A 271212-nucleotide genomic window follows, 5' to 3' on the forward strand; every position below is an offset into this window, starting at 1 on the left:
TAACCAAGGGGTAGCATTTTTCTTTGAATATTCTCAATAGTGTTTCAAGTCTAACGTAATGTTGTAGTTGCATTACAAATTCCTTTTGAATTTTGTTATACAAATAAGACTAGATCTTATTATCACTGTATGATTAGGCATATAGACATTATAATAGTCTATAATTTCAACATTTTATTATGATTTCCTAAGATGTACATTGTTTATAGCACAAAACTTAACATCTAAATCGCTCCCCAAATATTCTTTCATTTTCAAATATTTTTTCATTTGCTACAAAGCACAATGGAATCAATTATGAGTTCGAATAACTTTTGAACTTTGTTTTGAAAAGAAACCTTTGTGATGAAATATTATATCTTCATTGTGACAGATTCTGATTCTGTTCTGTGATATCAGTGAGCCAGAGACGGCCCCTGTGTATTGGCAGCTGCAACCCGTGAGCTAAAAACCTGTTGCTGGTGCCTAAGTCAGATTTGGTTTCCAGTCTTTTAAGAGATGGTGTTTAGGTATTGGAGAGCAGACGTTTAGGTATTGACTGCCTGCCTGAATTCCATTTCTCATGAAACTGTGACCAACATTTCTTTATCATAAATAAAGTCAGTGAGTCAATCAAGCAATCCAGATTAACCCTTCAGCTCCCAAAGACCCTGAACAACTGTTGGCCTTCTGATCCCTGATGCAGAGACCCCGCACCCCCAGCCAGGCTGCAGAATGGCATTACTTAGGCTCATGTGTACCCAGTTCAATGTCCCCAGTATTGGAAGGATTAATACGGTGATGGGCCACCCCTCTTGCAAACCTGTCAGTCCCCAAGGAAAGGGGGTTGCATGTTACTGCCACCTCGTGGTCACATCTTTTTCCTTCAGCCTTGAACTCATCTACATTCTCCCAGTCTTGGAATGTCTTTTTAAATTTGAAATATTTGTCCTATTACTGCTGAAGAGGAAGGGGAAGAAGAGAAAAACGAGGCATCCTGAGAACAAGTGAGCCAGCCAACATGAATCACTTGGCCACATGTAATTTTTTGAAGAGGTTCAGCCCTGCCGTGAAATATCATATCCTCTATTGTTCATTTTTTGAGGGACCTCTACACTGTTTCCCAAATTGGCTGCACCAACTTCCATTCCCACCAACCGTGTGAGAGGGTTCTCCTTTCTCCCACCTTCTCCAACACTTGTTGTTTCTTGGCCCTGTCAGTTTTTGCCGTTCTACCTGGTGGAACGTGGTATCTCAATGTGGTTTTGATTTGTATCTCCCTGATGGCTAATGATGATGAGCATTTTTCCATGTGTCTGTTGGTGATTTGTATGTCTTCTTTGCAGAAGTGTCTGGTCACATCTTCTCCCCATTCTTTGCCTTGATTATTTGTTGTTTGGGTGTTGAGTTTGAGAAGTTCTTTATAGATCTTGGATATCAGCCCTTTGTAGTGTCATTTGCACATAAGTTCTCTCATTTTGTGGGTTGCCCCCTTTGTTTTGTTGAGGGTTTTCCTTTGCTGTGCAGAAGCTTTTGATCTTGACGAAGTCCCAAAAGTTCATTTTCGCTTTTGTTTCCCTTGCCTTTGGAGGTGTGTCTAGTAAGGAGTTTCTGTGGCTGAGGTCAAAGGGGTTGCTGCCTGTGTTCTCCTCTAGGATTTTGATGGGTTCCTGCCTCAGTCTGAGGTCTTATATCCAGACTTTTCACGACAGACAACAAAGTGATGGTTGGCAGCATGGGTGAAATAGGTGATGGGGGTGAAGGAGCTGCTCGTCCTGATGAGCCCTGGAGAATGCATGGAAGTGTTGAATCACTCTGTTGTATTCCAGAAACTAACACTGTATGTGAACCATAATGGAATTAGAAGAAAAGGAAAATGTTTGGCAAACCGTGTTAGGTGTATGGAAATGTTCAGTCCTGTCTTTCCTATTTGGTTTTGTTGGTAAATCTAAACCTATTTTTTTAAAAGATTTTATTTTATTTATTTGACAGAGAGAGATCACAAGTAGACGGAGAGGCAGGCAGAGAGAGAGAGAGAGAGGGAAGCAGGCTCCCCGCTGAGCAGAGAGCCCGATGCGGGACTCGATCCCAGAACCCTGAGATCATGACCTGAGCCGAAGGCAGCGGCTCAACCCACTGAGCCACCCAGGCGCCCCAAATCTAAACCTATTTCAAAGTGAAAAGTTTATTAGTAATCATTGTTTTTTTAATTTTTTTAACACATAATGTTGCATAATTAGTGCTACCATTACTTAGTAGTAATGGACACCTATTCTCTTCTATTGTTTTATTTAAATAATAGCATTCATGTTACAGAAATTGAGTAATACACAACAATATAGAAATCACAGAAGGAGCTATTACAGATGTTTTATGTTAAAGTAAAACATAGATAACATTCTGTATTCTATCATAATGTAGTTTTCTAATCTAGAATGGGTGTGTCATCCCATGGCGCTCTGGGAAGTTGGTGCCTGCCATTCTCGGGGCTAATTATTCATGGGGAGAAAATCATGGTCATTATGCTAGAACAATTAATACCAACAAAGGCTATTTAGAGGTTACTGGAGGGGATAAAAGAGAGTTGGTGGGGGACCGCCTGGGTGGCTCAGTTGGTTAAGCATCACAGTCTTGATTTTGCCTCAAGTCATGATCTCAGGATCATGAGACTAAGCCCAAATCAGGCTCCACACTGAGCATGGAGTCTGCTTAAGATTCTCCCTCTCCCGTGCCTGGGTGGCTCAGAGGGCTAATCCTCTGCCCTCAGGTCAGGTCTTGATCTTAGGGCATCGAGGGATCGAGGGATCGATCGTTCCTGGGATCGAGCCCCACATCATGTTCTCTGTTTGGCAGGGAGCCTGCTTCTCCCTTCTCTCTGCCTACCTCTCGGTCTACTTGTGATCTGTCTGTCAAATAAATAAAGAAAATCTTTAAAAAAAAGATTCTCCATCTCCCACTAGCCCACCCCACCCACTCAGTCTTCTTTCTCTCTCTCTTTCTCAAAAAAAAAAAAAAAATACAGGGGTGCCTGGGTGGCTCAGTGGGTTAACGCCTCTGCCTTTGGCTCAGGTCATGATCTCAGGGTCCTGGGATCAAGCCCCACATCGGGCTCTCTGCGCAGCAGGGAGCCCGCTTCCTCCTCTATCTCTGCCTGTCTCTCTGCCTACTTGTGATCTCTCTCTCTGTCAAGTAAATAAATAAAATCTTTAAACATATATATATATATGAATAATGTATATGTATGAATGTATACATGGTTGATTTCAAAATACACAGTTAATTGTTAATGTCTATAGGATGGGAACATGATTAGATTTTTTATTTTGTCACTACCACAATATACTGTCAATTGCTGTTCAGCTTGTAAAGGTGTGCTTATTAATATTGATTTCAAGGATAGTGAGCACTCTTAAGCCTCAGATCCTATGCCTTCTGAGACTCCAAGGAATGGGAATTTTTTCCTGGAGGACAAAAGTGTTCACTGCTCTTGGCACAAGGTATACGCTGTCGATAGTCCTCCATCCCTTGTTAAAGGTGCATGTCTTTGTCCCTGGCAAGATTTGAAGAGTGTTTGGAAGAAGAGTTGCTTAATTGAAACTTCTGGAGTGAAAGAGTGGGGTTGGAGTAGTCATGGGACAGAAGTTACTTGTTATTTAAGAAGTATCAGTGTTGGGACTGTAAGTGATCGGGAAAGTAAGGCCTCCTGGCAGTCATTTGGTGTATGATGGGCAGCACTACACTAATTTCTCAGTATTTCAGATCCCATGGGTTATGATAGGGAATACACCCATGAGAGGAGAGGGTCGGTGCCCTCCGGTGTCTTTACTGGCAAGGCCTGTCTTGTGCACACAGTGGCTGCCTCTCGCAGTTGCCTGCAGCTCTTTGCCTGAGGGTGTCCATTGGCTTCCTTGGCTTCTTTGGCCATGGCAGTGAGCTCATCAGCCAGGTAACCAATGTCCATAAGAGCAACACTCATCCCATGCAGGTCTTTTTGCACTTGGTTGGGATGACTCAGGGCTGTTCTGCATGTATTTAAAACGTTCCCAGTGGATGGAGACAGAGTAGCCCAAGCAGTGACCTATAAACGAACACCCTATCTTGTGTGTCGGCTGCTCTCCTCCTTCAAGTCTTATCTCCCATCATTCCTTCCCACCAAAGACCCTTCCAGAGAAACTACTTATACTCACATCCTTGTCTTAGAGTCACTTTCTGAGGCACCCACCCCCCCATAACTCCTGGTGCAGCCGAGAATGGTGGGAGTTGTCCCTCTTGGGAGATCTCAAAGCTCAGTCATGAGAATCAACTTACATTTTTCCCTTGTGTAGGAGGACTGAAAGTCCACGAATGCAAGGCAGTAGAGTGACCTAGATAATAGTGAGCTTATTCAACTTGTCACACAAAGTGGAACGCTCCGGTTGGAAGGATACATTTATTGTAGTACCGTTATCAGTGGTACTGTTACTGAGTTCAAACATCCTATCCCTTGAACGTTCTTCTTTGACTCCCGTTTTGCCCATAATGGTACTTCTTGGCTATGTGCTCACCCTCAACTCATGCCCAGTCCTTACCTTTGTATCCAGTCCTCGACTCACTCTCATTCAACCCTACTTCCCTTGTTCCCACTTTCTGTGTCCCTTCCTCCTTTTCTGCTCCCCAAGGTTTCCCAAGATCCATCTTGGCTCCAGACTCCCACCCTTCAGGTGTGGGAGGTTCCTTGCATCCACCATCTCTCCTGATCCCCTCTGGTTAGTAGGAGGGGGTGTGAGCAGAAATGAAGATCTTGCTCTACCTTCCCTTATATCCTGGCCCTCCAAGGGTCTGGAGTCCTGGATTGCTTGGATATTAGTCTATAGCAAAGAAGGAATTGAATTCAACACAAATATGTTGAACTGTAAGCCTTTGCTGGGCACTGGAAAGAGCACCAGCATATTTGGGGGAGGGTGGAGGTCAGGAGACACAGTCTGGTTAGGCCATGCCCTGAAAGATGGTCCAGATGTGAAGCCAGGAACTAAAAAATGCGAGGGAAAGAATTGTAAGTAATGTCATGTTTATTGAATGTTTATGTCAGGTATGCTCCAAAGACCTTTATTAATCATTCTGTTCTCAAGGGACAGTACCCTACAGTACATAAATCTCATTGTCCTCCCCATTTTGGAGGTGATTACGTTGAGGCTCAGAGACAGGCATGCAGCTAGGGAGGGCGGGAGCTAAGATACCAACCAAGAAGGAGCCTTCCCTTCCACTCAAGACTCTCTAAGCTTTTGTAGAGCTACTTGCCACTTGATTGTTACTGGTGAAGGGAGAATAGGGGTATTCAATCCTAATAGAACTCAAAATATTCTGCATGGAGGAGAGATATTATTTAAAAAAAAAAAAAAAAAAGCAGGCCCTCCCAGGAAAGAGTAGTTTCAGAGTGCCTGTTTTGGGGGAAGACGCCATATTGACCTCAGGTCAGGGCCTACTTAGTCCACCTCTGATGATGTTACTTATCAACCAGAACCTTGATCAGACCCTTCAGGTTGCTCCCCAAACTTCCTGGACTCTGGTGTAGACTGAGAGACTTTTGTACCCAAGCAGACGTGAATCTTTTCTCAGCCTCTGGTTTCCGTGCCTGAACTTGTGCGGACTGAGAATGAGGATATCTTCATGTGAAAAGGATGCAGGAACCAGCTTGAAAGGGTCACCATTGACCAAATCAAGACAACCTGCACCAAAATGAATCATGGCAGGAGTGCTTTCCCAACACTGAATAATAATCCGTAAATCTAGAGTACTACTTAAGAGACCCTTTAGAATCAGGATTGGAGAGAAGGGAAATATCCTTACAAAAGATTGCTCAGAAACAAAGACAGAAGTAGAAAGTGGAAGGAAGAAATCATCTTTCAAAAGCATATGTAAAAATTCAGCTACCAGTTTTCAGTAGATGCTAAGGTCTTTGGGTGAAATGATGTTGGAGCACAAGACATGGACCGTGGGAACCATGGTGAACTTAACACCACTTCCTTATAGTGAAACTAGGCTGTTGCCATGTGGCTCATGGGGCAGGATCAAAGTGAAGGGCATGATATCAGATAGTAACCGATTTTCAAAAGAAGCAAAAATAGAGAATTCTGGATAAATAAAGAGCAGATCATGAGATGGTGAATGTAAAGTTGAAGAGAAAAGGGTCCCAATGAACGCGAATGGGCAGGAAGGTCAGATAAAAATCCACAACTTGATCAACCAACCAACCGACCAACCACTGTAAATTTTGATAATCCTCTAACAGTTAACGTTGTAGATATTTGGAAAATAAAACAGTGGAAAAACAATGAACCATGCAAACACCAATGAAGGAAATGCTGCTCTGACTATAGTAATATCAGGCAAAAAGCATCACTAGATACAAAGAAAGTTGGTACAAAATGATAAAGCTGTAGTTTACCCAGGAAAGTAAAACTGTGGGTCTTAGTTACTTGGATGTCAAACCTATAAAGGAATGTTTGACAAGACTGCAAGTAGAGGAGCACCTGGGTGGCTCAGTCAGGAAAGCATCTGCCTCAGGTCATGATCCCAGGGACCGCTGATCCAGCCACACATCCAGCTCCCTGCACAGCGGGAGTCAGCTTCTCCCTCACCCTCTCCCCTTCCCTCCACTCATGCTTTCTCTCCTAAATAAATAAATACAATCTTTAAAAAAATACTCCAAGAAAAATAAAATCCTCCATGAGGCAAATTTTCACAGCCCTCCCTCAGCAGCTGATAAAAAGTAGACCCCAAATCAGTAAGGATGCAGGAGATTTAAATGGTTAAACCACCTGAATGTAGAAATAGATACATAATCAGATACAAGTACATCTCATATAGAAGTATATACAAAATAAGTATATGGAATGTATGTACGGTAATTATACATTTAGATATTATCCGCATGTCCAATGAGCATCCTGACACAGGATGTTAGGTGGACGGTTTCCACCGCTGCAGCCTTCTCTTACATCCAAGCAGAAACGTCTACTTCACCAAGCCTCCTTCTGCTAGTGAAGAGATGGCAATGAGTACTCGAAGATAAAATTGGTTCCTTACCAGACTGATGGAAATGACTTCATCCATCTGCCATGTCTAAATCCCCTTTCATTGAAAATATGATCTAAAGAGACATTTAGTAAATTCATAACGCATGTATAGCTCTGTTTAGCTTTGCATTTTGACCCTGTCACCTATGTGTCCCCAACACTTTATTGGTAAGGTTGAAAATAAAGTCTCACAATCCAGATCATAGTGCTAGATGATGTCTTGTATCAGTGGACTTTCATATATCCTGACCTGACTGGAAATTCTTCCTAAAAGGAAGAAGAAGGAAAGAAAAATGAAAATAGTGTAATAGGTGTCAGTGATTTATGTAGTAGGAATATTTGGTGGGTAAACACAGTTATCTGTTACTTTACATTTGTACATTTGTCGTCTGTATTTTTTTTAAAGATTTTATTTATTTGACAGAGATCACAAGTAGGCAGAGAGGCAGGCAGGGAGGGAGAGAGAGCGAGAGAGAGAGGGAGAGGAGGAATCAGGCTCCCCACTGAGCAGAGAGCCCGATGTGGGACTTGATCCCAGGACCCTGGGATCATGACCTGAGCTGAAGGCAGAGGCTTTAAACCACTGAGCTACCCAGGCGCCCCTGTAGTGTGTATTTATGAAGGGAGGGGTACAAGCACTACACATTACGTAATAACATTGTCAAATTTGGCTTCATTCATCACTCACACAGAAAGGAGAAGGAATCAGTTTCTTTGTGTCTGAGGTGCTATAACAAAAGTCTGTCTCAGTGTAGAGAACAGGCTCCCTGGGACCAGAGCTGCCTCAGTGCCTCCCGCTGAGCTGACTCCCACCCCTGCTTAGAGCATTGCAGAGATTCCCAGAGTGTCCAGCAGAGGGCGACCGCGCACCTCCAGCCAGCAGGGTGGGGGGGGAGCTGTTTGTCTGCGCGTGTGCACAGCAGCCTCAGGGGGCCCAGTGCGTGCCATGGCGTCCTCTGATGCTGGGTTCTTCAGGGCCCAAAGGGTTTCTGCCAGCAGCTGAGGACCCAGTACCCCTCAGAGGGCCAGGGCTGTGCTTGCAGCAGTTGGTGCCTCCTGTGGTGCAATGCAGAAGCCGCATTGTTGCTGAGAGCTGAGGAGGGGGCTCTGGGCTTCCCGTGACATGCTAGTAGGTGAGTCACCTCATTGTTGCATTTTTGGTGTTGTTCCCACGGTTTGGTCCTCATTTTCCTCGAGGGTATTTGAATAAGACCTATTTTACTTAGGGCCTGATCTGTGGATGGAGGGGTCACGCGATGCCATACCTGAGATGCCGTGGTTGGTTGGTTACAGAAGCAGGCCTGTTTCTGGGGAGAAATCCCGACTCAAATTAAGAGGAACAGGAGCAGCATGTAGTTGGGAGCTGAAAACACAAAACTGCTGACTCTCAGGGTGTCTTAGAAGAATGCGCTTGGGGCCCACTTGCGGATTACTGCTGGAATCAGAGCCCCAGGTAAGAACAAATTGCCATCCAGTTTGGAACTTTCAAGGTTAGAAGTATCAGCAAATGTTGGGTTTGTTGAGAAGGAAGGAAAACTGCATGTAGGCCAAAGAAGCTGCAACTGATCCTTTGGCACATCGGGGAACTTCGGAGAGGTTCACTGTTGTCCGAGACAGGGGGCAATTTGAAAGGCTGTTAAGAACCGGAAGTGCATTGGAGGCATCTGGTAGTTCAAATCTTTATGGCTTTTCATGGGTGAGTCCTGTTGGAGGAGGTGGGGGGCGGGATAGAGAGATGAGAATAGAGTTCTGCTAGCTGGAATAGTGGGGCACCCATGTGCAAGATCAAGTCCATGTCCTCCTGTTGGTTCCCCATTTATTTGGAGTGGTAGTATGTCAGAACACCCCCTACCAAAACCTCTTCCCTCTGCTGTGACATTCCCCTTATGACTTTGCCCCTTCTGATCAAGATTTGCCTTGATAAACGAAATAAGTCAGTCAGAGAAAGACAGGTACTATCCGATTTCACTCATTTGTGGAAATTATGATATGAAACATATGAGCAAAGAGAAGGAAAAAGAGGCAAACTAAGAAACAGACTCTTAACTAGAAAACAACCTGTTGTAATCATAGAGGAGGTGTTGGTGGGGGATGGGTTCAACAGGTGATGGGGATTGAGGCGAATTCTTGTGATGAGCGCCAGGTGTTGCATGGAAGTACTGAATCACAATTATACACCTGAAATGAATAGAACAGTGTGTGATTTCATTGTAATATAAATCAAAACTTTAGGAAAATTTCTTTGGAGGAATTTCATATGGACAGTCAAGTTCTTTGTATTTAGTGGTTTTGTGTTTCAGTGCCAGCAAGGCCTTTTCTGGCTGGCCTGTCTCATGTTGGAGGGTATGTGCATCACAGCTGTAAATTACTCAAGTGACCACTGAGGAGCAGGGAGGGTTAGAAGGCAGAAACTCCCACCAGCTCCCCATGTGAAGTCTGTATCTGCTCAAGATGGAGATCAGTGAGTCAGCATCACCTCACTGGGGACAGTGTTTCTACACAGGATTTGAGAGACAGCAAGTGCAGAGCCAAAGCAAGGTGACAATTCCAAACCATATGTTGGTTCTAAACCAGGACCCTACGTATTAAAGGAGCCACTGAAAATATTTATTGGCACTTGTTTGGACTGAAGGAGAAAGATTTTCTCCCTGTGAAGGCCAACTCAGAGTCCTTTATGCCTCCTGGAAGTGTCTTCCACAAGTGGCTATGAGCAAAATAGTGAAATACTGGGAGAGTGCACTGAATGAAATCAGGCAGCATGTTTGGGGACATAGGATACACTGAAAAACGTGAAGCATTCGTTAGAGAACTTGTTGCAAGAATAGGAATACTTACGGGACTTTCCCAAACTGTATTGTTTTTTCAAAAGAACTGTTTGGAACTCTATGTGTTTTCAAAAGCGGTCTGTTACATTTCTGAATTTAAAACGTAACAGACCGCTTTAGAAACCATGCATTTGGCTTAGAATCAGGATTCAGTTAATAGTACAGGTAAAGGAACGACTTTTCAATTATGAACCTTCTAAATGTCTAGATCTAAATGCTCACAAGATCAAAATGAGTGTTTTCTGGAAAGGTCATAATCCAAAGAAGTTTCCTCCTGTTGCAAGAGACTGGGAGATGCAGAAAATGGCATGTTCTTTGTACAGAAGATGGAGAAGGAGCAATAGTGAGGAGAGGACTGCAGGCCTGGTCCAGACGTGTGGGGAAAGCTGTCTTTGTATTACAGTTTTGTATTTCAGTTGGTGCAGTATTAACCTTCTTGTGACCAGACAATGTACAGGTCGAGTCACGCTTTGGTGACTTCTTTAAAGGTGTCCCGAGGACCCAAGCATCCATTCCCTGGGGTTTGGCAGCTCAAGGTTTGGTTAGCAGTATTGGAGAGGGGCCTCTCAGGGGAGGTTGGAGAGAATCTTTGTGGAGATCTTTCCCAGCAGAATCTCCAGGTTGCAAGGTGTGACGGTCAGGGTAAGTGTCCCCTGGGAGTGCATTGTGAAAAAGTCTGCTCTACTGCAGTGTGGTTAGGTTGAATAGAGGCAACTCGATCTTTGCTTTATTGAAATACATCCCCTTTTCCCAACTGTGGGTCCAGAGAGGCAGTGGTCAAGTGCATGGTGTCCAGTGACTATCTCCCAGGGGGAGACACTGATTTCCACAAAGGGGTGGACTTGAGATTTAGGAGTGATGGCAATCCCTTTGACCCAGGGAGCTGGAAAATCTCCATAGATTTTGCCAATTGAGTCCCCAGTAGTGCGGTCATTGTGTGAGACTAACTTTGAAGATAGAGGACAGTAACGTACAATGAAATTGTAAAACTAACGAAACATCGCAAACTGGTGAAACGCCTGCATGGTAAAATGGGTTTTCTGGTCACTGTGTATACTTCAAGAGGGCTTCCCTGGGAGGGGTAATTTTTTTCTAACAGGATTTTAGCCGCTGAAGAGTCACTGGCCTTTCTCCAAGGGAAAGCTTTAGTCCAGTGAGAAGACATAGGCACATTGATTAACACCTACTTATATCCATGAGATGAGGAAATTGCATGAAATCCAGTTGCCAAATGTCAGATGGTTCATTGAGTGGTTTAAAATGCCCAGGAGAGGTATGGATTCGTTTCCCAGGATTGTATTTTGGACAAGTGGGACAAGCAAGGTATGCCCTTTTCACAGACTTTGTAACATTTCCCCACCAATAGTGGTTCATGAAGTCTCTCAAGTTGTCAGCAGACCAATGTTTTAATGCTGGTACAGTTGTCAGGAGTGGGAATTATAGAATGTTGGGCAGGGCCAGATTGTTCTTTGCTCCAAGCCTGAATTCCCTCTTTTTTATCATTTAGTTTAGTTTATTTATGTATTTAATATTATTTTTATTATATTTTTAATCATTTATTTATTTTATTTTTATGTCATTAGATTTGTAACGTTGTTTCTCCTTGTCTGGGCCCAGTTGCTGGGCATGTCTGGTCAATGTTAAAGACATTACAGCCTATATTCTTTTAGGAATTTTATGTCTTCAGGTCTCACATGTAAGTCTTTACTCTGTTTTGAGTCTTTCTTAGATGTGGTGTAAGGAAGCAGTGGAATTTCATTGTTTGTGGGAGGCTGTCCTGTCTTTCCACATCATTTGTTGAAGAGACAGATATTTTCCCCATTGTGCATTTCTGATCTCCTTTGTCATGGATGAATTGACCATACAAGAATGGGGTTATTTCTGGATTGTGTGTTGTGTTCATTGATGTGTGTGTTCATTTTTGTACTGGCCTTATAGTTTTGATTACTACAGCTTTGTAGTATATCTTGAAATCTGGAATTTTGGTATCTCCAGTTTTGTTGTTCTTTTTCAAGATTGCTTGGGCCAGTCAGGGTCTTTTCTGTTCCATAGGATTCTTTGTTCTGGTTGACTGAAAACTGGTGTTGATATTTTGGTAGGATTGCATTAAAACTGTGGGTTCCTTTAGGTAGTATGGACATTTTAATCCTGGTTGTCCCAGTTGATAAACATGGCATTTGCTCATGAATTTGTTTCTATCATCTTCCATTTCTTTCACCAGTGTTGGATAGCTTTCAGAGTACAGGTGCTTCACCTCCTTGGTTAAGTTTATTGATAGATGTTTTAAACTTTCTGGGGTAATTGTAAACAGGATTGTTTTCTTAATTTCTCTTTCTACATTTTCATTAGGACTGTATAGAAATGCAAATGATCTCTGTATACTAACTTTGTTTCCTGAAACTTTACTGAATTCATTAATCACTCTAGTAATTACTTGGTAGAGTCTTTAGTGTTTTCCCTGTATAGTAGCATATCATCTCAAAAGAGAGAAAGTTTCTTTCCTGTGGTGGAAAACCAATGGGAATCTATGGCTGCCATGTCAACCTACAGGAAAAAAAATCAGACCAGTGTCTAGAAATATCCAAGAAGTTTATATGTAATCCTTTTTTTTTTTAAAGAATTATTTGTTTTTGAGAGAGACAGGGCAGGGGAGAGAGAGAGGATAGGGGAGAGAGAGGCTCACTTAACACTCTCTGTTGAGCCTGGGCCCTATCTCAGGGCTTGATGTCATGATCCTAAGATGATGACTTGAGCCAAAATCAAGAGTTGGATGCTTAAATAACCGAATCGCTGAGGTGCCCCTGAAGGCTTTTTGTCATGTTTCAAAATTTGAAAAATTCAAATCAAGAACTGCTACATGCTTTTCAAAACATTAGTCATAGTAGGCAGTACATTGTTTTTGTTTTCAGTTTTTTAATTTAATTCCAGTTAGTTAGTATATATTATAGGTTTCAGAGGTAGAGGTCAGTGATATCAGTCTTTTATCAAACACAATGCTCATTACATCACATGTGCCCCTTAATGCCCATCACCCAGTTACCGCATCCCTCCACCATCCTCCTCTCTAGCGGCTCTCAGTTCATTTCCTATGATTAAGAGTACTTATGGTTTGTGTACCTCACTGGTTTTGTCGGTTTTATTTTTCCCTCTCTTCCCCTATGATGCTCTGTTTGGTGCCTTAAATTCCACATACTATCACTAGTATGATAGTATGATATCATATGATAATTGTCTTCCTCTGACTTATTTTGTTTACAGTAATACCTTCTAGTTCCATCCATGTCATTCCAGATGGCAAGATTTCATTTTTTGATGCTTGAGTGGTATTCCATTGTGTGTATGTATGTATGTGTACACACACACACACACACACACACACACACACCATATCATCTTCATCCATTCATCTGTTGATGGACATCTGGGCTCTTCCCAGTTTGGTTATTGTGGACATTGCTGCTGTAAACATTTGGGTGCACGTGCCCCTTCAGATCATTACATTTGTATCTTGAGGGTAAATACCCAGTACTGTGATGGGTGGGTCGTAGGGTGGCTCTATTTGCAATTATTTGAGGAACCTCTGTACTGTTTTCCAGAGTGCCTGTACCAGCTTGCGTTCCGCCAACATTGTAAGAGGATTCCTCTTTCTCTGCATCCTCACCAACATCTGTGGTGTCCTGGCTTGTTAATGTTAGCCATTCTGGCTGATGTGAGGTGGTATTTCATTGTGCCTTTGTTCTTTAATTTCATTGTGCTTTTGAATTCTATTTCCCTGATGCTGAGTGATGTGGAACATTTTTTCATGTACCTGTTGGCCATGTGTACGTCTTCTTAGGAGAAGTGTCTGTTCATGTCTTCTCCCCATGTCTTGAGTATATTATTTGTTCTTTGGATGTTGAGCTTGAGAAATTCTTTATAGATCTGGGACACCAGACCTTAATCTGATATCATTTCCAACAATCTTCTCCCATTCTGTCGGTTGTTTGGTATTGTCAGCTGTTGCCTGTGTTGTGCAAAAGCTTTTTATCTTGATGAATTCCCAGTACTTCATTTTTGCCTTTGTTTCCCTTGCCTTTGGAGGTATGTCTAGGAAGGAGTTGTTGCAGCCGAGGTCATAGAGGTTCCTGTCTGTGTTCTCCTCTAGATTCCTGTCTTACATTTAGATCTTTCATCCATGTTGAGTATGGTGTAAGGAAATGGTCCACTTGCATTCTCTTGCATGTGGCTGTCCAATTTTTCCAACACCATTTGTTGAAGAGACTGCCTTTTTTCCATTGGCTATTCTTTGCTGCCTTGTCAAAGATTGGTTGACCATAGAGGTAAGGGTCCATTTCTGGGCTCTCTGTTCTGTTCCATTGCTCTGTGTGCCTGTTTTTGTGCTAGTACCATACTGTCTTGATGACTAGAGCTTTGTAATAGAGCTTGAAGTCGGGAATTGTGATGCCACCAGCTTTGGTTTTATTTTTCAACATTCCTTTGGATTTTCAGGGTCTTTTGTGCCTCTGTACATATTTTAGGATTATTTCTTCCAGCTCTGTGACGAGTTGATGGTATGTTCATAGGGTTTGCGGTGAATATATGGATTGCTGTAGGCAGCATAGACATTTGAACAGTATTCGTTCTTGTAACCCATGAGTATAAAATGTTTTTCCACTTATTTGTGTCTTCCTCAATTTCTTTCCTGAGTGTTCTATAGTTTCCTGAGGACAGATCCTATGCCTCTTTGGTTAGGTTTATTCCTCGGTATATTACAGTTTTGAGTGCAATTGAAAAGGGGATCGACTCCTTAACTTCTCCTTTCTTTTCTCACTTTATATAGAAGTGCCGCTGATTACTGTGTATTGATTTTATATCCTGCCATATTGCTGAATTTCTGTATGAGTTCTAGAATATTGGAGTGAAGTCTTTTGGGTTTTCCACATAGAGTATCTTGTCATCAGCAGAGAGTGAGAGTTTGGACTCTGTCTTTGCTGATTCAGATGCCTTTTGTTTCTTTTTTCTCTGATTGCTGAGGCTAGGACTTCTAGTACTGTGTTGAACAGGTGTGGTCATGTTCCTGTCTTTAGGGGGAAGGCTCTCAGTTTTTCCCCATTGGGAATGATATTCACTGTAGTCTTTTCTTATTTGGCTTTTATGATATTGAGGTACGTTCCTTCTAGCCCTACACTGTAAAGACTTTTAGTCAAGAAAGGATGCTATACTTGTCAGTGCTTTTTTTTTTGCATCTGTTGAGTGGATCATATGGTTCTTGTCCTTTCTTTTATTATGGAGTATATCAAATTGATTGATTTGCAGATGTTGAGCCACCCTTGCAACCCAGGAATAAATACCACCTGGTTGTGGTGAATAATCCTTTTAATGGACTGTTGGATCCTATTGGCTAGTATTCTGGTGAGAATTTTTGCATCCATGTTCATGGGGATATTGGTCCGTAATTCTCCTTCTTGCTGGGGTCTTTGTTTGGGGGAGCAGGTAAGGCTGGCCTCATAGAAAGAGTTTGAAAGTGTTCTTCCCACTTCTGTTTTTTGAAGCAGCTTCAGAAGAATAGGTGTAAGTTTTTCATTAAATGTTTGGTAGAATTCCTCTGAGGTAGAATTCCTCTGTGAAGCCATCTGGTCCTGGACTCTTGTTTGTTGGGAGATTTGTGATTATTGGTTCAATTTCCTGGCTGATTAAGTGTGCAGGTTTTCTGTTTTTTTCCCGTTTCAGTTTGGGTAGTTTAGACATCTCTAGGAATGCCTCCATTTCTTCCAGATTGCCTGATTGTTGACGTATAATTGCTCATTATATGTTCTTATAATTGTCTGTGTTGCTTCAGTGTTTGTATTTCTTTGTTGTTGGTCAAATACAATTCATGATTGTATTTATTTAGTTCCTTTCTTTTCTCTTTTTGATAAGTCTGGTAGGGGTTTATCAATCTTATTGATTCTTTCAAGGAACTAGCTCCTTGTTTCTTTGATCTGTTCTACTGTTCTTTTGGTTTCTATTTCATTGTTTTATGCTCTGATCTTTATTAGTTCTTTTCATCTGCCATGTTTAGGCTTTTTCGCTGTTCTTTTTCCAGCTCCGTTGGGTGTAAGGATACGTTGTGTATTTGAGACTTTTCTTGTTTCTTGTGAAAGGCTTGTATTACTATATGCTTCCCTCTCAGGCCCACCTTTGCTGCATCCCAAAGGTTTTGAACCATTGTTTTTTAAATTTTCATTGGTTTCCATGAATTTTTCAATTCCTCTTTAATTTCCTGGTTGACGCATTCATTCTTTAGTAGGATGCTCTTCATCCTCCATGTATGTGAGTTCTCTCCAAATTTCCTTTCGTGATTGAGTTCCAAATTCACAGCACTGGGGTCTAAGGATACGTGAGGAGTAATGCCAGTCTTTTGGTACTGGTTGAGATGTGATTGTGAACCAGTATGTATCTGTTGTGGAGAATGTTCTATGTGTACTCAAGAGAAATTTTTGTTTTGTTTTGTTTTGTTTTGTTTTTGCTTTAGGATGTAATGTTCTGAATATATATGTGAAGTCCACCTGGTGCCCTGTGTCATTCAAAACACTTGTTTCCTGGTTGATCTTCTGCTTAGATGATAGGTCCATTCCTGTGAGTGGGGTGTTCAAGTCCCCTACTACTATTGTATTATTGTTGCTGTGTTTCTTAAATTTTGTTGTGATTGGCTTATGTAATTGGCTGCTCCCGTGTTAGCAATACAAATATTTATCATTGTTAGATCTTCTTTTTTGATAGAGCCTTTAAGTATGATATAGTATCCTTCTTCATCTCCTATGACAGTCTTGGTTTAAAATCTAATTTTTAAAAAGATTTTATTTATTTATTTGACAGAGATCACAAGTAGACAGAGAGGCAGGCAGAGGGAGAGAGAAATGGAGGCAGGCTCCCTGCTGAGCAGACAGCCCGATGTGGGCTCGATGGCAGCTGAGAGTTTTAGAGGGGAGGGCGTGGGTGGGATGGGTGAGCCTGGTGGGAGGTATTAAGGAGGGCACATATTGCATGGAGCACTGGCTGTTGTACATAAACAATGAATCTTGGAACACTGCCTCAAAAACTAATGATATATTTTATGGTGACTAAAAATACAATAAAAATTTTTAAAAAAATTTAAAAAGCCAAAGACAAAATCGTGAGGAAAAAAACCATGATTCTATATGCTATATTCCCCTAGCACTGGGGTTTTGGCATTCTCAGTGATCAGTAAACTTGGCTGTGTGTTCTTGCTGATCCTCTGGGGAAGGAGCCTGTTGCCTTGATTCTGGGGCGTCTTTGCCCCAGGGCAGAATCGCACTGCTCTTGCCTAGGTGTCAAGCTAAGTCATCTGCTCTGGTTTGCTCCGGCTTTTGTTCCCTGAAGGTTCTCTGTGCCTCTTTACAGGATGAGAATGAAAATGGCAGCCTCCCAAACTCCAGGCCAGGAGCCAAGAGTCTGAGGCCCCATTCCTCAGTGCACCCTCAGGGAAAAGCAGCAAAGCGTTCCTGGCTCCCTGGTCTCTGTCCGCTCTCGGTGCTCACCCAGCCTGTGACTGAGCATTTGTATCTCAGGGCGGGACCCTATTCGAGTCTCCAAACCCTAGAGACTCCTGCAGGACACACCCAAGCCACTCCTTCTGGGAAGGAGAGGGGATCTTGCCCGTGTGCTGTTGCTGGGTCCCTGCTCAGAAAGCAGTCACCTGATTGGGCCACAGTTCATGGCATATGGCAACCTGGAGCTGAGGGTCCACTCCTGGGCTTGATGATTCCAGCAAGAGTCCCCGCTTCGATGCCTGGGAGCTCTGCCACACTTGGGAACCCTGTTATTTCTGTGATCCTGGGCATCCCGAGGTGACACTGTCCCACCTAGGATTCTGCCCTGCTTCACCACCTGGGTACCTTTCAGGCAGGAATGTCCCTCATCAGAGCAAACTTCTAAAAGTCCTTACTTTGCAGTCCTCTACTCTATCATTTTCCGTTACCTCCCTGCAGTTAATCTTCGCATATATCAACGTGAATTCACTTCTCCACATGTCCTACGTTGTAGAAGGAGGTCGCTTTTATATTTCTAGAGTTGCAGCTACTCTTTTCTTACATCTCCGGGTGAGTTCACAGGTGTTCCGAGTCATTTGATAACTGTCTAACTGAATTCCTGCGACCAGATGAAATTAAGGTCTCCTATTTCTCCATCCTCTTAGACTCTCTGGAGTACCTTTTAAATTGTGTACATATATACATATATGTAGACATATATAGATACATGACTAAAGTGAACAAAGTGTTTATTCTAGCCTCTAATACATGATACACTTTAATCTACTTCATTTGTTTTTGATGCCATGTGCAGCCTCTGAAAATGCTGCACAATAGAAAAATGATTAAATTATTGACAATATTTAACATTAAATAATTTAAAAAGCTGAGGCAGAGCTCTACTTTGTAACTTAAAAAGAGCACAGTACCTTGTTAAGAGGAAAAACACTGTCGTTGAATGTAAATATTACACTGTTTTTTGAAAAACACAGTTCAAAAGGATACACAAGCCAAAAACTGAACAAGTCTTCCTTTTGTCATAATACATTTCTGAACTTTCGGAATGTTTACACTCGAGACATAAAGGTATACAGCAAAAATTTATTGAACATTTACTGTGTGTGCCAGGTGCTGACTCAATCTTTACGTGTATTATTATTTCCTTAATCCCCCCCAAACCTGAGATGGTATAACCATCCACCTTATAGAGTAGAAATGGAGGCTCGGAGACTCAGTAAATTGCCTGAGGTTGGAGTGAAGAAATGGGCTGAGGTGGGAGTCAAACCCTGTGTCTCAGACAACAGAGTTCATGCTTCGCCTTTAAGGCTGTACTGCCTCATGGAGAGAAGACTGGAGGATGCGTGCCAGTTAGGAAGGGCCAGAGGTTACTGTGAGTAACCTGTAGCCCTGTGCCTTAGCGGCTTCTATTAGGGAAGTATGTTTCTAGCAACTGCCACATGTCCACACAGTCTTTGTGGGGCCAGGATAAAAGAGCACCCACCACAGGGAACTGCCGGGTGCTATATGAGATGGATGGAGGGGGAGCCAGACTCGGTCCCAGGTGTTCTGTTCAAGGTGGCACGTCTCACTCCCTCGCACATCTCACTGGTCAGAGCATGTCTACAGGACTGCATCCAACTTCCTGAGTCACAGGACAGCTTGACATGCTTGGTGGAGCCTCTTGGGGCCACACATGGTGCCAGTCCATCTGGGGGACTGTGCAGGGTCAGAGGAGGGGCGTGGGATATTGGTGGGAAATGACCACAGGGCTGTGTCAGGATGGGTTTGTGTTCTCCTCCACCACATAGGTTATAGGTTTCAGCCTATTAGGTATGATTTTTTTTTTATTTTTTTAAAGATTTTATTTATTTATTTGAGAGAGAGACAGTGAGAGAGAGCATGAGCGAGGAGAAGGTCACAGAGAGAAGCAGACTCCCTGTGGAGCCAGGAGCCCGATGCGGGACTCGATCCCAGGACTCCAGGATCATGACCTGAGCCGAAGGCAGTCGTCCAACCAACTAAGCCACCCAGGCGTCCCTATTAGGTATGATTTTGAGACCATACAGTGTTCTCACACCACATTTCCAGGATATTCTCAGCCAAAGACATATTTGATTACGATTGTATCATGCTCATATCATTCAGTTCCAATGTAGCTCTTTTTCTTTTCTATTTCTTTACTCCTATTTCATTGATAGAGGTATTTCTCTATTTCTAAACATATGGGAATTTCTGGTTAGTTTTTTATCAGTGATTTCTAGCACATTATGTTACCACAACATGCTCTGTGTGATTTCATGCCTCTGAAACAGATCGAAATTTACCTTATGGCCAAAATAAATCGGGAGCATTTTTGTAACGGTCTCTATGCCTAAAATCCATGTGTCCTCCACAGTGGATATGGATGTGGACGGATGTATGGAGACAGCTGTGGGATTCAGATGGTTTGCCGTCAAGGTCTGTCTCTTGTGGGTGCTCTGTAGACTGCGTTGAGTTGCTGAGAGAGGCTGGAACCTCCCACTTGGGTCGTGTATTTCATTGTTGTTGCAGTTTGGTCCTGCTTTGCTTTCTATGTTGTTCAGCCAGTGGCTCTCGGTCGGGAGTTTGGAAAGGAAGGAGAGCGCGCCCAGAAGAGGGAACAGGGATCTGGGTTGAAGAGAGCAGAAAACAAGAAGGCTCCCAAGAGTGGCTTACTTATTATTATTATCATCATCATTATTATTATTTATTATGTCCCATTAACCAACATATACTCCATCACTAGTTTCTGATGTAGTGGTCAACGATTCATTAGTTGCGTGTAACACCCAGTGTTCATCACCACATCTGCCCTCCTCAGGACCCATCACCCGATTACCCCATCACCCCATCTCTTCCCTTTTGTAACCATCTGTGTGTGTGTGTGTGTGTTTAATGTTTAAGGAACATTTGCTTATCATTTCCTGTAAACTATCTATTCATGTATTTTTCCTATTTTCCTACCAAGTTTGGTCTTTTTCTTCTTTAAGAGTTCTGGATATGTTAGAGATACTGGCTATCTGTCTGTTACAGAAGTTGCAAATATTTTCACTCAGTACCTCATTGGTAATATCTGATCCCCGTTAGCCAGCCTGGAGCTAATTTCTGAAGAAGGGCTCCTTCTCCAAACAAGCCAAACATAGGCAGAAGAAAATGGAATTCCTGTTTCTTGGGTATCAGGCACTGTTCTGGGTGCTTTGTGAACCTTTTCTCACTTATCGCTTATGAAATATCTTTCAGTATTATTTCTTACCTGAAAGCCATAGGGCTAATGCGTTTTAGAATTCATTGTTTCACAGCTTTTGTAAAGGTGATACGGTACATAAAACCATAGAGCTGCTTCTTCAAATCATACCAATAAATATTTCTGCTTTGAAATATATGAATATGCCTGCTGATTAGGATAAAGACTACAGAGAGTTTCACTTCCTGATAGGTCAGGTTTTGCATCAAATGAGATATGAGAAGCAGTTTTATTTTTCAGAGCTTCTCCGATTTTGGAATGGGGGATAGGAGATGTTGGAGCTCTATCTCATTTACGTTATAGGGAGGGGAAAGGAGTTCTGGTGTTTGATAACCAAATACATCCTCCGACTTTTCCCCTTTTCTTCTTTTTCTCTTTGTTTTGTCAGGAAGGGAGGAGGGAGCAAGCTGCAGAGCTTGAGGATTCAAGTGAGTACCAGGAAAAGTGCGGCATCTCTCCACTTCTCTTCTCTCTGCCTTCCTGCAGCCAGAGTGAGACTGAGATGTGAAGCTCCTCGGGGAGCCCAATATTCTTCATAATGAAAATTTAACCAACATCCTTTATACACTTGTTCAACATCTGTTTGGAGGAAAACCTGTTTGCTGCATGGGGAAGGATGAAAAAGAAAGATATAGGTGACAGTGTGCAGCCACATCCCCAGAGTGTCAAGCAAAGCACCTCTGGCCCCAAACTCATGTGCCCCTCTCAGTCAGAAACAAAGCCCTGCAGTTGGTCTGATCTACTTGGCTCAGGTAGGTGGTTAGCAACTTCCTCCTTTGAATCATGTGTCCTTTATGGGTTTCTTAGACAATATCCCAAATTACTTCCAGCCACACACACTCAGTCTCTGAGAAGAATTATAATACTGGTCTTTTCTTTGTCTTATTACTTTCCTGGTTCCCTGAACAGATTATCCCCCAGACAAATAAGGTATAGGCCCTGGTCTGTAATGAAATATTTTGCCAGAAGGGCTTGTTTTACTTCTTTAACTCCACTTATCAGCCTTCATAGGGCCTCCTTCAGGACTGTGGAGTTTCAGGGTTTGTTTTTTTTAAGATTTTATTTATTTGACAGAGATCACAAGTAGGCAGAGAGGCAGGCAGAGAGAAAGGGGGAAGCAGGCTTCCTGCTGAGGAGAGAGCCTGATGTGTGGCTCGATCCCAGGACCCTGAGACCATGACCTGAGCCGAAGGCAGAGGCTTAACCCACTGAGCCATCCAGGCACCCCAGTTTCATGGTTTTTATATTCCGGTTTTTCACGACCTGTCTCCTTTCTCCATCAAAACCAAATTACCTTGTCTCCTTGTGCCTTAGTGCACTACTGAAAATCTAGTAAATGAGGATGACTGGATTCATGATCCATCTCTCCCAGAGTTCTGGTCTTTGAACTGTGGTCAAAAGCGCTCTAATGCAAGCAGGTATTTTAGACCACAGCGTGGAGGTAGAGGGACTGCGAACTGAGGACTTTTACTTTCATAATGAGCACACCACCCTCTGCTCAGTCTCACTCAGGTGTCCAACTCTTGATTGATTTTGGCTCAGGTCATGATCTTTTAGTTGTCAGACTGAGCCCCATGTCCACGCCAGGCTCCGTGTGCAGTGGGGAGCCTGCTTGAGATTCTCTCTTCTCTGTCTCTTTCTCTTCCTCTGCCTTCCCCTCCGAACTCGTGTTTTCTCTCTTTCTTGTTCTCTCTCCCTCTCTCTCTCAAATAAATAAACCTTAAAAACCAGTCAGAAAAAGACATTCAGATTTTAAAATGGGAAAAGGACAGTAAATATACAAAAAAACTTCAATCTGGGGCACCTGGGTGGCTCAGTGGGTTAAGCCTCTGCCTTCAGCTTGGGTTATGATCTCAGAGTCCTGGGATTGAGCCCCACATCAGGCATCCTGCTCAGCTGTGAGTCTGCTTCTCCTTCCCCTTCCTCCCTGGTCATGATCTAGCACCCTCTCTCAAATAAATAAATCTTTTTTAAAAAATGACTTCTCTTTCCCCCACTGAACTGACTTGACACCCTGGGCCCAAATCAATCAACAGTACTTGTTGTGATTGACCTATTTTGTACACTCTGTTCTGTTTCATTGATCTATCTTTATGGCAAAGACTTTGATTACTGTGGTTTTACAATCAGTCTTAAAATTGAGCAGGAATGTGCTGTGAAGTGTGTAAGCCTGATGATTCATAGACCTGTACCCCTGGGGCAATTAATACATTATATGTTAATAAAAATAATTAATAAAAAATTGAGCAGGGATAATCATTGTAGGTTCTTCAACTGTGTTCCTTTAAAGACTTTTGTGGCTAGATCCTTCACATTTCCATATATATTTTGGAATCAACTTGTTCATTTCTACTAAAATAGAGGGAAAAGATGGCTAGCATTTTGACTGGGATTACATTGTCTGCATGAATCAAGTCATGGAAAACAGAAATCTCAATGACATCAAATCTTCCGATGCATGAACAAAGCATATCTCTCAATTATTTTGGTCTTCTTGAATTCCTCTCAACAATGCCTTATAGTTTTCTGTGTAAGGCTGCTTCATATCTTCCATGAGATTTATTCATAGTCAGTTTGCTTTTTTGTTGTTGTTTTTGTTTAGTAAGTAGGCTCCACACCCAGCATGGAGCCCAAAGCAAGGCCTGAACTCACAACCCTGAGTTCAAGACCTGAGCTGAGATCAAAAGCCAGATAAGTCATCAACTGAGCCACCCAGTCACTCCAACCAGCTTATATCTTAGATGCTACTGTAAAATATTTTAAATTTTCATTCTCCTATCCATGTACATTTATCATGCATCTGTCTGACAAGGAATTCCTATCCAGAATACATAATAAACTCCAAGAAGTCAAAACCAAAAACAACATTGACAACAACAATGGGCAAAAGACTTGAACAGACAGTCCCCAAAAGATGTAGGAATGCCCACTACACACACGAAAAGGTGCCTAACTCAGATCATTCGTCACCAGGGAAATGCAATGTGAAAGCATAATGAGATGCTATTTCACCCTCACTGACAACACAGAATGTTAATGAGGATGCTGAGCAACTGGAGTGTCACTATATTGCTGGTGGGAAGTGTAAACTGATCAACCACTTCGGAAACTAGGCTAGCACTTCTATATATCCCCACCCTGTGACTAAGCAATCCCACTAAGCAAGTTCAGGAGAAATTTAAGATTTCTGTAAGAATATTGTAGCCTATTCACAATGACCAAAAACTTAGATACAATGAAATGTCTAATCATCAGATGAACAGATGAATAAATCATAGTACATGCAAACTACATACAAAGGAGCAAACTATCTTTACACTGACAAAGACTTTCTCCTTGACCAAACTCTACCCAGTGTCCTCTGAGCCCTCTTCTCAACTAGACCTCAACCTTGACTTATCATACACAGACTTCACCAAACACTAACATAGTTTCTAACAGCTCAAGGCCCCTCACCGAGGATGGCGCCAGTCCCCCTTAGCGCCTACCTGAGAAAACTCACGGTAGCTACTATTTCTTCAGCCAACACTGAAAAATCAGGCCCCTGCCTCCCAGTGAGCAAACCCAGGAGGTTTCACAGGGACAAAGACCTTTCCTACTTTTTGTCATCTTTTCCTTCCCTGACTTTATTCAGCCCCGGCCTTACTCCCTCATTCTCTCCTTAAAAAGCCCTCTGGACAAATCCAGGTTGAGTTTCATGCATACAGGACTCTTTTCTTGATTGTAGTAGTTATTAGATTAAAATCTGTCCTCACCACTTGCACTAAGATCTGGCGCTGTTTATCTTTGATACGTGCACACAACAGGGAAAAACTTCAAAGAACATGCAGAGTGAAAGAAGACCAAAGAATACATGCTGCATGATTCTGTTTATATAATGTTCAAGAACAGGCAAATCTAATCTACCATAGATCCTGAAATCAGAAAATGACCAGTGGGGGTAAGGAGACCAACTAGAAAGAGATACAAGGGTAACTTCTGGAGTTACAGATACACTTTATGTCTTGTGTTTGGGGGCTGGTACACAGATATACAGTTGACCCTTCAACAATGCAGTGGCTAGGGGTACCCATTCCTGTGCAGTCAAAAATTTGCATATAAATTTTTTCTCCCCCAGAACTTCACTACTAATTGCCAACCGCTGACCAGAAGTCTTACTGATAATAGAAACAGTTGATTAACATATATTTTGTATGGTAAATGGATTATACATTGTATTCCCTCACTAAAGTACGCTAAAGAAAATATTCAGAAAATCATGAAGAGGGGCACCTGGGTGGCTCAGTGGGTTAAAGCGTCTGCCTTCAGCTCAGGTCATGATTCCAGGGTCCTGGGATGGAGCCCCACATCGGGCTCTCTGCTCAGCAGGGAGCCTGCTTCCTCCTCTCTCTGCCTGCTTCTCTGCCTATTTGTGATCTCTATCTGTCAAATGAATAAATAAAATCTTTAAAAAAAAAGAAAATCACGAAGAAAAGACATTTGCATTACTGTACTATATTTATCGAAAAATCCGCATATAAGTGGACCCATGCAATTCAAATCCATGTTGTGTACATTTCTTAATGCTCAACAAACTTAACACTGAACACCTGAGCATTTTATTTTATAAATTATCTCTTTCTCTACCCTTCCCTCCCACCTCCATTTTCTTCCTTCCCCTCCCCCTCTGTCTTTAGGAATACCTGGGGTAATTCTTTTCTTTTCTTTTTTTTTTTTTCTTTTAAGAAGGCTCCACTCCCAGCATGGAACGCAACATGGGGCTTGAACTCACAACCCTGAGATTGAGACCTCAGCTGAGATCAAGACTCACACACTCAACCCAGTTAAAGCACCCAGGTACCCCTACCTAGGGAAATTCTAAAGGAAAAAAGAAATAGATGAAAGATGTGACTGACCCAAGTTCCCCTTTCAATATTGACCTACCCCTTCTTTAGTAAGGGGATACCAATTTTTATGAGGTACCAATCTGCCCTGTGAGAAATTCTCCCCTCCACATGTTCCTGCAGCTAGGGGTAGGACCACATGCCTAGTTCTGGCCAATGACACATATGTTGAAATCTTCATGGTAGGGCTTCTGAAAAGCTATTGCTCTTAAACGTGTGTTTTGTCAGTGTCCCTTTCTTTTCTTCCTTCCTGGAGTACAGTGTCTCAAATGAACTAAGAAAACAGTGCTGTTCCCTGGTACAAACCTATTACTCTGAGAAGCAAGCTATGGGACCTCTCAATCAATTCACAACTAAGTTACATTGCAAGTCAAAATGTGTAGGCATCAAAATGAAAAAAGCAAGTCCAACTGGAAGTGAGGAAGGATATGCACATGGCTGTGTTAACGCATATATAAGAATTTGGTATCTAAGTGACATTTCAAATCCATGGGGGATATAGACCATTGCTAGGTGGTGTAGGACAAAAAGGGCTACCTTATAACATACAAAATAATACAGATAGATAAATGGTGTAGACAATAGAAGCCAAAACCATAAAAGTGCTAAAAGAAAATGTAGTACTGATTGAAAAGGTCTTTTAAAGCATCATCTTAAAGCCACAAGCCATGAAGTTAAACTGTCAGATTTGGCACCATAAAGATTCAGAATGAAATGTATCATGAAATGTATGGTACAAGCTAAACTCAAAAACAAGAAGAGTTTGGGACAAAATACTGCAACAAGTACAGAGGCCAAGGACTACCATTCTACACATAAAAAGTTCTTAGAAATCAACATAAAGTGCCACCTGGGAGGCTCAGCCTTTGGCTCAGGTCATGATCCCAGGGTCCTGGGATCCAGCTTTGCTTCCAGCTTCCTGCTCTGGGGGGGGAGCCTGCTTCTCCCTCTCCCTCTGCCTGTCACTCTGCCTACCTGTGCTCTCTCTCTCTGCTGCTCCCCTTGCTTATGTTTGTGCACGCTCTCTCTGTGTCAAATAAAATCTTTTTTTTAAGATTTCATTTATAAATAAATAAAGATATCACGTATTTATTTAACAGAGAGAGAGATCATAAGTAGGCAGAGAGGCAGGCAGAGGGAGAGGGGTAAGCAGGCTCCCTGCTGAGCAGAGAGCCCGAGGTGGGGCTCAATCCCAGGACCCTGAGATCATGACCTGAGCCCAAGGAAGAGGCTTAACCCACTGAGCCACCCAGGCGCCCCAAATGAATAAATAAAATCTTAAGGAAAAAAACCTCAAAATAAAAAATAACAAATCAACAATAAAAACATAAATAATCAAACAGACAACCCAGTAGGAAATGAAAAGGAGAAACGGTTCAGGTAAAAAAACTATCAGTGACAGTGACCAACTAAAAATACTCAGTCTTCCTACTGATTATAAAAATATAAACAGGGGCACCTGGGTGGCTCAGTGGGTTGAGCGTCTGACTCTTGATTTTGGCCCAGGTCATGGTCTCAGGGTTGTGGGATCCGGCTCCACTCGGGCTCTGCGCTCAGAGGGAAACATGCTTCAGATTCTCTCTCTCCCTCTCCTTTTGCCCCTTCCCCATTCTCTCTCTCTTTCTCTCAAAATACAAGGAATCTTTTTCTGCCTGCCAGCTGACAGTTTAAGAGACTGAGACTATTCTGTGATGAGCATCTCACTTACCATGGGTGAGAACAGAAATTGACATAACCTCTTTTGAGGACCATTTCATAGAAGCTTCTCCCCTGAAATCCATCTCACTGGGAAATTCAAACACACATCCAAAAATGTTCATCACAGCCCTAATAGCCACCCAAATGATGAACTGAAGTATCGTCACGTAAGTACAACCACACTGTGGAATACCATTTAGCCGATTTTAAAAAAAGAAAAATGAGGCAAGAACTTATATGCCCACTTTATTTAAATTAGGATACTGGGTGGGGGAAATGTATTCACTTTTGTCATTTACAAAGTTAATCCTAAAGGGGCACCTTGCTGGCTAGTTGGAAGAACAGGGATTCTTGATCTGGTGGTTATGAATCCAGCCCCAAGTTAGGGACACAGATTCTCTGAAAATAAAATCTTAAAAATTAAAATTAAGTGTAAAAGAAAAATAATTAGTATTCTAGATCTGAAACCATTGTTTTCCATAAATATTTTCCAAATTTTAATTTGTTCCCTTTTTGAAAAAATGGGAGGGGGGAGGTGGTGAAAAGGCATGATTTATTCAACTTTCTTGATGGGCAAGTTTGGCAGCTAATTTATCCTCCGTAGAATGAGAGTATTCTCATTCTCAAGTGACCTATCTTCTCTGGGGAGGGAAAACAGCCACCCCCACCTTCAGAATATCTCAGATCAAAATCTCAACCTGCTCTCTGGGCTGAGCTGTGTAGATGCCAACACTGTGCTGGAAAGGCCTAGGCTGTCCAGAAAATGCTGCCTCTGCCAAGAGGTGATCCTGTGACCCATTTGCACGTCAAGGGGGACATTTTTGTTTGTTTTTGTTTTTTTAGAGTCTACAGTGCATTTTATATTCATCTTAGATTTCTACATTTCATATATGCTTTTAAAGCTTCAATTAAGGGGCTCCTGGGTGGCTCAGTGGGTTAAAGCCTTTGCCTTCAGCTCGGGTCATGATCCCAGGGTTGTGGGATCGAGCCCCACATCGGGCTCTCTGCTCAGCAGAGGGCCGGCTTCCTCCTCTCTCTCTGCCTGCCTCTCTGCCTACTTTTGATCTCTGTCTGGCAAATAAATAAATTTTTAAAAATCTTTTTAAAAAATCTTCAAATAACAGTTCAATGCAAAATAAAAAATATAGATGGCAGTAGTTCTCAGGCACAGAATTTAGGAGGAGACTGGAGCAAGTTTTTTCCTTAGCATATAGTGAATATTATGACCCAAAATAGTGGAATGTTTCCATCTGACCTCGCTGCCTTTTTGATTGAATTTTATTACAGTGAACAGCTTTAGTAGGTATGATATTGCTAATTGGAAATTGAAGTTTGGGCCCAGGTCATGGTCATGTATTTTCTTGAAGTCGTAAGACCTAAATGATTACTTTTCTCCTAATTGAGCTCCAAGATCATCCAATGAAAATAATATTGTCCATAAAATATCTGGAGCATCAGACTAAGAACCACTGGCCATGGTTACTCAGTGTCTTCAGGCCTCACAGGATGAGGTAATGGTATGATGGATTTCTTCTCAGTGTCTCTGGAAAGAGCTTTCCTCATATCATAGGCATCCTCATCAGGCTCCCGGTTGCTGGTTGAGTGGGACTCTATGACCCGTCCTGTACACGCTGTAGCCCAGCCGCTTGTGCATGTTAACTGCAACTTGGTTAGACACTCTTACAAAGAGATCACTGAAAAATCCACCCTTTCTTTCTGAAATCTCCTCTAATAAGTCCATAACTTTAGCAGCCAAACCAAGGCATCAAAATTTTGTGGCAACAGAGAGAGCAGTGATGTGCCTGTGCCATTCTTCCCTAGCTACTGAGCCTACTGCATTACCCGTGATGTAACCCATTAACTCTCCACCAGGTGCCTCCCAAAAAATGAAGTACTCTGGCTAGTGGGCAAGGTACTGTAAGTAAAAAGGAATCCCATAAGTTTCTGTAAGTGGATCCAAGTTTATGTTGTTGAAGCGGAACAGGTCATCGCATGTGAAGGCCCGGAGCATAGTCACTGCACCGCCGTCATGAAAGCTGGCTTAGGAGACCCCCCACCGACAAGGGGGACATTTTTTAATGAGGTTAAAATCACATTAACAGGAATTCTCACAATAGAATTTCAGAAGTCCTGCAGCCCCTGGCCTGCTTTCTAAAACATACAGACCAACATAAAAACCAGTGAAATAGAACATGGCAATTTGGAGACCTGATCAGGAAATAGAACCTTGAGCATCTAATTTAGTTCCTCATCACTCTGCTGGCTGAGAAGTACTTACTGGGATCTACAGGGCACGAGGCACTGAGACACACATGGTCCCTCCGGGTACCATTATTCCCACAGGGTAAATAAGATGTCTGTGTTGTGACAGGACTGACTGCCATAAAGGACATGCACAGAGAAGAGATAGTGGGCTAGACCTTGTCTGTAGGTGTCAGGGGCCTCCGGAGGGAGCCGCATCTGACATGAGCTAGAAGAGCCAGAGGCTGGGCACCTTCTTGACTCATGGGGCTCATCCACATCCAATCTGTCAGCACATCCCATCAGCTCTTCCTTCAACATGTACCCAGACTTGGGTCAATCAGCAGCACTTCCACGCCTACCACCCTGATCCAAGCCGGCAGCATCTCTTGTCTTGGGGGAGAAAGTGTCTCAGGCAGAGGGAGCAGCCGAGCTTCCCCATGACCAGCAGGCACAGGGCACATTGGAAGGACTGACTGGATCCTATAGGGCAGGGAAGGTGAGCTGGAAGCAAGACTGGAGAAGGAGGACAGAGCAGCCATGCAGCCACAGAAGGAACGTTTGGGTTCATCTCCAACAGCAACAAGAAGCCATGAAACTAGGCAGTGACATGATAGAATGGGCCTTCCACATACCTGTGGCTCCAGGGGAACATGGGAATCTGGGGAATGGAGAAGAACCTGGAAGCTAACTGAGCAGACTAACCATGTCTCAAAAGACAAATGATCATAACTCGGACTACAAGAGCAGAAGCAAATGTAGAGAAAACATGGTAGATTCCAAAAACTATTTAGCAGATAAAATCACAGGCCTGGGGGAGTGACAGCAGAAAGGGGAAGAAAGTCAAAGCAGATGACTCCTTCCTTTTGCACGGGGGAGCTGAAGGACACAGTGGTCCCATTCATAGAGCTTGTGGGGTGGAGGTGGCAAGAAGGAAAATACAGGAAGGGAATCTTGAGAACAGTTTTGGAAAGACTGGATTTGAGATAACACTGAGACATGCAAATGCAGATTTCCAGTTGGCAGGAGGAGACCCAGGGTACCGTGGGAGGATCATGAAAAGCAAAGGGAGTCACACCAAGCAGTACAGATTCTCACCATGTAGCTCATGGGGAATCAAAAGGTTTCCAGTAATACATTAACAGGAGAAGATGTGGGATTCCAAAAAGATCACCCTAGCCAGAGCAGGAGCACATGGTTGGGAGAGAGAGCTGTAAGAGAAGCAGGTAGGATGAGGAGGATGTGTTGCAACAGAGCAGGCAGGAGAAGGGACCTGAACCAGGGGTCTGCCCACAGGGAAGGAAAAGGGAACAGACTTGCCCTCTGTCACAGTGCAGCTCCCATGCGGCTCCTGGGGATGGTCGAAAACCCAGAGCACATCACCTCCCCGACTTGGAACCCCTCGGTCCTCCCGCATTTCACTCTCTGACAGCCTCTCCAGAATGCTCTCTTGCTCCCTGCTCTCCAACACAACATCAGGTGCCACTGACACAGCCCTGGGCTTCAGTGTCCAGGCTAGTTTCTCCTGTCTGGAGAACAAACACCTGTTTGTCTTGTGAAGACTTCCCTCCTCCACTGGGCAAGAAGGAAGAGCAGTGCTGACATCAAGGAGGTGGCCTGGCACCATGAGAAAGGCTGCAAGGTTGGTAGAAGTAGCCTGGCATGCATAGAGAGGCCATATGGTTCCCCTGTTGGACACAAATGACCTCGCAGAACAGCAGCACAAGGTGACCTGGCTAGAGTGAAGAAGGGAGACAAAATAGACCCACTCAGACAAAACCAGGTGGTTGGTCCACCACAAAATACCAATCATCCCCTCTCCTGGCTCATAGGAGTGAATGCCTTCCTTCTGAATAACATAGTTCATCTCACTACTCATACCTCCCTCTAGAAAAGACTGATGGAGTTACCCAATCCCAGCACTGATTCACCTCCCATCATCAGCACCCAGTCCAGAGCACACCCCTGCTTCCTTGAACACTCTCAAATACATCTGCTCAAAGCCCAAATTTTGTATGTTCTTTCTAACACCTTTCTTACTGATCAGCCCCACAGTGCCCTTGATGTGGGTTCTCCCCAATGATGAGTAATGAACCCATTGTGCTTAAGGACAGGTGTGCTCCCAGTGGCCTCTGGGGAGGATGCTGACCAGTGTCACGGGAGGAAAGGTCAGTTCCTTTTCTTGGAGGGATGTTCATGGAGTTCCAATCTGAAGGTTCCCATCTTCTCTGTGAAGCAGGACCCATCCCATCGCCCATGTTACGCAGAGAATGAAGGAGGAGGGTGGCATCAATTACAGGGTTGAGGAGAGTGCAAAAAGTCTGCTGGAAGGATTCCAGAGAGTGGGAAAGGGAGCTTCCCAGAGAACCATAGAATGGGGGAGCTCCATGAGGGCACAGGTGAGGCTGGTTCACAGGAACTCACAGTCATTCTGAGCGGCCCTGCTGTGTGATTCCCACCATCAGGATTCAAGGTGAACATGGATGCCTTGTTTCACCCAGGGTTTGGGGTTTACTCAGATGAAAGGCAAGGGAAGTAGAAGCACTTCCAGGACAACAGATGAATCATGGGCTGGGAATTCTAAGCTCAGCTGAGAGATGAGAGCCTCGAGGGAGAATAAAGGACAGAAAAATCTAAGGAGGTCCTCCAGAAGAGCACACTGACGGCAAAGCAGAAATAACAGATGGAACATGAGGGAAAGAAGAGATCGGGGTTGAAAGGAGCTGTACTGCTCAGGTGCAAGGTGGTACAGCACTAGGGTGGAAATCCAGGGCACCACGCTGGGAGTGGTGGCAGAAGTCATCACGCCAAAGTAGGCATTTGAGAAAATGAGTGCCCTGTGTGGAAGCTGGGTGCTCCATGTGCACATGAAGGCCACCTAGGCCTGTAGCAGGAGACATAGTGGAAGACTGTGGGCCCAGCACCCAAGTCTTCCATGAATTAGTTTAATAACTATGGGGGGTTAGGAGAAAACAGTAATGATGAGGCCAGCGTGCTCCACCTGGGGACCATGGATCACAAGGAAATGGCATGGGGGCAAAGAAGAGGGAGGACACCAATCTTGAATCCCCTGATCCTGAAAATGCAGGGTATGAGAACACAGGCAGCTCCTTTGGGGACTTAAGGAAAGATGTACACACACACACACACACACACACACACACACACACCGAAGGGATAGGGTCAAAGCAAAGAGAGGGAGGTAATGGCTAAGGAGAGGCTGAGGAAAGAGAGGAGGCTGGCGATTATGGACACCGAATTTCCCAGGTCATTCATGGGGAGGAGATAGGGATGGGGGTCACAAGATAAAAAAAAAATAGGTAACTGCCTTAAGGGAAGAGCAGGATGGGAAGATAAGGGAGTGAGGGATCGGGAGCGACAAGAGTTGGTGATCACAGTAAGTGCTCGAAAGATTCCTATTGAACCAAATAGAATTATTAAAATATAACAACATATAAGCCCAATATGTCCCATAGAAGAGTTCTAACTGTAGGATGGTGGGAGTGAGAGCACCAGTCCATGATGAAGGTCAGGACACTGATGATGGTGACATGTGCTGACACTCACTACCAGTCTTGAACACCTGCTGTGCGCCAAGCACTGGGGAGAACACTCCATATCTAGTCCTTCCAGCAGTCCTTTCAGACAATTCCTTGCATGGCTAGCTCCACAAGGGCTCCGCACTGAAGGAGGGAACATACCAAAACAGCAGAATCCTAGCACTCCTGGGAGGCCAACCGGCTTTCTTAATGGATTTTGGGGCTTTATGGCTGTAACCTAAGGCAGCAGGAACCAGCATGACCCACAGCTAGGACACAGTCAGTAACTTCAACCAAATAATATTCAGATGGAGGGAAATCATGGGTCACCTGGGTGGCCCAGTCGGTCAAGCATTGGACTCTTCGTTTTGGCTCAGGTCATGATCTGAGGGTTGAGAGATCCAATCTCACATCGGGCTCCACACTCAGTGTGGATTCTGCTTGAGATTCTTTCCCCTTCCTTTCCTTCCTCCTCCTTTTTCCTCTGCACATACTCTAAAATAAATGAATAAATCTGTTAAAAAAAAAGAATGGAGGGAAATTAGAAGTAGTAATAATAACTTGTGGAAGGCTTCCCTCTGGGCCAGATCCTGTACTGACTGCCTTGGATCTATTTCTCATTTAGTCCTTACATCCCAAAGGCAGGTTACCATTCTTATCCCCATTCCAAAGAAAGGTCAGAGGCAGAAGGGGATTTGACCATGATTCATGCAAGGAATCCCTATGGTATTAATAACATGACTTTCTGACAAGATTTAAGGGTTTAACACACCACAGTGAAGTGGCCGATCATGATATCACAGAACTTGAAGGACAGAGCCCTGTAAAATATCTCCAAACATTAATGTATGGATTTTCCTAATCCTTTTGCATGTTCTTCAGATGAAGGAAAGTCCAGCACAAAAAAAACTGTCATGAAATGTATCCACATGGCAAATATACCTGGTCTTTATAGCCCGGGACCTATCCCAGAAGATTCTGACTCAGTGAATCTAGAGGAGGACGTGAGCATCTGTGTTTTGTTTTAAAAGCCCCACAGGCTCTGCTGATGTGCTATTTGGGCTCAGTACAATAGCCTTAGAGTCTCTGCAATTCCAAATCCAAACTTCCCCTACAATGCTGAGATGGCTGCAGACACAGCGGGGTAGTGGAAACTAAGGCAGAGAAGAACAGAGAAATTATAAAAACCATCGAATAGAGTCACGAAAAGGCAAACTTGAGTTATACAACTTCTCCGTCCTTTTGTTGTGTCTGTGTTACTCTATAGTTAATTTATTTTTTTTTAAGTAAGCAGGTTTGCACAAACTGTTACCAACAAATATTAAATAAATCAATACCAACAACAATTTTAAGTAAATGAAATTGTAATATGCTACTAGAAACTATTTCCTTTCTCTCCGATAGTTTCAGTGGCACTTCAGAGTCTCTTAGCAAACAGCAGTTCATATGAGAAAAATTATTTCTAATTCAACAGTGCCACACATGAGGTCAGCGGCACCTAAAAGCTGGGGAACAAATGAAGTTGGGTGGAGTCCATTTACATTCACAAACGTCACCACAGAATGCCTCCAAGTCTTCAAAACTTCTGTACTTATCTATTCATTGAATCAACCACCACTAACACCTACTACATGACAGACATGGCACTAAGTGTTTCATTAATGTTAAGTATCATTTCATCTTTCCGATCATTATTATCATCCCCATTTCTCAGATCAGGAAACTGAGACATACAATGGATTAGGAACATGGCTTATAAGAGGCAGAGCTACAATCAGCTTGGATCTGGACTCCATGTTTTAAATCACTATGCTTAGTCTCCAAGAACCTACAGAAAGTGCAAGTCTTAACCCCAAACCTTGGTTTTCCCGACCCTATAGTGTCCCCCATGTGGCCCCAGCTTCAAGGACATTCAGTTCACACTCCTTCCCTGCTCTAACGAAACACCCTCCCACATCCACAGTTATTTCTTAGCCTTCTGGTCTCAGCTTAATGACAAACTCTAATGCACCCTGTATTTCTCAGCACTCAAGGAAAAACTGTAATTATGTATTTCACGGGTAATTACTTGCTTCCTGTCTTGTCCAAACAGGTGGTGAGTACCTCAGACACCTGTCAGACTATTTAACATGTGTTCCCAATCACCACCCACCACCACCCACCCAAAAGGAAGGGCCCACCACAAAGTACACTCTCAACAATTTCTGCTGAACGAACTACACTCCAGCCTCGTGCTTGCCAATATGGGACACACATCTGTGCTCACAACGCTGCCCCCACTACACCCCTGAGAATGTAGACTCCAGGGGCCTCCACGCAAGGGCTCTGGAAAGTACTGGCTCTGTGCACCAATATTACCCGGTCCTGGGCCCGCACTCGACCCCCCCCCCCCACCCCAGCCTTGACTGGCCTGATGTCAGGTGCACAATGGGGATCCTGACAACCCCCAGTGGAATGTAACCTACTCAAGAGGGAGAACTTCTTCCTCGTCAAGACGACACTTATTCGGTTCACGTTGGTCTTCCAGCAAGACTTTAGCCCCAAGAAGGCCGACACCCCCGTCTTGCTGGTTCCCGCCGCGTCCCCAGTCCCGCTATCTCCAGGACCGCGGCACAGCACAGGTGAGATAATTAGCAGCTCCATAAATGAAGCCCCGCTCTGGGCTCTTCACAGGCGTGAAACGAGGGGCGCATGAGGTGACAGCTACCTTTTGGCAAACCAGCGTGTTCCTGAGACACAGGCCCGCCTCCCACCGAGGCCCAAGCCCCCAGAGGACGCGGACCCCTGAGCCCTCACCCCGCAGGTTACCTCTGAGCAAAGAAGCATCTTCACAAGCGCCACGCACTCCCTCGTCGTCTGTGTGGAGGAGGAAAAGCAGGAAGTGAAAGAGGGTTTCCTCAGGCCGCCGTCCTTGGGCGCGGGGGTTCCAGGATGCTGTGCCCGGCGGAGAGATATGAGCCGGGTCCACAGGTGCTGAGGGGAACCGCCAGCTTCTGAGACCACGGCTCAGAGACGCGGCTCCGGTCGGCTGCGCTAACAACCTTCCTGCTGATTGGCGCATCTACCCAGTCGCTGATTGGACAATTTCCCCGCCAATTCGGCCTGCCGACGATTTATTGGACTCCTTTTAGCCCCGCCCACACGCCCGGGAGCTTTCCCACTCCGGAGTGGGGGCGCCCATGTTAGTTAACGCCTATTCTCTCCTCAAAACATCTACAAAAAGGGCGCCTGGGTGGCTCAATGGGTTAGGCCGCTGCCTTCAGCTCGGGTCATGATCTCAGGGTCCTGGGATCGAGTCCCGCATTGGGCTCTCTGCTCGGCGGGGAGCCTGCTTCCCTCTCTCTCTCTCTCTCTCTGCCTCTCCATCTACTTGTGATCTGTCAAATAAATAAATAAAATCTTTAAAAAAAAATCTACAAAAGAGAGTTTGTCTCGTAGGTGTTATATGCTGTCCTCAAGTTCTTCAGTTTTCCTGGTGGACTCCGCTTTTTCACTTGTGGAACTTGAGTGGTTTTGGGCAGATCCTGAATTTTAGAGTTACTAGTGACTCTGATTCCAGAGTCATCCTTCTGTAACAGGTTTTGCAGGTCTTTAATCTTTTTTTCACAGCCATTTAATTTTTTTGGTGCCTGTGAATAATTTCTGCCATTTCCTGTTCGTAGACACTCTGTAATACCACCACTGCAAGATGATGGCCATAATTTCCCTCGTTCGATTTTGTTCAAGTTCCTTGATGGTACTCTGCCCTTTGCAGATTTCATTTGGCTCTAAACTATTTGCTCCCTGGGATGAAGATTGGGACAAATGCTTCCAATGTCTGACTTTAGCCCCCAGCGTTAATATTTCATCTGAGAGTCTGTTGATTTCTTGCTGTGCGGAGATGACATCATCAATGCCCATGTCATCACCATGGAAAATTCCCCTCCTCAGCACATCTCTGCTGAAATTGAAGATGTGGCCTATGAAGGAAGTCTCACTGCCATCCACTCCACCCACGGAATGGCTCAGGCAGAGCCCAGGCCACCAGCCCAGGACAACATCTCTGCGTCGAGGGAACTGACCTGGTTCGCTATGGAAAAGAATCCAGTGCAGTTGGACTATCTCACCAAGTGTCCCCAGAACTGCTGCCCAGGGGTAGGCTAAGAATCAGAAAACAATAGGAGTTTGTAGGCAACCCCTAGCTGAGGCCCAGCTGCCCCAGGAATGGCGGCTTAGGCTGCGGGGAAAGGCCAAACCCTTGAGCCTTTGGAAGCCTGGCTCCAGCCGTTGGTCCTGGTCCCAACCGCTCATCCACATGACTTCCCACGCCAGGCCTAGGCCTCTTCCCTTTCTCCCCCTGCTTTGGTGGCTGTCCCCAGTGGGCACTGAGTGCATGCTCTTGCCTGCCCACATGCCTGCCTGCCTACAGAAAATGCAGCTGGCCCTCCACTTTCCCCTAAGTGGTATCACAGTACACGAAGTCCTGCCGCTTGTGGTTTCCATGTAACAATATTGTTTTAAACTGAGGTGAAATGTACAGTCACACACATCCATCCAAAAGAGCAGATCTTAGGTGCATCTGACAAATGTCTCCACTAGCGCAGGGGACAGTGCTTAAGGAGACACTGGGCATTTCTAGCCTCCAGATGCTCCAACCTGCCCTGCCCCTCCCTGCTCATCAGACCTGCAGGGAAAGCACCTCCTATGCTGGGTTTCACAGTTCACCCGTCGCCCTCCATATGCACCTTGCGTGCCCCCTGCCTACCGCCAGTGTGCAGCCTAGCCTGGGCGGGGGGCTGCAGCTGTGATAGCAGTGCTGGGTCTGGGGGCTCCCTGCTCTGCACAGGACAACCCCGGGGCTCGGGCAGCAGAGGCCCAACCATGGACCAGGTCCCAGGCCTGGAGCTCATTGACTAGCCTGATCCCGCACAGCCCCAGGAGAGGGGTGGGTGGCACCACTGGAAGGGACCCTGTGAGGGTGGGGTGCAGGCCAAAAGCTGCCGCCTAGGTTGGAAACAATGTAGCTGTGCCAGCCTGTCCCCCTGTCCTTTCCCCCAGAGCCCCCAGGCCTGGGCCTGAGCCCCAGGAGAGCAGCAGGGTGGGTCGTCCTCCTGGGATGCCCCAGGTGTTTCCCTCACCCCCACCTCAAGCCCATCCTGTGGGCCCTGCAGAGCATCGCCCTTGGGGGAGTGGACCCAAGCCTTTCCCTGCCCTCCCTCACCCCGGCCTTTTGCTCTGGGCAAAACTCTGGTAACGGGTGTGCCCGAGGCCTTTCCCAGTCACTGCTGCGGACACTCCACCTCCAAGTCCCTTAAACTACAGGCTATGTACTATTGAATTCAACACCTCCTAGGTGCCACTCTCATCCTCTCAGTGCATTGGATTCCTCATGCCAGTGGGCAAGGAGCCAAAGAAATGAGGGACAAGTGCAAGTGAGCTTCCCTGATTCTGAGTACATGAGGCACTTGGGGTGCAAACACAGAATGGGGGCAGGGAGAAGTCACCGAGGCATCCTATGCTGCCCCCATGGCCCATGTGAACAGAAGACTGGCAGTTCCAGGAACCACGGTCCAACAAGGGCAAGGGCTCAGAGGAACCTCGCAGGGTAGCGGAGGGCGAAGGTGAGGCGTAGGAATGAGGAGCTCCGCACCAACTGCAAGAGCAGGGATCATAGTTTTACAAATTCTCCTGCCTTGAGATTCGCTCGGTTCCATACGCTTACCTTCTCCACGGGCTCCTCCTTCCAGCCATGAACCATACTTGAGTGTTTCCCAAACGATCAAACACAGAGACACGTGGAAGCTTTTCTGACCTTTTGTCTCCCTCTAGCGGCCACTCTATCTTACCCTCTTTCTCTCTTTAGACCGGTTCCCCAGGGAGACTCATTTTACACTGGCCACTTGTACATCCACACCCCAGGTTCTGAGATTCCCATTTCCTCTTGCCGTCCCTCCATCCCATGCCTCTTTGAGTTTTTGAATCTCCCTTCTCAGGCACCGAGGCTCCTTTCTGTTCCTCAGAAACAGAAACAGAAAACAGAAACAGAAACATCATCTGAGAAATGATGGTGTTACCCAAACCCTCACTCTATATCCATTGCCATTTCCACAGCATCAGCCCTCACTCCTGACTGATAAATCCCCAACTGATATCTCTACTTGAGATTTCTTCATTGTACATACCTATATCTCTCTATCCATCCCTGCACCCACCCTTCCACTCATCCATCCATCCTCCTTCCATCCACCCATCCATCCACCTGTCCGTCCATCCTTCCCTCCCTTCTCTTCCTTCCTCCCTCCCTCCTTTCCTCCCTCCCTTCCTCCCTCCCTTCTTTCCTTTGAACAAATATTTTCTGAATACCTACTATGTGCCAGGCTAGGAGCTAAAGATAGAGCAATAAAGAAACATAGTGTCCATACATAGTGTTCACCCAGCTGCCAACTGGATATGGATGTCTCCACTGGGCTGTTCGCCAAGCTCCTTGACTCACCAAGACCCAAGCCAAACTCCCTGATACCCCCTCCAACAGGAAACCCACTCTTATCCTCTAAGACCCCCGCCAAGGTAGTAGCAGCTGGCAAAATCAAAAATTCTGGGAGAAGGAGAGATTCTTCTCCTTCCCTCTTCACAGAGCCAAGTCGATCTCCTGGGTTCTCCCTCCTGCATTTAGCTTCTACCCCATCTCTACACCACAGTCCTGTTCAGACTGCTCTAATTTCTTGCCTTAGTTCCATTCCAGTTTCCCAGCTAGCTTCAACTCCCATCCCAGTTCCTCCTCCGCAGCCATCCAGAGGGAGATGGTTAATTTCAACCACCAATGTGGTTCAACACCAACCAATGTGTTCAACCACATTGCCCACCCTAGATCATTTTTCTGCTCTGCCTGCTGGGCTCTGTGGCCCAGGAAGCTGAGTCCCATGGGCTCTATCACCTGGCCTCCTTTGCTATCTGGCATCCAGTTAAATTTGGCCAATGGGAGGTACCAGCAGGAGATCAGAGGCTGGGGGTGGGTAGCTGAGGGTTTCATGCTTCCCTTTGCCCCACACACCAGCCCTACTCCCTCAATGCCCCCTGCTGGGGCCCGCGGTGGCTTCATCCCTCCAGGCCATAGCTCTGCAGATTATTCCCTAATCCTCTTCAGCCTAGGAGTAACTGCTCCCATAAGAGACAGACTATAGGTGCTTCACCAGCATTCTCTGGGGCTACTAAGGCTGCATGAATCTCAATAAACTGTCTCTTTATGAAATTATCTTTAATTAAGTTGTTTTGAGCATGATCTCTCTTTCATGCCAGAATCTTGACTCACAAGGCTTCCCACTGTCAGCAGGATGAATTCCCTATGACACACTCCACTGGAATTTCATTCTCCCACATGTTAACGTTCCTTCTTCTGTTCCTGGAACCTTGGGTGTGTAAGTGTACTTTTATTTTTTGGCAAAAATTTAGAAGGATTTTCCAGGAGAAAGGCTTCCCTGGGTCTAGCTCTCTAGTCTTTTAAGCAGTAATCTAAAAAATTATTTTTTCCTAGGGCACTTGGCTGCCTCAGTTGGTAGAGCAGGTGACTCCTGATCTTGGGGTTGAATTTGAGCCCCATGTTGGGGGTAGAGTTGATTTTAAAAAAATCTTGGGGCACGTGGGTAGCTCTACTGGTTAAGTGTCCAACTCTTGATTTTCAACTCAAGTGATAATCTCAGGGCTGTGGGGTCGAGTCCCAAGTCAGGCTCTGCACTGAGTGTACAGTCTCCTTAAGATTCTCTCTCTCTGCCCTTCCTTGCCTCAGGTTCTCTCTCTTTCTCAAAATAAATAAAATCTTTTAAAAAAATTTTTTTTTCCTGCAGGCAATGGGGATTCGTATCATTACATTCTCTTTGGGGTATGAGCTGCAGAAACCCAACTCAAGGGGCGCCTGGGTGGCTCAGTGGGTTAAGCTGCTGCCTTCGGCTCAGGTCATGATCCCAGGTCCTGGGTTCGAGCCCCGCGTCGGGCTTTCTGCTCAGCAGGGAGCCTGCTTCCTCCTCTCTCTCTGCCTGCCTCTCTGCCTGCTTGTGATTTCTCTCTGTCAAGTAAATAAATAAAATCTTAAAAAAAAAAAAAAAGAAACCCAACTCAAAGGACTTTAAGCAAAAATACTGGCTCACACAGAGGGACCAAAGCTTCAGGCCCGGCAGGATCCAGGGTCTCAAATCACATCAGCAGGACTTGATTTCTCCAGCTCGGCTTTCTTGTCTTATTTTTGTCCTTAAACAGCCTTTTTCTTCCTCACGGTCTTGAGAAGTGGCTAACAGCCACTCAATTTCAAGTCCAGTAGAAAACAAACTTCCTCAACAGACTTGACAACGATCCTTCTAGTCCTTGGCCAATAATGGTCCACCCTGGTCACATTGCTGGGGCCACGGCAGGCAAGCTCTTTGTCCCCGCAATCCTTGGGGTGTTCCCAAGGAAAATCAGGATGGAATTTCCAAAAGGGGGAGGGTATGCTGGACAGACAAAACCAGTGCTTATCTATCTACTGTCTTTGCTCACTGGCTCATAAGGAGGACCAAGTAAGAAATGTCTGGCTGGGACATGGCTTGTGATGGGTTCTCCCACAAATGTGTGGCCACATCCTTCCCTTCTCAGAACCTGGAAGTCCACAGACTCCTTCCAGGACAGGATGGATGTGCCTGAGGTAGATACAGGCCTTTATCTTCTTCCTGTAACTCCTTTCCTAGCACACAATCCCCCGGGGATCCATACGTACCCTGTGAACCATTCCAGATTCTTTCTACCCTGTAGAAAGCACTGTAGGCACAGGATGCATGTGCAGCCCACTGATTTTACCCCCCCCCCCAATAAAAATGAGATCAAACTTGGGAGTCTTCTGCAATGATGTTTTTCACTTACTTAGGTCGGAGAACCCCTTCCTTGGGGCTTGATGTAGCTTTATCTCATTGACTTAGTGGCAGAACATTCCGGCTTCTGGATGAACTATATAGTTCATTTGATCAGCCCCTTTTTGAAGCAAATACTGCTGGTTAGTGCCCAATAATCTGGTTCCCTTTGTTTCTCTGATAACAAAACACTCACATTTCCAATGGGGGCATGACATTCAGCATAAAGATCACAAGTCACACCTCCCAGGTGGGCACTGTGAAGTTAGGCCTCATGAGAGGTGACCATCTTCGATGCAGCCACATCGGGGTCCTGCCTTCCCCAGGCCGCTGTCTTTCTTCTCACTGGCTAGCATGTGACTGTGGCAAGACAGTATCACGGTCACCAAGGACAGAGGGAGCATGGGTACCAGCCATGGACTCCTTATAGCCAGACCGCTGAGTGACAGAGCAGCCACGGTTCTCTGTTGCCGAAGTCACTGTGCTTTGGGGTCTCTAGTCAAGCTGGTGTTGCTCGTGGCCCTCAGCACGTGATCTTCCATCCGCAGCATCTGCATGGCCTGAGCCACCCCGCCCCGCACCTGAGAAATCCGACTTTGCATTTTTTTTTAAAGAGGGAGAAATTTGTTTCTAGCATGACTTTTTTTTTTCTTTTTCCTTTAGTGCTTATTTATTTATTTTTCTTAATCCTACACCTAGCCTGGGGCTTGAACTTATGACACCGCCGTCAAGAGTCCCACGCTCCTGAGACCTAACCAGCCAGGTGACCCCTGACTCTGCATTTTAACAAAATCCCCAGGCGATTCCATGTACATGACAGCCTGAGAAGAACCGTTCTGATACAGTTAATGAAGGGCATTTCCCTTGGTTGTTGGTTTCCATTCTAAGCAGGGCTGCCACGAATCCACGAATTCTGTGCTCTAGAGATAGCTTCTCTCTCTAGGTCAGATCCTCCATGTGGGATTGCTGATCCATAGAAGATAGCCCTTTACAAAAGTGGTGTTTTGTTTTGTTTTTTAAGATTTTTATTGATTTATTTGTCAGAGAGAAAGAGAGAGAGAGAGCACAAGCAGGAAGAGCGGCAGGCAGAGAGAAAAGCAGTCTCCCCACCGAGCAGGGCAGTCTATGAGGGGACTTGATCCCAGGACCCTGGACTCATACTGAGCTGAAGGCAGATGCTTAACGACTGAGCTACCCAGGCGTCCCCCTTGATACAAATTTTTGACCGTGTTTTTTTGTTTGTTTGTTTGTTTTCAAAGGTTTCAGTAGGATCCTGTGGGAAAGCCTGTTAGCTAATCTCTCTTCAGTAGCTTCTCAAGGCTTCTTCCAGAAAAAGGAAGTCGTGGTGCGCCCCCTGGTGGCCACTTTCTCCACTTACAGGCAACTGCCTGTTAGTCCCAAGTGCGTCTGGGGCTGAAAGACCTTGCGGTCCCCCAAACCTAAAGGCTAGAAAACTCACAGCGACAGAAGGTTGTGCTCTGGCAGAGGCTGGTTGGGCGGCTTCAAGGCCACTCCCCGCCAGAACCGTTACAAAGTTTAGGTCACAAAAATGTTGCTTGCAAGGTACTTTCAACACTATAATGCAAGACTGACCAAAGAGAGTCTTTTTTTTTTTTTTTTTGTCTTTAAAAAAATAAGGTTATATGGAAGCATATTTGATGCGTAGTAAACCATGCATTAAAAAATGTCCAGAAAAATGTCCAGTGAGGAGGCGCCTGGATGGCTCAGTGGATTAAACCCTCTGCCTTCATCTGGGGTCATGATCCCGGGGTCCTGGGATCGAGCCCCGCATCGGGCTCTCTGCTCGATGGGGAGCCTGCTTCCCACTTTCTGCCTATTTGTGATCTCTGTCTGTCAAATTAAAAAAAAAAAAAAAAAAAACTTTAAAAAAAATTGTCCAGTGAGGGGACACCTGGGTGGCTCAGTCGGTTGAACTAAGTGTCTGCCTTCAGCTCAGGTCATGATCCCAGGTCCTGGGATTGAATCCCATGTCAGGCTCCCTGCTCAGAAGGGAGCCCACTTCTCCCCCTGCCTGCAGCTCCTCCTGCTTGTGCACACTCTCATTCTCTCTCTGATAAATAAATAAAATATATTTTTTAAATGTCCAATGGGCGGCTCATGGGGGGCACAGTTGGTTAAGTGTCCAAGTCTTCTTTTTTTTTTTTTAAAGATTTTATTTATTTATTTGACAGATAGAAATCACAAGTAGGCAGAGAGGCAGGCAGAGAGAGAGGAGGAAGCAGGCTCCCCGCGGAGCAGAGAGCCCCGTATGGGGCTCGATCCCAGAACCCTGGGATCATGACCTGAGCCAAAGGCAGAGGCTTTAACCCACTGAGCCACCCAGGCGCCCCAAGTGTCCAAGTCTTGGTTTCAGCTCAGGTCATGATCTCGGTGTTGTGAGGTTGAGCCTCAGGTCGGCCTCTGTGCTCTGTGCAGTCTGCTTGAGATTCTCTCTCCTTCTCCCTCTGCCCCTCCTGCTTGTGCTCTCTTTCTCTCTCTCTCTAAAATAAATAAGTCTTAAAAAAGAAAAAGAAGAAGAAGGGGGAGGGAGAGGAGAGGGGGAGGAGGACGGGGAGGAAGTAGTAGTAGTAGTAGTAGTAGTAGTAGTAGTAGTAGTAGTAGTAGTAAATGCTCTTGGAGTGGGGGCAGATCAATAGAGACAAAAACACAATCCAACTTTTCCGGAAACCACAACCCACTGGAGACAGACACTTGAACCTGTTTCGGTTTTGCTAAGCACTGTTTTCCTAACTACTCCACGACCAGTAACTCAGCAGCAGTTCTGACCCAGCTTCCACATGCTCTGTGGCTTTCTGAGAACAGTCTCACTCTGGAATTCATTCATCAAGGTTCTCTAGAAAATCAGGAACGACAGGATATGTGTATGTAGAGAGAAAGAGATCTATTTTAAGGTATGGGCTCACATGATTATAAAGGCTGGTAAATCCAGAACCTGCACGGTAGTCCAGGATGCTGGAGCCCCAGGAAGATGATGCAGTTCGAGTCCAAAGGCTGTCTGCTGCTCAATTCCCTCTTGCTCAGGGGAGGTCAGCTTTTTTGTTCTAGCCAAGCCTTCAACTGATTGGATGAGGCCTATGCACATGAAGGACAATCAGCTCTACTCAAAGTTTACTGATTTAAACATCAGTCTCATCCAAAACATCCTCGCAGAAACCTCCAGACCAGTACTTGGCCATGCCCTGGTCAAGCTGAGGCATAAAATTAACCATCTCAGATTCCGTCTTGTTTATTCTGAAACCCCACTCTCAATCTGGATTTGGAACTTCCCGTCTACCCTCCCTATGCTTCTGATTTCCAGAAATCCTGTTCCCTGCCTCTTCCAAGCCTGGCTCCTGCGGGCAACTTGCACTCCCCTCCCCTGCCCGTGCTCACCTAGCTGTGCTCTCCCAGGATCTATCGGGTCTCTTTCTGCAAGCCTCTTTCTGGTTCAACCTCCTTCCCTACCACCATTCACACACACCACCCAGCCGGCTGCCTTTCTAGGACAGGAGGATGGCTCAGACCCAGTTTCCTTCCCCGGGCTCCTACGAACTCTCCCCTCCCTGCCCCACCTGACACTCCACTTGGCGTTTCAGAGCAGGAGCTTGGGCTGGGCCTTGCGCGACAGGGGAACTGCGTCTCTCCCGTCCCTGAATATGCACCGATTCCGTTTGCCTCAGCAAGTCTTGCACTGAGGGGCTGCTCCCAAAGGCTGTGACCGGAGGAGGAGGAGGTCCCCAGGCCCCTTGTGAGGCATATGAAGGGCTGGGAGAGGAGCAGCTCGCCCTCACCAATGGGCCCGCCAGAAGTCTACAGGGCAGCAAGGGTCAGAAGTGCTGCAGGATGGACAGGAAGTCAGCAGGGCCCGGGGCACTGAGCTGGTGGGGGGCAGCAGAGTGGGGCAGGGGATGCAGGGGTTCTGAGTGCAGAGGAATGACCCCCGGGGTGAGGATAACCTGAGAGATTTTTAGTCAAAGGAAGTAACAGCTGCATCACGTGCAAATAATGCTTTGCCCGGGCCATGAGTTGGCTGTGTTGGGGCAGATGTCTCTCTCTCTCTCCCCAACTTTCTGATTTCCCCCTTTAACTTTTAACCAAATTGGACTGAATACACCAGAACTGAGGAAATTCTTATGTCCCTGAGTTTTTGATAGCTCCTGTTTGTGTATGGCAAGTGACACTGATTTTCCACATGGCAACAACATGGCCAATTTTCCTTATCCAAGAAATTAATCGGAAAAGTTGGTTTTAAAACCTAGGAAATGGGTACCTGGGTGGCTCAGTGGGTTAAGCCTCTGCCTTCGGCTCAGGTCATGATCTCAGGGTCCTGGGATCATCAGAATCTATGCTCAGCGGGGAACCTGCTTCCTCCTCTCCCTCTGCCTGTCTCTCTGCCTACCTGTGATCTGTCAAATAAATAAATAAAATCCTTAAAAAATAAAATAAAACCTAGGAAGTCAGTGGAAACCAAGGTGGTTTGGTGATGGGGTAATGTAATGGGGGTCCATGAGTTGGGTTCAGCCTATGGACTGCTCAGGTCCCAGGGTCACCTGAAGTCTGTCTTTCCCTGTCAGATGGCTGGACCGCAGGTGCAGGCTCTCTCACGGTCCAATGCCCAGAGCCCACCACGCATCCAGGGTTGCAGAAGCCATGTGGCTACTGTGAGCTGAACTTGGGAATAATGCACGACTGGATGTGTGGAAGTGTCTAGACCGCCTCCTGCAGGTGGCCGGTGACTCGAGGACATCTGGCTTGGGGAACATCGAGGCCAGAATAATGGCGGGGACTAAGGCCCGAGCAGCTGAGAGAGGTTATGGTGGACTTAGGAGTCATATGGCCACTTAGGGAGTAGAGCTGTAATGATTTAAGGATTAGGCAAAAATGAAAACCACTTTTTAATTTTTTAAATCAAACACTTTATTTCCACATAACAAGCGCAAAAAACTCCCAAACACTTTAACAATACAATTAACGCAGTTATGAATTCAATTATATACTACTCAAAGCCCCAAAAGGTCAATCAGCTTAACGTTCCAAACATTTCCAAACGTGGTTTTTCGAAGCTACCTTTGGTTTTTGGAAAAACCAGTATGGAAGTCAATATACATTGAATGCATTGAACAACAGTTGCTTATAGGAAGGTGTCCAACATTAGCTCACACCTGGCAAGCCGGAGCAGGATCTGAAGTCATACACTGGGATACACACACAGGTTTTGCCCCAGAGCTCCCACGGTCAGGAGAGGGCCGTGAAGGGGGGAGAAAAAGGCCAGTCCAGGTTGTGGCATTTTCTTATTTTGTAACAGAGGTATGAGAGTTTAACACTAGAACACTGGCAAGTCATTAAGCTTCATGTTCCAAATGGTCTCTTGCTGAGGCTTGAGATGGGCACAAATGGTGGGGAAGATGAAGTCACAGGAGAGCTTTGAGCAACAAGATCCCAAAGGCGCTCAGAGAGGGTAGGAAGGAGCAAGCTACAGTTTCCCATTGTTCTCACATTATTTCAGGGTGAAATTGTGGAGAAGTTCGGATAGAATGTTCAAATATTTGCTTAGATTTGTACTCGGTTGCTCTATGAGGACCCTCATATACAGCAACATTGAAACGTTCATTGTAAAAAAGAGCGTACAAAGAAATTCACAAAAAAGAGACAATTAATGTTGAGCAGCCAAAAAGTCATGGTTTATTATATCGAGAGGGATTTCATAATTCAAACACAACCAAACTGTACATTTTACAATCACATTCTATTTGTAAACAGTTAAAAGCCACTGACTTCTTTTGCATCTTAGGACACAAACAGTTAGATCAAGGCAATGAAATGATGGCAAATTCTGCGCTGTTAAAATGTTTACCCTTGTTTGGCCCGTCTTCTTTGACTAAGCAAGCATTATAATACCATTTGTGGGCAAAAAAAGGGGGCGAGGAGGAAAATAGGTTTAAAAATGGTGTAACTCGTTAGTTTGCAACAACATTTAAAATTTTCTTTATACAACGAACAATTCTGTAAGCCCAATACCTTGGCTACAGTATGCATAGTTACTGATTTCGGCTTTAAGGTACAACAGTTCAACATGAACACAGTCACAGGAGAGCAGAAACAGAGAGAGCCACTTGATGGGGTTACAAAAAATTATCACCTATTAATTATTAGCAAACCATCATCACTCACTAATAAAAAGACAGCATCTGAAAGCAGAATGTCAACTCCAGCTTTAAGCATTTGTTTTTTTGTTTTTTTCTTCTTTTTTTTGGCAGAGAAAATTCTTTAACAGAGCAATATGTAGTATCAGTGCTAAAAGTTGGGGTTTTCTGTTTTTTTCCTATAAGAAACTACAAGGAGAATTTTTTTTTTATTTTTTTATTTTTAAAATTTTTTTTTTCCTAACTGGGGAACTGGTTTTCCTGAGAACCATGCTCTTGGATTTAGGACAGGAATAGAAAACAAAAGAACATGGCCAAATGCTGCTCCTTTTTCCCAGAGATAGAAAGCATCTTGTAAATCATCCTCCATTGTTTTTTTTTTTTGTCTTTTAAATTTTTTTTAAATGATGGAAGAGTAAACATTTTTTTTTCTCAAAAAACAAACAAAAAAATCTGTAAACAAGAAGGTTCACCGTGAGAACCTTCAAAACAAAATGGAAAGCCTATTCAAAGTGCAGGGCCCGTCCTGGGTGGCAGGGGGGCTGCAAGTCACAGCTGTGGCCACAGTTTTTCAAACTGCAGAGCGAAATTCTTTAGTTTTAGAACATGAAAACACTGGTGCAATACTTTCATTAATAGTCCTAAGTCAGCATCAGAACTCGGTCTTTTAAACTCCACGACACCACAGTAAGGTAGGCAAACATCAAGGCATAGTAGAGAGCGCACACCTTTAAGAACATCCTTGAGTAAACATTTACACTGGAACAGCTGCCCCCCCATATTGCCGATTAGACGAGAGAACATCATTCAGTGCAAAGTTAAAAGCTCATACATTATCAGCCCAAAAAAATGGTTTTGCAAAAAAAAAAAAAAAAAAAAAAAAAGGAAAAAGAAAAAAAGAGAAAGAGAGGAGGAGAAAAAAAAAAAAGGGAAACAGCAGGTAAAGGATGGGGAGAGAAACAGGGAAGGAAAGGAGGGAAGGGGCAGGGCGGAAAAAAGAAAAGAACCCAAAGGCTAAACATGATGAATATACACGAGTGAGCTCATTCTACACGGTTTAGCATGTATGGCGCTATTTGGGAGTGTAAATAGATAGATACCTTTTCACATTATAATATTGGCCTGCATGATTCAAGTATTCAAACTGATATGTTTCAGGGAAAACAAAGTGGAAAATGTGCAGAGAAGAGCTGTTCCCACAGGTGGCCCCTGGCTGCAGGCGGCGAGCCCAACTTAGTGCTCCTTTCTTTCGCTTCTTGAGGTCACAGTTCGTGAGTCTACATCTACACGTTACATGGACTCTCCACCCCCACCCAGGTGGTCAACAGAAAGAAAAGCATTAATGGGGGATGGGCTGCTAATTCCCCGGGGGTCGCTGCTGCTGGGAGGACCCCACAGGCTTGTGGAATAATGTGGGGTCCCCCAGAGTGAAGTGCCGTGAAGGTCTCCACAGTTAGTTCCCGACAGCCCAGCACCATTCCAGTGATTGAGATCGGTCCGGCTGGAGAACGAGTGGGAACAGTCGAGGGAGCCCAGCCGGCTCTGGCTGGACCCGAGAGACTGCCAGCCAGGAGAAGGGGTCAGAGACTGACTTTGTGCAAAGAAACGGCTGATCTCCTCTTCACTGGCAAACTCAGCAAGAATAGTAGTGTTCCCCAATACACACCTGGAGGGAAGAGACACGGGACGCAGTGAAGACTCAGGGTGTCTTAAGGGTCTGATTCGAATTGAGGGGTGCACCCTGCCTCTGCTTGAAAGCCAAGGGGGCCGCAGCGGCACACGTGGCCCAGGGTTCTCTGGGGCCCAGAGCAACACCTGCCCCCCACGTAGGGTTGTGGTATCCAGATGGATCATGGCTTTTTGTCTCCTACAGGTGATCTAAGAGATTTTCTAGGGCCATTTTGAGGGGCAGTGCTTCCCCTTAGGAGGACTGACCTTGGAACCCAAGACAGAGCGAGGCTGCCGCCTCACGAAGCACTCTTACCGCAGGACTCCACGCGCCGGCCCGGAGATGACACACAGTGTCATCGGCTGTGCTTCCACACACAAGGGAACCCAAACCCTTCCAATCATGAGGGCATTTTCCAGGTGGCACGCACCAGATGTCCAACTTACATGTGCAGAGACTTTTGTGCCTTCACTACCTCTTCTTTTGAACTGTAACGGACCAAAGCATTTCCATGTGGGAGGTTCAGGTGGAATGTTATCAGTGGGCCATGCTGCATGCACAGAGTACGCAGAGTTGAGCCATCGATCTAGGAAACAGAGCGTGGGGAGCCGCCGATTAGATGCGCCGCCACGCAGACCATCAGGGAGGTCGTCCCAGGCTGGGACTCTGCTGCTCTTTCCTGCCCGAGGTTCTTCACTCCTGCTGCCACTCTTCACTGGGCCTCACTGCTGTGACGGGGCCCAGTGCCCCCCTCCCCACCTCCACTGCTCCCAGAGCCATACCTCTGTGGCCTCTAGACTCCGGGACATTCCCCAGATCCCCACTTCCTTAGTTAGCCATGCCCTGCTGTGGCTTCATGTCTTCTCTCTTCCCTGCCCTGAGGACAGGATTCATCAAGGCACTGCTCCCTGGGAGAGGAGGGAGTGGGCTCTTAACATCCAGCCTCCAGAGAAGGGGTGGTCCGGGGCCTAAGGAGATGTTCTCATCTACGAGGGCAGATCAGGGCTTCTTGACTGAAGCACAAGGACCACCTGCAGGGGAGCGCAGGCCTAATCCTAGCCCAGACCTACGCCATCAGTGCCTCTGTGGTGAGACCGAGGCGTCTTTTTTGGTCGCCTCCGAGCACGTTTCATACTGTAAACAAACTGGGTCAGACCACAGCCTGCCTGAGGCATCCAAAGATCATCTGCTCTTACTTCCTTGGTCCCGCCTTGACGTCTACTCAGTAGCACGTGGGAGGCCTGGGTCGAACCTTCTCTCAAACCAGACTGGAGCCCTCTGTTCCCGTGTCTCCCGGCACATGCCTATAGGCCAGGACACCTGGTGCTCTTACCTGAGGTGTAAGGTTCTTTAGAACAAGCCAATTTGTTATTCTCCCTGAGCTGCTCTCACCCCAGCTGGAACCTAAGGACAAAGAAGGACAAGTCAGTTTTCCTCAGCTAAGGCACGAAGGACATTCGGACAAACACATCTCAGTCAAGTGACAGCTGTGCAGGAGGAGCACGCGGGTCCCTGGCGCCCTCCCCTGCCCTCCCCACTGCCTGCACCTCTACCGGGAGTCATCTCACCCACGGCTCCGACTGCCCTCACGCCAGCTCTGAGCAGGCATGACTTTCTAGGGCAGGTAGCTCTGCCTCTGGGAAGAGTGAGCTCAGACAGTGGCCAGCTCGTCACGCGGCAGGCAAGGGGGCCGTAAAAGGCCATATCCCTTTTCCATCTTTTCATTTATAAAGCTAAAACTATCTCAAAATGGCACCTATGAGGAAAGGCCTCTGTGATGATCTAAGGTATGGTCTGATAACTCTGCATGCATGAGGTATTTAAAAGCTTAACATCAGTGTCCACTGACAGACAAACGGATAAGGAAAACGTGGCATATATATATAATGGAGTACTACTCAGCCACAAAACGGATGAGATCTTGCCACGTAGAACATGGATGGACCTAGAAGGTATTGTATGCTAATGAAATACGTCAGACAGAGAAAGGCAAATACCGTACAATTTTACTTGTCCGTGGAATTTAAACAAACAGACAAATGAACAAAGCCAGCTCAGACCTATAAACACAGTGAAGGAACTGATGGTCGCCGGGGCAAGGGGGGGCGTGGGCAAATGGGAAGGGGAGAGGGAGGTACAGGCTTCCAGTTAGGGAATGAATAAGACAGGAGGAGGGAAAGGTTCAGCGTCGGGAATACAGTCAATGGTACTGAACAGTATGTGGGGACAGATGGTAGGTACACTGGTGGCAAGCAGAGTCACGTGGAGACTCGCGGAACCACTGGGTCGTCTGTCTGAAACTACAGTAACGCTGTGTCCCCACTGGACTTCAATCAGGAAGAGCCGGCTTGCAATCACCCGGACGTTTCTGTGTCTGTCTGGCTCCCAGGGAGCTCCAAGACTGGCCTTCCTGCTCAGCCCCAGGGCGCCCGTGCTCCCAGCAGAACTTGAGGATCCAGTCATTCCCGTGAGCGCCCCAGGTACCTCACCAACACGGCGGCGTGCCTGAGGAAAACGGTTCTGTGACGCTGCCTCCTGGTCTCTCCCTGCACTGGCTCACTCATCCCTGTCTCTAGCAAGGAGCGCTCGTGCTTTCCTGGGAGGCTCGCCTTGCCATACGTATCCTCTCTGCTTGGCCTGGCTGACCCTTACTGGGTTCCATCAGCCACCTGTTCGTGGGACCCCTGGGCACCAGACCCTCTCCCGTCACTGTGCTGCTACTGGCCACGTGGCTGGCACCAGATGCGCCTTCGGCCCAAGAAGAACCACTCACACAGGACACCTACTACATTCGTGTACGTCTAGTAGCTTGGATCCTTTCATGGAATTAAAATCACTCCCCCTCCCTTAAACCTTTCCCCCAAAGGAAACACTGCTAAGCTTTCTTTCAGCTGATGGCCTGCCTAAAGACTGGACACTGCTGTGAAGTTTTACTATTTTCAGGCTAGAGATGAGAAAGTCAGCTACAGTTCTGAGACTGAGGAGAATGAAGACTGAAACCATATTTACTGGTAGAACTGGCAGACAGCTAGTTTAATCTGTGTGCCTGTCAGGGCAAGGACACAACGCCAGTCCTAAGCCAGTGAGAGTCCCATGCAGGAAGAGCAGGGAGGGAAAGGACACAGCGCGGGGGGAGGGCAGTTTTCCTGGGAATGCCGGCCCCGCAATGTTAACTACCAGTACCCCCGTCCACTCTTGTACTTCCCTGCTGAAACAATACACGGGAGATCACCCTAAGGATACAGGCCAAGCTGCCACCCAACAGGCCCAGCTGGGCTGCTCCCACCTTCCCCAGCCCCTCCAGGTAGCACGCTGCTGCCACGAGCAGGAAGTGAGCAGATGTTCTCAGGCTCCAGGAAACTTTGAAAGAGACGGGATATCCATTACATTAACCTGACCACTGACTGTGCGTGGCTTTGGCCACATGTTCTTAAGTAAACCAGGTTTAATTCCAAGTAAATGTAAGATTCACAATTTAGAAATTTAGAGTCGCATGTCTAAGGTCAAATCCTACTTTATACTGGGTAATGCACATACATCTGTTAGACTCACTGTGAGTACTTATTCCTGTTCAGCAAAGGAACCCCAAGAAACCATCACAAGCATCATGTTTGTCTTACCTGGGGTGTACCTGGCGTCAGAATTTCCCCATCCTCCACCTACACGAAGGGGAGAGTTATCCCATGTAGACAAGGGTGGCTTCTGACCAGTCAGTCCCGGAGGTGGGCGGGACGGAGCAGTGATGTTTTTAGGTGGTAAAGGGACCTTCCACAGCTCATGAGCCAGAGAGGTGTTTGTAACTGAACCAGGAGACCATGTCAATTTGGAATCACTATTTCTGGCTACTCACAGGGGAAAAAACACAGTGGGCAGGGGGGGGATAATACTTTTAGAAAAGAGAAAATTTAATGACAACACCCATTCTCCCACAAAAAGCAAATCAACCAAAAAGAAACCCTATTAAAAATCCCCAACTCAAAACTGCCCCCAAAAAGCCCCACAAAAGCCAAAAGGAAACTGTTCCCTTGACTCAAAACACTCAAACCATTTGTTATTAAAAATTTTAAGACTCATGAAATTCCTAGCCCAGTGTACCAAACTATACCACAATGGAAATTAGAACAAAACAAAATACACTGCTTTCAACTGCTCTGAAACAGCACCTGGGAACTCCTTACCTTTAGGACCATGACCGAGTCACTCGAGATCGTCACATAGGTCATTAAATAGATCTTAGAACTCTCTGGTTTACATATGGGAAAAAGGACCACAAAAGTAGCCCCAACTCAGGGAGTCCTCACAGCAGACGTTCACCAGGCGTCTCTCTGTGCTGAGCGCCAGGCTGCTGGGCACTCGGTGCATACTAGCTCTAATCCTGACACACATCCTACCGAGGTCAGAGAGGTTAAGCAACTTGCCTATGGGTCCCGTGCACAGCCAGGACTTAAATCCAGGCCTGTCTGTTTTTTTTTAAAAAAAAAGAAAGAAAAGAAAAGAAGAAGAAGAAAGCTCACTTCCTGATGTGTCCTGCCTCATGGCAATGGGGGTGTGCAGGGATCAGGCACATGGTAAACTCGTTCAAAATAATCCCACAAAATCATGAGGGGGCAGAAGTGGATGGAAAATTTTATAACTTCTGTCACTGTCCATTATGTTTCTACTTGATTCATAAAGTGCACCTCCCTTAAGTGAGTGAGACTCAAAGTGGTGGGAAGCCTGGTCACCACACAAGCTCTCACTGGTCTCCGACAGAACAAGTACAGAAAACTCAGTGTTGTTGTAGGCAGACAGCAGTCGGACATGGCCAGAGCTCCCAAGTACGTGATTGCTTTTCTAGCAATTCTAAGGTCAGGTTTCCTACACTTTACAGAAGTATCAGACTGCAAAAGATAGGACATTACAAAAATAAAAGCTGCCTCATTTGAGAACTGCTTCAAATTAAACTGCATTTAATGAGCTGGTTCTCAGACAAGAGAGTGAGAGGGGCTCAGTGAAAGATTGTTTTAGAAAAGACTGCTGGGTCTAGCCAATTTTAAAAAGGGACAAATGGTGTTACAAGTATTTTCCCAGGCTCAGAAATATATTCTCCTACCTCCAGACTAAGAATACTTCAAATAGAGAGAAGAGGGTTCCCCACAACAGCCCCCGCCCCAGGTGCTGAGTACCCCATTCCTCTGACAGGGCCTCAACAAGCCCGGGACAAGGCCCACCTGAAGTGCTTTGTGCTGTACTGCTGAGGGGAACGTTGTAGTTGGAGGCACGAATGGATGACCAGGCACTAGTTGAAGGCAGCGTGGTGTTCAAGGATGAGGATGACCCTATGTGGGGGAAGAGCCCAATTAGTGATCCCCAGAGCAAGGGGCATGGCACATGAAGAATAAGCAGGAACTTCCCGTGAGGTTGCAATCCAACCGTAGGCCCCAAGAAAGAAACAGATGCTGGGGTTCAGGACAGTGCCCACAACTGCACCTTCCTCCCTGCTCATCGTTCTGACTGTAGCTCAGGGAGGTAGGGAGTAGCTTCCCTCCTCTGCCTGACACTCCAAGACGACACTGGCTCCATGTCCCTGTCCAGGCTCCAGAAGGAGGGCTAGTTCCTCCTGCCCCAAAGCCAGGGACTGCTCACCAGACCACCCTCTCCCGCCGGGGCATCCTAGTACCGGCAGGTCCTCACCCTCCATCACGCCCCACAGCAGCCTCCCAAACCAGACTGTCCCATTTTTGAATCCCCCTCGATCACTCGCCCCGCTGCAGGCTGGACTGTCATCCGGATCTGTAATAGCTCCAACCTGGCCTCCCACTCCATCCCTTCTGCCAGTCACTGTCAGACCATCTACCCTCAATGGCAAGACTTCCACTCAAAACCTTCAACGGTTCATGTCTTCTAACATCAAATCTAAACTCCTCTCCTGACCAACAATCTTCCACAACAAGAAGTCCATCTCTGCAAGCCGCAAGATTCTTCCACTAACTACATACAAGGCTGTGAGACTCTACCCTTGGCTCTGTCCCCGCTGTTCTGCTGCGAAAGCTGTGGGTACTTTAACTACTTCTACACAGTGGTCTGTTAAATTCAGCCATTTTCGAATGAGGAGGATTCTTTCCTTGCCATTGTGATATGGCAAACACCTGTTAACAAAATCACACATTTAATGTAAAATGCTGTTCGTATCTTGTTATAAATTGTCTAGAGGAACAGGAAGATGTAGGTTTTGAACGGAAACAAAGTATTTTCTTTCACTCCCTTCACCTTCCTTCAGGTGTATGCAGAGAATAAAGGACTGGGGTGAGGGAAAACTATACGGTAGATGGTAGGATGACTGTATTTGATAACCCATTAAAAAGTGCATCCGAAGTGGAGGGACCCTTCAAATGGTCTTAATTTTTCACTTTTAGAGAGACAAAGAAAGCTAAATTGGTTCTTCACACGGAAGTCCTTTAAGAACAAGGGTGTATAAATGAATGATAACATCTTTTATAAGAAATGCCCACTTCTTAATAATCACAACACTGAAACTTGTTATAAAGTAGGTAACAACCTCTCAGTTGCTACTACAATTCCTGGAAACCAAGTATTTGTTGGTACTTTGTGTTAAGTGAATATATGTGTAAACCATATCAAGTGACAATAAATCCTCGTCATTTTTAAAGTGGCAAAGAATCACCTATGGGAAAATTGAGAATTCACTTTTTATTTTCATGACTCCCTTGGATGTCAGGTGCTGTGATGGGCTAAAAGTTTCTCATCCTCTGTGAACCATTCTTAAATCACGTCATCCAGCGTCTTTCAGAAATTCTGACTTGTACCCGCCTACGTACCACTGTTCCTGTCCCTGAGGTGGTCAACTTCCCGCACAGTATTAATTGAAAGATTGTTTATGACACTGCCAGGAGTGACGTAAGGGTCAGTTTCGGGGTCAATGTTTGGATAACCTTTCCATGGTTCACCAGGGCGAAATTCTGGAAACAAACACATAAAATTAGTTTGGGCTTAATCATCCATCACTTAAAGATCCATTATTAAATATCCAAAACTTGTATTCCTAAAGCCTGTGCAATTCTCAAATATTTTCCAGTTAATACTAGTACTCTATGAGGCTGATTTAGTACTACGGTTAGTGTAACATAAGCTGCTATTTAAGAATGACTTGTGTATTTTTGCAAATGAAATCATTTCTTAGGGTTCATATATTTTTAAATAGGAACACTTTTAAAATTTATTTATTTTTTTATTTTAAAAATAAAACAAAATTAAAATAAAAGATTTTACTTATTTATTTGACACAGAGAGACCACGTGCGCACAAGCGTGGCAGGAGGAGAAGCAAGGAGAGAGGGAGAAGCAGACTCCCCACTAAGCAGAGAGCCCAGTGTGGCACTCGATCCCAGGATCCAGGATCACGATCTGAACCGAAGCCAGATGTGCAACCGACTTAGCCACCTAGCCACCCTTATTTTTTTAAAGATTTTAGTTTTGGGGCACCTGGGTGGCTCAGTCGGTTGAGGATCTGCCTTCGGCTCAGGTCATGAGCTCAGGGTCTTGGGATCAAGTCCTGCACTGGGCTCTCTGCTCAGCAAGGAGTCTGCTTCTCTTTCTCCCTCTATCCTTTCCCTTGCTAATAATCTCTCTCACATGCTCTCTCAAATAAATAAAATCTTAAAAGAAAATTATTTTTAAGTAATATCTACACCCAATATGAGGCTCGAACTCATAACCCCTAGACCAAGAGTCGCATGCTCTACCAGCTGGGCCAACCAGGCACACCTAAATGGTAACACTGTAAAGTGCTTTATTAAATCACAAGCCATAGCAATGCAAACAGAAAAGGAGGCTGTTAAGTCCATTACCGGTAATGTCTCAGCCCAAATGAAACACCATCAAGTTAGTCCCCTAACCAAAAGAACCGAAAGACTGTGTAGATGAAGAGGAGCCCTGAATGTTTTTTTTTACCTTACTCATCACGCCGGCCAGCGGGACTCCCTCCCCCTTCACTGCCTGGAACATAAAGGCACTGGTAACAGGCCAGACTGGCTCCTCTGTTCCTTCCCAGCCCTAGCAGAGCGCGGGCTGATCCACCCGAACTGGCCTACATCACTAGAGCACTGAGCGGGAATGACACTGTGAGGGAGGCAGAGCCTCAGTCCGCACTTTACCTGGTGGCCAGTTAACACTGCTAGAGCCGTTAGGCGATTTGGCACGTGGCCAGCCATCTCCTATTGAACCCGGAGGGCTGGCTGGAGAAGTACTGCTGTTCATAAAGTCATAGGGAACAAATGGAGACTCTTCCAGCCTGAAACCACTTGAAATAGCACCTAAAGAGAGAAAAATGATAAGAGAATGTGAGGCAAAAGGCACTAGAGAATTTATTTCTTGTAGCTTCTCAAATATCATAAGAACACCCTGTATGAGCTTTGTGGGTTCCAAAGTGTGTTCTGTAGACTGTGTGAAAAGTCCAGGAGGAAAGCAAGCCCTGAACTCTCTTCCAGATGTCAATCACTTTTAACTCTCTTATGTCCCGAGATCTGAACATTATCATAGTCAATTTTATTTCAAGGAGGATAATAAGGAACATAATCATCAGTAAGTGACCAGAGTATGGGTACAAACTTATTTCCAAGTCATAAGAACACTTGTACTTTGCCCTAAACCGAGAACCAGCACAGTGGACTCCTTGTCAGGGAGATGTGTGTTGCTAGTGAATGAGGTGCACCAGAGAGAAGAAACACAGCTCCAGTAAAGAAAGATTTATGGTGGAGAATGTTCTAAGTGGCAGAGAGGGGAATCCAAGAATCCAGGAAACTGCTATGACCACTCCATGTAATGAGAACAAATACGCTTTTGATCAGGATGTTTACATTTCTACCTATACAAACCCCCTTGTGATTATACACAGCATCGGTAAAGATACCTGTTATCCAAATGAGTGTGAAATCCCACAAAAAGACAACTTACTCTCACTTAGAAATGATCATTTGTCTTTGGCGACTTATTCCCTACACTCATTTTTGAACACATCTTAAATGACTAATGCTTAACACACGCAGCAAACACATCCCTCTCTCAGTGGACCTGCTGGGCCCAGGGAGGCAGGCAGATGAAGGGGCAGGCCTGCCCCACAAACCCGGGAGTGCGCAGAGAACAGAAAGGGGAACATGGGTGGCAGGGAGGGTCGCGCTGGCGTGAAGAAAGGGTCCAGGGAGGAGATGCCGGGCGGTGGGCACAGCGTGCACAAAGACCCGAGGAGAACAGCAGCTTGGCATGCGTGAGGAACCAAAGACTGTTTTGTCTGAAAAACAGTCAGCAGAAGAGTGAATATCATGCAGGAGTGGAGCCTGACCTTGAGGGGCAGGGATGACCCTGTAGGTTTTATCTAAAATGTCTGGAACTGGAAGGTCCTGAGGTGTGCCTGCTCCAGTGGCCCCAGGCCCCGCCACCCCGGACTGGCCTACACCCTGCCTATTCCCTGAAGGCATCAGATTTTGCAACACCCTCATACAGAACTTTGCAGGACACAGCCAGGGCTGTAAGGAGAGAAGTGAGACAACCTCATTCATCTGTGGTCCCTGCTGCTGTTGCATAGAGAACGGAAGCCACGGGGGCAGAGACAGAGGGGCAGCTGCCGAGGCGGCGAGATGCTACGGACACACAACTGTGCATTTTGGCGGGACAAGGGGCACTAGTCACGGATGGATGGATGTGGAAATCCGAGAAAGGAAGAAATCAAGGACATCTCTTACACCCAAATACGCAGCACGTGATGGATGGATAACCCAAACGTGGCATCAGCCAACACCACTGTAAAACAGAATGAGTGCTAATGCATGTTTCAACAAAGATGAACCTTGAAAACATTATGCCCCACCAGAAAGCCAGTCCCGCAGGACCGGATAATATATGCTTCCACTGATGTGAGCGGTCCAGTGAGGCAAATCCATAGAAAACGGACTCGTTTTTATGCATGTCTGGGAGGGAAGGGAAGTCCAGAAGGTGCGAGGAGCAACCCCTCAGGGGCTCTTCTGGGGCAGGGGGAAATGTTCGACTCCCACGACTCAGAGTATACTAAAAGCCAACAAATGGTATACTTTATAAAGAGGATTGTATTACATGTAAATTATCTCAATAAATTTAGAGAGGGAGAATCTCTCTCAAGCTTCCAGCTTTAATAACCCAATGGGGGGAGTGAGGGTAGAGAGGAAAACCAAACCCCCGCCCACTTGTGCCAGCTTTGGGGCAGGTATGAGGAAAAGCCCTGATCACCGACGTTATGAGCTTCTTCAAAAATATAGCAGAGCCTTGAATGTTGCTTTAGTCTCATTTACTCCATGACAAAGTTTTGCCTGGTAGCACCCACAACACCCAAGCTTCTGTACTGGTTACTGAGGGGGCAGAGCTGGCCTGACGGGACCTCATGGCACCATCACTGCTGGGCACTGACCTATTCCTGACGAGGCCTCGTTATTCCAGCAATTCCAGCCCTTCTCTTCTCTGGCTTCCTTATCTAGTTGCTTTTATCTGAGTAAACTGTGCATCTTTTTTGTAAAGTGAATTAAAATCACTTGGGAGGGGTGCCTGGGTGGCTCACTGGGTTAAACCTTTTCCTTCCGCTCAGGTCATGGTCTCAGGGTCCTGGGAACGAGCCCCACATCCCACTCCCTGCTCGGCAGGGAGCCTGCTTCCCCTCCCCTGCCTGCCTCTCTGCCTACTTGTGATCTCTGTCAAATAAGATCTTTAAAAAAATAAATAAATAAGAAAATCACTTGGGAGCTCAGCAGGGGTATGAGTAAAGTAGCAGTTGCATGTAATACAGTAAACAAGCACAGACGCCACATTTTAAATGATTAATTTTTCTGCAAGAACCTGAGCTGATAAAGTACTCCCCCCTTTCATTACAGAAAATTCATATCTACTTATTAAAACTTCATTTTATTAAAAAGGAAAATAGGCTTGACAGAGAGGCAGCTAGAGTCCAATTATATTCTATTAACCGCTGCATGGGAGAAGGTGTGGAAAATGGAAGGTATGGATGTCCAGGTGGCAGGTGTAGTGGGACGCAAACAGGCTGGATTCACACTGGAGACCTACTGTTGTCTTAGAGGCAGGCATGTGGGGAGCCAACAATGAAGTCCCCAACCACGGGCCACTTAGTGTCTTACCCCATCCTAGTGCATCAGTGCTTCACAGGTGTTGCCTCATTCATTCTCAAAACATCATAGGAGGTACCACTTTATATTCCCATTTAGGGAATATAACAACCAGAAAGGTTGTTACTTGACCGTACGTAGCTAATAAGCAGCAAAGCTCGCTCTCAAATCCAGGGTCTGTATTTATTTTGCATTCTGTCACCTGAGTCAACTACCATTCCCACTTTTTTTTTTTTTTTAAAGATTTTATTTGTCAGAGAGAGAGAGTGCGTACAAGTAGGGGGATTGGGAGAGGGAGAAGCGGACTCCCCACTGAGCAGAAAGCCCAATGCTGGGATCAATCTCAAGACGCTGAGGTCACAGCCTGAGCCGAAGGCAGATGCCCAACCAACTGAACCACCGGGGCGTCCCTACCATTCCCTTTTTAAAAAAAAAGATTTTATTTACTTGACAGAGAGAGATCACAAGTAGGCAGAGAGGCAGGCAGAGAAAGAAGGGGAAGCAGGCTCCCCGCAGAGCAGAGAGCCCGATGCAGGGCTCAATCCCAGGACCCTGAGACCATGACCTGAGCCAAAGGAAAAGGTTTAACCCACTGAGTCACCCAAGTGCCCCTAATTACTGCATTTTCTTAAAACTTTTTTCTCTGCATTTTTCTCCTCAGTAACAAGCTGAAGGCAGAGGCCTAACCCACTGAGTCACCCAGGCACCCCCCTACCATTCCCATTCTTAAGAAAAATTCCAAATGTGATATGCCACCGAGTGGCAAATTCAACTTAGAATTCAGGTCTGTTTGATTTAGGGTCCAATGTTCTTTCTACCACATGACAATTTCACCTTCAATATCTGATAATCATCAGTCCAAGGTTCACAAACCAGCAAGCTGACCTTTAAGCCAAGTTTAGTCAAATAAAGTTTCAAGATAAAATCCAACAGAAAGGAACGAATGTCACAAAAAAGTCCATTATTTTAAATCGCTATGTCCTATCAATTCTGCTTCCCTACAGCTGTTTTTTTGGTTTGTTTGGTCTTTTTGCACAACTGCAAAGATTTCTGAATTATTTTGTTTTGGGTCCCTTGTACACAGCAAAGAGTTGGATTCTGCTTTACGAGTCAATGCGAATTAGTTTGACCCATTTATATTTATCAATTTGATATATATTTGGTCTCAATTTTTCATTATTTATATGATGCCTTCAATTTCTTTGTAGATTCTTTAAACTCTCTGAAAACGTGGTATCTGTTTTTATCTTCTCTGAAAATGTGGAGAGCTTCTATTTTTGATTTAGTGGGTGTCTTTATAACTTGTTTAATCTTGTCTTCAAAAAATTTTTATTGAGATATAGTTAATATAGAACACTGTAATAGTTTCAAGTGTACAGCATAATGATTCGATATTTGTATACACTGCAAAATGATGGCACAGCTCTTGACAGCAGAGCATAGTGACACTGGGTCAAGCTACAGTCATCTCCTGTCTGGCTAAGCTCTGGAAGTTCCCTAGCTGATCTGCCCCGCTACCTCCACTCCCCAGGTGGCCACACTGTAGTCAGAGTGATAATCCCCAAACACACATCTCACCATTTCCCGGCTCAATTCTCTGCAATAGTGAGCCCTCCAGGACACGGGGGCTAACACTCAAACTCTTTAATCATCTATAAGGCCTCCACACCACCCCTAGGGGCCACTCCCATCACCTCTGCTTGATTAACTCCTGTTATCTTTCATATCGAAGCTTAAGAGATCACAGGCCTTCTGGAATCCATTCCCTACTGCCCTCTACCCTAAGACTGAAATATTCTTCTACATATGCATCCCCCCTGCCCCACAGAACACTGTGCTGGGTGCTTGGCTGACAAGGGAATAAGATTTTATAAACAACCTTCTAGCCAAAGGATCTTAGGACCAAAAAGCATAGCAAATAACTTAGTCCAACCCTTCTGTGATGCAGTTTCCTGGTCAGATGTCCTTGTCTCCATTCCACCCTACTTCCCTTAACAAAGCTGGCTTTTCTTACTCTGGAGGGGGTGCAGTAAAGGGTTAGCACAGTGGGCCCGGCATACATACTGTAAAGCGCTTCAGGCCTGGCCCTCAACCACTCCTGGGCTCCTCCAAGTCCACAGAATATCCTGCAGGTAAGAGTACCTTTGCAGACCCCGGGCCTCAGCCAGGCCAGATTGTTTAGGGCAACATGACTTCCAGTCATCACCTGTTTGTGTCTGCCTGAGGCCTGGGTCATACTGCGTCCTCGTCTGACTTCTGAGAGAGCTGTGGGGGCTTGGAGACTGAGTCATGCAGGTGCCTGATGCCTACGTGACTGACCCCCAGTAAAAACCCTGGACACCAAGGCTTGGGGGAGCTTCTCTGGTTGGTAATACTTTGTTCGAGGTTTCACAACATTTGTTTCTGGAGAAATTAGGTCCGTGAAACTCCACTGGGAGAGGACAATAGGAAACTTCTCCTGGACTGTGCCCTGTGTGCCTTTTTACTCTGCTGATTTTCATCTGATTCTTTTGCTATAAAAAATCATAATCAGAAGTACTACAGCTTTTCTGAGTTCTGTCAATTCCTCTGGCAAATCACTGAACTTGAAAGTGGTCTTGGAGACCTCTGAAAGGGCATCTGCCCTTTCTTTTCTGCTCCACAATGAACTTACTAGCTTTCTAAGCTTCCCTAAATGGTGATAAAAAGAGAACCCACCTAAGACTGTGCTGCAAGTGGTCAAGGCCAGCCCAAGGCCTTCCCCACAGGTCTCTTCCCTCCCTGGGCTCAGCTTATGTCTGGTGTGAGTCTGAATACTAGTATCTCATTTCCCCTCCTGACAATGACCTCTACAGGCTGCTCTACTGCTAGAGGACAATAGCCCCTCTTTTCTACAACAGGGAAACACAAATGCCAAAAAGGCCACTGGTGTCTATAAAGAAGCAAAGAAGGCTGGCTACAGGCAAAAATCCCATGGTCCTTCCCCAAACAGAAGCATGACTACAGGCAAACATTTCTCTGGTTAGGGACTATAGGAAAATCTCTCTCCACCAATGGAAGGGAAGGGACAGGTGTAAGGGGAGTGAGAAGAGAAATGAAACAACACCAACCACACTCCCCAGCTAAGCGCAAAGGCAAATGGCAAATGATGTCATCACTGAGTTGAGCAGAGAAGACAAACAGGGAGGGGCAATGAGCCTCAAGTACGTGGGCAGCAGCCACCCCACTCTGGTGCTTACTGTTTCCGAGCTTGGTGCTGCCAGACCTCCGCATTTCCAAAGAGATGCCAGATGTCTGAATCTGTACATGAAAGTTCCTGCATGTTTACAGAGATGTTGGTGATGTTGAAAGATGACTTTCAACACAGTGAGGGTCTAACAAAACATCAGCTGTGGGCTGGCAGATTTGGGAGCGCTCCTGAATACAGGTAGATAAGAATTTTACTTTTGTAAGAAAAACTATGCCAAAGTATAAGAGACAGGATAATCAACATTTCTCTCTCTCTCTTTTTAATATAAGGAAAAGGGAAAACAAAGCCAACAAATAAAACAACCACACCTGAGAAGAAGATTCTACATCTCTGCCAGGACAGAGAGATGCTAAGAGGAGGAGGAGTTACTGGTCAAGAAGGAGCAGTTCTGGGAGGAAGTGAGGGTATGAGCAAGTATCATTATAAAAAAAAAAAAAAGCACTTTCTGGGGAGCCTGGGTGGCTCAGTGGGTTAAAGCCTCTACCTTCGGACTCAGGTCATGATCCCAGGGTCCTGGGATCAAGCCCCGAGTCAGGTTCTCTGCTGGGAGGGGGGAGCCTGTTTCCCCCTCTCTGTCTCTGCCTGCCTCTCTGCCTACTGGTGATCGCTGTCAAATAAATAAATAAATAGTAAATTAAAAAAAAAAAAAGGCATTTTCTTCAAACAGATTGAAAACTTTAAAAAAAAAAAAAGCCTTTTTTTTTTTTTTTTTTTTTGAGAGAGAGTGAGCGAGCAAGCACAAGTGGGCAGAGCAGACTCCATACCCAGCACAGAGCCTGATGCAGGGCTTGGTCTCACAACCCTGAGACCATGACCAGAGCTGAAATCAAGAGTTGGACATTAACTGACTGAACCACCCAGGTGCCCCTAAAAAAGCCAACATTCTAAGACTTGAAATTTAGAAGGCTCTTACATACTGATTTCACACTTTCTTTCTGGAGCAGAAGACCAAAACCACAACCAGGTCAAGGGCTATTTCTGAAATCATTTTTACAAAGAAGAAAACAATATAATCATAAAGAAAGAATAAAAGCAACCAAACATTATACATCTTATCAAACATTCTTGATTTTAAGGGGATAAAATAGAAGTCTGGTGATATCAAATAGTATCTATGAAATGAAGACTACTGGCCTTGGGTTAGTTAATATTAATCATACCACTTGCTAAAGTAAAGGAAACAAGAACATTCCTGGGGTGGGAGAACAGGTAAATATTAAGTAATTTGTCTTATTAATAGAAAAATCATTTTAAAATATTTCTAAAGATTTTATTTATTTGACAGAGAGAGAATGCATGCACACACACAAGAAGGGGGGGTGGCAGGTGGAAGGAGAGGGAGAACCAGGTTCCCTGCTGAGCAGGGAGTCCGACGTGGGGCTCGATCCAGGATCATAGGATCATGACCTGAGCTGAAGGCAGATACTTAACTGACTGAGCCACCCAGGTGCCCCTTTTTTTTTTTAAAGATTTTATTTATTTATTTGACAGAGATCGCAAGTAGACAGAGAGGCAGGCAGAGAGAGAGAGGAGAAAGCAGTCTCCCCGCGGAGCAGAGAGCCCGATGTGGGGCTCGATCCCAGAACTCTGGGATCACGACCAAGCTGAAAGCAGAGGTCTTAACCCACTGAGCCACCCAGGTGCCCCAGGTGCCCTAATTTTTCAATTTTTAAAAACAAGTGAACAAGCCAGCACAAGCAGAGGGAGGCATAGTGGGAGAGAGAATCTCAAGCAGACTCCATGCTGAGCACGGAGCCTGACATGTGGGGGGTTCCATCTCATGACCCTGAGATCATGACCTGAGCCAAAAATTGGAAGTTGGACTGACTGACTGAATCACCCAGGTGTCCCAGAAAAATAATTTTTAAAAAATGAAGAGAAAGAATGACTAAGTTTCAAGAGTCAAATTAAGTAAATGAAGAATAGTGGGGGGGGGGGGGGAATGATAGGGATATAGATTGAAGTAAAGAAAAAGTACTGACATCTTCTTTCTTATTCTGAAAAGAACATTCCTAGAATACATTCATTAGGTTGCTATATAAGAACAGAGGTATTTACTGCTTAAGCTAATTACTAAAACACTTAACAATTTACTGCTCACACTACAGATTTGTGCAAAAGGAACGGTATATGCAACAAAATGCAGTGGGAAAAAAAGATCAATATTAAGTTTAAAAAGAAGACAAAGTAGGGACACCTGGGTGACTCAGTTGGTTAAGCTGAGGTTCCCGGGATCGAGGCCCACATCGGGCTCCTCGCTCAGGTGGGAGAGTCTGCTTCTCCCTCTGCCTGCTGCTCCCCATGCTTGTGCTCTCTATGACAAACAAATGAATTCTTTAAAAAAAAAAAAAAAGAGGACAAAGTATAAATACAAAATTACTTTATTAAATGAAGCCGATAAAAAGCAAGTAGGACAAGAGGCTGCTTACAGGAAGCCCCTGCCACCCAAAGCCTGCACACCAGGTGCCAGGCAATAAGGGGAAACTGAATGGCCGTTACCTTATTCAGTCCTCTCACCAATTCTGGGAGGTTATTATTTCCTTTTGCAGATGCAAACACCATGACTTGAGGAGTTTAGGAACTAGGATGGAATCCCAAGTGTTATCTGACTTCAAAACCTATGCTGCCTGAGGACCCCTTGTACAGGACACACTGTATCTGCCAGGACGCCAAACACTGGAGAACATACAAGGGACGGTACACCTGCCACAGCAGTGCAACGAAGGAAAGAGGCAGGTCATTTTTACAAAGAAACTGAGGCTCAGATAAGCGAGGCAGACATGGAAATATCCATTTTAACCCCAAAAGACAGATAAACACATGGTAGAAGCATTTTCTTGGCTCTCCACATCTGACCCCTCCAGACACTCCTTTCACCACTAGCGGCTCCAGGATGCTGTCCTTATTCTTTTCTAGGCTCTGTTCCTCTGAGGCAACCTTATCCACGTCCATGACCTACACTGTGATGAATACCAAACATTATTCTAGCTCAGATTTTTCTTCCAATTGCTGGTCTCTATTCCTAATATCTTACTGGGCTTTTCCATGTTGTGCACTACCCAAAATACTACACGTGACAAGCCTAAAATCAATTCAGAATCTGTCCCACCATGCCTGCTCTGATTCCTGCATTTCTGCCACCATTACCTACACTCTGTGCTCCCACACTCCCTCCCAGCAAGAGTTCACAGTCCCACAGAGCGCTCAACGGAGTGACTACGCAGGTACGTCATGGATGATCACATGTTTGCCCAAGTAGTTAGGCTACTTACCCAGCCCTCCTATCCTTAATTCTAAGGCTCTTTCTCATTCATCCCCTCCGTGTCCACTGCTTTCTGTCTTGCACTGCTTTGAGTCTTCTGTGCTTTGGATAGCCACCACTTTCAAGTTCTAAATGATTGATGGCATAAAGTTGTCTGTGATTTGCTCCATACCTACTATTCTGGCTTTGCCTTCCTCCTCCTTCTTCTCTGCCCCTTCACCTCTGTGACAGGTCCACACAACAGAACCTACCAGGCTGTCCTGTTTTTGCTTTTCAAATGCTATATACTCTTTGGTATTCTTTCTTTACTCCTTTGCATGGTAAAGGAATGTTCTTGTTTCCTTTACTTTAGCAGGTGGTATGATTAATATTAACTAACCCAAGGCCAGTAGTCTTCATTTCATAGATACTATTTGATACCACCAAAGACTCGGCTCAGCAGTCTCTCTGTGAAGCCCTTCCACACCCACTACACCCACAGTTCCTCATTCCTGACTCAATCTTCCAATGGACTTCACATTATCATACTATTTTTACCATCATATGGATTCACATTTATAGCACCTATCACAGCGTACTAAAGTTGTTCACATGCTTATTTTTGTGACCAAACAATGAGTTCCTTCAGGGTATTTTTCCTGGCTTACATATGCTCAACTGTGTACATCCATGTCCATAAGTATCTATGTGCTCCAAGTGGCCTAGCACAGTCCTTGGAAAGCAGAAGTTACTCCATTAACATCTGCTAGATGAATTGATAATTTAAATAAGATGAAAATGATGTTTCTAAAAAAAAATTTAATTAACAGATGAAAAAACAAGAATACTGAATCTATATGATTTACACATAGCAACAAAATGTATCAAGAAAATATGCCATTATACAAAAAACTGGCAGAAGTCAAACTATGCTGGGAGTTTTTAATATTCCCCCCAACATACTAAATTGAGTATATGCTAAGTAGAATAATCGAACAATAAAACCAACTGTAGAAACCTAAATGACCATCAAAGGGGGAATAATTTTTAAAACACAAACGTATACTCAATCTCTATTTTGTACAATCTGTAATAAAAGTTAATTTTGCTTTTTGATTTTAACTAAGATTTAATAATAAAGCATTTTTCAGTAAAGAGGAAAGGTTATAAGAGAATTTGGCTAAAAAAGACATTTAAAATAAAATAAAGGCCTAGAAGCGCCTGGGTGGTTCAGTTGGTAAAGGATCTGGCTCTCGGTTTCAGGGTCATGAGACTGAGCTGGGCTCTACACTGGATGTGTTATCTGCTTAAGATTCTCTCTCCTTCTCCCTCAACCCAGCCCTCCCTCTAAAAAATAAATGAATAAATAATAAATAGAATAAAGCAAAGACCTAGATTTAGTAGTCTACAACTTTTTTTTTAAAGTGCAACATGTAAGAATGTTATTTCCTACCATGTTTGCTGGAGTTTTGATCCAAAGATGTGTTCACAGAAATGCTGTCCACTGTAGTCCACTTCCTTAGTCTTGACTGTGGCTCTTTAATACTGTTCATATCCATATTTACATTCAAGTTTGAGTTCAAGCCTAAAAATAAAACAACAGAAAACCACTTTATTTATTTATTTTAAAGATTTTATTTATTCATTTGAAAGGAAGTGAGACAGAGAGAACACAAGCAGGGGGAGATGCAGAGGGAGAGGGGAAGCAGACTCCTCACTGAGCTGGGATCCTGACGTGGGGCTCAATCCCAAGACCTGGAGATCATGACCTGAGCCTAAGGCAGCTTAACCATCTGAGCCACCCAGGTACCCAGAAAAACCACTTTATAAAATACAGCACATTTTCCTTCTGATACCATAACTTCCATTTTCTGGAAAAGCACATGTAACTAATCTGTTTTCAATCCTGTGAATGTTCCTTAATAAATATCACGCTGCAAATGTGGCACAGCCAAATGATTACAGACAAAGGCAAGGCAGGCAGAACAGACACTCTGGGCCGCCAGCCAAGGCTGTGCAGAAATAACACTGAGAGAAGAGCCATGGCTACATTATCAGAGAGCAACAAATAAAAATCCTTAGCAGCTATTCTACTATTCAATAACCCAATGTTTTCAAACCGTCAAACTGTTAAAACCACAACTGTGTCAACTGTGGAAAACTATTTCTTCATATAATTTTGGTAATTTTAAAATTCCTTGATGAAAGAAGAGATAATTTTAAGGAACCCAATTATTAAAGTTTATCTCCAATAAAATATTTTTTTTAAAGAGTTATTTATGTATTAGAGCAAGACAGTACATGCACAGGGGAGGGCGGGGCAGGGGGGGCAGGAGGAGAGAGAATCTCAAGCAGTCTCCATGCCTAGCACGGAGCCCAACACTAGGCTCTATCGCACAACCTTGAGAACCTGACCTGAGCCAAAACCAAGAGTCAGACACTCAACCAACCACCCAGGCGCCCCTAAAATAGATCTCTTTAGCTATCCCCCAGGAGCACCATGCATGAAGAAATATTAATAAACACTTTCAGTTGTTATCTTTTGCTTGTAAACAACAATTTTCAACTGACTGGCCAGACAAAAGACACTGTCACTTGAAAGTAAAAATGTCTTGCTCTAGCAACTGTACTTAAGGGTGAGACTCTCATATCTCAAAGCACAATTTCCTTGAACTTTGCTGATGACACACATCAGATTCAGATACCCTCTTGGAACAAGGATGGAAATTTCCATCTTAGATATTCTGGCCAGAAAACTGACCGTTAAGCCAGGGTTTCTTAAGTTTAATCCAAGGACCATCAATATCAAAATCATCTGAGATGCCTGTTAAAAAAAAGACTCCAGGGACGCCTGGGTGGCTCAGTTGGTTAAGCCGCTGCCTTCGGCTCAGGTCATGATCCCAGCGTCCTGGGATCGAGTCCCACATCAGGCTCCTTGTTCTGTGGGGAGCCTGCTTCTCCCTCTGCCTCTGCCTGTCACTCTGTCTGCCTGTGCTCACTCTCTCTCTCTCTCTGACAAATAAATAAATAAAATCTTAAAAAAAAAAAAAAAAAGACTCCAGTGGGAACCAGAATCTTTGTTTAACACACAGCCACATTGTGTCCTATTCTGAATTTCAAAACAAATTAGTTTTCAATACTTGGGTTTCATGACAGTCCATGTGACTGATAACAGGTCATTCAAATTTAAAAACTTTAACAGTGTGAATTCTCTAATATCATCCCTTATTTTTGGAGAGAGCAATTACATTTGCTGCTCTCTGGACTCCTTAGCTAAACCCAAGACCTGGCAAATTTTTCTGTGAACCTGTTCAGACAGTAACTATCTCAGGCTCTGTGGGGCACAAGGTCTCAGTGTCTCTACGTAACACTGTTGTAGCAAAAAAGCTGCCACAGAATAACACATTAACAAAAGAGCAAGGCTGTGTTCCAATAAAACTTTATTTACAAAACCAGCCAGCTGGCCAAATTTGGTCAACAGGCTCTAGTTTGCCAGTGCCTGATTTAGACAACCATACTGTGTTTGTACAGGTTCAGCAGACTTCTTAACCAAGAAGTAGGTTTTTTTAAAGGATTTGTATTTATTTATTTGGGGGGGGGGGCACATGTGCCTGCACATGTGAGCACACGTGCAGGGGGTGGGGACTCTTCAAGCACACTCTGTGCTGAGCGCCAACGGAGCCTGAGGCTCAATCTCATGACCCTGAGAACACGACCAGAGCCAAAACCAAGAGATGGACTGAGTCACCCAGGCACCCCGGGAGAAGTAGCTCTTGCTATAAAGCCAGTCAGAACAGGAAATCCCATATTTCGAAACTTACCTCCTCAATGGCCCAATTTGTATGTCTAGTATGCAAACAGTAAGAATCACTTCCCTTCACTGGTTAGGATCACAATGTCTCAATGTACTTGAGTATTCTTTCACCACACGACTATTGTCTCTGGGATCACAATGTAGATAAATTCTAAAGTATTTATCTACATTGGTAACTGGCAAGGGAACTGCTTCCGGAAACCTAGTGAGGTTGCTCACCACCCAAGGACTCAAAGTGCAACCCACGTCCTAGCTGAGAGTCCACAGCAATACCAGGGAGAGCCAAAATGTGTACTATCCAGCCAGAATGAAGCAACAGCAGGCCCCAGGCCCTGCCCACAGCCCAGAACATGCACACTAACTGACTGTCTTGGAGCCAGTTGGGCCAGCAACCAACCAAGCTGGTTTACAAGAAAACACGGTTACAGGAAAAGACAGAAAGAAAAAGCAAAATGAAGAGGGTGTGATCAAGGTTCAAAATAGAATCAAAGTCACAAAGGAGAAAAGAGACTCAAAGAAGGAGAAAACATTCAGACCTGAAATTTCCAGAGGGAATAATGCCTGGGGACAGAGCGAAGAAAGGAAAGAGGGAGCAACTGCAGGGACGACCAAGGCAATCCTCCTCTAGCCTTGATTTTCTCCACTCAGACCAGAGACCATCCCTCACTATGCAGGTGAGAATCACAGTTCCAGGTTCCGAAAGCACAGATGTAACTGTTCCCAGCTGTCCCTGCAGAGCAGCGCAGCTCAGAGCATCTCTGGCACATGGTTACTGCTAACCTTCCCTCTTCTACCCTACAATGAAGCTACCTGGGGCTTCAGAGCAACTTCATGTTTATTCCAACCCACTGTAAAAGAGCAGGGGGTTTGGAAACAGCATCGTTTTCTTCCATGGAAAGAGGCCTTCCCTGAAGCAAGAAGACTGGCTGAACCGGCAAGAGGCAAAGCAGCTCTTGGAGAGGAATGGGTCCCAGGGCCGGCATGGTTTTCCCGAGGGGACAAAACTGTGCTGCTCGAGGAGCAGACACAGTAAGCCAGGGGCCCCAAGCATCACCCGAATGCTCAGGGTAACGAGAAACCTACCTATCGGGAAGTTGCTGAAAGCATTTATTGGTGAGGGCCCTTTTTGCAGCTCAGGTGTAGTGTGGGGCATGACATTCTCGAGGAAAGATTTCATGGCTGGCTGATGGAGTGGCTGCTGCTGAGATGGCGGGGTCTGCTGCTTCGCCAACAGGCTGGGATCGAGTTGCCGGGACTGCTGCATCATTTGCTGCTGCACGCTAAGGGGTCGACCCTGGAAACAGGGAGATGATTGGGAAACACGGTGGACAGAAAGGCTTCCCAGATAGCCACATATTCCTCCTCACTGCCCAATTCACCCCTCCTCCTAGGCAGGAAGGTGAACAATCAGCTGCATATCAGTTAAGAGGACTTCTAGGCAAACAGTAGACTTAACCAACCACATATTCCACTCTATTTTAATAAAGGCATTTTGCATCTCGTTACAATTCTACTGCAATGAGTTCAGATTACGGACGTCATCTACCTGCTGGTCTTGCTGCTGCCGGTTCCCAGAAGGCACGCTTCTCTGACTCTGGGCCCTTTGCTGCTGCGCTAACAATCGCTGGAGGGAAGAGGGTGAAAAGGCTGTCAGCGTCTCGGCGTCACAGAGCTGCGAGCTTCAGGTGACGGCCGCGGATGCACACACCTACAGTGTCGCCTCATCTGGCGTCACCTCTTCCTGGGACTCCCTGGCCTCAAGCCACCGTAGAATTGGGTCTCTTGTTCAATATAAACTTGTACTTCATCAGGGACATTTTCCCCAGTCACCCTACCCCCACCACCCCCTGAGACCCAGCTGGGGGTGCTCACAGAGCAGCCTGTCCTCACTGACAGACCATAAGCTCCCTGAGGGCCACAGCGCCGGCTCTGTTTGCTGCAGCACTTCCTGCACATGGGTGACACCCAATAAACGTATATGACTAAGGCTGTTACTCTACTTACCTGTAATTGGGAGATCTGAGAAAGCTGGTTTAGTTGGGATAGCTGGTTCAGCATGGCTACCTGTTGTGGGCCAAAGAGCGGATTCAGGCCACCGTTGTTTGGTGCATACTTCAGCAATGAAACTGGAACCTTAGGATCACAATGGCAAGTTAATAATGTTGATCAAGTAAGTCAAAACTAACTAAATGTACGGTGTATTCTGAACTGTCAATAGAACAATTAAATCTGTGGACTATTTACTTGGAGGGCTGGTTATGTTCTGTCTTCTTCTGCTTTATTGTTCATATATACTTCCCTGGGTTAACTAAAAGGTGACAGGGTGAATCTTAAACCAGCCAATTTACTTTGCTATTGCCCTCCTCCCCTTAAGGTGTTTTACGGAAGGTAATGGTAAATTTTAGGTTTCATTTAACTTGGACTCATTTTCTTTACCCTGCCCACATCCTTCTGTAAGGACAGCTGATGCTGAATTAGCTGCATCTCAAAGACACAAGGATGAGCCACAAGCCGCCTGATTCAAATATCAAGTTTCTCCAGGTCAAGAGAAGAGAGGAGGAGGGAAGGAGTGATTACCTGAGGGGAGAGTAATGGAGGAGGCACTTGAGCACGGAGATTAGGCTGAGATGAACTAAGAGGTTGTGCTGGAGGCTGCTGCATGCCCCGGGGTTGTGCTGCTGTGTTTCCAACACCAAACATACTGGGATTGCCATTCTACAAAACCAAGCGACAGTGAAAGAATACCAGTGGGATTCTTCAGGGGCAGACATCCCAGCACTACACTGTATTATTGATTTAAACACAGTAACTACATGTGAGAGAGATCTCATTACTTATATAAATCATTCAACAGAGAGCCTAAAATACACACGTGGACTTACCTGTCTAACAGAATTCAAGTTTTGCATACCCAGCCCTGCTATGGAGCCAAGGGCCTGGTTAGGTAGTGCACTATTTGAAGGGGGAAGCTTCATGCTTTGACTGGACATAAACTGCATGTTTTGGGATTCATCTGCTACAATGCCATCCTGAGTGGACAGACAGAAAGATGTGCAACACCAGCCAAGCAAACAAGCAGAAGGGAGAAATCATTGCAGGAACAGAAGAGAAGTCACGTGACATTGCAGCACCAACAGGAAACGGGTAGAAAACAGAAGAGATTAGTGTTAATTCTAGAGTACATAAAAAGAACCAGACATATTTTACGGGATTAAGAAGAAAATACAAATGCAATCCCTATGCTAAACTGAAACATAAAGAGGAGAATGAACTACGAATCCAGTAATAGCACCGGATTATAGTACTTTATATTAAATGCCCTAAACCACTGATGAGAAAATTATGCTATTAAGTGTACTGGTTTATCAGCCACAGGGGTAAACAAAACAAAACAAACAAACAAACAACTTACCTTATCAAAGTAAGGGCTGCGCTCCATGGAAGACTCTTTGGAAATCTGAGGCCGAGAACCAGGGCCTTTCCCGACCGTTCGATTGTAATCACCAATATTTAGGCTATGTTTATCTATCTCCATTCGTTTGTCCTGTAACATTCCTAAGAAATGCAGGAAACTATGTTACTATGTAGGAAAACAATCTCACTGGTTTCAGATAAATTTACAGCAGAAAGCAAAATATTCACTCCCTGACATGACTTCTGCCTTGACAAGAACATGTAAAAAATGCATTCAATAAATTTGGCATGCCCAGAAGCAAAGTTGGGTTTAGCAGATACTGTTATTTTACTGAACCAATTAACTTGAAAACAGACCAGTACTAAGATGGTTAAGACTTCTTCCATCATCTTTAATCTGCTTAATTTAGTAATAAAAGCATAGTTCCCAGATACAAATAACAAAAACAGCCAAGACAAAGCACCACTGGATAGATGCACACTATGTGCCAGGCACTGTTCAAAATGCGTGTTCGAATTTAATGCTGGTAACACTACTATTATCATCTCCGTTTAGCAGATGAAGAAACTGAAGACCAGACTGGTTTACATCTTCTCCTCTGTTTTTCTCTGTCCATTACTCTCCTCATTTTGACTTCTCTGAAACTTTAAACTCAATTTCTTGTCTACCGAACCTGTTATTCCTATAGATTTCTTATCTCTAATAATGGCCACTTACTGATTGCTTTAATGGCTCTCAGCTCCAAAGTCACCCTTTTTGACTGCTGAGTGAAAAGCACATCCGGGCTCTTTACATTTTTCTTTTGCCAGGCTTTGTCAGTAGAGGGCGCTGGAGAGCCACCGAGGGAGGAAGTTCAATGCGCTCACTTGGCTGCTTCTCCACTGCCCCATTCCTGCAGCACAGGGTGCTCAGCCACACCCCCTGGCCAGCGTCTCCCAGCATTCCCACATACCTCAAAACCGTGAGACACCTCTCTATGAACAGCTTTGCTCAGCACCCTAGAGGGCAGATTTCCAGCAAGTCCCACCAGCACAGCAGCACAGCAACTTCCCTGCCATTTGGTGAGCCAAGGAGGCGGCAGAGCGCTGTCCTCACAGAAACACACCCATATTCTGGATATGAATTTGCTTTTCCTGGCTGTAATGCTTCTGCCACTCGTGGTCTTGCAGAAGGCTTAATTCTCACAGCACTGCGTCTAATCAAGGAACTCACTCCACAGCAAGAGGAGGACAGTGATGGGATCATGTCCATGGGATCAACTGGTCTGACTGCATACATCATCACCCAAAAGTAGCTAACCAAACTGATAGGCAGAAATGATTACAGAGCAAGTCAGGGGACAACATCCGCAAAGGACAGGCACGTGGGTGGTACAGTTGGTTAGGCGTCTGACCTTTGACTTTAGTTCAGGTCATGATCTCAGGTTTGTGAGATCGAACCCCATGCCAGGTTGTGTGCTTATCTTGGAGTCTGCTTGAGTTTTTCTCTCCCTCTATCCTTCCTGTGTTCTCTCTCTCTCAAATAAACAAATCTTAAAAAGGGAGAGAAGGGGGATAGGCTTCTGCCTCATAGGACACAGTGTCTTCCACATCGCCAGAATACAGAGGTCTGGAAATCAAAAGGTGAGTATGAGAGTGGCTTCTCTCACTATTATACCTCATAAACCACTCAGAGAATTCTTGCTTCCCGGTCTGGCAACTCTGCAGGTTTGGAGATCTCAAGAGACAAAATGGTTCTACCAGGACACACGTCAGGCAGCTGAATTATAAGATGAACACTATACCTGGACATTTTGCCTTCCTGTGCCACTGAACCACAGGCAAAAAGGAGCTTGTGTATTGGCTGGCGTGATTGTTTCTGAGCACCAAGGGGAAATGGGTTTTCTAATATAAAATGAAGGCCACAAGGATTCGAATCCAGGGGTTCTCTGGCGGGCGCTCTTCAGTATTTCCAGGCCCACTAGTAAAGGTTAAATAAAAACTACAGCAATCAAGAAAAGGTACATGAATAAGGGCTCAGACCCTCTGGGAACAGAGGTTTGGGTCACTGTACCAGCAGAACACAGGGTGCTGAGGTATGGCTGAGAGTGGGGCAGCAGGAATGGGTGCTGCAAGAAAGAAGCCATCCACACCAACCACAGCTTGTGACCACAACAGAAACGTGGGCAGGACTCGCTCTGCATGCTTTCTATGGCTCATTACACGAGTGTGGTTGTATAGGCTGACCACTTCTTCTCTTTCCCATTTATATTTTATTCACAAGATACTGAAAGTTAACTTTACAACTGAGTCCTTAGTCTCAACTGTGACTGACTCTGAGCAGCCAAAAATGAATGCAACAACTCTTGGGACTATGTCTATCTCAACTTGATGAGAGGGCAGACTTCCTCACCTGTAGGAGAGAAAGCTGTACCTAGCTAAGAAGTGAGACAGTCGCTTTGCCACTACAGTGGAGCGGAAGTGTGTGCACAAGGGTGCGTACGGAAGATGGGTGGTCACAGGGTGGGGTGAACTGTACCAATCATCAACCCACTGCCTCTCAGCTCTCACTGCCCCCCCAAAATAAAGGGATCTAGACCCTTTACCTATTTTTCCCTTTGCCAGCTGACACTGCAGCTTTGTCGGTAGAGGCTGCAGGAGACACCGCCAGAAGACCAATGGTGCCTCCCAGGTCCCAGTGCTCTCTATTGCAGCACAGGCAGGTGCCCCAGACACATGCCCCGGCCAGGCTTATTGCTCCCACCAACAGCCACTGTGGCAGTTTTGTAGCAGAGCTCAAGTGAGACACCTCCCCAGAAGGCAGATATCCTGTGGTTCCAGTGTGGCACCACAGTGACATCTCTGCCATGTGGTGAGCAGAGGGCCAGGTCCAAGGGTCTGGATCTCAGCCCTGGCTCAGATGCACAGTCTCTCTGTCCTAAGGTTAGTGATCTTTCCTTACCTCTGCTACTCTACCTTCTTTTGTGGTCCCTCTACTTCTTACTAGTCGAACCTTTACTATAAGAATAATTCTTCATATTTATATTAATAAACCTTCCTGCTCAAATCACTGTGTAATTCACTCTCCTGCCTGGAATCAGACTGACAGAATAACACTACCACCTACTAAAGTGTCCAGTCAAGAAAGCTGGAAATCTCTCCCTCCCCCTGCTCCTTCTGTTTCTTTCTTTCTCTCTCTCTCTCTCAAATAAATAAAATCTTGAAAGCAAGCAAGCTGGAAATCAGCTTTCACCACACCCACCCCCCACCTCGACAATGAATTGGTTCAGACTGGTTCTCAACTTTGTTGATCCTAATTCCTTCATCTTCACTGAATAAAGAGGCTGCCCACCTACGATCTTATTTAGAGCTTTGAAATCATCATTGGCTACTGCAACAAATCTCGAACCACTTCTGATACTTTTAGTATCTTTTTCTCAGTCTTCTGCCACCAATCTCTTCTGTCCTAGGATGTTTTCAACCTGTAGCCACATTTTTTTAAAAACATAAATCCCAATCATGTCATTGTCCTATTTAAAATTACTTAATCCCATACCTCCAGAATGAAGTTCAAAGCCCCCAGCTCCTCATGATTTAGCACCTGCCTCATATTCTAGCACCCTCCCCCAGTCGAAGCTTCTCTCATTACCACACTCCCACCACCACAATTAATTTATATTTCTTCTACTGCATGGAACTATTTCCATTTCTCTAGCCCGGTTCAACTTGTCTCTGTCATATGATCTGGGCCTTTGCACCTACGGTTTCCTAAATTACTAAGAGTCTATCACCCAACCTGGATAACTCCTTTTTGATTGGACTAGATCTGAGATCATCACAGACTACAATCATGATGACCTTAGACCTGCACAGTGACTTGTACTTTGAAGGCAGTCCACTCATACACCACCGCACTCTAGTGTATGCTGAGAGCACAGGAATGCTGTGACAAGAACTCAGATCTCCACTCTCTTGGTCCAGGTCAGTGCTTACTTAGAACCATGACATCACAGAAACATTTGTCCATCCATGATGAATATGAACCCCAACTGATTTAACTTTTTCTTACCTCCGGAAAGATCCATCTTATTGCTCTGTACATTTTCTTCTGGTGAGTCTCTCTGAAGTAAGAAAACACAGTGTGTTAGCAGGTCTTAATTTATCAGTGTAAATAAATTAAAGATAAATTTTTTACTTTACTTCACTATTTGTCAAAAATTAAGGACTGAAAAACTCTTTTCATTGCCTAATAAGAAAAAATTTTCAAAATAAGATGTGATCAATATTTTTAGCTAAAATTATAAAAATAAAGGCGGCTTCAAAGCCAATTTTACTCTAACCTCCAGCACAGGCATACAACTAAAAGACGTAGTAACTTGTTAAGAAAACCTTTTAAAAAACCGTACTTAGAGTAAATTTACAGACCACCATTAAAAGGGGAGGGGGCTGCTAGGAAAATACACTTACCGAAAAACTGATATTTGAAAACTGTTTAACAAATGGATTTATCCAAGCTTCTTCTTGTTTGTTTCCACCTTTCATGGTTCCCTTTGGAAAACAAAAGAGTAGAAAGCTACCATGGCCACCTCTATTGATCTGAGCACAGTGATGGATTAATAAAAACTTCAAGACAATTCCCAACTCTCATTTTTAGCCAATTAAATTCTCCTCCAACAAACTCTTAGCAGAGTTGTTAACAATTACAAATCAACTTATTTGATTTTCAACTTCCTTTGCGCCAGTCCTCTGGTATAGCTGTAATGTACAGAGAAATCTCTAAAGGCAAGAAGTCAGAAGGAAAAGACGGAAGCAAAGGGCCTTGACCCACAAAAAGAAAAAAGATCCTCAGAATAATGAGAACTGCTCATCAGTTTCCAGTTTACAACTGGACTGTGTTCTAAGTGCTTCATTACAATCTGGATTTGTGGAGTTCTGACACCACACTAAAGTCAAAGTAGTTGTTAGGTTCCATAGGTTAGTCCAAAGAAGCCAATGTAACCAGTAATTTAATTATGCTATGAGCACTGTACTGAAAAAGCATCCCATGTTTCCAAATGAAAAGCTATTTCAAAATTTTAATTTGTGTTGCCGAGGAACACAGTACCCCAGCGGCAGCTGAGGCTGGTTCCCCCCCACCGTCAGCCCTGGTGCTGGCTGCCATGGCTGGCTGGGCATGGGCAGTACAGAAATGACTTTGAGACATGTTTTGAGGGAATATGGTCCTCGATGATGAGCCTGGCTGACAGGAGGCTAGATGCCACAGGGACCACAGGGCCAGCCACTCTCGGTCTGTCACCTTAATTCCCCTTTCCCATTGCTACCGCCTGTTCCTTCCGACCATGGGACAGAACACAGCTTCACAATCCCCCCTCCCAAGCGCAGGTCTCTGAAGCAAGCACCTAACCCTCGCCACGGTTTCTGAAGTCCTCCTTGATTCCTCTGCCCCCTACCCCCGCCCCCATGCCTAAATGGCTGCTGAGGCCTTCTGTCCCTTCTATTCTGAAATGCCTCTCCAATCAGTCCCTTGCACTACACATCCACTCTGGCTTCCCAATTCAGGCCCTCACTTTTCACCCGAATGAATGCAGAAGCTTCCTGACTGAGATCCCCCAACTCTGGTCTCTCCTCTGTGCCAATTATCTTTCATAGAATCACTGGTCAGCTTTCTTTAAATAAGGTAATTAAAAAAAAAAAACCCAACTCATGTTGCCTTCTATGCAATTTCACTGGCTCCATATTTTATACAGAATAAAGTTCAATTTCTTTGGCATGATAATGAAAAGACTTTACTATCTGCCCTTAATCTTTTTTTTTTTTAAGATTTTATTTTTATTTACTTGACAGAGCGAGATCACAAGTAGGCAGAGAGGCAGGCAGAGAGACAGGGGGAAGCAGGCTCCCTCCTGAGCAGAGAGCCCGATGTGGGGCTCGATTCCAGGACCCTGAGATCATGACCTGAGCCGAAGGCAGAGGCTTAACCCACTGAGCCATCCAGTGGTCCCATATCTGCCCTTAATCTAACTATAGAGCCAGATCTCTTGTTACCTCTTTCCAGAAATTCTACAGGTTACTAGTCAGGCTATTTTTTTCCCTGGCACGGCCCACCCACAGGCATCTTCCAAACTCAAGTGGTCACTCCTCAGCCCTCTCCTACAGCCCCACACTAGACTCTGAGCTCCTCGAGGGTGCAGCTCATTTCCTAGTGTTTTTGAATCCCCAGCACCAAGCACAGTACCTGGCACACAGCAGAGGCTAAATAAGTGTTTGCAGTTGCTTTCTAAAAGATTTTTACTAGCAGAACAAAGGAGAAAGAGTAAAAAGGCTACACACCCTTTCCCTTCTCCTTTTTTTGCCACTCAGACCCTGTAAGGAAAGACAAAGTCACAAAACAGCATGGTCCAGTGGGAAGAACACAGGGTTTGGAATCGGAAGACCTAAACTTAAGTCCTTGCTCTGTCACTTGCTAGTTATGCATCTTTGGGCAAGTCACCACCTTTTCTGGTCTCAAATTCCTCATCGGTATTCTACCTTGGAAGGTCATGAGGATCAAATGGCTTATGTAAAATATGGGAAAGCACTTCAAAAGCTATATGGAGAGGCAATGGGCAAATTCAGCCACATGAAACATATTTTTAAATGGAAATGGTAGGTCCTAGACTGAGAATCCCAGGATTAAAAGGGAGGAACCCTGGTGGGCAACTAGTGGAACTACTGGATATTTGACCTCTAAGGTCAGGGGGTGGCGGGAGACAGGGGAGACCGGTTCTCAAATAGGGTGGGGTAGGGAGAACCACCTGGGGGTCTGGGCACATATTCTGAAAATGGTCCCCAAAAGAATCTGACACCAGCATCCAACAGCACGTGTTAAGAACCAATGTTCTACGTCAGTGCTTCTCAGCTCTGGCTCTGCATCAGAGACATCTGGGGTCTGATTTCCAGAACTGTAGGAGGCCTGGGGTACTGGAAGCCGTACTTGTAAAGAACGCCATAGGGCTCTGATGCACCAGCAGGTCTGGGAATAAGATCTGTCCACATATCAGAGAAAAATCAAACTCTGCTCATTCCTAGGGATTTTTGTCACAGGACCTTCCGGGGGAGGAGGGGGGGGGCTACAGATGGGGGATGAAAAAGATGGTTATTCTGGATAAAGGGGAGGTCAGGACTGCAGGTGACATGGAATGGGAGATGAACTGGCAGCGCGACGGAAAGAGTCAACATGGAGATCTGCCCTTCTCTTCACCCCCACCACTGCAGGCACCACCCTGGAGTGAGGGGTTGTCCCAGGCAGCACTGGTGGAAGGGGAGGAGGAGAGAAATACCAAGCTGTAGCAGTGGGGAGAAAGGAAGTTCCTGCAGTCTTCCGTTTCCTAGGTGGCTGCCCATACAAGAGGCTATACCTAAGTTGGGGACTGCCTGCACTGTACTGATTGCCATAAATGGGCAGGAAGAATATTACTTTTCTGAGGGTAAACTACCTGTGGAATTTAAAGTTTCAAGAGCTTTGCCCTTGAAATGTTTACCTTCGATGACATTTTCTTTGTATATGGTGGCCAATTTAAAGATGAGTTAAGCTCTTGAGATGAATTACTATTCCACATTCCAATCTCTACATCCTCTTCCTCTTCCCAGCCAGTGGGGCGATTTCCAGGCAATGGCATATCATCACCACACCAGCCATCTTGCATAGATTTTGGCCCTGATTGTGGATTTGTGACATAAAGAAAAACATGCTTTAATCAAACAATTCTTTCTGGAGGATGAGCACTCATTAAGGGGACTGGGGAATTAAAAAAAATAAAAAACAAAAAACGACTTTTATTTCCCTTCCCAAATCTACATGGTAGGATGCATGTTTTATACTGAGTTGAAGGTTCCACTAAACAAGGTTTTTTGTTTAGAGTAATCTCTACACCCAGTAAGGGCCCCAAATGCACAACCCTGAGATCAAGAGTCATGTGGTCTACCAACTGAACTGGCCAGGCGTGCCTAAGAAAGAAAGAAAAAAAATTTTTTTAAGAAGTTTTTTTGAATTAAAAATTTCAGGGATGCCTGGGTAGCTTGGCTTGGTCACTCAAGTGTCCGACCCTTGATCTTAGCTCAGTTCTTGATCTTAGGGTCTTGAGCTCAAGCCCTACACTGGCTCCACGCTGGGTGCGGAGCCTACTTAAAAAAAAAAAAAAAAAAGCAATGAAACATCTCTCTCGCTTTTTACAAACAGAAGACTCCTAATGTGGAACAATGGTGGCCTTCTTGTTCATACTCATTTAACAATCTGGATGGCAACACACAGGGCAAAGAGGATCGAGGAAATTTCAAAGAATTCTTTTTGATAGATATTTGCAAAGACAATGGCCACAGAGTATTACAAGTCATAAGCAGAAAAGTATCTCAACTCTACACTCAGTCTTGGAATTCCTATGGAGTACCCCACACACAACTTAAGGGACAGTGACAATGTTCATCCGAATGTTGCATCCAGGTCCCTCCTGAACTTTGTTCACTTTCTCTGTAATACTCAGGGAGTAATCAGGAACCTGAGCCAGACAGTTTGGATATGTGTTCACATGATTATATATCCAGTCTCTCATGTTGGATAACATGAAAGTTGGTTGACTAGGTAATCTTATTTGATAAAATATAACTTAGATTTAGTGAAGTACATGCAAATCCTTATCAATTAACACAGTTCTAAGGAAAGATAAGGAAATTCAGAAAGCTAAAAGAGCAAACCAAGTTATAAATTCAAAGAGGCAAACAGTGAATCATCTAGTATAATGAGACACAGGTACATTTATCAAGGATATAAAAATTATCTGATTATTTAATTATAGACAACGAGAGACCACCACTGCGACAAAATAGCTACCGGGAATTATCAATAACTTACCAGATTTGCTTAATGCTTGAGGACCAACAGAGCTGGAGCCCCACGTGGATGTGCTGGATGCTGCAGCAATGGGCTCCCCCCAGCTGGGACCACTGTCTATGGGTTTACCCCATGCTGAAGTACCATTATCCACAGTTGTGGCTGGAGTAGAAGGCTCCCCCCAGGGCTCACCCCAGCCTTTAGAAAGTATGGGAAAAGAAGTCATCAGCACATGGTAGGGTGGTGCGGTGGAATAAGGGGCAATAAGGAATACTTAGGGAACAAAAGATGAAGACCTTCACATTCACAGATCAAATAATGATGCTGTGATGGACAAAAAAAAAAAAGGAGGGGGGGATCTGTTTTATGCAAAGATGACAAATCATTTCCCATTATCATAATTTAACTACACGGTGTGAATTTTTTTTTCCCATCTCTTCTTTCATAATTGCCCTCTGGGTATAGACCAGATTGTTTCGAACGACCTTAATAATAGCAAGCCTCCTCCTTTGAAGATAAATTTAATTTCTGGAAAAGTCAAGTCATTATGAGCCAAACCTACTGAATCCAAGCAGGTAATCAAGCTGGGTAAGTATGTGTACTCAATTTTTACCGTTAAGTGCATGCAACCTTTCAACATCACTGTTCTGGGGCATGCATAAATAAATAAATAAATAAATAAATAAATAAATAAATATCTACAAGACTAACATACCTAGGCATCTTATTTTTATAGGTGTTGGACAATCCTCCTTAAAAATTCTGAGGTATCAGGTTGTGCAAAGCAAAGCCATAAACATTGTTCAACGGAACCAGACAATCCTCCTTAAAAATTCTGAGGTATCAGGTTGTGCAAAGCAAAGCCATAAACATTGTTCAATGGAACCAAAACAGCATTTCCCTTAGATACATACCTGTTTCTTCTAAGACTTAAATCTAAATTAATACAATAAACTATACCTGGGGGAAAAACTGGATGCTGAAAGGTTAACTCATGAAAACACTCCTATTACTACCTCTGAAGGGACTATTACTCAATAAAACATCATTAACAAAAACAATGCATTCCAGTGACACTTAATGAAAATGCCATTGTCAAGATAATCTGCAGATAGGAATTAGCTCCTGGTTATGAGTGGGAATATGTGGGAATAGGCCAGAAAGGTATTATCAAAAGTTTTAAGTACACAAACATACATGCTGTCTAAATAACAGTTAGACCTGGATTTCATGTCTACTTAAATAAATCCCTTCTAAGGCTAAACATAGCACCTGGTATTTAGAGAGTATTGTATCTGGATGCTTATTTTATTTCTGAGGACACTGTAATCAAATAACAAAACCAAAAAGTAATGGCTTGACTCAGAAGAACTAGGAAGTGTAGGGCACTCCCACTTGACACCACTTTCCAGACTCCACCTTCTGAAGTCTTCCTAGCAGAAAAGGGAGACTCACAACCAACAGGGACCACAGGCAGAGCTCTGATCCCTGTTGTTCAATGCTCCATCTATTTCTTTCTTCCCTAGAAGTTTCTCCTGGATTAGAGGGGGAAAGCTCTTTGTGTGCATATTCAAATACTCTGTTAAACAAATCAAATGTAGCAACAGTACATTGAAGAAATGAGGCTTACAATAGTGTGAACTATCTTCTAACACGGTCAGACTCCATTACATGAAAACTTACCGGAGCCACTGCCTGCCTCTTTGTTTGAGATGGCACTTGCTGATGGCAGCAACTGGTGTACCTGTGCTTGCTGGTCTGAGCGGCTGCTGCCATTTGGGACGTTTTTGTTCCACATGTTCACATTTTTGTAGTTGTATTTGCTCGGATCTCCCCAAGCTGAAGTTCCGTCGTCAATCTCCATTTTGCGACGTATGGATTCTGGGGATGGTTCCTCCCAGCCTGTGGGCTCTTCTTCTTTTGTTGGGGCTGGTATAGGTCCTCCCAGCCAGCCGGTACCAGGAGGTTTGCCTGTAGCTGGTGGGATTCCCCAAGACCCGACAATGTCTTGTTGCTTGTTCCAGTCTGGAGAACTGACTGGCTTTGACGAATCTCCCCAACCTAGAGACTGATTAGACTTTGGAGGGTCTCCCCATCCCTGGGAAGGATTAGGTTTAGAAGATTCATCCCATCCTGATGAATTATTTGGATTTATGTTATTTCCCCAAGTAAAGGAACTAGTTTTACCAAGTTCGTTCCAACCAGAAACGGACCTGTCACTGTCACTACCTCCTGAGCTAGATTTCTTATTAGCCTCACCCCAATGGTTACTCCTTGAAGTCTCCCCCCAGTTTTCACCAGCAGAAACGGACCACCCTTGGCTTGATTTTTGTCCATCACCCCATCCCTGTTTGCTCTTTTGCGAATCATTCCATGCGGACTTCTCTTCTTTGCTGTTCCCCCACTGATTGCTCTTGACCATTCCTGTAGCAGCAGAGTCATCTTCCCATCCCCCCTGGCAGCTTGAGCCTTTGGAATCTCCCCACCTCAGAGCAGGTTTGGGATCTCCCCACCCCGATACAGATGAGGTATCATTACTAGTAGGGCTAGTCTTATCTATACATGCCCCTGAGTTAAAAGTCTGTGTTGCAGAGCTTCCCCAGGCCTCTGTCCCATTGTCAGTCTTTCTTTCCCCTCTAGGTGATGTTTCTGTATCCCAGGCAGTATTCTGCTTAATAGGAGTCTGTCCCCAACCAGAGTTGGAGAGGACACGTGGATCCAAGTCAGTTCTGTTTACGATGCTTTGGAGTAATGTGTGCTGATCAATTTTTCTCCTATCTCTACTCTGATTTTCCCCAGTTGCTTTCTCCTCGAGGCGTCCAGTGCTTTCTGTACTACCTTCACTCTCCACTGTACCTCCTGTTTTGGCCCACACACTGTTCTGCTCATTTGTCTGAGATGTGGCAGAACCCTGATCCTCTTCCTCAGTAGATTTCCATCCGTTTGTAAACTTCTTACCGTTGCCATTTGCACTGTCATTGGAATGCTGATTGCTAGGCAGTTTGCTCCACTCCACGCTGGGTATATTAGTGCCAGTGTTTTGTGCGGGAGCTCCCCATCCTCGTCGACTTCCTCCAGAATTTGCGCCATTTCCACTTCCCCACGACGCACTCTGGGAACTTGCTGCCCCAGACTCCCACACGCCTCCTCCTTTATTTGTGTTCACTTGAAAGTTAGTGCCCATAGGCCCATTTATGCCAGGCTGCATTAGAGTTGCATTCACAGTGTCACCATTAGCTTGGCCGTTAGGGCTCGAACATTTGTCTCCAGAGTAATTAGAACCATAGGCACCCCACGTAGTACCGTAAGAGCCTCCGCTTTTTGGCTCTCCATTGCTAAGGTGAGAAAGGGAAGTGCCATTCATAACCGACGGAGCCTGTATCTGAGGATGATTCATTGTGCTCACACGCCAGGCCCCTGTATTACTAGGCAGTTCATTATTCTGTACTGAACCGGAGTTTGGTAAACTAGAGGTCATAAAGTTAGTAGTGTTATTTGGTCCAGTCATCTCAGTGGTAATATTCTGAGGTTGACCACTGAATGAAACCTTCTGTGTACCACTTACTTCAGATTCACAAGTTTCCTGAAGGCTTCCCCAGGTACCATGGGTGGAAGAACCACCCACTTTAGAGTTAATACTCTGATTGTTAGGCATCTGGCCTATGGTACTGCACTGAATATTGATGCCAGAACTACTGCTCCCTACAGGCCCTTTGAGGGCAAGTCCGTTGTTGTCTAATACTGGCCAGGCACCATGGTTGCTAGCTGAATTCAAAGTGCTTGGATTTAACCCTCCATTTGATGAAGAACTTACAGTGCCCCAAGCATTCATTCTATTGTTGCTACTTTCTGATTTGCTTTCAGGAGCATCCACAGAGACCTGACATGTGCTTATTATGGCTCCATGGGAAAAACCCCATGGCCCAGTACTACTTCCATGGCCCACATTATTGCTGCTGCTACCAACCACAAACTTGTTTTGGGAACCAAGTCCAGTGCTATTCCGAAGGCCATCTTTTTCACCGCCGGTGCTCCCTGAAGCCATGATAGTGATGTTTCTCTCTGATTCAGAACTGGAGGCAGAATCAGCATCCATACATTCTGAAGCCAACTCTGGATCACTGCCAGGGACTGAGGGCCATGCTTCTTTTTCAAGGGAGTCGTTTACAACAGCATTCTTACAATTTGTGCTAGAGTCACTCGGAGAAGACCCAGGTCCCCGCTGCGAATTTTCATAATGGGATCCTGAAGTATTGTGGTTTATATCTAGAATAAAGGAGAAGTACAAAAGTTTATGAAGCATTTGAAAAGATGATAAATATGTTATGAATGTATGTGGTTCCTCGACATTAACTTGGCCGTATGGTTACAAGGGCACTACTTATATCCCAGCTATCAACTTTTCTTTTCCAATCAGTAATTCCACACGGGCAGAGTATTTTGCTGCTTTGTTCACTGCTGCTGTCCTATGAGCCTAGGGCAGTACCTGGAACGTAAGAGCGCCTCTCAACAGATACCTGCTGAATGAACAAACTAGTATTTATCAGCAAGTGAAAGAATTTTGGTATGAGCAAAAACTAGGTGGTAGTAACGTATTAGGATAACGAAGCAACCCAAGCCTAGAGGCCTGACATGGGAAAGAAGGGGCCGGGAAGGACATGGGTGAGGACAAATGAACAGGTCGAACGTGACTACATGGATTAGAAATATATCAGAAATCCCTTTCTGTCTTGCCATTCTTAGAGGAGCTTTTTCATGCCAACTGTTTTGAGTATTAGAACAAGTTTATAAAAACTACAAAGCCTCTTCCATTTTATTTCCTTTTCATTAGTGTTTTTATTCAACCTGAAATACTGCAATACAAGTACAAATTTTTTTAGCTGCATTCTCCTTCCTAAAAATAATTTACCTTCATAGCCATGTTTAAAGATCACAGAATTATGATGATTAAAAAATCGAGTGCTGATATTAAACACCATTAATGACAGTCAGAGAATCCTATAATCTTGGGCTCACCACTATATATTGTCATCTAGTTGTTTTCCTGCAGGTAGAGGGCAGGCAGTTCTCATGCTTCTAACACTTCCCCAGATTCATTTCTCTCATTCGGTTTAAGGATCCGGTAGTTAAAAGTTCTTCAGAGATATTAACCTGCATAAGATGTCTGCATTTAAACTGTCTTTAGGGAGTTGCTTATATTGTAGTTCCTGACTAGAGCAGTACTCAGAATCCCACATAGTGATTTTTAAATAACACATATGTTCAAGTCACATCCCAGACCTAAGGAACCAACCGCCAGGGATTACAGGCCTAGAAAACAAATATAACTCACTACTGGTATACTGCTAATATGGAAAATCAGGTTCATCTAGCAACATTTTCTCTCAAAGCATAACTGTCAAGCAGCAAAACACTATGAGCTAGAAAGAATAGCAGAAAAAAAAGGACTAGAGAGAGACCAAAAGTGTATACATAATTCACCAAATCCATGAATCTTAAAGTTCCATAAGAGACTCTGATCTCCACTCCCTGTTTGGGAATCACTGTTTCAGGCTGCCAAATGAAGTTTGTCATCTTTCGGTGCCCATGTGAGAAGGTTTTTCTCATGAAACACAGGATGCCTAACAGTCTGTCTCACAGGGTAAAAACAAACCAATACGCCAGCACCTGCACCACCAGCAACATCATTCAGCACGGATCATGGATCACATGTTTTCTGAACATTTCTGTCACTGACTCCTTGGAACAACCCTAGAGCACAGATACACACTGCACTTTGTAGATGGGGAAATCAAGGCCCAGAGGTTAAGTTACAGCAAATCACAGGAGGAAGGCAGAATTCAGCAATGGGTAATAAAGCTAGGTGGCTGAGAACATGGCTGGAACTCTCACAGATACCATGATTCAAGTTCTGCAGAACAGGGCTACAAACAGTACCTCTTTACTCAACTGTTAACTGTACTGTCCTATGTGAAGTATTTAATTCAGCGCCAGCTTCAAAGAAGGGCTCCACAAGGGGCAGTTTACGGTATAGTGATTAAGAGCAAAACTCTGCAGCCTGACTGCTTGCATTTAAAGGCTGCTCTGCTGTTTCCTTGTGTGATCACAGACAAGATCTTCAATCTTTCTGTTCCTTAGTTTCCTCATCTGTAAAGTGATAATAGTAAGAGCACCTGTCTCAACAATTGCTGGAAAACTAAGTGGTTATTAAAAATGCTTTGAATATCTGATTCTAATTAGGTACTTAATAAATGAGGGCTGTTACTATCACTAATTAATATATATTGATGACTCTCATGATTTTTTCAGTACTGTCTCCAAAGCACATTTTTCACTCTACCACGTCTATCTCATGAAGAACAAATTTAGAAATCATACAACTTGCTTACTTTAAATCTATACTTAAGGATCTCAAACCGGTTGAATGCTAACTCCTGGATTATTCCCCCACAGATGCCTCTTCTCAAATGGGGGGAAAAAAATCCTGTTTCTTTATGGTTTTCTTCATCTCAGTAAGTTTCCTAAAATGTAAGATTTATTCTTACTCACTTACTGTGTATGGTCATATGCTCACTTACTGTATACACCACCAAGTCCCAAATCCACCCACATTTCTCCAGATCTAACAATCAAGCCACCATCGCCATCATCATCACCTCAAAGATGTGAGCAAAAGTACCTGTTGCCACATTTTGTTTTCTCACATGTATCAGTGTTTCTTGCCATATCCACCCAGCAGGAGTAAGAAAGTGTGATTGGGAATGTCAGACAAAACGACCTAGGCTGCACACAAAAGGAAAGACCCAGAATTTAACAGTGAAACAGCAGAAGCATTCTCATACCAAAAGGGAAAAGGCAGTGTACTTGTCCTCAACACTAGTACTCAGGCTTATGCTAGAAGTACTGGCTGATGAAAGAGGACCCAGAAAAAAGGTAAGGATAGTGGAAAAGAAACAAAATAGATTCACATGTAAAATGCAATAGTTTTCCTGTATACCAGAAGTAGTCGATGAGAAAATATAACTGAGAAAAGATCCTAACTCTAACAGCCACAAAAACTAGAAAGCAATCTGGAATAAAGCTAACAGAAATACTTGGAAGTCGTATATGATTAACTTTTATTGCAGGCCATAGAAGACAACTTGATTAAGTACAGAAATTTGTCCCTGAATAGGAAGATAGAATAATATTCTTTCTTAAAGTTTAATTATAAGAAACTGCTAACAAGACTCCGTAACTTGGTTAAAGTGATTTAAAAATTCACATAAAACATAAGAGAATGAGAGAGAATCTCAGTAGTGGGATGGGAGTAGGGGGAGCTGCAGTGTCAGGCGACAGCTAACCAGTGCCGCACTGCCCAAGCAGCTAAGCTTCAGCTTAACCACACCAGGAAGGCAGGGACAGACCCAGGTGTTTGTCAAATTTTAGGATTTTACATCAGTAGGAGAAAAGGAATATTTGATACTTTAAAAAGATTTCTTAAAATCAGACAGTTTATCAAAAATAATTTGATCTAATTAATGTGTTAAAAGATGAAACTATGAAGTTAGCTGTGAATGAGAATTTTTTATGAAAGGAAATACACCACAAAAGAGATGACAAAGATTTGACTACTTACCCAAACTGTGAAGTGATTTTATGTCAGAATACATCAGAAGCAAGAAAGGTAACGAAGAAAAAAACCCCAGCAAAGAGCAGCATCCGTTCTGCAAACCAAACTCTATCACCTTTAAAGTTAGTAAAAACTTCTTTCAGAATCTGGTCATGACCTGGTTTGGAGGGAATGGGAATGGTCTAAATTTGTCTTTTGCTATAGATTCCTACATATTTTGGGAAAATGAGAGACACCATCAGCATTTATTAGCTAAAATTCTATTTTTAATCTAAAAATTATTTGATACTTTCAAAAAAACAAAAATTAAAAGGCTATACCAAAAACTGTGTCTACCAAGAATCTTTTGGTTATGAAAAATGTGTAGCTCACACAGAGGTGGGGGGAGATCCCAGTCTAACTAAAGCTGTGAAAAGAAGAGTACTCCTCAGCAATCGCAACTAAAATGCTTCAGAGAGAGAGAGATTCTTTCAGAATTGGGAGAGGGAAAAATGTTGGCGTTTCCCTTACAGACAGGAAGCCAAAACCCATCATCACAAATGATCCAGAGGATAAACATAGAGGAACATAATTAACAATCCTGTTAAGTTTTTCCAGGGAACAGTAAGACTGTGAAGCCCCGAGCTGGTGGGAGGAAAGGGGGCAGTTGGGTTTTACTGAACCTGGTACAAAATACAAATTTTTACACATTGCACTGATGTAGGCAAATGAAGAGTTGGAAGACTGTGCCTCACCAAAGAACACTGGAAATCCATCAGCTCCACTCTCACACAAAATTATCTAAGGAGAACTGGGGGCAGCTGTAGCACTACACCTCAGAAAGAACAGTGCATTTCATAGTGCCTATTCACAAAGATCAAAGGGGATATGTGAGTAAAGAGCAAAGACTGGCAATCATTCAAGTGATTTGTAAAGAAACCGTATAATCTGCCCAGGAAGAATTTAGGTCCAGGAAGATTCATTTATTTTTATTAAATATATAGCAGGTAACAAACAAACATGTGCCTTCTGCCTTAACGACTTTTCATTCTCACCAGAAGGGCGAAGTCTTCAGAAGTATATGTACTCTGGTTTTAGAGTATTTCTGGGAAGTATGACATAGTATTACTTGGGAACATGAGAGAACCTGATGTGCACAATTTCAAACAGCACTCAGTAACAAAGGTCAAAATGTTTCTTTCAGTGATTCTGGCCTCTAAGTCCAGGGCTGGCAAACTTTTTCTGTAAAGGCCCAATTAGTGAATATTTTCAGCTTTGCCAGCCAGATGGTCTCTGTGGCAACCGCTGCCATTGTTGCCTGAAAGCGGCTGAAGACAACATGTAAAAGATGGGGCGTGGTAGTCTTCCAATAAAACTGGACTGAAATGGGCTGCAAGCCATCCTCTGTTCTAGATTAAACACGACAAAAGCAATACTACCAACCAAATGCAATGCATGGATCATGATAGATGAAGTGAGGTTGGTGGGGATACAGCCATAAAAGACAATCTAGGGGCTGCTGCTCTAGACCAGATGGTGAGGGCCCCCACTGGGTGTGTGGTGATGGCTGTGCACACAAGCGAGGAGAGCTGAGAGACATTGTAGAGTTGAAATCAGCAGGTCATGAGAAACTGGAGGCCTATGAGATATGGAAATGGCCAGCCACTCAAACATGATTTTAAGATTTCTAGATGGGTGGTGACTGGGTGTGCCAACCTTCTGATCAAGAGAACTCAGTAAATGACACTGGTATGTGGCAAGACGAGGAGCTCAATTTTGGATGTGTGGAGTTTGAGGGGCCTGCCATCAGCTGGGAACATCCAGAAGGAATGAACCTAAACCTGGGGAGAGAGGTGAAGCAAAGTCATGGGAGGGAATAAAATCTGAAAACAGGTCAAAGAAAAGAACAAGAATGAAAGACCTTTAAGGAAGAGGAAGTGATCCAGTAAGAAAAAAAATGTAGGTGTCTATTAACATGAAAACGGAATAGGCTGGTTTTTTACCAAAGCTACAACTAAAAATCACAAGCCTGGATTTGACATTCAGAAGACCAATGACCTTAGTAAGACCTATTTTCGTCAAGTGAGCAGGAGCCAGACGACCGAGGGTTGAAATCATGTATTAGAGACTGCAAAACATAGACTATTCTGTAAGGAGGAAGAGGAGAGAAATTCTATAATGTCCTCAAGAGACTGGAGGTTTTTTTTGTTTTGTTTTTTTTTTAAGATGATACAAATGTTAACTATGTTTATAGACACAGTAAGATCCAGGACAGGAAGGATGGATACAACACTGAAAAAACAGTAAAGAGCATAGGTGAATGGACAATATTTTCATCTTTAAATGTCTCTGAGAACTTTAACTTTTTTTCCCCCCATTAAAAACAGCCCCATTTCTTGGTCATTCACCATTAGAGCTCAAACGTCCTTGAAGCTCTTAAAAAAAAAAAAAAAAAAAAAAAAAAAAAAAAAAAAAAAGGCAAAGCAAAATTCAAATGCAGTAACGGCTATAAAGAGTAATACCCACACATTCCTCCCCTTAAGAAATACACTAATAGAGAAAACTTCTCTGAACCCTTTCTCTGATCACATCTCCTTCCTTCCCCAGTGGGTCACTGAGTGGTAACCACTCAAAATATGAACTCATCCCTAAGCAATACAGAAGCTTTATATTTTATATAAATGGTATCATACTATAAACAAACAATGATATTCTTGGGACAACCAGTAGAAATGTGAACACTATCTATTACAGGATTTACTGAATGTGTCTGCCCTTTTGCTTAAGGGTGGATCGTGGTATCATGGTTGTATAGGAGACTTTCCTTATTCTTAGGGAATTTCCTGTGGAAGTATTAAAAGTGAATTATAATGAATGTGCATATGTGGGCATATATAATGTACATATGATGGAGAAGGTGTACATGTCCAGTCAAGGAGGAAGGTGAATGAAGGACTGGGAAGGAAGTATGCATGTGAAGTCAAGATGGGAAAACATTAACAACTATTGGATCTGGTTGCGGGGTATATGGGTATTTGTTTCTCTCTATTCTTTCAGCTTTAGGGTACATGTCAGTTGGATGATAAAATGTGGGTTGGAACACTCTGGACCATAAGAACAATACTGCTGCCAGCCCTGTTAGGTGTATGAGTGCCCCCAACCCACCCCAGATCCTCTACTACATGAAGCCCTGTAAGCTCCCCAGCTTCAAGAGTTATTTGGGCAGTAACAGAGCCCAACACCCTAAGGCTCTAAGAAATCAACTGTCCAAGAGAATTCTTGATGTTGACCGAAAGCATCACTAAGTGTCTGAGGTATAGCCACAAACTGGCAGCTGAGCCCACAGAGCTGTCTGGGTTGACCAGAGCAGGGTTCTAATGGCTTATAAAGGTATTCAGATGGGGTACAAAGTCAATATATTTACCCCAGTTCCCATCACTCCTTTTCATCTTCTATGTCACTTACCTGCTAGCCTGTGAAGGTGCTCAGCTTACGACCTGTGATTTATTAAGTACCAGTTCTCATCTAGGGACCATCCCTGCTCCCTGACTGGACTGAATGAGTAAGAACTGAATTATGTGAGGACAAGGGAGGTGCATCCAGCACTGCACCCCCTCACTTTCATCATGAAAATTTTAAGTAAATATCTATGTATGTACGTATTACATGTATTGACCTACATGTCAAATCTACTTGTATTTGCTCAGGAAACAAAAAAGTTGAACACAAATACAAAAATAAAAACAGTTACGATTATGTTCGCACAGCTAGGAACTACCTGTGATTCACAACACAGAACTCTGGTGTTTGTGGACTATCGCTCATGCTGTCTACAATGTACATGACACTGCTCTTCACTGATCTCTACTATTAAGGCGAGGACTGAATGTGTTAACATAGTCTGTGTACTGCAGCGAGCCCCCCAACAGTGTTAGTTACTGGATCACTATGATTATTACTGTTGTAAATAACCTCAGAGGTCAGGGCAGACCAAATGGTCTGAGAAGCCTTCCCTTGTTCAAAAACACCTGATGGTCTCTTATTGGCTCAAGCTGCTACTATGCCTCGTGGCACCTACACAGATATTTTAATGTAAATATGTGACATATGCTGGCAAGTGGGGATTCACAAATGTTTTTTAAAAAGACAAAAGCACAAATCTGGTTTTCCAGCAGAGGGCTCTGCCTCCGTTAGCCACATCAATTCCAGACCTCAGCCAGAGACTGCTGCGCCCTCCTGGCTTCTATCCCCACCTCCACAGGAACGCAGGCAGTGCCCCCTTGTAAAGTCCTCTGCAGAACAGGCAGGGTACTTGTCCTTCTCAGCCTTTGTTGAAGACTTCTTCCTATGCTCACATAGGCCTTCTCTTCATCTGAATGCACATCAATAATACTTTCAGGATTTCGGACCCATACCCATGTGTGAGAAACATTCTTACATTCCTATTGTTTGCATTTCAAAAACAGCTTTCTTCCTTCACTTCCACAATTTTTTGAAAATGGTACTCAACATACCATTTTCTAAATTTACAAGCCCGCTTCCCTGTTCACTTTGTTTATGAGCAAATGGTGTGATACCACCACTGTTTAGTTTGTAATAGGTACTCAAGCATTCACTGTGCGAGTAACCTCTCCTAAGGCTTTGATCACATTTTTTAAAAACATACCAATGACTCATTAAAACTGCTCCTAACCTCATTTCTCAGACGAACTTCAAGCCAAATTAACTGCTTGGTGTTACATGTAGTATGTCTAAACCAGACTCTTTTTCCTGAAGAGGACGGGCCCTTCTATAAATGTTTGAGGAAAGATAATTCATTCAGTACCTAAATATCAGGGGCTAAGCTATGTGCTTAAACACATCACATTAATTTAATACTCAAAGCAACCATATGGTTGGGCACTAATATCCATACTTTACAGCTTAGGAGAGGGTCGAGGTAAGTTAAGGGATTTGGCCAAGCCACGTAAGGTAGTAAGTGGCTGGGGGAGGGGAGTAATATTAACTCAGAGTCATAATTTAATAATAATAAATTCATAATAATAAATTCATAATAATCCCAATAATAATGTGCTGCTCTAATCACCTATGCTAGAAAAATCACGTTTGCATCCTCTTCTTCCTTACCTACCACATCCAATATACTGCCGAAGTACAGCAAGGCTGTTACAAGCACAGCTTTGCAGCCAGACAGATCTTGATGTAATTATAAGCCAGGGCTGCTACTGAAGAGCTGTGGAGTACCATTAATAGAATGGACAGGGAAAGTCCTGACATCTATAAGAGAGCAAGGAGCTAGAGAGTAACTCTTGCTGGGACGGTTAGCATCGGCTGCTCAAATGAGATGTAGACCCATGGAGCAATTAGGTAACGTGCCCAGGTCACAGACACTGTTGTTTGTGGAGCTAGGATTTAAAAACCTGGTCCATTTGGCTCTAGAGACTTTGTTCATAACCAGTATATGTTAGCGTTTTCATGCGTGGGAACCTTAATTCTCCTCAATTCTCTATCTGGCTTGTAGTAAATGCTTCAAAATACTTTGAGAAATGAATGGACAAACAAGCCGTCAGAGCCTATCAGAACATATTGAAACAAAGTGGCCTTTGAGAAAACTGTAATCACAGACATTTTCTGCCTCCCCATCATTACAGGGCTCAGAAAGGCCCTTCTGTGGCCATCACTGAATGCACGTGCTGTCTGAATACCACTTCCACGTGCGGTGGTCTTTCTCGGGCGCAGGGAAACTAAGTGACCACCGGCAAGTGACTGAAAGTCTTGGTGCCTCAGTTTCCTCTACTGAAGAGGGAGGGTAAGATCACCTGGGCCTCACAGGACTGTTGAGGATTCATTGCAATAATATGTGCAACTGCTTAGCACATATGCTCGCGGGGGGTGTGCTCAATTTTAGCTGTAGTCTTATCAATTTAAGCTATAAACTGCTTATAAAAATGGGTAGAACATGGAGGGAGGGTGATTAAAATAATCATATAAAAAGTAGGATGGGCAGTCAGCTTACAGGAAACATTTTAGGATTCCCCATTCATAACTCCCTGCACGGAACTCTTCTTTTGCAATGCAGATACTGACGGACACAAATACATCCCCACCAAGCCATGAATGCATCAACTTGCTGCACTGCTAATGAAGACGGTGGGAGTCTCATAAGAAATGCCTTCTCTCACCTGACTGGTTTTTGCTGTTCTGCACCTCTCCGTTATTTTGTGGCTGTTGATTTGTTAAAGCACTGCTTTCTGACTGGCTGCTTAACACTTTAACAGCAGATCCCAGGTTTGCTGCTATGACAGGAAAATGCTGACCCCTCTTTAGAAGCTGTTTGTGTTCCTGGTGGCGAAATCGTGGCGGTACTTCTCGAGGATACCGAGGCAAGGCCTGTGCTGGCTGCGGCGGCTGCTGCGGCGGCTGCGGGGACTGCGGGGGCTGCTGGGGCGGCTGCTGTGGCGGCTGTGGCGGCTGTGGCTGCTGCTGCTGCTGCGGATTGTTGGCTGTGGCTCGCTTGGCATTATTATTAGTGCTGGTTGCTGTGGAAGTGCCGTTATTAGAGTTGGCAGGCTGAGGCTGGCTTACACTGGGCTTTATCTGTTCTGGCACTAATCCCAACAAAAGAAAAGGGGTGGAAAAGATTAGCCAGTAAAGTGTACCTCCACAGTAAGCCATCTAAGTAAAAAGGCACTAAGAAAAACAACCCTAAAGGAACAGAAAGTTCAAGCGTGCGAGGATATCCTCATTCACAGGCTCAGGTTTTCTTAGGAGAGAGTCCGGTTTTACTTCTCCGACTACCCCTCCAACAAGGAAGGGCACAGATGCCACTGGTATCCCCTGACCTCGACGACAGCTCCGACTCATCAGCTCTGGCCCATATTATTCTGATCAGAGAGCAAGCATCAATTACACAACTATGGAGCTCACAACAGCTCAAAGCGCAAAACTGGCAAATTGAGTTTTGGTTACCCTAAAAGAATCCTCAATTCCCTGGAAACTATTCTTAATCTGCCTCATTTTTAATGTGTTTGGTCCCTATTCTTCATCTTTGAAAGACAACACAAGAACAGACAGAAAGGGTAAAAAAACAATCTGATCATTTCTTTACAAAAAGGCACAGTTAACAGCATTTTTTGTTGTTAAAACGTAAAGTCTGGATCAAACAGGACAAACTCAGAATGGGGAGGTTAAATACAAATATTACAGAACGACAACTATGAAACTAATTAAAATTGGAGAAGTAACTTAGATACCCTGTCTTAAGCAAATCTGAGAAATACCACTTGTCCACTGTACGAACAATGTAAAATTATAAACAGTAGATTTCTAGACTCTTAGAAGAGATTCAATAAGAAAACAGATGGAAATGCCTTAAGCTGGTGAAGATATACCTGATCTCTGAAACTAGAGAGGCAGCATGGTATATGAACTTTTGGTGCCAGATGGACCCAGGTTTTAATCCCAGTGCTGCCTTTACTAAGCTTTGTGTCTTTGGGCAAGGTGTGTATACCTTACTGAGCCTATGATCCCCTCTGTAAGATAGGGATAAAACCCATACCTTGCAGGGCTAGCCTAAAGTTAAATATGTTATCACTTTACAGGGCACTAAACACTAATAGTAGGTATTTTTTAATGATTGACACAATACCACCTTACACTTCTGTAACAGCTGAACGTTTCTGTGAGAGTCTGATGCATCTTTACAGATGCCACTATCAGATACATAAAGTGAAACATCTCCATGTGACCAATGAGGATATTTGGGAGAAAAAGCTGTTTAAGAACTGAGAGCTCCAGGCCTGAAATTCGAATAGCCTGCCACCAGAACTGGGTTATCTCTGCGTCTTCCTCCTTGTCTGTACGGTACAGGCTGTCTTGGTCTAGTACCCAGCATAATGTAAAAACCCAATAAAAAGAGGTTATTCCATGGGCCAGTATTTGTCAAATGTCTACAATGTGCATGATGCTGAAATAAAGAGGTCACCAGTAATGGTTCCAGTAACCACCCAAACCCATTTCACTTCCTCCTACCCTCTCCCCGCAGCTCTAGAGTCTCCTTAATTTAGCAGTCTGGCCTCACTACTGCCTTCTTTCTCTGAGGCACTGGTGGATTTAGCCTACCTCATTAACACTAATACATCTTTTAATACATGATCTGACCTTTTTCAAAAGTAACTGATTTTTCTGAAGTAATACAAGCAAACTGTCATTTGGGAGGACCCGCACTGAAAAATCACAAACATTCTATCTATGGCTTGGAATCTTTTACATTCCTCTTGAAGGCAAGTGAAAAGCCTCACGTTAAGAATTTGAGCAAAGTACACTCTAGGTCTAATTACTCTATGTGTGAAACTTTCGTCTCCCAGACAACTTAATGCTTCCAGAAAGTACCAATAATGTATATTCCTTTGCCACAAGGAAAATATGGCCTAGACTATTCTAAAGTACCTCTGAAACAAACAAAAAAAAGATAAAGTATATGTAATTATGAAATCACAGAGAACACAAAAACTCTAACTCAGCCTTTACATGTTTAGTACCAGGCTCAACGTGGTATCTGGCAACTGAACGCGACCTTATACCACTTACAATACTACCCAGTGCTAAAATACAGGCTTGCCTGTCACTTTATCACTAACAGGAAAAGAAAAGATTGTAATAATTTAAAACCCAAATAAGATACTGTTAAAAGAGATGCAACATGTTCTTTAATACAATCAAGGAACTAGAAAATAGCCTACAGGCAAACACTGTGAATGGCCTCCATGAACGATGTACAAGAACCTCAACACTTCATTAAAAGTGACCAGGAATTCCAAAGCAGGATTTATGTCTGTCATGTAGCAGCCCCAACCCTACCGCATATTCAGAGAGCTGCTGTACTTATGGATGAAGTGTCATGGGGACAATAAGGCTGACATAGGGGCTCATTTCTGGAGCTAGAACATTTCACCAAAACCAGTAAAAACGTTAAGACAATGTAACTATTGGTTATAAAACTGAACTAAATAACCTGAAATGAAATCTCAGCTATAAACATGAAATGTACTAAAAGAATAAAGGAGAAGTTAGCAGTGTATGTAAGTAGGGAGGTAAGGATGGGGTTGCTGGGTAACAGATATAATTACTGAATAATTTTGGCTACTGTATATACGCAGTTAAAATTTAGGTTAATTATGTCAGTAAATATCCAAACCATTGGAAAGAGGGGGAAAAAATGAGAAAACAAGAAAACCCAATCCATTCAACAGATACAGAAAAGGCAATAAAAGAATTATTTCAGAACTGCAGTTAATCTGAAATACAAAAGAATATGCCAAGCATAAGCCCCCAAAGATCTGTAATCAAAATAAATGTGAATGACTCAAATTCACTTGTTAATAAAGGGCCTTTAGTTTGTTAAAAAAATAAAAACTTAACGAATACTTTGCAAAAATCAGTCCTGAAATAATACAGGAAGTTAAGGAGCAGAAAGTACAAAGACAGATGCAGGATGAAAAATGCTAACAAAATTTAAATAAAAGCGACATTCATGTCAGGTTTTTAAAAGTCAATCAGAAAAGTATCATAAAGAATGAGATATCTCATGCTGATAAAAGAAACCAAATAAAAAGATAGAAACAGCAAAGACTCCTATGTACTGAACTTTAGTATCAAAACATGCAAATCAAATGGAGACAGTAAAACTGAAAGAAACAAACAAACAACCTTTTTTGACAAATACCCATGGAACAGTCATAGAAAGTACACACACACCCCATACAGCACTAAAGAAAACATCACTAATTGCAAAAAGTACAAGTAATACAGATGGTATTTCTGAATTACATGCAATCACATTAGAAACAACAAAACTAGCAAATAAAACTGCCTTAAATAAAGAGCTGAAGAAGAAATACCAGAACTGCAGGGTTATCAAGAAAATACTACTGAAAACTACACATAATAAATTTTAAGATATGGCTAAACCAGCACTCAGGGGAAATTCCTAGCCTTAATTATTTTCAACAAACATGAAAGAATATAAAGCATCTTACTCAAGTTAAAAATGAACTAAAGGAAGCAGAAGAAGGAAGTAGCAATCAATGACCTTAGAAGTGAACTAGTAACTCCAAGTAAAAGTAAAAGTAGCAATCAATGACCTTAGAAGTGAACTAGTAACTCCAAGGCATGAGTTTAAGAAAAAAAATTAACAAGTTAACTTGATTTTTAAAAAACGAAAACAGAAAAAAATAAGATGATTTTCTAAAATTCAGATATCTCTGGGGTGCCTGGGTGGCTCAGTTGTTAAGCATTTGCCTTCGGGTCAAGTCATGATCTCAGGGTCCTGGGATTGAGCCCCACATCTGGCTCCCTGCTCAGCAGGAAGGCTGCTTCTCCCTCTCCTACTCCCCCTGCTTGTGTTCCTTCTCCCACTGTGTCTCTGTCAAATAAATAAATAAAAATTTTTAAATTACATTAAATTATTTCTTTAGGCTCAACTCTAGAAATAATTTGAAAAGATGGGGGAAGGATTTAACACTGACCCCACAAAAGGCAAGAAAATAAAGATTAATTAGCACAGAAGAAATGGAGGAATTGATTAAATCCTCCATCAGGATCAGACAGTTTGATCAATATTACCATACATTCTTTTTAGCATACTTTTAAGAAACATGTCATCTAAGTCTAATGTTATTTAAATTGTTGAAGAGCACAGCATAAGAGAGAACACCAACACTGTTACCAGTAAGTCTGACAAAATTTTAGTAATCCTATAGAATGGGGAGAAAAAAGAAAAAATATAAATCATTCCAGGAATTTAAAAAAATAAAAAAAGACATTAACTCCAAATGTAGAGATTCTGGAAATACAAGAAAATACTATGTATAATATATACTTATAAAACAAAAAAATCAGTTAAAAGGAACAATGTTCTGTAACATGGTTTAGCAAATCTTTCCTGTAAAGGGCCAGAGAGTAAACATTTCAGGCTTTGCAGCCCATCCAGTCTCTCTCGCAACTACTCAGGTGTTGTAGCACAAAAACCAGCCACAGACAACACATAAATGAATGAATGTGGCTGTGTTCCAGTAAAACCTGATATACAAAAATAGGCCATGGACCAAATCTGCAAGCTATAGTTGCCCAGTGTCTGCTCTATAAAATATAATTTACCAAAATCAGCTCAGAAGAGAAGATCCGATAATAATGACGAAGACACTGTAAAACTCCTGCAAGATTTATTTCTCCAAAAACCACGTGGCCCAGATGACTTTACAGGGAATGTGCTTATAAAATCCTCAAGAAACATCCTATCAACCTCCATAAACTGTTCCAGAACAAAGAAGTGCAGATTCAAAAGACTGACTAGATTCAAATCTTTGCTCTGCAACTTACTAGATGCATAACCATGGCCCAGGTACTTAACCAACCGGTACCTCTGTTCCCTCATCTGTAAAACAGGGTTAAGTATTAATACCTCTACCAAGTAGGGTTGTTGTGAGGTTTTAACAAGATAATGGATGTAAAGAACTGAGAACAGGACCTGGGACCTGGCATCTGGCTACCACTCAATAAATGTTAGTGACCACTATTGCCATCTAGATTAAAAAAGAGGAGTAAGGGGGCGCCTGGGTGGCTCAGTGGGTTAAGCCGCTGCCTTCGGCTCAGGTCATGATCTCAGGGTCCTGGGATCGAGCCCCGCATCGGGCTCTCTGCTCAGCAGGGAGCCTGCTTCCTCCTCTCTCTCTGCCTGCCTCTCTGCCTCCTTGTGATCTCTGTCTGTCAAATAAATAAATAAAAAAAAATCTTTAAAAAAAAAAAAAAAAAAAAAAGAGGAGTAAGGATGACCCTCAGGTTTCTGGCCTGGAATTTACCAAGACAGGAAACAGAAGACAAAAACTAAGTTTGGGAAACACGTCAGAGAAAATGAGTTTAGTGAGTTTAGTTTTTAATGTGTTAGATTTGTTGTTACTACAGGACAGCAATTCTCAAACATTTTAGTCTCAAGACCCCTTTGCATTTTTAAAAGTTAGAATACCAAAAAATCTTCTGTTTATGTGGGCTACAATCATATTTACCGTATTAGATATCTAAACAGGGAAATTTTAAAAATATATTAATTCATTTAAAAAAAACTCCTACATGAATGACTATATATTTTCTGAAATAACTATTTTCCAAAACAAAAAACCAGTGAAAAGTATACACTGTTTCACATTCTTCTCAATTTCTTTAATATCTGGCTTAACAGAAAAGTACATTTTCACATCTGCCTCTGCATCCAATTTGTTTTAACATCCACATTATGGAACTTCTAGAAACCACTACGTACTCATGAGAAAAAGTGTGAATAAGACAAAGTCTTCCAATCATTATGAAAATAGCCTGACCTTGTTGATCTCAAGACAATTTCAGGCAGTCTCTTAAGAGTCTTCAGATAAACTCTGAAAACCACTGATATGGGAGATCCATGCACAGAATGCAACTGAATATACGGTTCTAAAGTTCAGTAGAAGTATGAACTAAAATTATAAAATTTAGGATTCATCATACAGGTGGAAAAAAGTCAGGAGAGTAGAATGAGAAAAAATGTCAAGACCAAAAGGATGGGTTCCCACGGTAGAGAGAAGTAAAGGCGAGAGTAAGTTAGGACTGCCAGAGAGGCACGAGAGAAGGTGTCATTTATTTTAGAAAATGGTCTATCTACTCAAGCAGGGATTTCTTCCTCAAATTCTCCCTATCCCCAATAGATTATCTCCTTCATAGAATTCAAACGCATCCTTATCATCTACAATGTCCCTCCTGTGATTTCGGCCCTCCATCAATATACTCTTGCAAAAGCCTGCCAATTGGTCTCCTTGGCTTACATCTTCACACTCCCTTCCCCCAATTTTCACCCCCTCCTCCAAATCTATCATCTCTTTGCCCAAGTTATCTATATCACTAAAGTAACATCAGAAATCATCTGAAGTCCTTGGCATGGGGCGCCTGGATGGCTCCGTTGGTTAAGCCACCATCTTTGGCTGAGGTCATGATCCCGGAGTCCTAGGATAGAGTCCCATGTCAGGCTTCCCCTGCTCTGCAGGGAGCCTGCTTCTCCCTCTCCTCTGCCTCCCAACTCCCCCTGCTTGTGCTCTCTCTCTCTTGCTCTCGCCCTCTGTCGAATAAATAAAGTAAATATCTTAATAAACAAATAAATAAAGTCCTTGGCATGGCCAGCTTTATATCCTGTTACGTCCACACACATTTCCTTCTCTCCCACACCAAGTGTCTGCAACGCTCCGGAAGACACCCCACTCCTTTTTGTGATGCTCTGTGTGCCTAAAATGCCTTGATGTCTTTCTCGCAAATCTTTCCATCCAGCTTTCCAAGGAAACAACGAATCATCATCCACCCCCAACCTAGGTTCTGCTAATCTTAAAAGCATTTTATGACAAGCAATTTCCCCTCCTCTATTCCCATAAAACCCTTCTTAATGCATCCCTTCCACTGCACCCGCTTTCTTTAAGTGCTGGCTTTTCCTTTCTCCTTCTCTTTATCATTGGCATTCCCAGCACCAAATACAGCAAATGGCCAAGAGCTGCTAGCTGAATGAACAACTGAAGAACTATCAGCATACGATAGGGTGAACCATTGTGCAACACTGACATTTAAGAAGTGGACTAATTAAGAACCAGTAAAGAAGAGAGAGAAAAATCAAGAGAAGTAGAAAGAATAAGGAAGATGATGGTAGCTGGTTAGTATGTTGCTGAATAACTCAGTGGTTACAGATCTCTGCTCAGGAAAAAGAAAAAAAAAAAAAATCCAGAGCCAGCATCTGGAGAACAAGTTCAGTCAATATGGTTGTTAAACTGGGAAGATACCCTTATCAGCCATGACATCATACATATCGTCCATAACACCAGAAAAGTATTTTGAAGGAATTTCATTCAGTCAGTACAAAATACGCATAGGCACTATAACTTTTTTATGTTACTTTTTTTTTTTAATGTTACATTTTTTGCCAGACTGCGACCCAACTGGTCTTTCGCAATTTAAAGCTAATGGGCAAAACTTGCATAGGCCCAGAAATAAACAATTAAAAAATTTTTTAGAATAGAAAAATTACTTGTGCAAAGAATTTAAACCAACATTTTCCTAAATCATGCTCCAAATCAAGACTTCCCACTTTGCAAAACAATAGAAGAACCAATATTACAGTTAAATTATTAACTTTTGCTACTTTCATGTATTTTATATTTCTTATGTATAAACATTCTATCATTCTGTAAACCTGAAGCTGTTCAAAAAAATAGTCTATTCATCGCGGGGCAGGGGGGAGCAACTGTCTTATGTTAAGGTAAAAAAATCAAGATTAGATAGACAATTTAATATCTCAAATCCTAAATATACCAAATTCTCAATTTGTAGATTTTTTTTACTTACTTACTGTTGTTATTAAAATATTAATATTTACGTATTTTAATCTTTAATATAACATTTTAAAATGCCATTTAAATAAATTTATCTCAGAAAACAGTAAATGAGTGAACTCTATTATATAAAAGTTTAACAGAAACAACAGTTTAAATATAAAGTAGCCATTAACATCCTGAATTACACTACTTAATACCTCAAGCCTTTCCTTTTTTTGTATCTTTCCACCAGAGTCTGTAACTTAGCTTTGTGTAAGAGTTTTCATATTGGCTACATTGCAAATCTCCTAGAAATATTGGCTTAAGTATACAAAAATATCATTTTAAGACATGATTTCATTTTAAGAGAATGAAACATTAAACTGCCCTCCAAAAAAATAAAAACCATATACAGATTTGTGTTCAAATTCTTAAAAGAAATGAAATAGTTGAAATTACCAGGTTCAAAATAATACTCAATACACATCTATGAGTACACTTTTTAAGTGCTTTTTAAGACTGCTTTAGGCAAACTTTAAATTTACCTAAAGTAACTATTTCTTTTTTTTTTTAAGATTTTATTTATTTTTTTGACAGACAGAGATCACAAGTAGGCAGAGAGGCAGGCAGAGAGAGAGGAGGAAGCAGGCTCCCTGCTGAGCAGAGAGCCCGATGAGGGTCTCGATCCCAGGACCCTGAGATCATGACCTGAGCCGAAGGCAGAGGCTTTAACCCACTGAGCCACCCAGGCGCCCCTAAAGTAACTATTTCTAATCTCAGTATGTATACAGAAAAAACAAAACCATCATGTTAAGCTCTTTGAAGGCAAATGTTGAGTACCTGTGAAAGCTCCTCAGTTGGAAAATGTTACTCTCACATAAAAGCAAAAGTACAGGATTTTCCTAAGTATTTTATTTTTTTAAGATTTTATTTACTTCACAGAGAGAGACACAGCAAGAGATGGAACACAAGCAGGGAGAGTGGGAAAGGGAGAAGCAGGCTTCCCGCTGAGCAGGGAGCCTGCTGAGGGGCTAGATCTGAGGACCCTGGGATCAAGACCTGAGCCAAAGGCAGATGCTTAACAACTAAGCCACCCAGGCACCCCAGTATTTTTTATTTTTACTAAGAGAAAATTTCCTACCTTCTCAAACAAACACGAGTAGGTGTAATCAACAAGATAAAAATGTACTAAGGCAATTTAGTAACAAGCCAGAGTTTCCAGAAAATAAAAGGCAACATTTCTAGCTGTCAATAATTAGGTTAAACTCCAAACACTTGCTCGGTACCTCAGAAAATCCTTACCATTGCTCAAATGGTATTTTAAAAAAATAAAAGTCATCTATAAACATTCTTTAAAATCTTCATCACAGAGAATGATTTTATGCTCTTAAAAGCCACAACTTAACTTCTGGAAGAAAAGCTAATATCCTACAAACTAGTATATTTAAACTGTAACTGCATTTCAGGCAACACCACATATAAGATTTGTCGTTCTTCCCTACAGTTAAGGTTTCCAGTAAGCAATTATAATCTCCTTAAGCCTAAACTCTCAAATCGATCATTCTAGCTGCCCTGCTCAAACAATAAGGTAGTTTTCAATAGTCTTCACTTTAAAGAATCTGCTTCATGATCAGAGTTAGAGCAAACAAGTATGGGTGAAATCAATTCTTCCAGCCTTCCTGATTAATAGCAGCCGAGTCACACCAGGGCAGTTTCAAAAAGCACAAACCTGATGAAAACTTCAAGCAGATTAGAAAATTCTCTATACCAAGAAATTCCAAAGAAGGGGGCTTCCAACTTCTGTTGCTTTCCAACTCCACAGCTTTCCACAGAAAATGGAGGAAAGGTACAATGTCACTTTACTGCTATGGAAGTAATGCTCACCAACTTCCCCTGTATTTGAGGCCCAATAACTCAAATTCCATCGCCTTCTATTTTAAGAGGGACAGGAGGGGAAACAAGAAGCCAGAATAATGGTTAAACAATGCAAAGACCATTGTATTCAATTAAAATTGAGCCTACAAATCAAATTTATTTAAAACTTGGCCAAACATTGTACTACTATAAAAATCTTCTTCTTACTCATTAATAAGCATCCTGGATGATTTATAATATAATTCCCCTTTATGATATACATTCCCTGTCCTATACTAACTTAACTCATTCTGGAATGCTGAAGGGCACTGAAGGGCACAGAAGGGGCAAGTCTGGCTTTTAAGTTGATACACATAGAGGCAATGCTAGAATTTTCATTGTGGACAAACAGCTGCAGTTTTAAGTGCCACTAGTCAACCTAGAAAATCTTCAAATGCTTGTCAATCCACTAACTTCTGCCAATCCTTAGCAAGTTGAACTAAATGGCTATTTGATAATGTGAAAAACAACACTTAAAAGCTAATATGAAATATAACACACCATATTTATACCTTAAATAGGTACCAAAAAAATCTTAGTATTTTGGTTAAAAAGTTCCTAAAGTAAGGAAAAGTAACACATACCAAGGCATCATAAACAACTGATTCAAAATTAAATACTGAACTTAAACTAAATATTACACTGAATTCATTTAATATTATTTTTAAAAATTTTTTCAATTCATTTAATTTTAATTCACTTCACAAATCATCCAGAAATGGGAAGCATACCTTTTCCTGGGTCTTAGGGAAGCATCTACCTCCAATCCCTCAGGGAACTCAATCTTCCTACGCAAACATTCCCATATCAAATTACTAACACAAAGAGATACACAGCTAATTTACCTTGATACAATCTTCTACTCTCCAGCAAAATGCCTGAGCAATCTGTTCTAAAGCACAGACCTTCTCTAACGGCTGGAAGATATCCACACAACATTCACAGCATGGTATTTCCAAGATGTGTAGTTAATCTACCCATCAAATCTTGTCCAAATATGTGAGACTCAGAACATCACGATGATAAAAGATACAGTTTTCAAGTAGAGGTACATGCTTTTAAAGAAAATAAGTCAGACTACCCTGTCGTCTCTTTCAGAACTTACCATTTTAGAGGTGATTCTTAAATTTGTTTTATTATAACTGCTATGGGGATATTTGTTAAGGAAAAAAAAAAAGATTCTTTAGCCTCATAGATTTAGTAAGTCAGAATCTGTATTTCTTCAAACAAGGGCCATACGTGGTTGTCACATCTAAGTAAATTTGGAAAACTGTTCTGACAGATACTGCCACTACATGTAGAGAGCTTTGGACTTCCATTAGTGACTTTAAAAAAAAAAAAAAAAAGACCTTAAAAGTTATGCAATAAAGGAAATGTCCTAACTCACTGAAGATAATAAATTATTTAGGAAATACAGGACACTTAATTTTTTTTTAACTAGAAAAAATATAAAGTCAGGGCGCCTGGGTGGCTCAGTTGGTTAAGCGTCCAACTCTTGATTTAGGCTCAGTTTGTGATCTCAGGGTCATGATATCAAGCCTCAGTCAGGTGGATTCTCTCTCTGCCCCACTCTGTTACTCCCCACTTGTGTGCTCTCTCTCTCTCTCTCTCTTAAAAAAAAGAAATAAATAAAATAAAGTTCAGATAAATCAAACAGTTAATAAAAAGCTTTTAGAAAATATGGGCAAAAGTTTTTCTAAATCTGGATAAATGGTAGATTTTCCCAGCATAACTCAGTCAAGTAATCAGTGAGTAAAAAATTGTTAAGTTTGACCAAATAAAATTATACAGTATTGTTTATTTTTGCAAGGGTGTGTATGTGTGTGTTTATTCCAAACTAAAAGGCAAACTAGAAAAATATCTGTCCTTTAGAACAAATTAAAGGGATCCATTCTCCTCTCCCACTGTCTATCCCAATTTTCCCTAAATGAAGGAAAAGAGGTACTGCTTTGGGATAAGGCCCTTAAAGCTAATTCAGGGAAACATCCCACAAAGTCACTAGAGTTTAGGGTCAGAGTTTAACCTAAGAGTACAAAGGTTATTTAATTTTGCTTTTCTTGCTCTAAAATATATATTTGCATCCTCTGCATATATACCCCTTTGCGGAGTCTACTATTGGGCAAAATTTAGATATTTCTGCCTGATACCTCAACTTCAGAACAACTTCAAACGTATGATATCATCTATAATTTCGGAAATATTTGCATCAAATATATGAGACAGAATGCTAATAAGTTTATTATACAAAAAGTTCATATAGGTACTCCTGGTTGGCTCAGTGGGTTAAGCCTCTGCCTTCGGCTCAGGTCATGATCCCAGGGTCCTGGGATCGAGCCCAGCATTAGGCTCTCTGCTTGGCAGAGAGCCTGCTTTCCCCTCTTTCTCTCTCTCTGCCTGCCTCTATAGTCTGCTTGTGATGTCTCTCTGTCAAATAAATGAGTAAAATATTTAAAAAGAAAAAAAAAAAAGCTCATGTAAACTGGTAACAAAAGCTCTAAGGCCCAGGAAATAAATGGGTTAAGAACAAGAACGGGAAATTCATAAAATGAAAAAGGCACAAGTAATTAAACATATGATATTCCATTTTACCAATAAATACAGATCAAAGCAATAAAATACCAGTTTGGGCCTGCCAAATTTATAAAGATAATATACCCCATTCACATGCTGCAAGACCTATTCCTCACACTATGGCAGATGCTGCACTGTGATTCACCCATGCTGGGTCGGGCTCTACTTTAATGAGAGGAAAAACCAAATCACCGTCTGGGTGAAGAGGAACTCTGATGTGACTGGGGACACTGCTGGTATGCCTTGTTGAGAGGCTGAAAGGTTGCTAGGATACTGCACAACCACAAGGTTGGGAATTCAAATTCACTAAATATCAGCTAGATGCCAGGCACTCTGATACCACTCTAGCCTCACGATTCTATAAATTTAAAATACTATTTCCATTTTACAGATGAGGCAGTTAAGGATTAGAAGAAGGCTTCCCATGATCAAACATCTAGTCAATGGCAGAGCTTAAGTTTAAAACCAAATTAGGCCCCCAAACCGATGTTCCTCCTAGTATAAATTAAGTTTCCCCTTACTTATAAGAGCAAAATCAAACTCTCCAAAAATAGGGAAGTCACTAATTATAGCGTAGTCACTCTGAAAGCTGCAAATCAAAACTTTCTATAATAAGATGTCTATACTCAGCATTTACTAGTCTCCGGTTCTGAGATTTATGTTCTATATTATTTCATTCCCACAACATCAAGTAGCCTGAATTATCTCCTTTCCACAGCATCAAACTGAGGCATGGAGGTTAAAGAACTTGCCCAAGGTCACAGAAACAAGAACTGTAAAGGCACTATTCAAATCCAATGGTATCTGACTCAGAAGCCTGGACTTTTAACACTATGCTGTGTTTATGCTAGAATTCCATGATTATCATCTTCAGTAGAAGATTCAATACTTTTTGCTTCAGGCCAAATGCTTTCTTTCCAGCTGCTTTTATCCAGTGCATTTTCAATGAGGCTGTAGCAGAGAGAGCTCTCTCGGTACTGTTCTGAAGCACAGATACTACTCTTACTAGAACTGAAGAACATAGAAGTGCAAAGCAGAATATATACTGTGTTATTTCCTAGTCTGGAGTTTTCTCTTACCTGGTTAGAGCTGATAAAGCTATTCTTTTTTTTTTTTTTAAGATTTTATTTATTTATTTGAGAGAGAGACAGTGAGAGAGAGCATGAGCGAGGAGAAGGTCAGAGGGAGAAGCAGACTCCCCATGGAGCTGGGAGCCTGATGCGGGACTCGATCCCGAAACTCCGGGATCATGACCTGAGCCAAAGGCAGTTGTCCAACCAACTGAGCCACCCAGGCGTCCCTGATAAAGCTATTCTTGCTAATCTCTCCTGACTTCTCCAAAATTTAAACCAAACCAGACGACTCCTGATTTGTTTTTTTTGTTTTTTTTGTTTTTGAAGGTGTGTTTGTTCCTCAGTAGATTTTTTTTTTATTTTTTAAAAACATTTTATTCATTTGACAGAGAGATAGACAGCACAAGTAGGTAGGCAGAGGGAAAGGGAGAAGCAGGCTCACTGCTGAGCAGGGAGCCCAGTGTGGGGCTCAATGCCACGGCCCTGGGATCATTGCTGGAGCTGAAGGCAGACACTTAACTGACTGAACCACTTCAGATGCCCGATTTGTCATCTTTGAAACTGAAGACCTAACTGCTACCAAGGCAGAATCTCAGGGCTTAGGACACAACCTTAGGATACTTCCACAAGTCTCCAACAACTATGGAGTCAATCGTCCCTGAATCTACTTTCCAACAATAGTTTGCTTTGCTGACTGCACTGATGTCTGCTTTTCTCCTATTTCCCCATCTCTAACTTACCAGAGCCGCATCAAAAACATATGAAGTTACAAAATCTTTCACTGTTATTTACTTCAATAATTTGTTGGTATTTAGAAGCAAACATAACTACATATGCTGGAAATAAAATGGCCCTGATCTTACAAGCATAAAGGAGTCCTTAGCATCCTTCACTGCCTCACTGAGTATATAAATTTAGATTTATATATAAATCTATACAAATTGTTTTCCTTTCTCTATAGAGGGAAAGGAAAAACAGTGACTTTGATATACCTAAGTGACTTTGATCTACTATTTCCCTTGGAAGCAGAAGGCCATTTCTCCCCCTACTGTTAGTGCTGAGCTACAAAGAGAGTTACAAAGCTCAAAGACACCTTTCATAGGAAGAAAGATGTATGCCATTAGTAAATTCTTCATCAGCAAGAAACTCTGCTTCTCCTTCGAAGAGGTCAGCACACATCTGCCCTCACAATTTCTCATAGTCTCATACGTTCATAAAGTGAACGTACTATGATGGCACATTTGGAATCAGAACCTAGGTTGCCCAGTTATTACTTAATACCTGCCCGTAACACAGAAGTCATGATTCTATTCTATATTATGGAGAAAAACACTGCCTAGAAGGTCCAGTTCTAACAGAACTTCCCTACCTGCATGACAGAGTCACAGGCGTGCTTTGAGGCGGAGAGCCTCAGAAGCTGATGCTCAGCCTCAGCCACAGTAGCCCCTTCTGTTTCCCTAACAGCCCTGAAAAAGGCCAGTTCCTACATGAGCCACTATGTGAACAGTGTCAGGCAACACACTTCCAGTCACATCTATTTAGGCCTCAGTTTCTCCTCTGAAAATTTATGTAGCACAGGAATTCTTTGTCAAGCTACCAAAATTCCTGAATTTCATTATTACAGGATTGTGACTGAGAGACTTAAGACTTTATGAAGTAAAAAGCTGAGACCACAGGTAAATATATTTACCGCTACTATAGTAAAACAAAAAGATGAAGCACAGTTGGGACAAGGACTTGGAAGTTGGTTTCGTTCATGCACAACAGTGCATGAAACAGGGTCAGCAAACAATAAATATTTCATGAATGTTAAACAAACAAAAACAAGGACACTTTATGGATCCCAACTCTGGAAGAAAGGATTGCCTGACAATTATTTTTTATTTATCTTTGTTTCCCAAGATGACCTCATGAGACTGCACAACATAGCTGATACTGGCAGTGACGATGAAAAGAAAACGGAAGACTGCTTTGCTTACTTACTAATAAGAAGGGAACAAACTAAACGCTTTCTTCCTTTGACTCAAACAGTCATTTCAATCCCATCCCCACAGTTAAACTGTGTCCCTCTGCCTTTCCCAGCTTTCTCAGTCAATAAGCTTACTGAAGGTAGGGGCCTCACATTTGCCCGTGCTCCTCAGAAGGTACTTCTTCCCTCCTTCTGAAGATTGCATGAAATGGGGGCAATGTGGGTTTTTTGTCAGTCTCTTTACATTTCCCTGAAAGAGGTGAAGCAAGGCATTTCAAACTTAATTAGTTTTGCTCCAAAAAGGGACAGGTTCTAACTGTGTAGAGGTCTGATGCCAGGAGGAAGCTTTTAGAAAATCATCTTGCTTGGTCCTCAAAATTCATATTATTCTTTTTCATCAACAAAGATGAAGCAAACAGTTTCAGAGCTTTCTCTAATGATTCCTGAAAAGCCAACCACTTTACACATTGCAGTTGTCAGATGCTCCCTGATTCACAAAATTACGCTGGTGATACAACTTTTTATTTCTTTGTGCTTGGGGAAGTACCATAAAACCTGTTAAAAGATCTTTCTGGGAATCTTTTTAAAACATGCATTGTTTTAGTTCACTCACTGAGTATTATTAAAGCACTAGCGCACCCTTCCTACTTTGTTTTCCATGTAAATACAGGGCTGTTTTCAAGGAGAAAGTAGCAGTAGAGCCCACTAGAATTAGTCATCAAATCCTGGCTCAGCCACTCACCAGCTGCATAACCAAAAGGCAAATGATTTTTCTTAGCCTCAATTTCACTTCTAAGTGTGAGGATACTATCTCCTTTCATAGGGCTGCTGGAGGGATTAAATGCAGACTTATATTGTACTAGAATAATATGTTCTAGTACTAGTTCTGATGAAGGCCTACTCCCATATTAGTTTTTAAATATCCTACACTTCACGAAGCCTCAGAGTTCCCAGTCTGCTGCCCTGGTCCTTCTACTAAGTCCCACACATTTCCCAAAATTCAAGAGCTAAAAGATTACTCTTAGCATATGAAACTTTTAGGACCCTGCTCCAGTATGTGTTCTGAACCACTGGTAACCATTCATTATTAGTGATTAAATATTTAGCATATTCCCCTTGGCTAGATTAAGTATATATAAAGCAGTGCCTGATACACAGTAGGTGCTCAAAGTTAGTCATTAGGATGTCTCCAATATGATTTCACATGCCCTGACTTAACAGCTTTTGAATATTTTGATCACTCCCCAGGAGCAATGGAGCTAAGCAATAAAATCATGTTCGACTTAAAAAAAAAATTGTGGGGACCTGGGTGGCGCAGTCAGCTGGGTGTCCAACTCTTGATTTCAGCTCAGGTCATGATCTCAGGGTCATGGTATCAAGTCCCGTGTCTGGCTCCACACTCAGCTCAGAGTCTGCTTGGGATTCTCTCTCCCTCTCCCTCTGCCCTCTCCCTCTGGTTGTTGTTCTCTCTTTCTCTCTCTCAAATAAATAAAATAAATCTTTGAAAAAAATTGTGAGGCTAGAACTGAGAAAGAATTAAAAAAAAAAAAAAAAAGAACTGAGCAAGAATAATGGCTTCCAAATGTGCAAGGAACAAACATGTGTTGTAAATGCGGACTCAATTTTCATTAAGAATTTTTAATTAGTCCAGAAAGAGAATAGCAGCAATAAGCTATGCTTCCCCAAGGGATTACCAGAAAACAAAAAAAATCTTTATCCACTATTCTCCATTCCTGTTTCCATCTCAGCCTCCTTCCACCTGTCTTCAGAGCTCTGGGGTTTGTTATTCTATGGGATATAACCTGCTTATAAAATCACCTGAAGAAAGCACTAGCATGAGAAAGAGGAAGGGGGGGGGGGAAGGGGAGGGGAGTGGATGAGAGAGAGAGAGAGAGAGGTGTTAGCTGTCAAAAATTAACAGCGCTTATTCTTTTGCAAGGAATGTATAATGAGCATGCTTCTAAAACAAGTCAGTGTCAGAGCTGAAAAGCAGTTTTTGAAAAATTACTTTTTTTTTTAAGATTTTATTTATTTATTTCACAGAGACATAGTGAGAGAGAAAACACAAGCAGGGGGAGTGAGAGAGTTAGCAGGCTTCCCACTGAGCAGGGAGCCCTATTCGGGGCTGGATCCCAGGACCCTGGGATCATGACCTGAGCTGAAGGCAGATGCTTAACGACTGAGCCACCCAGGTGCCCTGAAAAATTACTTTTCTTAATCAAGTTCCCAAAGGCATTCCGAAGAGAGAATATTAACTCCTTCTCTTCCTTTACATTATGTAAGGCCACAGGACATCTTAAAATGTATCCATCTATTCCTATACCTCACCATAAATTTTTCAGCTTTTCACTCCCCTGCTGTTTCAAGGAGATATTCATACATATTTTAAAGCATTTCAAATATTCAAACATTCAAATATGCATGCTCCTTAACAGTTTTTCAAAGTTCAAGTCACAAGGTAAGAATAAAACTTTCAAGAATTGCATTCTGTCTTGCATTATGCTGGTCCACATTTTCATTAGATGAGTTATGAATCCACTGTACCAGGAAATAAACATCGACTTGTCTCCATGTATGAAAGTTGGTCAAGAATTTAATTTATGAGGGGCGCCTGGGTGGCTCAGTGGGTTGAGCCTCTGCCTTCAGCTCAGGTCATGATCCCAGGGTCCTGGGTTCGAGCCCCGCCATCAGGCTCTCTGCTCAGCGGGGAGCCTGCTTCCTCCTCTCTCTCTGCCTGCCTCTCTGCCTGCTTGTGATCTCTGTCTGTCAAATAAATAAATAAAATCTTAAAAAATAAAAAAAGAATTTAATTTATGATACTTTACAAGACCCCAACTTTTACACAAACTGTCTTACCACTGGGCGGAAGCAACATTAGTGTTATTTAACCAGAAATGGCAGTAGCCTTAGAAAGAACAGCTCATTTAGGCAGAATTCATAGAGAGCGCTGCAGCCTAACTAGTCATGCTCAGTCTGAACACTAAGAGGGGGACTCTTGACAATCACAAAGACTCTAATAAAAATTCAAAATTCAGTCCCCCAGTCACAGCAGCCCTGTTTCCTTCAAGTACTTGACAGCCAGAAGTTACCAGATCCGGGCCTGATACAGACTCTACTACAGAAGGACAAAAAGTGATGTGGACCGTAAAAACTGCAAGAGAAACTGCAATTCTTGGTTATGCAGAATCTCCTGATTTATAAATGCTGCCAATGGGAAACGTAAAGGGTAACCAACACACTGTGTGGAGACCAGAGGAGACTGAGGAGACAGGACAACTAGATGTATCTGTGTATCTGGTGCTGGATTTTAGAAATGAGTTAACGGAAGACAAAGGGAAATCTCAATAAAGTCTGGAGTCCCATTAATACGAATATCAGTTTCTTAGTTTTGACAAAGGTGCCACAGAAATGCAAGATGTCAATCATGGGAAAACTGAGTGAGGTGTATGTGGGAAAACTCCCTACTACCTTTTCAACTTCTCTGTAAGTCATAGATTATTCCAAAACCAAACATTCAGTAAACCTAATGACTGTGTGTGCCAAACCTGTCCCACAAATTTCCAGTTTGTAATCTCTAATCACCATGAACCCCAAATCACATATAACACAGACATTATACACGGCACAAACATAAATACATTTTCATACACCAGAACAATGTGGCCAATCACAGAACTGCCATCGAAAAGGGTGGAGTAAAACAGCTGTCAAAGCAACAATACATTTTGAAGTGACTTTCATACATTTGAGTAACCTAACATTCTCAGAACTCTGTAAAGTTTAAAATCAAGAAGATTCAAATACATTCATATTTCATGTACGGATGTAAAAGGATGATTTACATTTGGAAAGGATATAAACAGCAGGCTTTCAAAGATCATGCTGGAGAAACAAACACCCATGGGCCAGTCAAAACTCTAAGATGGACTATAATCAAGTGGCCCAAATTTAAGACACATCATAACATCCTAAGAAATCGGGAAGGGAGAATCCATGGCCATTGGAGTGATCCTTCAGAAGATGAGCTCTGTGAGGTCTGGAGAGCCTAAAAGGCCTCCTTGGCTAAGAAAAAGATACAGAAACAGGAATGAACATGAAAGAGATGAGAATGCTCTGAAAAGTATAAAGGAATGAGGGACAACAGGCTGGTTAGATCTCAGGAGGTCAGATTAAAGAGGGCCTTGAAAGCCAAGCAGAGGAGTTTGGTCTTGAAGCAGAGCAAAGGGACAACTTAACATCCCTATAGAGGGGAGTGGTGTGTGAAAACTGAGCTTGAAGAAGATGAATTTGGTCATGTTCCAACAAATTATTGGAACCCCCCCTACATCATTCCACACCCCTATAACTTTCTTACATGTCCAGATTCAAAGGCACATTTGAACTTTGATTCCCCCTCTGATCTCACCAGTTGCAATCCTGTGAATTCTAGACCTCCTACATCTTCCATCCGTCTCCCACAAGACCTCAGTTCAAATCGTCTTTACCCTCTCTACTCCCCCACTTCCCTCTCTGGTGCTGCACTCTGTTGGTGAGCGCTAGACAGTCCTGACAAGGAGAAGCTCCTAGGCATAGCTTACGCCTGTGACCTTCGCCGGCTCACCACTCTTTTTCTACAACTCAAACTGATAGTTTATTTATTTTGATTCCAGTATAGTCCATGCACAGTGTTACATGAGTTTCAAGTGTATAAGATAGTGATTCACCAATTTCATACATCACCCAGGCTGGCTCCCTTCTCTCTAAAAGTATGAAGCCCAATGACTTCCCCCTACCTCTAGGCCTACATTCTGTCCCTTCCCCCCAACATCTCCACACTTATTCTCTGAATATTCCCTCTTCTTATCCACCTGCTTCCTCTGCCCAGAGAGTGCCTTTCTTCTCTTCGCTCCATCTTTCAGCCAATGAAAGCTGCCACTTTCATGCACAGTGTCTGACAGCTTTTTTAAAAAAGAACAAAAAACCAACCCATGTCACTCTTCTGCTTAAACTCTTCAGTGGCTTCTAACTGCCTATAACACAGAAGTCTAAGTTCCTTAGTACACAGAGCATATAAGGCCTTCTCTTGACCTAACCCCTACTTATCTCTTCAGAAAAACCCTTCTACCCCATCCATTCATTGCTGGATATTTAAAGCCCTAGGACTATCCACTGCAAATACCACCACATTATTTCTTGTCTCTGTACCTTCAATCATGCTGATTGATCCCTCTGCCATTTCATCTCTTCTTGGATTGGCTGTTTCATCTTTTAAGATTCATAATCTCAAGGAGATTTTCCTTAACCCCCTGTGTCAAATAAGCTACTCATTAATCCTCTATGTTCCAGGACAACAACGGCATTTCTACCTGAAGCAAATCATATTATACTATACTGTGTTTAGGTGTTTCCCTCTACTGCCACTTTCTCCGGTAAAATATAAGCTAAGACTGTTCTTGTTCACTCTTAGACACTTGCAGCTCATAAAAATTACTTTAACAAAATGCTGACCTCAAATAAAATCAGGCAGTGCTGAGCTGCATTTCTCAACCAAATGCAGAGGTCGTACTTCTGATATAGCTACACGTGAAAATTCAGGATCTTCAAGCCTAACAAGTTTAGCATCTGAGAGCCCTACACCTTTCATTACCAGGTAGTCAACTCTTGGGAGGGTGAAGAATTCCTAATTCAGGATCTGAGAGGAATGATGTTCCTGTTTCCTTAGCAGCCTGAAGGCTCCTGCTTGACGGGTACTGGGAGCTGCTCAGTCTGGCAAAATGACCATCAGGTTAGCAATCTACTATTTTCAGGAATTAATATAGAGTGGGTATCATGGTCTGCCTCCAGGAAGGAGTGGGGGACAACTGTTTACAGAGACCAAGGAATAAAGCAAAGGATGAGGTAATAGTCCCAGAGATAATCCCAGATAAGAAGACTTTTTTACACAGAGGCTGAAGGGAAGGTACATGTGCTCAAAGACTCAAATCAAGGGAGTATGTCAAGAAGTGGTGCCCATCCTAGGAGATAGTGTAAGGCAGGTCTGAAGGCGGCACATTTTGAGAGCAGTAATATAGTAAACCATTAACCCCAAGAGATGACTCCAAGGTGTGTCACTGAAGAAGTCTGTCCCCACCCCTCTGTTCTTTCATGCTCTTGCCTCTCCCAATCCTGGAGGTGAATAAAAATGCATATCAACAACCTTGCTTTAATGAAAAAAAAAAAAAAGATAAAAATAGCTTTAAACAACGTACCTTTGATTTTTTGTTCAGTGGCCTAAAATAAAAACAAACAAACAAAAAACAATGTAAATATGAAACTGAAAGAAATGGATTGTTATGATAAAATGTTAATATATTACTATTATATAAGACATATACACTTTTATTAAATAAGGAATTTGTCATTTAGGTGAACTGCATAGGAAAAGATATGCAAAGAAAGCATGCTTTTCCCACAGATGTGCCCCATTGTCCCTGATACAATGTTTATTAATAGAGAATGTTTGAAATGTTTCTTTAGATACAGATCAGAGAAGACATCATTGAATGACAGTAAATAATAAAAAAATGGCACTGCACATTTCTCATTAATTTTTAAATGAATTTCCTGTAACTGTCACCTTTAACATTTAATGGATCTATTAAGTTTATCATAAGTTTAAATGGTTTCAAAAATTCTTATTTCAAATGATAAAAAAATAAATTAAGTTTTCTGGAAGAAAAGCTGAATATAACCACTTGGCCAAATCAGTAATAAATTTAACTCCTGGAGGTTAGGCTGCTCTTTCAGGTAAACGTAGTTAACTTTTAAGTATTTTTGAGTGGGAAAAAATTTCAAACATATCTGTCACTTCTGACACATCTGATAATTCATTAAAACTACTGTGTTCAGAAGCTAAACTGATGCCAACCCTGCTTTGCCACACTTGCCCCGTTGTCCACCATCTCTGACATAGTAAGAGCAGAGCTGCCTCAAGGTACCTCACTCAAACTTCACGGGCCCCAAAAACAAAGAACAGATTACAGACAGAGGCCACAAGCAAAAACAACTTTTTAGTTAAGGCCAATTGCATGGGAGTCCTAAAAATAAAAGGTACATGGACAGGCAGGGAGGTGAGGAAAGACTGAATAATTTGTAGCCAATAACCAGGAATTGTTCCTAAATAAAGATAAAACTTTCCTTAAGTGCCATGGGGCACAATAATTTTTCTTACTCATATTAAATTATTGTTACTAAAAATAGCATTTTTTGAATTTGATTATAGAACTAGATGGTAAAGGACTCTATGGCAATTACCCTAATCCTCAAGCCATACCAAACAATCTTTCCCTAGTGAGCCAGAGTCAGTCCAGACAGTGAGCAACTTTATCAAGTTTTAGAGCACTAGTGTTATGCTAAATAATGGAGGCCCATCTTTTACTTCATATGGATCAAAAATTAAAAAAAAAACAAAAACAAAACAAAACTGATGGAAGGACAATGGCAAAACACCAGTTAACTAGCTAGAACACTTATTTTACTTCTGGAGAAATTGTTTTTAAAATCTGAGGGTAGAGGGGCGCCTGGGTGGCTCAGTGGGTTAAGCCGCTGCCTTCGGCTCAGGTCATGATCTCAGGGTCCTGGGATCGAGTCCCACATCGGGCTCTCTGCTCAGCAAGAAGCCTGCTTCCCTCTCTCTCTCTCTCTCTGCCTTCCTCTCCGTCTACTTGTGATCTCTGTCAAATAAATAAATAAAATCTTTAAAAAAAAAAAAAATCTGAGGGTAGATGATCAGTTTTATTAGAGAGACTTTGGTATATGAATACATTATGAGAAGTACCATGGCAAACAATAAAATACATAATTTTCTGAAGCCAAAACATTATAGTACAAAAATTATTTTACATACTGAAAATCTTTTTTTTTTTTTTTAAACTCTATCCTAGTCTCTTCCACAGTTTACTTCAAACGGAAACTAAGTTACAATATACAGAAGCCTTGATCACAGTATCCCCAAGATAGACAGTGTTGCTTTCTCTGGCCTTAACATAAAGGATATGTAGTCTCCAACTCCTCCAGAAAAACAACTCCAAAACAAGTCCACATTGCTTCAGAACAACAGTCTACTCATTCAGTACTCTGTCATCCACAGAGAATGGCACAGAGAAGACATCTAAAGGTGTCTGCCCGTCAGAGTACTGACTAATATACTGAAGGAATTTAACAGAACCCAAGAGCTCCTAACAGATTAAGAGGAAACAGAACTCAGCAAGTGCCACTTCTTTAAAATAAGGCTTTGTGGGTTGGTCCAGGGACCTAGCATATTACTCAAACTGTTCAAAAGATAATTTTCCTAACAGGATTGGTGATTTTATGAGTGTCTGTCTGTCTACACTGTTCAAAATGGCAGCCCTGTCCACATGTGGCTACTGACCCTTGAAGTAAACTGAGTCCAAACTGCTTTGTGTAAAATAGCAGTTTTGTACTTTTTGTTACTTAAAAAAGGTAAACTAGCATTAATAATATTTGATACTGATTACATGTAGAATAGTAATGTTTTATATGTATTTGCTTATATAAAATATGTTAAAACTAAGTTCAAATTTCCTTTTTACTTTTACATGACCTTGTCATTCAAACTCTCTGGGTCTCAGTTTCCCAATTCCTCAAATGGGGGTTTTGGGAGACGACCGTACTACTTATCATTCAGGGCTATTATGGGGCTCAAGTACAACACAGAAAGATTTTTTCTTTACAGTATTATTCAAATGTGAGATTATCACTGGGGACCTTCTTGTGTAACAGAATTAAAGGATTCTGTCAAATCTATAAAAATTATTTCCATATTGAGTATCTTTTTCTTAAAAACAAAAACAAAAAACAGAGGCGCCTGAGTGGCTCAGTCGGTAGAGCATCCACCTCTTGATTTCGGGGTCATGAGTCTGAGCCCCATGTTAGGCACAGAGCCTACTTACTATCAAAAAAAAAAGAAAGAAAGAAAGAAAGAAAAGGAAAAAAAAAAAAGCCTGAGCTGTGATTCCACAAGGAACTACTACAACTGCCTCACTTCATGAAGGAAGCTATTAGACAAGCGGCAAACACACAATATGCCACCTTTTCTGTCAGGCTCCGCACCACTTTCCCCTAAGCTCCCTACATATGTGTACCTGAATGGCTAAGAGCTCAGTGTCTGAAGTCAGACCCTGAATCCTGGCTCCACCATTTAACACCTGATGTGACCTTGATTAAAATTAACTTCTCTAAACCAAAATTTCCTCATCTGTAGGACAGGAACAAAAACACCTACCCCAGAGCTGTTGTGAGCCTAGAAGGATCTAAATCATGAAGAGCTGGGGGGAGAGTGGCCCTTAAGGACCCGCCAGGCATGCAGGAAGCATGCAAGAGGTCTTAGCCTCTGCGGCTGTCACCAGCCACAGTGGCCAGTACCCTGGCTCGGTCCTTTCACCCTGGGAAACGGCCCAACTCAGACACACTCCAGGTTCCCAAGTCCAGTTTTTTTTTTTTTTTTCCTCTTTTCCTAATCATCTACCATATCTTCACAGTGCTAGGTATTACAAACTAACATCAGAAAAAAAGAATTGATGGCTAGGTTCGCCTATTTTAAATGAGATAATTAGGGGTCAGAAAGCTTTTCTAGGATTTCTTCGCAAGCAGCACTCAAGCCTAGACCTCAGGCCGGCTGTGTACAGTGTTGTTGTTGGGTTTTTTTTGTTTTTGTTTTTTAAAAAAAGGGAACTGAGACCAAGTGGAGACTAGTCAGCTGAAATCCTGTGAACACTTGACTGCCCTGCTCCAGGCCTGATTATGTTACCACTCAGGCTACTGAGAAACTTTCGCTCATTGCTCTGCTGAATAGGATCCTCAGACCTACATGGACTTTGGGAGACATGATGACTGACAGTAAAATTTCTGAAAAGGGGAATGAAAGTTGGAGGTTTTCTATAACGTAGTCGCACTTAAACCCAAACTGAGTACATTTAAATCCACAAAGCCTGTAACAATCCCCTCAGTTCCTAACACAGTAACAAAAATAGTCATGAACACTGACTTAAAACATTCTCAACTCTAAAAGATCCCTATTTGTACTGTTGCTTCCCTCCGGCCCCTCAACCATTATATGCTTTCTAGGAACTACAATTACATGCTTAAAGTAAAGGTTATACTAAATTATCCCTCTATAATTAAGCTATTTCTCAACCTCCTTTTCCCTTCATTACATTTCTCTCAAGATTCCATCTACAAATTTCTTCTAAAAACAGAACCTGGAGATTAACAAGCTACTGGTACCACTGTTGCCCTTTTTAAGTGCAGAAACTACATTCCCATACTGTAACAAATTATTTCCTAAGCCTTGGAATTAGAAGAGATAAGTAAACAGCCCTCTTAGATATGAAATAGAAAGCTTTTCAAAACACAGAACTAAAAATAAAGCCGTCCAGTCACTGATCTCATTGTGAGAGATATACCCAGGCTGAAATATAATGAAAAGCATGTAATTTTCATGTAAAATTTCTTCAAAGAGGAATTTAGATACTTAAAATTTATATTTAAGTAGACAAAAAACTACCATAGTAAAAACATTATAGTGAGCCTTGCTGGTGTCTCATCATTTATAGAAGGAGCTGTGCTACCTGGTTTTTATTTAAAATAGAAAATAACCTGTGATCTGAATATGAATTCCTTAAAAAAATACGAAGTGTATTTCCTTAAAAAAATACAAAGGGACCATGCTTCTGTACACACAGAAAAAAGACTTGTTAAATGCCTTACAGAAAGTACCACGATATATTATTTGTGGCTTTAAAGTTCACCTTTAGGCTGTAAAAAATAAAGCAGAAAGTATAAAGAATAGATAGGGGCGCCCAGCTGGCTCAGTTGGTGGAATGTGCGACTCTGAATCTTGGGGTTGTAAATTCAATCCCTAGATGCAGTGTAGAGATTACTCAAAAACAAAATCTTAAAAAAAGAAAAAAAAGTACAAAGGACAACACCATGGCATGGCACCTAATTTTGGAAGAGTGTTGGGGAGGGTGGGTGGTTGGTGTCTAAGCAGCTTCCCATCCTATTCCTAGTTCTGTCACCCTGACAAAACCATGGTTGGCCTCTTCAACTTATTTTAATGCTTAACTTCTTTCTATCTAAAACGAATAGATCAGAACAGATAGTTACCTGAAATCTTTTTCAGGAATAAAAATATATAGATTTTTAACATGTGCATACATTACATGAAACCTACAGATTGTTTTTACTGTAGTGATTTTATGTTCCAACATTCATATAAATGGGCCTGCCTACCTGTCTTATGTAGATGTCTGCCACCTACCCGCATACACCTGCTGGCTCCTACTACAGACAAAAAACAAGCTTGAGGAAACTTGTCTTAAAACTCTTGTGACTCACAATCTTTCATATGGGCTGTAAGTGTGCCATCTTGGGATTCTTTTTTGTTTTGTTTTTTTAATAGCTATTTGGTAACAGCCTATAGAAATACCAGCTGTCTTTGCTACACCAAAGTGTGTTACTCAAATTCAGTTGTAAGCTGATTATCTGGAATTTGAAGAACAGTCTTATTTACAGTAGCAGTCTACTCTACTACACTTAACATTTATTAGAGGTATTAAACTTCCTTTATATTGTGTTCAGTGGCCAGGGTGCCTGGGTGGCTCTGTCAGTTAAGCCTCTGCCTACAGCTCAGGTCATGATCTCAGGGTCAGGGGATGGAGCCCCAAAGGCAGCTCCCTGCTCAGCTGAGATTCTGCTTCTCCCTCTGTCCCTCCCCACCCCAACTTGTGCTCACTCTCTCTCAAACAAATAAATAAAATCTTTAAGAAATAAAATATATATATATATTGTGTTCAGTGGTTAAATATTACTGTATCTACAGGATACACAGGAATATCCTACCAATACTGAAGATCTAGCAAAAGAAGAAAACACTCCCCAATATCCCTAAGCCTCTGTGATGATTCCAGTAGGACATGGTTAGGGTGAGAGACTGGAACCGAGTGAGGCAGAGTTGGAGTGGGAGAGAGTATAAAAGTTGTCATTTCAGATCTGGTGAGAGGTTAAATGGCACAAAGTCATCATTCACATGTTAAAGACACTGACTTGGTGAGTCAGAGATTTAGTTATCAGAGAATATAAAGATGAACCTTGGCAATTACAGCCATTATTTGTATATGTTAGAACCTTAAAAAATTTACTCACATCACACATTATAAAAATGTAACTTTTAAAGAAATCATTTGAGCAATGACCTCCCTTTCTCAGAACTTTCTCAGTAAATAGGGTAAATCCTAAATAAACAGACTTCATTATATAGTACCTTAGGCTTCTTCTCTAGCCTTTCGCAGACATCCTAACTTTCAAGCTACATACTGAATTCCTTAGAAGCAAGGATCAACCAGCTAACACAACACTCAGATGCTTGCCAAACCACCGTTTCTACATAAAGTACACCTAAGCGTCTTCTTCAACAAGTCTCTGAAGTTTCTTAGAAGCTCTCTTCAGTCAGTAAATCGCCTTCACAGCACAGACCAAGAGTTTCATAAGCCTCCCCCAACCTTAACTTACAGGGGAAACAATTTTTTTCCACACCACAACAAATCCTCAGCTAAAGACTGATCACACTGCAAAGACCAGCCTGTACCAACAGGCCTCTGACAAAGGTCTATGGCATCATCAGTGCCAAAACTCTATACTAGAAACCTATTCTAAACCCTGACTATGACAATGCATCCCACCCAGTCACTCCTGAGAGCAAGCAAAAGGCTAAATCCTAGGGCCACCTATCGCCTGTACACTCTCCATCGTCCAATGCCCCCCACCTCCCACCCTGTAAGTACTTGCTGATCATGCTGTCAGCTCAGCACTCCAGGACGAAATTCTCTTTATCCCTTTCTATTCCCTTACCTGGTTAACTCCTCCCAAGATGTACTCCTGTCACTCAATCTGAAACAGAAGCATCAAGGGAAGTCACTCTCCCTTCATATTCTTCCAACAGACTCTGTGGGTTCTTGCCAGTCCCTGTACCAGCGTCTGAGCCTCTAATTTCTACCTCTTCCAATTCAAGCCCACGGTTTGCTAAGACAAACATTCTCAAGCACAAACTTTTACATCAGTCTACTGAAATGTCTTTGGTGTTTTCCCCAACACTCAATGGCTGAAACCAGGAGAAGAGTCCACAGCTAACACCAATCCTCTGCAGTCTCATCCTGTGACACTTCTGCCCTTGGCGTCCCACTCCCACCAATCAAAACCCATACTTCTATCAGGCTGTGGGCGCTAACTGCGGATTTTACTCTGCTTGGAATCCCTTTCTATCCCACTCCTTGTTCACTTGGCTAATTTCAACTCTAAGAAAATTTTCCCTTCCGTTGGTCCTATTCCAGGCTGAGTCAAGTAGTTCCCTGTCTTCGACAGCTCCCCACCTACCACAGATTTGGACGCTGTGTTTTTCCCTACTAAATAATGTGAAGAAAAGTGTACAGCTGTAATACAGCGCCTGGCACAAAAGAGGTGTAGGTCGGAAATTAAAGTCAGAACTGCCATTGATACAGAAGTGGAACAGTGATTTCACTGGGTCATTTAGAACATTTTTAAGGTCCTTGAAATGTTGATACAGTAGGAGATGAGTGCCCAGCACTGTCATCAGGATTATTAATTTGTAAAAAAAAAAACAAAAACAAAAACAAAAACAAAAAAACTTTATAATTATGAACATAATCCTTCCTTTTCTATGATTTGTACTGTTTTGATTAACAGTTTGACAGTGTATGAGGCTAGAGATCTTCTGCAGCAAATTATGTCTTAGGCTTATTTTCAAATATCTTACTGTAAACAGCAAGTTCCTGAAATCAGCCCAGGTACTAAACAAAAATTAGAAAGGAAACTGACACTTTATTTCCTATTATGTGCATTATGTGTATTACGTTATCTCGTTTAATTAAATTCTCCTCTGACAAAACATAAGGAAACTAAGGCCCAGAGAGGCTAAACAAAGCTGAAGGACACACCGTGTAGCACGCCCTGTGGGAGAGCCAGATTTCAATGCAGCTACAAATTGCTCGCTCCTCTCACATATGGAGAGATGCATATATTATGAAAACCTAGGAAGAGCTGATTGAAAGATAAAGACCTATATAAACTACTTACCTTCGAAAAAACTACCAGCAAGATTAAATAACTATGCATTAAATTGTATACACTTGGCAAGTTACTACATATGCATAATCAAAAACATTAAATATTAAAATGAATCTCCACTGAAATTAAAACATTCAATCAAATGCTTTTAAAAAATCCAATTAGAGTAGTTTTCTTTTTAAATCTGTTTAGATCGCTTAACATAGATAGTTGATACATATATACTACCTTCTTTTGAGCAGCTTCCTTCTTTTTCTTGTCGTCTTTTTTCTTTTTCTTTTCTTCCATCAACTGTTCTTCTTCTTGCACTAAATCCCTGAACCACACAGTTGCAATTAACGTTCCCAAAATGTATTAAGAAATAAAAATAATGTTGCATACAGATTCATTTTCACTCTTATTAGAAGACATAGCAAATTACTCTCTTTATCATTCATCAAAATAAAACCCAGCTTGCAACTTCCATCTAACTCTGAAGACACTATTTAGTACTCTGCTTTAGGAAGTCAAAGTAGCAGAGCTTTGAGCTTCATGTCATATCATGGAAGACAACCTAAAATTAGCAAATTTTACTCTGTGAAACAAGCTACACTCCCTGATTCTAGAATGTAAACACTGTGTGAGCCAGAGTTACCTTGCTTCTGGCCCCAACTATCAATTAGCAGTTAGTAGCAATGCCTCAGACCTCCCCACCATCCTCTCTGCCCAGGTATGTGGGGTACTGTTGGCTTTCCTTGCCCTAAAAAGCTTTATTAACTATTTTTTAAACACAAGTTATTCATAAAAAGATCATGTAGTTCAGCTTTACAGTAATTTCATAGCCCATAAATATTCCAAACTATTCTTTCAGTACATGGGAATCAATAATACACTCATTATATAAGTTTGTTTCAATTCTTAAAATAACAAATGCTGAAAGTTGTCAACAGAACCCCTGGTTCAGGATTTCAAAATGATAGACAGACTGTGTAAATGGTTCTGCCTCTTCTTTTCCACTCCACCTTACTGAAATTAAAGGAAACAAGGTAATATAATCTCTTCCGAGCTGAGGCATACACAAGAGCAAAGAAAGCTACAACCCAAGAATAAACACAAGAAAAGTCTTGAATGGATGTATGTGCCACCCTCTGGCAGAGCTCTAGAGAGGCTCCAACAGAGCTAGGAGAGCAGAAATAGACACGGAGCAAAAAGACTGCCTAAGGAATAGAAAGGCCACAGCCATTCAACTCCTCCTAACCACTTTCCATCCCCAAGACTACATGGCTACACATAGCAGCTACACTTGAATCCTGCCTAAAACCAAAGAAACACTCTCTAAAGAAACAAAACCTAGGCAGGAGGCAGGCAGGGCTCCTTCAAGAGTTCTCGTGCCCCAGATCAAAGTCCTCTTTATTGGAAACTACCACCACTCTCCTCCATCACACCCTAGACTAAAGCCTGCCAATCACCATACTTCTCAGACACAGAGTTCAGTACCAGCCTTTCTGGTCAAGGTAGGAGCCTCTAAGGAATGAGGAAACTTCGAAGAAAAGTTAAGAGGAGACTCACTCCAGTTACCTACATTAATAACCCTAGATTCAAGAACCTAAAACTTCATCCACAATATCAACAGACAACCAAAAATCAGATACTTGACGAAAATCAACAGACAAAGAGAAAATTTCTAACTCTGCCCTGAGGAAGCGAGGAAGCTTCCCAGAGGGAACATTATAAATAACAGACAGACAAGGTAAGGTTCAAGGAACATGAACCAGACATTTGGGGAACTGCAAATAATGTATCAAGGCTGAAAAGCAGATGGCATTGGGGATGCAGAAGAGAAATGGGAAAGACAAGCAAACACAGAGGAAACTGCAAGGGATGCCACAAGGTGGAGCGCAGTGAGATTACACTCTAAGTTGGCTTGCTGACGGAGGAACTGAGTGGAGCCACAGGTAGGCAGGCAGCGAAAAACAAACTGAGTGACATCACGGATGACTGCCGGTGATCCAGCAAGGTTAAGTATGTGACTGCTAAAGTCAGTGAGAAGTTGGAAGGAGATAACTGTTGCTATACTCCCTTGTCATTTTGTTCCAAGTAGGACTGCCATGTGGCTAACGGAGTAGCAAAACAGACTCACGCCAACCACAACCATGACTCATTCTCCCCTCTTCTGTGTGAGGGAGGCAAGGAGAGTGAGTGAGCTCACTCACACTGTAATCCTGGGTAAGTCAGGGACCAAGCTAGCCACACATATGATTAAGAGTAAAATCAGTAAACAAATGAACTTCTATCATTGTCATGTCATCCATCAAAAGCAGATTACTAGCTCTAACTACTTAACCTTCTACAGCCTCAGTGCCCTCCTTAAAACTGGAGATTAATTTCTGTACTTCTACTTTGTACCATTTTTGTTAGGATTAAATGAAGATGCTTACTTAACACAGTGTCTCTAGTAAGCATTCAATGCCTAGTTAAAAACTCCTCTCACCAGTTCTCAGTGGGATCCATGACTGTCTTTACTTTTGTCAAGATTTATGGGCACTTATGATACAGAAACATCAGGAATCTTCAGCATTTGTTCTCTGTGTCCTCCTGTGATTAGACACAGGTCCTTGATCCAATCTTGTTTTCTGTCTCTATAACTCTACCCTATGGCATGCTCCCTTACTATTTACCTGGAATTTTTCTCTCTCCTCAAATTTCATTCTGAAGGCTTTTTGATGAGGTTAGCAAGTATTTTCCTAGCCCAAAATGGTGGTTTTAGTAGTTAAAAGATGTAATACATTAGCTCTCAAGGAACTAGTACAGTATCAGCTGATACTCTAAGCACAGCGGCAAGTTTTGTTCTTCAGCACTGTCACCACCGCCAACTGACCACACCTGACCCACATCTTCTCCTTCAGAAAGTTAAGTGGAAAAATATATAAATATACCACCTGTGCCCAAACACTGGCTTTCAGGATTTAAATGCTAGTAGATTCATTTAAGACACCTGACTCTATCATTTACATATCTATGAAAAAGAAAGGGCTGATGGATCTGATAGGTCTAAGTGGTCCATCATATTTGACATATGCTCCACAAAGACAACATTCCAGTCAGCAATCATTCATTCCTTGAATTGGGTACCCCAATTCTGCAAGTCCTGGACCTAGGAACAAAAACAAACTTCAATGTGATTAAAATGTCAGTGATTAAGAAGGTGTGGGTGGCTCAGTTAGTTAAGCGTCCGACTCCTGATTTCAGCCCAGGTCATGATCTCAGGGTTGTGAGATCAAGGCCTGGGTCTCAGGCTCTGTGCTGAACGTAGAGCCTGCTTAAGATTCTCTCTGCAGGGGGGGCGCCTGGGTGGCTCAGTGGGTTGGGCCGCTGCCTTCGGCTCGGGCCATGATCTCAGGGTCCTGGGATCGAGCCCCGCATCGGGCTCTCTGCTCAGCGGGGAGCCTGCTTCCTCCTCTCTCTCTGCCTGCCTCTCTGCCTGCTTGTGATCTCTGTCAAATAAATAAACAAAAATCTTTAAAAAAAAAAAAAAAAAAGATTCTCTCTGCAGGGGCGCGTGGGTGGCTCAGTCGTTAAGGTCATGATCCCAGGATTCTGGGATAGAGCCCGGCATCGGGATCCCTGCTCAGTGGGAAGCCTGCTTCTCCCTCTCCCTCTCCCACTCCCCCTGCTTGTGTTCCCTCTCTTGCTGTGTCTCTTTCTGTCAAATAAATAAATAAAAATCTTAAAAAAAATAAGATTCTCTCTGCTCCTCCCCACCCCCACCCCTTTCTCTCCCTCTATAAATAAATAAATAAATAAGTAAGTAAGTAAACGTCAGCAACTATGTTGGGCACTTTATGTATATTTTCCCATTTTACTATCACTTTTTAAAAAGTGATAAAGAGGGGCGCCTGGGTGGCTCAGTGGGTTAAAGCCTCCGCCTTAGGCTCAGGTCATGATCCCGGAGTCCTGGGATCGAGCCCCGCATTGGGCTCTCTGCTCCGCAGGGAGCCTGCTTCCTCCCCTCTCTTTCTCTGCCTGCCTCTCTGCCTACTTGTGATCTCTCTCTCTGTCAAATAAATAAAATCTTTAAAAAAAAAAAAAAGTGATAAAGATGTGGGATGCCTGGGTGGCTCAGTCAGTTGGGCAGCTGCCTTCGGTTCAGGTCATGATCCTGGTGTCCTGGGATCAAGTCCCACATCGGGCTCCTTTCTCGGCGGGGAGCCTGATTCTCCCTCTGCCTCTGCCTGCCACTCTGCCTGCCTGAACTCATGAGCTCTCTCTCTCTCTGACAAATAAATAAATTAAAAAAAAAAAAGTGATAAAGATGTTACCCGTTTACTGATGAAGAGACTGAACCATAGGAAAGCGAAATTAATTGTCCAAGGTCATACAGCTAGTACAGGGTAGAGATAAAATTCAAATCAAGGCTCTCAATGTCCTGGTCTTTCCTCTAGAGCATGAAACCTCCCACAGTAAAGTACTAGCTCCTTTTAGAAGCCACGGAGAATAAATCCTTTGGCCTTAGACAGATTAACTGCTTTATCTTCTTCCTTACAATGTATCTTTTCCCCAGACTGTGTGCCTCCACAATCCTTTCCTTATATCCTTCTACCTTTTACAAGAACACTTAGAATGTACAGCAGGAAAGACAAAGTATTAGATTTCCAAGAATCATGGCTGTGTGACAGGAGCAAGAACCGGAAAAAAAAAAAAAATCAAAGACTGAACAGCGACTGGTCTGAAGAGGAAATCAGGTACTAGGGATCTTTAAGAGAGCAACTGCAGGGGCACCTGGGTGGCTCAGTCAGTAAGTGTCTGCCTTTGGCTCAGGTCATGATTCCAGGATTCTGGGACAGAGCCCGGCATCGGGCTCCCTGCTCAGTGGGAAGCCTGCTTCTCCCTCTCCCACTCCCCCTGCTTGTGTTCCCTCTCTTGCTGTGTCTCTGTCAAATAAATAAATAAAATCTTAAAAAACAAAGAGAGAGAGCGCACTTAACTACAACATTTATTTCGTGAATGTCTGTGGGAGATACAACTAGCAAATGGCTGTAAGGTCCCACATCTGAGGAGTTCAACAGCTTAAAAAGAAAGAGAAATAGGAAGGTAGCTCGAATGGTACCAGAAATGAGCAAAAATGTTTGTCCTCGAGGAAAAACTCATCATGGAAATGCCAGGTGCATGACAGAGTACACAGTATGCTATGGTCTGTTTAAAAAGCAAGAGAGAGGATATGCACTCTCCTTTCCCTGTATGTGTACAGGGAACTTAGGAACACCTAAGGAATAAACATGGACTGTGGGGAGGAGGAGGGAGGAACTAGGCCGGTGGGGGATGGGAGGAAGGCTCTCACTGTACAAACCTTTTCACATATTGTAATTTCTGCTTCATCTGTGAATGACAGCATTGAAAAATTAAATATTAGGGGAGCCTGGGGGGCTCAGTAGGTTAAGCACCTGCCTTCAGCTCAGGTCATGATCTCAGGGTCCTGTGATCAAGTCCCAGTGTCAGGGTCCTCATTGGGTGGGTAGTCTGCTTCTCCCTCTACCCCCACCCCCAGCTTGTGCTCGCGCTCTCTCTCTCTCTCAAATAAATAAGTAAAATCTTTTAAAATAATTAAATATTAAAAAATTTTCCAAGCATTAATATTAAATAAGTAAGTTTTAATATTTAAAAAGTAAAAGACTGTTCTCAGCTTCTGGTTTGCTGGGAGATTTGGTCATAGGTGCATGCTCTATTTTGTTAGATTTCTTGCCTATAGCAACTGAAGTGGTTAAATGATTTCCATCTTTTGATGGGTAATGTGATTAACTGTATTGATGGATTTTCTAGTAGTGAACCAAGCTTAGATTTGTTAGTATAAACCAAATTCTAAATACTACTTGTGGGGCGCCTGGTTGGCTCAGTTGGTTAAGCGACTGCCCTCGGTTCAGGTCATGATCCCAGGGTCCTGGGATGGAGCCCCACATGGGGCTCCCTGCTCAGCAAGGATTTAGTAAAATAGTAAAGATTTTTTTTTTTGCTCTCCCTCTCCTCTCCCTGCCTGCTACTCCTCCTACTTGTGCTCTGTCAAATAAATAAATAAATAAATAAATAATAAAACCTTTAGAAAATTAATAAATTAAAAAAATAAATACTATTTTTTAAAGACACTGCTAGTTTTTCTTTTTGATAAATACAGATTAAAAGATGAAACTATAGGGCACCTGGGTGGCTCAGTGGGTTAAGCCTCTGCCTTTGGCTCGGGTCATGATTTCAGGGTCCTGGAATCAAGCCCCGCATCAGGCGCTCTGCTCAGCAGGGAGCCTGTTCCCCCCCGCCTCTGCCCATCTCTCTGCCTACTTGTGATCTCTCTCTGTGTCAGAAAAATAAAATCTAAAAAAAAAAAAAAAAGATGAGACTATAATGTTATACCTTTTTTCTTCTCTTTTGTTTTTTTTACTAATTTTATTGGTAAAATGTTCAAGAGTAATAATATCTGGCAACAATGAGAGTTAAAAGGTTCTCTCTCACATTTTACATTGCCAGTGGAAAACTACTACAATTCGTTGGGAAGTACTGTGGTAAGAATTTTAACAACTGAATTTATACACATTCTAGGCAGCCACCCCATTCTGCAGAATGTTATCTGACAGCAATAAATCCCTAGAATGCAAGGCCATGTGCCCATCATACTTCACTGCAATGTCCACAAGGGCTGGAAAGCAGAAAAACAGAATGTCCATCAATAAAGAAATGATTCTTCTAAGGCACAGCATAGCATGTTGTATTGGAAAGGAATTGATTTGTTTATTGATATGAAAACAAGTTCCTTTTTAAAAATTTTTTTTTAAATTTTACTATTTTACTAAATCTTTAAAAATTTTTTAAAGATTTTACTATTAAGTTACCACTACACTCAGCATGGGGCTCAAACTCACAACCCCAAGATCAAGAGTCACATACTCCACCGACTCAGCCAACCAGGAGCCCCAGGAATATTCCTTATTTAAAATAAGAAAAGCAAATTGCAGAAATTTGAACATGTTATCCCATAGTTTTTTCAAGCTTTCTGTATATGTATGTGAACTTTATACAAATATAGATAAAGACACGAGGAAACACTCTCCTAAACTAGGAATACCAGAGTAACCTCACAACTGGACCAACTACTTAAAGAAATTATTATGTTTTTTAAAAAGGGCAAGTCAGGGGCTCCTGGCTGGCTAAGTCAGAAGAACATACAACTCCTGATCTCGGGGTAGTGAGCTCACATCCCATGCTGGGTGTAGGGATTACTTAATTAAAAAAAAAAAAAAGTATATCTCAATTTGAAATGTTGTGTTACGTGTTATGTTACTTTTGTAAATTAGTACTAAAGCAATGTTTATGAAAACACCATAATATCCAGGATTTGCTTTCACTATCCAGGCCCCACCCCATGGCTCCAAAAAACAAAAAGAGAAAAATGCAACATGATTAACAAAATGTTGGCAATTGCTGAAACTGGGTAATGGGTCCATTTATCTTCCTGATTTTGTTCTCTTCTAATGCATATGTTTGAAATTTTCCACACTAAAAGATAAAAAATTACAAGCCTCCACACGAGTGATTAAAGGCAACAAGATGGGAGATTAGAGACAGAGGAAGAAGCAAAAGTGTGTCAGAACCAGGTCCTGGGAGCTGGAAAAGAAATGGGTAAGGCAAGGGCCCATGATGGCAGCAGGACACATCTGGGATCTAGAATGCCCCTCTTTGTCTTGCTCTTCCTGATGCTTGATGGGTCAGTTTTTTCTATATCCCCAACATGACTATCATTAAAAGTAATCACTTCCAAAGGGTACTCTTGTAAAATGCTGAAGTATGGACTAATGAAGTGCACTGTTGAAGAATTTGGAAGTATCTAATATCAGATTCTCAAATGTGACTATGTTATGATCCATTAATTCCAATCAAAGCCCATAAAAAAGAAACTGTACAAAAATAGATACTGCAAAATAGCCTAAAAGCCAGTCCGTAGAGAAAAGTTATCAGATCATAATGTACTCATCCATGGAATCCTACAGTAGTTTAAGAAATGGAAGGGAGTTTGTAGATGTCCATGGTGTGCAGAAGAGTTAACAGCAGGTCTAAGACTGTGATCCTTAGAAAGGCTGGCCCTTGACTGGTGTGAAGGAAGCTGGACTTGAGAGAGGTTCCCACCATTCTCTAACTGGTAAGGGTAAACTGTACGAACAATACAGTTTATGCTGAAAACCTTTCCTTTTGGGAATCTGGAATTTTAGTACATTTTAGACAGAGGGTGCATACGTGACTGGCCCCTAATAGAAACCTTGGGCACTGAATTTCTAATGAGCTTTCCTGGTAGACATTTTACACATGTTGTCATAATTTGACACTAGACAAATTAAGCATGTCCTGTGTGACATGACAGGGAGAGAACTCTTGGCAACTTGCACCTACTTTCTTCTGGAATTTGTCTGATGTGCCCTTTCCCTTTGCTGATACTTTTGATGAAATAAATCACGGTCATGAGTATAACTGTATGCTGAATCCCAGGGAATCATCAAACCTGAGGGTGGTCTTGAGGACCACCTGACAAACATGGATTTACAGGGAAAGATCTCTAGGACATATTGCTGAGTCAAAAGAAAGTCAATATTCAGATCAGTGTTATCATTTGTTAGAAAAACAGGAAGAAAATCCCATTACAAAGTACCCATTTTCCACAGTACAGTAGGGAAGCAGACCCTCAAGGTACCTGGATGAGCTGACTCTGCATCCAAAATTATTTAGTGATAACCTCTGCAGTGTTTAGCCAATAAAACAATAATACTGGCTTAGGAATTCCTCTAAGGCGGGGCACCTGGGTGGCTCAGTCATTAAGGAATTCCTGTAAGCCAAGCAGTCTCTGTGGACTGGGAGAACCTAAGCAGAAACACAATTTTATTATTTTTTTCTTAGAAAACATAATTTTAGGCTATAATTTTATAGAAACAACTTAAACACACCTGAAACAAGGAAACAAGTAATCATTTGGTGGAGGCTGTAAAGCAAGTTTAGGAAAATAAAACATGCACATGATGAGGCGCCTGGGTGGCTCAGTGGGTTAGGCCGCTGCCTTCGGCTCAGGTCATGATCTCAGGGTCCTGGGATGGAGCCCCGCATCGGGCTCTCTGCTCGGCAGGGAGCCTGCTTCCTTCCCTCTCTCTGCCTGCCTATTTGTGATCTCTCTCTGTCAAATAAATAAATAAAATCTTTAAAAAAATAAATAAATAAAACATGCACATGAGCTGTTAGAGCTATGGAAGGCTTCAGGGAGCAGTAAAAGAAGCTGATCTTGAAGGATCCTAAAGAAGAATCTTCTACAGCGAGGTGGGCCTTTTCAAGCAAGGGAGCACAGAAGGGCATGGACACCAGCAAAGCAGGGAGACTTGTCAGCATGGTGACTTCAGGGAGCGGGACTGACAGGGAAAGAAAAAGGGAGGAAAGGCTGGGTAAAGTTGGACACACACTGCTAAACACGGTGAGAAAGCTGCTGCAGTAATTCGAGTAAAGGCACAACACTCTACGCCAAAATGGCAGACTGAACCGGAAATGAAAAGCAAAGAGTAACACCAAGGTAATCATGAGAAACTGGAAAAGCGACAGTAGTAAGAAGAATGGCAGGAGAGGTAGATTAATGGCAACTCCAGATTCTAGAAAGTAAACATTTTAAAATGGAGGTTCTGCTGTTAAAACTGATTATACAGTAGTGGGACAAGGAGTTATTGTTTTATGAAACAGAAGACCTGGGGCAGCGTTCCAGAGGGCCCAACTAGTGTATCCGTCAGCAACTTACCGTAAGGCGCCGCTCGTCACAGGCAGAAGCCGGCTGTGTGCACCACGCCGGTTATGAAAATACATTCCACTCTTCTGCCAAAAATGCTCTTCTCCTACTCTTCCCCTTACACTCTTTCTCCCAGCCTTCCTGCTTCCTCTTTTTTAGCTGCTTGCCAACCCTCCCCTCTCTTTTCGTCCTTCTCATCCTCCTACACGTAAATTAATCACCAAAGCCAGTCTAGCACCCCACAGCACAAAGCTACCGGTAACCGTCAAAACTATGATCTCGCCACATGGTAGAGATGGAAACCCAGCTGCAGCAAAAATAGGCAAGAATGAAATCAGGGGTTTGGAGAAGTTTTTCAAAACCTTTGGCAGTGATATGAAGAAAACAGAGTAAAAATGAAGTTTTACGAATAAAGACGACTAGTACTTATTTGCAGGTAGAAAAGGGGTCAGGAAATAAAAGTACTGGAGAAAGTGGTGGCAGGGAGGGTGGCCCAAGAGAGGCTAGTTTCCCATCACGGCCGGTTTCATTTCCACAAATGCTGAAGGAGTTCAGTAAGTGATGCGTCCATAAAATGGAATAGTTTGCAACTATAAAACAGAGACGACCGTCCATGTTCTGGTAGGAAAGGATCTGGAAGGCCTGCAGTTAATTGGAAGAAAACTAAGGTTCAGTATACTATGTTTTGTGTTAAGAGGAAGCGAGATAAAAATATACATCCCCACGTTTTGTATTTGCATAATGCTGGAAACACACATAAATAACAATACCTATTTGTGACAGGAATATGGGGGCAAAAAGGACAAGAGAAAGAACGGCAACCATACTGTGTATTTATAGATACTACTTGATTTTGAACCATAAAGCACAGACCGAAAGCTTAGCTTTGGAGGCATGGGTGGTAGTGAAGAGTCAGCATACCTTCATCTTAAGAATGAAGGGAAAATAGGGGCGCCTGGGTGATTTAGTGGGTTAAGTCTTCTCCCCTTGGCTCAGGTTGTGATCCTGGGGTCCTGGGATTGAGCTCTGCATCGGGCTCTCTGCTCAGTGGGGAGCCTGCTTCCCTTCCTCTCTCTGCCTGTCTCTCTGCCTACTTGTGATCTCTGTCAAATAAATAAATAAAATCTTAAAAAAAAAAAAAGAATGAAGGGAAAATAGCACAGAGACAGCAGTGACTTATCAGATGATAGAGTCTGGATCTCTTCAAAAAGCAAGAGGTTGAGTGTACAGGAGGCTTCCACTGGCCCCATAATCTAAGCAACAAAATAAGGCAAATAAACGATTACAACCCATTGAATAGAATAATGTAAGAATCTAGGAGTCCTTACTGATATTAACAAATGGATAGTGGATAAACAAACAGAGTAAAGGGAAAGATCTTGAGGCAGAACATCAACTAATGTAGAAAGAATGACAGCCCTGAAAGATCACTATTTGGTGATCCACTGATTCAGGCAAGAATCCTGATGAAAAACAAGGTATTTTACACAGTCTCTAAGCTCCCCCAACAATAATTATTAATTACAAAAGCAAAAATCTGAATTTTATGGTTGCAAACCTGACTTATTACCACCTTAACCAAGTAACTGCAGTTATCATCATCAGTAATGCAACAAATGAACACCACGCACCTCCTGATAGGACACACTAGCTAACACACGTGTTCTGCGCTACTCCTGCCAAAAATGCATAACCTGAACCCAGTTGAGAGCAAACATCACAACAGCTTCCGGCGTCCACAGCTGGGGGAGGGCACGTTTCTGCGGCTTTAAGCCACCATGTCCGTGGTGGTGTTTAGGTCATGGACGCACCGGAAAGCCAAGAACAAAGGTGTTGGTCCTAATGTGTGCTGCTGACTCGCCATCTCAGTAAGAAAGGATTACCTGCCCTGGGGCGGGGGGGTGGTGTTCTGTTCCTAGCTCACTCTGAGACAGAGCAGCTGCCCAGTCCAGGGAGCAGGCCTCGGGCTGGAATCTGTGTGTGGGTTTCCTGACGGCCCCACAAGAAGCACATTGTACCCCAAAGCCCCCTGGACATCCACAGTACCCCATCCTTGTCTCCTTGCTTTGGTTCCTTCTTGCCCAATCTGGCAGGAGGTTCATAAAGGCATATTCTGTGAACAAGGACTAAAGCCCCAAACAGCAACCTGTGGAAAGTGTCACTGGCCCTTTAAAGTCAGAGTGAGATCGGCCAGCATTGTCCCTTTGGGCCTTGACTTGTAGCAAATATCCGAGGCTGGGTGTCTGGCCCATGTGAATATTAGAGAGGAAGTTTAAGAAGGATCACTGGATTTGGGACCAGTTCTTACAAAGCAACAATATTAAAAATCATTTTGTTTTTAAAAAAAAGAGAGAGAGAGGAAACATCACACAAATATGAACTGAGAGACATCCTACAGAATGACTAGCCTGGACTCTAAAAAATACCAAGATCTTCAAAAATAGAGAAACTTCTAGAATGCAGGTGACTAAACGAACGTGAAAACCACAAGCAACCTCTATTCCTGAACTGAATCTCTAACAAGAAAAAGTCTTCTGATTTACTCTAAAAGGCATTATTGAAACAACTGGCAAAATTGGAGTAAGATCTATAGCTTCACTATTAAGACTGTACCAATATCACTTTTCCAATTTTGATAATGGTTCTGTAGTTACTAAGGAAATGTCTTTGGGGTGCCTGGGTGGGTGGCTCAGACAGTTAAGCATCTGACCTCAGCCCAGGTCTTCATCTCAGGGTTGTGAGTTCAAGCCCTGTGTTGGCAACCTACTAAAAAAAAAAAAAAAAAAAAAAAGTCTTTGATTTTAGGAAATAACTATTTAAAAGTTTTTAGGGCTAAAGGAACATCATGCTTTCAGGTCATTCTAAAAGGATCCAGAAAAAAAATTACTGTTTTTTTCTTTATGTAACAAGAGAGAATGATAAAGCAAATGTGTTTGAATGCTAGCACCTGACTAATACAGGTGAAGGCTATTCAGGAATTCTTTGCTCTATTCTTGCAAAATTTCTCTAAATCTTAATTATTTTAAAATTAAAAGCTTACGGGGCGCCTGGGTGGCTCAGTGGGTTAAGCCTCTGCCTTCGGCCCAGGTCATGATCTCAGGTTCCTGGGATCGAGTCCCACCTCCTGCTTTCTGCTCAGCGGGGAGCCTGCTTCCTCCTCTCTCTCTGCCTGCCTCTCTGCCTACTTGTGATCTCTGTCAAATAAATAAATAATATCTTTTAAAAAAATGAATAAATAAAATCTTTTTAAAAAATAAAAATAAGGGACGCCTGGGTGGCTCAGTTGGTTAAGCAGCTGCCTTCGGCTCAGGTCATGATCCCAGCGTCCTGGGATCGAGTCCCACATCGGGCTCCTTGCTTGGCAGCGAGCCTGCTTCTCCCTCTGCCTCTGCCTGCCACTCTGTCTGCCTGTGCTCACTCTCGCTTCTCTCTCTATGACAAATAAATAAATAAAATCTTTAAAAAAAAAAATAAATAAAAATAAAAATAAAAAATAAAAAGCTTAGAGGGGCAATGGGTGGCTCAATCATAAAGTGTCTGCCTTCAGCTCAGGTCATGTTCCCAGGGTCCTGGGAACAAGACCCGCATCGGGCTCCCTGCTCAGCAAGAAGCCTGCTTCTCCCTCTCCCTCTGCCCCTGCTTGTGTCCCCTCTTACTGTCTCTGTCAAATAAAGAAAATCTTAAAATAAAATAAAATGCTTAGGTTGAAGACACTTGGGTGAGATTAGAAACAGAACAGATACCCTACCACAATGACAGAAGCACTCTGTAGTTTGCAAGTGCTCTGAGAGATTATCCATTGGAAGCTGAAGGCTGACACACAGAACTGATGTTACTGCTATTTGACGCTTAGAAACCAAGGATCAGAAGGTCTAAATGACTTGTATGGTAGGTACAAGGTAATGGTAAGGCTGACCCAAAACCTGGTTTGCTAAACTACCCTCCTAAACTCTACTCCTCTTTTGAGGCTTAACTTAATTACTAGCTCCTTCATGATTCTTTCCAACTCCCACAAACTTCACCCTTCACCTCTCATTAAACAATGTTCATTTTCTAATTATTTCAGATGTTAATCTCACTCTTCCAAATAGGACTAATTGCCGCTCTGAGAGCAAAAACCAGTTCTACTTGTATTGTACATCCCAGCATTGGGCACTGCAATTAAATTCTTGCTTCTTTGCTTTTACTAACACTTTAACTCTATCACCAACCACCAGAGAGGCATTCTTTTCACTCTTACTTTTACCCACATTCTGGTTAAGGACCATCCTACTTCAGTCTCCAATACCTACTTGTGTAAGCACCTTATTTCTCTTAAGCCTCCATCTCCTCATTTATAAGAAGTCTCAAACTGTACCTCCTCCCCAGGGCTGTTGTGAAAATTAAATTAAGTAATGCAGAGAAAGTGCTTAACAGATGTATATAATGTATACACTCATTGTTGGCTACAAGACAGGTACAAAACACTGCTCTAAAGCTAAGGTTAGGACACAAAGGTTCCAACTAAAGGGAGAACCTACAGTGGAAAACAGAACTGATGCAGCTCTTTGAGTGGAAAACAGTTTGGAGGTTCCTCAAAAAAATTAAAGATACAACTACCAGGGAGCCAGTAATCCCACTTCTGGGTATACAACCAAAGGAAATAAAACCAAGGTATCAAAAAGGTTATCTGCACTTCCATGTTGACTGCAGCATGATTCACAATAGCCAAGATATGGAAACAGCCCAAGTGTCCACCAGTGAATGATGTAGATGTGGCACACATGTGTCTATGTTGTGTGTCTCTACACATGATGGAGTATTATTCAGCCACAAGAAAGAAGGAAATTCTGCCATTTCCGACAACCTGGATGGGCCTTTAGGGCACTGTGCTAAGTGAAGTCAGTCAGACAGAGAAAGACAAATACTGCGTATCACTTATACATGGAATCTAAAAAAAGATGAACTTGTAGAAACAAAGTACAACAGTGGTTACCAGGGATATGGAATGGGAGAATTGGGGAGATGCTGTCACAGTATACAAACTTGCAACTAGAATAGAGGTTCTAGAAATCTAATGAATAGAATAGTGATCACAGCCAACAACACTATTATATACTTCAAAGTTGCTAAAAGACTAGATCTCAAATGTTCTCACCAAAAAGAAATGCTAATTATGTGACATGAGAGGTGTTAGCTAACACTATAGCGGTAATCATACCGCAATACATAAACATATCGTATCAGCACACTCTACACCTTCAACTTACACACAGATTCCAGTATCTTTAAAACAAAAAACAAAACAAATAAAAAACAGCACACAAGGGCAATGCACTAACCACTGGGGGGCGGGGGGGAGATGAGTTGTCAATTATATCCATATAAAGCTGGAAAAAATTAAAATTAAAAAGCAAAAATGAAAACAGAACTCAATACATAAGAACAATTATTATAGCACAATGAAGATAGATGCCAGAACAATTCAAGACCCCAGATTCCAAACCAGACCAAACCAAGTACCAGGTACCAAAAAGACAAAGATATCAAAACTCCAGACCAAACTCTTATGAATATAGACACCAAAATCATCAACAGAAGACTAATAAATTGAACCAGCAACATATAAACAGGACTAATGACCATGCTCAAAGGAGATTTACGCCAGGAATTCAAGGTTGGTTTAACATATGAAAATCAATATACTACAACATATTAACAGAACAAAGGACTGAAACTACATGATCTCACTAGATACAGAAAAAGCATTTGACAAAATCCACCCTTTCATGACAAGACAAAAACACTCAAACTAGAAATAGAAGGAAACTTCCTTAACCTGATAAAGGGCATCGACAAAAGCCCACAGATCACAACACACGTAACAGTTAAAACTGAAAGCTTTTCCTCCAAGATGAGAATTGAGACAAGAATGTCTGCTCTTGCCATTTCTAGTCAACACTGTACAGTAGGTTCCATTCAGAAAAACTGAGCAAGAAAAATACGTAAAAGGCATTGAGATTGGAAAGGAAATTGTAAAACCATCTCTATTTGCTGATGATACAGTGTTATAGAGGGAGAGTACTAAAGAATACACACACACACTGACTACGAGAAATAATAAACAAGTTTGGCACAGCTGCAGGATACAGGATCAACATACAATATCAACTGATTGGGGCACGTGGGTGGCTCAGTCAGTTAAGCATCCAACTCTTGATTTCAGCCCAGGTCACGATCTCTTAGTCATGAGATCAAGCCCCGCATTGGGCTCCATGCTGAGTGTGGAAGTCTGCTTAGGATTCTCTCCCCTTGCCATCCCCTACGCCCCCCACCTCACCATGTGAGAGCGCACACACACTTCTTAAAAAAAAAAAAAAATCAATTGTCTGATGTGTTACAACATAGATGAACCTTGGGGACATTATGCTAAGGAAAGTAAGTTAGTCACAAAAGGGCAAAAATTGCACAATTCCACTCATATAAGGCACCTAGAACAGTTAAATTCACAGAGACAGAAAGCAGTATACTGGTTGCCAGGAGTTGAGAGGATGGAAGAATGGGGAGTTGTTTTTTAACAGGTACAGAGTTTCAATTTTGTAAGATGAGAAGAGTTGTGGAGACCGATGGTGGTGACATTTGCACAACACTATGAAAATATAGTTAATGTCACTGAAATGTACACTCAGAACTGGTTAAGATGGTAAACTGGACATAACAAAATTTTAAACTTGTGCTTCAAGGGACATCAAGAAAAAAGGCAACCCATTGAGTGGGAGAAAATATTTGTAACTCATGTATCTAATAAAGGACTTATATCTAGAATATATAAAGAACCCTTATATGGCACTGGCTAGCTAGTTTATAGGGCATGAGACTTTTTTTTTTTTTAATATGACACATTTGAAGGCAGTCTTTTTTTTTTTTTTAAGATTTTATTTATTTATTTGACAGAGAGAGAGAGAGATCACAAGTAGGCAGAGAGGCAGACAGAGAGAGAGGGGGAAGCAGGCTCCCCGCCGAGCAGAGAGCCCAACGTGGGGCTCGATCCCAGGATCCGGAGACCATGACCAGAGCTGAAGACAGAGTCTTAACCCTCTGAGCCACCCAGGCGCCCCTTGAAATTACTTAAAAATAAAATCTTGAAAAAAAAATTCTTATGGGGCGCCTGGGTGGCTCAGTGGGTTAAGCCGCTGCCTTCGGCTCAGGTCATGATCTCAGGGTCCTGGGATCGAGTCCCACATCGGGCTCTCTGCTCAGCAGGAAGCCTGCTTCCCTCTCTCTCTCTCTCTGCCTTCCTCTCCGTCTACTTGTGATCTCTCTCTGTCAAATAAATGAATAAAATCTTTAAAAAAAAAAAATTCTTATAACTCAACAATAGAAAAATGACCAACTTTTAAAATGGACACAGGATCTGAATAGACATTTCCCCAAATCAGACACATAAATGGCCAATAAGCATGCAAAAAGATGTTCACATCATTAGTTATTAGGGAAATGCAAATCAAAACCACAATGACATACCACTTCACACAAAGATAATAAAAACAAACAGTAACAAGTGTTATTGGTAAGGAGATACCGGAGCCCTCATACATCACAGTAGAATGGCTCAGATACTTTGGAAACAGTCTGGCAGTTCCTCACAAAGTTAAACACAGAATTACCATATGCCCCAGCAATTCTGCTTCTAGGTACGTGCCCAGGTGAATTGAAAGATTTATGGTCACTTACCCAGGAATGTTCATATCATTGTTTTTCATGACAGCCCTAAAGTGAAAACCCTAATAGTGCTCATCAACTGATGAATGGATAAAGAAAATGTGGTATATCACAGTGCCTGGCTGGCTCCATCAGAGAAGCATGGGACTCTTGATCTTGGGGTTGTGAGTTCAAGCCCCACATCGAGCATAGAGATTACTTAAAAAACAAAGAAAAAAAAATTTTTTTAATGTGGTAGGGGGTGCCTGGGTGGCTTAGTTGGTTAAGCATCTACCTTTAGCCCAGGTTGTGGTCCCAGTGTCCTGGGATTGAGTCCCACATCGGGCTCCCGGATCAGCGGGGAGCGTGCTTCTCCCTCTCTCTGCTGCTCACCCTGCTTGTAGTCTCTTGCTCTGCCACTCCCCCCTGCTTGTGCTCCTCTAACAAATAAAATATTTTTTTAAAAACGTGGCATAGGGGCGCCTGGGTGGCTCAGTGGATTAAAGCCTCTGCCTTCAGCTCAGGTCATGATCCCAGGGTCCTAGGATTGAGCCCCACATTGGGCTATCTGCTCAGCAGGGAGCCTGTTTCCCCTCCTCTCTCTCTGCCTACCTCTCGGCCTACTTGTGGTCTCTGTCAAATAAATAAAATCTTTGAAAAAGAAATGTGGTACAGATATAAAATGGAATATTTTTCACACGTAGAAACAAGTACTGATACATACTACAACATGAATGAGCCCTGAAAACATGCTAAGTAAAAGACAAGACATAAAGACCATGTATTATATGATCCCACTTATATGAAATGTCCAGAATGGGCCAATCCATTGTAGATTAGTGGCTGCCAGGGATTCTGGGTAGGGGTGATGATTGCACAACTCAATATACGAAAACCATTGAATCATATACTTTAAAAGGTTGGATTTATGGTTTGTTAATTTCATCTCAATAAAGCTGCTATTAAAAAGTTGAGGGAAGGGGCGTCTGGGTGGCTTAGTTGGTTAAGCATCTGCCTTTAGCTCAGATCATGATCCTGGGGTCCTGGGACTGAGTCCTGCACTGGGCTCCCTGCTCAGTAGAGTCTGCTTCTCCCTCTGCCTCTACCCCTCCCCACTGCTCATGCTCTCTTACTCTCTCCCTCTCAAATAAATAAATACAATCTTTTTAAAAAAAGATTGTATTTAGGGGTGCCTGGATGGCTCAGTGGGTTAAAGCCTCTGCCTTCAGCTCAGGTCATGATCCCAGGGTCCTGGGATCGAGCCCCACATCGGGCTCTCTGCTCAGCGGGGAGCCTGCTTCCTCCCTGTCCCCCCCTCTCTCTGTCTACTTGTGATCTCTGTCTGTCAGATAAATAAATAAATAAATAAATAAAATCTTTAAAAAAAAAAAAGATTGTATTTATTTATTTGACAGAGAGACACAGAGAGAGGGAATACAAGCAGGGGGAGTGGAGAGGGAGAAGCAGGCTTCCCGCTGAGCAGGGACCTGATGTGGGGCTTGATCCCAGGATCCCAGGATCATGACCTGAGCAGAAGGCAGATGCTTAAGAACTGAGCCACCCAGGCGCCTCATAAATAAATTAAAAAAAAAAAAAAAGTTGCAGCAGTGTAGAAGATGCACTTGATGCCCCTTCCTATCTTTACATGGTAAGAGTCTCAGGTACACATATGTCTCACAACACCTGGAGCTTCACAAGTAGAACACTATGTAAAACCTATGTCTCTGACATCCTTTGTATGGTCAATTATCAAACAGTGAAGTAATGCTTAAAAACACATTTAAAAGCACTGCATATTTGAGCACCACATAGTACTATTTCCTTGTGTTTTAGAGGGCTACCTCAAAAGAATAAGACCAAAGTCAACAAAACACAGATGTCAAAATTATAAAAATATTCAATTATCACTGCGGCAAGCTGCTCAGTAAATGCTAGCTGACTCAAATCCCTTAGTAAGAACAGCAAAACAAGTGACTCGGTTTAATCTTGTTGGTTATTATACCAAATCCAATCAATCACTGTTTGCAGAAATTATCTTTTAAGGTTCAAAGTATAAAATTCCTTAACCGGTTTCAATCGGTTGTTAACATTCCATCTGAAGCAGGAAGTCAGCTGAGTCATCCACATATAACAGACTGCTGCAGATTCAAAATGCTCTTCCCTAGTTACAAGAGTAGAAAGGCTAGGATTTCTGCTTCATAGCCAACTCACACACCCAGAGTATGCAAATTGTTTTAAAAATAAGACCACCTTCATAGGAAATTTAAGCTATATTTATTTCCATGGGTCTTGTTTTTTTTTTTTATTTTTTTAAGAGAGAAACTACGCCTTTGTCGAACATTACTTTCTCTCTTTGAAGCTTAAAATCTCTTCATTGCCACTATTCAGCTCCTCTGATATCCTCCCTGTAACATGTTGTTTCTTACTCGTTGGGGAGCCATGACCCTTTGAAACCAGATAAATGCTAAGAACCATCTTTTTTTTTTTTTTAAAGCACATATTCAATTTTTCAAAGTATTTCATACCATCTGTATCCCTGTATAAAATCCAGGATGAGAATCTCTGTTCAGTGGGACATCCTTTTTCAGGATGCAGATTGCAAGCCCTGTTTTATTTTCTGACCCAGGTTATCAGTTTATCAGTGGTGAAAGCTGAAAACAAGCAGCTTTCATGTCTAACAATTAGGGAGCTACCTCCAGAATGACCCTCCAAAAAAGTGCAATTGTCACAAGCGATCAGTTTAAACATGAAGACGTGTAATTACTGTAACCTCAACTATTTAAAATTATATCTCAGTTTGACCTCATTGTTGGCATGTCTGAAAATGAAAGAAACAAAGAGTGAGCAGGAAGGTAAAAGCACTGGGTCCACTTTCGGCTAATTTGCTTAAAAATGGTGGGGGAGGGCGCCTGAGTGGCTCAGTGGGTTGAGCTGCTGCCTTCGGCTCAGGTCATGATCTCAGGGTCCTGGGATCGAGTCCCACATCGGGCTCTCTGCTCAGCAGGGAGCCTGCTTCCCTCCCTCTTTCTCTGCCTGCCTCTCTGTCTACTTGTGATCTCTCTGTCAAATAAATAAATAAAATCTTAAAAAAAAAAAAATGGTGGGGGAAGGAGCCCGATGTGCTGTCCTGAGAGCACATAACCTATACATTATTCCTGCCAAAAAGGTTTCACTGTGGGCGCCTGGGTGGCTCAATGGGTTAAGCCTCTGCCTTCGGCTCAGGTCATGATCCCAGGGTCCTGGGATTGAGCCCCATATTGGGCTCTCTGCTCAGCAAGGAGCCTGCTTCCCCCTCTCTCTCTCTGCCTGCCTCTCTGCCTACTTGTGATCTCTCTCTGTCTGTCAAATTAAAAGAAGAAAAAGAAAAAGAAAAATCTTAAAAAAAAAAAAAAAAGATTTCATTGTATCTAATCCTACAGAAACCATCAGAAAAATCCAAACTGAAGCCTGCAAAAACTAGTCTGGACTACTCAAAATGTCAGTGTCATGAAGGGGAAAGAAAAGGGTAAGAAGCTGCCTCTGATGTAGAGAAATTACAGACAACTAAAAGCAACTCTGGGTTAGAGAATGAAGGGCCAAAAACCCAACATATTTTTTAAAAAAGTTACTAGGATGGCTGGGAAAATCTGAATAAGGACAGAAGGGCATTGTGACAAAGTTAAACTTACCTGTGAGTGATAATGAGATTGTTATACAGAATGCCCTTATTCTCAGGAGATGTGTGTTGTCTTACTTAAGGATGAATTGGCCACGAAAAAACTATATGGCAAAATATTAATAATAGGGAGATACCCAGATGTTCGCCACACTAATCTTGCTATTTTGCTGAAGGTTAGAATGATTTTTTAAAAATTTTAAATAGGAGGACATTTTGAGTGAGATTGTCATAAGTCATTCTGAGCAGAAAACATACAGCACATTCTATTTTTGTCTCTCCAATCACGGGCAATACTTCTAAGGTTGCCAGAAAACAGAACTGTAAGGGACTTTAATTTATACTTGCAGACTTACTTCAGAAGCCAAAAACACAAGAGGTTACAGAGGGGTACTCAGACTTTTTAATGATGTTCATATTTAAATTTTCCAGAGGGCTGTTACGCATTTTTAAATTAAGCTTACAGTTTTTGATTCATTTATTTTATCAATTGACTACCACATAGCTGCCAAATTAAGCGAGGAAGAAACCTACCAATATGAATTTGTTGGCCTACAAACCGTATCACAGGAAAGCAAGAGAAAACCTTAACAAAATTGGAAGTAATTTTTTTTTCTCAGATAAAGGTGGATGAATTGCCAAAAGTAGGATCCACCTTATCTAGACAGACCTAATGCTCTGGTTTATTCCTGCTATCCCTAATCTTTCCTTATTTAGCACCTGTCCCAGGAAAAAGTGCCTCAGATAACAATGTCCCAGTTTAGATGCTACATTATATGGCACTACAGCATCTTTAACAATTTTTCTTAAATGATGGTGTTTAATAGTTGGTTTAGGGAGGAAAAATCAGCTAACGTGAAGTGTTTAACTTTTTCGTAAGACAATATACTCTACATTATAGAAATAAATTAATTAATAAAATGGGCACAAAATACATTAAGTGTTCTTACATTTTCAGAAAGAAATGAGAAATCAAAGTTATTTTTCTATTATGCATTATAAAATAAAATACTGCACATTTGCAAGACCTCAGTAGTTAGAGTCAAAAGACCTGTTGGAATCCCAGCTCCGTCACTTGAGAGAATATAACCTTGACTGAGTTACTGGATCTGTCTTAAACCATAGCTTTCTGACTTGTAAAATGGAAGAGATCAGAATCCTGGCTGGTCTCTCTAATCTCACGGTCCAGCTCTATATACTGAATGATTCTATGCCTTTGGGCTCCAAAATATTTTTTAAAATTAGATCAGTTGCCTCGGATTTTTTTTTACAACTAGCAAATGTAACTTACCATATTCTCTCACCAAACTCCTATTTCTATTCTGACCTCTCTTCTGTTCAGAGGCTGGGTCAATCTCTCATTCACCCACGATGGTGTTTAAACCCCTCTCACAACTAATCCCAGCTTAGTTGACTGCCAAATGCCAGATTCCACTTTCTCAGTATCTCCCACTCTCAGCTCTTTTCTCCCAACACTGTAATTCAGGTCTTCATCAACACCTGCCTTATTCTATCATACCACACCACCTTACCCAAAAGCATGGAATAACTCCATACTACCAACAAGATCTATGCCACAAGATCTAAGTCCTCAACCTAATACTCAAGAACCTCTGCATCTGGCCCTGCTCTTCCGCACCAATCCAAACTACCCACTGCTATTTCAAAACTCCCTGTACTTCCCGGGATTTTGTACCACTAGTTCTGTTGTTCTTACTCTGCCCTTTTCTCTGCCTTTCCAAATTGAGTTCATCCTTTAAATTTCAGTTCTAGGGGTGCCTGAGTGGCTCAGTTGGGTAAGCGTCTGCCTTCGGTTTAGTCATGATCTCAAGGTCCTGGGATGGAGCCCCGCATCAGGCTCCCTGCTCAGCAGGGAGTCTGCTTCTCCCTCTCCTTCTGCCCACCCCCACGATTTTGTACACTCTCAGATAAATAAAATCTTTTCAAAAAAATTTTAAAAAATAAAGTTCAGTTCCAGTGGTGACCACTCCCACCCCATCACAGTTCCCTTTTTTGAATGCCCATGATAATGACATAAAGTGACACATTTTAACGGCCAACAGTGTTATTTAAAAATATAGTTTACCCCAGGTAGTAAACTAAATTTCTCTTCTGACAATTCTGTTTAACTGGTACTGGCTACCTGGCACACTGTCTTGAGGATTCGCCACTTAGCAGAGGGAAAGGAGAATGGCAACACAACGCCAACATTCAGAAACTAGAAGGTTCAATCTAGGGGCCCACACAATAGGATTTGTACTTCCAATGTATTAAAAGGTATAAAAATTAACGTTTAAATATTTAACATTAAAATTTCATACGTTTGGTTATCTGCAGGGAATATGAAGATCTAGAATGACAGTTCTCAGCTGGGGCTGATTTTGCCCCCCAGAGAACATTTAGCAATATCTAAAGACATTTCTTTTTTTTTTTTTTTTTTTTTTAATTTTTTTTTTTAAGATTTTATTTATTTATTTGACAGAGAGAAATCACAAGTAAGCAGAGAGGCAGGCAGAGAGAGAGGAGGAAGCAGGCTCCCTGCTGAGCAGAAAGCCCAATGTGGGGCTCGAACCCAGGACCTGGGATCATGACCTGAGCCGAAGGCAGCGGCTTAACCCACTGAGCCACCCAGGCGCCCCAAGACATTTCTGAATGTTACAACTGGAAGGGAGTGATACAGGCAGATGCTGCTGACCATCCCACAAGGCACATGGCAGACCTCACAATAATAAATTATCTGGTCCAAAATGTCAACAGAGCCCAAGTTAAGAAACTCTGATCTAGAAGTATCAAATGTACCTGTGGGTTCTGCCTCCTCAAAGATATTTTCAAGTTTTTCAAGATGAAGAACCATGCCTCTAAAAAGAGACGATACAATATGATCCGAAGCCTGACAGCTCCTCCAAAACCAGTGATGTGGCCTCCTGAAAGTTATTTAACCTCTTTATGCCTCAAAGTCTTCTTCTGTAAAACAGGAATAATAGTACCTACCTCACACCGTGACCCAGGGATCAGATGAGTCCATGTAAAGTCTTCAGAAAATGTGCCAGGCAGATAGTAAGCATTCAGTACACTTACTACTTCTGTTCTTCCCCTCCCAAGTGCCTAGCCTTGCATTTGGAACATAGAAGATGCTCAAGAAATGTTTGCTAAAGGAATACAGAATAATGCCTTGATTTCCTGGGGAAAACATAAATGCTTCAAGACATACACACTCTCCTTATTTGGGAAAAAGGAAGCACAGACCTAGAGATGGAGCTGAAGGCAAGCATTTGCCCACCCAATCACACCTCTCCCTCCTTGGACCTTTTAACCTTTAGGCAATGCTACCCTCCCACAGTCCTGATATACTGCCTTGTAATCTCCTTAAAAATTGTTCCTCCTCATTGTGCCTGACTACCAACTGCAGTGTAGAGCTATCCTTAAATATGGAATGAGATGGTAACTTAACCCCTACACCATCTACTTTGTATTAGTTATTCATGTACATATGACAGTCTTCCTACCAGATTGTACATGCTCTCTGTGGCCAGGGACGACACTGAACTCCTTTTCATACAACCCAGGGGACCTCACACACCTTAGGAACTGACTAGCCCAAATCTCTCATTTTATAGATTACATACAGAGGCTAAGTGATTTGCCAAGAATCAAGGTCATATTGTAAGTGGCAGGGCTGGGATTCAAACTCTGATATATAACTTATATAGAGACTCTACGTTCTCTCCAACTGTAATAGCACATGAAAATTGTAACTGGTAAAGGCAATTTTTAATTAAGCCCCAGAAAACCTGCATAGAAATTATACTGATATAGTTAACTGACAAAGCAAAAATGGGAGGAGAAATAGACTCCAAGCTCCCTTCTGCTGCTGAAAATTCAATCTGTTTTCTTTAATGGTCTCATATCTTAACATATATTTTTTTAAGCTTTTTGACAACAAAAATTACTAAATGTCTAAAGAACAGTTGTTTAATCAGTGATGTCAGGCTTAATTTCCTTGAACCGGTCCCCATAATTATAAGAAATGATAATTATAAGAAAATCTCTTATTTGGTAAGCCAATGATGCCCACCCTTCACCCACTGAGAAGATTTTTTTTAACTATCACGTTACCAGATTAATATCTATAAAACTCAAAAGACCAGCATTTGGGATAATTTTATATGGTGAAAAATATTCACATGATTTGAACTGAGTGTTATTAACCTCACCATAAACGTAAAACTTACAATCGTAAAGGACAAACTACATTTAAGACTTAAGATAGGAGAGATTTTATTTTATCCTGTCCAAGTGAAAAAGAAAGCTGCTCACTGATAAGGTTCATCCAGAAGTTTCTCTGAGTTTCCCCATATGATTCAAAAGAAAACGGCCAATAAGGACAAGACCGTAAGAAAATGAATTTGAAAAGAGTTAAATATAATGCAATGCTCTGATGCTTTAAGCAGTTACAGCTCGCTAAAGCTAATCGTTTCCACAAAGGCTACGTTTAAAAATCAAAAAACTCCCTTTGTGGTGGAGATTTAAGTTACCAGTGCAAAAACACTCAGGCCCAGCAGAAACGATAAGCATTTAATGGGAATAGATTTTTAATTATTTTACCAGTTGATAAAAAGAGCACACACCGACCACAGACACAAATGTAGTTTCAAAAGAAAACAAAACGCAGTTTATGCTCGGTAAAGTTCAAGGGCAAAACTGTTTCCAGTGCAACAGAATCCGCCTGACTACAATGTGTTGGGGGGAAAAAAAATGCGAACATAGTATCTTCTTATAAAGGCAACAATTTGAGTTACAAAGTAATAACGGTGAAGCCAAAACAGTTTGACAGCCCGCCATAAGGGCCGCCTCAATCATGAGTCACACAATGCCTGCAACCATTTACAATAGTAATTAATGCACAAGTCCCCTAATTAAATTCTAAAAGGGTGAGAATGCTTTAACTAAGTTTACAAGAATTGCTTTTCGCTGTTTTTTCTTCCCCCAAAGAAAAGAACACACGCGTAATTACGCATCTCCCCGCAATCCCTCCATACAATATTCCCTCCGGCCTCTTCTCCCGAATGCCAATTCCCTGTGTGCGAAAAGAAAATGACACGGGGGAACTTCTAAACCCAGAAAGGACGAACCAGAGTGGAAATACACGATTAATGGGGCGACAGACGGAAGCTCGCCCATCTTACCTGCTAAGATTCCTTTCTACGTCTTTGGTAGCTTTAGCTTCCAATTCTCTGCAAGAGAAAAGAAAAAAGAGAGAGAGAGAGATGCGCGTGAAAACGGAGCCGCTGCGGCAGAAGCTCGCGCCGGGGCGGATGGGGGAGGGGAGGGGAGCCCGGGGGTGCTCACAAAGCTGCGGGGCTGCAGCCCGGACTGCGGGCAGGAGGCGCGGGCGGGCCGCAGCCCCCGGCCCGGCCCCAGAGGCGCACCGCGGCCCCTCCGGGCCTCCTGCCCGACCTCCGCAGCGGCGCCCCCACACCCCCCCGCCGGGGACCGAAGTCTCGGGGACGCCCGCCGCCGCCGCTGCCGCCGCCGCCCGCAATCGCGGGCCCTGCGGCAGCGCCCCAGGCTCCTCCCGCCTGGAGGGAGGCCCCCGCCCCACTCACCTCATGTGTGTAAAGTGCACGAGCAAGTGGGGCGCGGCGAGTGAGGCTCACGAGCCTCAAGCCCTCCGCAGCGCCGCGGGGAGAGGCCCGAGCCGCTGCACCAGCGCCATTTTCTACACCGACCCGCTGCCGCCGCCGCCGCCACCGCCGCCGCCGCAGGCCCCAGACCGGAAGTGAATGCCCTGTTCGGCAACCCCTTCCGGGGCCGCCGCGGCCACCGGCCTCAAGATGGAGGCCCTAGCAACTAGCCCCGCAGCCGGGGCAGGCCCTTGGCAACCACCCGGGTGCGGCTCGCGGTCGGCCGCTGGACCTCCCTGAGGGGAGGGTCACCGCCTCCGAGGCGCCCTGCACAGCGGCTGGGGGGCCCGCCGAGCCCCGGACCCAGCCTCCGTCGCCGCGGCCGACTGCGATCCGACTGGAGTCCCGCCCCTCCTCCTCCTCCTTCTTTGCTGCGACACAAGTTTCCTTCCCTGCCGCCCGGCCCCTCCCCCACCGAAACACACCAAAAAAAAAAAAAGAGCTAAACCGCAAATTCTACCCCTGCCGCAGCAAGATGAGCTCGCGCGGCTTTTGAAATCCGGCACTTGTAATTATTTTTGACCTTGGGCCAATTATTTAACCTCTCTGCTCCTCTGCTTCCTCCTCAGGTAAAGAATGCATACCTTAGGCGGACTATAAGCCTTAAAAGCGATTTTTATCCACCGAATTTTGCAGACCGTTTGACTCAGCAATTCCCCTGGCATGAATTTCTGTTCCGAAAACAATCCCGGGCATCTACAAATATTTCACCGTCAACATGTTAAGTCCCGGGGATGATGATGGTGAAAAATTGTAAACGGCCAAAATGTCCAACACTCTGAGGTGGCTTTAAAAACTGAATTACTGGCGTGCGTTAGGGTACTGCAAAAATGATGGGGAGGAAAAGTAACGGCGTGGGGGAAAGTGGTTACAATAGAGTAAGTGAAAAAGTGGGTTCCAAACTCGCTTCCACGGTAGGAAACATGTAGATACAATACGATACATACGTGTAGTAAAGTAAAAATACCTAAGTGTCCATGGGAGAGTCATACATACCTACAGGTAGATACAGCAATATATTTCCACGTAGATACAATAAGATACATGTGTTCATGTGTTCATGTATATGTGGATCTTCTTTCCGTCCTCTCCAAAAGCCTTTTTTTTTCCCTCCTAATCAAAAGATGATCCCTCCTTTGGATGCTTAAAATCCATTCCTTCTCCGAGACCTCACTCTAAGGATCATCCTGTTTTCCTCTTTCTAAACGAAGTCTTTCTTTCCATTGGATTTCAAACATGACCAAATCTCCCCCATTAAAAAAACAAAACCTCCCTTCACTGCCCAGTTCTTATCCTCTCTGAGGGAGATGTGTAATAAATAGGTTAATGAATAAATGAAAGAATGCACAGAAAGTCCTAAAGCACATGCACCAAAATGTTAACTGATGCGGATTTTAATTTTCTTTAATCTGGCTTTCTTATTTTGTTTCATTTTTACACAATGAGCATGTTAAAACACCTCCCCACCCCCCACCCCCCCCCAACACACACAAATTGCAAAAAACCAGGTTTATAGGAGTGCCTGGCTTGTTCACCTGGTGGAGCATGACTCTTGATCTTGGGGTTGTAAGTTGATGTCCCACATTGAGTGTAGAGATTAAAAAATAAAATTTCTTTTAACAGAGGGCCAGAGGGAGGAGGGAAGGACAGGGGGAGAGAGAAAATCTTAGGCAGACTCCAAGCCCAGCACTGAGCCCAAGGCAGGGCTTGGCCTCAGGAGCCTTGAGATCATGACCCCTGCCGAAATCAAGAAAACAACACTTAACCGACTGAGCCATCCAGGCACCCCAAAAATAAAATCTTAAAAAAAAAAAAAAGTCATGTGGGGCGCCCGGGTGGCTTAGTCAGTTAGGTATCGGATTCTTGATTTTGACTCAGGTCATGATCTCTGGATCCTGATCTTGGGGGCCTGGGATTAAGCCTTTGTGGGACCCCCTCCTCAGTGGGGAGCCTGCTTCTTCCTCTCCCTCTGGCTCTTCCCCTGCTTGTGCACTTTCTGTCTGTCAAATAAAGTGTTAAAAAAAAACAGATTTACACAATGTGAAATGTAAACGGCACCAAATAAATGCTAAGTGACTTCTTTTCTGGCCATCATCCCTAAGGTCCATAGATGTATATATTTGGTTTGGTTTTTCTTTTTTAATGGTTCTTTCTACTTGAAATGTTACAAATTATATCATTTCTTTAGGAGTTAAAAGATATGAACATGTATGTATAGCACAGTGTGCTTTCATGCCAGGTTTATGAATAATTTTCCATGATAGCATAACACCATAAAAACAGTATTTATCAGTATTTACAGAGCTGTTAAGATTAGCTGATTTTTTAAAAAAGATTTTGTTTATTTATTTGACAGAGATCACAAGTAGGCAGAGAGGCAGGCAGAGAGAGAGAGAGAGAGAGGAGGAAGCAGGCTCTCCACTGAGCAGAGAGCCAGATGCGGGGCTTGATCCCAGGACCCTGAGATCATGACCTGAGCCAAAGGCAGAGGCTTAACCCACTGTGCCCCCCAGGCGCTCCATGATTTTTTTTTTTTTTAATAAACTTCCTTAGGTTTGAATAACCCACTGGTTGTCCATTGGGACATATAGCTATGCCTGGTTTTTGGTTGGGTTTGGTTGTCATAACTGGATGCTACTGGTATCTACTGGGTAGAAGTCAGGGGTTCTGCTAAACATCCTACAATGCAAAGCACAGCCCCACAATACAAGAGTATCTGAACCAAAATGCCATTAGCACCTAAGATTGGGAAACCCTAGAACTAATTCCCAGCCCCAGGGAAGTTGAGAAGGTAGGATTTCTTGGAGATCTTTCCAGTGTGATTTGACATAACCCCTCCAGGGCTGCATTATGAAGCCATGCTAATCACTTTTTAATGAGCTCTTATGCATAGAGGTAGATCAAAGAAGAATGACCTTGTAAGACCAGCAGGGATTCCTTATCAGTAACCTTCTAAGGAATGTTGTCTTCTTATTATCATTTCCCTTTACTAAAAAAGTAGTCTCTCTTTCAACTATTTCGCATTATCATACATATTCTAGTAACTTCCATTTAAAAAAAAATATTTAACACAATGAGCACCGACCAACATATAGAATTGTTGAATCAGGGGTGCCTGGGTGGCTCACTTGGTTGAGCATCTGCCTTCCGCTCAGTTCATGATCCCAGGGTCCTAGGATGGAGCCGGCATAGAGCTTCCTGCTCAGTGGGAAGCCTGCTTCATCCTCTCCCACTCCCCCTGCTTGTGTTCTCTCTCTCTCTCTCTCCCTCATTCTCTCTCGATATGTCTCTCTCTGTCCAATATATAAACTCTTAAAAAAAAAAAAGAATTGTTGAATCATTACATTGTATATGTATATTAACTATACTGGAATTAAAATTAAAAAAAGAAAACACACAAAACAGGGTAAAGGGATAGGTGAAATGGGTGAAGGGGATTAAGAGTACATGTATCATGATGAGCGCTGAGTAATGTACAGAACTGTTGAATCGAATCATATTCTACACCTGATACTAATATAACACTGTATGGTAATTATACTTTATTTTAAAGAAGATATACGTTCAAATGATTTTCTAAAAATATTTCTTGCTCCTCAAATGGAGACATGGGTTATTTCTTTGAATGGATTTGCAGACCATTCTGTAATTCATGTAGACAATTGTTTTAAAACAATAAAGATGTTAAAGTAAAATAGATAAACAAATAAATAAATAAAACAACAAAAACAACAACAAAAACCAGTTGATGGATCCTCACTCCTCCACAGCTCCTTTTTTCTGCTCTCCTTCTTAGAAAAGCTTCTTGGAAAGTGTTAGAAAAGTGTTCTATACCAGCTACTTCCAACTGCTCACCTCCTGTCCACTTTCACCTGACATTGCTATTCATCCACCCAAATTGCTCTTATCAATGTCACAAATGACCCTGAAGCTGTCAAACTCAATGGTAATATTCCTAACCTGGTCTTGACTTAGCTCTTAGCTCTATTTCTGCAACTGGTCACTCCTACCTTCTTTTGAGAGTCTCTTCTCTTGGCTGCCTTGGCAGCCCACTCTCCCTGAATTTTTTTTTTTTTTTTTAGATTTTATTTATTTATTTGACAGAGTGAGAAAGATCACAAATAGGCAGAGAGGCAGGCACTTGGGGGCGGGGGGGGGGGGGGAGCAGGCTCCCCACTGAGCAGAGAGCTCTGATGCGGGGACTCATCCCAGGACCCTGAGATCACAACTGGAGCCAAAGGCAGAGGTCCATCCCACTGAACCACCCAGGTGCCCCTCCCTGAATTTCTTTTTACCTCTCTATCCTTTCCTTTTTTTTTTGTATCCTTTACCAGCATCTCCCAATTTATACCAAATAAATGTCAGGATCCCCAAGGCTCCGTTCCAGACCTCTTCCCCATGTCTCTCCACTTTCTCCTTGGGATGGATGATTGCATACATTCTCTTATATCTAAATACTGTTTAAATAGAGATGCTTTTCAGACTCCCAGTCTTAGCCTGTATCTCACATGTATACCCCAGAATGCCAAAATGACAGATCACCCATGCAAGAAATATGTATTGAGCACCTACTGTGTGGGCCTTTTACTCTGCCTTTTGTGAGGAACTACTTTGGTGGATTAAATCTAATGGGGCAGAGATAGATATATTTTTTTAAGCAAACTATAAAGTGTATAATTACAAACACAAGTGCACAGAAGGAATGTTGTTCTAAGCAAATGTAAAACAAAGGAACATCACATAGATTATGCGGCCAAAGAAAGTTTCTTTGAAAAAGTCAGGCTTTGGGGCACCTGGGTGGCTCAGTGGGTTGGGCCTCTGCCTTTGGCTCAGGTCATGGTCTCAGGGTCCTGGGATGGAGCCCAGCATCAGGCTCTCTGCTTGGTGGGGAGCCTATTTCCCCCCTCTCTGCCTGCCTCTCTGCCTCCTTGTGACCTCTCTTTCTCTGTGTGTCAAATAAATAAATAAAATCTTAAAAAAAAAGAAAAGAAAAGAAAAAGAAAATGTCAGGCTTCACTGAGAGCTGAAGGCTGAGGGACAGCCAACCAGGACCCAGGATATAGGAGAGGAAAGTTCTCAGGCTGGAATTTACATCTGGGCATCTTCCTTATGGATGAAAACAAGCTTTGCACTGCATTTGGCTTTAAATCCTCTGAAGCCACCATTTTTATTTTACTCACATAATCAATTCAGAACAAAACCAGAAACGAGATCTCGTATGTAGAGTAATGGGTTTCATTACCACTGCTCATTGAAGTAAGCAAATGCCATTTCCTACAACAAGCAGAGTCCCTAGATTCAATGAATATTAGAATATTTTGCATGGCTCACTGTCGAAGTTTACAGTTTGAGAATTTGGATATAACATGAAATGCCTTTCGACGATAACTTTTTATGAAATAAGCTGTAATTATCTCAGAAAACTTCTCACTCTTCTTAGCATAATAAGAAGCAGGCTGTACAAATCTAAATTTAAATTTAAATAAGACCCTTGGGGCGCCTGGGTGGCTCAGTGGGTTAAGCCGCTGCCTTCGGCTCAGGTCATGATCTCGGGATCCTGGGATCGAGCCCTGCACCGGGCTGTCTGCTCTACAGGGAGCCTGCTTCCTCCTCTCTCTCTCTCTCTCTGCCTGCCTCTCTGCCCACTTGTGATCTCTCTCTGTCAGATAAGTGAATAAAATCTTAAAAAAAAAAAAGAAAAAGATTTAAAAAATTTTAAATAAGACCCTTTCTCCATTTGTCTTTCTTCTTTAGGTTCTTGTTTCTTTGGTTTCTGAGGTTACCAGAACATAAATGTTCTCCAACTCTCTCATCTTTCTCTCACTGGGAGGAGTAAATGACTAGCTTGACTTAGGAAATTATGTGCTTGAAAGAAAATGATTTTTTTTTCCTCCCAAGTCTTTACCAAATGTCATCATGATATATCTATATATGTATTTTTTTAGGCAAAGCTCACTCAGAATATTCTTAAAATTAGAAAATTTTTCACAATAATGTGTAGATGGGAGTTGAAGGCATGAACATGAATTAGATTGCCTGGAGAGAGTATTTTTTTTTTAAAGATTTTATTTATTTATTTGACAGAGAGATCACAAGCAGGCAGAGAGGCAGGCAGAGAGAGGAGGAAGCAGGCTCCCCGCTGAGCAGAGAGCCCGATGCGGGGCTCGATCCCAGGACTCTGAGATCATGACCCGAGCCGAAAGCAGCGGCTTAACCCACTGAGCCACCCAGGCGCCCCTGGAGAGAGTATTTATTTTGTTAAAATTTATTTGGCACTTCTTATGTGCCAGGCATGCATTGTTCTAAGTGCTTTACAAATATGAACTAAACATTCATTGTTTTCCTCCCATGACTCCATGAGGTAGGAATGTGATTCCCATTTTACAGATGAGGATAAATAACTTGCTCAAAGTCCCATAAATTGTGGTAGTAAAACCAAGCAGTTTGGCTCCCGAGCCCATGTCACTAACCCCTACATTGAGACTGATTTATCTCAACCATAGTAGACTGTGCAGGACTTTTTTTTTAAGATTTTATTTATTTATTTGACAGACAGAGATCACAAATAGGCAGAGAGGCAGATAGAGAGAGAGGAAAAGAAGCAGGTTCCACGCTGAGCAGAGAGCCCGATGCGGGGCTCTATCCCAGGACCCTGGGATCATGATCTAAGCCGAAGGCAGAGTCTTTAACCCACTGAGGCACCCAGGCACCCCTCTCCAGGACTTTTGATAACAAATATTTTTTTTAAAGATTTTATTTATTTATTTGACAGAGAGATAGAGATCACAAGTAGGTAGAGCAGCAGGCAGAGAAGGGGAGGAAAGCAGGGTCCCCACCAAGCAGAGAGCCCGACTCAGGGCTCAATCCCAGGACTCTGAGATCATGACCTGAGTTGAAGGCAGAGGCTTTAACCCACTGAGCCACCCAGGCACCCCTGATAACACATATTTTATATTTTTTAATACCACCCCTTACTATCCGCAAATGAGCATCATAGGTAATATAATCCACCTAACACATAATTTCAAAAGATGTATATAATAAATTATCTCTGATTTAAAAGAGAAATAAGAGAGGGCACCTGGGTGGCTCAGTGGTTAAGCATCTGCCTTCGGCTCAGGTCATGATCCCAGGATTGGGCGATCAAGCCCCATATAGGGCTCCCTGTTCCCCCTGCTTGTGTTTCCTCTCTCCCTGTGTCTCTCTCTGTCAAATAAATAAATAAAATCTTTAAAAAGAGAGAGAGAGATAGAGAGAGGGAGAGAAATAAGGGAAACGTAAGTATAAAATAAAATGTCTTTCACCAGGTAAATGCTTGGGAAGCCTCAGTAAAAGAGGCAGATGCTAGCAGCTCTGTGTAGAATCCCTACTACAAATGTAGACTGACACGGTGGTGTCACATCAATTACCCACACACTAAGAACCGTGGTGATATTGGAGGCAAAATTTTTCTAGAATACAAAACAACTCTCAAGTTCTGAAACAACTAGACGGTAATTCTCCTTCAGTCAACGTGGTAATTGCATTAATGTTAGGGTCTATTAAAACTGAAAACGTGGGGCGCCTGGGTGGCTCAGTGGGTTAAGCCGCTGCCTTCGGCTCAGGTCATGATCTCAGGGTCCTGGGATCGAGTCCCGCATCGGGCTCTCTGCTCAGCGGGGAGCCTGCTTCCCTCTCTCTCTCTCTCTGCCTGCCTCTCCGTCTACTTGTAATCTCTCTCTGTCAAATAAATAAATAAATAATCTTTAAAAAAAAAAAACTGAAAACGTAAGGAGTTAGGTCCTTGGATAATGATAAATACACCTTCTGCCTGTGTGAATGTCCAGCGCGAGAGAGGGAATTTCCGTTTTGTGGGACTCTCCAGCATCCACAACTCCTATCCACTGAATCTTAGCACACCACCACTACTTTGTGACAACCGAAACCACTTTTGGGGTGCCTGGGTGGCTCAGTGGGTTAAGCCTCTGCCTTCAGCTCGGGTCATGATCCCAGAGTCCTGGGATCGAGCCCCACATCGGACTCTCTGCTCGGCAGGGAGCCTGCTTCCCCCTCTCTCTCTGCCTGCCTCTCTGCCTGTTTGTGATCTCTCTCTCTCTCTCTCTCTGTGTCAAATAAATAAATTAAAAAAAAAAGAAAGAAAGAAACCACTTTTAACCGTTTCCCCAAACCCTCTGAGGAATGGAGGTGAGATATTATTTTATTGAGAATCACTACTCTGGAATGAGAATATTCTTGAGGAAGTTTGGTACTCCAGGGAAGAAACCAGTGAGGGAGGAAGAAAAACGGGATAACCGTAGTATAATGGGGCCAAGTGATGCCTCCCAGACATCTCAGACTGACATGTCAAAGCTGAGCCTCCTTCCCCTTCCTCCGCTCCCTTCCCCCACTACACACAAACATATCCCCAAGGGGACAGTTTTCCTCAGCTCAGTAATAACACTACTAGTCACCGAGAGGCCCAGAAACCTAAGAGTCAGTTTTGACTTTTCCCTCTCCCTCACCCAATGCATCAATAAATTATAATCTCCAAACTTCTATATTTCCCGTCTTCTGTTTCTTCTCTGCAACCTCGCTAAAAACTCTACAAATTCTTTCCTTTCTCCCTCTTTTATTTTTTGGTCGTGGTATAGTTTATATAAAATAAAATGCACCCATGTGAAGTGAAAAATTCAATGAGTATACACATGTAACCACTACCACAGTCAATACATAGGACATGTCAATCACCGCAGAATATTCCCTCAGGACCCTTTTCAGTCTCTCATCTGCTACCGGCAACACACACATACACAGGACACCAGAAAACTGTGCTTCTGACTTATATCCCCACAAATGAGTATTGTCAGTTCTAGAACTTATATAAATGGAGTCATACAATGTATCTATCCTCTGTGCCTGGCTTCTCTTGCTCAATATCTGGGAGAGACATTGATGTTGAAAGTATCAGAAGTTTGTTTCTTTTTATTACTGACAAGTATTCCATTGTTCACCATCTTCCATTGATTGACATTTGGGTTATTTCCAGTTTGGGGTTACCATGAATCCAGCTGCTAAGAACACTCTTGTACACATCTCTTTTTGGGGATATTCGATGTATGTTCTTATTCCTCTTGGATAAATAGCTGGGAACACAACTACTGAATCACAGAAGTGTATAGGAGAGCTTAACTCTATGAGAAACTCTAGAACGTTTTCAAAGTGGTTACACCAGGTTACCATTCCAATCCTGGGAAGAGTTCTATTGCTCCACATCCTTGGACAGGACTGCACATGTTCCCTCTTTACCTCTTGAAATCATTCTCCATGTAGCATCCTTTATGACTTTTTCTTCAAATGAAAACTTAATCCTCTTACTCTGCAGCTTAAAATAATTCAAAGACTTTCTAAGGCTCTTGATTCAAAGCCTAACCTCTTTAACATGGTCTGTGGTGCCTCCTCAATGGTCTCTCTGGTCATTCCCCCTGCTCTTAAGTCCAGGTAATCCAAGGGCCCTTCTTTCACTTTCTAAAATGTGCCTAGCTCCTTGATGCAGCTCGCTGCTAACCTCCCACTGGCTCTCCAACACCTGTATACCACACCCAGGAAGGACTTTCTGACCACCACCTGTTAGGTGTCCCAATGACATATTCTAAAGGCATTCTCTACTCCTTTAATAGCACAAGCACATTTGTGATGTAGTATTTCTGTCATTATTTGTTTAATCTTTGATTCTCTGGATTCTTTGTAAGCTCCAGGAGAGCAAGGACCATGTCTGCCTTCTTCTCACTGTATTTTTAGCATCTATCACAATGCCTCCATTCCTCAGGTATTTTGGCTGCTTAAAATTCCTGAATGGCTCTCTATATTCTATAGGATACTATCGGAAACCCCTTGTCTAGCACAAAAGGCCCTTCAAGACTTCTTACTAACCAATCCTGCCCAATTCTTAGAACTCTTATTTTGTGTTCCAGTGATACTGGGTCATTCCTACTCTCTCATGTTTTTCAATGCCTCTACGACTTGAACATGTTATTTCTTCTGAGTGGAACACCTCCCTTATTGTCTACCTAATAAACTCCGACCTCAAAGCCTGGTTCAAATGTTTTGATGAGCCTTCCTGGGATTCTCTGGACCTCATAACAACATAGATGGGATTCAAGTCCCAGTACTAACTTAGACTTCTCTGACTCTTGTCCCCTCCTATTCCGATGGAAACTCAGCCCTCTGGAAGAACCCCCGTGAGCATTTATGGCTGGAATTGCACATGTTCTCATGAGATAATTCATTTTATTCAGACATTGCTGGCATGGAGGGCCTCAGAGAGTGGGGACCTGTCTGTTGGGTTCAGTGTTGTATTCCCTAGGACTTACAGCTGTGCCCCGGAGGTATTAAACATTGAATTAATATTTGTTGAATGATGAAGAATGAATGTCTTTGTTCCAAGCAATTCCATAATGTGTGTCAAGGAGCATCATTGTTCTCCCAGGTATTTGCTTGTTACCATCTTGACTGTCAACATGAATTAGATTCATCCAAACATCTGCTTGGCTTCTTAGATCTGCTGGGTTTTGCTTTATCTTGCAGCTGTAAACAACATTCTTTCTATAAGGCACTTGTTTTCTGTCAGACCCACCAGGTACCTTCACTGTTTTGTTGAGAAGAAAGTGGGCACTTCTGCCCCTTACCAGGTCGCTCAGACATTCACTGTTAAAATAATGAGTTATTGGGGTACCTGGCTGGCTCAGTTGGTAGAGCACACAACTCTTGATCTCAGGGTTGTATGTTCCAGCCCCACGTTGGATGTAGAAATTACTTAAAAATAGAATCTTTCACCAAAAAGTCAGTTATTGTTTCCTGATTTTTTTCTATGAATGGACCAAATGATAATGGCATCCTGCTTTTTACTTGAGGGCCAATCTTCTTCACTCTCAGTCCATTCATTTGGATAGAGAAATGTCGCATTTAAAGCATTTTTATATTTTAAAACAATTCGGCTGGATGTCCATATGGAAGAAATAGTACCTCAACTCATACCTTGAATCATATACAAAAATAAACTCAAAACATTTCCTATGCCTAAATATGAAAACAAAAACTACGGAATTTCTAGAAGAAAATATAGGAGAAATTTTTGTGACCTTGATTTGGGCAATGATTTCATAGTTACCAGAAACGCGATCCATAACACATAAAAATTAAGAAATTCTGTGCTTCAAAAGACGCTGTTCAGAGAATGAAAAAACAAGCCACTGACTGGGACACAAGTTTTGACATAGGCATACAGCCAATCACGTATCCAATAAAGAATTTGCATCCAGAATATACAAAGGAGATACGATACTCAATAAGAAGAAAACCTATTTTTTAAACGGGCCAAATATTTGAACAGACACTTCAATACATAAGATACCCAAATGCTCAACATTTTTAGTTTAACTAGGGAAATGCAAATTAAAACCACAATAAGATAATACCACACACCTATAAGAGTGTTCAAAATTAAACAGATTGGCCTCCCTGTTGCTGGTGAAGATGGGAAACATCTATACCTCCCATACACTGCTGGGGGGGATGTAAAATCATTCAATTAATTTGGAAAGCCATTTTGATTCTTTTTTTTTTTAAGATTTTATTTATTTGTTTATTTATTTGACAGACAGAGATCACAAGTAGGCAGGGAAGCAGGCAGAGAGAGGGGGAAGCAGGCTCCCCGCTGAGCAGAGAGCCCCATGTGGGGCTCCATCCCACGGCCCTGGGATCGTGACCTGAGCCAAAGGCAGAGGCTTAACCCACTGAGCCACCCAGGTGCCCCCATTTTGATTGTTTCTTAAGAAAATAAGCACACACCTAACATATGACCTAGCCACATACCCAAGAGACAAGAAAACATGTTTTCATACAAAGATTTGTATGTGAACGCTTATGGAAGTTTTATTTATAATACCCCCAAACTATGAACAACCTGGTTATCCATCAACAGAAGAAACAAATTGGTGTATATCCATAAAATGGAATATTCTTCGGCACTTAAAAGGAATGAACTTAAAAGGAATTCAACATGGATGAATTTTAAAATAATTATGCTGATAGAACTCAGACCCCAAGAAAGAAGAAACTATCACACAATTTAAATAAAATTCTAGAAAATGTAACTTATTCTATAGCAATCGAAAGTAGATCAGTTCTTGCTTGGGGATGGGGAAGATGCAGGAAAGGGGAGAGAGAAAGATTACAAAAAGGCAGGAGAAAACTTCTGGGGGTGATGGAGTTTTATTACCTTGATTGTGGTGATGGATTCCCAGCTGTATACATTTGTCAAAACTTACTAGATGACACATTTTTAAAAATGCAATAGGCCATGTCCACAAACAAAAAGTCTGAGGAGAAACGGGACATTTATATAATATCAAAACACCTCCCACAAGACGCTTAAAGAGAAAAGAGTAACTTTACGACAGAGAAGCCTGAGAGACACCACCTTAACAGAGTCATCAAAGGGAATGTCCTCAGGAATGGGACACCTCAAAATCTAGCAGCACTTGGACGGATGCAGTGAGAAGAAGCTGCAGCTCTGTTCCTCTCAAAGGTGCCTAACCTTCCGTGAGGAAAGCTCAGATCAGCAAAACTGTGGCATGTTCTTCAGAATAACTGGCTTGTGATTCTTTCAAGTGTTAAGGTTAATGAACGTCAAGGAAAGACTGAAGAGCTGTTTGTGCTTGAAAGAGATGAAAGGTAGAGCAACTAAAAGCAATATTGGAGGGGTGCCTTGGCGACTCAGTACACTGAGCAGCTGACTCTTGACTTCAGCACAGGCCATGATGTCAGGGTTCTGAGATGGAACAGCACATAGGGCTCCCTGCTCATTGTGGAGTCTGCTTCTCCCTCTCCCTCCCCTTGCTCACTCTCATGCTCACTCTCTCTCTCTCTCAAATACATAAATAAAATCTTAAAAGAAAAAGCAATGTTGGGATTCTCAGCTGCATCCCTTTGCTAAAAAGACATTATTAAGATATTCATGCGCTGGGGCGCCTGGGTGGCTCAGTGGGTTAAGCCGCTGCCTTCGGCTCAGGTCATGATCTCAGAGTCCTGGGATCGAGCCCCGCATCAGGCTCTCTGCTCAGCAGGGAGCCTGCTTCCTCCTCTCTCTCTGCCTGCCTCTCTGCCTGCTTGTAATCTCTCTGTCAAATAAATAAATAAAATCTTTAAAAAAAAAAAAAAAGATATTCATGCGCTTAGAGGAGCCTGGGTATCTCAGTTGTTAAGCATCTGCCTTTGGCTCAGGTCATGATCCCAGGGTTCTGGGATTGAGCTCTGCTTGGGGGGAAAAAAAAAGTCCCTGCCCAGCGGGGAGCCTGTTTCTCCAACTCTCACTCCCCCTGACTGTGTTCTCTGTCTCTCTGTCTCTGTGCAATAAATAAATAAAATCTTTTAAAAAAAAGATAATTATGAGCTTAAAAGGAGTCTCTGGATTAGATACATCAATGTTAATTTCCTAATTTCAACGGTTGTGTTTGAGGAGAATTTCCTAGCTTGTAGGAAATATGACTTATTCCAGGGTGATGAGACATGTATTTGGGTCTATTTCCAGATTGTGTCAGCAGTTAGTTCCAGAAAAAAGTTCTTTTTCTATACTTCCAACTTTTCTGTTAGGTTGTGATGGTTAAAGAAAATTATTCTATTTACACCTTTGTTTACATAACCGAGATCTCTGGGACATAGATCCATAGAAGTAGACTAGTTGGGTCAAAGGATATGAACATTTAAAAATATAATAAATATTACCAAAATGCCTTTCAGAAAGATTGTGCCAATTTATATTCTTACCAGCAATTTATGAAAGTACCTATTTCGTTACTCATTTGGGGCACCATGAAACACCTGTGTCTCTGCCAATCTGTTATCTTATTTAAATTGATATTTATTGAGTCACTAGTGAGGCTGAGAAACAGTCTACGTGTTTATAAGCAATTTGTATTTTTTTGAGCTATATAATTTATATTCTTTGTCCAATTTTAAAGCTATTCCTATTTTCCTTTTTATTTCTAAAAGTTCTTTGTATATTGAGGAACTTGGCTTTTTTAATCTGTTGTGTGGATTTAAAAACTATTTTAAAACTGGATTTTAAAACTATTCTAGCTTGCTACCGACCTTTTAAACTTAGTCAGTGTTATTTTTAAAAAGATTTTATTTATTTATTTGAGAGAGAGTGAGAGAGACACAGAGGGAGAGAGGGAGAGAGAGAGCAGGAGCAGGGGGACGTGGCTGAGGAAGAGGGAGAGGTAGAAGCAGACTGAGCAGGAAGCCTGGCACAGGGCTTGATCCCAGGACCCTGAGATCATGACCTGAGCTGAAGGCAGGCACTTAACGACTAAGCCACCCAGGCGCCCCTAGTCTGTGCTATTTTTGTACCGTGCAGCTATTTTTAAAAAAATCTTTTAGAGAGAGAGAGTTTGTATATGCATGTGTGCATGTGCAAGGGGGTGGAGAGGCAGAGGGAGAGAACCTTAAGCAGGCTCCATGCCCAGCATGAAGCCCTATGTGGGGCTCAATCTCACAACTCTGGGGTCATGACTTGAGCCAAAATCAAGAGTTGGACATCTAACTGACCGAGCCACCACGAGCCCTCCTCCCTGATTCATAAACAGCTTTACTATATACCAGCTTCTCAAATATATCCGGGTTGATTTCTAGATTCTAATCTGTTTTGTTAATCTGCCTTTCTCTTCCTGTACAAGTACCAAAGCTTTTTCATAAACACAGCTTTTATAGTATGCTTGATACCTACTAGGGTTAATCCTTCTTTATTACTTTCCTTTTTCAGAATTTTCCTGGCTAGTCTCACTTGTTTATTTTTCCATTTGAACTTCAGACTCAGTGAGTCAACTTCCAAAAAAACCCTCATAACATACTTTTTTTGATATAAAATTAATGTAAAGTTCAGTGTTGTGAAATTGCACAACTTTACACCATCAAATCTTAATGGTGAACAGGGTATGTTTTTCATTTGTTTCTTCTTTCATTTTCCTTCATTTTTGTTGTTGCTGACGTGGTAATGGTTGGTGTTGGCCCTTTTTTAAGTACAATATTTTCTTTCTTTCTTTCTTTTTTTTTTCCCTAGCTTTTTTCTGAAACATAGTAATGCTGTTGATTTGGGGGTATTCATTTTTATACCAACTACCTTTCTGACTAAATTCACTGTTTATGAGAGACTTTCAATTAGTACTCTTGGATTATCTAGATATACAATTCTGTTACTTAAAAATAATGATCAGATTATCTTTACATTGGAATTCTTTTTCTTTGTTTTTAAAGATTTTATTTATTTATTTGACAGAGAATGCAAGTAGGCAGAGAGGCAGGCAGAGAGAGAGAGAGAGAGAGAGAGAGAGAGAGAGAAGCAGGCTCTGCACTGAGCAGAGAGCCTGATGCGGGGCTTGATCCCAGGACCCTGGGATCATGACCTGAGCTGGAGGCAAAGGCTTTAACCCACTGAGCCACCCAGGCGCCCCTACATTGGAATTCTTAAACTTACTTCTTACATCTAGAATAGTGTTAAATAATAGTGGCAATATATTCCTCTTAAATCGTTGCCAGCTTTAATGGAAAATGCTTCTAGCATCCATTCTAAACATGATGCATTTTATAACTGAAATGTTTTTATCATGTCAGTGATGGAGGTTGAAATTTATTAAACATTCTTCAAGTCTCTTAAAAGGGTCATGTGGTCATTCTTCTGTAGACAGTATTTAGGGTTCCTATAAAATCAATAAAGAGTCAGTGTGACAGGGACACCTGGGTGGCTCAGTACTTTAACTGTCTGCCTTCAGCTCAGGTCATGATCTCAGGGTCCTGGGATCAAGTCCCACATCGGGCTTCCTTCTTAGCAAGGAGTCTGCTTCTCCTTCTGCCTCTGCCTGCCACTCCTCCTGCTTGTGCTCTCTCTCTCTCTACAAATAAATAAAATCTCAAAAAAAAAAAAAAAAAAGAGGGGCACCTGGGTGGTTCAGTCATTGGGCATCTGCCTTCAGCTCATGTCATCATCGCAGGGTCCTGGGATCAGGCCCGCGTCGGGTTCCCTGCTTGGTGGGAAGCCTGCTTCTCCCTTTCCCACTCCCCCTGCTTGTGTTCCCTCTCTCACTGTGTCTCTCTGTCAAAAAAATAAATAAAATCTTAAAAAATAAAAGAGTCTGTATGACAAAGAATTTGAGGGTCACACTGTCTGGTTCAAGTTCTAGATCTCCCGATTGCCCACTTGGCAACTTTCTTAGCTTATTTCTGTCTTTGTTCCCTCCTTTAGAAACAATCAACCATGGATACCTGGCTGGCTTAGTCGGGTTAAGCATCTGTCTTTGGCTCAGGTCATGATCTCAGTGTCCTGGGATTGAGCCCTGTGTCAGGCTCCCTGCTCAGTAGGGAGTCTGCTTCAACCTCTGCTCCTCCCCCTTGCTAGTGGGCACACAAAAATGAATAAAATCTTACACAAACAAACAAACTTATGTATTTATGGAGCAAAAAGTGCAAAGCTGGATGAACTGCTATAAAAGTTAGTAACACACATGCAACTCCAACCCCAGAAGATCCCCACATCCTCCTCCCAGCTTCAACCCTACACCCTTCCCCACAGGAAACCACCACCCTCCTTGCTAACAGGTTGTGGCACACTATGGTTTTAAGGTGCTATTAATTTTGATTTATGTATCAACATTATGCTGGCTTTGTGGAAAAGTTTGAAAGATTCCCTTTTCACTGTATATGAAGTTGAACCATACCAAACTGCAAATCTTCAACTGTTTTGGAATTACAAAAATAGCAATTACGTCAGAAAAGATTTAAATAATGGAAAGACATCCAAAAGACTCAATATTTTTAAGGTGGCAACACTCTTCAACTTGATCGAGAGATATAACACAGTCTGTATTGGAATCTCAGGCTACATTCTTTATAGAAATTGACAAGCCAATCCTGAAATTTATATGGAAATGCAAGGGACCCAGAATAGCTATAAGCATCTCAAAAAAGAACAAAGTTGGAAGACTCTCATTTCTCAACTTTATTTATTTTTTTTTAAGATTTTTTATTTATTCATTTGACAGACAGAGATCACAAGTAGGCAGAGAGGCAGGCAGAGAGAGAGGAGGAAGCAGGCTCCATGCTGAGCAGAGAGCCCGACGCGGGGCTCGATCCTAGGACCCTGAGATCATGACCCGAGCCGAAGGCAGCGGCTTAACCCACTGAGCCACCCAGGCGCCCCTCATTTCTCAATTTTAAAAGTTACCACAAAACATAGTAATTTAAACAATTTGACACTAATGCAAGAATAGACACATAGATCAATGGAATAAAATTGAGAATACAGATGTAAACCCTCACATTTATGATCCATTGATTTTCAACAAGGGTGTTAAAACAATTTAATAGGGAAAAGAGTAGTCTTTTCAACAAATGGTGCGAGGGCAACAGGATATTCTTTTTTTTTTTTTTAAAGATTTTATTTATTTATTTGTCAGAGAGAGAGGGAGAGAGAGCAAGCACGGGCAGACAGAATGGCAGGCAGAAGCAGAGGGAGAAGCAGGCTCCCTGATGAGCAAGGATCCCGATGTGGGACTCGATCCCAGGACGCTGGGATCATGACCCGAGCCGAAGGCAGCTGCTTAACCAACTGAGCCACCCAGGCGTCCCTATTCTTTTTTTTTTTTTTTTTAAGATTTTATTTATTTATTTGATAGACAGAGGTAATGAGTAGGCAGAGAGGCAGGCAGAGAGAGGAGGAAGCAGGCTCCCCGCCAAGCAGAGAGCCGATGCGGGGCTCGATCCCAGGACCCTGGGATCATGACCTGAGCAGAAGGCAGAGGCTTAAACCCACTGAGCCACCCAGGCGCCCCACAACAGGATATTCTTATGTGAAAGAATGGTGGCACCTGGGTTGCTCAGTCATTAAAGGTCAGCTATTGGGCTCCCTGCTGGGTGGGAAGCCTGCTTCTCCCTCTCCCACTCCCCCTGCTTCTGTTCTCTCTCTCCTTCTCTCTGTCAAAGAAATAAATAAAATCTTAAAACACACACACACACACACACACACAAATGTGAAAGAATGAAGCTTGATCCATATCTCATGCCACATACAAACCTTAACTCCATATGAATCAAAGACCTCAGTGTAAGGGCTAAAAACTGTTAACCTCTTAGAAGAAAATATAGGGTAAATCTTTATGATCTCAGATTTGGCCATGGTTTCTTAGATATGACACCAAAAGCACAAGCAATGCAACAAAATAGATTAATTACATCAGCTGGACTTCATCAAAATTAGAAAGTTTGATGCATCTAAGGACACTATCAAGAAACTGAAAAGACAACCATATAATTTAAGAAAACCTTTGCAACACCTGTGTTTGATGAGGGATTTGTATCTAGAAATTAAACATAAGGAACTCTTATAACTCAAGCATAAAAAGACACATAACCCAAATAAGAAATGTACAAAGGATCAGTATGAACAGTCCACCAAGAAAATATACGAATGGCCAATAGCACATGGAAATTAGTTCAACGTCATTAGTCACTAAGGAAATGTAAATCAAAGCCACAATGAGATATCACTCATCACACTAGAATTGTAATCAAAAAGATAATAACAAGGACTGGTAAGAATGTGGAGAAGTTGGAAACTTACATACTGTTGATGGAAACATAAAATGGTGTGGCCACTTTGGAAAACAGTGTAGCAGTTCCTCAAAAAGTTAAACATGGTTACCATATGGATTTATCAACTCCCTGTCTAAGTATCTACCCAAGAGAAATGAAAACATTTATCCACACAAGAACTTTGAATAAATGTGTTCAGCGGTTCTGTTCATAATTGTCAAGAAGTAGAAATATCCCAAATGTCTATCAACTGATGAGTGCATAAACAAATGGAGTATATCCATTCAATGGAATATTATTTGGCCATAAAAAGGGATGATGTACTAGGGATGCTTGGTTGGTCAAACGGCTGCCTTCAGCCCAGGTCATGATCTCAGGTCATGACTGAGCTCCCTGTCCAGTTTCCTGCTCAGCGAGAAGTCTGCTTCTCTATCTCTCCCTCTGTTTCCCCCTTCCCCTGCTTGTGCATGCATTTTCTCTCTCTCTCAAATAAATTAAGAAATAAATCTTTGAAAAGGGAGGAGGGATGAATTACTGACACACACTACAACATGAATGAATCTTGAAAACATGACGCTAAGGGAAAGAAGCCAGGCAGAAAAAAAAAAAATCACATGATTATATGACTCCATTTATATGAAGTGTTCAGAATAGGCAAATCCATAGAGACATGTAAATTAGTGGTTGCCTACAGCAGGGGTAGGGAGTTGGGGGCCTGGGAGGTGACAGTTAAAGGATATTGGGGTTTCTTTTGGGGGTGATAAAAATGTTCTAAAATTGATTGTGATGCTTGCACAACTCTGTATTCTAGAAACTATTCTAGAATAGTAGGCTTTTTTTTTTATTGCAGTATAGTGGACACACGTAATGTTCTATTAGTTACAGGTGTCCATGATTTGTACACTTTAACTGTGTGAATTGTAGGGTATGTGAAGTATATCTTGATAAAGTTGTTGCCGAAAAAAGGCAATTTCATATGGTTCAACCTATGAGTGTCATAGGTTGTCAACCTATGTGACAGTGTCTTCAATAGCACCGACAGACTATGGTGTGGCCTGAGGTTTTTGTTTTTGATTTTAAGATTTACTTATTTATTTGAGAGAGAGAGCAAGCATGAGCGGGAGGGGCAGAGGGAGAAACTCTCAAGCAGACTTCCCACTGAGCACAGAGCCCCAACATGGGGCGCAGTCTCACAACCCTGAGATCACAACCTGAGCTGAAACCAAGAATTGTATGCTCAACTGACTGCATCCCCCGGGTACCCCGGTAAGGAATGAAGATTTGGTTGAGCTTATGTCTGAGGCCTGGCCTTTTGTATAGGAGAAGGAAAAAGAGCCAGCAGAGTGGGAGATGAAGGAATAGGCATGAGGTTGATGGACGTACCCCAGAGTCTGGGTGGAAGAAATCATCTTGGAGGGAGTCCAGTCTCTTTTCTGTAAGACCAGAAGGAGGAGAAACAGATAAGGTCAGATACTAATTAGTTGGTGGAGTAGAGAATTTTTTTCCCTCCTGGCCTCAGTTTTCTTAGGAAAAGAGGAACAATCATTTGCAAAAATGAGAGGAGAGCAGGATGGTAGGTTTGAGGAGAGGGGAAAGTTGCTGAGAGTTTAGTAAGGGGAAGGGGAGGGGGTAGAGAACTCAGACGGAAGCCAGGGAGTATCAGAGGCCCTGTCCTGTGGACAGCAGGGGAAGGAATTCCGGAGTGCAGGAGACCCGGCTCCTGAAGGGTCCCCTCCAGGTCCCTGCAGCCATGTTTGGAAGCTACCTCCTCCTGAGTCATCTCTGCTTCAGCCAGACAACCTCAATTCTTTGAATGTTACTCATACATCTTGGCTTTGAGCCTCTCGCTCTGGACAATTTCCTGCAAACTGGCTGCCTTTGGCAACTTTCCTCCCAGAACTGAATGTTCTTACCCGATGAGGACTGATCCAAGTCCACCTCCCAGGTTCTGGGTCCTATGCCTTCATTAATTCAGCCTGGGATGGCCAGATTCCATTTGGCAGCCTCCTGGCATTGGGTCAGTAACAGAAATCGAAAGAGCTGAGGGAGTTCTGTGTGATAATGTGTCAGTCCTCCTTGTTAGCCACAGGAGAAGGTGGAATGGGAGGAGACCAGAACTTTGCTAAAGACACTGGAAAAGATGATTAATGTGTTGAGACATGGAGAATGTCTAGTGGTGTGAGATCAGGGATAAGGGATGGAAACATCTAGATGGGATGTTCCCTGGGGCCAGGATCTCATTTGGGAAGGCCCGCCGGATAGGCTCAGTGCCCATCACCTTGAACCTAGTTACTGAGTACAGCCAACCAAGCACCTCCACCCTGGAGATCCAGAGCCGGTGAGGATTCAGGAATGCAGCAAGAGAATGGGAAGAGTGTGAGGGAAATCTCTAGGTTAAATTTTTTTTATAGATTTTATTTTTTTTAAGATTTTATTTGTTTATTTATTTTAAAGATTTTATTTATTTATTTGAGAGAGTAACAGAGACAGAGAGAGCACGAGTAGGGGAAGAGCAGAAGGAGAGGGAGAAGCAGACTCCTGGATGAACAGGGAGCCCAAGGTGGGCTGAAGTCCAGGACTATGGGATCATGACCTGGAAGGCAGCCGCTTAACTGACTAAGCCACCCAGGAACCACCCCCCATTTTTTTTTTTTTTTAAAGTAATCTCTACACCCAATGTGAGGCTTGAATTCACGACCGGAGACCAAGAGTTGCACGCTCCACCAAATGACCCAGCCAGGTGTCCCTTGGGGACATCTTTTTTTTTTTTTTAAGGGGTGGAGGGGCAGGGAAGAGAGAATCTCAAGCTTGCTCCCCACCCAGCGTGGAGCCCCAAAGGGGCTCAGCCTCACAACCCTGTGATCATGACTTGAGCTGAAATGAAGAGTTAGATGCTCAACTGACTGAGCCACCCAGGTGCCCCCCTCAGGGACACCTTTTGATGTCTATTATCAGATACTGGGGTTACTGCCAGTCAAAGTCTCTGGACACCAGGAGGTACAGGGTCAATGATTCTAGAGGGGGCTGGATAAAATGTAGTGGAAGGAATATAGGGTTTGGTGTCAGGTCTAGATTTAAATGCCTGTCTCAGGACATGTGGGTGGCTCAATCCATTAAACATCTGCCTTCAGCTCAGGTGAGGATTAGTAAAATATCTCCCTGTCTCCAAGGCTCAGGGCTTTGTCTAAGCAGGGGTGGAGGGGGGAGATGATGGGAAGATAATATAGGGCTGGTCTCAGAGGTCTCACCTCCGACCCATTATCTCTGAGCCCAAACACACACTTCTAGCATGAATTCTTCCCCAGGAAGCTTCTCAAACTCTCAGATACATGAAGAGAGCAGTGGAATCCCCTCCACACCCCTCCACACCCCCACCTTCCCCCTCCCCCCAGTCAGCCATTCCCTTTCTTGAGGCAATAGTGCAGTGACACTGTCTGAGGGAGTTATACAACACCCACACCCCCATCCTCATGGCACCCTTCTATGCTTTGGAAACTAACCAACCTCAGGCTCAAGGGGTGGAGCCTATAAGTGAGGCCAGATCAGTGGGCCCCACATCACTAAACTGCTAGTGATTGGTTCAGGGCCAAATCAATCATCAGACTGAAAACTGGACCAATCTTATGCTTTAGCACAAGGAACCAGTGTCAAGGCTCAGAATGCTTCTGAACCGTGCCACGTCCTTTGGAAATAAGATACTCTGAGACGTGAGTTCTTATGCCCGTATCTACCCCTTATTTTTATTCAGTGATGCATATTATTAGTCTCTTTAGCATTTTTTGGTGCTCTGATAAATGAGCTAAAGTCAGCAGAACTAGAGTCCCCAGAGATCGGAACTGCCATGCACCCCTTCCCCCACCCTTGCACATAATGTCTGACATTGCCAGTTGATAGGCAGTCAACCTGATGAGCCCAGCTACATGCTAAAGGGGCTACCCTCCTTGGGAACATCTGGGCATGTTAACAGGGGTGTTCTCAGGGAGTGACCTCAATGGCAGCCTCTTGGGCATCATGGCACCTAGAGGATCAGAAGAGGGCATGTGGGAGTCAAGGAGAGATGTTCATCTTGACCACCAACCTCACCAGTGAAGCCAATCACCAAAGATAAAAAGACTCAATCCTGTGCTTTGGATTAAAATGCTGGAGAAGCAAACTTGCTTTTCCATGTTGCATGTCAACAAAGATGGCCATAGCTTCAGAAGCTCTAGGAAGCCCTCTTGAAATCCCAAGGAGGTGACCATAACTGAAAACCCAGCCAACTCTGAGGCAATGGAATGGAGACTCAGAGAAAAAGAAGAGTCCCATGCCGTATGTACACCATGCTTGGACCATCTCATTTGGTGACACAGTACAGCTGAAAGCACCCTAGCTAATAGAGGGAGACATCGTACTCTGGGGTGATTATACACATGTTTCCAGCATCAGAAAAACTGGAGGGTGACTTGTCCTCCCACTACTTGCTAACTGTTTGACCTCACTCCCAAGAATCTCAGTTTCTTCAACTGCAAAAGGAGAAAGAAAGTTTGACGGGACAGGCCCAGCTCAGTGGACCTGTTGGAAGTGTCAGCTCAGCCATTAGTGGGTGCTGGGCCTGTGAGAGCTCTCAGGTCTGGCCCTCGGATCACTGGCTAGCACCACCGTCTGAGTCCGCGTGTTGGGTGTTTAAAGATAAGTGGCTTTAAGTGGCTTGGCTGCTCTAGTGCTGAGCACAGGAGCCTTGGCTAAGCTAGAACCCCAGGCCACAGCCCAAATAACCCATGAGGTCATTTCCCCTGGGGGCACTGCCACCTTCCCAGGTGTTGGAAGAGGTGGGATGGTGGGCCAGTAAGGGGGAGGAGGACCTCCCAGGCTCCTGCCCACATCTAGTCCTGGAGCTTCTTGCTTCCCTTCCATCTGAGATACTTTTCTTTATCCCCTCAACCTCAGAGATGACCCAACCAATGTCGCACAAACAAGTAATATTTTGGAGAACAAAGCCAGAGATGGCGGTTGTTTCGAAGCTACTTCTGTTTTTTTCCATACCAGCCAAGCCCCTTCAAGTGAGAGAACACAAAGTCTGATTTTCTCCTTAGAGCAAGGGAGGGAAGAATCCCCAGGAACAAACTATGAATCCATAGCTCACTAAATTACCTTGCTATAATACGAGTATGTTTATAATTTTTCCATAGTACTATCATTATTAAATTATTACTTTAAATATACAGTGGTTGGGAATACATTTACCAATTTATCCTCAGGTAAATACAGCTTTGACTCAAATCTGAAGCCTCTAGGATTTACGATAAAGAGCTCAGTGCAGTGTCTGGCACCCATTGAAACTGTGATAAATATTAGTTTCCTTCCCTGGGTCTTCATGAAGAAAAATTCCTGGTGAGGTGTTAGATATATAGGATTGACTACCACTTTTTAAAAAGTACTTATGTATTTATTTGAGAGAGAGAGAGAAATTGTGTGTGGGGGAGGGGCAGATGGAGAGGGAGAGAGAGAATCTCAAGCAGACTCCCCACTGAGTGTGGAGTTGGACAGACTCTGGCCATGACCTGAACCAAAATCAAGAGTCAGAGGCTTAACCAAATGAGCCACCCAGGTGCCCCTAGGGTTGACTACTTCTTCTTCTTTTTTTTTTTTTTAATTTTTATTTATTTATCTGACAGAGATCACAAGTAGGCAGAGAGACAGGCAGAGAGAGGAGGAAACAGGCTCCCTGCTGAGCAGAGAGCCTGATGTGGGGCTTGATCCCAGGACCCTGGGATCATGACCTGAGCTGAAGGCAGAGGCTTTAACCCACTGAGCCACCAAGGCACCCCTAGGGTTGACTACTTCTTAAATAAAGAGTGGAAATTTTAGGATTACATGTATAGTATGACACTATTTGTGTACTTGGGGGGAAAAAAGCACATAACAACAGTATATAGAATCTATACAAAAGGATCTGTTTAGAGAAATATCTGGAAGGATACCCTCCAAACACACTGAGAACAAGTCAGGGAAAAGAAGCCCAGGGTTGGTGATGGAGACCAAAGGGGACTTTAGCCTTACCTGTCACATTTTAATTTTTTTTTAAGATTTTATTTATTTAATTGACAGACAGAGATCACATAGTAGGCAGAGAGGCAGGCAGAGAGAGGTGGGGAAGCAGGCTCCCTGCTGAGCAGACAGCCCGATGCGGGGCTTGATCCCAGGACTCCGGGATCATGACCCAAGCCGAAGGCAGCGGCTTAACCCACTGAGCCACCCAGGTGCCCCCACATTTTAATTTTTTTTTAATATTTTATTTATTTTCGCAAGATAGAGAGAGAACACTAGTGGGGGGGGAGGGGCAGAAGGAGAAGCAGACTCCCCGCTGAGCTGGAGACTCCATCCCAGGACCCTGGGATCATAACCTGAGCTAAGGGCAGCTGCTCAACTGACCCTGGGTGGCTTAAGCCTAATTCTTTTTAATTCTTTATAAAATTCTTTATAAAAAGGAGAATCCATTTAAGCATTATATATATAATTAAAACAACATTCCAACAACTTAACTCACAATAAAAAAAATGTTGATGAGAGAAGAGTCAAGTAGCCTGGAGTAAGGGTATCCACAAAGCACACTTTGCTCTGCTTTTTGACCTTGAGTCTTTTGCCCTCAAGGGGTTTCCAGAACACTATTTGTTTGAGAAAGGAACAAGGGGTTCTTTTTCTGAAATCTGGTTGACACAGTGCTCCAAGTTCCAAAGATCTTCACCTTCTGGGTCTGTTCCTGTCCTCCAACAAACCCCAGGTAGCCCCTGGAGGTGATGACTATAGGAGCTCAATGGGGAAATGTGGGGGCCACAGAGATAGAGATAATCAAGAATTGTGGTGAAAAGCCTAGCCACTTCTTGATGTCAGACTTAACTATCTTTGATGAAGGAGAGTTGAAGGAAAGGAGGGACAAACAAGACTCCCACATACCACCCTAAGAGGAAACCACCCTTAAAAGAATTTATACCACCCTAGAAGGAACCCTCTACCCTTTCCTTCATGATAGAGGACAAAAACCTGACTGGATGACAGGCATATGGAGGGTTAATCAGATTAAAACAGCCCACCAAGCCAATAAAAACCCCTAGACTTAGAAACTCCTGTGGCCACCTCCTTGGGTCTCCTCCCTCTTTGGTACTTTGTACTATTACCCAATAAACTTTACTTTGTTTCCCACCACCCTTCACCTGGTCTACCTCTTCATCCTTTGAAGTGGTGTGACCAAGAGCTGTGGGCACTGAAGGAAAAGAAATCATATAACATCTTTACCCTTTATTTTAAAAAAAAATACTCATAGTTTATTTTGAGAGAGAGAGAGAAGGAGGCAGGGCAAGAGTAAATGGGGTGGAGGGGTAGAGAGAGAAGGAGAGAGAGAATCTCAAGCAGACTCCATGCTCAGTGCAGAGCCCCACACTGGGCTCGATCTCACAACCCTGAGATCATGACCTCAGCTGAAATCAAGAGTCTGACACTTAACTGACTGAGCCACCCAGGTGCCCCTATCTTCACCCTTTAAAAACCTTTATAGTTCCTCTCATGGATACCTTTGAAAGATTTCACTCATCTAATCACACATAGCCTTCATAATGAATTCGTTTTCTCTTTCTTTGTCTTTTCTGCTGGTAGCTGCTGAGAAACGTGACTATGGACCCTACTAAGTTAGCGTCATACAATCAAAAAGGAAAACAGGGTGCTGTTGAATGGACCAGGTCCAGAACTAATGCCACTATGCCATCTTGGGTGGCTTACTTTTCATCATTGGCTTTTGGTTCCTTATCTATAAAATAGAGACTAAATAAAATAATGTTCATGAACAGACTGGAATAATGCTTTGGGTTTTCATGTAGCAGGCATCCAATAAATACTCAGGTTGTTTTATCATAATAGCAATTACTTTTGTGATCCTAGTCAGCCACAGAATACAGAAAGGTACCGTTCCTCAAAGCTTTTTGTTGATAAAAACCTCTACTTTTGAGGGGCATGGATTGGAAACCTCTGGCTAAGTAATTTCCCTTCCAACTCCTTATTCCTCTCCCCTTTTTAAGATTTTTCTTCACAGGATGGATCACCCTATCACAATTTTTTTTTAATTTTTAAAGATTTATTTATTGGAGAGAGAGCATGCACGCATAGAGGGAGAGGGAGAAGCAGACTCCCTGCTGCACCATAGAACCAATTTTATATGTGTACTTATTCATTTTCTTTATTGTCTTTTCCTCCTCTAAGATGTTGGCTCTACAAGGGCAGTGATTTGTGCCTGTCTTGTTCACTGCTGTATCTCCAGCAGCTAGCACAGTGCTGGCACAGAAGAGCTAAAAAAAACGTGTTGGATGAATGAAGAAATATTCCTAAATTTTCCCCTGGCCTGTCATAACGGTCCCACAGTCTCAGAGCATTTGGAGTCTGAGGAATAATCCTTGTCAACATATCTATTTTAAATATATTTTTTAATTTATTTTTATTTATTTGACAGACAGAGATCACAAGTAGGCAGAGAGGCAGGCAGAGAGAGAGGAGGGGAAGCAGGCTCCCTGACAAGCAGAGAGCCCAATGCGGGACTTGATCCCAGGACCCTGGGATCATGACCTGAGCTGAAGGCAGAGGCTTTAACACACTGAGCCATCCAGGCGCCCCTCAACATGTCTATTTTAACTTCCAGTCCTAGTGTCACCTTCACTGTCCTTGGTCCACGCCCCCACCAGACACCCTATAGCATGAGCCTACCTCTATTCTTAAATCCCCTTCAGTGTCCTCACTGCCACCAGAGGGCTCTTTTTAAAGCATTGGATCTGGTCACGTTACTCTTCTCTGGAAGATCCTATGTTGCCTCTTGATGGCTAGTTTAGTTTCCAGGCTACATGTTTATACCAGTTAGGATGCTCCTGGGTTTTTGTTTTTGTTTGTTTGTTTGTTTGTTTGTTTCTTTCTTTCTTTCTTTTTACCAGAAAACATACCTCCAACTGGTTTAAACAATAAAACTAATCAAATCCAATAAGGAGTCCAGATATGGAGTGAACTCCAAGTCCAATTTGACCCAGTGGCTCCTGTCTCACTTGCCTCGGCTCAGTCCTACCTAGATTTCATTCACAGGCTTTTAGAGAAAACAGCCTCAGTTCTGGCCTCATTTCCTCACCCAACAATGTCCAGAAGAGGGGTGACCAATGTATCTTGTGCATCGTGAGCCCTTGTCTAACTCACTGGACCTCAATAGACTGAGTAGGGTCATTGCCTATCCTTAAACCAATTCTTTTCTCTGAGAAAATGCCATACGTAGATTCCAGATTTCTGAATCACTGATATAAAAGAAGAAATATCCAAATTGGCTTTTATCAATCAGGATCTCTCTTTTCCTGCTTTCTTGGAGCTGAGGGTCAATGCCTCAAGGTATTGCTTCAGAATGTCTGAGAGAATGTAGAGAGTGTGCTGAATGGACAGCACAACTTCCTTTATAGTTTACTTCATAGTACCCCGTACACCATTGTTTTGATCATCACAGATGTTACTTTGAATAAATGTGTGTAAATGAGTAAATGAATGAGTAGGGTTCCACTTGCTAGGAAAGGAAAGAAGGATGTCCAAGAAAGTTGGGAAAGCCTATAAATCCATGGCATCTTAAGGTTTGTTATAACTAGAGCCTAGGGTGGTGGTCTAGAAAGAATTTCTAGAAATTGATTAAGTGAATGATGAATGTATTAGTCAGTGTTCTTCAGAGAAACAGAACTAATAGGATGTATAGATTAAGAGATTTATGATAAAGAATTGACTCACATGATTATGGAGAATGAGAAATCCAAACCCAGGAGAGCCGACACTATTGTTCTAGTCTGAGTCTGAAGGCCTGGAGAGCCAGTGGTATAAATCCCAGCCTGAGTCTGAGTCTGAAGGCAGAAGACTTATGTTCCAGCTTAAAGACAGTCAGGCAGAGAAAGAAAATTCTTTCTTATTCAGCCTGTTATTCTGTTTAGGCCTTCAACAGATTAGATGAGGCCCACCCACACCAGGTAGAGCAATCTGCTTTACTCAGTGTACCAGTTCCAGTGATAACCACATCCAAAAACACTCTCACAGACATATACAGAACTAATGTTTAACCAAGTATCTGGACACCCTGTGACCCAGTCAAGGTGACATGTAAAAATTAACCATCACCAGTGGGTGTTAGTCAAATTGTATGACAAGGAAGTCAGACTCATCCTTTGGCCATTCAATTGTTCATATTTTCACTGATCTCCTACTCCACCGACTGTGTTTGGAAGTGGGAATAAGATGGGGAAATGATGCAGATATGATCCCTGACCTCAGGGAAGTAGGGGGTGGTATAGATGTTAAGTAGCTAATTAGCTACCCTCCTCTGGTAGGGCCTCTCTCACTGCTCAACCTCCAACTCTCCACAGAGACTGAACATCAACCTCCTCTGGGTCCGTGGTCCCTTGAGGTCGTGGCAATAATACAACAGATCTAAGAGTACTGCCCTAGATGCCTGCACTCAATCATTTAAACCTCAAGCAGCTCTGTGCAGCAGGCGCTAGGACACTCCCCACTGAACAGAGAGGTTAGCTAATTTGCCTAAGGACACAGAGCTGGTAAGGGGTAGAGTGGAGACCTGAACCAGTCAATGCCATGTCAGAAGGCAGACTCCTAGCCACCATGCTATGTCATGCCCCCAAGTGGCTATCCCTATTTTACAGATGAGAAGACTGAGGCTCAGGCTCAGGCTCAGGGTTTGCCCAAGGGCATGGAATTGAGGAGCTGACTCTGAATGCAGGCAGGCAGCAGAAGCCGAGCTTCCCATCACGGTTCCACACCACCCTGCAGAGCCCTCTGTCAAGGCACCAGGCATTCTGCATAGTGTGTAGCCGTCCATATGCCTGTCCCCACTCTCCAGTGGACAGGCTCCTCAAGACTAAAGATCCAACCAATTTGGCTTCTTTCTTCAGTTCCAGCACAGTTTTGGCATTTAATCCAATACCCAAGTGTTTGTTGAATGAATAAAACTACTAAAAAAAAAAAGGAAAGAAAGAAAGGATGAATGAATGAATGGATGAATGAATGAATTAATGAATGACTGTTAGTGAAATTTCCAGACTCGGGGTACGACCTGTGATAAGGGGGACTTAGAAATATTCTTTGGAAACTGGGGATGCGTGTGAGCCTCTGTGTCCTCAGCCGCAGGAGGAAACAAAACCCTGGAAAAGGAAGACAGAGAGAAAATGGGGCGTAGCAAGGATTCCGGGTTGGATTCCATGACGTCACCCTCAAGCTGGATGTCTGGGCTGGTAAACAAAGGTTCTTGTGACATGGGCCTGGGCTGCGCGGCCCACCCGGCCGGCGTGGGGGAGTCAGTTAAAGTCGCCTGCCTCAACCCTGGCCTCCACCCCAAGCTTTAGCCCAGACGCCTCTGCATTCAGCAGGTATCTCGTCCAAGGGAAAACCAGGACAGGAAATCACGTTGCCATGGAGACCAGAGAGGCCCTTCCAGACACAGGGGAAAATAAACACGTTCTGGTTGGACTTAACCCCAGCAAAGCCAGGGTAGCCTCACCTCCTAGTCTGAGAGATCCTGCTTTTCTCTACAAATGCCCAGGAGCCTCTCCTCCAAGGGCTTTCGGCACCAGGGGTCTGTGAGCCTGTGCCCCCTTAAAGTTCTCTGCGGGCAGGGTCACCCCGGGGCTGAAGGAGGAAGCCATTGCTTTTGCCCAGACCTAAGATCTCCTCAGTCTCCTTCATGGCCGAAAGCTTCATGCTGACAAGGACTCATGCCGGGCACATTTCTACACACCGTTGGTCTACGAACTCATTCGATCCCCATGACAACCCAGTGAGAAAGACCTTGTTATTATTACCATACCTATTTTACTGACAAAGAAACTGAGACACAGAGAGACTAAGTGACCTGCTCAAGGTCTCCAGATAGTTGACAGCAGCACCAGAAAATGAGGCACTTTGAGATTTCTGGGCCAACAGAGAGCATTGCATGCTGAAACCTCCAAAGCTAGCTGTGTAACCTGCACTAGTTAAGTCACCTCTCTGAGCCTCGGTTTTGCCCTCGGTATGTAGGCATCTACCTCGAGGCACTGGTATGGGGTTAAGTATGAGGTACATTTATTGAGCACTCCCTGTATGCTAGGCACTATGTTGGGCCTCGAAACTACAGTGGGAAGGAAGACAGATGTAATCACACAATCGTACTGGGGGCAGGTGCCTTCAGGACGGGGGAAGCGCCCTTCTGGAAGCCCTGAGGCAGGAAAAGGGTTGGCCCCTGAAGAACTGGGAAAAGGCCAGAGGACTGCAGTTCCCAGCACCGTGGAGCTGAGTGCCAGAAGCTGTATCACAGAGGCTCATGGCAGATTTATCTTAACTGGGGGAGGTGGCGTTTGCTCCCAGGCCTGATTCTGAGGGGTGAGCACAGAAGAAAGTCGGGTTTCATGTGTGCTGCTAGGGGGTCCGTTGTGCCTGAAGGGGCCACCACTAAGGGTTGGCTAATTACAGACCAAGGGCTAACCCTGGCTGGCCGCTTCTTTGTTGTTGTTGTTAATTGTTTTTTAAGGTTTTATTTGAGAGAGAGAAAGAGCATGAGAGACAGTGAGCACAAGTGGAGTGGGGAGGGCAGAGGGAGAAGCAAACTCCCTTCTGATCAGGGAGCCGATGTGAGGCTCCATATCCAGATCCCCAGATCATGACCTGAACCGAAGGCACAGTCCTCACCCACTGAGCCACCCAGGTGCCCCGCCACTGGTCTCTATATGGCCCGTGGACTAAGAGTTATCTCAGAAATTTTATGTCATTGAAAAAGAATCCAAAGAAATATTATTTTGTGACATGAAATTCAGATATCAGTGTCCATACATAAAGGTTTACTGGAAACTGGCCACACCCACATTTACAGATGGTCTCTGGCTGCCTTTGCTCTGGGAACACAGCGGTGGATAGTGGTGACAGAGGCCCACAAAGCCCAAAGTATTGATGCTTGACCCTGTACAGCCTTGGACAAGATGCCTCTGGCTTTGGGGAGCAGAGTCTCACTAAGGAGAGATGGTACCTCAGGAGTTCTTCAGGGGAGCGAGGCCAGGAGGCAGCAGCCCTCGGTGAGTCAGAATAGACACGATAAAAAATGAGCTGGGCACTCTACGTTGTCACACATGAAGCCCTCCCAACAGTCCTTCTGAAGTAAGAACCTGGATTATCCTAACTTTCCAGAGGGAGAAACAGGACCAGGAGGAGCTAAGCAGCCTGCCCAAGGTTATGGAGCTGATGGGGGACAGAGCAGGGACCTGAACTGGAGCAGCCGCGTCCAGAATCGGACTTTCAGCCTGTGTTCTGCCCTCTCCTCCAGGTGCGCCCCCGTGGTGGTGTGGCAGGCATGGAGGCGTGGCTGGCGTGGCTGGGGACTTGTCCACCGCACCCCACCTGAGCTACCACCTCACACGTCAAGAGGCTGCACAGAGTCTGATCCACAGCTTCGCCCTGTGTTGCGGAATTTCGACATTTGACAACAGGTTTGTGCTGACTGTTGCCTTCTTGCCGTTGGAGCCAAGCTCTGTAGCCTTGAAGAGTACAGAGCTCAGGAGCCCTCAAGACCTACTGTGACCTTGGGCAAGGGAGTTCATCTCTCTGAGTCTCAGTTTCCCCTACTGAAATGTAAGTGCCTGCCTTGAAAAATTGCTGTGAGGTTTACATCCAATGACACATTTATTGAGCATTTACTATATGCTCTATGCCTTATGCTCAGGAAGGCCAAGTACAAAGGCGATTCAAAGGGCTCCCTTACCCTCTGGCTTCCCACTGGTTTTGACTCCAGAGGGAGTCCCAGAAGGTGACTGGGGAGGAGGGAAGGAGGAGTGGGAGGTTAGGATATTAAGTTGCCAGCTTCCAGGCATTTGGGTGGCTCAGGGGGGTAAGCATCTGCCTTCGGCTCAGGTCATGATCCCAGGGTCCTGGGATTGAGCCCCACAATGGGCTCCCTATTCAGCAGGGACTCTGCTTCTTCCTCTCTCTCTCTGCCTCTCCCCTTGCTTGTTGTGCTCTCTAATAAATAAGTTTTCTAAAAATCTTAAAAAAAATTGCCAGCTTCCTCCCTGTCTGGTCTCTATGGGGCTTAGAAAGGCAGCTCCTGCCAGGCAGCCTTCTCCACCTGTGCCCCTCCGTGTCCTGGTTATGGTCCTTCGCCTCTCTTCTGTTGGCCTCTGCAGGCCTAGGGTGATAACAGAGCCTGCTGCACTTAGTCCTTAAGGATGCCTGCGGCATTGCAATACCTTACTCTCCTTCAGGAAGTGTCCCTTTATTAAATGCTCCTTGAATCACCTCATTTGAGTGTGTCTTCTCTCTCCTGCTGGGACCCTGACTATTGTTCTCTTCATTTATATTGATCTCCCAAGGGCACGGGTAGGCTCAGTGCACTGTGCCTGGTCTCCAGCTCCCCAATACAACATTGATAGTTAAAGAGCCAATGCCACCTGATGTCAGAGATGAATTATATCCCACACTGCTGGGGGCATGAGGGGACACAGGCACTTGTGCACACCGATGGGTAGGAATGTAATACAGTAGACTCTAAATGCAGAGGGATTTGGCAACATGTTGCAAGATTTAAAGACAGCCCTTTTGACTCTGTGACTTCATTTTTTAGGAATCCATCTCAAGGAAATAATCATATTAGTATGAAAAGATGTCCTACTGCAGAATCAAACCAACTGTCCGTCAATAGTGACAGACAAATGAATGCACTTGATGGATATTTTTTGAGTAACTACTGAGCTTCAAGCACTGTGCTAACCCCTAAAGATTTACAGTAGTCAAAAAAATTAATAGTTCTCTACGTATGAGCATAGAGAGATGCACACAATATATGGGTATTGGAAAAAAATCAGGCTATTCATTAGGTTTAGAAAAAAGTATGGAAGAATATAGAACAAACTGTTTGTAATGGTTAACTGGGGAGAAAGAGTTATCACGGACTTTCATCCTTTATTTTATAGTCTGTATTACTAGAGTAATATTTACCCTTTTCATCCTTCGAGTTAAAATTGCAAAAACTAGAGATAGACAGAGTTTAAGTCCTTCTTAACCACCCTGAGGTAATCACTACTATCTGTGGATATGTTTACTTCCAGAATTATTTTGCATTTTACATGCATTTACATAAACTTACATGTAACTATAGACCATATATTGTGTGTTCCGTTGGATTTTTTTTCTTTTACATGAATAATACCCTACAATAAGTATTGTTCCACACTTTGCTTTTTTAAAATCCAATGTCTTGAAAGCCTTTTCACATTAGCATAGATGGACTTAGCTTCTCTTAACTACTCCAGAGTATTCATAGTATGAAAATACCACAGTTAACATAATCTATTAGAGGGTTTAGAGCTTGCAATTTGAAATTAAGCCTTAAGTCAAGTATTAGTTATCTATATTTACATAACAAATCATTGTGGAATTTAGCAGCTTAAGACAATCAGTATTTATTATCTTACAGTTTCTGTGGATCAGGGTCTCCCACAAGGTGGCAGGCAAGGTGTTGGCTGGGGCTACAGTTTCATCTGATGGCTCAAGTGAGGAAGAATCCAGTTCCCAGCTCACTCACACAGTCGTTGGCAGGTCTCCTTGCTGGCTGTTGGCTAGAAGGTCTTCCTCAGTTCCTTTCCATGAGGGTCTTTCCACTGGATAGCTCACAATATAGCAGCAAGAAAAGGCAGAGAGAGCAAGAAAAGGCATGCAAAATGGAAGCCGGAGTCTCTTTGTCACCTAATCTTAGAAGTGATATTCTGTCACGTCTTTGGCATATTCAGTTCACTAGGCCCAGCCCAAGTGTAAGGCGAGGAAATTATATAAGGGCATGAACATTAGAAGACAAGAATCATTGGGAACCATCTTGGAAGTTACCTACCATTGGAAAGGTAATCCAGTGATCACATGAACCATGGATACAAAGAGAGAGAGAGAAGAGAGGAAGCGTAACCTATTCAAGGAAGGGGCTGTCCATCAATTCAACAAATACATTCTGAGCACCAACTTTGTGCCTAGGCACTATCCTAGGTCCTGGGAATAAAATGGTGAACAAGACAGACCAAGCTGAAGATAGACCTCAGGGAGTTTACAGTATAGAAGAAGCAAGACAAAGCAACTAGAGAGATTATGAGCATGAGGAACAAGAAACAGTGGTCATGCAACTCGCAAGGGATTTTACAGGTAGATGCACCGCATCTGTGACTGGTTGGATGTGGTGAGTGAACGAGGAGGAGGAGTTCAGGATGACTCCCATATTTCAACGTTGGGTAACTTATGGACTCTGGTGCCTCTGCTTGAAGGAAAGAAAACTGGAGGGACAATAGACTTTGGGAAAGATAGTAAGCCCAACGTCAGACACGTTGAGTTTAAGGAATGTATGGGACAACCAGGGGATATTTGAGAGTCAATTAGACACGAACCTAGGAACTCAGAAGTGATGCCTGAACTGGAGACAGAAGATAAGGCATCAGTGGCATGGTGGTTGTATTGAAAGCTCCATCAATGACTGTAGAGAGAAGAGAAGGCTGGTGGGATTCTGACAAGAGGGAACATCTAAGGGGTTGTGGAAAGGAAAGAGAAGGGCAAAAGGAAGGAGGAAAAAGGAAAGAGAAGATAAAAGAGCAGTCAGAGGGACAAGGAGGGGATGCCAAAGATTCTGCTAGAGAAAAGAATCAGAAAATAAAGGAGTGATCAGCTATGTCAGACAGAGTCAAGAACGCAAGATGTGTCCCCTGGTACAAAAAGAAGGTCATCAGTGACCATGATGAGAAGAGTTTCAGGGGCAGACTGTGAGGAAAACAGTTTCAGAAGTGGTGAGTGAGAGGAGGAGAAGGTTGAGGAGCAGAGATAGTGGGTGCAAATCACCCTGGACTGTTTTCACCCCGCTGGCACATATGTGAATTCTGAGGCATTATCTGAATTAAATGTCCATCCTTGAAGTTATTTTAGCATCTGGGAGGCCGCCAGAAATTCCTTTTTCATTCAGTCCTGTTGCTGTGGTTGGGAATCATTCCATTAAGCAAGAAGAATAGGATTGCTTTCGATAGGTGGGGGAAGAGAAGGAAGAAAATCCAGGATGGCACATCCTTCTTGGGCTGTCATTGTGAGGTTGTGTGACCTCCAGTAAACAGAGAAGGAAGGTGTCCAGGAGTACCATGGTGGGTGTGGTGCGAATTCCTGGATCCTATCTCAACATCCCGTATCTAATGTGAATGTCCTTCCAAAGCCGAAATGCATTCGTATTTCTTTAGCAACCTAGAATCTTAGGAAATTCTGGCATTCGTTATTTAAGTAGGAAGAATCATAGTTTTCCTTGTGCGAAATATCCTCGCGTACTTCTCTTGCAATTTCCATTTGTTCTCTCTGTCCACCAGAGGCCTCGTTTCTTTGATCTCCTCTACCCCCTTGGGATCAGAAAACTGCATGAAATTGGTGATGTTGGTTGGAGAATTGGAGTGGGTTAACCAAAATGGTTAGTTGGTAGCCCTTTCCATAACCTTTTGGTGATCCTTTCTAAAAAAGTTTATGAACACGATTGCTCAGATTTAGACCAACATATACGTGTGTGTTGGGGGAGGGATGCTTTCAGAGAACATTCGTGCTTTAAAAGGTTACATTTCAGGGTGTTAGCTTCTGTCAGAATACATTGACAAGTGTACCTGCTTTTGTGTGCCACTGTGTTGCAACGGAGGGGACAGGATGCTGCACCTTCACCTATCACCGCTATAAGGCTCTATTAATTGCAAAATCCCTTTCTAGTTAGTCTCAGATTATTAATTCCACCCAGGAAAAATGGTACCTCCCTGTTTGTGGGCCCACCAAATCACTTACTACCATTCTACTTTCAAATCACCTACAGGTTGGAAATAAAAAATAAACCATTGGTAAACCTTAGCATTCTACCTGAATGGCTTTCTGTTGGGAAGTAGCATTTATAAAGAGGTACCTAGGACTGGAAAATCTCAGAACTCACTTGCCAGGGGCATTTTCATTTTTACCTGTCTTCCAAATAATCATACCCCCATAGCTGTTTTGTTTTTCTTTTTTTTTTTTTAACCCCTCTCCCTCCATGTTTTGTTTTTATTTTCAACCACCCTTCCCAACCTCCATCTCGTTTTATTAATCCATGTTCAGATGCTGACCTGCACTTAGGACCCGAAAAGAGTTAGGTTTTGTGAAATGTTATTGTCAATAAAAATGATTTGCAATCGGTCGATTTTGCTCCTGGGGAGAGACTCATGATGCTTCAAGGTCTGGTGTGATGTCCCCTCAACCGGGCTTTGATCATCTCCAGGGGAGTTTGTGTAGCTCCTCCCCTCCATCAGTTCCGGAAAGTGAACCTTTGTCGTGTTCTATGATTAATTTTAGCCTTGATACTCACTGCCAGCTCTTTCCCACCACAGGGAAGTCAGAAGCTCCATGATCTGGTTCTTCTTTTACTTTTTTTTCCTTTCTTGATTAATTTCCTCTGAATTTCCTAAGTTGTTCTTTTGTTGTATTGATACAACTTTCTCCTGTGCATTTCTGCTTTTCCTGTCTTCAGCTGCAATTTTGACGAAGTTGATACTTTTTTGTATCCATTTCTTCTTTTCACCCTTGGTTTAATATCTGCCCTTTTACCTCCTTGAGTATAGACCATTTTTCAAACATGCTATCTGCTTGGCAGTAAATCTTTGTTATCTCGAGAGACATTTTCCTCTGAGCTCTTTGGTCTTTGTAATTCGTCTCAGGCTGCTAAATATTTTCACAAATCCCAAGGTTTTATTTTTTATTCATTGATAATCTATTAGTTTACTTTTTTTTTTGATCCACATATGCGTTGCTGGAATGTCTTCAAGATTGAGTAGACACTTCAACCAATACAGATGGCCCCTGATTTTTATGATGGTTCGACTTGGATTTTTTGACTTTACGCTGGTGTGAAAGCCATATGCAATCAGTAGAAACCGTACTTCAGATTTTGAATTTGGATCTTTTCCCGGGCTAGGGAGATGCAGTATGAGCCTCCTTTATGATGCTCGGCGGCGGCAAGCCACAGTTCCTGGTTGGCCACAGGATTACTTTAATACTGTCAGACTTGTTAAGTCTAGTGTTGAAAGTAAATTTTGGACTTGTGCTTTTAAGAAATACTCTCAATAATATTGCTAATGTTGATGTTGTTATTGATACTGCAGACATTTTGATGCTACAAAAATTACAGACGATAGCTCTCAACTCCCCTTCCTAGGCTACACCCAGAAACATGTTTCAAGGGGTATCTGATTGCCAGACCCTGCTGCTAAGAATGTAGTCTAAAGTGATTGCAATGTAAGCTGCACAGAGGCGGGAACTTTCGTCTGTTTTCATTCATAACGGCATTTCTTTAACCACTGACAGTCCCATAGCTATCTCACAAAAATATCTCTTGTATAGTTGAAGGGCTGTTTCACGGTTTGGATGGTGGGATTCTCCCATCATGCCAAAACCGGCTTCCTTACCATCGCCAAGTACATGGCCCTCTGCAAAGGGAACCCGCTGGTAACTCTAAGGTGAGCAACAGAACAGTGTTCTGGAACACAGGCTTTGAAGCCAGGTGGCTCAGATCAGAGTTCACTTCTGACGCCTAGTAGCTATGTGACCTTGGGCCTTGGACAAGTTAGTCAACCTTTCTTTACTTTTAGTCACACCTACTATGAAAAATTTCACGCACAGAGAAAAGTTGAAAGAACAGTACTATTATGACTCATGCGATATACCACTGATAACCTAATGATGAACCACCAGGGTTCAACTGTTGTTGACATTTTGCTATATTTGCTATATATGTGTGTGTGTGTGTGTGCATAAGTGTGATACTATAACAAAAGTCAATATTTGGTCTTTGTCCCAGGTTCCTGGCACATGGCTCCTAAAACATGTGGATCCCTGGGCGACGTAAGTGTGCCTTTTGTATGCTAATGAATTACTGGTGGCTGGGGTGGGGAGTCCCTAGATAGCTCCAGGACTGGGGGCTGGTCACCAGAAAGACCCAGGTACAATGAGATGATTGGAACTTTCAGCCCCATCCCTAGAGGGGCTGGAGATTTGAGTCAGTCGCTCATTGCCAGTGATTTCAGCAATCCTGCCTGTGTGATGAAACCTCCATAAGGACCTCCAAATGACAGGGTTCAGAGAGTTTTGGAGTTAGCAAACAACCTGAGAGGCTGGGAGGGTGGTGTGCCCCGAGAGGACACGGAAGTTCTGTGCCCTTCTCCCCTACCCTACCCTGTGCATGTCTTCCATTTAGCTGTTCCTGAGTTGCACCCTTTGTCATACGCTAGTAAATATAAGTCCAATGCTTTCTTGACTTCTGTGAGTCATTCTACAAACAATCAAAACTGAGGAGGGGACTGTGGGGACAACCTTGAATTTATAGCCTGGCAGTGAGAAGTAGAGGTGACAACCTGGGACTTGTGATTGGTATCTTAAGTGGGGCAGTCTTGTGGGACAAGCCCCTTAACCTGTGGGGTCTGTGCTGACTCTGGGTAGTTAATGTCACAACTGAATTGAATTGTAGACCCCCCGTTAGAGTCCAGAGAAATCAGAGAATTGGCTATTAGGAAACGTCACGGAGTAAGTATATGCACAAGTAAATTATAGGCATCACGACACTTTTCCCCTAAATATTACAGCCTCTGTCACCCAAAAATAAGTACGTTCTCCTACATAAGCACAATGTTAGTATCAACTTAGTAAAAATTAACAATGATTCCTAATGTCATCTAATATGCAGTCCGTATTTAAACCTCACCCTGTGTGCCTCAAACGTGTTTTATACTGTTTTTATTCTCCATATCAGGGCTGAAGGTAAGGATCACAAATTGCATTTGGTTATTAATCTCTTTACTCCTCTTTTTTTTCTAGGAAAGATCCTTACCCTTTTGTAAATGACATCAGTATTTTTGAGGAGTCCAGGCCAACTGTCTTGCAAAATGGCCCATGTTCTGGATTCGTGGGATTGTTCTTCCCTAGGGTGGGACACTTAACCTGTCTACGTCTTAGAATCCCACCTGTGAACTGGATGTAGGAACAGAGGTTGCCACCTGGCTAGTACAGGCTACTGCAGAGCTGATGCAAGGTTTATGTGCAATAATACTTGCAAAGGGCTTCGTATGGTGTCTGGCACATAGTAAGTGAGTAATTGAGTAATAAATGGTCAGTTATTATCATCAGAATCAGCACCCTTATCCTCATCTGCATCATCTCCACTATCATCCTTGGTGCCTAGGCTCCAAGCTGCTTTGACACAGGAACGGTTTTGATTCTTTCCTCACTTTTCTGGGGTATTTTGTACTCATCTTGACCCTGTCCTTCTAACCAGGAGAACCAAATCGATGAATTCTAAACCAAACAAATCTCTTAATCCCTCCAAGGACTGGTGTTTCCCCTTACCTGTTCTCCTAGGGACATCATTTTTTTTTTTTTTAAGATTTATTTTTATTTTTGAGATGGGGGAAGGCAGAGGGAGAGAGAAAAATCCCAAGCAGACTCAGTGCTGAGCACAGAGCCCAATGTGGGGCTCCATCTCACAGCCCTGAGACCATGACCTGAGCTGAAACCAAGAGTTGGACACTCAACTGACTGAGCGACCCAGTCGCCCCAAGGGACACCATCATTCTGCAGAACGACTTATTACCCCAAATGGCTCAGACAATAGTGAGGCGTCAGCCAGTGCAATGCCCACCCAAAAAGGAAGGGGGTGCTTTGTCTCTGTTGGCCCCTGTGGTGACCTTGATGTTGAGGTTGCTGGTGCAGCTGCTGCAGTGCTGATGGAGGGAGGCTGGGGAAAGGAGATTGGCTGGCAAGGAAGGTGAGGAATGTGCTGCCAGAACACTGGGCTCAGAGCCAAATGCTAATGATGATGGGGGGTTGCTGGTACCCGCTGTCAGCGTCATCTAAGGAAGTGCGGGGGGTGGGGGGGCTGGTGGGATTGGGGTAGGTGAGAGAAACAGGAAAGGTGAGAGGGACTGACAGGTTGGAGAAATCCACTTGTTCCCCTAGGGTCCACCCTCCCTTCAGACCCAAGCTGTCTGGGAGAAATTGTGGCTGTCACCATAGCAACAGCCAGCAGCCGATGCGTGATGCACAGTGTCTTTATTACAGAACCGCGGTCAAGCTTGTGCCAGTATTTTTCCACCTGAATCTCATTTCTTCAGAGGAACGAGAGACCAGAAGCTGGAGATGGCATGGGTGGGGCCGCGGGTATTTGGAGATGGGAGTAGAGATGGGGGAGTTCTCAGATATTCTACTGAAATTCTGGGAATTGTAGTAGATTGAAGAGAAGCAGCTTTTTTTTTTTAACGTTGCCTTGATAAGACATAATTTAAATATTCAAATTGCTTCAGAATTCCCTTAAATTATACATGAATTGCTGAAGCAGAGTTCTCGTTGCCTTTGGAAAGGTACAAGTCATTGCACTCTGGAAACCCTTGTGGGAGGAGTTGTCTCTGGTCGTGAAGAGCACAAACCTGGGAGTCAGACTGGCCTCAGACTCACAGTTCTGCTACTTCCCAGCCAATTATCTGAGCTCATTAAGCTTCAACATCTCATCTGTAAAATGAAGGTAGTAAGAGTAGCTTGTAGGGTTGTGATGAGAACAAATGAGCAGATGCATAGAGAATTAAGTCCAATACTTAACCCACATCAGGTGTACAGTAAATGGTTGCGACCCTTACTACCATCTCTATTGCTCCTACGACAACCACGCCTCCCATTACCGTGACCGATCCTGGTGCCATTACTGTTTCTGCTCTTACTATTACTACAATTGCTACTGTTAGTACTCCTTCTTCCCCTCTTCTCCTACTATCATTGGGAGGATAATGCAATCTGGCTGAGTATAGGATTATGAATCACTGACTACTCCCTCGTCTCCCATGAATGGTACTGGAGTGCTGAATTTGCCAGCACCTTTGTGAGGAGCTGGTGTCAAAGACTGGGAAGACCTGGTTGCTGCCCTCACAGACTGTGAGATCCAGTGCCAGACAAAAGCATGACTCCACCACCAACAAGGGAAGCCTATAAGCACGGGAGGATTTTTATTAGAAGAGATTGTACAGCTGATCCGAGTCAAGATTTTCCCAAACTTGTCGCTCTACTATCCCTTCTCTATTTTTGTCCTCTCTGAGAACCACCCACATTGATATTTATTTAAGGTTTTCTCCTTCAAATTGGTTCCTTTTTTTATTGGCCAAATAAAGGCGGTTTTGAAGGGAACTTTATAGCGCCGTGAAAAATGTAGAACTCGTATCTCTTGCCACGAAAGAAAGTGACTATAAAAATAAAATTGATGGAAACAATGCAGGGCTTATACTTTTCTCCTCCTGTAAGGTTCAAGACCTAGGTTCACTTTGTGTCATACAAAAGGGAGGCTGGCGAGGATTTTCCAGGGATGTTAAAGACACACCAACATCAAAAGGAAATTTCCCTGCGTGATCAGAAGTATTGAAAAACCGAAGGGAGGTTGATGATTTGATGATACCCAGTATTCCCTGCGTGTCCCACCTGAAGTAACTGCTGACCTTGGTGAAGAGCAAATAATGAGCTCTTTTCAGAAGGGGAGGACCAGGGCAAGAAGCAGGCCCGAGAGCAGACCGTGTCTCAGCGGCATCTAAGTGTTCAGGGGCCAAGAAGACAGGTGGGTGCTCCAGGAGGAAGGCAGAGCATCCCGCAACTTGAATAGTTCAGAAACTGACATGTCTGTCAGGGACGCGGGGAGGGAGTGGACTGACAAGGTCCAAATCATGCAGGCTTTCACAGTGGCACTAAGGGATTCAGATTTCATTCCCCAAGGGAACTATATTAAAGAGCAGAATGACAAGACAGTCACCTGGGCACTAGGCACGGAATCTTCACGACTCTGAGGTAGACAATACACCCCGCCCCGTTTTACAGCTGAGAAAATGGAGGCTGGCCCAGGTTAAGCAGCTTGCCCAAGTGTGGAAAGATTGCAGAAATGACCACAGTTCTCCCTCCCTCCCTGTGGCTGTCACCTTGCGAATGACTTTGCAGCCCTTGCCATCAAGAAAGGAATCTGTTTTCCTGCCCGCTGGCCTTGTGATATTCTGGGCTCAAAGGAATGCAGGGGAAGGGATGAGGGGCCAAGGCCATGCATGATTCCAGCTGTGCTCCTGGAACCCTGACATCACCATGTGAGCAAGGCCTGGCTGGCCTTTTGCGGAGCGAGAGGGACCAGGTGGGGTGGAGCCCGGTTTTTCTGGCTAAGACCCAGGCATGTGACAGAGCCCAGTGAATATCAGCGAAGCCACTTCTCCAACGTCCAGCTGACCACAGGCACGTGAGTGAGCCCAGACAAGCCCAGCACAGCCACCCAGCTGACCATAGACCCATGAACAATAGTGTGGTGTTATTTTCAGCCATTTTTTTTTCTTTTAGACTGGCTTTGGTTAGTAAAAACTACCAAAAACCCCCCAAGATATCCTGATGAATAAATGTTGCAGTTAGGATGTGTTCCTGGGCTGTGCTCTTTTTCCTTTTTCTCAGCCTGTGCTTTAAACACCATTTCTCAAAAACACTCAGAAAATTTCCAATTTACATTGGTGTGTGTCATTTCTGCAGGACGACTGCTCGTAACTTTCCGCTGATCGGGGACCACACATCAGCTGCCTTGTACAGAAGCACTTCACACGGATTTGACTGATACACCAGCAGAGCGTTGGCAGAGGAGGGGCAAAGAAATATCTGTACCCCCTAGAAAATTTCCTGCAAGTCGCACCACCAATAGTTCTCTTAAGGCTGCCGTTCTCAGCCAGCAGTGATTTTTGACCCACTAGGGGACATGGGCAGTGTCTGGAGACATTTTTATTGTCATAACTGGGGAATAGGGTGCTACTGGCATATAGGGGGTAGAGGCCAAAGGGTGCCACTAAACACATCCTACAGTGCACAAGACAACCCCCCAAAACAGAATGACTGGGCCAAAATATCAGCAGTGGTGAGGTTGAGAAACCCTGTCTGAAGGTAACCTGGAAAAAAGACCATCGTGAGGACTGTGACAGACGCTTCCGAGAACTGGCTCGTTAGATTCATCCACGGAATTTAAAACAAACAAACAAACAAAAATACCAAACCAAAAATGATGCCCAGCCCCGATTTCCAGAGACTCTGATTCATTTGGGGTTAGGCCATTTAAAAAATTCTTTCCAGGTGATTGGAATGTATGGCTAGGGCGGAAAGCCACTACTTGAGAAAATGTACTATGACAATGAGTCATACAAAGAAGACCGAAAAATGATGCTTAGAAAATGCATTTGCCCCTTCTCCTCGTCAAAATAGCTTGTCCACCCTCTTCGGCTCCCCTGGCCATGGATGCTGCTGGCGACCCACCTGTAGGATTCCCTCTGGTCCTGTGGCTTACTCCCCACCCCTACCCCTGTTTCTGTCTGTCTTCATGTTTGTTCCCTGCCACCCTTGCCCCAAACGAATACTTTTTCTCTGATGCAAATCTATGTGCTCACAGCAAGCGCTTACAGAAAGTATTTCAGGCCTTCTCCTAGGCTTTTCTTGGAGATTTGGGGATTATAGGGAGGACACTCTGTCCACAAGACTTTTCTGACATTTCCCTGTTTTCATTCGTCCCTCCCTTCTGTGCCCTGTTCACTCAGCAGGCTTGGGATGGTCAAATGTTGCACATTTCACAAAGAAGACTGGCTTTGGATCTGCCCCTGGAAGATAACCTCTAAGCCCTTGGAACCACCTGCATGAGAAGAGTGTCTTTGGATACTTGAAGCCTTGGGCCCTGCTGGACAGTTTATGCGAACTGTGATTTGTGGTGGGGATTCCGGGCCCTCCTCAGTCTGTGGGACTTCTGGACAGGCTGGAGACAGTGTTATGAGGGGCAGTCACAAAGTCCTGACGCGACTGACCCCCAGTAAAAGCTACAGACACTAAGGCTTAGTGGAGCCTCTCTGGCTGACATCAGTCTGTGTAAGTTGTCACACGTCACTGCCAGGAGAATTAAGTGTCGTCTCCATGATCCCACTTGGAGGTATGACTGAAAGCCAGTGCCTGGGCTCTGCCTGGGCAGGTTTTCCCTTTGCTGGTTTAATCTGTATCTTTTCACATAACAAACATTAACTGTGACGATACCAGCTTTTCTGAGTTCTGGGAGCCCTTCTAGAAAATCATCAGACCTGAGAGTGGTCTTGGGAATCCCTGACACATCATCCCACTCCTTGACTTCTGCTTCTTCCAGAATGAACCAGAAGATTCTTCTGTCTGTCTCTTGCAAATTCAGAGCATTTGTATTTCATACTCTAAGTAGTTTATCAAGAAATTTCTTTCAAGTAAATCCAGCGTTCCCTATGGAAGTCCCTATGTTGGTAAAAACAATTTTCCTACCTTATCTCCTTTTGCAAACATGCCTAGGAAGCATGTGTGTGTGTGTGTGTGTGAATGTATGTGTGCCTGCATACACACACACTCATACACCAGAACCAGGACTAGGAATTACTTTACTGCCAGTATCTAGGCACTATTTCCAATTACTGTAAGGCCAGTGAAAGAAGAAAAAAAAAAAAACCCACAGTGGGCAGGGCACCTCGGATTACCTCTCTGCAAACAATGTGAGATCTCTTTATCCCCCTCACGGTAACTAATGGCTGCACTGATCTCATCACACAACTGTACCATAATTTTCTAACCAGTCCTCTATTGCTGAATAATTGCATTTCCAACATTTTTCCTTTTCCAAATAAAGCACCAGTGCATATTCTTGTACTAGTAATCATTAGGCTCTGCTATAATTATTTTCTTAGCATCAATTTCTACACATGGGATTTCTGAATTAGAGAGCACAGATGTTTTTTAAGATCTCTGATAGAGTACACCTTTTGGGGATTGTATCAGTTAAAAATTCCACCAGTTTTATGTAAACATGATCATTTCCCTGTTTCCTGATCACACTGGGCATAAATTACTTGTTCCATTAATTAATTAACTGCTCTATCAGTAAAAGGATGGTTAATTAAATTACGGTAATTTTCTATTTTGGAATATTATGCTGTAAAGAACAAGGGGAGTTTCTGGAATATAAAGGTGGAGAGAAACAAAAAGACAGACTTTTCCTATCCTAATATGACAAAATGAACAAAAATTGACAAAATCTAGAATTAAAAAAACCCCACCAGGAATATTTAGAAGAATACAGGGAGGTTTATGACCCCATCTTATGGCTTTAAAGTGCCAATGGAGGAAATAGAGAAGTTTCAGGGTATCTACAAGCAGCTTCTCCCACTGTATTCCAAGAAGAAGGGTTGAAGAATGGGTAGAAGGTACAGGTGAAAATACTGAGTAATATCCCCAGTTTGGAGAGAAGCCAACTGAGCGATGAGCCCCAGCCCAGAGAGAAAGTTCCCCCATCCCTTAGAGGAGAAGCCCCTTGCCTTCATCTCACTGTTATAGCAGAGTGAGGGGAAAACAAGGAGGGCCTGGCTGTGTTTTTCCCAGATGGCAGGAAAGGAGGTGTAGACTGGTTTCAACCACCTCACTCTAACCATCCCCTGTCATAAACGGAATTGGACAGAAGAGGAGACAGCAAAGAAAATAAATCAGGTAAGTTTCCTGAGGGCAGTTATGACAGGTGGAAGGTGCATGGTGGCTGTCCCCCAGCCCCACTTTTTGGCAAGGAGGGAAGTGGGTGGGATCTCTGGAAAAGCTGGGTGAGACATTTTCTAACATTGACACATGAGGAAGTGGAGGTTTAAAATATTATCTAAAAGTATAAAGGCGGGGCGCCTGGGTGGCTCAGGGGGTTGGAGCCTCTGCCTGCAGCTCAGGTCATGATCCCAGGGTCCTGGGATGGAGGCCTGCATCGGGCTCTCGGCTCGGCGGGGAGCCTGCCTCCCCCTCTCTCTCTGCCTGCCTCTCTGCCTACCTGTGATCTCTGTCTGTCAAATAAATAAATAAAATCTTTAAAAATAAAATAAAATAAAAGTATAAAGACGAGCTAAAATTATAAAGCTAAAAATGACCAGAAACACATAGATACAAAGTAATGTGAAGCAACGCAAACATAATGCTTGTATCAAATTGGAAAGAACAGAGGAAATGTTAAAAACAGAAAATAGAGGGGCACTTGGGTGGCTCAGTGGGTTAAAGCCTCTGCCTTTGGCTCAGGTCATGATCTCAGGGTCCTGGGATCGAGCCCCACATCAGGCTCTCTGCTCCGCAAGCAAGGAGCCTGCTTCTCCCCCTCTCTCTGCCTGCCTCTCTGCCTACTGATCTCTCTCTATCAAATAAATAAATAAAATCTTTAAAGAAAAAACAAAAACAGAAAATAGAACATATGAGAATTAAAACAAAGGGTATCTTATTTCAATAACGCGTATGTGGAATTTTTTTTAAGCTTTTAAGGAATTTAGGGGCACTCGGGTGGCTCAGTAGGTTAAGCGTCTGCCTTCAGCTCAGGTCATGATCTCTGGGTCCTGGGACGGAGCCCTGCGTCTGGCTCCCTGCTGAGTAGGGAGTCTGCTTCGCTCTCTCTCGCCTTCTGCCCCTCCCCACTGCTCGTTCTCTTTCTCTCTCAAATAAATAAATAAATAAAATGATGCACAGACCTGTACCCCTGAAGCAAATAATACATTATATGTTAATAAAAAAAAATAAACAAAGAAGCAATTTAAAGAGAAAGCCTTTCAGACTGGGTCAGAAAAACAAAACCCAACTTTGGGTTCAAAACAAAAGAATATGTCAAAATTTCTCAGGAAGGTTGAAAGGCATGAACAAAGACATAGCAGGTGAAGTGAACAAAAAGAAAGCTAGGTTCATGACACCAATATTGAACAAAGTCGAATCCAAGTTTCAATGTGGTAATGAAGACCCATGGAGGGATTTTATAATGACAAAGGGCTCATGTCCTCCACAATTAGGCTAAAACTTCCAGGATTAAGAGAATAACCAAAAACAACATCAAAATAATCAGAGCATCAACTTCCAGCATACACCAAAGACCAGCAGACTTAACTGCAGCTCCTCTCCCATGATAGATAAGGAAATTGAAAATAAAGAGTTTGAGGACCTGAATGTATATTTAATAAAGCTAATTTTGTCATTTTGTATCAAATGCTATACGCTGATAATACAGAATAAACCTTTTCATGAGCCTGTGGAATTTTTCATGAGCCTGTGGACTATGTCTCAGCCACAAAGAAAATCCTGACAAAATTTTAAGAAGTACAAATAGTACAGACCACTTTCAAATTACAATACAAGAAAACTAGAAGACTCACAACAAAAGAAGAAGGATTAGAAAATAATTAGAAGTGGGGGAGCGTCTGGATGGCTCCGTCCGTTAAGTGTTGGCATTTGGCTCAGATCATGATCCCAGGGTCCTGGGATCGAGCCCCACATTGGGCTCCTTGCTCAGTGGGGAGCCTGCTTCTCCCTCTCCCCCTGCTTGTGCTCTCTCTCCCTCTCTGTCTCTCAAGTAAATAAACAAATAAAATCTTTAAGAAAAAAAAGGAAAGAACTAGAAGGAAAAACCTACCACCTATCAGGGTAGGGGGAGGAATTTAGGGAGAGATCAAAGAAAAATTACCAGAATTTCCCCAGTATCTCGAATAATGAAATTAAGTTTAATAGATGACAAAAACCTATGTCATATGGCTAAACTTGGGTTAAGAGGAGAGGGGCGCCTGGGTGGCTCAGTGGGTTAAGCCGCTGCCTTCGGCTCGGGTCATGATCTCAGGGTCCTGGGATCGAGTCCCGCATCGGGCTCTCTGCTCAGCGGGGAGCCTGCTTCCCTCTCTCTCTCTCTCTCTCTCTGCCTGCCTTTCTGTCTACTTGTGATCTCTGTCAAATAAATAAATAAATAAAATCTTTAAAAAAAAAAAAAAAGACCCAGCTTCCTGTCTAGTGCATCAACATTTAAAAAAAAAAAAAAAGAGGAGAAAGCCTAGCCTTTAACACGTTAGTAAAGAAGGCAGTGAAAATTAACAAATTCAGTATGCAATTGAAGTTAGAAAAAGAACAACAAACTATCCTAAGAAGTCAGAAACAAGAAAATAATTTTAAAAACTTGTGAATTTGAAAGCAAAACAAATTAAGAAAAAGAAATTGATTAATCCTAACAGCGAGTCTTTGGGATGGGGTCAGTTAGAGGAAAATGGATAAAATCTGAGTTGGCTAATTTAAAAAAAAAAAAAGGAGGAAACCACCAAAACCAAGATTAAATATGATGCACAAAGAACATCACACAAGGGAAATGAAAAGTCTTCGTACCTTGCAAGACTTTGTGCAATTAAATTGGAAAATCTGGGGGTTCCTGGGTGGCTCAGTCAGTTAAACGTGCAACTCTTGGTTTCGGCTCAGGTCATGATCTCCCCATTGTGAGATCAAGCCCCATGTCTGGCTCTGTGTTCAGTGCAGAATCAGCTTTGGATTCTTTCTTTTTTTGCCGCTCCCTACTTGTGCTCGCGCTCTCTCAAATAAATAAATAAATAAATAAATAAAATCTTTAGAACAAATTGAAAATCTGAACGAAACAGATGTTTTTCTAAAAAAAATAAAAAATAACTGTACCAAAATAAATACTACATTAGAAATTTCCAGACGATAAGCAGGAACAAAACTGAGAATGTTATCAACAAGCTCCCTGAGGATTTCTCAGAGGAATTCTTCCAATCAGCCAATAAATAGACAATTCTACTCTGTATAAATTATATCAGAGCACAGAGAAGGAAAAGATGTTCAGATTTTCTGTGAAAGCCACAGCAAAACCTGAAAATCATGTCACAAAAACTACATGCTAAGCTCATTTATAAATATCATATCTTAAATAAGATATTATTTAAAGAAAACCTAACATATTTCAGGAACGTAGGAAATGCTGAGTATTTGGAATTCTATTAATAAGCATTGGCTCTGGGGCGCCTGGGTGGCTCAGTGGGTTAAAACCTCTGCCTTCAGCTCAGGTCATGATCTCAGGGTCCTGGGATCGAGTCCCGCATGGGGCTCTCTGCTCATTAGGGAGCCTGCTTTCCCCTCTCTCTCTGCCTGCCTCTCTGCCTACTTGTGATCTCTGTCTTATAAATAAATAAAAATCTTAAAAAAATAAAAAAATAAGCATTGGCCCTCATATATCTTGGTTAAAAATCATAAAATAATTTTAAAAACTTAATTTAATCTATGGGCGCCTGGGTGGCTCAGTTGGTTGAGCGACTGCCTTAGGCTCAGGTCATGATCCCGGACTTCCAGGATCGAGTCCCACATCAGGCTCCCAGCTCCTTGGGGAGTCTGCTTCTCCCTCTGACCTTCTCCTCTCTCATGCTCTCACTCATTCTCTCTCAAATAAATAAATAAAATTAAAAAAAAAAATAAAAACTTAATTTAATCTAAAAAAACTAACAGAATTGACAAGATATTCTCATATCTTTCTAAGTCTCAACTGGATCTCTAAGACTCCTTTTTTAATTCCAAATTTTGAAACACGTACTCTATTTTCCTTGATAAACCTCTCTAGAGTTTTACGGATTTTTTTTTAAAGATTCTATTTATTTATTCGACAGAGAGGGAGAGAGAGAGAGAGAGAGAGAGAGAGAGAGAGAAAGAGAGAACACAAGCAGGGGGAGAAGGAGAGGGAAAAGCAAGCTTCCTGCTGAGCAGGGAGCCTGACAGGGAGCTGGATCCCAGGATGAGGGGCTTGATTGGGATCATGGCCCAAGCTGAAGGCAGACACTTAACAACTGAGCCCCCCAGGTACCCTGAGTTTTATTGATTTCATCAAAGATGTGGATCACATTTAAATTTAAATCTGGATTTATTTAACACTTATTTCTCTTTATTGCTTAACTTTGTCATGTCTGCTTTTATCAGGCTTAATTCCATCTACCTGCTATTTTACTCCTTTTAATTGTCTTTCATAACCCTGCTTTAAGCTTTTATTTCTTTTTTTTAAATTTTATTTATTTATTTATTTGACAGAGAGAGAGAGAGAGATCACAAGTAGGCAGAGAGGCAGGCAGAGAGAGGAGGAAGCAGGCTCACTGCTGAGCAGAGAGCCCGATGCGGGGCTCGATCCCAGGACCCCGAGATCATGAACTGAGCCGAAGGCAGAGGCCTAACCCACTGAGCCACCCAGGTGCCCCTAAGCTTTTATTTCTAAGTAATCTCTCCACCCAACATGGGGCTCAAACTCATGACCCTGAGAGGAAGAGTTGTATACTCACAGACTGAGCCAGACAGGCACTCCTCATAACCCCTTTTTATCAGACACATTTAAGGGGTGCCTGGGTGGCTCAGTCAGTTAAGGGCCTGCCCTCAGCTCAGTCACGATCTCAGGGTTCTGGGGTCAAGTCCTGCATCGGCTTCCTTGCTCAGCAGGGGGCCTGCTTCTCCCTCCGCCTGTCGCTCCCCGCTGCTTGTGGGCTCCCTCTCTCTTTCTCTGACAAATAAAACCTAAAAAAGAAAGAAAGAAAGATCTCATTTCTTTTCATTCTTCTTCTTCTTCTTCTTTTTTAAGAGAGGGAGAGAAAGAATCTTTTTTTTTTTTTAAGATTTTTTTATTTTATTTATTTGACAGAGAGAGAGAGAGATCACAAGTAGGCAGAGAGGCAGGCAGAGAGAGGAGGAAGCAGGCTCCCTGCCGAGCAGAGAGCCCGATACGGGGCTCGATCCCAGAACCCTGAGATCATGACCTGAGCTGAAGGCAGAGGCTTAACCCACTGAGCCACCCAGGTGCCCCGAGAGAAAGAATCTTAAGCAGACTCCATGCCCAGCATGGAACCCAATGTGGGGCTCAGTCTCACTCCCCTGAGATCATGACCTGAGCCAAAATCAAGAGTTAGACGCTTAACTGACGGAGGCACCCAGTCACCCCTATTGTCCTGGAATCAGGAAAAGCTCTGGTAAGACTTTCCTCCTTACTTTAGTCACGTCATAGGAATAAATGACAATTACAATAGGAATGGTTTAAAAACACAAAGCAGAATCTCGCTTTCTTTGACAATTTCTATCACTTTTTTTCAGTCAGTGCTTCGCTTTTTATTTCAGATGTTCATAAAAGTTATTATCCTTCAGGGATATTGTACTTTCTACCATAAAATAATACTCTGCCTAAAATGCTTCAGTTATGTGTCCTCTTTCCTCTAGAATTGCTATTATTGTCCTGTTTCTTTTATGTTTGTATTCCTGATATACTCTGGAGCCCCCTTCCCTTTTACCCCCCCTAAGGATTTTCCCCCCTTTAACATTTTTTTTTGCCTTTTGAGAGATGTTTATGAATTTTATTTTTTGTTTTTTTTTTTATTAACATATAATGTATTATTAGCCCCAGGGGTGCAGGTCTGTGAATCGCCAGGTTTTACACACTTCACGCACTCATCATAACACATACTCTCCCCAATGTCCATAACCCAGCTACCCTCTCCCTACCCTCCTCCTGGAAAACAGCATAGAGTTTACTCAAAAAGTTGAAAACAGAGCTACCCTATGACCCAGCAATTGCACTACAGGGTATTTACCCTAAAGATATAAATGTAGTGATCCAAAGGGGCACATGCACCTGAATGTTTATAGCAGCAATGTCCACAATAGCCAAACTATGGAAAGAGCCCCCTTAACACTTTTGATTCGCTTTTCATGACGCTGGTCTCTTGGAAACATGACACATCTAGATTTTTTAAATCTAGAGTGTTTTGTTTTTAATTGGGTTGCTTAAGTCTTTTTTATTTCTGTTATATTAGGTCTTATCATTGTCCTCCTGTTTTGTATTTTCTGAAGGTAATGCTCTCTTGTTTACTTTTTCTTCTTAAATTTGCAGTATGAGTCATGCTGTCTTTGTTGGTGTTATGGTTCTACTTTTTATAGATTAATTCATTTGGGTTTTATTCAGAGACCCACATCCTCTACTTAGAAAGTTTCCACAATGCAGTCTTAGGCTGAATTTCTAAGGCTGTGATCTTACAGAAGTGGAATGCAATTTCAATTTAGGGAATGGTTTAAACCAAATGCTCCCAAGAAGCTCCAATTTCAGGACACGTTTATACAGAGTTTGAGAAGATTCTCTGGTCTCTCTGCTGATTTTGTTGTCTTTCTGGACTAATCTACTTACTCAATCAATGTCAGATGGAGAAAGGGTAATTTGGGATACAGATTAAATTTATCAACCCATGTCCTATAGGGCCTGGGGTAAAATGGATCTATTGGGAAGGCAGAAAACTGGCACTGGGAACCTATTCATTTGAAACTGGGTTTTTCTAAGGTAAAAAAGGGCACACTGGGGACCCCAAACACTTAGATTCCCCAGCCCCCTCTTTCCTGAGAAATCTTATGTTGTGTAGATCCTAATTACCATGTAATCAAAGTCTATATTGAAGAAACAAAGAAAGCAGAAGAAAAGAACAGTGGATGTGAAAATGGGAACTACAGGAACAACTGGAAAATGTTGTCAGTGGGTTGGATGCCAACTGGGACCGTGGTCTGAAGGCTTTTAATGCAACAGCAGCATGTGATGGGTAACCTGGATGCTAGCCAAAACCCTGGTGGAAGCAAGCCTCATAAATTAGTTTTGATCACTGTTTGGCATTTCCCATTTTCAGTTTACAGAAAGGCCACCATATAATTTGTGCATCTTCTTTTTGAAGAATTACTTTTGACATATGCACTAAATATTATAACCATGTGATAACACTTATTTAGACACCATATAATCTGTATTGCAGTTAATTCTATTTAATTGGTGTCTTTGCTCATCTTTCCACTTACCAAGACTTCCCCTTAAGTTTTTTTTTCTCCCAAGTTAATTTTAATTATATGAGTAATATATTAATGTATTCTTCTTATTAAATCCCAGTTGGTCTAAACTTTCTCTCTCCGTTTAGAGACACAGGGGTAACCACTCTGGTGTGTATCTGTCTATCTATCTAGCTACCCAATTTTAAAATATGTTTTTTTTTTTTAAATTTGGAAGAGAGAGAGGACAAGAGGGGGAAGCAGAGGGAGAGGAAAAGCAGACTCCCCACTGAGCAGGGAGCCCGATGCAGAACCCTGAGATCATGACCTGGGCCAAAATCAAGAGTTGGAGGCTAAACCGACTGAGCCACCCAGGTGACCCCCAAATGTGGTATTTTAAAAATAATTACATCACATTGTATAATTTGCTACCCCCCCACACCTGTGATATGTCTTAGAGATCTAAGTAAATATCTATTTCATTTTTTAAGTTTTCTTTTATTTGAGAGACAGAGAGAGAGAGAGAGAGAGAGAGCACTGTCTCTGTCTTTGGATGAGGAGAGAGGGAAGAGAGAATCTCAAACATAGTGCCCACTGAGAGCGGATCCTGACACAGGGCTCGATCTCACGACCCTGAGATGATGACCTGAGTCGAAATCAGGAGTTCGATGCTTAAGTGACTGAGCCCACCAGACATCCCAGTAAATATCTATTTTAAACTGTGGCATAAAATTCCTTAGAATGGATACACGGCGATTTGGGGGGGTCATAATCCCATTGATCAATATCAGGGTTGTTCTGGTCGGTGACCACGGTAAACAGTGTCGCCAGGAACATCCTCCTGCCTGCTCTCTGGTGTACATAGGGAGGCAGCGGGAGGGGGAGAAGTGTCTCTAGGGAAGAAACTAAGCAGAAGAATCGCTTAGGCCGTTTATTGTTGTGGTTTTGTATTTCTACTGTGCTATGCAATATAGTAGCCACTAGCCACATGTAACCACTAAGCACTTTCACTGTGGCTAATGTGAGTAGAGAATTAACTCTTAGTTTTACTTAATTTTTAGAATATCAAAACGTAATCAGTATAAGACATTTTTCTGTCAAATTCCATTTTATCGAGATGACAAACATAATTGCATTCTAGCAATTGCGTCACATGAAATATTGCTACACTGTAGGGTGTGTGCTGGGTACCTATAGCATACACAGTGTTATATTTCTGGGATTACATGTGAACACACCGCCAATCTACTAGGTATCAATGCACTGATTCAGTTTGGATGATCTTTTCTGTGCACGACATAACACCATCATATGTTTACTTGAATATTTTATGCAAACAGTATAGGCTGCCTGATAATACTCGTAAACCACAACTGGTAATTAAATCAAAATCCATATTATTTTAATTATCATAAAATCCAGTCATTTTTCTATGTAGGGACGCAATTTTAAATTTAAAATTAGGCATACAAGGAACGCAGAACCAAATGGAGATGTAGAAGCTAGTACTATGACCAGAGGAGGGAGAGAGAGAGAAAGAAATGAAAATACAGAGACTAAAAGAAGATAAACTACAAATTTCATGATGAATGGTAACTGTAATTTGCTGTGCAAAGCAAAACAAAAATGCTGTGTTTGTTGTAGAACAAATATTTAAAAAGATAATAAAGTAGAAAATACGGAGGCATTTTCAGCAAACACAGAGTGAATTTGATAAGAGGTTTTCTTTCAACATTCAAAAAAGAATTGGTGGCAAGGGAAACAAAAGCAAAAATAAACTACTGGAACTACATCAAAATAAAAAGCTTCTGCACAGCAAAGGAAACCATCAACAAAATGAAAAGGCAGCCTATGGAAGGGGAGAAGATATTTGTAAGTGATGTATCTGATAAGGGGTTGATATCCAAAATATATAAAGAACTTACACAACTCAACACCAAAAAAACAAACAACCTGATTAAAAATTGGCCAGAGGAGGGGCTCCTGGGTGGCTCAGTGGGTTAAGCCGCTGCCTTCGGCTCAGGTCATGATCTCAGAGTCCTGGGATCGAGCCCCGCATCGGGCTCTCTGCTCAGCAGGGAGCCTGCTTCCTCCTCTCTCTCTGCCTGCTTGTGATCTCTCTGTCAAATAAATAAATAAAATCTTTGAAAAAAAAAAAAAATTGGCCAGAGGACCTGAATAGGCATTTTTTCAAAGAAGACATCCAGATGGCCAACAGATACATGAAAAGATGCTCCACATCAATCATCCTCAGGGAAATGCAAATCAAAAACACAGTGAGGTATCACCTCACACCTGTCAAAATGGCTGGCATCAAAAAGGTAAGAAATAAATGTTGAGGAGGATGTGGAGAAAAATGACCTCTCGTGCACTGTTGGTGGGAATGTAAATTGGTGCAGCCACTAGAGAAAACAGTAAGGAAGTTCCTCCGAAAAAAAATTAAAAATAGAAATACCATACGATCCAATAATTCCACTACTGTGTGTTGAGCCAAAGAAAAGTAAAAACACTAATTTGAAAAGATATATGCACCCCCGTGTTTATTACAGTATTACTCACAATAGGCAAGATATGGAATATTATGCAGCCTTAAGAAAGGATGAGATTGTGCCATTTGCCACAACATGGGTGCATGGGCAGACCTAGAGGGTATTATGCTAAGTGAAATAAATCAGACTTAGAAAGACAAATACTAAATGATTTCATTCATATGTGGAATCTAAGAACAATGAATAAACAAACAGAAACCAGAATCATACCTGTAAATTCAGAGACCTGATGGCTGATGGAGAAAAAGGGAGAGAATGGGGGGTGGACAAATTGGGTGAAGAGGGGTGGGAGGTACAGGCTTCTATTATGGAATGAATATGTAACAGGAATAAAAGGCACAGCATAAGGAATATAGCCAATGATACTGTCATAGCACTGTGTGGTGACAGAGGGTAGCTACACTTGTGAGCACAGCATAAAGTATAGACTTATGGGTCATACACCTGAAACGAATGAAACACTGTGTATCAATTGTACTCAGATAAAGAATTCTTTTTAAGGAGGAATTGATGACACACATGACAAGATGGCCATTATCACCTCCCTGTCATGAAGGAAATGCAAATCAAAACCACACAAGATCCCACTTCACACCCATTCAGTTGGCTGTTACCAAACACTAACACATGTTGACGAGGAACTAGAACCCTTGTACACTGCCACTGAGGATGCAAAATGGTGCTTTCATGGTGAAACACAGTATAGCATTTCCTCAAAAAATTAAACCTAGAAATACCATATGACTTAAAAATTCTACATCTCTGTATATACCCAAGAGAAGTGAGAACAGGGGTCCCATAGGAATTTGTGCACCCACATGAAGAGCAGCATTATTCACAAGAGCCAAGAGTTGGAAGCAACTCAAGAGTCCACTGGTGGATGGAAGGATAAACACAATATGGCAGAAGATTACGAGGGAATATTAGACAGCCTTAAAAAGGAAGGAAATTTTGACACATACCGTAACGTGAATGAAATTTAAAGACATTATAGTAAGTGATACAAGCCAGTCACAAAAGGACAAACACTGTATCATTCAAGTTACACGAGGGGCCTAGAGCAGTCAAACTCACAGGGACTAAACGTTAGAATGGCTGTTGCCAGAGACGTTAGAATGGCTGTTGCCAGAGGCTGGGGAGAAGGGGGAGTTAGTGTTTAAAGAGATACTCAGTTGCGGAAAATAAGCCAAGTTCTGGAAGATGGATGGTGGTGACGGTTGCACAATGTGAATGCACTCAATGCCACAGAACTATACACTTAAAAATGGTACATTTTATATGTCTGTTTTGCAATAAAAAAAAAAAAAGAATGGATGAGATTAGTTTCCTGAAAGCAGAATAAAATGTTGAACAAAAAGGTGTTTTAAATAGGTTTTAACAAGATCAGAGAGTATAATTTTGGCCAGGTAGAAAATGATCTGGATTTTTATACACCCACGCATTCACACAATTTTTAGTGAAAAGATGGTAAATTATTATTTCAGTTGTGAGAAATTTTTTATAAAATCACGAGAAAAAGACTAAAAAGATATTCTTATAAAAAGGGAACAATTTTGGGGTGCCTGGGTGGCTCAGTGGGTTAAGCCTCTGCCTTCGGCTCAGGTCATGATCTCAGGGTCCTGGGATCGAACCCTGCATCGGGCTCTCTGCTTGGCAGGGAATCTGCTTCCCCTTCTCTCTCTGCCTGCCTCTCTGTCTACTTGTGATCTCTCTCTCTGTCAAATAAATAAATAAAAAATCTAAAAAAAAAAAAAAAAGGAACAATTTTCAATTAAGCCACCAAACAACTGCCCACAGAATAAACTTATTAAAGATAAATTCAAATTTTGAAAAAAATAGTGCATTGTAGATAAGTTATGCCATGAGACACTTCCCAATTAATACTGAGTATAATTTGTTTTATTTTTATTTATTTATTTTTAAGAGTTTATTTAAGTCATCTTGCCACCCACTGTGGGGCTCGAACTCATGACCCTGAGATCAGAAGTCACATGCTCTCTGACTGAGCCAGCCAGGCACTGTGAGTATATTTAATTTTAAAGGTCTTCCAAATTTACAAAGAAACATTGTCAATTCATTGTGTAAAAATATAAACTGTAACAGAGATTTTAAAAAATTTTTTTACATCTGACAAAGAAGAGACTCAGTTAGATATGAAATAAATTAGTTTCTATCATGCCAGATGGTGCTCCAGCTATGTTCAGTTAAAAAAAAAGTCTGGATTTATTGTAATTTCAAAACAGGAGACTGATGTTTCCCTTATTCCTTCATTCCACCGTATGATATATATTGAAAATATTTGTGTTCGTTTTCAGAAGTAGGCTCTGTGGAAAGTGTCATGGATATAGCTGTTAAAATTGTTCAGTGTATACACTCAAATGCTGTGAATCACCAGCTTTTGGAAAGGAACAGAAAGCAATAAATGTGATGATCTTGTCTCTTTATCTATGTTCATTGGTTGGGTCATGGAAGTTTTTTTGTTTGTTTTTTTAGATTTTATTTATTTGAGAGAGAGAGTGAAAGAGAGCATGAGAGGGGCGAAGATCAGAGGGAGAAGCAGACTCCCCATGGAGCTGGGAACCTGATGCGGGACTCAATCCTGGGACTCTGGGATCATGACCTGATCTAAAGGCAGCTGCTTAACCAACTCAGCCAGCCAGGCACCCACATGGAAGGGTTTTACAAAGATTTACTGTGCTGTGAATTCTAATCTAGATTTGCTTGGAACAAAAGGAATTCTTGCCAAATATTTAATAATCAAAGACAAAACATGGTGATCTACGTTTTCACACTGATATCATAGTATATATGAATGAGATAAATTTGAAGCTCTAAGGACACAGAAATCTTCCTTGTGACCTAGCTAGAAGGCTACAAGAATTTACATTGAAATGGAAGCTTCTCATAATAAATAAATGATTTATTGAATGATTTAACACATTTTCTAATATGAATATATATGCAAAAGATTTTTAATTGTAATAACCAGCACTATGTAAACTATCTACAAAACCTACAAGAACAATGTGGAGAATGTTGTGTTGGCATTGATGAACTTAGAGTTACTTTTCAATTTATGCAATACCCCTTTACATTCCATGTTAATGATACTGAATTGATATGAGTCAGTCAATTGACATAACTTGGACAAACAATAGTTCTAATAAAGACGAATTTGTCTTGTCAATGTGGAAGTGAATATTAAGGGAAGATTATTTTTTGGTGCTTGATCCTGCAACTGAAAAACTTTCAAGTATGCTTGGAAGAGCTTGGGTATGTGACTTGATTTTTTCGACCATAAATACAAATACAGATTAAATATTTCTAACAAAAATTCAGCATCTAGATTGAGTTGTGCTCAGTATAAAATAGCCCTGGTTTCCAAAGGCTTAAAACAACCACACAAAAGAACGTATCTCATTAATGATTTGTTTATACTGAATATATGTTGATGTGATGAAATTTTAGAAATACTGGATTGAATAAAATGTAACATTAAAATTAATTTCACCTGTTCCTACCTTTTTAAATGGGGTTACTAGAAGATTTTATAGTATATATGTGGCTTGCATTAGTATTCTATCAAACAGCACTCATCTAGGATCCCTCCCTTTTTATTAGTGCCAGATCTCCTCTGGGAGAATTACCCACTGGGATTCACTCCGACATGAGGGTAATGAAGGCACTTGCCTCCTCTTGCAATTCCCACTGAGGAGGCAGAAGGATCCCCGTCCGAAGAGGGTGCCATGGATCAGAATGATATGGCGCTTACTCCTGGGACTTCGATTCTGGAGTAAGTGGTGCAGAGACAAGGATTGTCTGGAAGTGAAACTCAGTATGATGTCAGTGGCAGTGTGTGGACCCAGCTCTTTCAATTTCCCAAACTGTATTTCTGCCGCGACAGGGATGGGGTGGATGGGTGTTGGAGAAGCAAACACGATGTCCGCTAGAGAAGCAAACACAATGTTCACCAGAGTGAGATGCTGAGTCAGGTGAAGACAGTGTCACACATCAGGTTTGAAGGGTTAGGAAAGCTTCCAAATAGGGACTAAGCAACAAAGGTGGAAGCCAGGAAGCTGGCAAGGGGCTGGAGTGTGGAGTGCAGCGTAAGCTGTCCCTAAGAATGAACGGTAGGGTGGGTAGCTGACAGAAACCACAGCGAGACTAAGTAAGATGGAGATAAGGCCTCCATATCTGTCCTAATCAACAGTCCTGCTGACCAAACCATCCTCTGCATTATGGAGTGAACAGCTGGGTTAATTCAAGAAAAAGGACTCTCTGGAACCACAATGTCATGGCAACCGTGAAGGAATTCTGCTTTCTCTATAGACCAGAGCTCGTTCCCTCTATTATTTCAGTTCTGGGGAAGGGTCCAGGTTGTAACTGGGCTCCTGCAACCCATGCCGGAGTTCTGAGTGCATCTCCTTCTTTACTCCTGCACCTGAGTCCCTGTCCTAATGCATTGCTTGGGGTGTAACTTATTTGTCCCAGAGGCAGGAAATCTTCCTTGAATCTCAACTCAGTGACCACAGCCCTGCTCTGGCTTCCTTAGTTGGAAGCCCAGGCAGCTCTGGGCTGAATGGACCGACCCATGGCCCCCAGGATGAGTGATACTACCTGTTCCATTCCTCGGGCAGCGGAATGTCTTGAGAGCCAGGACACCTGGCTTCTAGGCCTGGCTCTGCCACTAGTTGCATGACTTTAGGCAAATCACATCACCTCTCTGGGCCTCAGTTTTCACACCTGAGAAACGAAGGGGTTGCATTATATTAGTGATTCTCTACTTTTAATTACTTTTCCCTCCCAAACATAACCAGTGATGTATATTTTACCTAAGAGACACACACCCATATGCAACTGCTGGGTGCTAACTAATTACCCCCCTTCCTTCCCCACTCAAGAAAGCCTATCAGAATGCAGGGAAGAATGTAGATAATTTGACTGCATTTTTTTAATATTAAAAATAATCATGTGCAATCTTTTGACTGCAACAGTTATACTTATTGAGGATTTAATTATCCACCTTCCAAATAAAAAGGGAGAGAGAGGGAAAGAGAGAGAGCCCAAGAAGGAAAAGCTCATCACTTAGTGAGTAATGAACATGAGGTGGGAAACATGGACCCCTCATCTCTTCCATTGGTCCCAGTAGTTGCAAACCTCCCATCCTGTGCCTTCCTTCCCTCTGGTGAGGTTCTCATTAAGCATAGGATCTCTGGTATGACCTCTTCCTTAGAGGGTTTTGTTTTAAGATCTGTTTATTTATTTGAGAAAAAGAGAGAGTGTGAATGGTGGGGGCAGAGGGAGAGGGAGAGAAGAATCTCCAGCAGTCTCCACACTGAGTGTGAGCCCTACGTGGGGCTCAATCTCACGACCCCGAGGTCAACACCTGAGCAGAAACCAAGAGTTGCTCACTTAACCAACTACGCCACCCAGAGGGCTCTTCCTTGGAGGTTTTCAAGGGACACTGACTACAGTTTTCATCTTCTACACTGGCTTACTGACCCGTGGGCAGATGCTACAGAATTCTCCATAGTCTTATTTACAGATCTCACAAGGCACCCTTGACAACCTCTGAGTTTGTGCACCAAGACTGCTGGCTGCTGATCTAGTGTCTCTGAGGTCTCTCCCCGCATCAAAGTGCTGGGAAACAGCTGCCTTCAGCCTCCTACCCGCTACCTGGCTTCCCCTACCTGGTACTCCTCTTCCACATTCCTGCCTAGGACAAGCGCTAGTCAGTCTTTCTTTTTTCTTTTCTTTTTTTTTTTTTTAAGATATTATTTATTTGGGGGTGCCTGGGTGGCTCAGTGGGTTAAGCCTCTGCCTTCAGCTCAGGTTATGATCTCAGGATTCTGGGATTGAACCCCACATCGGGCTCTCTGCTCAGTGGGGAGCCTGCTTCCCCTTCTCTCTGCCTGCCTCTCTGCCTACTTGTGATATCTCTCTCTCTATCTCTATCTCTCTATGTGTCAAATAAATAAATAAAAAGAAAAAAAATCTTTAAAAAAAGATTTTATTTATTTGTCAGAGAGAGAGCATAAGCAGGGGGAGCAGGAGAGGGAGAAGCAGGCTCCCCACTGGGCAGAGAGCTCGATGTGAGACTCGACCCCAGGACCCCGGGATCATGACCTGAGTCGAAGGCAGATGCTTAACTGACTGAGCCACCCGGACATCCCTCCCACAGTCTTTCTTGTCAACATTTGTATCTACTTTACAGTTGTTACCCTTTGTAAGCTGCACAAGGACAAAGATTGTGCTAGTTAATTCCCTGCGCTGTTGCTGCCTGCACGGCAGGTACTTGGCGGAATAGTTATAGAATACAGGACAGACTAAAAGACTGAAAGCAGAAATAAATGAAGGAAAGGATTCCTGTCAACTGATTTACTCCCCTTTAGCACATAAATATGTGCTAGTCTTTCTCAACTTTTATGATAAACACTCACACAGACACTAAAGAGAAATTGTCAGCCCCACATAATTCTCTCCTAACGTTCAGAGCCAAGGAATTTGAAGTATTTGTCAGCATGCTCCGTTTCCCCTTCTTTGTATCCCATCTCTCCTCGAACCTCCACAATCTGGCATCTGCTGCCTCCACACGAGTAGAACTGCTTCTCCCATCAAGAATCTACATGTTGCGGTGCCTGGGTGGCTCAGTCGTTAAGCGTCTGTCTTCGGCTCAGGTCGTGATCCCAGGATGCTGGGATCGGGCTCCACATCAGGCTCCCTGCTCAGCGGGAAGCCTGCTTCTCTCTCTCCCATTCCCCCTGCTTGTGTCCTCTCTCTCACTGCATCTATCTCTGTCAAATAAATAAGTAAAATCTTAAAAAAAAAATCTACATGTTGCCAAATCCAATGGACACAATTTTTTGTCCTTGTTTTACTTGTTTTCCTGACTCTAAGACCTAAAATTAAGCTGAATGTCCATTGAATGTATTTATTATTCTCATATAAGCAGAGGGAAGGCAGAAGTGATTTAAAAAAAAATGGGAGGGGGGCGCCTGGGTGGCTCATTGGGTTAAGCCTCTGCCTTCGGCTCGGGTCATGATCCCAGGGTCCTGGGATCAAGTCCCGCATCGGGCTCTCTGCTCAGCGGGGAGCCTGCTTCCCCCCTTCTCTCTGCCTGCTGCTCTGCCTACCTGTGATCTCTGTCTGTCAAATAAATAAATAAAATCTTTAAAAAAATGGGAATGACAGTAAAAGTAGATACTGTTTCTATATTCCTAATATGATCAGTTTAAGGGGAGACTAAAGACAAAACCTTTTAGCGATTATAGAGATGCATTGTTGTTATTCACAAACACACACACACACACACACACACACTGAATCTCTTCAATGTGCCTGGCATTGGGGAAGTAAGACAAGGCAGCAGATTTCAAGGAGTGTCCCTGTGGTGGCTGTGCCCTCTATAATTAGACAGTTAATTTTGAATTTAAAAAATAATAATGAAACTGCTGGCATGTAGTATTCATATAGGAAATTCTCCCATTTCAAAAGTTCAGCTGGATGAATTTTCACTAACTGAACACACGCGTGTCAACAGCACCTCCGTTAAGAAACAGAATGTCACCAGAGCACCCACTGTTTTCCTCTGGACCCTCTCTGCTCCACAATCACTGCCTTCCTGACTTGGAAAGGGTAGATCCGTGTTGCCCGAATCCATGTTTCATTCCCTGCAAGAATGCAGTCATATAGGAATTCACTCTCCTATGCCTTGCTTCTTCGTTCAACATGGTATTTGCAAGATTTATTGAGACTGTGCAAGGAGTTGTACCTCATTCATTCTCCCTGCTGTCTGGATTCTCTGGTAGCAACACTGGCTACGCCCCCACATGGGACCTTTCTTCCCATAATAACTGTGGTTCCCTCTCTCTCAGTAACGTCTCCCATCCCCCTTCCCTTCTTTTTCTGCATACCTCCTATTGCCATCTAACATAGTACACATTTTACTTATTTCTTTATTATTTGCCCCTTTCCCAGATTGGAAGTTCCATGGAGTCAGGTAAGTGCTGGATGAATTCCCTCTGAGCAAATGAACCTCAGCTACTTCCCGCGTGGTGCCCAGCATGCTCATAGCTGGAGGGAATGTCATGTTGCCCAGACAGAACAGATGGGTCAAGAATTGCAACAAAGTGTCATTTAGCAAGGGGCCAACCTGATGTGGAGCCACGTGTGGCTCTCCCACTGTGACATCTGTACCTTAACCATGAATATCGATGTGCAAATCCTACATAAAATGCTTGCCAATAAATTTCAGAAGTTTATTAAAATGGAAGAAGAAAACAGTCCAGGAGTATTTGTCAATTGGGAATATCCCTTAGGGGTATTGGGAAATTGGATGTGGACTTCCCACTTTTACATCCTTTTATATTTTTGGAATTCTTAATAATAAAATCCACTGATTTAGGAGTTAAAAATTAAAGAATAACATGCCACACTTAAGTGCAGCCTGCCTTAGTACTGTAAAAACTATTTAATATTTACAAATGGATATTAGAGATACCACCAAGCTCTACAACATTTTATAAAAATTACAAATTAAAATCACAATAATAGAAGAATGCCTGGCTTATAGTAGGCACACAGATATTTCTTGAATGCATGAAAATATATCAAGATGTTAAATCATGCCAACGGGTCAAATAAGGAGAAAAAACTCACCATTTAACTAATAAATACCAAAAAAGCATTTAGAAAGAATTCGGCATCCATTCCTGATGAAAACCCTTGGCACGCTTTAAAGAAAATGGTTTCCACCCTACGCCTCTCTGCAAACCACTGCAATCTGGCCGTTGCTGGCACCACGCCATGGAAACTGCTTTCCCCAAGGCGATCAGTACCCTACATATTGCCAAATCCAATGCACTTGGATGGAGACCAATAAATATGTAATGAATTAAGGAATAGATGATAAAAGAATCTCAGATCAACAGTCAACATCACACTTAAAGCACCAGAGTTGAAAAAAAAAAAAACCAAACCCCCAGAGTTGTCTGTTCAAAGTCGGAAACTAAGCCAAGATGTGAGCCACTATTATCATTTGACATTTTTCTGGAAGCTCAAGCAAAAACAAGAAAAAAAAAATGGAGACAAAACAAAGTGCAGCTATTGGAAATAAGGAAATAATAATTATCTTTCTTTGCATGAAATCTAGGAGAATCATTTAAAAAACTATCAGAAATAATGAGAGGTCTAGAAGTTTACAAAGTCAATACCCAAGGAGCAGTAGTTTTTCCCAAATGTCAGCAAAGGGAATGTCTATTAAATGATGAGGTCATTGAGAAAGTAAGATATAAAGAAGGCACAAAATCCCACAAATGAGAAAGAAAACAATCTTCTGTAAAAGTTCTGTAAAAGTTGTAGAATTTCAGCATTGCAAATTTATTTTTTAAAGATTTATGTATTCGAGAGAGAGAAAATAAGAGAGAGTGAGCACGGGCAAGGGAGGGAGCAGAGCGAGAAGCAGACTCCCTGATAATTAGGGAGCCCAACTTGGGGCTCAATCCCAGGACCCTGAGATCATGACGTGAGCCGAAGGCAGACGCTTAACCTACTGAGCTACCCAGGTGTCCACAGCATGACAGTTTTAAAAAGGAAACATTATACAGAGGATAATATTTTTTTCATTGGCTAAAGGTGAAAAATAAATGATACTTAGGTTGCAAATTTTATACTGAATTTTAAGTGAGAGAGATGGGCTTGATATCTAGCATCAGGTACAGCTTAATTACAAGACAGGGTCAAGATTGTTAAAATGGGGACTGAAACCATACACCAGTTCCCTTGTTGCCCTCTGTAATGTCTGATGGGAATTCCTGAATTTGCAAGGTCAGCTGACCTGAGATGGTTAATTCTGCTGTCTTGTAGGGAAGTAACTTGACGAATGCAGGAAAGTCTGTGAACAAGTATATAGACGATGAGCAAATAAATCAAAGCTCTGGGATTAATACTTCTGTTAGCTTTAGCAGGAAGTGAAATCCTTGTGATCAGTTGTGGGTTCTACATAATTCTTAGGGGGTGTGAAACACTTGAAAGAATTTGATGTATCTAATGTACATTTGGTTCGAAATGTATCGCTTGAATTGTCACACTATTCTAGGTACTGGGCATATAGTGCTGAAAAGACAGATGAGGTCCCTGCCTTAAAAGAGCTTAGGAGAAGGGCACAGAGAACAAACAAAGAGACAAACAAATGCTTAACCAATACGATTTTTTTAAAGTCACTGATGCTCTGAAGAAAATAAATCTGGTTAGAGATAGACATGAAAGGAGGGGTGTGCTTTAGATCAAAGACTTCTCTGAGAAGGTATTTGAGCTGAGATCAAAAAACATGAAGGAGCAAACCATGCAGAAGCAGAGCAGTCCATGCACAGGAAACAGAGAGGCAGAAATGAGCTTAGTATGTTCCAGACTCTGCAAGGCAACCACTATAGCTGTAACACAGTGAGTGAGGGGGAGTGAGGGTAGAAAGCAAAGCAGGTGCTGACAACCATGGGGAAGGGTCTAGATTTTATTTGTATTTATTCGTATTTATTTATTTTTATTTATTTTATTTTTTAAAGATTTTATTTATTTATTCGACAGAGAGAGATCACAAGTAGGCAGAGAGGCAGGCAGAGAGAGAGAGAGAGGAGGAAGCAGGCTCCCTGCCCAGCAGAGAGCCCGATGCGGGACTTAATCCCAGGACCCTGAGATCATGACCTGAGCCGAAGGCAGAGGCTTAACCCACTGAGCCACCCAGGTGCCTCGTATTTATTTTTTTTAAGATTCTATTTCTTTATTTGACAGAGAGGGAGAGTACACATGCAGGGGGAGCAGCAGAGTACTGAGGGAAAGGGAGAAGCAGGTTCCCCGTGGAGCAGGGACCCCTATGCGGGACTCAATCCCAGGACCCTGAGATCATAACCTGAGCTGAAGGCAGATGTTTAACTGGTGTCCCTATTATTATTATTATTAATTTATTTATTTATTTTTTAGAGAGGGAGAGAGAATCTTAAGTAGGCTCCATATCCAGTGTGGAGCCCCATGTGGGGCTTGATCTCATGACCCTGAGATTGTGACCTGAGCAGAAACCAAGAGTTGGACACTTAACCAACTGAGCTACCCAGGTGCCCCTCTGGATTTTATTTTTGATGTAAAGGGAAGTCATTGGAAGGTTTTAAGCATGGGCCTAAGTGATCTGTTTTATGATTTCAAAAGCCCATGGGGACTGCTGTGAGACTGATCATTTGCAGTGAGGAGGGGGACACCAGAAGCAGGCAGACCAGGGTAGATGCTCCTTATGCAGTCCAGGTGGAGGGTGATATTGGCTTAGAAGACGATGATATGGTGTAAATGGACAGAAGTCAATAGCTGGGAAATGTATTTTGAAGGTGGGGCCAAAGAACTGGACTAGGGATTGACTGGGTGCAGGATACAAGGCAATCAATCAAGAACTTCTAGGATTTGGAATGACACAGCTGGAAGGATGGTGGGAAGATGCTCGGGGTGGGGTGGGTTCAAGGGCATGCACGTTGAGGGGAAATCAAGAATTCTAGCTTGGACCTATAAAATGTGGGGATGCCTCTTGTCTACGCAAGTGGACATGGTGAGTGGGCAGTGGGATATGAGGAAGCACGGGCGATCCGTCCAATGTAGATGGTTATTTCCAGACAAGAGACCTAAGATGCCAAAAGGAAAGGATTCAAGCGGAGTGATGCTGAGGTTTGAGGCCTGAACCCCAGGGGGCATCCCAACATTTAGGGCAAGTGGGAAGAGGAGGAGGGAAAAAAATGAACTGAGAGGGAGCAGGGCAGACCCAGAACTCAAAAGAAAGTAATTAATTGTGTGGAATCCTGCTAAGATGCTGAGAAAGGTGAGGATAGAGGCTGGGCCACTGGACTGGCAAACTGAAGGTCATCAGTGGACTTCACCAGAGAGGTTTTGTGGGTCTTGTAAAAACATGATTGGAAAAATATAAATAATAATAATAAAAAAAAACACGTGATTAGAATGGGTAGTTGTGGGGCAAAAGTACCAGTGAAGTTCTACATATCGTATGTCTAAATATTTAAATGTTAACAATTGAGCAAACTACTGAGTAAAATATTCTCTTCCTGGGGCACCTGGGTGGCTCAGTGGGTTAAGTGTCTGCCGTCAGCTCTGGTCATGATCACAGGGTCCTAGGCCCGCTCCCTGCTCAGCAGGGAGTCTGCTTCTCCCTCTGCTCCTCCCCCTGCTCATGTTCTCATGCTCTCTCTCAAAGAAATTTTTAAGAATCTTTAAAAAAGAAAAGAAAAGAAAAGAAAAGAAAAGAAAAGAAAAGAAAAGAAAAGAAAAGAAAAGAAAAGAAAAGAAAGAAAGAAAGGCAGGCCAGGAGCAATTCTTCTAATTCTTCCACTGTAGAGAAGGGGAGCAGCTTAAATGTGCAGCATATCCAGCAGGCTGGTAACTCCAGCCGCAGGAAGAAAAAAAAGACCATTCTTTTCTAATTGCTCTTGTATTTATAATAGCATAATAAGTGAGATCATCCGCTGAGTGTAGGAAGAGACAAGTTGTGAAAAGTGATCTGGGAGCACTTAAAAATGGTTAAGATGGTAAATTTCATGTCATGTACATTTTACCACAATTAGAAATAATTTAAAGAAGGGTGCCTGGGTGGCTCAGTTGGTTAGGCACCTGCCTTTGGCTCGGGTTGTGATACGAGGGTCCTGGGATCGAGCCCCACCTCGGGTTCCCTAACCTTTGCGGGGGGGGGTTCTGCTTCTCCTTCTCCCTCTGTTCCCTCCCCCCTTGTGCATGTCTATCTCAAATAAATAAATATAAAAAAATAATTTGGAGAATTATAAAAAGGATAATAAATGACCACCCTTCTCCAAAAAAAATCTATCTGTGAAAACAGAAGAGTAAATATTATTCAGGAAATGAAATATCAGAGGGGCAATGTTAGAAGCTTACTGGAAATTTATGGGCATAAATTTGAAAGCAAAACCAATAAACATAATTGTGCCTGTTTTTTCTCCTGCTGCTTTCCATTGCCAGGTGAAGTACATAAAAAGTTCTGTTAGGGGAGTTTGATTGATATAAGATTTGTGTCTTTAATTAAAAATATTTAGGAGAATTTGATTGATTTAGATGGCAATGGAATGTTTAGAAACCTCTGGATAAGTAAATAATTTCAGACTTAAGATGTTTTGTAAACAGTGTTTCCATGTTTAGCAATTCCGTTTGTTACATTTATAAGTCTGCCTTGTCAGACATGTGGAGCACTGAAGAGAATCAAATTTGGAATTGTGGTTAAAAATGCCAACGCTAAGGGAATGTTATTAATCAAGTTTGTAAATGATGGTTAAATATTTAGGGGAATTTACTATGTCAAATTTACAAGCTAAATTAGCATTGATCTAAGAACAAATAAAAATCTGTCAGTCATTAACTTTACATAAGAGATAGCAAGACATATAAACAATATGATCTGTGGATTGCATGTTAAAGGCTTGGGGAAAACTAGGTTTTCTATAACTTTATATACTATAATCTATATCTATATAGATATAGATATATAGATATATATAATCTATAACTTTAATACTCTGAGCATTAGTTAAAATACAAGTAAATGTAAGTATACTCCTGTTTGCACTAAGGCCCAAATTTAGGTGCTAAAAATAAGACTGTTCTCTGTGAGATGCCACCTTATGCCAGCCTCACTGTTTTATTTTCTCAGCACAGGTATCTACCGCCCATGTTCCCAAATCCTACTAAAATAACAGAAAAAAGTATGGTAGTCTCTCATTACCAGTGTTTTTTCTTGCCACCGTTTAAGTTACCCAGGGTGAACCTCAGTCCAGAAGCTGATGATCCTCCTGATTTATTTTCAGAAGGTCAGTAGTAGCCTAACGCTAGGTCACGGTGCCTACGTCATTCACCTCACTTTATCTCATCATGTGGGCATTTTATCATCTTGTATCATCACCAGAAGAGGAAGGGTGAGAACAGGACAGTAAGATACTTTGAGAGAGAGACCACATTCATATACTTTTATATAGTATATTGTTATAATTGTTCTATTATTTATTATTATTATTAATCTCTTACTGTGCCTAATTTAAATTTTTAAAAATAATCTGTTATAGGCAGATTTTTATTTTATTTTATTCTTTTTAAAGATTTTATTTATTTAACAGCGAAGGAGAGAGAGAGAGAGACTGCACACATGAGCAGGGGCAGAGGGAGAGGGAGAAACAGGCTCCCTGCTGAGCAAGGAGTCCAGTGTGGGACTCGATCCCAGGACCCTAACCTGGGATCATGACCTGAGCCAAAGGCAGCCACTTAACCGACTGAGCCACCCAGGCGTCCAGCCTAATTTAAAATTTTTTAAGGACTTATTTATTTGAGAGAGAGAGTGTGTGAGTGAGTGTGGTGGGGAGGAGCAGAGGGAGAGAGAGAGAATCTTAAGCAGACTCCATGCTTCAGATAGAGGCTGATGCAGGGCTTGATCTCATGACACTGAGATCACAACCTGCGCCAAAACCAAGAGCCAACACTTAACCAACTGTACCACCAAGGTGCCCCCTTGTGCCTAATTTATAAATTAAACTGTACCCTAGGTATGTATGTGTAGGAAAAAAACACAGTACATAACAGGGTTTGGTACTATCCATGGTTTGGGCATTCACTGGGGATGTTGGAAGATATAAGCTGTGGTTAAGGGGGGCTACTATATATATATATGTATATATATACATATATATGTATATATAATATGCATATAATATAATATATATTAGTATATATAGTGTGTGTGTATATATACTTTTATATATGTATGTACTATATATGTATATATAAGGTACACATTATATATATACACATATATATGTATATAAAATATACATGCAAATTTAGCCTATAGATCCATAATTGCCAAAACCAAGAAAGAATCCTAATCAGTAAATCAGAAATGGTGACAAATTGTTGTAAGATGGACTATATAAGGGTTTGAATCAATGGCAAAACCAGGGTAGAGAAACTTGAGGCTAAACACTCTGGAGGGAAGGCAGTTCTTCCCAAGGAAGCCTGGGGGAAATCCAAGATTAGAGGAAACAAACACAAAGAATGAAAGAGGTCCCCCAGGGCAGTCCTTGAGGTAATTAAATACAGGGTTGCATTTGGCCTGGCCGGATCAGACATCCCCTTTTGGCTGGCAGCTCCAGGAGGATAAAGTTTCTGGAGTAAAGACCTTAAGACTATTTTTGAACAAGAGAATAAATACCTCTCCTGGGGAAGGTTCTGAATTTGAAGGTTGGCCTGGATGGGGAAGGAGAGCCCTTCTTAAAAAGTCTCCATAATAATAGGGGCTGAGGTTGGGGACAAAGAGGAAAGTTGTCCCCAGAGCCTACCCCCACAACAGCCACATGGGTAGGTCTCCAAGGTAGGACACTCCAGAGTCACAACAGGGGCTGCAGAAGAAGGTGAGCAGTTGCCTGGATAATATTTATAAGCAACTCAGTCTGACAGTATGTTTACTCCCTATCTCTTAGAATCTCAGGAACTGGGGTGCCTGGGTGGCTCAGTCGGTTAAGAGTCTGCATTCAGGGGCGCCTGGGTGGCTCAGTGGGTTAAAGCCTCTGCCTTCAGCTCAGGTCATGATCTCAGGGTCCTGGGATCGAGTTCCTCATCAGGCTCCCTCGAAGCAGGGAGCCCGCTTCCCTCTCTCTCTCTGCCTGCCTCCCTGCCTACTTGTGATCTCTCTTTCTCTGTTAAATAAATAAATAAAATCTTTAAAAAAAAAAAAAAGTGTCTGCCTTCAGCTCAGGTTATGATCCTGGAGTCCCAGGATAGAGGGCACCCCCTCACCCAATCAGGTGTGTGTGTGGGGTGCCCTCTAGCCCTGCTCAGTGGGGAGTCTGCTTTTCCCTCTGACCCTACCCTGTCTTCTGCTCTCTTTCTTTCTCTCAAATAAATAAATAAATAAAATCTTATTAAAAAAAAAAAAAAAGACTCTCTGGAATTGGCTCTTGAAATAAGAACAAGGATTCTCATTTAGACTGAAGCTCCAGCTTCCAACACTGTAAAGTCTAGAGAAAGGAAGTGGTGGATATAAGAAACATAGTATCTAAAAATAACTAGTAAAACTTATGGCTCTATCTAAGTAAATAAATCTAATAGAATTTCCCAAGACTTCACTTTTGGAGTTGGGACGGGAAAAAGCTTGAAAGTATGTTATGGCTTGAATTGTCCCAGGGGAGGTATAGCTGCAAGTATGTCTAGATCCTGCCAGGAAGATATCTGTTTAAGGAGATTTAAGATAAATCGGGTTGGGTCATGCAGCACATTTCTGGGGTATTGGTAATATTTCATTTCTTGATGTAAAAAGTTTAAGCTTGCTTTATGTTCTTTTTTCCAGTGTGTATTATGTTTCTGTACTTGTGGCATTTTATAATAAAACATTAAAAACAAAAACAAAATCAAGAATGACTATTAGATTTTGGGTTCTCAAACCTGGCTTAGCTTTAAAAGAAATGGGGGAGGGTTTAAAAAAATATTGATGTAGAGAACACACACCAGACTAAAAATTAGAATCTCTGGGATGGACTCTCACATATGTATTTGAGAACTGCTGTACTAGAAGAATAAAAATAAAAATAAATAAATTCAGCAGGAGGAACCATTAATCACAATATTAATATTAATCACAATATTATTAATGGGTTAAATTCCCTAATTAAAAGGCAGAACCCAAACAAGATCACTAAGATCCATATTTTCTCTGTCTCTTAGGTTTCCTATCAGTATTGGCTCTGTTCTCAAATTCCTGTGGTTATGAGATTGCTGTAGAAATACTGTCCCTATATTCTTTTACATTCGCATTAAGAGGGAAAACTTTTGAGCTTGTGCCAGAATTCTCAGCAAAAGTGTCATGGCATCTCTCTTTCTAAGATTTATCTATTTTACAGAGAGAGAGAGAGATTGAGAGAGATCAAAAGAGAGCACAAGCAGGGGGAGGGGCAGAGGGAGAGAGAGAGAGAAAGGATCCCAAGGAGACTCCCCAGTGAATATGGAGCCCAATGTGGGGCTTCATCCCAGGACCCTGAAACCATGATCTGAGCCAAAACCAAGAATCCAATGATTAGCCAACTAAACCACCCAGGTGCCTCAGAATCTCTCTTTTTTTCTATTGTGACCATGTGCCAATCATTTATCCTTGAACCAATCACTATGACCAGGAGACTTTGATTGGTTAGACCTACTGTATAGGCGTGGAGTGGAGTCAATACCACCAGAATTAGTGGGATGAGAGTGTGGGGGGAGAGTTTCAGTTTGGAAATCAAGTTCATACAGCAAGGGATGCAGTATGATTTGCACTTACTTGGTATCTGAATTTTGAATAACAAGTAGCAAGAGTTTGGACAGAGGGGCGCCTGGGTGGCTCAGTGGGTTAAGCCTCTGCCTTCAGCTCAGGTCACGATCCCGGGGTCCTGGGATGGAGCCCCGCATCGGGCTCTCTACTCAGCAGGGAGCCTGCCTCCCTCCCCCTCTCTCTCTGCCTGCCTCTCTGCCTACTTGTGATCTCTGTCTGTCAGATAAATAAATAAAATCTCAAAAAAAAAAAAAAAAGAGTTTGGACAGAGCAGTCTACCAGCCCTACTAACAAGAAGAATTTGAATATACTCAGATCCTGAATTTGGGAAGAAAGAGTGGAAATTGCAAGAGCAGTATGGTGTGAAATATCAGGTTAGTAAACTGCAAACTGTTGTTTGCAGTCAATTGTTGAAATATATAATACATTTCAGATAAATAAATATTAATTATCTGGATTAATGACAGATTCAACTTATTTTTGTTCTACTAAATTACAAAGCACTAACTAAGAATTATGGGCTATTAGATAAAGCAGCAAATGTTTAGTGGTCCTGACAAAGGTTTTATATGAGTGGATCGGACATATACCTCGAAACAGTGGTGAGGTTTCTCATCAAAGACCACTTTTTTTTTTTTTTTAAGATTTTATTCATTTCTTTGACAGATTGAGAGAGCACACAAGCAGGGAGAATGGCAGGCAGAGGGTGAGGGAGAAGCAGGATCCCCACTGAGCAAGGAGCCTGATGCGGGGTTCGATCCCAGAACCTTGGGATCATGATCAGAGTTAACAGCAGATGCTCACCCTTGGGCCACCCAGATGCCCCATCAAAGACCACTTTCATGAACAGCTAAGTCAAAGAACAGATCTTATTCAAAGGTTGGATGGTTTCACTTGGGTGCTAGTTGCAAATGAATTTTTTAAAATTATTTATTTATTCATGAGAAACACACACACACAAGCACAGAGGCAGAGGAAGAAGCAGGCTCCCAGCCAAGCAGGGAGCCTGACTCAGGACTTGAACCCAGGGCCCTGGGATTGTGATCTGAGCCAAAGGCAGACACTTAACTGACTGAGCCATCCAGGTGTCCCTGCAAATGAACTTCTAATGTTTTTTGTTTGGCTTCAGCTCTGAAAAGAATTTCTCCATGTTTCCTGGCATTGCGTATGGTTATTAAATAGTAATATGTCATTGATTTCTTTCAGACAATGAAGAAAATCAAGTGTTAGCAAAGAGTCAATGCCTGCCAATGAAGCCTCCTGCATCAAAGTTCAATTTCCTGATATCTTATCCTCAGTACTGCATATCCTCAGCACATAATATCCTATTATGTTAGACCTAAAAGGAGAAGTTCAAGCTTTTCAAACTCCTGACCACAGTGTGTTGACATATCACTTGAAATCAGAGATAACATTTCTTCACAACGCTGATGATGACCACAAGGACCAGATTTATGATTTCTGGTCTTTCACAGAATCATTAGTGTTATAAACTTTATCTCCTCCCTCATTTGGATTATTCACAGGAGAACCTTCCCCTTGGATGGCCAGCCTGCTTTAGCATGGAGAAGCAGTTCTGGTACCTGTCACCCATTTCTTCACAAAACACAGAGGAAAGACATATGCTCAGGGACTGAGATGTGATTGTGCTAACCACTTTCATTACTTCTTCAACTCTTAGTTGAGATCAGGATACATAACTGTTCTTAGGAAGTCAAGTGGTGAGCAATTTAGTACTCACATGTAACTATGGGTGAGTGGTCAAGGGAGGCTGATGGTAAAAATGGCATAACCCCTCACCCAGCCAGACCTCGTCCTATCATGTGGTAGCATCCTCCCTATCTGTGCGTTCACCATGTGACTGTGCTGTGACCCAGTGGGATGTCAGTGCATGTGACAAGGCAGAGACTTTATGGAGTGCTTGCATTCTTGGGCTGGCTTGTTCTTGCTCCTGGGCCTTTGCTATGTGAACAGACTTGTGCTAGCCTGCTGAAGGATGTGACGCGTGGTGTAGAGTTACCCCAGTTGTCCCAGATAAGCCTGTCCCAGGCTGGCCAACTGATGCCTGGACATACAAAAGAAGCCAGCCAAAAGCAGCACCACTGCCCACAGGACCCACAGCCCAGGCTGCCTTCATGGTCATGGGACCTTTGTAGTCACACAGGGGCTCTGGGTTAAGAAGACCCCGTGCTTGGTTTAATGTTCTACTGTCATTGTCTTTAAATTCTTAATCATTTTTTCAATGAGAGGCCCTGCATTTTTATTTTAAGATTTTATTTACTTATTTGACAGATAGAGAGAGATCACAAGTAGGCAGAGAAGCAGGCAGAGAAAGAAGGGGAAGCAGGCTTCCCGCTGAGCAGAGAGCCCGATGCGGGGCTCCATCCCAGGACTCTGAGATCATGACCTAAGCCGAAGGCAGCGGCCCAATCCACTGAGCCACCCAGGTGCCCGAGAGGCCCTGCATTTTTATTTTGCACTGAGTTCCACAAATTTTGTAGCTGACCCTGCCTACACCTTATCGCTAACATTGGGGTAAGCCTTGCTGAGATGGGAAGAACCACTCCGTTGGCCCACAGACTTGTGATATATATATATATATATATATATATATATATATATATTAGTATTTATATATATTATAAATACTAAGTAATTTATTATTATATAATTTAATTATATAAATATATATTATTTTATATATTAATATAATTATATTATATTTATATAATATATAATATATTATATGTAATATATAATTTATAATAATTATAAATATAATGAATAATTATAATGTAATTATAATTATATTATATATATATATTATATACAGTATATATATATATTCTTAGTATTTAAATGACTGGATTGTGAAGTTGTTTTGCATCATTGTACCAACAGATACTGATACACCAAACCTTTCTTTGTGGGACACATGTCTGGTCCTCCATCAGCATTATCTTAAATATGCTCCTGTCTCACCAAAAAAATACTAGATTAATTGATAAACAGAACTCAGAATTACCAAGTGTGTCTTTCTCATTCATATATGTACCACAGGGGTGCAAAGAGCTGGTTCATACCTTCCCCACTAGTGCTTTCACTCAGCTGTAAAACAAAACATTGGCTGTCATCATTACAATAATCGTTCCACCATCATCTGTATGCACCTTGTCTCATCGGGCTTGCTTATGGCTACTTTTGCTTTCCCTCCCCGCCTTTTATTTGCCTTGAATTTGAGGCTGGCTTTATAAGCATGTTGACTACAGAATGACTTTCATCTGTTGTTGCTGTTCTTTGGCTTCTTTGCATTTGGAAATAAAATTAATCAATTTCATACCACGAAATATTTTGCATGTAGTCCAGGAAAGTCTACTCATTGACCAGGGAGGTTATTCTATTTTGGAAATGATGCGACATCTCTGAAAGCATCATGAAGCTCTCTGACAGAGTTTTCTAATAGAGTGTACATTGGAGACAAGAGAGGGATAAATCCCTTGCTCCAAAAAAAAAAAAAAAAATCCAGTTTTTAGATATTCATAGCCACACTTTCCATTCACAATTTGCCTTTCAGCTGCTTGGGTGAAATCATCACATTCACATTCACAGATGCTCTTGTCCCAACAGATCCTGGAGTCCTGTTTGCTAATTACACTTCTGAGTTGCAGTGTTTGTACTACTATTTTTATCTTTGCTTTTACACTTCAATGAACCACTCTTTAGTCATTAATCTATTTTTGTTCATCAGAACCATAACAAAACATAATAGTAGCAACAAGAAATGCAAATTTTACACATATAAACAATAATATGCAAATGATATAGCTATAATAAACTATATCCTAGTAACTGAATTTTAACTCTACCTTGCTAAGAGTCTGACCATTTTGAGCCATCTGCGCCCTTGCACCATTATTAGGAACATAATGGTCCTTGATAATTTTTCTTCCTTTTCAAAATTAAAACATTCTGAAGCATCTATTTTCCCATTGCTATGTCACAGAAACTGCCAAACAACTTGGAGATGATTTGTTTTACAGACAAATTGATCCCATTTTAGAAACAGTGACCCAAAAGATAAAGCCTGAACTCTTTGATGTGAGATATAAGCCATCTACTAGTTACTAGCATAGGTGTGTGTGTGTGTGTGTGTGTGTGTGTGTGTGTGTGTGTATGGAGTATAACAATGACAATAACAGCACCACTTTCTCTTTACTGAGGACTTAAATGATTCCATGTGATCAGTGCTAATCTAAGCATTTCAAATGGATTCTCTTACTTCAAAATCACAATAACAATAAGCCTAGAAGGGAGGTGCTAGTGTTGTTATTATACATGTACAGAGAGTACAAAGGTACTCTCTCAGGAGCACAGAGCTAGTAGGAAGCTAAGCAAGAATCTGATTCCAAGCTTGTCTAACTCTCAATGACCCCGTTGTTTGGCATCCTTCTTTGACCTCCCCTTCCTGCACTCTCTCACAAACATGCACGGCCTCCGTATGCTCCAGCCATACCACACTCCTTCCCCTTCCTCAGTGATCTTCCATCTGTGTCTGTGCACACTTTGCTCCCTATGTCTGGGATGCTCTCTTCCATTTCTTACCTTGTCACCTCAGTGAACTCTCGCTCACCCATCAGCACCCCACTGAAGAACCTTCTTCATAAAGTCTTTCCTTCCACCCACATCCCAAGATTTTTACCTTTTCTATAATACCCTACATTTTATTTCTTCCCGTTCTCCAGATAAAGACACAAATATGTCTAGAGTGACAGCTGCGTTATTAAGAATTACAGTATGACAGAACATAATTTACTACATTGTATCTGATTGTTCCCTTGTCTATCATTAGTCGACTCCACTTATTGACTTACGTCTCAATGAATAGGCAATTCTTTACCTTAAAAATGTTATTCTCAGGTGGTCAGAGAGCAGAATTAATTCTCACTGTGTCTATAACAGCCACTAGTTAACTTCATGAAGCACAGAAAATACATTCTGTTTTACCCTCTCCAATTTACTGAGAGTGAGACCCATGATAATAAGTAAAGTTTCTAAAATCACTATCTCTAGTAGATAATATTGCTTTATAGATATTCAGAAAATACAGTTCTATCAAGGTGGCAAGAATGCATCTTCAGGTCTGCTAGTAATTAAGAAAGCTGTAAGTTAATCAGTAAGAAGAGAATGTAGAAGGTAGTGGCTTGGAGTAATGGTTCCTAAACTCGTTTGAACACTCACTTCAACAGTATACATTTTGGGCCTGCACCCCCACAAGTGTGTGTATTTATTTATAAATAAATGTATATATATTATTGTATGGAACATTCAGTATATTTAAAAAATTCATGAAAAGGAAACTAAAAGAAATAAGGTAAGTAATAAATACGATTAGAAGTTCCACTATTTTCCTTCCTTACCCAGTGGAGCATCTGGTGTACCTGCTGGGGTATGTTTGCACTACACGACTGAAGATCAAAAGTTTGCAAATCATTCTCTGGATAAGTACGACTAGCCCACTTGGATCCAGATGTTGGAGTCACTCTAGTGATACCCAGCACCTGGATGGCGCCTGTGGACTCAGGATCCAGGTCCACCACCATGTTCCCAAGCATGGCCTGCCCACCAAAGGACTCCAATAATAAGTCCACATATGGTTACCACCAGATTGCCCACCCAGAATCTCTGGTGAAAGGTTTTGCTCTTGAAGCTAGCATGTAAAGACTGGAAGAGGTGCCTACTTCCTTAATTGTGCAGACACCAAAGCAAGACCACAAGGATCATGAATAATCAAGGAAATACAACATCACCAAAAGAAAATAGTAAAACTTCAACAAAGGACCCTAAAGAAATGGAGGTCTATGAACTGTCTGACAAAGAATTGAGAATAATCCTCTTAAAGAAATTCTGTGAACTTCAAGAAACACAGATAAACAACTAAATGAAGTTAGGAAAATAATGCATGAACAAAATGAGAAGTTCAGTAAGAAATAGAAACCATTAAAAAGAGAACCCACACAGGGGCACCTGGGTGACTCAGTGGGTTAAGGCCTCTGCCTTCAGCTCAGGTCATGATCCCAGGGTCCTGGGATCGAGCCCCACATTGGACTCTCTGCTCAGCGGGGAGCCTGCTTCCTCCTCTCTCTGCCTGTCTCTCCACCTACTTGTGATCTCTGTCAAATGAATAAATAAATCTTAAAAAAAAAAAAGAAAAAACCACACAGAAATCCGAGAATTGAGGGACGGGTGGGTGGCTCAGTCAGTTAAGCTGATGCCTTCAGCTCAGGTCATGACCCCAGGGTCCTGGGATCGAGTCCTGCATCATGCTCCTTGCTCAGTAGGGAGCCTGCTTCTCCCTCTGCCTGCCACTCTGCCTGCTTGTGCACTCTCTCTCCCTCTCTCTCTCTCTGACAAATAAATAAATAAGTAAAATCTTAAAAAAAAAAAAAAGAAATCCTAGAATTGACAAATACAATAACTAAAATGAAGAGATCAATAGAAAGCTCAACAGCAGACTCGACCAAGCAGAAAGAATTTGTGAGCTAGATGGCAGATCACTGAAATCATCCAGTCTGAGGAGCAAAAAGAAAAAAGAATGAAAAAGAATAAAGAAAGCCTATATGAATTACGTGATCCATTCAAAGAAACCAGGCATTACTGGGTTACCAGAAGGAGAAGAGTGGGAAAAGGAGGCAGAAGTCTTATATAAAGAAATAAAGGCTGAGAACTTCCCAAATCTGAACAGAGATGTGAACATCCAAACTCATAAAGTTAATAAGTCGTCCTAAAATTTCAGCCCCAGCTGATCTTCTCTAAGACACTTTATAATAAAACTGTCCAAAATCAAAGAAAAAGAGAGAATTTTTAAAGCAGCAAGATTAAAAAAATTCTCATATATATGGGAACTCCCATGAGGCTATAGAAGATTTTTTAGCAGAGAGTGGAATGATATATTCAAATTGCTGAAAGGAAAAAAACCCTATCAACCAAGAATAATTTACCTGGCAAAATTTTTTTGAGAAATGAAGGAGAGATAAAGATTTTTCCAAACAAACAGAAGCTGAGGGGGTCTGTCATCACTAGAACTGCCTTACAAGACATGCTGAAAGGAATTCTTGGAAGCAGAAATGAAAGGACACTAATTAGCAACATGAAAATATATATAAATATAAAACATACTGGTAAAGGTAAGTATATAATCAAATTCAGAATACTAATACTATAATATGTTTGTGTGTTAATCACTTAATTGTAATATAAACGTTTAAAGGACAAAAGTATCAAAAGTAACAATTGTTACAATAATATGTTAGTGGATCTACAATATAAATGAGATTGTGACATCAAAAACATAAAATATGGGAGGGCTGTAAGAGGGTTGAATTTTTGTATATGATTGAAGTTAAATTATCATCTTAAAATAGACTGTTAAGTTTATGAGACGTTTTATACAATTCTCAGAATAACCACAAAACAAAGACCTATGGTAGACACACAAAAGATAAAGATGATCAAAGCTTGCTACTATGGAAAATCATCAACTCACAATGAAAGATAAACAAAGAGGAAGAAAGAAATAAGGGAAATATAAAGCAACCAGAAAACAGTAAGATGGCATTAATAAGTACTTACCTATTAATAACTACTGCTAATGTAAAGAGATTAAATTCTCTAATCAAAAAGCATAGAGTGGCTGAATGGATTAAAAAACAACCCTGGGGTGCCTGGGTGGCTCAGTGGGTTAAAGCCTCTGCCTTCGGCTCAGGTCATGATCCCAGGGTCCTGGGATCAAGCCCTGCATCAGGCTCTCTGCTCAGCAGAGAACCTGCTTCCCCCTTTCTCTCTGCCTGCCTCTCTGCCTACTTGTGATCTCTCTCTCTCTCTCTCTGTCAAATAAATAAATAAAATCTAAAAGAAAAAAACAAACACAATCCAACTATATGTTGCCTACAAGAGACTCACTTTAACCTTAAGTACACACATAGTCTCAAAGCAAAGGGTAGAAAAAATATACTTCATGCAAATGGAAACCAAAAGTGAGTAGGAATAGCTATCCTTATATCAGCAAAACAGACTTCAAGTCAAAAATTGTAGCAAGAGACAACAAAGGTCATTTTACAATGATAAAGAGGTTAATTCATCAAGAGAATATAACAATTGCAAATATATATGCACTCAATATCCAAGCAACAAAATATATTAAGCAAATACTAAAAGATCTGAAGAGAGAAATAAACAGCACTACAATAACAGGAGGGGACTTACAACAATGGACTTGTTTATCCAGACAGAAAATCTGGACAGAAAATTCATAAGGAAACATTGGACTTGAACTATACCTTAGCATAATTTATGCAGAACATTCCACCCAATGGCAGTAGAATACACATGCATCTAAAGGACACATGGAATATTCTCTAGGATAGATAGGTGAGGTTACAGAGAAATTCTTAGCAAGTATGACTGAAATCGTACCAAATATTTTTTCTGACCACAATGGTGTGAAACTAGAAATGAATTACAAGAAGAAAACTGGAAAATTCACAAATGTGTGGAAACATACTCTTCAACAACCACTAGGTCAAAAAAGAAATGAAAAGTGAAATAAAAAATTATCTTTTAAAAAAAGATTTTATTTATTTGACAGAGAGAGAGAGAGAGAGAGTGAGCGAGCATGCAGGGGGAGAGGCAAAGGGATTGGGAGAAGCAGGCTTCCTGATGAGCAGGGAGCCCGATGTGGGCTCGATCCCATGACCCTGGGATCATGACTTGAGCCGAAGGCAGATGCTTAACCGACTGAGCCACCCAGGTTCCCCAGAAAATATCTTGATACAAAGGAAAATGGAAGCGCACACTAAACTTACGGGATGCAACAAAAGCAGTTCGGAGAGGGAAGTTTAAAGCAATAAATGCCTTCATTGAGGAAAAAAAAGAAAGCATGCTTCCTAAAGCAAAAGAACCCAACCAGTGTCTCTTGCAAAGGAGAGGGTCAATTCTTGGGTTAGCTTCCAGCTCTGGAAAATAAGCATCCTCAAGGGACCCCAGAATCCAATCACAGCATGTACACTTCTTTTATGAAGTCTCATCACAGCTCTGACCTGATTCCCACAAACTCTAATATATTTATATTTAATATTTCCCTGTAGATGAAGAAAGCTTTTTTTTCTTACCCCCTTTGGTAACCAATGGTCTGAGAGCTGCCCCTTTGTGGGAAGGTAAGAGGCAAAGTTTTGTGGGCATGCCGGCCATCAAGGATTTCATCAGTATCCTGCACTGCTGCTGATAAACCAGTCTTGGTATAGATCTATAGGCCGGGGCAATGCGAGACAGAAACCTGGAGGGAAGTGTACCCGCAGGAGTTCTTTAATCCCTTGTCCGTGTTGCTTCTAAGGCCAGCTTGTTTGATGCTATCTCTTCATTGATTCAGAATAAGACCCACAGGGTGCCAGTTACTGACCTGGAATAAGGCAACACCTTGCACATCCTCACCTATAAGCGCATCCTCAAGTTCTTCAAATTGTTTGTCACTGTGTTTCCCAAGCCAGAGTTCATGTCTAAGTCTCTGGAAGGACTGCAGATTGGCATGTAGGCCAACACTCCCATCCCTGTCTCCATGGCTCTAGGCATTCTGAATGCACTGATTCTCAGCCCTGCCAGTGGTGGATGAGAAAGCGTGTGTGATGGACATCTACTCAGAGTTTTATGTTATCAATTTGGCAGCGGAAAAGACCTACCATAACCTAGATGTGTCAGCGACCAAAGCTCTACGATATTGATCACATTACTTTAAATGTGTCCTTGGGTGTGTGTCTGGATAGTTCTGTCAGCTAAGTGTCTGACTCTTGGCTTTGGCTCATGTCATGATCTCGGGGTTGTGAGACTGTGCCCTGCAACAGGCTCCATGCTGAGCATGGACTCTGTTGGAGATTCTCTCCCTTTTCCTCTCCTTTCCCCTCTGCTCCTGCCACTCACATGCTTGCTCTCTCTCTCTCTCCTTTTCTCTCTCAAATAAATAGATAAATAAAATTTTTAAATACGTCCTCAAGTGTTATTTGCATGAGACTCTGGAGACCATTTTCAACAGGCTCGTGGAACCAGAGATTTGCCTATCTGTAGTGGTGGATAAGAATGATGCAGCCAAGGAAATTTTTATCACCATCTGACCTCCTTTCAGAACTTGGTGCTCATGGGCAAAGACAAAAAAATCTTGACATGGGGGAAGAGGTCGGGCAGCACCAGGAATCAGCCCTGCTCACTGGCAGCCCTGGGAATCACAGATGAACTCTTGAAATAACTGTGACTATCCCCTCCCCAGAAGACCTCTACTCTTCTACCTGGAAGCTGGGGAAGGTATGGGAAGAAGAAGGAGAATGGATTTTAAGGTGCCCTTATCCTCACAATACTCTTGAGAAAAACTTTCAGCCTAGACCAGTCTAGCCCCTGTCCTCTCAACACAGTCCCTTTTCCAAGCAAACTATGGGTTCTGAGCCCCTGAAAAAAATTCTGGTCTCTTAGAGATTCCCGAACTTTACCCAGCCTTTAAGTCTGCCTTGGGCTCTACCCTAAGATAATAACACAACAAAACTCTTCATAAAGATATTTTTATTCATCCTGTTTCAAGCTGTATGGAAGAAGGTGAACCCATTTAGTGACATTTCTTCCCCTAATAGGAATGGGGAGGTTGGAGGGGAGGGGAGAGGTCTTTGGGTTCCCGTGCTGTATGCATATGAAGGGGATTGGGGGTTAGGTGGAGAAGGAGGGTGAAGTGGCTAGGTTATTGCTTTTCATGGCAATCCTGACTAAAATGACAGGGACCTAAAACAACAACAACAAAAAAGAAAAATCAAAAGTAAAAAACCTAAATTTACCCCTTAAGGAACTAGAAAAACTAAGCCCAAGGTCAGCAGAAAGAAGGAAATAACAAAGATCAAAGCAGAAACAAATGAAATAGAGTAAAAACAATAGAAAAGATCAACCAAATTAACAATTTTTAAAAAGATAAACAAATGAACAAACCTTTATCTGGACAAAGAAAAAAAGAAAGGACCCAAATAACTGAAATCAGGAATGAAAGAGGAGACATTAGAACTGACACCACAGTAATACAAATGATCATAAGAGACTACTATGAACAATTATACGCTGACAAATTGGATAATCTAGAAAAAACGGATAAATTCCTAGAAACGTACAACCTATCAAGACTGAATCATGAAGAAATAGAAAATCAGACCAGACCAAAAACAAGTAAGGAGATTGAATCAATAATTTAAAACCTCCCAAGAGAGAAAAGCCCAGCACCAGAGGGCTTTACTGGTGAATTGTAACAAATATTTATTTATTTTTTTTTGACAATTGTAACAAATATTTAAAGAGGAATTAACATCAATCCTTTTCAAACTCTTCCCAAAATTTGAAGAGGAAGGGATACTCCCAAACTCGTTTTATGAGCAGCATTACTCTGATACCAAAGCCAGATAAGGACAACACAAGAAAAGTAAACCACAGGCCAATATTCCTAATGAATATAGATTCAGATATCCTCATCAAAATGCTTGCAGAATGAATTCAACAGCATATTAAAAATGATCATATAACATGATCTAGTGAGGTTCATTCCTGGGTTGCAAATTGATAAATGTGATATACCATATCAATAGAATAAAAGGTAAAAATCGTATGATCACCTCAATACAAGAAGAATAGTATTTGACAAAACTCGACATCCTTTCATGATAAAAACTCTTAACAAGTTGGGTATAGAAGAAACATACCTCAATATAATAGAGGTCCTATATGACAAACCCACACCAGAGTCAACAATGAAAGGTTGATTTCTCACCAAGATCAGGAACAAAAGAAAGGTGCGCACTCTCAATACTCCTGTTCAACATAGTACTGGAAGTCCTAGCCAGGGCAATTAGGCAAGAAAAAGAAATAAAAGGGATCCATTTCAGGGAGAAAGAAGTAAAATCATCTTTGCAGATGTTATGATCTTATATATGGAAAATCCTAAAAACTTCACACATACAAAAAAAACCCATTAGAACTAATAAATGAATTATGTAAGGTTGCAGGATACTAAACCAACTTATAAAAAACAGCTGCATTTCAAAAAGTAGCAGCAAACTATCTGGGAAAAAAATCCCATTTAAAATGGCATCAAAAGGAATGTCTGGGTGGCTTAGTTGGTTAAGCATTGGCCTTTGGCTCAGGTCATGATCCCACGGTCCTGGGGCTGAGGTCTTCATTGGGCTCCCTGCTCAGTGGGGAGTCTGCTTCTTCCTCTACCTGCCTCTCCCCCCTGCTTGTGCTCTCTCTCTCTCTGACAAATAAATAAATAAATTCCTTTAAAAAATAAGCAAAAATAAAACTGCATCAAAAATAATAAATTACTTGGGAATAAATTTTAAGCAAGGAGATGAAACATCTATTTGCTGCAAATTACAAGATACTGATTTAAAAAATTGAAGAGGATACAAACAAATGAAATATAGTCATGTACATGCATTGGAAGAATTAATGTTATTAATTTGTCCATACTATTCATCAGTAGATTCAGTGCAATCCCTATCAAAATCTCAGGGGCCATTTTTTACAGAAATAGAAAAAACAATCCTAAAATGTATAGAGAACTGCAAAAAAGCCTGAACAGCCAAAGAAATCCTGGGAAAGAACAAAGCTGGAAGAACAAAACACACTCCTTGATGTGAAGATTTATAATAAAGCTATAGAATTCAAAACAGTATGGTACTGGGATAGAAGCACACATAAACCAGTGGGAGAGCACTGAGAGCCCAGGAATAAGCCCACGCATCCACAGGCAACTAATACATGAGAAGGGAGCCAGGGATACTTACTAGGGAAGGGATAGCCTCTTCAATAAATGGTACTGGGAAAACGGGGTATTTACATGCAAAAGAATGAAAATGGACCCCAGTCTTACACCACTCACAAAAGTTTTCTGGAAATGGGTTAAAGATTTTTTTTTTTTTAAGATTTTATTTATTTGTCAGAGAGAGAGAGAGAGAACAAGCAGGGGGAGTGGTAGGTAGAGAGAGAAGCAGGCTCCTTGCTGAACAAGGAGCCCAAAGTGGGACTCCGATCCCAGGACCGTGGGATCATCTGAGCCAAAGGCAGATGCTTAACTGACTGAGCCACCCAAGCATCTCCAGAAACGGATTAAAGACTTAAATGGAAGGCCCCAAACTATAAAATGTACCAGCAGAAAACACAGGGGAAATTCTCCTTGATGTCAGTCTTAGCAATGATTTTTAGGATATGACAACAAAGTTTAGGTAACAAAAGCAAAAATCAACAAGTGGGACTACATCAAACTAAAAAGCCTCTGAGCAGCAAAAGCAACAATCAGCAAAATGAAAAGGCAACCTATAGCATGGGAGAAAGTATTTACAGATCATTTATCTGTTAGGGGTTAATACCCCAAATACATGAGGACCTCCCACAGTCCAATACAAAAAAAAAAAAAATCTGATGAAAGGATTTGAATAGACATTTTTCCCATAGAAGACATTCCGATGATCAACAGGTACATGAAAAGATGCTCAACACCACTCATCATCAAGGGAATGTAAACCAAAACCACAACAAAATATCACCTTATACCCATTAGAATGGCTATTTCCAAAAAGGCAGGAGACAACCAATGTTGGGATGGTGTGGAGAAGAGGGAGCCCTGGTGGACTGTTGGTGGGAATGTAAACTGGTGCAGCCACTATAGAAAACGCTATATGGAGGTTCCTCAAAAAAATAGAACTGCCATATGACCCAGGAATCCTGCTTCTGGGTATATATTTGATGGAAATGTAATCAATAGTGAAGAGACATTTGCACCCTCAGGTTCATTACAGCATTATCCACAATAGCCAAGACATGGAAACAACATAAGTGCCCACTGATAGATGAATGGCTCAATCAACTGTGATATGCACGCACGCACACGCACACACACACACACACACCAACTGTGATATGTATACACACACACGCACACACATCAACTGTGATATGCGCGCACACACACACACCAACTGTGATATGTACACACACACACATCAACTGTGATATGCGCACACACACACACACAGTGGGATATTATTCAGCTATAAAAAAGAAGGAAATCCTGCATTTTGTGACAATATGGATGGGCCCCGAGGGCCAAGTGAAATAAGTCAGACAGAGAAACAAAAATATTGTGTATCCTCATTTACATGTGGGATCTCAAAAGTCTGAACTCACAGAAACAGTAAGATCATGGTTGTCAAGAGCTGGGGGGTGGGAGGGTGCAGGGAAAATGAGGGAGATGTTGGTCAAAGAGCATACACTTCCAGCTCTAAGTTCTGGGAACTTAGTGTACAGCCTGATGACTATGATTAACTATACTATATTACTGTAAGTTGTTAAGAGAGTAGATATTAAATGTTATCACCACAAACACAAGGAAAAAATTATGAGAGAAACTGGTGCTGTTTACTAACTTTATTGCGGCAACCATTTCACAATACATGTGTGCGTCAAATCATTACACTGTACACCCTACAGCAGCATCGCTTATATTAATAATATGTCAATAAAGCTGGGAAAAAAGAAAATCAATATAATTCACAATACTAAAAGAATAAAAGTAGGGAAATCATTTTATCATCTCAAAAGACAGGAAATGTGTCTGATAAACTTAAAAAACCATTAATGGTTAAATAAAACTGAGCAAAGGAGAAATAAGAATTTTCTTAATCTGATTCAAAAAAACCTACCACACACAAAACTCTAAAAAAAAAAAACCCTTCAGCAATCATGTTACCTAACTGTGTAATGTGGAATGCTTTCCCTTTGAGATCAAAATGAGACAAGAATTATTTCCTATTATATTGTATTAGAGGATTTAGCTGGTACAATGAGGGAACAAAAAGAAATTAAAAGGTGTAAGGACTGGAGAGGAACAAAATCAGCTTGCAGAAAAGAGTTTAGCAGTTTCTTGTAAAGTTGAACTGAGGCATACTCTATGATCAAGTATTTTTCTTTTCTTTTTAAGATTTTATTTATTTATTTGAGAGCGAGAGAGAAAAAGAACACAAGCAGGGGGAGTGGCAGAGGGAGAAGGAGTGGGAGAAGCAGGCTCCCCGCTGAGCAGGGAGTCTGATGGGATGCAGGGCTCCATCCCAGGACCCGAGGATCATGACCTGAGCTGAAGGCAGATACTTAACCTACTTAGCCACCCAGGCGCCTCTATGATCTAGCATTTTCACTTCTAAGTATATACCTAGAGGAATTCTTGCGCAAGGATACAAGACATGTACAAGAATGTTCATAGCAGCATTATTCATAATACCCCCAAGTTGGGCAGGAGGTCCCAAATGCCCACCAAGAGTAGAACGGATAGATTGTAAAACATTCACGTGATTGATTACTATAGGCCAATGAACATGAATGAGCCATAGCTCATGAATATAATACAAAAATATAGACATGAATAAAACAAAATATATATAGACATGAATAAAATATAGACATGAATAAAAACAAAAATAAAAATATCAAGCAAGGGATGCCTGGCTGGCTCAGCTGGTTGAGTCGCTGCCTTCCGCTCGGGTCATGATCCCAGAGTCCTGGGATTGAGTCCCTCATCCGGCTCCTTGTTCAGCAGGGAGCCTGTTTCTCCCTCTGCTTCTGCATACCACTCTGCCCGCTTGTGCGTACATGCTTTCTCTCTCCCTCTCTCTCTGACAAATAAATAAATAAAATCTTTAAAGAATATATCAAGAAAAATACATGCCACAGAAGAATGTCTGTAGTGTGATTACATTTACATACAACTCACAAAGTTGGAAAAACTAAATAATATATTGCTTAGGGATGCACACATATATGGGGAAAAAATAGCAGAAAAATTATTATAAAAGTCAAGATAAAAGTTACCTCTAGGGAAGATGAAGAGGGCTATTTTTAGAAAGTTTCTAAGACAGGAGGTGGTTGCTATGAGGGCATTTTTAAAAAAAGATTTTATTTATTTATTTGGCACAGAGAGAGTGAGATCACAAGTAGGCAGAGAGGCAGACAGAGAGGGGGAAGCAGGCTCCCTGCTGAGCAGAGAGCCCAACGTGGGGCTCGATCCCAGGACCCTGGGATCATGACCTGAGCCGAAGGCAGAGGCTTAACCCACTGAGCCACCCAGGTGTCCCCTATGGGGACATTTTTATTCTTTAAGCTGTACATATATATTTTTTACATGATTTATATGGGATATATTTCACTATAAATATTTTTTTTTCAAAAGCAATTCCCTTTAGGTCTAATTACCAGTTTATAGAGAATATAAAAGATAGTGGGACATACTAAGTGATACCAAGAGTAAACAATCAGCAAAGTCTAGACTTTGGGAAAATCTAGAGAACAAATCATCTTGTTTCTTCTCTCTCTCTCTCTCTCTCTCTCAAATAAATAAATAAACCTTCAAAATGTCAAGGGAAAAAAAAGAGATGAAAAAGGAACCTATAACTTACAAAAGACTAAGGAGACATAGTCACCAACTGCCATGGGTGGACCTTATTTGGATACTCATTGAACAAAAAATTACAAATTAAATAATATGGCAATTGCAGTTAATGTGAGCATTAACTGGTTATCTGATGATAATAAGGATTTATTCTTGATTTTATTGGGATGTGGTCATGGTACAGCGGTTGTGGTTAAAAAGGCAGTCCTTGTCTTTTAGAGGTCAATAATGAAATATTTACAGGTGAAATGACATTAGTCTATGATTTGACTCAAAACAATCCTGGGTGGGAGGGGTGGTATAAAGAAAAGATTGGCCATGAGTTGAAAATTATTGAAACTTATGATGGTATGTGAGGTCTCACTAAATTTTAATAAGTTTGAAATTCTGTATACTAAAAATAAGATAGGGCACCTGGGTGGCTTAGTGGGTTGGGCCTCTGCCTCCAGGTCACGTCATGATCTCAGGGTCATGGGATGAGTCCCACATTGGGCTCTCTGCTCCACGGGGAGCCTGCTTCCACCCCCCTGCCTGTCTCTCTGCATACTTGTGATCTCTCTCTCTCTCTCTGTCAAATAAAGAAATAAAATCTTTTTTAAAATAAATAAATAAAAATAAAATAAAAACCAGAGCAAAAAAAAAAAAAAGAAATTTGCTCAATAAAGATCTATTTCAAGATTTTATTTATTTGACAGAGAAAGAAATCACAAGTAGGCAGAGAGGCAGGCAGAAAGAGAGGGGAAGCAGGCTCCCCATCAAGCAAGAGAGCCTGATGCGGGGCTCGATCCCAGGGCCCTGAGATCATGACCTGAGCCGAAGGCAGAGGCCCAACCCACTGAGCCACCTAGGCGCCCTTGAAAGGGACATTTTGAGGTTCGTTACCTTCTCACCTTGTGCAGAACAGCCACATTTTTCTTCCACAGACAATCTAGATCTGGGCTTCTCAATCTTTTTTTTTTTTTTAAGTCGGCTCGACACCCAGCATGTAGCCCAATGCAGGGCTTGAACTCGTGACCCTGACATCAAGACCTGAGCTGAGATCAAAAGTCAGATGCCTAACCAACTGAGCCACCCAGGCATCCCTGTGCTTCTCAATCTTTAATGTGCATACAAATAAAAAAGATCTTGCTAAAAATGCAGATTTGGATTCAGAAGATCTGAAGTGAAGCCTGATAATCTGCATTTCTAACGACCTCGCAGGTGATGCCAATGCAGGACTCCCTTCAAGAACACAGTCTTTGGGGCTCCTGGGTGGCTCAGTGGGTTAAGCCGCTGCCTTCGGCTCAGGTCATGATCTCAGGGTCCTGGGATCGAGTCCCGCATCGGGCTCTCTGCTCCGCAGGGAGCCTGCTTCTTCCTCTCTCTCTGCCTACTTGTGATCTCTGTCTGTCAAATAAATAAATAAAATCTTAAAAAAAAAATAGGCACTCTGCTTTATCCAGCATCCCTGTTCCTTTCTTTACAATGCTCATTTCTCCGTCTCCAAGAGGACTATGTCTTCCTCTTTTCCCCTTCTATCTCCTTTTCTCTCTGCTAATGACCTTGCCTTATACTTCACTGTGAAAATAAAAGTTGACAGATAGCAAGTGCTTCATCTTCCCAACATCACATCTACAAGCTTCCCTGTATCTGCTCCATCTTTTCTCATTATCCCCTCCTATAAAAAATAAAAATCTGGGGCGCCTGGGTGGCTCAGTGGGTTAAAGCCTCTGCCTTCGGCTAAGGTCATGATTCCAGGGTCCTGAGATCGAGCCCCACATCTGGCTCTCTGCTCTGCAGGGAGCCTGCTTCCCCATCTCTCTCTGCCTGCCATTCTGCCTACTTGTGTTCTGTCTGTCAAATAAATAAATAAAATCTTTAACAAAATTTTAAAAAGGGTGCGCCTGGGTGACTCAGTGGGTTGGGCCTCTGCCTTTGGCTCAGGTCATGATCTCATGGTCCTGGGATTGAGCCCCACATCGGGCTCTCTGCTCAGCGGGGAACCTGCTTCCCCCTCTCCCTGTGCCTGCCTCTCTGCCTACTTGTGATCTCTCTCTCTCTCTCTGTCAAATAAATAAATAAAAATTTAAAAAAAATCTGTCATCACCTATTCATTCATACACACTTTGGATCCCATTCCCTCACTCTCTTCCAGCTGGACTACTCTGATAGTTTACATAATCTAGAGGCTTCTTTTTTTTTTTTAAAGCAAATGTAAAATCAAGAGAGTTCCCTTGACTCTGACCCATAGCTAAATACTGCCTGATTCCTATTATCTTTTTCATAGTTTACCTTCATTCACTCCTTACCCCCTCCAATTTTGCCTCCATCCTCACCACTCCACCAAAATTGCTCGTTGAAGTCTTCAGCTACCTCCGTGTTTCTAAGTCAAACAGAAGCTTTTCTGTCCTTTAATTTACTCAGTGCCTCAGCAACATTTGACCCAGCTGATAGCATGTTTGACTTTTTTTAGCCTTTCCTACTCCTTTTGCCCCTGCAAACATCCTGATCCAAACCTAGTTTCTCCACTTTAGGATATAGTATCACCAACCTGGGAGACTTCTCTAATATGTACCTTTTCTTCAACCCCTATTAGACCATCAGCAAGATTTGCTTTTTTCCCCCTACGTCTTAAGCATCTTTTCAATCTGTCCACTCCTATTCCATTTCCACTGCAATTACATGAAACTAAATTGTCTCCTATTTCCCAAACAAGCCACCTACTTCCTTGCCTCAGGGCCTTTGTACATGCTGTTGCCTTGCATGGAACACTTAAACACATTCTGAGCTCCATATGGCCAAATTTCATTCTAGGGTAATAATCTTAAAAGTATTCCTAGACTCCGAGCTATTCCCAGATAATCCTGTGAGAAAAGGAGGAGACATTTCTATACCACATTCTAGATACACTCCTGATCCGTGGCCAAAACAGATGCTCAGACTCCTACTTGTTCTAATCAGAACACAAAGTTTGATATACAACCAAGTTTAAGTTCATTTCCAACCATAGCAAAATTGGCTCTGAATTTCCTCCTGGCTTTCAGTTCCTCCCATAGGAGAGGAAGAGAGTACCCAGCTTATTATTTTGAATTCAGGCTATACACTGGAAACAAACAGAACCCAGTATTTTGTAGCTCCTCTAGCTCAGAGATATATTTCTCCATCCCTTGAATCTGGTCTTGACCATGTAATTTGTCTGGGCCAATGGAACATTAGCAAACGTGAAACAAGTAGGTGTTTGTAAAGTGCTTGTGCATTGGGGGCTCCCCTTCTCTTGTTGCTTTTGGAACCCAGCCATCATATGAAGAAAACTGGGCTAGCTTGCTAGATAGGGAGACACATGGCCCAGTCAGTTTCAGCTGCCCCCGCCAATCAGCTGACACGTGCATGAGATCATCTAGAATCAGCCACCAGCAGCCAGTGTGCCAGCTGCCCAGTTACATGAGTGAACCCAGGCAAGAAGTCTACCATCCAGATGATCCCACCTTCAACTGCCAACTCATGGCATTAGGAGCTATAAACGAGGATTGTTTTAAGTCACTACGTCTCAGTGTGGTTTGTAATGCAGCAAAAACAGATACACCTCTTGAAGAAGTCTTTTTGTACTGCAGATCCAATTATGCTACTTCCCTACTTAAAATGCCTTAATGGTTTTTCATTGATCCTGAAATACAACCCATGTTTGCCTTTAGCAAGGCCCACAAGAGATCCACATAGTCTGGAGGGGCTCATCTCCTGTTATGGTTGAACTCACAATGGGCTCAGCCTATCAACCTCCTGCTGCTCCTCGAGTGGTCCCAGCTCTTTCCCACCTCAAGGCTCTCGCACATACGGTTCCCTCTGTCTGGAATGTTCTTCCTGGCTCTTCACCTGCTTGACTCTCTGCTCCTCTCTCAGGTTACATCTTGAGTATTATATGGGCAGAGGGGACTCCTCTGACCAACTGTTCTTCTTTGTCCCCCAACTGAAGTATGTCTGCAGGTGAACATTCTCACATCACCCTACTATTCTTTTTAGCAAATGCCCTGATTTGAAATAATATATTGTCTTATGTGATGACGTTTAATAACTGCCTTCTCCAATGAGCTGTCAAGTCCATGAGAACAGGATGTCTCTGTTTTGTTCGCAAAAATAACCCTGAACCTTGCATATTACTGTCACATAGTAATGTGGATGGATTTTTTTTTTAAGATTCTACTTATTTGTTTGAGAGAGAGAGAGAGAGAGAGAGAGCATAAGCAGAGGGAGAGGGAGAGGGAGAAGCAAACTCCCCGCTGAGCTGGGAGCCCGATGCAGGGTTCAATCCCAGGACGTGGATATCATGACCTGAGCAGAAGGCAGATGCCCATCCAACTGAGCCACCCAGCTGCCCCTGGATTTATTATTTTTTTTCTTTTTTGAGGGAGTTTATCATAGTAATTAACTGTGTGGGCTCTGGAGAACAGCTGCCTGGGCTTGAATCCTACCTCTATCACTTACTGGTTGAATGTCTAACTGCTTTGTGCCTCAGTTTGCCCATCTCTAAGTTGGGGATAAAAATAGCACTTGCTCATTGAGTTGTTAGGTGGATTGTGTGCAATAATTATTAATTATTTCTTGCCGAACAGGTATCAGCACACCTGGATAACAGTGAACCAGAAGCTTCTGACATAACCAACATCTCCTTCCTATGTAGTAAGTATGAACACTGCCATGCTTAAATTTACATGTGCCTTCCCCATGGCTAGTTTCTCAGCCAGCGATCTGCCTTATTCTGCAAAGGTATGGCCTCAAACTCTGAGTCACCTCTCCAAGATGCGTAGAGCCCCTAATCCTTGAGCACTGACTGGATCTTGGCTCCTGCTTTAAGACTTGATTTCTCCCATAGAGCCAGACATTTGGGGTCAGAGAGCAATGTCTCCTGACTGCTGTAAGTGCCCCTCCTATCACTTGATGATCCCCTAGCTGAGTGGGGATCAGGAGCCAACAAAGGTCCATCCAAGAAACAGCTCCGATGGCCCCAAGAAACAGATCGGTCACCCTTTAACACAGACGCGCACACGCACACACATATATGACAGGAACCAGGCCATCTACATTGTATTAGTGAGAAAAATATTTTAGAAGGGATAGTTAGTACATTTCCAATCACCAAGTTCTCAAAGGCATGTCTTTCAGGCTCTGGACCGAAGGAATATAAGATCTAGGTGTCCAAAAAAATTTTTTTAAGGCAAGGGGAGCAGACCCCCTAAGAAAAGCAGTGGGAGAAAGAAAGTAGAGGCAAATAAGAGGGGAACATGGGAATTGGAGCGGGAGAGGTCAGCTGAGAGACGTCAAGACGGAGAGAGGAGAGAGATGGGAAAGAGGCAGGCTGGCGGGGGTTGGTGGGTGGGTGGGGGATGGTTAGGGGGGAAAGGGATGGAGGCGCTCCTTCCATCCCAGCGCCTGCGGAACCAGCACAGCTCCGCTTCCCAAGAAGGCAGCGGAGGTCTGGCGCACAGACCGGAGAGCTGCAGCTCTCCAGAGCCGGCAGGCACTTTCCTCCCAATGTGCCCAGTGCCCAATGAGGGTGCCCTGTGCATGCTAATGAGGCAGTCTAGGACAGCTTCACAAATAATTGCTCAAACTGTTCAGTAACTTACCAGGCTGGGAGTCAGTGGGCTGCAGAATGATGGGGCACAGCTCCTGGGGGACCCCCAGCAGAGGGGGCCTGGTCTCCAGGTACCCGGTGCTCACAGGTTAGTGCCTGCAAGATGACGGATTTTCCATTCAGTCGGGCACCAACCCAAAGACAGGGAGAGCCAGACCAAAAGGCAAAAGAGAGGAGGGGAACCTGCTTGTGTTTTTGTATTTAAATTGTTTTTGAGCCCACGTAGCCCTGGGAGTCACATGCCGCCTCCAACATCACCGGAGTCATCACATGATACAGGTCCCCCATCATGTGATAAGACAATTCTGCCTAACTTCGGCCCCCCGCCCCCGCCCCCACCTTACAGACTGACAGATAAAGTGCTTCTGGAGGAGCCCCCCTGAACGCAAAAATCCGCGGTTGAGGGAGGGATGCAGATGGAGAGCGCTCAGAGCCCACGCAACGCTAAGATCTTGATGAATACTTAATACGCCTTTTTCGCTCCTCCTAAGCTACTGCGACTTGGAGCCGTGCCAACCTCATTTGAATTCCAGCCTTTGTGAATAACTCAAGTGTCGCCACCGTTGTTCCAGCAATTGCAGGGCGTTTGAGCTCACACCATCCTGCCTCGTTCTGGAAAGCCCAGCTCGGCTGCCTCCCCGCCCCGCAGCTTCCATGCCGCCTCACCGAGCAGCGGGAGTGGGGCGGAGGTGGGGAGACTGCACCCGCTGAACCTTCTAGGCTTTTTTTTTTTTCCTTCCCAGCTGCAGTAAGAGTCAGGTGGGGCCCGTCTGGCTCTCTGATGAGGCTGTCTCCTCTTTACTTGGTGATCATAGCTCAGCTCTGTCGGCAGGAGCACGCTCTCTCTCTCTCTCTGTCTGCCTGTATGCATGCATTTGTTTCTCTCCTTAATCAGGATACAGTTGAACACATTTGGCTTCCAGATCTATTGGGCTCATTTCCTCCCATTACAGTAACCTCCTTTTCTCATTTATTCATTCACTCTAACAACATTTTATTAAACAAGCATTTTTTTGGAGCACTTACTATGTTGAAGGTCTTGTGCTGGGCAGTGAGGAGGAGAAGGGGAGGGAAGAGAGGTTGAGGAGATGCCTAAAGTGAGGGGTCTCTGTTCTTGAGGTGATGCTGTCTCTGAGAGGCAGCAGAAACACACAAGGAGGTAAGCAGATACACATTTCAGAGTCACCCACAGTCAGGCACCAGTCTGTCTACACCCGAACTTCCCCTCTACCTCCAGCCTCCCTGCCCTCCATTCTGCCCAGCAGAGGAAATGGACTCTAGTCATTTCCAAGTAAACACCTCTGGGCCATTTTTCTCTGCTTCTCATTTAAAGCAAATGAAATTAAAGATTTTTCTCTTGTTGTTCTTCACCCTGGGGTTGGTACTAAGCTCTGATCCTCACTCCAATGAACTAGTAAACTGTGTGGACCACTTTCCTTAGGAGGTAGAGAGTGCTTCGACATCACTTTGCAATTTGGGGGCAAGGTCCAGGAAAGGAGGATTATGTTTTTTTTTTTTTTTTAAAGATTATTTATTTATTTATTTGACAGAGAGAGATCACAAGCAGACGGAGAGGCAGGCAGAGAGAGAGAGAGAGGGAAGCAGGCTCCCTGCGGAGCAGAGAGCCCGATGCGGGACTCGATCCCAGGACCCTGAGATCATGACCTGAGCCGAAGGCAGCGGCTTAACCCACTGAGCCACCCAGGCGCCCAGGAGGATTATGTTTTAAAGCCAGATGGGCAGCATTGTAAAATACCTCTGAGAGGAAAGAGCCTGCTCCAAATACAGAAAACTTCTGTGCTGTCCTATACAGGAAAGCAGAGAAGGTGTCTGTGGCACACACAGGTGACTGCCTACCCCCTGATGGCATTGACAGTGTGTGATACTTTGTTTCCTGCATGTGGAAGAATAGGGGTTTAGGGCGGAAATTAGATTTGGGGATAGACTAATAGAGAATTTACATTACTGTACACCCAAATTTGTGTGACCATGAATTTTGCATTCACTATATCGGTGTTTCTGTTGTCTCTCCCAGACAACACAGACCTCAAGGGCAGAGATCTTGCCTTGCGCATTTCTACAGCTCATATTCCTTGTCAACAAAACCCCTTTATTGTTCCAACAGCAATGTTGGCAACCCCAGGGATGACTTGAGTGATTGCTCCAGGGGTGGGTATGTGACAGATCTTGCCGGAGAGGTTAAAGGGTCCACTACTTGGACCTTCTGGAAAGATTTTTCCTACTTGTTAAGAGAGAAAAGCTCATGCGGAAGAAAGTCCTTTTCTTGCTTGCTACATTTTGCTACCTGGATGTGGTCACAGGAGGCAGCCACCATGTGAAAATGAGATAAAGAACGTTACTGACACGTTAAAGATGACAAAGAAGGACAGAGAAAACATAGGTCCTTAATGGAATTGAGCTGCCAAACTGACCAGCTGTTTTAGGAAAATTGAGAATCTTTATGGTTTAAGCTCCTTCTAGCCAGACATTTTGTCAATTGTGGTTGGAATACATCCTCACTGAAACAGCATCCGGGGAATTTAGCAGCTGCTTCCTGGTCATCAGTGGCCTTTGAAGAAGAGCCTCAGTGAGGTTGTGGAGGTGGGAGCTCAGTGATGGTGGGTTAAGAAGCAAATTGAGATATTCTGTTCCTGACAAGACAAAGGACCCAACAGTCATAGAAGAAGTTCTGGATAAAATACAGCAGAAATTCCTTTAAGTCAGAGCTGAGCTCTCTAAATGGGAAAAGGAAACAGAAAACCAGAGAGCTAAGCACATCAGTTGAAACCATGCCAACCCTGAAGAACTGGAGCTTGGTGGGGACATGGTAGCCATAGAAGATTGGGTTGTGACTCCAAGCAGCTGTTGGTGACAAAGTCTTGTGCCTAAGAGGTAGAACTGAAATTTCCATATCAATGTAGGGACCTTAAAGCATTGTATTCTCAAGGAAAATGTGGAACAGAACAAAGTTTACCCTTATATTGAACTAAACATGGAATCTTATGGGATTTGACCTGAATTCTAGGTCAGGGAAAAAAATCGATTCCCCCGATAATGAAAAACCATGGCCTGTCCTCACTTGTCTTTGATGTTTGAGTATACAATTGACTCTTGAACACAGGAGTGATTGGCACTGACCCCTGATGCCGTCAAAAATCCACACATAGCCTTCAACTTTTCAAAAACTTAACTACAGGAGTGCCTGGGTGGCTCAGTCATTAAGGGTCTGCCTTCGATTCAGGTCATGATCCCAGGGTCCTTGGATCGAGCCCTGCATCAGGTTTCCTGCTTGGCTGGAAGCCTGCTTCTCCCTCTCCCACTCCCCCTGCTTGTTTTCCTTCTCTTGCTGTCTCTCTCTCTGTCAAATGAATAAATAAAATCTTAAAAAATATTTAACTACTAATATCTTACTATTGACCAGAAGCCTTACTGATAACATAAATAGTTGATTAATACATATTGGTAAAGGTAATATATACTGTATTCCTATAATATAAAATAAGCTGGAGAAATGAAAATGTTAGTAAGAAAATTGTAACAAAGAGAAAATACATTCACATAATGTTAAAAAAAAAATCCATGTATAAGAGGACCCACACAGCTCACTGTGTTGTTCAAAGGTCAACTGTAAACTACTTTTATGACCCAAGAATATCAAAATAAAAAATAACACACAAGGAGGGGAGCTTTGGACAGGGAAATAGAAAACTGACCTACAGGCAGATTTCTTAAGCCCCAGCCTCACAGAATTCCCACAGATTAAATTCCCATTGCATATGAGTTCATAATCCAAAATTATAAAACACCAGTTCTTTCAACACATAAAGTACTAGTAGACAGAACAAAGAGCAGGCCAGACCCTGTAAATTTCATATAATAAAACAGTTGAGGGGTGTCTGACTGGCTCAGTTGGTTAAGTGTCTAACACTTGATTTCAGCTCAGGTCATGATCTCAGGATCCTGAGATCGAACCCCATACCCCTGTCATGTTCCTTGCTCAGTGGAGAGTCTGCTTGTCTCCCTTTCCCTTTGCCCCTCCCCTTGCTCACACACACATTCTCTCTATTTAATAAATCCTTAAACAGTTTAATGAAGTCTTTTTAAAAAAACTTTATGCTTAACTTTTAAAAAAGAGGGAGTGCTTTTTGATTCCAAATAAGATGGAATAACAGAAATTAGATGTACCTATCTGCCTGAAATTGGAAAAAAAGAGACAAATATAAGACAACAGTTTTGAAGACATCAAACATCAAATAACAAAGGACAAATAACTGAAGGACAAAGGAAACAAATGAGATCAGCTCTATTATTGTCCCATATTACTGCCTAGAGAGAGGCTGCACTGTGGAGGTGGAACTCAGATTGAGGCTGGCGGTCTTCCCAAATCAGAGAGAGAGAGCTGGGAGTCCAGGCAGGCCAAGCAGATGGAGTTTTCAGGGCAGGGTACTGGACAGAGCTGCACAGGAAATGAAATCCAGAGACCTGCAAGGGTGTCTCCCAAGTCTTCAGCTGAGTATATATCATCATATGCCTGTGAGAAAACTATCCAGAACAATGGGGAAAAAACTACCCAAAAGGATTTGAGAGATCAAGTTTTGGGGAAGACATAGGGCCAGGAATCACTCCTGCTCACTAACCTAGGATGGCAAACTTCCTAATTCACAGGATATCAGGTACAACTGTCAGAAATGTTTTGCCTCAGTGGTGGGACTGAATTATCCCTAGACTAAACACAACTCTGGTTTAGACAGACAGACTTTAAAAGCAAGCCTTGAAAGGATCAACAAGTAAATGAGATGCAACCCATATCAAAGTTTAACAATATTTGAAGAAACACTGAAATAGGAAGCATATGTCAAAGTAAAATTCACTGTCACAATCACAAATATTATCAGACTTGCAAGGAAACAGAAAAACATAACTCATAGAAAGGAGAAATAATCAATCAAAACTAACTTAGAAATGGCACAAAAAATAGAATTAGTACATAAGGAAATTCAAGCTATTATGATTATTATGTTCCATAAGTATTCCATACAAGAGGCTAGAGGAAAGATGAGATATGTTAAGTAGAAACATGGATGACATAACAAAGAACAAAATCAATCTTCTAGATGTGAAAACTCTGACTGAGAAGAAAATTATACTGCATAAAATTAAAAGCAGATTATACTTGTAAGATATTAGTGAATCTGAAGATATAGCAATGGAAATAGCTCAAAATGAAAACACAAAGAGAATAAAAGATGGAAAGAAATGAACAGAGTATTAGTGAGCTAGGGGACAACTTCAAGTGGCCTAATATACACAGAATTGGAGACCCTGAAAGGAGGTAGATAGAAAAAATATTTTAAGAAATCATGACTGAGGGACACCTGGGTGGCTCAGTTGGTTGGACGACTGCCTTCAGCTCAGGTCATGATCCCGGAGTCCCGGGTTCAAGTCCTGCATTGGGCTCCCAGCTCCACGGGGAGTCTGCTTCTCCCTCTGACCTTCTCCTCGTTCATGCTCTCCCTCACTGTCTCTCTCTCTCAAATAAATACATAAAATCTTAAAAAAAAAAGAAATCATGACTGAAAATTTTCCAAACATTAATAAACATGCAGCTCCAAAAACTAAACAAACACCAACCACAAAAACATAAGGAAATCTATACCAAAGAACACCATAATCAAATTGCTTAAAACCAATTATAAAGGGAAAATATTAAAAGTGGTCAGGAATCACTTGCTGGAATTCCTATAATTTAAAAAAAATTGCTTTTGTGTTGGCAAAGTCGTGGAGAAATTGGAATCCTCATGCATTGCTGGTGAGGATGTAAAATGGTATATCCACTTTGGTAAACAGTTGAGCAATTCCTCAAAAAGTTAAACATTCAATTACTATTTGATCCAACAGTTCTGATTCTAGGTATATACCCAAGAAGAATTAAAACATGTTTTCATAAACATAATACATGAGTATTCATAGCAACATTAACCCCCTAGCCAAAACATGGAAACCCAAATGTCTGTCAACTGATGAAAGAGAAGCAAAATGTGGTATGTACTTACAATGTAATATTACTTGGCCATAAAAAGAAATTAAATACGGATACAAGGTACAACATGAATGAACCTTAAAAACATTATGTTAAGTGAAAGATGGCAGTCATCAGGAAAACCACATATTATGATTCCCTTCATATTGAATATCCTATATAGGCACATCTGTAAAGAAAAGTGGATCAGGGCTAGGGAGATAAGGATCTGGGGGATGTGGTAACAGCTAAAGCATATGGGTTTTCTTTCAGGGTAATAAAATACTCTCAAGTTGATTGTAGTGATCACTGCACAACTCTGTGAATATACTAAAAACCAGTGAATTGTACACTTTAAATGTACAACATGGGAATTACATTTCAATAAAGTGGTTATAAAAAATAAAAGAGCAATCAGAGAGGCGAAAGATATTTTACAGAGAAACAAAGGTAAGGATGACAGCAGATTTTTGCTGGAAAAAATGCATATGAAAAGATAGTATAACATTTTAGAGTACTAAAGGGGGGGAGTCAACCAGAATTCTATAACTAGCAATAAATCTTTCAAAAATGAAAGCAAAATAGAAATACTTTTAATCATATAAAAGCTGAAAGAATTCATCACCAGCAGACCCTCACTATAGGAAATGTTCAAGGAAGTTCTTCAGGCAGAAGAAAATGATGTCAGATGGAAACCTGGATCTACATAAAGGAATAAAGAGCACAATGAATGGTAACTATGTGAGGAAATAGAAATACTTTGTTTCTTATTATTTAAATCCCTATAAAAAATAACAACAATGTATTATCAGTATTCAAAATAAGTAGAAGTAAAGTATATGACAAAAATAGCATGAAACCCAAGGGCAGAAATAAAAGTACAATGTTCTAAGATTCTTATACTAACTACTTGTTAAGTGGAATATCACTTGAAAGTGGGCTGTGATAAGTTTAAGAAGTCTACTATAAACCCTAGAGCAAGCACTAAAACCACATAATTAAAAGTCATAGCTAATAAGCCAACAGAGGAGATGAAATGGAATACAAAAATATTCATTTCATCTAAAAGCAGAAAAAAAGGAAAAGGGAAACAAAGAACAGATGATCTCAACCCAATCATATCAACAGTCACATTAAATGAAAATGCTCTAAATACCCACTCAAAAGCCAAGATTGTAAGATCGAGTAAAAAAGCAAGAACCAACTAAAGGCTAAAAGAAACCCATTTTAAATATAAAATACAAATAGGTTTAAAAAAATACATGGACAGTAAAAGATTATACCGTGCCAAATTTAACCCAAAAAACGTTGGAGTGGTTCCATCAATGTTGAACATAGAGGGATGTCTACTGCAAGAGATAAAGAGGGTAATTTCATAATGACATTGGGGTTAATTCATCAAGAGGATATAACAAACTTAACATTTGTTCACCAAGTAAGAGAACTTCATAATAAATAAAGCACAACAGAACAGTCAGGAAAAACAGGCAAATCCATAATTATAGGCAGATATTTCAACATCTGTCTTTCAATAATTAATAGAACCAGACAAAAAACAAGCATAGAAGACTTGAACATTTTGACAAACTCGCTCTAACTGACATTTATAGGACACTCCAAGCAAACAAGAGCAGAATACACATTCCTTTCAAGTACACATAGAATGTTTACCAGGTTAAATCACAGCCTTAGTCATAAGACAAATTTCAATAGACTCAAACAGACAAAAAACATACAAAGTATCTTCTACCAAAATGGAATTAGAAATCAGTAACATATATTTGAAAAATCTCTTAAATATTTGGAAACTAAATAACATACTTCTAAATAACCCATGGGTGAAAGGAGAAATCAAAAAGGAAACTAAAATTTTGAACTGAATAAAAATAAAAATAGAACATACAAAAATGGATGCACCTAACATAGTATATAAATGGAAATCTGTGACACTAAAATGCCTATACTAGAAAAGAAAGTCCTCAACTGAGTAACTTCCGCCAATGCCTTAAGAAATTAGGAGGGGAAAAAGAAGTAAAACACACAGTAGGCAGAAGAAAGGAAATAAAAAATTAGACTCGATATTAACAAAATAGAAAACTCAAAGATAATACAGAAAAATCCATGAAACCAAAAGACGATGTTTTCATATTAGTGAAAATATAGACGTCCAACTACACTGATCAAGGAGAAAAAAGGAGAAGACACAAATTACCAATATCAGGAATGAGAAAGAAGGCATTGTTCCAGATTTATGAATATTAAAAAGGATAATAAGAAGATACTATGAGTAACTGTATGTCCATGAATTTGATGACTCTGATAAAATGGGCAAATGCCTGGAAAGACACAAACTGTCAAAGCTCACTCAAGGATAGATAGATAGATAACTTGGATATGCGTTATATCTATTAAAGAAATTGAAATTGTAGTTAAAATCTTTTCAACAAGGAAAACTCCAGAGCCAGATGACTTCACTGAGTAATTCTACCAAATTCCTAAGGAAGAAAAAAAAATTCTGGGTCACCTGGGTGGCTCAATCATTAAAGCATCTGCCTTTGGCTCAGGTCATGATCGTGGGGCCCTGGGATCCAGCCCGGAGTTGGGCTCACTGCTCGGTGGGAAGTCTGTTTCTCCCTCTCCCACTTGCCCTGCTTGTATTCCCTCTCTCACTGTCTCTCTCTGTCAAATAAATAAAATATTTAAAAAGAAAAAGAAAAAAGGAAGAAAAAATTCCAATTCTACACTAGCTCTTCAAGAAAACTGAAGGAGGGGCGCCTGGGTGGCTCAGTGGGTTAAGCCGCTGCCTTCGGCTCAGGTCATGATCTCAGGGTCCTGGGATCGAGTCCCGCATCGGGCTCTCTGCTCAGCAGGGAGCCTGCTTCCCTTCCCCTCTCTCTGCCTGCCTCTCTGTCTACTTGTGATCTCTCTCTCTGTCAAATAAATAAATAAAATCTTAAAAAAAAAAAAGAAAACTGAAGGAGGAGGAGTATTTCTCAATGAATTCTGCAAAGCCAGCAGTACTCAGAAAATTCAGACAAACACAGTACAAGGAACATGACTAAAAACTAATATCCCTCTCAAACATAAATGAAAAAATTCTTGGGGTGCCTGGGTGGCTCAGTTGTTAAGCATCAGTCTTCAGCTCAGGTCATGATCTTGGGGTCCTGGGACAGAGCCCCACATCAGGTCCTTGCTCGGCGGGAAACCTGCTTCTCCCTCTCCCACTCCCCTGCTTGTGTTCCCTCTCTTGCTGTGTCTCTCTCTGTCAAATAAGTAAATAAAATCTTAAAAAAAGAAAAAATTCTTAACAAAATTCTATTAAACTGAATTTAATATCACATGAAAAAGCTACCACATCATGATCCAGTGGGGTTTATTCCAACAATATAAGGTGAATTTAACATTTAATCAATGTAATTCACATAATAACTAGAAAAGAAAACCCACATAATTATTTCAATATATGTACCCCCCAAATATTTGACAAAACACAACACCCATTTCTAATAACTCTCAGCAAACTAGGAATAGAAGGGAACTCCCCCAACCTGATAAAAGGCATCTATGAAAACAATACAGCTAACATCACACATAGTAGCGAAAGACCAAAAGCTTTACCCCCTAGGATCAGAAACAAGACAAAGAGGTCTGTTCTCACTACCACGATCCAACACCTTATTACAGGTCTTGGCTAGGGCCCTTGGGCAAGAAAATACATAAATAAATCAGAGGCACCCAGATTGGGAAAAAGAAGGAAAACTGTCTTTATTTAAGGCAATAGGATAATTTATATAGAAAATTGTATGAAAAACTAGAATTAATATATAAGTTTAGTGAGAGTTCAGGATATAAGACCAAGTTCTGAAATTGTTGCTAGACACTAGCAACTATCAGAATAGGAATTTTAAGAAATACCATGAAAATATGAAAAGCATGGGGACAAATCTGACCAAATATGTGTAGGTCCTGTATACCGAAAATTACAAAACCCTTAGAGAAATGGAGAAATATCTAAATAAATGTAAAGGTACATGGGTTTATGGATCGGGAGACTCGGTATTGTTAAAATGTCAGTCCTCGGGATGCCTGGGTGGCTCAATCAGTTAAGCTGTTGCCTTCAGCTCAGGTCATGGTCCTAGGGTCCTGGGATCGAGTCCCATATTGGGCTCCTTGCTCAGCCAGGAGCCTGCTTCTCTCTCCCTGCCTCTGCCTGCCACTCTGCCTGCTTGTATGCTCTCCCTTTCTCTGACAAATAAATAAAATCTTAAAAAAAAATGTCAGTTCTCCCCAAATCGATCTATTGGCTCAATGCAATCTTAATCAAAATTCCAAAAGGAGGGGCTCCTGGCTAGCTCAACTTGTGGAGTGTGCAACTCTTGATCTTGGCGTTGTTCAAGGCCCATGTTGGGTGTAGAGATTACTTAAAAATAAAATCGTACGAAAAAATGCCAGATGGCTTTTTTTTTTTTTTTTACCTATTCTTCTTCTATCATTTAGAATTGTTTTTATAAAGCCAGATGGCTTTTTTAAAAATAAAAATTGATAAGTTGAGTACATTAATTAGTGTTCATAGTAGCACTAGTCATAAAGGCCAAAAGGTGAAACTATTCCAAATTTCCAAACAGAAGAATAGATAAACAAAAATGTGGCATATACATACAATGATTCAGCCTTCAAAAGAAAGAAATATCTGACATGTGTTATAACATGGATGGAAGCTGAAGGAATTACACTAAGTGAAATAAATCAGACACAAAAGGACAAATGTAATATAATTCCACTATGTGAGGTTAAATTCACAAAGACAAGGGGTGCCTGGGTGTCTCAGGTGGTTCAGCATCTGTCTTCAGTTCAGGTCATATCTCAGGGTCTTGGGATCAAGCCCCATGTTTGGCTCCCAGCTCAGCGGGGAGCCAGCTTCTTCCTCTCTCTCTGCCTCTCCCACTGCTTGTGCTCTCTCTCACTCTCTCCCTCTCAAATGGGTAAATAAAATCTTTAAAAAATTAAAATAATTTTATAAAGACAGAAAATAGAATGGTTGTTGCCAGAGGCTGGGTGGGGAGGGGAAAAGGAAAGGAGGTGTTATTGTTTAATGATACAGACTTTCACTTTGGGATGATGGAAAAGATGGACGGTGGTGTTGATTGTACAACAATATGAAGGTACTTAATGCCACTGAGCAGTACATCCAAACAGGGCTAAAATGCTAAGTGGTGTTACGTATATTTTACCACAACAAAAATGTTGTTGATTCCAAAATTCATGGTAATGTGGAAGGTCTCGGAGAACAGTGGGGGGAGAACTTTGAATCAGACCAAAACAGGAGTAGAGTGCTATAGTAATCAAGACAAAGTGGTATTGGTGTAAAGACAAATGCAAAAACCACTGGAACAGAACAGGAATTATAGAAGTAGACCCACACAAATCCGACCAATTGATTTTTAACAAACTTGCAAAGGCAACTCGGTTGAGAAAGTTAGTCTTTTCAGCAAATTGTACCAACAAAGTTCATATATATGCTAACAAACAAATGAATACTTCAACCCCTACCTTGTACTATACAAAAATTAGCTCAAAATGGATCATAGGGACACCTCCCAATTCATTTTATGAGACCAGTATTACCCTGATCCTAAAACCAAACAGATATCACAATAAAAAAATTACACCCAATATCCCTTTAAGATGAAAAATTCCTAAATAAAATACTAGCAAACAGAATTCAGTATCATATAAGAGTAACTTTACCCCATGACCAATTTGGATCTCAGGAATGCAAAGTTGGTTTAACCTATGAAAATAAATCAATATGATACACTGTATTAAACACAAAACAAAACCACAGGATCATCTCAATAGACACAGATAAAGCATTCCATCAAGTCTGACACCCTCGGACTCTGTGAACTAGGGACACTCAGTAAAGTAGCAATAGAAGGAAGCTCCCTCAACCTGATAAAAGTTATTTATGAAAAACTTGGTGCTACTTAATCAGGAGAGCCTGAATGTTTTTCCCCTAAGAGCGGAATGTTTGACAAGAATGTTTCTTTTTGCCACTTCTATTTAACATCCCCAGAAAAATTAGGCATAGAAAAACAAACAAAAAAAAAGCTATCCAAATTGGAAAAGAAGAACCACTCTTTCCAGAGGACATAACCTTATATACAGAAAATCCCAAAGAATTCCACAAAAAGCTGTTAGAGCTAACTGACAAGTTCAGCAAGGTTGCAGAATACGAGATCTATACGTAATAATCTATTGTTCTTTTTTTTTTTTTTAAGATTTTTTATTTATTTGACAGAGAGAGACAGGGAGAGAGCACAAGCCGGGGGAGCTGCAGGCAGAGGGAGAAGGAGAAGCAGGGCTCCTGCAGGCAGGAAGCCTGATGCAGGGCTTGATCCCAGGACCCTGGGATCATGACCTGGGACAAAGGCAGATGCTTAACTGACAGCCACCCAGGCATCCCTAAAAATCGATTGTAGTTCTCTACACTACTAATGAACAAGAAATCAAATAAGAAAGCAATTCAATGTATAATAGCATTACTAAGAACAAATTACCAAGAATAAAGTACAAAACTTGTGCACTGAAAACTACAAACATTGCTGAAGGAAATTAAGAAGATATAAATAAGGGAAAAAATTTCTTGTGTTTATGGACTAGAAGACTTAATATTGACATGGCAATACCACCGAAAGAGATCATTGTAATCCCTGTCAAAATCCCAGATGGCCTTTTTTTTTTTTTAAGAAATGGACAATCTAACCCTAAAATTCACATGGAAATGCAAATGACCCAGAAGAGCCAAAAAATTTTTTTTTAAAAGAGGAATACTTTCCAATTTCAAAACTTATATAAAGATGCAGTGTGGTACTGGCTTAAGGATGGGTATATGTATCAATGGAACAGAATTAAGAATCCAGATATAAACCCTTACCATCACCGTCAACTGATTTTGGAGAATGTACTAAGATTCAGCGGGGAAATAGCAGTCTTCTGACAAACAGTGCTGGGACAAGTGAACATCCACATGTAAGAGAATAAAGGTGGACCACTATCTCCTACCATATGCAAAAATGTACTCATATTATATTAAAGACCTAAACGTAAGAGATACAATAATAAAATTATTGAAATGTAGAAGTAGATCTTCATGAAATTAGACTAGGCAATGTTTTCTTAGATGTGACACCAAAGCGTAAGTGACGAAAAAAAATAAGGTAAACTTGACATCGACATGATTAAAAACTTGCGCTTCAAAGGACAACCACAGAAGAAGTGAAAAGACAATCCACAGAATGGGAGAAGATATTTGCAAATATGTATCTGATAAGGGACTTCTATCCAGACTATATAAGAACTTGTGCAACTCAACAATAAAAAGAAAAACAGCCCTAGGGGAAAAAAAACGAGCAGAGGATCTGAATCGACATTTCTGGAAAAATAAAAAGATATGCAAATGACCATTTAGCTCATGGAAAGATGTTTAACATCATCAGTCATTAGAGAAACACAAATCCCAAACCACTGAATCATATACATGAGAGGGGTGATTTTTATGATGTGTAAAATAGATCTCAGTAAAGCTGGTATTAAAACTGGATCATTGGTCTAAGCATAGAACCACAGATACACGTTTTTAGAAAAAGAACATGGGAGTAAGCTTTTTGAATTTGGGTTAGGCGAAGATTGCTTAGAAACGCCACCAGAATACATTGATAGCAAGTACTCCTGAGAGCAGCAATGCAGGGAGAGCCAAAAGGGAGAACATGAATCCGCTCACTCTGGCAGAAGATTGGAAGCTAAATCTTTGGAGGGTTTGAACTCCAGCAGTGGTTCCCAGCTTTGGGTGTGTGTTGGAATCACCTGGGAGATTCTAAACAGCCTGATGTTCAGGTTATACCTGATGTATTAAATCAGAAACTCTGGGGGTGGCATCCACCCAGTCTTCGGGATTCGCCAAAGCTCCCCAGGTAATTCCAGTACGCAGCCCTTAGGAGAACCACTGAACGGGAGAGCCTCTGCATTCGAGGACATCAGGCATAGCTCTAGGCAGGACTGCTGTAATCAAATCAGGCAGATCAAATGCTAAGCCTTTATACTTAACAGAGCTTACTTATCTCCAAAAAAGCTCCTGGTAGTCAGGTTGGTAATTATACTATATACTATATACTCCTCCTCTAGCCCACTCTGAAGAGTGGAGAATTCCTTCCTGGGGAAACTAGTCCAAGAAAAATGCTTGCGAGTACACCTATCACGATGGGCACTGAGTAATGTAGGGACCTGCTGAATCACTGTATTGTACACCTGAAACTAAGAGAATGCTGTATGTTAACTGTACTGGAATCAAGATTTTTTAAAAAAGATTTTTAAAAAAAGATTATTTATTTATTTATTTGACAGAGATTGAGATCACAAGTAGGCAGAGAGGCAGGCAAAGGGGGAGGGGGAAGCAGGCTCCCCGCTGAGCAGAGAGCCCGATGCAGGGCTCGATCCCAGGACCCTGAGATCATGACCTGAGCCAAAGGCAGAGGCTTAACCCACTGAGCCACACAGGTGCCCCCTTTTTAAAAGATCTTATTTATTTATTTATTTATTTGACAGACACAAGTAAACAGAGAGGCTCCCCGTAGAGCAGAGAGAGCCGGACGACTTGGGGCTTGATCCCAGGGACCCAAGATCATGACCTGAGTTGAAGGCAGAGGCTTTAACCCACTGAGCCACCCAGGTGTACCTGGAATTAAGATTTTTAAAATAACTTTTCATAAAAGGAAAATGCTATCACATCTTCACCAACCCTATTATACTCATGAAAAAAGAACAGGAGATTATAAAAAAGGGAACAAGAAAACAAAGAAGAATTCTGAGAGATTATAAATATGCTAACAGAAATAAAAATTAGATTTTTTTTGTCTTTTTAAAGATTTTTTTAAAAAGTTTATTTGAAAGAGAGAGGGTGAGAGAGAGCACAAACAGTGGGGAGAGACAGAGGGAGAGGGAGAAGCAGCCTCCCCACTGAGCAGAAAGCCTGACATGGGGCTAAATCCCAGGACCCTGAGATTATGACCTGAGCTGAAGGCAGACACTTAACCAACTAAACCACTCAGGAGCCCCAAATTGGAATATGTTGAGGAAACTTCACAAAAACAGGTATGGAAAATAGGAGAAAAGAGGTAAGAAAATCAGAGAATCAGTTCAGGAAAACTAACATCTGAATAATATGTCCTAGGTGTGACTGGATGGCTCAGTCAGTTAAGCATCTCTCTCTCTCTCTCTCTCTCTCTATATATATATATATATATGAAATGTCCCAGAAAAACATTGGGAATGTTATCCCACAAGTAATAAAAGATGGTTTCTAGAACTGAAAGACCTGAGTCTCCAGATTGAAGGGGCTCATAGAATACTCAGGAAGATAAATTTTATTTTTTTTAAAGATTTTATTTATTTATTTGAGGGAGAATGAGTGAGAGAGAGCATGAGAGAGAAGGTCAGAGGGAGAAGCAGACTCCCCAAGGAGCTGGGAGCCCGATGCGGGACTCGATCTTAGAAGTCCAGGATCATGACCTGAGCTGAAGGCAGTCGCTCAACCAACTGAGACACCCAGGCACCCAGGAAGATAAATTTTAAAAGGCTCACATCATGGGGCACCTGGGTGGCTCAGTGGGTTAAAGCCTCTGCCTTCGGCTCAGGTTATGATCCCAGAGTCCTGAGAGCAAGCCTGCATCATCGGGCTCTCTGCTCAGCAGGGAGTCTTCTTCCCTTCCCCTCTCTCTGCCTGCCTCTGTGCCTACTTGTGATCTCTGTCAAATAAAAATTTAAAAAATTTTAAAAAGGCTCACATCAACATACATCATCAGATTTTTAACGTACTCAGGATCAAAGAAGTTCCAGGGGAACCTGGGTGGCTCAGTCATTAAGCATCTGCCTTCAGCTCAGGTCATGATCCCAGGGTCCTAGGATTGAGCCCCACATCCGGCTCCCTGCTCAGCGGGGAAACCTGCGTCTCCCGATCCCCCCCGCCCCCGCTTGTATTGCCTCTCTCACTGTCTTTCTCTCTGTGTCCAAGAAATAAAGAAAATCTTTAGGAAAAAAAAAAAAAAGGAAGTTCCCAAAAGTATCCTGGGGGAGAAAAAAAGTCACAAAAATGGATTAGGAGTCACAGTGCCTTTGAAGTCCTTATCAGCTATGCTGGAAGCTATATTACGAGCCATGTCTGCAAGTGTGAGAGAAAATAATTTCCAACCTAAGATTCTGTACCCAAAACGTAAATCAAGTGTGGGGTGGAGTGAGAACATTCTCGATATTGTAGGCTCTCAAAAAAATGTACCTCTTCATGCAGCCCTTCCCAAGAATCTGCTAAAGCATGTGCCCTTCACCCCGAGTGAAGCAGCCCACCTGGAAATAGAAAGATACAGGATGACCCGCAGCAGCGGGAGGGTGAGGAAAACCCCCAGGATGGCAGTGAAGAAGCTTGTAGGGTGGGAGCTGTGCGGCTGGCCTAGTGGACAACCAATTTTTATAGGAGACTTATCAGAACAAAAAGAAAGATAAAACTGAAAGACCACTTGATTCATTTGAATAGACTGAGGAGAGATGTATATTTTTTGGTAATCCATAGGACCTGAAACACTTTTACAAATAAGTCCGTTATTAATTCCAGGGAAACCAAAATTTTACAGGAAAAAGAATCCTAATATACCGAATGACTTGATTTTGAACTACAGATGTAAAGACATAATGTTTCCCAACATCTTTTTTTTTTTTTTTAAAGTAAGCCTTACACCCAACATGGGACTTGAACTCATAACCCCGAGACCCTGAGATCAAGAGTTGAATGTCCTACCTACTGAGCCAGCCAGGAGCCCCAAGACACAATGCCCACACCATTTCAATGTAGCCTGAGGGGGAACTTCTATTTGGAGGATGGGAGAACATACATGTGTGAGGGTGGGGTGGGGAGCGAGAGGAGGAGCTCAAGTCAGTAGTACTAATACTTGACATTGAAAACTCAAAGTAAGAGTTCACTTTTTTTTCGCCTTTTTAAAATTTAAAAATTTATTTTTTTAATTTATTTTTTTATTAATTTTTAAAAATTTTTTATAAACCTATAATGTATTTTTATCCCCAGGGGTACAGGTCTGTGAATCGCCAGGTTTACACACTTCACTCACCATAGTTCAGTTTTTATAGTCAGCAAGTTTTTGTTCTGTTTTTAAAGAAAGAACTAGGAGAATTGGAATTGATAGCATCGGAAGTCATCGGAGTCAGGGTGCAGTGGGGTTGGGGCAGGAGGCTCAAGCACTTTATGTCGAGAAGAACTTTATGACTTTTTAAGCGATGTAGGGCTTTGTGAGAAATAAAAGCAGAACACATTTTAAAAGCCTGCAAACTAAGGATGCATATTATGATCTGAGAAACGGAGTGAAAAGGTAACCCCCACAAATGCTGACGGAAATGCCAAGGTGGTAGGAGGAGGGAGAACTGGGCTGGTTTTACACTTGCAGGTAACGCTAAATGCCTGAAGGCAATGGAACTCTGTTTTACTGGCATTTTTATTACCTGTGACATTTAACCTTTTCAAATGTCAATTGGCCATTTGTATTCTGTGTAATAGTTGAGTTTGTAATTTTTAAAAATTGTAGAGGGGAGAAAAGAGTTGCTATTTTAAAGAACTGCCTGCAGCTTCTTCTGCTCTCTAATGGTATAATTCATCACAGGGGGGGTTGTTTCTTGGCTCAGAAAAGTACCGTAAAAGATGGAGTGCCTATGGCATAGGACAGAAAAGAAGTAAAGACATTGAACACAGGTAAGTGAGAGGATGTGATGTATTCTGAGGGAAATGTCATAAAACTTAATGAAGACCGAGACTCTACCATAGTGAGATCCGAAGAGAAAAATCAGCACCAGGAATAAATGTCAGGGCATCAGAAAGGAGCAGACCAAGATAAACCACATCTCACAAGCATTCTCAGAAATATTGGGGAAGATCTTGGGTTGCCAGTTGACTGGCCAGCTTGAAAAAATAAAGACCTAATCTGTTAAAGAGAAGTTGATCCTAGGAAAAGGAAAACTGACCAAACACTTGGGTTATGTAAAATAAAACTGTGGTTAAAAAGATTGACTCCAGGGACGCCTGGGTGGCTCAGTTGGTTAAGCAGCTGCCTTCGGCTCAGGTCATGATCCCAGCGTCCTGGGATCGAGTCCCACATCGGGCTCCTTGCTCGGCGGGGAGCCTGCTTCTCCCTCTGCCTCTGCCTACCACTCTGTGCTCATGCTCTCTCTCTCTCTCTCACAAATAAATAAATAAAATCTTTAAAAAAAAAAAAGATTGACTCCATCTAGAATTTTCAGGTGTGAAAAAGTTTTTCTCTAAATGGTAATCCAGTTTTCTCAAAGCTACTTACTGAAAAATGGGCCTTTTTCGTGTTTATTTATGCTGAAACTGTCATCAAACATTTTTATTTGGGCCAATTTTTTTTTTTAAAGATGTTATTTATTTGACAGAGAAAGAGAGAGGTCACAAGTAGGCAGAGAGGCAGAGAGAGGGGGAAGCAGGCTCCCTGCTTGATCCCAGGACCCTAGAATCATGACTCGAGCCGAAGGCAGAGGCTTTAACCCACTGAGCCACCCAGGCGCCCCTATTTGGGCCAATTTCAAATTCCACAATTTGTCTACCTGTTCTAGTAGAGACACTATCATGATTCGAAAATTGTGTATCTTCCCCATGACCCCCTCCCCCCGGCAAACTGTGATAGCCAGGGGAAAGAGGCTTCTTGGTGTTTGACCTCCTTCCTGGCATGAGACCACATACAGCAAATCTATTTTTGGATGGAAGCTTCCTCTATCCCCATCAACGTTGTAGCTTATGCTTCAGGTTTCCTTTGTGCAATTTCCATCATATTGACCACAAAGGGAGTATTCCTTGCGTGCTTCATAACCTACCATTGTCCCTCCAGAGTATGAGGCGTTCATATTGCCCAAGATCTTCTATTTGCACTTCCCAAGAGGCCAGTTCCTTTCTCAAGGAAGAGAATTCTAGGCATCTGTCTTTAGTTCTTAAAAACAAACACAAAAACAAAAACACAACTTTTAAGATGTGGCATTGTGGCAAAATTCCACATTTCTGGCTGTCTCCCCCTCCCAGCCTTTCCCTGGACTCTACCACTGATACAGTTTCCTCCCATGTTCACTTTTCATCTAACCTGTTTTTATTAGTTTTAACTTTCAGGACATGAAAAGGAATCAGTCTACCAGATCTACATACAAGTCATTAAGCCAAGGTTAAAACAGATTTATAAATATTTACTAAAAATTTAAGGTATCGGTGTTTCTACAAAAACTATTTTGAATTTTAAAGGTACGTCCATTCTTTTGCTAGTGTCTCTTACTACTCTAGACTTTAAAAATGAAGAACTAAATTATAAAAGATCCACACTGGCCAAGCCAGCTTCGTGGCAAATTACTAAGTAGCCACATTTCTGAATGGAAAAGCAAGATTCACTCTAGTGTGGATTTTCAAATGGGATCACTGTCCAGCAACCAGTAGTTTTTTGGTTTTATTTTGTTTCTGAACTATATAAATTAGCAATAGCTATTCTTTAAAAGTCCTTTTAACATGATCTTAAAAAATCTCAGAAGCCTATAACAAAGGCAAGCCTTGATGGAGTGTTTAGACTACATTACTGAAAGGAATTCTCTTGAAATCTCTGAACATTTATGTTAACCTCATTTTTCATATTAGTGTGCTGAACCATTAGTCACACACAGCAAAGCCACATTTCCCTTTAAGGGTTTAAGTGGCTTTATTCAACTTTTTCATGATCATTTGCAATTCTTAAAACTAATGAAAAACGTTAATGCCAAAAGGACCTGTTTGTGATATATAAAAAGAGAAAGCAGAGCACACTATATATACACGTACCTACATATTAGTGTGAGACTTTGTTAAGAGACCAGCTGAAATTGGCTTACGTAAATAGCAGTAGTATAAAAGGGCTCAGAGAAGAAAGAGCTTGCTTCAAACCAGAGGTTTTGTTCCATGTAGTTTTGTACAATAGAACAGCATTCATTAAAGGAGTTAAAGACAGGAAAAAGTGGACAAAACAGATGGGGACACTTGCACAAATCGGGATGAATAAACCATTAACTAGCTTTCTAACTCTGAAATCCCAGGCTTACAAATTTTGGAGGGGATTTAGCGCTCTTCATTTGGCATGCTGAGACTAGCAAAGGAGTTATTCTTAGGTCCCTGATTGTAGGGCGTTGCTATATCCTTGGCACACTGAAGCATCTGGTTACTGGAAGGATACTATCTTCCAAGTCTATAGTAGCTCAAAAATTATTTTCCTCCCTTAAAAATGTTGACATACTGCTAGTTTCCAGGAAGTTTGCAAAATTTAACTTCAGGCTAAAAAAAGTTCCTTCATCTTATCAATTCAAACATTATATGCAAGGCGTGGTTTGGCTTCTGGAATATAAACCCCACATTGGTTTTGAGGCTCTCAGTCTATTGAACAAGAAAACCAGAGCCCACAGAAAACAACTGGAGTGTCCTCACAGCACACTCAGTGATGCTATTCCATCTCGGGTATGTTTGGATGGGGATGGGCTGGCAGGCACTGTGAAGGAAGTTTAAAAAAAAAAAAAAAAAGGCAAGCTAATTCTTGAACAGTGGGTAGGAAACTGAGACAGGCAGAGGAGGAAGAAACTCCAGCCAGACAAAAACAGCCAAGTGTAGAAGACATGTAGATAGAACACGGCATTTCTGGGGTCCAGCAAAAGTGAGTGAGTCTTAATGTGTTATGTCCCACTCCTCTCTACATGGCAGGGGTGAGGTGGACTAGTTAGGCATCCAAGGCTGGACTGAACCTTTATAGGCAGTGGAATTTCCTGCTCAAAGTAGTATCAGATATCAAAACTAGAGTTTTTGAGGATCAAATAAATACAAGCACCTAGCACAGTGCCTGGTCGTTACTTCTTACAATTTCTTTCAAGCCTTTAACTTCACTAAGCAGCCCATTCAGCCCCCTTATTGAGGTTTGGGAGTTAAGCTTCAGGAAGATGGAGAAGGGGGAGCAGGTCTGAGGTGTTGTGTGGTGGGAACGATGGGGTTCAGGCAATCACAGAAAGGAAGAGGCAGTAGGAAGAGTAAGGGAGGAGTTAAAACCTCAGGCCTAAGTAAGGCCAGCAGAGGATGGAGCTGGAAGACCAAGCTGTAGATGAAAGATTGATTTTAAACTTAAGAGCCAAATGGCCACAGATGATTAACTCTGGAAAACTGTCCTAGGAGTGGACTGCTGTTAAAGTGAAGTCTGTTAAGATTAAGATTATAGAAGGCCAGGAGCCTACCTAGGTAAGGAAATGGACTTCACCTGATGAAGTTAATGCTACAGAGTCCTGGGTGCTAAACTCCTCAGTCAACGTGAGAGATACAATCTAAATCTGGGGTCCTGATTAGCACGAATGAAGAGGGTAGCCTAGCTGGAGTACCTCAGAGTAGAAGTGGTCCTATGTGTTGTGTGGGCTGGGTGTGGTGGTGCCGCGAGGGGCCACAAAAGACACCTTCATCCCCAATGACAGAGCCCTCTAAAGGAAAGTTGGTTTCATTTAACTTTAACACGCTTATTTTGACAAACATGTAACAAACTTAACTCGGTCCTGGATGGCTTTCATGAGGTCAACATTTATGACACCCACATTAATCTCTTTAAATTATTTCTTTCTTTTAAATATTAAAAGTTGCATTAAAGGGGCGCCTGGGTGGCTCAGTGGGTTAAAGCCTCTGCGTTGGGCTCGGGTTATGATCCCAAGGTCCTGGGATCGAGCCCCACATCGGGTTCTCTGCTCAGCAGGGAGCCTGCTTCCTCCTCTCTCTCTGCCAGCCTCTGCCTACTTGTAATCTCTGTCAAATAAAATAGATAAAATCTTTAAAAAAGAAAAAAAAGTTGCATTAAAAACACACTCACTATTTTTGTACACTGTCCACACGGCCCAGTCTGGAAATCCTGACAAGGCATGGACACAAGAGGTTCGTAGAGGCAAGTTGCTAATGTAGACCCCTTCCTCTCCCACTAACAGTCCAGGGGTACCTAGGACCA

General features: G+C 42.4%; 1 protein-coding gene, 1 long non-coding RNA gene and 2 pseudogenes across 9 annotated transcripts; 1 reads left to right on the plus strand and 3 right to left on the minus strand.

Moving 5' to 3' along the window:
- Nucleotides 1–21526: 21526 nt before the first annotated feature.
- On the minus strand, nucleotides 21527–22014 carry LOC125090554 (uncharacterized). Its single transcript, XR_007124380.1, has 2 exons — nucleotides 21858–22014; nucleotides 21527–21657 (listed from the first exon to the last, which is right to left on the minus strand). It is a non-coding gene; the product is annotated as an uncharacterized LOC125090554 (long non-coding RNA).
- Nucleotides 22015–28637: 6623 nt separating this feature from the next.
- On the minus strand, nucleotides 28638–29427 carry LOC125090547 (N-alpha-acetyltransferase 20-like; annotated as a pseudogene).
- An 18071-nt stretch (nucleotides 29428–47498) lies between these two features.
- On the minus strand, nucleotides 47499–154091 carry TNRC6A (trinucleotide repeat containing adaptor 6A). Of its 8 annotated transcripts, XM_047714484.1 has the most exons (26): nucleotides 153671–154089; nucleotides 153251–153298; nucleotides 150864–151028; nucleotides 127186–127273; nucleotides 119064–119085; nucleotides 97114–97539; nucleotides 85024–87606; nucleotides 83362–83538; nucleotides 81995–82170; nucleotides 80805–80837; nucleotides 78942–79022; nucleotides 78544–78595; nucleotides 74494–74636; nucleotides 73964–74110; nucleotides 73659–73796; nucleotides 73086–73214; nucleotides 72628–72705; nucleotides 72165–72375; nucleotides 68721–68852; nucleotides 57810–57968; nucleotides 56476–56616; nucleotides 54868–54975; nucleotides 53278–53499; nucleotides 50991–51061; nucleotides 50104–50243; nucleotides 47499–49654 (listed from the first exon to the last, which is right to left on the minus strand). In XM_047714484.1, the coding sequence occupies exons 4-26, from the start codon at nucleotides 127243–127245 to the stop codon at nucleotides 49279–49281; spliced, it is 5805 nt and encodes a 1934-aa protein (XP_047570440.1). In that variant the 5' UTR covers nucleotides 127246–127273; nucleotides 150864–151028; nucleotides 153251–153298; nucleotides 153671–154089; the 3' UTR covers nucleotides 47499–49278. The 8 variants fall into 8 exon arrangements, 7 of the variants coding, with proteins under 7 accessions (XP_047570440.1, XP_047570438.1, XP_047570439.1 ...); XM_047714482.1 differs by lacking the exon at nucleotides 150864–151028 and having other exon boundaries at nucleotides 153671–154090; XR_007124575.1 differs by lacking the exons at nucleotides 47499–49654; nucleotides 150864–151028 and adding an exon at nucleotides 50440–50565 and having other exon boundaries at nucleotides 153671–154091.
- Nucleotides 154092–235986: 81895 nt separating this feature from the next.
- On the plus strand, nucleotides 235987–237253 carry LOC125091130 (5'-AMP-activated protein kinase subunit gamma-1-like; annotated as a pseudogene).
- The last annotated feature ends 33959 nt before the right edge of the window (nucleotides 237254–271212 follow it).

This window comes from Lutra lutra, chromosome 18 (assembly GCF_902655055.1).
Source record: "Lutra lutra chromosome 18, mLutLut1.2, whole genome shotgun sequence".
NCBI lineage: Eukaryota > Metazoa > Chordata > Mammalia > Carnivora > Mustelidae > Lutra > Lutra lutra.

Excerpts from the sequence above, each read along its gene's own strand:
- TNRC6A (XM_047714482.1), bottom strand. Across the intron at positions 57,969-68,720 it reads TCAAAACTCCAGCAAACATG|GTGCTATTTCAAGTGGTTTC; the intron begins GTAGGAAATAAC and ends TTCTCTCTTTAG. Across the intron at positions 53,500-54,867 it reads TACAGCACAAAGCACTTCAG|CCAGAAATAGTGATTCCAAA; the intron begins GTGGGCCTTGTC and ends CCCTGTGAGTAG.